The following is a 288358-nucleotide window of genomic DNA, read 5'->3' as shown; positions in this document are numbered from 1 at the left end:
TCTTCGCTGAAGTTAGTCAGCAGTACTTCGGCCTGGCCATTGCGGAAATGTGAGATGCATCTTGCGATGCTGATTCTTCGCTCTAAAAGCAACTGCATGTTGCCCTCGATGATGGCTTCAGCGTTAATGGCTTTCGTGGCGCCTACGGTCACGATAAAGCTTGAACGGGGTGGGACAATCACTTCTTACTCCAAGATACTCAGAGCAACGTGATTTTCCCGAGTTTTCATCGGAGCGATGGCTTCGTCCGTCGAAAGCGTGATCAGCTTGGATCGCAGGTCTATGATCGCCTGATGCTCATTAAGGAAATCCATGCCCAAGACCACTTCGCGGGAGCATTGCGGTAGCACAACAAAGGTCGCAGTATAGGTACGTCCTTTGACAGTCACTCGCACTGTGCATCGTCCTGGTGGCGTAATGAGGTTGCCCTCTGCGGTGCGAATTTTTGGACCGTCCCAAGCCTTTGTGACTTTTCTCAGCTGCGCAGCGAATGTTCCATTCATCACCGAGTAATCGGCTCCTGTGTCGACTAGAGCGGTAACTTTCCGGTCGTAAATAGTCACTTCTAAGTCGGAGGTCCTGGCTCTTGCATTGCATGTCGCTATCGGCGTCGGGTCACGGCTTCGTCGCGTATGCGAGTCGCGGGTGGCGCGTGTGGTCGAAGCTCTTCTGGGTGGCGGCGTCATTTTCAAGGCAGTTTGCGTCGTGGTCGGGGTTCTCATTGTGTGCGGCGTCGGTGCAGCGAGTGTCGGTTCTTCATGCGGCGTCGCGGGTGCAGCGTCTTTATGGGGCGTGGTCGGTGGAGGATCTTCGGCGTTTCGAGCAACCTCACCTGCATAGGTTACTGCCTTTAGTTTACTCTAAGGGGGCTGGGAGACCTTCCTCGTACTGCGGCTGCGTAGATGCGGCGTGGCGACGCAATGCGCGAGGTTGACGGCGATGGTGAGCGCGAAAAGTGGTTCGGCGTGTACTCTTCTCGACGCAGGTACTCGTCGATTTCCTGCGGACGTTGTCCGAAGCGTGGTCGTGGGGCGTTAACGGCAAATAATCGAAGACCGATACGTCGGTACGGACAGTGACGAAGAATATGGCCGGTCTCACCGCAATGGAAGCACAACGGACGGTTGTCGGAAGTACTCCAGGCGTCGCATTTCCTGGGGCTTGAGCGTCAGTCATAGGCTGGGCGGGTGGGGGCTGGGAGGCGGCGTCGTGGAACAAGTGGCTCATATCGGGGAGGACATGGGGGTTGTCGTTGGGGCTGAGCAGTCCTTACTGCAGCGGCGTAGGTCATGGCCTGGGGTTCTGTGGCCGTCGGGGTGCCAAGTGCCTGTTGTACTTCTTCCCGTACCACATCCATCAGAGTCGCTGCTTGTGGCTGTGGGGAGGATGGCAGTAATCGGCGTAGCTCCTCTCGGACGATTTCGCGGATAACTTCCCGCAAGCTGTTGCTGGTGGGGAACGGCGTGTCCGAACGGATTGCACAGGCAGAGGAAGGGTGATTGTACTGCCGAGCTCGGACGTCGAGGGTCTTCTCAATCGTGCAGGCTTCTTGCATAAATTCCTCTACTGTAATTGGCGGCTGGTGGACGAAGCTGCCAAAGAGTTGTTCTTTTACGCCGCGCATTAAAAACTGAACTTTCTTTTCCTCGGTCATCTCGGGGTCGGTGCGGCGAAATAGGCGCTTCATCTCCTCGACGTAACCGTGGACGGGCTCATTCTGAAGCTGGATCCTGGACTCGAGGAGTCTTTCGGCTCTTTTTTTCTTCACGACACTGGTGAATAGCTTCAATAGTTCTCTCTTGAATAGCTCCCATGCCGTAAGGGACGACTCGTAGTTTTCGTACCACGTGCGTGCGGAGCCATCCAGTGAGAAAAGCACGTGTCCAATTTTTGCCGCATCATCCCACTTGTTGAATGACGCCACGCGATCAAATTGTTCCAACCATTCTTCAGGGTCTTCGCCTAGGGATCCATTGAAATTTGGCGGCACCCGCGGCTGCTGCAGTATGATCGGTGTCGACATCTTCGGCGAGGGAGGTTGCGGTGCTCGTAGCAGCGTCTTTTCGCTGTCTGGTGCGGCCCGGCAGTTTCCCGAACTCAGGCTCCTCTCCTTGGAGGCGCCGGCTGCCTCGCTGAGCTGCTGGCTCGTCATCGGGTGCGAAGCGCTGAGGGCTGGCTTCGCGACTCGAAGGGGGCGTCCGGAACATGGAAGGTCACCCCGCACCTCCACCAGATGTCACGTAGTGTTGACGGCAGTGGAAGCAGTGATGAAGACGGACAAAAGGGTCTTCTAAAAGAAAACCTTATTTTGCTGACTTGCAGCCAAAATAGACTGAATCACTCAGCGGCGGCGAAGCGACAAGCGTGCTCGGCGGTCGTCGTACAGAATGGCCGCCGCTGTCGGCCGTGCTCAATTTAAATCTCATAGCGAACTTTCGAGATAAAGCGTGCAAAGTTACTAGAACATTCTGGAACAACGTAGAATCAGCTCTGCCTGGCTGCGATCAATCGAGATAAATCTAGTCGCGTCTTGCGTCGCAAGCAAAGCGATAAAGTGGTGTGGCGGCAGATTTGAAAAACGAACAAACACTGCAAAAATTCGCGGCAATATGAATCCTGACTGTGTAAATTACGTGCTAAGCGTTATCAATGAAGTGTTTGAGTAGGTGTTTGCAAAAGGTGTCATGACTACCCTGCAGGGCGATGCAGTCCGGAAGATCGTCCCAGAGACCGATGGCACGCGGGAGTGATGAGAAGTTGAAAGCATGTGTGTTGCCATAAATGCGGGCGTAGCTGCAGATATTATGTAATATATGTGATAAGTAGGAGGAACGTTGTAGATGGGCTGGCGGTGAATGAGTGGCATGGACGTATTTGTGAAAGATAGATAAAAGGGTAATGTCGCGACGAATTTGTAACGGGTGGAGTGTAGTTGGGATACACTGGACTGATAGCTGTAATTTTGCGAAATGAAACGTCAAGCCTTATTCTGGACAGCTTTCAACTTCTCTATTAGATATTTCTGATAAGGTGACCAGATGGATGAAGCGTACTCTAGCTGCGGTCTGACAAAAGTAATGTAGGCTTGTTTACACACGTGAGGGGTAGTGCATTGCAGGTGCCGGCGAAGGAAACCTAGTGACCGTGAAGCATTAGCGAAAATGGCGGTTATGTCTTCAGCCCAAGAAAGGTTTGGTGAACGATGGACGCCTAGATACTTATACTGCGTAGTCCGAGCCAATGTATCGTTGTTAATGTGGGAGAGAAAAAACGAATTGACTGATTTTCGGCTAAAAAAAATTATCTTACAATTAGAAATTTTTAAAGTCATTAGCCACGTTTTACACCAGTCGTTAATGCGATCGAGGTAGCTTTGAAGTGCAAGGTGGTCATTAGTACTTTTTATTGGTCGATAAATAATGCAGTCGTCAGCAAATATGCGTATCAAAGATTGGATGTTTACTGGCAGGTCATTAATGTAAATTAAGAAGAGCGATGGACCTAGGACGCTTCCTTGCGGCACGCCCGATGTAACGTCGGAGAGAGGAGAGGAATAATTATTAACAACGGTGAATTGCTGGCGATTAGAAAGAAAATTACAGGCCCATGACAGAGTTTAAGAATCTCATTTGAGCGCAGAAAGTTTAGATATTAGTCGGCAATGTGCTACCCGATCAAATGCTTTGGCAAAGTCCAAAAAGATGCAATCAGTTTGTAAGTTACTGTTCATGCTGAAGTGTAGGTCGGTTGTAAACTCAAAAACTGCCTTTTCAGAAACCATGCTGCCTAGTGAAAAAAAATGAAAAAATTCCCGGTGATTGCATATATGTGATGCGAAATTATGTTCAAGCATCTTGCAACAGATGCAAGTAAGCTAGGTGGGCGGAAGTTTTCGTGCGAGTGTTTGTTGCCGCTTTTGAAAACCGGTACATCATTTCCTATTTTCCAATCGGTGGGGAGCTCACCTGTAGATATTGACTGCTTATTTATTTATTTATTTATTTATTTATTTATTTATTTATTTATTTATTTATTTATTTATTTATTTTACCCTCAGGGCTTACAGAAGAATTGTAGAGGGGAGGGGCAGAAATAGAAGGAACACTATGCAATTTGGTTAATAAAAGGGAACAGAGAAAAAAAAAGAAAATAAGGCAACAACAACAACGACGAAAAAAGAACAAAAACGGCAGGTATTCAAAGCACACGGGCAGGTTACAAATGCGCAATAGTTTGGTTGAACAGAATGCAGCAGAGTACAGTATCAACATAAAAAAAAATAAAAAATGAAGGAACAGTCATACAGAACATGATAAGCGCCAGTGCAAGTTTTAAAAAGAAAATAAAAAAGGGCTTCAAAATATGTTAGTAAGGCAAGTACGAAATCGGTGGTTGTCAGTGATAGCGACCAGGTCAGCAGGTAGTTGGTTCCAGTCACGGGATGTTTTTGGTAGAAATGAATGTGCATATGTCGTGGTGTTGTGGCGAGTAATGGCGACTTTGTAGCAGTGATCTACACGGGCAGAAACATGAGCAGCATCTGTGATAAGGCGCGTCCTGAGTTGATGGTTATGATGATAAATTTTATGGAAGAGGCAAATACGAGCAATGTTACGACGGACAGTGAGAGGGGGCAAATTTAGACTTAGTTTCATGTTAGTGACGCTTGCTGTGCGGTGGTAATTATTGAGAATAAAACGAGCAGAGCGATTTTGTACGCTCTCCAAGGTTTTATTCAGTGATACATGGCCAGGGTCCCATATGGATGAAGCGTACTCGAGATTGGGTCGTACATAGGTAGTATATAGCTGTTTTTTAAGTGGAGACGGCGCTAGTGAAAAGTTACGTTTCAAATACCCAAGCATGCGATTGGCTTTGGCTGTTACGTAGTTAATATGAAACTTCCAGGAAAGGTTATTCGCAATGTGTACTCCAAGGTACTTATAAGTTGAAACGGAGTCGAGTGGAGAATCATTAATACAATAGCTTGGACAGGATGATTGACTGCGGGAAATTCGCATTGTTTTGCATTTTGTAGCATTCAGTTTCATCTGCCAAATGGAGCACCAAGAAGCGATATTATTTAAATCAGTCTGGAGTAAAGTCACATCGGAAGCATTAGCTATTTTACGGTAAATTACACAGTCATCGGCGAAAAGACAAATAGAGCTAGAAACACACTTGGGTAAGTCATTAATATAAATAAGAAAAAGCAATGGAGCCAAGACAGATCCCTGAGGCACTCCTGATTGGACGGGTACCTCAAGGGAGTCAGTCTCGTTAGCTGTGACATACTGGGTGCGGTTTGAAAGAAATGCGATTATCCAGTTAAGTACTACAGGATCGATGTTAAGGCGACTGAGTTTTAGTATCAGAAGTTGATGGTTAATCTTATCAAAGGCCTTCGAAAAATCTAGAAACGCACAATCAGTAATGAACCCCGAGTCTAAAAATGAATGTAGATCATTGGTGAACATAAGTAACTGTGTTTCGCATGAGTATAATTTGCGGAATCCATGCTGGGAGGGATGAAAAAACTGGTTTGATTCGAGAAAGTTGACGAGGTTGGTGAAAATTATGTGCTGAAGTACTTTGCAGGGTATTGATGTCAAGGAAATGGGGCGATAGTTAGACGGTTTGTGTGAATGGCCAGATTTGTATATAGGAACAACTTTCCCTGTTTTCCAGTCTTTGGGTAGACAGCTCTCGGTAAGTGATTTGGTAAAAATAAAGCTTAATAAAATAGAGCAGTATTCAGTAGTGTTCTGAAGGAATTTTGATGTGATTCCATCGACACCACAAGACGATGATCGTTTCAGTTTACTAATGATGGTTCTGATTCCGGCGGGATCAAAAACAATGGGGTCCATTGGAGAAAAATGAGCGTGAGGGAAAAGCGGGCATAGAGTGGCTGAGGGACTAGTGAACGAGAGAGAGAAGGTGTTATACAATAAGGCAGCGCATAAATTTTCAGGGACCTGTTTGCCACACTCGTCAATCAGGGTGATTGTTCGATCGTTGGAGCTCTTTACAATGTTCCAAAATTGTTTCGGACTCGTACTTATTAAGGAAGGAAGTGTCGTGTTAAAGAAATTGAATTTACCTGTTTTCAGAGCGTTTATGTAGTTTTGTGCTGCCTGATTGTATATTGACCATCGGTTAGGACTACATCTCATTTTTGCTTGGCGAAAGAGCCTTTTTTTCTTATTGGATAAGCGTTTTAGATAGGTGTTATACCAGGGGGCACTGGATGAGTGATGGATCGTTCTTAGTGGAATATACTTGTCACTGAGATGGAGAAGTTTACTTTTGAAAGATGACCAGAGTTCGGAAACCGAAAGCCTCGAGTGGATTAGCAAAATGTCATCGAGAAATGAGGAGAGCTCCATGTTAATAGCGTCAAAGTTGGCTTTGTTGTAATCTCGGATACGTTTCTTTTGTCGCTTTGCTCGCGTAGATGGCACTGAAAACGAGAAGTGCAATATGTCATGGTCGCTGAAGCCTGGTACGTGTAACACTGCAGAACTGATGTCAGGAGCTGATGTAAGTATTAGATCAATCAGAGAAGATGACGACGGTGTTACACGTGTTGGTAGATTGACAAGCTGAGATAAACTGAAGTCAGAACAAACAGTGACAAAGTTAGAAGCTTCAGCGGTAGTAGAACTAGCGCAAAGATTGGACCAGTCAATGCTTGGGAAGTTAAAATCCCCAAGCAAAAAAATAGGTGCACCAGGAAACTGTACAGTCATGGATACCTTCACAAAACGCCGTGCTGCAATTGGGAGGGCGGTAACAGGCACCAATGACAAATTTTTGAAAGCAACAGTTACACAGCACCAAACTGTTTCTAAGTCACAATCAACAGATATAGGAAAACACTGAAAACTTTCATTGATAGCAATTAGGACTCCACCACCCATTCTATCAGCTCGGTCATAACGAAAAGTAACGAAGTGTTTATTGCAGTCGAACAGTTCATTTGATGATATTTTCTCAGAAAGCCAAGATATGAAGTATGAAGATATGAAGTAAGATATGAAGATATGAAGATATGAAGTAAGAGGATGCAGTTCTAGGACTCCATTAATGCAAGCACAGTGGGCCTGAGCTTATTGGCTTCGTAGCCAGTTGTGAAGCATTTCTTATATGAATAACCTGTACCAGTGATGTCCCAGCAGAAGTCGAATGTCTGACCCGTGTACGTGATCATGATTAGCAGAATCTAAACAAACTATGCAAATCTTTTTAATACAGTTGATCAATCCTCGTGCGTAAAGCTTCCCTCGTCCTGCAGCACTCGTACTGTTCCCTTACTCGTTCGTGCTGCCATTTTTGCGCTCTCATGTCTTTCACGAATACGCACCCACAAGCCCAGTTGCAAGCACTTCTTAGCCATCTATAAAACTTCCCATTTCGATTGATTTTATATTGCCGTGAATATTTGCACCATCTGCTTGTTTGCACTCAAAACCGCCTGCACGCGGCTTTATCATTTTGTTTTGTAATGTGAGATGCGACCAGATTTACCTTAATTGATCATGACGTGCGCAATTGCTTCCAAAATTTTCCTGATTGTTGTAGCCGCTTTTGATTCTTTATCTCGAAGTTCCTTGCCAGCTTAAAACTGAACGGGGCTGAGAACTTCAGGAATTCAGTTCAATGACCGCCGAGCACGCTTGTGGCTATCGCCGCCGCCGAGTCATTTAGTTCTTAGTGGGCGCGAGTCAGCATCTTAAACAGTTTCTTTTTGAAGCCTTTTCGTTGTCTTCCTGACTGCTGGATTGTGGTCGCTAGAACGTGTCAGTATGCATCAACCTTTCAACGTAGAACAATTTTAAAAGTAATAAAAACATAAAGTTTAATAAGTAAATGAGCATTAAATAAATAAATAACAAAATAAGCTCGAAGCATTGACCCCACCCCCTCCTCAAAAAAAGTTTCGGAGTCCCTGCCTACCTATCTATCGCCATGAACCAACTTCCCCAACAACGCATCCTGCTGATGTATACTTCTGTTGTCTCGTGTGGAGTGCAAATTCTGCTAACAACCCAAATAGATTATTCGCGCTTCAAAAACAAAGCTAATTCGCACTATCTGTAATACTCCATCATATGCGCATACCGAACTTCTCCTGAAACCGCTCAGTTCACTGACGTTGTACTGTCTTTTTGACATTTGGCTCTTGCCAGCCTACCGTAAAGACCAAAAACAAGACCTGCGCATTTGATGACAAACATAGCTGAATGCAATACACGATCGCCTGGACACTGGCACGTGCCACATCCCCGCACTCACTGCGCTTTTCAAATGTTACATCGTCGCTTACCACGCCTGTTAAACATCCTCATGCGCACTAACATTGATGTGACTCCTTTTCCTGCTCTTCGTGTGTATCAGTGATTTTGCGATATTTGAGCGTGACCGAAGGAGTCACTTCATTTGTTTTTATTTGTCTTATTGTGATCCGTCTTGAGGCAGCCTGCTATTACTAAATTATTTTTCTTCTAGGTGCAGCCTCAGTCACCGCCTCTTTCTTCCTCCCAGTGTTTATTCCCTAATTGGTTCCACTACTGCCCCTTGCTGTCCTTGTGGAAATTGAGTATTGCCTAGCTTTAGTGCTTTATGTTTTCCTCCATTTTATTTTTGCTTAGAGAGCAAAAAGTTGGAAAAAGAGCTTTCAGTCTGGTTCCTTGGCTTTTTCCTTTTCTTCCTTTTGTTCTTTTTCTTTTTTATTGCAATTATTATGTCCGTGGTTTTATTTCCTGACTCGTATTTATTCTTAGCGTTCAAATAAAACGCTTTTGTAGCTAGTAAGCGATTGTCGTATGTGCCCTTTCTTCCGTGTACTTTTGTTTCTGCGCTTCAGTATCTATTATGAATCTATTTCTTTTTACTGGATTAAGTTTAAGCGAACTACGCGCGCGTGTGTGTGATTTCTGCGTGTGTGTGCGGGTTGTCCGTTTGTTGTGTATGTGTTGTGCGTGTATATGTGCTGTGTGTTTGAGTGCGTGTCCCAAGCATTTGCACACATTTGAAATTCAATTTAATTTATGGTGCTTTTGACAATGCAGCCATGGAACAGAGGAAAAAGGCGGTAAAGAGGACCGCCTGACTAGGCCCCGGCGCCTTCCTAACTCGGCAACACAAGCACAAAAGCAGCCGTAGCTGGTACTCACCTCTGGTACTGGACGTAAAATTAACACAATAAAAGAACATCATTTGACTTGAGAGTGAGTGGCAGCAATTTAAATGACATAGAATCATGCAATTTGTTCAATAAGAATCCATTATAAAACTGATTTGTCTTGCAAAATAAAGAGTATGTGTAAGCACAAGTTACAAAATATGCATCAATTACTGACGAAAGTACATAAATTACTTTTGTACAAATTTAATAGCACCTTGTAAAAAGCACAAACAAAGCACTACCACTCAAGAAAACCGTCGGAAAGCCTTACAATTGTGCAAAAAATAGGATTTAGCTCTTTTTTTGAAAGCAGCCAGAGAGGAAATGATCGATTACTTCAATCAAGGCATGATAAGTGTTCATACATTTAGGAATTTGCCAATAAAGTAATTGGGACTCTCACCGGACAATCCGGATTGCTATATTGCATGAACGCAGGGTCCATATCATCGTGCACTTCTTGATATCATCAAATCAGCCCACCTTTTCATTTATTTAAGCATCTTACTCATCTCTCACTTCATAGCTTTTATGCCCTCAGGCAATAAACATCGCTTCAAAAAAAGTAATTCATTCCGTAGTTTATTCTAATTGAGGGTTTCAAGAAGTAATGACTCCTTAACTCGTGGGGTAGTTCTTTCTTAGAAAAACGAAACAATTCACGGTTACTCTTCATCTCTGGATATATTGTTTCAGAAAGCCGTTGGTAGTAGAAAGCATCAATGTTCAATATTCCATCTGTTTCGAAGAATTCTGACACATGTTCATATGAGGTAAATCATGAATGAACCGTAAGGCTTTCTTGTGCATAACAAAAAAGCTTAATAAATTAGATCTGGATGTGACACCCCAGACTGGAATGCAATATTGCAAGCGGGAATGTACTAAAGCAAAGTACAGTTTACGTTTATTATCTGAGAAACATACGCTCGAAATTTTATTGCATGAGCCTACCGCTTGAGCGAAGCTTTTTTTCACAGAATTCGCGTGACCTGTCCAGTGGAAGTTTTCATTGAGTTTGGTACTTAGAAATTGATGTTCAGATACTTTATCTAAAATATGAGAATTTAACTTCAAAGTATGAGACATGTCAGATGGCTTATTGATGGAAGAGAATAGAAAATATTTAGTTTTCGTTACGTTTAAACTCAACTGGTTAGTGTCTAGACAAGCTTAGACACCATGCGTTTCAAGAAGAATAAAGAATTGAGTGACACATCTGTATTTCTCGCCTCTTAGCAGCTGCGCTGGGGTTTCGTCTGCTTACTGCACCACTGTGCGCGTTCAGCTTCCGTAAGTTTTGGTTTATTGCAGTTCAAAGAAAATGTTCATGTTTCCTGAAATAAGCACCGTTTTATAGTCACAAACTAACGGCGTCTATTTTCCTTCCTGTCTCGTCCTTCGTGCTGTTTCTAGTATGATTTAGCAGCGGGACACGATGATGAGAGACAGGTAATAACCAAATGACTGTCATAGTTCTATCTTCCTTAAACGCTGAAGATACCGATATATATCTACCTCTTAGGCAGTCTATATACTACCCATTGGGTTTTGCCTGTTAGTCGATAGACTTTCGATAAGAAGTCCTGTAAAGTAATAATAGAGGATACAAGTCTCATAGACAGCCTACAGGTAATTTATGGCAGTAGCCTTTTAGATTCTTAGCCGCGGTGGCTCAGTGATTGTGGCGCTCGGCTGCTGACCGGGAAGATGAGGGTTCGATCCCGGCCGCCCCGGTCGAATTTCGATGGACGCAAAATTCTGCAGGCCCGTGTACTATGCGTTGTCAGTGCACGTGAATGAACACCAGGTGGTCGAAGTTTCCGGAGCCCCTTCATTACGGCGTCCCTCATAGTCGCTTTGGTGCATTGAACCCCCAAGAACCAAGCCAAACCTTTTGTAGTACACTTTTTCTATAGACAATCCCCTGACTATGCATAGACAAAAAGAAATATCTATAGGAGGGCAAAGCAGCCTATAGGGATTCCACAGAAAATCTATAAACTATTTTTATCGTCGTCGCGATTCATGGTCTCGCCCGTCACGCAACACGAGAGTGAAGCTTAAAGGCCTACTGAGCACAAATTAAAGCTCATATGTATCGATAAGGTGCCACGTTCTAATCGCCAACAGGCAGTCTCCACAGAAAGGAAGTTATAATAAGCTAAATAGAAAAACTAAACAAGCTACAGGAGTCGCCATCAACGGCCGAATTCCCAAGAAAAATACATGTCTCGACGCTGTTTCGACGCGGATCCCACGGGTGACGCTTCGTCGTCCTTCACTTCAAAAGAGTGGCAGCACTATCCTTTTCGGTAGGGTGTAATGAATTTGAATCTACCACTGGGAAGTTTAAAAACACTCGGTGGTAAATGCATTTTTTTGTGCCGAACAGACGTCTACAGAGCCAGAAAAAAATAGAAGAATCAAGTTTTACAGAGCGCAATCATTTCATGAAGTTATTTTCGGCGTTCATTTAAGACATTGGTTTCTTCCAGACCAGCAGAAAAGCGTGCAATCACCAGACGACCAGTGCATTATTTAAGCCGTGTGTAGAGGTAGCTCCACAAAGAATGGAACATTTTTGCACGCAACGCGACATTCCTCCTTACTCTCATTGTTCAGTTGCAAAAATCTAACAGGCACTATCCTCGTGCAGCTACAAAGTAAGCACAGAGTGCATATAAAACCGCGGCTGTTCTAACGATGATAGCAAAGATAGTCGTGTCGCATCGTGTCGCACGATACTGGCATGCGGGCGATGCAGGCACTCGTGCCGGGCACCGCTGTGGTCATCCTCTATATTCTTGCCGCCAGTGGACCACCGCTGCAAAGGAAGGAAGGAACGCAACGTCGCTTGCCCAGTCATGGTCCAGAGGTTCCCCGGCAGCTGGCCCGGGAAACCGGGACGACGTTTTCCACAGGCGGAGTGATCCGACAGCCGCCGTGCTCCCACCGAACTCCCCCCGCGGGAATATTTCTCGACCCTTATCTCGTCGCGCCGCTGCGATCGAGCGCATTGCCGCGCCACTCTCAAAAAGCCGCTGCTCGTGCTCAGTACCACTGTCGGCCCATGCCCAGTTCTGGCTCTCTGCCATCTTTCGTTTCTTAAATTGCCGTGGCGTGAAGTTTGCGATTTATCGGCCTTTGCTCTGTCATGAGTTGTCAATATACAGATGGGTTCTTTGCTTACTGCTTTTTGCAATCATTGTCGTCCCGATGTGCAGAGCTACGTGTGTATACTATGACGGAAAATGTAGAGCTCTAGACGCAGGACAAAACTAAGAGGACACCACATGCGCTCGTTTCGTCCACTTTTGGCGTCTTCGATTTTTTCTGTGTTTCGAGTGCTACATTTTTTTCGTTACTGTATAACAGCTCGCCCAAACAGCTACCCCTTACTTGTGTGCGTTTGCTGCAAAGCTACGCCAGTTCAATTAGTTATCACTCGCATTACGTTTTTAAGAGACATGAATTCAATTCCTGAAATTGAAGCTTTTTATAGATGCTCACATCTGTGCATTCAAATCATATGTAATGACCAAAGTACTACCTGAAGATCAGTAATGAGGATACCTGGACGATTTGCCTTGCATTCGCTGAAATATTTTTCTTTTCTGCAGAAATAACAAATAGGTAGCGACAAGCATAGACAAACAGACAGACGAACTCGTAGGCACCGCACCACTTTCAAGCAAAGCTTTTCCCTCTAAAGACAAAAACCTCAGCTCAGCGGGGGCTTAAGTGGGGCGTGCTTTGTGCAGTCGGCACGATCTTAATGCACAGCTTGTCAGATGCGCCTATGCATTAGCAACAGAGTCCTCGGCCATGGGCGCAAGTCTTGGAGGAAATTTCTGAACGCCCATGTTATGATCTGCTTATTATCGCGGACAAGCTAGTGCCGTCTCATACTACACATAGTCGATTTGCATACAATGTAAAAAATAAAACACCTTTAAAGCAGTTTTCAGGTGTCTAACTCGCACCCTTGCACCCGGCCCAGAAAGGAGCCTTGATGTTTTCATACACCTTTCACGCGGGGTGTTTCGAAAATGAACCAGCCCAAAAATGAAAAAAGTGACCTAAAGTTGTTGGGGCGACTCGCACGCTATTACCGCCGAGCCATTGGCGTTTTAGCGCTTCCTACATTCCTACACACTTCAGTAAAAATGCATGCAATGGGTCCATAACTTGTTCACTTTTATTGACTTTCTTAGGTGTTCTTTAAATTTACCATTATAATTCTTACATAATGTAATATACCTGCATTACTGGAGCTCTTCACAGCAGTAGACAGGCTGTGCACAAAAAAAAACATTTATTGACTCTAAAAACACAATACTGTAGCAATGTGGAAAATTTTTATTGTCTTCAAGAGTTGGACGAAAACTCCTCTGCTCGGGTTGAATCATAAAACGTGGCATTGAAGACGCCGACCACAACAAAGAAAAGAAAACGTCTTTTGTGTGTTCTTTGTTGTGCTCGACGTCTTGAATGCCACGTTTTATGATTCAACCCGACCAGACGTGTTTTCGTCCAACTCTTGATTTCATTTGCCTTCGCCGGGCGTACGACTAACCCATCGTCACAAGCACTCGTCAGTACGTGTCCCTAAACAGAAGCTCGCGCGCCCGCTTCTCCTTTTTTACTGTAAACAAGGCTCCCGTGTGGGAGCCGAAACGTCTTTTGTGTGTTATTTTCTTTGTTGTGGTCGGCGTCTTAAATGTCACGTTTTATTTTTATTGTCTGAAGAAAAACATCCACAAACAAACCTCAAGAACCTTCAGCAATGAATTCCTTACTGTCATCGAGGGAACGACTGCACCATGCCTGCTTTATTGGTGTTATGGCACTGCAAAAATAAGATTCAATTGCAGTTATATCTATCTCCTAATTTTATCAGAAGAAACAATAAAAAATTCATGCCTGTGCATCATTATAAACCCGCTTGAGGAAGGCTTGGACTGTGACACTAACTCCCAGGAATAGCTTGTACACCAACATAAGGTAGCTGATGCTGAACATTCCTAATCTTGACAGTATGGCAGTTGTAGAGTGAACCGCAGTGGTGAGCCAGCTGAGTAGTTATCCTTCCTCGACAAACAGGTTCTCAGCCACCTCAGAATTTTCTTCGCAGAACGGCATGCATGGTGCGAGTCTGCATTTTACACAAAAACAGTACAAGATTTCATATAAGCTTATATTGCTCAATGATCCTTATAAAATGCCAACATACTTCTCATATGATGTGTGATATTATGCATGCTAACGCTAACAGAGATAATAAAATCTGCCCATATCGCAAGCAAGCGCCAGCTGTTATTCCCTAAATCATTCCAAGGAGGCCTTTGTGGTTTCAGAGAAAATACCTCCCAACGGCATTATAAAAACAATGTTTGAGCTTGAAAGCTACCTGTTAGGAAATGGAGCGAAGGTGGTCCGGCGATTCAGTAATTCCGCATGAATTGCTACAAACTAGTGCAGACCACTAGCCTTGCTGAAGAGTGAAATCAATATAAAAGGCCAAAAGCACCACGACAACAGATGAAAATGTAGTGCACTTCATAATGCTTTACAATCACACCAACGACAACTCATTTGTAACATTCACTGTGCCAGAAGAAAATATAGTATCTGCGTCAAAGTCAGCGATGCAACCCCTTCCATGACAGTGGTCAGCTTCAACTCAACACAAAGCATGCATTCATTATACCAAGTATGTGACATCTTGAAAGGCAGGCAACAGTGCCAAGTTGATATATGTTCTGTGTTTGCAGCCACTAAACTCAAAAGCCAATAGGAAAAATTTGCACTAGGCCACTAAACTACTTGACAGAAAGCCTCCGGGCCAGTTGGTGCATGATTCTTGGCAAATCCGCGCACTGTAACAGGACACCGACAAGATGACGCATAAACAGCACTGACTAACTAAGGAATTTATTGGTTTGTTTGCAATAAATAGAGGAAACATCATCCAAAATACCAAGTACGAAGGTCATGGAATCATCATTTGGTGACATCTCTCGTGATTATTTACTCAGATATAATCACGGATTATATCCGTGGCTGGATTATATATCCAGTAAATTTCTCTCTGCATTAATATTAGGGATGATGTGGTTTTAAGCAGGTTGAGGAATTCGTGTATATGTACACCTCATACATATCGCGCATGAGCGATCGATTAATTTCCTCAGAATTTTACTACGTCGAAAGCACGGAATGCATTCACTGTACAACACGTGTCTTGCTTGCTTGCTGCCATACCCTATCTGTGTTGGCGAAATGCTCCATTAGACGAATGTTGGAGAGGGCGCTGCGATCGCCGAGGTGAGCGGACGCGTTCACATCGGCTCTGTCTTCTACAAATAATTTCGCAGCGATTTCAAATGCATTTCATCGTCAACCTTTCACCAACGGATCCGTGAAGTCGAGAGGCATCGACGGATACCCAGTTTTGAGGTGGGCCACCATTCTTCGCAGAGATATTGCACTTTCTGCGCTCCGACCCCGCCATAGCATCGTTAGGTCTAGGCGTGTACGCCAGACGCTAGGCCTAGCCGGCTCAACCGCTGCGCGCCGCTGACACACGCGGCGCCACGTATACGGACTCTCTCCAACGAAGCGGCACAAGCCGGCGAACGTGACTCAAGAATGAACGTGCAAGTGATGGGGGAAGACATTTCTGTCGAAGAAATTACCGAAGAAGCCGGATGGAAGACCGCCGGAGTGCGGCGTTTGAGACCCCGAGACCACGGTGCGAATTCTACGGACGACATCGATGCAAGAGCGAACGCGCCTGGCACCGGCCTGCAAGGAACGAAACCCAAGCACCTCAAAGAAAAGGTTATCAAAGCGGGACGCATGCCCAGACTATCGAAGGAGGAAATTAAAATCGTGGTTGGTTCGACCAAAAGGTGGCCTCGACATCTTTAAGGTGTCCGCCCCGATGGTCACCGCCGCAATCTTGGCGGCCGCCGACATAACGGGAGACGAAAGTGCGGAAGACACGGTCTGTCCGGACTGGCATCAGAACATCGTCGTCGTCAGCACACCGAAACGAGTGAACGCGGACCGCTATGCCAAACTGCGGCAAATTCACATCCAAGGGAAACCGCACGAAGTCAACGCCTACAAAACGGCACCCGATAATACAACAAAGGGAGTGATTCGTGCCATCCCCATTGAGGACGGACCCCGAGCGGGCACTGGCCGAGAACATCGTAAACTCGAGAAACCCACTGGCACTGGCGGCCAAACACATAGGCACTACGACCACGGTTGTAATTGTCTTCGACGGACTCAAAGTGCCCAACCTCGTCAGGTACGGCGCAACATTCGTTCGTTGCACGTTATATCGCAAGCAAATTGACATCTGTTACAAGTGCGGACGCGTCGGCCACCGCATGGACGTTTGCCCAAATCCCGCCAACCGCATTTGCAGGGGTTGCGGAGGCCGCAACCCAGACCAGGGGCACCAATGCTCGCCCAAGTCTAACCTATGCGGCGGCGCTCACATGACGGCCGACAAAGCCTGCAAAGCAAGGTACAAGACTCCGTATGTGATTCGCAGGCGACGATGGGAGCGCCAAAACGCACATGCCCAACTGACACAGCACTTCCCGCCCATCCAGCCGCCCAGACCCAGGTCCACGTCGCGATCGCGTGCCCGGTCCCGGTCCCGCACTAGTCCCGGTCCCGGTCCCGACAAGATCGAGATCCAGGACGCCAACTCCCGGAGACAAGGTGAGCTGGGCGGACACTGTCCGGGGCATCGCGCGGGAGGCGGTCGTAACAGCCCCTGCAGTCCCACAGCAGAATCAAAAAGCCGATAATGACATTTTAGAGGCGCTAAGGAAAGAGAACGCAGAAATTTATTTATTTCAACATACTGCAGGCCCTTTTCGGGCCCTTGCAGGAGTGTTAACAAGGCATCAATGTGATCAAACACAAAAATAATAGAGAAAATTAAACAGAAAAGTCAATTTTTTCAATATAATTAACAAATAAATTCACGGACGTACACTTCACCGCATCTTCAGGCAGTTTATTCCAATAGGATATAGCATTTGGAAACCGGGAGTACTTGTGGATATTTACACGGCTGACTGGTTGACGGACTGTTTTACTATGGTTAGTTCTAAACGAGTGTTTGAAAGGAGGGTGTAAGTATTGTGAATTTGTTATTTTGAAGTGGCCGTGTAGAAGCTGGAACAAAAACTTTAATCTTGAAATGATTGTTCGCTGTGACAGGCTTTGCAAATTTGATTAAACTATTAGACTGGTAGCGGTAGTCTGGCGAGAATACTTTGAGTATACAAACCTTACTGCTAGTTTTTGGATGCGCTCTAATTTGTTGATTAAAATTTTTTGATGGGGGCTCCAGACTATATCCACATATTCTAGGGTAGGTCTGATGAGAGTTTTATAGGCACTGAGTTTAATATGGGCCGGCGTGTTACGCAGCTTTCTCCTTAAATAATTTAATTTACCTTCAGCTTTAGAGCAAATTGATTTGATGTAGGGTTCCCAACGTAGATTGGAAGTTAGGTTGAGTCCTAGGTATTTCACCTGATCATATTTTTTGACCTGTGTGTCGCCAAGTGTGTATGTAAAACTTAGAGGCTGCTTCTTATTAGTGAATGTGATGCTTTTGGTCTTATTCGCGTTAAGTTTCATTCCCCAGGTTTTACACCAAGTGTGGATTGATTCTAAAGAATTGTTAAGGACAATTTGATCTAATATTTTTACAGCTATGTATACGACACAGTCGTCTGCAAAAAGGCGAAGCTGGATCGAGGAACTAACACAGGAAATAATATCATTTATGTAAATGAGAAACAAAAAAGGCGCAAGAACTGATCCCTGGGGTACACCCGAATACACATCCAGGTTCTGCGAGACGTATTCACCTATTTTAACACATTGTTTTCTGTTCTGTAAATAGCAAGAAATCCATGACACAATGTTACAATCAATTACAAAAGATAGTAATTTTGTTATAAGGTCATCGTGAGGAACAACATCAAACGCTTTAGAGAAATCTAAGAATATTGCATCTATCTGGTTGCCTTCATTAATTGTGTTAGCGATGTCATGAGTAATTTCAGCAAGCGGCGTTACTGTTGAAAGCCCTGTTCTGAAACCATGTTGTTTTTCGTAAATTAGATTATTATTTTCTAGATATGAAACTATGGATTTAAAAATAACGTGTTCCATCATTTTGCAGCTTGTACTTGTTAGTAATATTGGACGATAGTTATTCAGTTCAGTTTTAGAACCCGATTTGTGCATAGGAATTATTTTGGCACAGCGCCAGTAATCTGGGATTACGAGTGTTTGTAAGGATCTTGTATAAATCATATGCAGGTATTTGGACACCCATTCAGCGTATCGGGCTAAAAATGTGTTTGAGATGCAATCAGGACCCGGAGATTTTTTTGTGTCAAGTTTTTGTAAAAGAGAAAGGATTCCGACTTCACTAATGGCTAGTTCTGTCATGGGTTGCTTGATTGTGTAAGCGGGTAGCGAAGCGTGGGAGGCTGTTCGGGTGAAAACGGACTGGAAAAACTTATTGAATTCATTTGCAATAGCATCAAGTTTACTTGTGGTGTCATTGAAATCTGTAATGATGGAACCAGTTGACTGGTCTTCAGATAAGTACCGCAAAACTTATGAGGGTTGTGGGCCATGAAAGAAGGCAGCGTCAAATCAAAGAAACGAGATTTTGCATCTCGGACTTTGCTCTGTAAACAGTTAACAAGGCTTGCAATTTCGTTCTTGTTTCCCTTTTTTCGCCGTCGTTTTGTTTTTTTTTTTAATTTGAATTATCTCGCGCGTTATCCACGGGTACTCCCTGTTTATACGTTTTTTTTCGGAGCGGAACGTATCTCTTTTCGCAAGTATGTACAATGTTCTTGAAACAAGACCACAGTTCACGCACATCCGTCGATGCGCTGAATTCGGCAAAGCTGCACTCAAGTGCATTTAAAATTGCAGGATCATCTGCACGCTCATAGTCCTTGACAAAGGTAGGCGGTGTTTTCTTTTTTTTGCAGGTGACTGATATGGGACATGATAGTACTAGCAATTTGTGGTCAGATATGCCATCTTCGATACGCACTGAACACCCTGGAAGTGTACTGCTAACGAACATTAAATCAAGAAGTGAAGAGGAGGACGATAGAACACGGGTGTTATCGGCAACCAGCTGATCTAAGGAAAAACCAAATGCAGTAAATAAAAGTCTTTCCGCGCTTTGGGCATATTTTCCGTCATGCGAAAAGTCCGCCCAATTTATCCCTGGCAGATTAAAGTCACCCGATAAAATCAACTTAGATCTTGAATTAGTGTGCTGGGACAGGTAATCGTACATTTTTTCAAGATAATCTGGAGGGGCGTTTGGCGGTCGATACACGCCTCCCAGTAATATACTTTTACCGGAATATGTTATTTTGCCCCACACACTTTCTTGGTCATCGATACCCTTCAGGACTGAATATTTTATGTTGCTTTTAAGTGCTATAGCTACTCCTCCCCCTCGTGATCCTCTATCTTTACGTAGCAATTTATATGTTGATGGGACAACTTCGGAATCACGTACCCCTGCTTGTAACCATGTTTCCGTTATAATTATAATGTGAGGATGGTGCCAAAAAAATAGTTGCTCATGGTGACCTAATTTATTTACTATACTTCTAGCATTAAATGAAAGGATTCTTAGTGTTATGGTTTTGGTTGGTCAGATATGATTGCTGCTCGAGTTTGCTGTTCCTGGAGAGGAAATTGGTTGGGTTTGCCTTGCATCATCGGTCCTTCTGGTTATGTCGACCCTGGTTTGTTGTGTTTCGTCCCAAATGAAAACCTTGCCATTGACCTTTAGCTTGTCAAAGGAAAGCGACACCTTCGCCCCAGCCGCCCTCTCGCGTTCCGATGAGCGCCATAGCTTAGCGCGTAAGTCGCGTACCCTTTTTGAAAAATCTTCAGATATGGAAATGTTAGAACCTTTTAGTTTGAAACAGCTTGACATAATATCTGTTTTCTCTGCAAAATTGAAGAGCCGAACTATGACTGGACGTGGTTTTTTGCTCTTAGGATTACCTATCCTGTGAATTCTTTCGACAGATTCTACTTCCATGCCCAGCTTGTCTGAAGATTTCTTGCTTAACGTGTTCCTCAAGTGATTTAGCATCCTCGTCCGGTTTCTCGATCACACCGTAAATCACTAAGTTGTTGCGCCTACTACGGTTTTCTAAATCATCTATTTTTGCCGTTATACCTTGAATGTGTTTGTTCGTACTCCTGAATAGTCTTTCACTTTCATCAATTCTTTCTTCGCATTTCTTGAGCCTACCCAAATCGTTATCAATTGTTTCAATTCTCAACCTCATATTATCGACCGTTTTCTCGACGTGTTTTAGGTTTGTAACTAGTTCCCTTAAAGTTTTGTTGGTTTTTGCTTGTTCTTTCAGAATCTTTTTCAGTAGTTCATTGCTAGGTTGACCGTCAGAATCAGAGTCAGAGTTGGGGCCTGGGTTGAGTTCAATGTCACCCGATGTCAGCAGCAAAAGCCTAATGACACTATAACAATCACAGAGCATACTAAGGAGAAATTGTGGACCTGGTAGCACCATCAGGGTTACATCATTGTCTCTGAGGAAACAGAGTATTTGCCACCAACCTGTACGACAAAGACGAAGAATTTGAGCATTGGTCTCTAGTCGGTGCCACCAAGTCCACTGAAGTATCCAGCTGGCGGGATCCTGGTTATATTCCTGGGTAGGCGTGGTTCCGTTGAAGACCCAGCAACAGCACGGTGATAGTGGCGCTCCGGGCTTGCTTCGATGTAGCGCAGATTACACGCATCTTCTTGGAAAAGCAGCTGCTTTGCCGCATCCGCCGATAAACTGCCTTCCAGCAGGTCATGTGCCTCCGTGCTGGTGATCAGGCTGGACGGCCACAGAACAACCTGTACAACAAAGACGAAGAATTTGAGCATTGGTCTCTGGTCGGTGCCACAAAGTCCACAAGAGAACGCGCTAATGCGCGAACAAGTCCAAAAGCTAATGCAAGAGATGCGAAAACTCAGACGCGAGCGCGCCGGGATGGAACAAAACAATCAGAACGCGCAACAGCAGGTACCGGCGAGCGTTCATGACGCGGACGCGCCCGCCCCGAAGAAATGGGCGATACAACACCACGAGGGCGGATTCGAGAGCCAGGTGCGAGTGGAAATTACAGACATCAAGAAAATGCTATGCACTATGCAAAGTACCATTGAGACCCTACACGCAACATTCCTCGGCCTCGCAAACAGGACCACTAACCTTGAAGGAAACATGCGGATAATACTGAATCACTCCGTATTCATGCAGCACGGACACGCACCGACGAACAGTGATGCGGGACCGAGCCACCATCAAGGACAGCCGGGTAACTTGCATCAGCATTAACATGGCCAACGATAACCAAGGGGAAAGTAATATGGCAGTGGAACTGCGGCGGCTTCGCCGACAAAAAGGACGCTCTACTGCAACACATCAGGCACGCAACACGTAAACCCGACATAATAGTACTCCAAGAAACGCTCACCAACGCGGCTACCTTAACAGGCTACAAATAATAATAATAATAATAATAATAATAATAATAATAATTGGTTTTGGGGGAAAGGAAATGGCGCAGTATCTGTCTCATACATCGTTGGACACCTGAACCGCGCCGTAAGGGAAGGGATAAAGGAGGGAGTGAAAGAAGAAAGGAAGAAGAGGTGCCGTAGTGGAGGGCTACGGAATAATTTCGACCACCTGGGGATCTTTAACGTGCACTGACATCGCACAGCACACGGACGCCTAAGCGTTTTTCCTCCATAAAAACGCAGCCGCCGTGGTCGGGTTCGAACCCGAGAACTCCAGCTACAAAACGCAAGGCAGCAAAATCGAGGGGAGGGGTGTATGCACGCTCGTTAGGAAGCGTCTCACATTCGTTGACCACGAACTAAGCGGCGTCCAGATGGAACACGCTCTCATCGAACTGATACCCAACAAACAGAGGAAACAAAATATATTCATACTGAACGTATACAGCAGCCTGCCGTAACGCCGCCAACACTTCTGAGCGCTGTTTCAGAAGACGCTCAAGATTGTCGGGTCCCGGACGTTCATTGCAGGGGGAGATTTCAACGCGGCTGACACGGCATGAGGTTACGGCTACAGCACGACCAAGGGAAGACAACGCGGGCAAGATGCGCAGGAACTCAACTTCACGTTACTTATGAACCCGGCGCACTCGACGACAATCGGTAACTCCACTACCAGAGACACGACCCCGGACCTGACGTTCGTCCGAAATGCCGGGACGACGGCTACCAACGTGGAAAAACACGTCGACCGACCGGACTCCGGACAAGGCGCAGGGCAGTAAGCTAAATTTCAAATGAACCGATTGGGAAGATTTCAGAAATAAACGAGACCAACAAGAGTCTTCAGGAGATACGATCACAGACATCGAAGCCTGGACCCGCCCGCTGGTTGCAGACGCCAAAGCGTCAACCAAGACAGTCGAAACCGTGGTTGAAACTGACAAGATGGACAGCCGCCTGGCGCATCTCATCGAGGTGAAGAACTCGGTCCTGGCCAGGTGGAAGGGACAGAGACTCAATCAGAGACTCAGAAAGAAAATAGCAAATAGCGGAGATCAACCGCAACATCGAGGAGCACTGGCGAACGCTCAACCGCCAGCAATGGGATGAGTTATGCAATGCAGTCGACGACCAACTACACAACAGGAAATCGTGGAACCTGCTCAGGCATCTGTTGGACGAAACGAAGACCAAGTCCCACCAGAGGAACTGCCTCGCACGTTTATTACACAAGGAGCTCGAGAAGCACGGTGAAGATGCAGTGACCGTCCGGTTACGAGCGAAGTATTTTCCACACACTTCGACCGCACAACACGGCCCATATGAGGGGGATCCGAACGCAGAATTGTATAAGGTCTTTAACGTAGCAGAGATCAGGACGGCGATGCACAACCTCCACCGCAGATCGGCGCCGGGCCCCGACAGGGTGTCGAATCGCGCCCTAAAGAACCTCGACGACTGATCCGTGGAACAGTTAACGGCATTCATCAATGAGTGCTGGCAGAGTGGCAGCCTCCCACAACCGTAGAAAACTGCGAGAATGATACTAATCCCAAAACTCGGAAAACCGCCGAGCCTCGACAACCTTCGCCTTATATCCCTAACGTCGTGCGTCGGCAAGACCATGGAGCACGCACTGCTTAACCGCTGGCAAGCCCACTTAGAGAAGAAAGGGGCATACCCACCATCCATAATAGGATTCCGCCCCCAATTATCCACGCAAGACGCAATGTTACAACGGAAGCACCAGGTGCTTGACGGCAAGACGAGAGGCACCAGAGCAATTCTCGGCCTCTACCTTGAAAGCGCGTTGGATAGAATCGCGCACTCGGCGATCTTACACCAGATATCGCGGCAAAACCTAGGTGTACGCTCGTACAACTACGTTAAAGATTTTTTGACAGACAGGCGAGCTTTTTTTAGTGGAAGAGGATATCCAGCTAAAAGAGCAAACGCTGGGAATCACCGGCACCCCGCAGGGCTCCGTCATCTCGCCCATGCTTTTCAACCTCGTGATGATCGGGCTAGCAGAAAAGCTACAAGAACTCGAAGACGTCCGGCACACCATATACGGCGACGACATTACACTCTCGGTGCACGAAGGCAACGACGGTCACATCCAAACGGCACTGCAACTAGCAATCGAGACAATAGAGGAATACCTTCTGGGTACGGGATTACGATGTTCGCCTACAAAGTCGGAACTCCTACTCTACCGAACTACGCAGAGGGGCAGACCACCCGGGTGTGGTCGGAATGCGGCAACGACCAGACGAGAATACGAAGAGATCGGACTACGCACGAGCAACGGACAAACATCCCGATAGTGCATAGAATTAGGGTCCTTGGCATGATAATCGATGCCAATGGCGTCAACGGCGAAACGATCACTAAATTACAGCACAAGACGGCTAACGCCATGCGAATCCTCAAGAGGGTCACCAGCAGAAGAAACGGAATGAGGGAGGCGAGTCTCACACGACTCATACACTCTTTCGTCATGAGCCATATTGCGTACGTCGCGGCATTCCACAACTGGTACAAGGGAGATGAAGCCAAGATCAACGACCTCATCCGCAGGGTGTACAAGATAGCACTGGGTCTACCCGAGTCCACCAGCACGCAACGCTTGCTCCAGCTCGGGCTTCATAACACGCTTACCGAAATCGCCGAGGCGCAGCGCACTTCATAACTAGAAAGATAAGCGGGCACGAGAGCAGGACGCCAGATCATGGAAAGTGTCGGCATCCGTTACCATGCACAACAAGGCCAGAAAGTCGCTGTTCCGGACGCGATCAGACAAACTCTAAGAGTCGACCCGATTTCACGGAACGTCCACCCAGAACACAACCGGGGAAGAAGAGTGGCCAGGGCCAGAGCTCTCCTACACAGCCGCGGAGACAAAACGGGGCCAAGGTTGGTTGACGCCGCGGAATACGCAGAACGCTCGCGATTCGCGGTTGCGGTCGTCGATTCGATTGGCGAAACGCGCATATCGGCAAGTGTAGCGTGCGAGCGCGCAGAAGAAGCGGAGGAAGCGGCGGTGGCCCTCGCCCTCACGGATCCGACGTGCACCACAGTTCTCTTCGACTCACGACAAACGGTCAAAAACTTCGCCAAAGGATGGATCTCACAGACAGCGGCCCGAATCCTGAGCAATCGAAAAGTCCAGTGGGAGGAAGCTTTTCAAACCAGAATCCAGTGGTTCCCGGCGCACATGGGAGAAGCATCGGACACATATCGCAACCGAAACGAGGCGGCGCACGCCAAGGCGCGAGAGCTCGCGAACTGCGCCGGCGACCGTCGTCCATGGGACAGCACCAAAGACTGTTAGACCACCTAGAACGAAATTACCAAGGCCCTTTGCCTGGCCTGCCGAACCTTCCCTCCGCCCAACGACAAGCTGGACAGGGCGCACGCGGTGGCCCTCAGACAACTGCAGACGCTCACGTACCCCATCCCGGCACAATACCACGGACTCTACCCCGGCACATACCCCACAAATATATGCAAGGTCTGCCACACTGCTATAGCAACTTTACCCCACATGCTCTGGGACTGTAGCAAAAACCCTGACGGTGCTAACTCCGGAACCCTCCCGCCGCGGTGGGCCGCTGCCTCGGTGACCAACTCTGGGCCGTCCAGCAGGCCCGCGAGGCGACGGCGAGGCAACACCTCGACGTTCCCACGTGGGAGACCTAAGGCCCCGTCGGCGAAAGCTCTGCAGGACTTTTTAATAAAGTTGTTACCAACCAAACGAATGTTGACACGCCTGCCTTTTTTCCCAACATATGATGGTGTGCATGAGAAAAGGATTTTGTACACAAAGTCACTGTCGCATGCTGTGAATTTGTCTCTTTGCTGCGTCTTAAACTGGGCTGTCTTTGAAGAACCTTTGCTGGGTGCGTTGCATACCAAGTTCACAGCAGCCCGGCCGCCCACTTTCTTTAGCGCGTGGTTGACACCGTGCACATATGGCATGACAGCTGACTTCCGTTCTTTCTGAAGCCTCGTTGGGGTAGATCGGCAAATTTATTTCATTACCTTGAAGGCAAGGCTGCAGATGAGGTCATCTAGGAAACTAGCTTAACGTAACCAGGTAACTTCGGCCTCGACACTTTTCTGCCGACGGTCAATACATAATCTGTTTAGGGCATTTTTCAGTGCGTCTGTAGCCACAGCATTTTTTTTCGAGTGCGGAAGATAACACAGGCACATATGGGCCTATCTGATGTAAAGTTATAGATCGAGAAACTGAAACTGCACCTCCACTGGCATTTCTTTGGTCACCACAAAGTTGGCAAGAACTTCAGAGGTCTTAAAGATGTCCGCAATGTCCTTGTGTTGCCCTTGGTTAGATTGTGGATTACTAGGAAGCTGTACACAAATCGGAATGTTGTTATAATAGTGCCACGGTAAGCTTCTGTTATTTGGCGGTCATGACAGGCAGTACCTCTTGCTGGGCTAGTTGGTGTAACATTGTGCAACAAAAGTAAAAACAGCGCTAATTTGTACACAAACCACACAGAAAGACCAGACGGGACGGGTACTGTCAGGCAGATCAGCTTAACAGGCAGGTCAGCAGAAAGTCACCGAGAATTGGTGCAACGCAGGAACCGGTGCATATTCCTTGCCACTGAATGTACAGATCTTCATTAAACTTTACATAGGTAGAACGCAAATAGATGGTTAATAACTCCAGGAATCAATCCGCATTGGCTCTGAAATCATACTGCTCACATGCAATCAACGCCCTCTCCTACCATCTCAAACAAGGCGGTATGTGGCAGCGTGTAATATAATTGATTACAATGAAGTAGGCACTCCTTCTAGACAGCTGTTCGAGAGGAATGCAGACATTTCTGGCTTCTTTTTCCAGGAAAAGGTCTTCACGCTGAGCAAGGAGAGCAATTCTTACAGATACCACCTTAAGGGTTGCTGCCATGATCCTTGTTCAGAGACAATTACACCTAAAGGCCAGTTATCTGTGTGTGTTTCTGCCGTAAAGAAAGCATAGGCCCTCACCCTTCTTCACAGCCAGCCCTAGTTTGGTCAAGTTGTTGGCTTCACACAAGTATTTGGTCTTTGTCCTTCAATGTATGGCACTTGACCTTCTTTTGCAGCTTGTAGAATTTCTTTGCAATGGCTTCATTTGTTTTCGCAGAAAGTAGCTGAAATTAGCAAGCAACACGCCCAGCAAAGGTGCTTCAAATAAAGCCCCCTGTAAGACGAAACACAAAGACAAATCCACAGTATGCGAAAGTGGCTTCGTGTACAAGATAAGATCCCTCTGTCATGAGGAGCGTCATATGTTGGGAAATAAGGTCTGTGTATCAACCTACATCAAATGAAACATGTCGACAACACAGACAGGACATGGCAGCATAGTAGCAAGACACTTGTCGGACTATGAGTGCATTCCACAATTTCTAGAATGTAAAATTCTGAGGAAATACGCGCATAGTCCGAGGAATCGACGAACTTCCTTCTGGTCACGTGGCGGTGGAAAATGGGCAATGGCAGATGTTTTCTCGGGATCCGGGAGGACTCATTGATAGTTCACGATGTGGCCTAAAAACTTTAACTTTTCGTATGCAAAATAAGTAAGGCCTGATAACGTAATGGCCTGCAAGACATCCTCGAGGCGACGCAGGTGCTCCTCGAAAGACGGGGCAAAAACGATGACATCGTCCAGGTAGACCAGACAAGTTTGCCACTTCAAATCCGCAAGAACGGTATCCATGAGCCTTTGGAATGTCGCGGGTGCCGAACAAAGAACGAATTTCATCACATAAAACTCGTACAGGTCGTCTGGAGTGACGAATGTTGTTTTTTCGCGGTCCCTTTCGTCTACCTCAATTTGCCAATATCCAGACTTCAGTTTTATGGAGGAGAAATATCTGGAGTTGCATAAGCGATCCAAGGCGTCCTCAATTCTGGGTAGGGGGTACACATCCTTTTTAGTGATGTTGTTTAACCGACGGTAGTCAACAAGAATCGTAAGGTGCCATCCTTCTTCTACAAGCACGACAGGTGCCGCCCACAGGCTGCTAGAAGGGCCAATAACGTCGTCGGTGAGCATTTCCTTCACTTGTGTGCTGATAGCATCACGTTCTTTAGTAGACACTCGATAAGGTGACTTACTCCCGGTGTGGTAGAACGTTTTCCTCAGTAATTATGTGATCGAATAAATGGCAGCGGAAAGTAAACGAAGACATCGAAGAAACACACAGACGAGGACGATGCTGCAGCATCGTCCTCGTCTGTGTGTTTCTTCGATGTCTTCGTTTACTTTCCGCTGCCATTTATTCGATCATGCACCAACTAGCTCAACAATCCACCTTATTAGAATTATGTGATGTTTCGCTAGATGCGTCCGCCCGACGCGTGACGACGACGCCAAGACACCACGGTAGCGATCAAGCAGTTCCCGCACTTTGTCTCGCTGCTCGAGCGGCAGGGTAGCGTTAATGTCGTACTGAACACCAGTAGGTCGATCAGGCTCAGTCGTTAAAACAGTCTTTAAACTGTGCACACTCCTAGTTTCACCAAGAGCGTCAATATACGCCCCAGTCGTCCCCTTGCTATGGTGCTGGTGTTCGTTGCTGAAATTTGCAAGAACGTTGACCTTGCTATCTTCGAAGAAGACAACCACCCTGGCGACGGAAAGTCCTCTGTCCAGAAGCAACAACAGCTTGCTTTCCACGACACCCTCAATTTGCCGTATGTTCTTTGAGCCGACGGTTACTATTACAGTGGAACGTGGAGGCGCGGTCACGTGTTCGTCTAGAATGTGCAGCGCCGCTGGGAGAACATTATCGGCGGATATGGCGTTCTCGGTCAAGAACTTGACGGACTGCAATTGCAGATAATAACGGCACCGTTATTTGTCAGAAAGTCCATGCCAAGCATGACGTCCCGGGAGCACTCGGCTAGCACTATAGAACGTTGCAAGGAATGTTTGGCCTTGCACGGTTACCCGCGACGTGCAGGTTCCCGTTGGTGTGATCAAATGGCCCCCTGCAGTACTCACCTGTGGGCCGTCACAAGCGGTTGTGACCTTTTTTAGTGCCGCAGCAAATTTTCCACTGAGCACAGAATAATCGGGGCCAGTATCCACCACCAGCACAGTTACATTGGCGCCGTCTACCGAAATCTCTAATTCGGCTGTTGCTAGCGTCTTACTTTGGGCATGTCGAGGCAGAGGGTTTCGGCTGCAGTGCGTCGAAAAAAACCCGCATTGAAAAAAGCGTCGTGACCATGGAAGGGTACGTCAGGACATCGGCTTGTTTTGAGGCACTTTGGATGATGAGTCGTCGGTACGGCTACGGAATTCGGAGTTGTGTGTGCGCTCTCTTGCTTAGATAGTGGATCTGCTCATTTTTTCGTTGAGCAGCCGCACCTCCAGAGGCTGCTGCATCTACTTTCCCCTACGAGGACTACGACACTGGTGTCGTCCTGGGGAACTTTACCGACTCGGAGATGGTGATCGAGATAAGCGGCGCTGTAATGAGAAATCTGGCGAGATGTAATCCCCGATCTCCTATGGTCGTTCTCCACACGTCGGACGGAAACAGCCGGTGGGGAATCCTCGAAGGCCCATCGCCTTGCATGGGCAGCGGCGCCAAACATGTCCGGCCTCACCACAATGGTAGCACAGCGGCTGATTATCTAGCGCTCTCCGGATATCCGTTCTGTGTCGTCCTAGGCGCTGTGGAGAATTCCGCTGGAGAGGTTTACTCCGTGTAGCGGCGGAGGCAGGTGCGTCATAACGTGGGTTCAACTGGGACGAGATGAAACGACGTGTGACGGTGGCGTAACTGAGATCAGGGTGCTGCGGCTGCACCGGGTCTGGGAGAGGCAGTGGTGTGCTCGTACTTAAACCCTGTTTCACCTCCTCGCGAACAACATCAGCAAGTGCGGCAACCTGAGGCTGCACCTTAGCCGGAAAGAGCTTCGCCAGTTCTTCTCGCACTACAGATCGAATAATCTCACGTAGAGATTCTGCCGAGTCCATCGTGGCTCCCTCCACAGTGGCCGTGTGCGTCGATGTTGTTGTGCGGTCGTACTGTCGGGCCCTGATGTCAAAAGACGTTTCGATGGTGCTCGCCTCCTTTACCAAGTCAGTTACAGTCACTGGAGGACATCGAACCAGGCCGGCGAACAGCTGCTCCTTAACCCCTTTCATCCTCTCCTTCGACATGCTTGTGTCCGCACGTCGGAAGAGTCGCTTCATTTCTTCGACGTACACTATAACCCTCTCTTTAGGGAGCTGATGTCGGGCCCGCAAAAGCAAGTCAGCTTTCTCCTTGCGTAACATACTGTCCTTGAACACTTGGAAGAATTCGAATTTGAGCGTATCCCACGTTCGAAGGCCAGATTCGTTGTTGGTAAACCAGGTCCTCGTGTAGCCTTCGATGGTGAAATAAACATGACGCATCTTGCAGTCAGCGCCCCAGCCATTGTAAATGGCCACCCGGTCGTACTGGCCCAGCCAGTCTTCGGCGTCCTCGTCGGGTTGTCCGTGGAAATGCGGTGGCTCTCGCTGATGGTGGAGCTGGACCGACAGAACTGTAGCTGGGGTGTTCATTGTCGGAGCCCTTCGTGGTGGATTATAAGCAAAGAGTAGTCCAAATTCGGGAGATAGGCCTTGCAATCAGCGACCGCCCTGGTGGACTGGCGTGTCTCTCTTGTATTTCCCCGGGGCTTGAACTGTGGCTTGAAGGGGGCATCCGGTACATTAAAGGCCCACCAAGCACCTCCACCAGATGTCACGTTGGCGTTAAGCGGCCGAGAGTCAGCAGCGGCGTAGCCCTGGACGAGTGCTTCTCTAATATTTCGTTCTCCTCTTCTTGATAGGCGCGGTCTTCTGCACGACCGCTGGCGTCAATATAGTTAATAGCTCATGCGCGAGATATTCCAGACGTACATCATATATAAGAATTGTTCAACCTGGGTAAGCACATCGTCAGTATTGTTAAAGAAAAAAGAAATTGACTATCTGGATAAATAATACAACAGATGTGACAAAACGACAATTCCATGACTTTCCTCCTCTTCATTTATTTTGAGCAAAGCAATAAATTCCTCAGTTGTTAGTCAGTGTTGTAACTGTGTAATGCCTGTTATCCAGCGTGCTATTTTGCCAAGACTAAAATACTGTCTCAAATTTTTAAGAGATGAAGGCTAGATCTGAAAACGACCACAAGGTGTTCCAAGCAGATGTTTAATTTCTGCACCAACTATTGCAGAATTACATAGACATAAATGTGTGCATTTGGAGATACAAATGCTAGCTGTGGCATCAAAATGTTCACAACAAACAAGTCAGGCAAATTGTTTACTCTACGATTTCTGGTTCCATCTCTTTGCGGCATACATGCACCATGTGGTGAAAAAAAATACGAACTATATAAAAGAATAAATCATTTTGCAAACATCGCTACTGTTAAGTGCTGTTAACAAATGGCCACATTCGTCTTTAGGACAGACCTGCATTTCATTTCATCTGCCGTTACATATGAAACATGAAAATACCAAGCAGCCAGATGAATGAATAAACTTTTCTCGAAAATTTAGCAAAGGTACACCCAGTCATATCACTCCACTGGCCGAGTTGAGTATACTGCTCAGGAGCAGCAGTATCAAAATGGGGCGAATGCCTGCACCATAAATTAGTTACAAAGCAATACAAATTTGCACACAAGAGGCAAAGTGAACGGCATGATATGGAACCATTACAATTATGAAAGCACAAAAAATTGCATTCTACCTACACTCCAATATTAATCGAGCTAGAAAAATATCATAAAGGCTCCTTCAAACCAGCTCACACTTCGTATTTAAATGTCATTGGGTCATTCCACGCCAACTGATCCAGACTTAGTACTGTTATGGTCGAGGTTGAACACCATCCTTAATCGTGGTCACTCGCATAAGCCTTCATTGAAATTACAAGTTTACGGAAAAGAATTATCCGGTGCAGAACTAGCTGATGCTTTTAACAATTTTTTCACTAGTATCGCTTCTGCTCCCTCTATATCCTCTCATACTAGCAAATACGTTTCCACTTATATTAACAACACAGTGTACCTTCAACCCGTAACAGTGGATGAAATCATGTCCGTTATGAAAGCCTTAAAAAACTCTAGCAGTTGTGACATCGATGGTCTTCAAGTACGCCCAATCAAACATGTAATTGATATTATTGCTCCCATCCTCACCCACATTTTTAATATGTGTTTAGAATCAGCAACTTTCCCAGCGAGAATGCAGTGCGCAAAATTTACTGTTCTGTACAAAAAAGGAGATTGTAATGAGCTGGGAAATTACAGGCCGGTATCTATTTTACCGATATTTTTAAAGCTGCTTGAAAAAGTCTTGTATTCGAGGATGGCAAATTTCATTGAAAAACATAATCTGTTACCACCACACCAGTTCGGTTTCCGTAAAAACAAATCAGTTGAATTAGCGTTGCTGGAGCAGAAAGAATATATATTAACGGCGTTTGAAAACAAAGCAATAGTTGTTGGCATTTTTGTGGACTTTTCTAAAGCCTTCGATTTAGTTAACCATAACATTTTGCTGGAAAAATTAAGTATGGAATACGAGGACAGGCACTAGCTCTTATGAAATCCTACCCATCCAATAGAACTCAAGTTGTGAAAATAGGTGCCTTTACATCGAAAGCTAAAGCTGTCAGTTGTGGAGTGCCGCAGGGAAGTATTTTAGGACCTTTACTTTTTAATCTCTATCTGAATGATATCGCCACTATTAACCCTAAAGCAAAATTTATTATTTATGCAGATGACACTAGTATTTTTTTTGCTGGGAATGATATTAATCTTCTTGTTGAACAATGTAACAGTGCAATGAAATCCTTAGAGGAATGGTTGAGAGTAAATGCAATGAAGGTCAATGAAAGCAAAACAAAAGCGATTATATTCAGGCTGAAAAACAAGCACATACCTCAGCATCAAGATATAATAATAAACTCACGATGCATCGCTTTAGTCGAGAATTTCAAATGTCTGGGTGTCACCTTTTCCGCAAATATGTCCTGGGATAATCACGTCAAGCATGTTCTAAGCAAAATAAGTCAAATAACTGGTGTAATAGGTCGTTTAAGCTATATCCTTCCCACACGCATCAAACATTTGCTTTATCATTCACTCTTTCAGTCACACTTGAACTATTGTCAATTAGTATGGGGAAACACAACATCCACTAAAATAGAACACATCCACCTGTTACAGAAAAAGTATCTCCGACACACATATAATGCTTCTTATACTGCTTCCACCTCAACTTTTTTTAGCAACTCTGGTGTAATTCCAGCTCACAATCTCTATAGATATCGCTTAAGCCATGTATATAAACAAGAAATCCACCGGAATATCAACAATATACGTAACCTATCCCAATTACAAGACAGAACTCCAAGTTACATTACAAGACACTTCGAGGATTGGTCAGTACCAATGTCACGTTCAAGTTACGGGAAACAGTGCCTTAAGTACACAATACCAACGCTTTTGAATTATTATAATTCTGTCCGTTTTGACCTCTTCACGGCAACCTACAAGGACCTCCGGCAGATGTATTTGGTTTCTATGTAATGTTATCTAGCCTTGCTGTTGCTTTCGTTTGGATTTGTAGAAGTGAGTTCCGCTGTTGTTTTCTGTTCTTTTTGTTTTCTGTTGTTTTCGTTTACGAGTACTAAGTCTGTATCATACTAAATATGTATGTATATGTTTGCATATCAAGAATATGTTACGTGTTCCCGCCACTCTGCCAAAATAAGGGATTGTGGACCCGTCAAGCTGTCCAAGGACAGCTTTTTTCTACAATCCCCCCCTCTGTATTTGATGGCAAATAAAGATTTCATTTCAAAAAAACTATCTTCGATTTCGTTTAAAAAATAACGCCTTATTGCATTACTATGACAAACATTAGCCCAGCTTCTTTTTGGCAGAATAATTTTTGTGTGTGTGTGTCGTGGCCGCCATCTGAGATATCGAAGGGGTAGCCAGACCTAGCCTTGCAAAATATTTCCAAAAAAAACATTCTGACACATCACTATGAAACTTTTTATATCAATAAAAACTATTGCGCTTCCATATGCAGTGAATTGAACTTGTTTTAAACAAAACATGGACGAAGGTACAAAATATGAAAATTTGAAATCATGTATCAAATTTTATGTTCTCACAGCAGTTATTCAGGCCATTTTTCTAAGCTGTCCAAAAGGTAAAGAAGGCGATAACAGTGTTTCAGAAAGCAAGAAGCGTAAGGCTTGTCACCAAACTAATTCTAAAGTTGAGAAAATTTGATTTTTGAGACATTCAGCAGCCTATTTCATAATGAGGTGATCTTAAATAAATTATGAATGATAGGAAGTTGCACAATGCCATTTAATGGCATTTATTTCTAGAGGTTTAATCTGGGCATTTTTCTTTTAAGTGAGAAAACAATTTAGCAAGTAGAATCCCTGCGTTCAAGATCTGACATTTCTCCGTGCGTTCTCCTCACTGCAACACATTCTGCCGCCGGCTGCAAATCTAGACAAAACCAGCACTCCACTGCTCGAATGCAATGGTGTGCTGAGCTTCAATGCCGCCAGTTTCGGCAATACAGAAACCTCCTGAAGGGTGCATTTACAAAATGTAAAAATGAAGTTGCCGGATGGCAGAACTGCTATTGTTCCCCAACACAGACAGTACAGAGCCGGGAAGTAAATTTTGCGGTCTGACCAATCAGAGTTAAAAACGTCTACTACCATCAAAATTATTTTAATTTTTCAGTGGAAAAGACTTTTTCAGCACGTCACATGCGAACTGCGCTTGTGACTGCATGAGGGAACTGTGAGGCCCTTGGCAGGAACAGAAAGTATTCACAGACCATACAAAGTTCAGATACTGACCCTCTATCGACGAAGCGACGAAGCGGTGTCATCGGCAGCAGTATAATCTCCTTTCGCATTTGTCACAGAGCGTAGGGCACAACATGCCGAGCACACCACGGACCTGAGGCAGATCTGTGACGACCGCGGGAAGCTGCCGGCTGGACTGCTTAATCCGGAGGCTTGAGAGTAAAAATAGCGGAACTTATATCCACATGCAAACAGACGGAACAATTTCTCAAGCTTTCGTCCTGCCACCTGCTCCCTTTGCGCTAGCTCTTTTAGCTGTGTTGAACTCATAATTCATATGCGTCAACTCTGCTAATTTTGCGTCTTCCTGGAGGAGAATTAATCCCCATTGCTCCTAAACTGGCGAGAAGAGTGCAGTAGAAGGGGAGCGAGACAGAGTACACGTTCGGTGCAAGAATATATTGCAGGGTCTTTAATGAATTACAAACTTTAAGAAGCTCTAATATGCCTTACGGCACCCCACAAGTGCTGGAAAGTATAAATATTCGTGGTTTAGACCACCTGCTGGCATTTAATAATGCGGAAGCAATTTTTCTTAGCGCTAACAGCCCGGTTTTGCTCGTTTCCACAGCAGCGCAGCATGATGAATCAATGCTGACAAAGCAAGGTTGAAAGGGCAGACTTACGCTGTTAAGTCGCTGCGAACACGCATACATACCTGTACGGAATAAAGGCGACGAGTCGGTAAGCCATATTTCTTAATTTCTGTCCTCCCTCAGTATTTACTAAAAGTATAGAGCCTGCAAGGAGTATTTTGCTGACTACGATACCGCCAGCACACTGAGAGAAACCTAACCATGTGAAGTAAAGTTGAATGGAAATCATTGCTTCAAGCCCTGCTGCAAATTCCCTACCTACAAGGAGCATGATGGGTACTAGTTTGTAGCGGTATTTCACCACTTAAAATCTGTGATTGGCGCCGAGACGAACCTCAACTTTAATGCCATTCTTTACCGCGTCTTGCTGCGGAGGAGTGCCACACCGAAGGGCAGAAAACGAGTGTGAAAAAGTACAGAGTGTGGAGCAGTAGGCTATAGTTGATGGCACTTACTATTTATTTATTTATTTATTTATTTATTTATTTATTTATTTATTTATTTATTTATTTATTTATTTATTTATTTATTTATTTATAGCACACTGCAGGCCTAGTTTAGGGCCCCAGAAGGAGAGGCACAAAAAATACAAAACAAAAAGTGCAAGGCACGACATGAACAAAAACAATTCAATTAACGGCCTGTTCTAAGGCATCAATGTCATCAACTGATGATGATGGTAGCTGATTCCACTCGGTAGTGGTGCGGGGAAAAAAAGAAAAGTTGAATATGTTAGTTCTGGCAAAGTAAGCTTTTAACGATTCAGTGTGCCTGTTTCTTGTTGACCTGGACGTTATCGCCTGAAAATACAAATCGGGAGCCATTGACAATTTGCTATTTTTTAGTAGAAAGAGAAATTGCAACCTTAGTATTTTGCGCCGAGCTTCAAGGGACTGTTGAAGAATTTGAGCAGATGGCGAGTCAGTGGTGCGTTATTTAGAAAATATAAACGCGAAAAAATAGACCAAGGTTAGCTTGGGGCTAAAGAAAAAACAACTGTCCTGCCCGCACAGTCTTGCGACACAACGGACTACAGGCAGAGAAGTGCAGACCACAAGCGTCATATTTCCAGTCAGCTGTAAAGAAATGAACCCAGAGGATATCAGAAAATCAGAATGCACCAAGAAACAAGCCTTTAAATACGCATCGTGCTCAACAGGCGTGGTTTACTCTGTGCACCTGACTTGTGGCCGACCTGCCTAGGCGAAACGAAACGCTGACAAGCTCGGAGAACATGCTTTGTCCCTCAAGATCAGGTTCGGCACAAACCTGCTATTACATTGTAAGTAATGCGTCTCGCTGGCCTGCAAGAAGGGCAGCAGTGACGGCATTGTGAATTTGAAGCTTACATCGTACCTTCGTATCTTCCAGGTTGGTTTCTTGTTCCTTTCTGAAGGCTTTCACCGTTTTTTCATTTTTTCCCCTTTTGTCGTCATTGCTGCCGCAAGAGTGTTCTTTCATTGCTTTTTCTCCCTGTGATTAACCAAGATCCCAATGTGAACAAACAACTTGCTGATCTGAGAGAAGAGCTACGCTTCAAAATTAAGAATACACGAGAAGCTGTCTAGCGGTATTTACGTGCCGAGATACGGTCGCTGAGAACAGATGTTACCGAGGTGAATCGAAGTATGGAGCACATGAATTAAGTTTTTGAAGAAATGAAGCAAAACTACGACGCTGTGAGTGGTGAGAATGCTGCTTTGAAAGAAGTGTTCATCGAGCAGAGCTTGACGCGATCCGCAGCCGCCTTGCTGACGCCGAGTCTAGTTTGTTCAGCTCTGAGCAATATTCTCGAAACAGGAACATCGAAATTAAAGGACTCGATGAGGTACCTAATGAAAATGTAGTAGAAATTGTACGCAAACTTGGCACTCTTGCTGGCGTGGATGTTACTGCTTGTGACATGAAGCTTCCCATCAAGTGCCAGGTAAGAGCAAGCCTAGCAACATTGCTGTACAGTTGGACAGGCGCCAGAAGAGCGATGCACTACTTGAAAAGGCGAAAAAGCTGCGACTCGATAACACACACTTTGTCCGAACCTCGAGCTCCCCAGTGTTTGTGAATGAACACCTATGCCCCTTTCTTAAGCGACTTCTTGGAATGGCTCTTGCGAGCAAGAAAGCCAGTGGCTAGAAGTACGTCCGGAACCGGAATGGCAGGATATATGCAGAGCAATCCGATAATTCTGAAGGTATTGTCATCAAGCAAGAATGAGACATTGATCGAATTCAAAGAACAGCTAGCTAAACTCCCTTTAAGAGTGTCTGTGGTGTTCAGGAACCTTCAGAATCTTCAAGCATACGTAGGAAACAAAGGAGCACGCATTGCAGTTCCGCGACATCAATACTGTGCACTTGCAGCTAGCAGCGAAATCGTTCCTCAAACGCATGCTGGTGCTATGATTTTTTCATTCCCACGTGGAAACTTACCTGAAATTCTCCAAAGCATCTCTAAGTTAGTAAAGGTGGCAGAAGCACAAAAATTGTTTCTCGTGCTTGAAAACCATAACACGGGCAGTTTCGCCATGCGCTTCAGCAGTAGATAACGCGAGCACAATAACAGCGCTTGCCCTGAAACGCAAGCTGATATTTAGATGCTCACCTCAAATGCTGCATAGCCAAGTAGTTTTGCTTTTTATCATCGCAGGCGTGACAATTATTAAGTGCTATTCCTTGGTGTTGCGCGCGGGGTGTCTTCCTGTGTTACCACTTGTTCTTTTGCGCGCACTTTTTCATTGCTTTTATCGCTTCCCTAATGGCTTGTTTTTCTAATGAAATGGTTGAGCTCCCAGACCTTAGCAGTGACATTTCCTGTGACAATTGGAAGCGCTGCAACTTTGTGCACTTCAATCTATAATCTGGTCGATATAAGTATGACGAGCTCGAATGCTTCTTAAGTGCATCGAATACTCATTTTGACTTCATCATGTTTATTGAAACCTGGTGTGTCACTGCGGCAGACTTATTTACACTCCATAATTGTGTCTAACAAATGGGAATGCGAATAACTCACATAATTTTCTTCTGTTACGCCGCATTACGAAATACTTACGCTTCGCACAGAATTGCGTGTGTTCAATGTTTGCTTCCGCCCCCCGTGTGCTGATGTTACCCAGTTGTTTCCTTTTTTAGATGTGTTGTTAGAATTCGCCATTGAACGTAGATATGAAGTAATCATTGTAGGTGATTTTAATATTGATATGCTTGCTACATCGAACACGAAAACAGAATTTGAAAGCCTATTCAATACGAATTTGTGTAATAATCACATCGAATCGCCAACAAGAATTCATTATCTTCCAAGACGCTTCTGGATATTTTCATCTCAAATGTCGAAGCAAGCCGCCCGCGATCGGGTATAATTAACTTTCCGCTTAGTGACCACCTGCCTATCTTCTTGTCCGTTGCTCTCACCGTCTCGAGCAATAAACTTCTGCAACAACGTTCGTATCGGAATGTGAATTCGCGCACGCTATCGGTATTTCGTGAGTGCATAACTGATGCTAACTGGAATGGCGTGTAAATTGCGTCTGACCCCAATACTGCATATGACTTGTCTCTTGCTAAGTTCATCAATATATATATTTTTTGCTTCCCAGAAAGAAACTTTGCCTCCCCGCGTAAAGCGCGGAAGCCGTGGGTAGACCGTGAACTCTTAAAGCTCATACAAAATCGAGATACACTGTTCAAACGCTTTCTACAAACCAGAAGTCCAGACGCACTGAGCGCATTCAAGAGTTACAGAAACTACGTCACCAAAGAGCTCAGAGTGACTAAAAACAATTACTATGTATATCTTATTCAGCTCAACTGAAGGGCGGTCGGAGTCTGTCTGGAATAAATTGAAATTTGTGTTTGACAGCGCCCCTCAACCAGTTACGAGTCTCCTAAGAGATGGCATCGAACTAAAAGGAAAAGATTTAGCTAACACCGTTAATAATTATTTTCTCACTATCAGCTCCACACCGACTATCAACAGTGGTCTAAGCTGTGATATGGACGCCGTAAATCACACTGTGTTCTCGAGTCCAATCTCCCATAACGAAGTAATAGCTGCATTTATGTCCTTAAAAATAGCAAATCTTCCGATGCATCTTGAATTCAGATAAATCCCGTTAAATATGTTCTAGACGTGATCGCCCCTTGCTTGGCCTACGTTTTAACATCTGTATCTCAGAGGGAACCTTTCCTCAGAGCATGAAATCTGCCAAAGTCACAGTAGTACATAAGAAAGGTGACAGAAACGGCTTATCAAATTATCGTCCCATTTCAATTTCGCCAATCTTTTCAAAGGGTTTTTAGAAACTGATTCTTAAACGACTGACATCCTTCACCAACCGTTACAGAATCATAAGCCCGTCGCAATATGGTTCTCGGAAAAACAGATAAACAGAATTAGCCCTTCTCTCACAAAAAGAATTTATATTGGATAACTTTGAAAGCAGACGTATAGCAGTAGGTATTTTTCTTGACTTCAGCAAAGCTCTTGATCTCGTTAATCATCAAATATTGCTCCAGAAAGTTAACTCCTACGGGATACGTGGTAAGGCTTTGTCATTATTGACATCGTATCTACAGCACCGCAGACAATTTGTTGATATAAATGTACACTTCTCACATGTTAAAACTGTGACTACAGGCGTTCCCCAAGGTAGTATTCTTGGTCCGCTTCTTTTTATGTTATATATTAACGATATTGTGTGCATAGGTGAACTTGACAAATACATATTATATGCAGACGATATAGGAATGTTCTTTTCGGGAAGCAAAGGCTCAGACTTAAGTGCTCGTGCGAATGGCACCCTTTCGCAAATAAACAACTGGGCATGTAACAACTATTTAAATTTAAACACCAATAAGTCAAAAGCAGTTATATTTCACACACGAAACACGAATATTGAACTGCCTCCCTTCCTGGTCAAAGAAAATGTACTGGAAGTTGTACCCTGTTATGAAACTTTAGGAGTTTACTTCTGTGAAAGCATATCATGGGATAGACACATTGAACATTTGCCTGGTAAATTATCTAGCACCATCGGTCTTATACGTCGCTACTGCCCGACTTTCCCCACGTCCGTTAATACCCTCCTTTTTAAATTACTCTTCCTATCTTTGATGAACTATGGCATCCTAGTGTGGGTCACTACAACTGCAGAAAACATGCACAAGTTGGTAGTCTTGCAAAAACGTGTCATTAGAATTATAAGTAAAGTGTCATACCATTATCCTACAGCCGACTTTTTCAAAAAACTAAACGTTACTCGTGTGGACTCCATGTGTGGCTTTAGGTTATGCAAATGTTACAGGTCAAATGTCATAAACCATAACCGAACCCTTGCTGAATTAGCCGAATTAAATAGAAACATAGCTTCATACCCAACACGTCATCCTGAATTCTTGAAAGTCGCCAAATGCCGTACCAATTATCAAATCAAATCAAATCAAATGCAGTTTATTTTCCGTCAGAAAGAAATCAACGGAGGAGGCTCGAGCAAAAAGTGAAACATGTTCACTTGATTGCGCTCAAGCCCCCTTTTACATGGCATGCAGTGACGACACACAGGTGGACATTATATAAAGCATTCTCGTGGAATATGGAAATATGAAACAAAGCAAGCAAAACGAACAAGGTTAAACAATATAGAGTGGTTTTACAAAGCTCTCTTGTGGAACTTAAACAATTTTTTATATGTACAGCAAGTACGAAGACAAAACAAAATAAACTGTAGTAATTTACAAACAGAATGGAACGTTCATAGGTACATATTCATAAAGGCAAACGGTTTTGCAACAGAATTGCATGTTATTATTTCAGGTGCACTAATTAGTATGGGTTGTCTGATGCTTGCTCCGACAGGAAAGACCTAATTTTTGAAATACTAATGTGGTTAATGTCAATTCCGTTATGTTCAAGATTGTTTAAAAGTGTTGGTAATGAATGACGTAGCATTTGTTGCCCATAATTTGTCCGGGAATAAGGAACTTTCCAAGGTTCTGAAAAGCGTGTATCACGTACATGTGTTGTTCGAGTTAACTGTGCCATATATTTTAATTCTTGCTGGCTCTTACGAAGTTGTTGTTTGTATCTTTTTGCCAATGTATATAGGTATAGATTATGTACACTTGTTACATTAAGCTGCATAAAATATTCGCCTGTGTGGGCTTGCGAGTCGACCCCTACGATATGCCGAATAGATTTTTTTTGGAGTACGTGCAAACGATTTAGATTTGTGACGGTTGTTCTCCCCCAAACAAGAAAGCAGTAACTTATATGTGATAGAATCAAGGCATTGTATATGTGCAGTTTAATTGCTTGTGGTAGGAAAGAGTGGAACCTCGCTAGTATTCCGACAGATTTAGATATTTTTGTTATAGCATAATTAACGTGAGTGTCCCATAGCATATTTTTGTGCAGATATACGCCAAGTGTTTTAACTGAATCAACAAATTCTATTGGTTCGGATCCTCATGTGATATTTAAGAAGTGTGGTGCTTTCGATTGCCTGGGAGTGAACATGACTGCCTTTGTTTTTTTCGTATTAATGTCCAGGGAGTTCCCTTTACTCCATTGGTAGAGATTTTGAAGGATCGCGTTAATACCAGCCTCTAAGGATTGAAAGTTACGCTCGTGGAATAATAAGGTAGTGTCATCTGCATAGGATATATAATGTGGAACAGGGCTAACAGATGTGATATCATTTACGTATATGTTAAATAGGAGAGGGCCAAGTATGCTTCCTTGAGGTATGCCGGTGGTTACAGGACTGTATGATGACATGTTGTTATCTATTGAAACGCTTTGCCTTCGATGTTGTAGATATGATGTTATGAGTGCTAGTGGTGTTCCCCTTACTCCATATATTTCTAGTTTCTTTAGTAATGTTATGTGATTAAGACGATCAAAAGCTTTAGAAAAATCAATGTAGATGCGAATTACTGCTTCTTTTTCTTCAAATGCTTTTAGTATAATTTCTTTCTGTGTGAGCAATGCTAGTTCTGTGGATTTGCCTTTGCGAAAGCCAAATTGTGTCGGTGTTAACAAATTGTGCTTTTCAAAAAAATTGATGATGCGGATATGAATTACTTTTTCAAGTCCTTTTGAAAAGATAGGTAGCAAGGATATTGGGCGATAGTTTGATAAATTGTTGCGATCGCCGCCTTTGAAAATTGTTATTACTTTAGATATTTGCATCTTTGCTGGGAAAACGCCTGTGGAGAGAGCTAAATTGTAGATATGAGTGAGATGTGGTGTAAGCAAGTCAAGTGCACCTTTTATAGGCCTTAGCTGAAGATCGTTTATGTCCCGCGCCGAACTGTTGCGAAGAGAACTAAATGCATCATGGACTTCACTTTCACTTGTGGGAACAAAAAAGATGCTGTCTAAATTTCTAGCAATATTTCCCGTTGCTTCTACACAGTGAGCACTAGTAACCTGGTTGACTAGATGGTTGTTAAATTCTTCAGCTAGCTCTTGTCCACAAATAACTTTGTCATTTATAATTAATTCATGTGTATTCTGACAATGGGGGTTTCGATTAAGTAGCTCATTTAATTTCTTCCACATAACGTCAGATTTTATGGTATGACCCGTCTCAAAGAATAGGTAAAGATACCGCTGTTTTTCTTTCCGCAGTATGGCGTTTGTTTTGTTTCTATATTTTTTGAAGGCTTTCCAATCTTCTGTATCGCGCGTGCTTAGAAATCTATGGAAGAGTTTGTCTTTCTTTTTTATCATTTTTAGGGACTCCTTGGTAATCCAAGGTTTACGTGATTTCTTGAATTTTTTTGCAGTAATGAAGGGGAACGACTGCGAATATGCATCTATTAATTTATTTAAAAAGTTATTATATGCATCATCAGCTGATGTTGTGCTATAAACATCACTCCAGTTTGTCTGTATAAGTTTACTACGAAAAATGGATATTGTAGACTCACTGATGTTTTGAATTTTTCTGCTTGGAAGTGATACAGTATTCGTACGTTTAGGTGTTGTTTTACAGAGTAAAACTATTGCCAAGTGGTCGCTGATATTTGATGAAACTGTACCTGCTGTTGTTTCGTGCTTAGGCAGGTTTGTTATGAATAGAACTAACAGTGTGGATGATTTTGTGGTTATCCTTGTGGGAGTCTGAATCATATTACTATAGCCTTGCGAGAAGAGTGTTGTCTGTAATATCTGCTCAGAGGTGGACGAGGTAAGCAGGTCTATGTTAAGATCACCTCCCAGGATTGTTGTGTATTCTTTCGTTAAAATTTAAGCAGCGCTAACTTTTAGGACGAATACACAGAAGACATGACAGGACGGGCGCTGACACCAACTATGTTTATTGAACACGTTTTTTAACGTGTTTTTTAACGCGTTTTTAGACAAATTTTAACGAAAGAATATGCATAACCAACTAGCCCCGCAACGTGTTTTACTAAGGATTGTTGTGTAGTCATTCTTATTTGAAAAATCAAGTAAGGTTTCAAAAAATTGAAAGAAACTGCTCATGCACCCATCAGGCGGCCTGTAAATCACAGCGAAAATGTAGGGCTCACTAACTACGGCAAGACATTCGATGTAGTCATTGATAACAGCGAACTGATCAAGTAAGTCACACTGAAAGCACTTCCTAATATTCAATTGAATTCCGCCACCACGCTTTTTCGATCGGTTCAAAAAGAAGGTTTTATAATTTGCATCAATTATAGCATCACATTCTGCTGTAGACCACGTTTCCGTTAACATGACCACATCAAAAGGGAAGGTAAAGTTTTCAAGAAAAATATTAAGTATGTCTTCTTTATTACGACTTGATCTTATGTTCAGATGGAAGCATTTAAGACCTCTCATGTTTCCAGATGTGATAATATTGTTAACTTCAGCAGGCTGTAATGCCATTCTGAATGACAAGATGGGATACTAGATAAGTTGTTGTGCTCACTGAATCTTTCCAATGTCTTTTTCGCATTGTATGCGAAGAACTTTTGACGTTTCATGTTTGCGAGCAAAGATTTTTCCGCCACGAACCCACACGAACTTCCAGTTTTGATCTTTTTTCTTTTGTTTGGCCAAGCTGAGAAGCTTCTTCAGGGAGGGGCAAAGGTGTTCATTTATGTATATGGGATCGGAGCTATCAAATCCTAGATCTCTGTTTGTGAGGCGAGTCTTTTTGGCCTTTTCAAGAGCGCTGTCGCGTTTGGCGCGGGACTTGAATTGAATAACTATGTTCTTTGTTTTGCCGTCATTACGAGTGGGAACACGGTGACATATCTCAACATCACTGTCTGTAATTGATTCATGGATAGCAATCCCAACTTTGGTAAGGATTTCTGGTATGTTTTCCTCTTCTTCCTCTTCGACTCCCTGAATTTCCAAGTTCACGTTTCTTGAATACTGTTCTAATTGAACTACTCGCTTTTCAAGCTCCTCATTCTGTTGTTCCAGAGCCGCACATTTCGCTTCAGCGTTATCTTTTTCAGTGCTTAGCTTTGCGTTTTTTTCAACCTCACTAGTAAGTTGCTTTTTCAGTGTTTCAATTTCAGCATGTGCAAATTCAAGACATTCGGTCAAACTCTTTTGCTCGTTGCGCAGTTCGCGAAGTTCACTTCGTGCATCCCTTTCCAGGGACGCCTGAGCAGTTTTTATTTCCTGCTGAAGCTCTGCCTTTAACTGGGTGAACTCTTGTCTTATCTCTTCCTTTAACTTTGCTAGTTCTTTCGCCATCTGTGCAGGACGCCCCACGGCAGACAAGGGTACACACAACTGTGAACAACTTGGCAATGGCGACGACCGAAGCAACAATAATGGGTTCAAAAACTATATCCAAGCACTAACCTGCAGAAAAAGCAAGCTGTGCTTAGGCGATGTTCGTTCCGTGTTGTCGCCAATGCCAAGTGAAGCACCCGGTGGTCGCAGGCGGCTTTTGTAGATTCTGTTGCTGTGACGTCAGAACCGATGCTGGAGATTGCAGTTTTCAGTGATTTGACACGCCCCCGAATCTTTGATCTTCTTTATCCGTCGCTGGCGCTGACACGTGCGGGACGCTCATACAGCGGAAGGCACTGAATCTGGTATCCAGGGCTCGATCTGCAGAAAAAGCAAGCTGTGCTTAGGCGATGTTCGTTCCGTGTTCTGGGAGACAAATGCTACAGTTCACCTTGCCAACTACCATAAATCAACTACTACAAGATGACATAGATCTTACGAGATTGTCCATGAAAAAGTTGCGCGATATCTTTACTTATATAACGTATGTGTTTTCCAGTTGTACTTATTTTATTAACTAGTCATGCTTGTTCTGTATCTTTCTATTTTTGCTAAGACTACAGTAACCGTTTTATGTTTTGCTTTTTTCTTATAATGCATACATGGTGTCTACAAGTGGCTTATATATGCTGTGTAACCTTCCATTGCCTTCTCTCTGTATTTTTATCGATGTACGTATTCATGTTGTGTAACATAATATTTGCCACCCCTGCTGCAAAATAATGGGTGCACTGGCCTAGTCAACCCTCCCTGGCTTTTCGCCTGTGCACCCAACATCACCTGATGTTCAAGAAAGGTCAAAATCAAATCAAATCAAAACGTTGGAAAGGTAGTTTTGGGGGGCAGACCAAATCAAACAGTGTGGTCTTAATACGTACTTAGTACAGCGTCGGCCGGTGAGTGTGACAATGAATTGATGCGTATGCATTGCATTTACCCTTTAACCGTAGGAAACGCTCATTATGGCAGCAGCGCGGCGACAGAAAAGAAGCGCCGTTTGTCGTGCCGCTGTTGCCAGCGTGATCGTGCACCAGCTCACAACTCTTACATAGCAAACGCGTCATCTTTTTAGCTATAGCCCCAAGCTATTTGCGCCTTGTGTGCATTTCCTTTATCGCTTGATATGTGCTCTTCCTGCGAATGATGGCGCGTCGAGCTTCACGTGCATGCTATCTCTTGACAAGCCCACGCGCGTTGAATCCAAAACAACTCTGACGCGTTATAAGTGGGGAGGCAAACATGTGCTCTTCCCCTATTTGTCTAGATGGAAGGCTTAATTTAATGTTCTGTGAAAGTGATTGTGGTGTGTCATTCTCTGCCTGTTCTTGTGTCTGCGCTAAACCTTTAGTAGTGCATGCGTGATAATGCTGCAAACTTTCACTCCCTTCGAAACTTAAGCTCCGTTAGTGCAAAGGTGCAATCGTTCCGATCTGTAGTTGAAGTGTGCGTTCCTTGTGTTTACGGAGTTGATTCGAAACTATAGGGAGCAGCAGTCTTCCGTCTATGCACTGAAAATATACTGCGTTTCATACTTAGTGTACAATAATGTCGAAATAGCGCAAGAACTACTCTCGCAAGACCGTCTGCTTCTCTGTGCACGGGTAAAGGTCCCGATGAACACATGGAGGAGCATAAATTATCAAAACACCGCAGATCAGAATGCTCGAACATTGTCGCAAATTCTCGCGCATGTACTTTTTCAAGACAAATAATTATGACGGTGAGTATTCTGTCGTGAATGCAGCCAGCGCGAACAGGCTTGCTAGCTCTGACACAGACTGATACGAAGTATTAACGAATAGGCGCAGCGTATAAGCAATGATTTTTCGCTTTTCTTGGCTCCAAAAGTACTTGGTACAATTCCCGATATGTCACTTTGTCTCAGTCTAGCTAAACAGCGTGCTTCAAATTAACATTGCTGAGATTGGTCTTCTAAAATAACAAGAGGAAAGGAAAAAAACCAGTAGGAAGCGTCACATGATATTTTTGAGGCTCCGTCATATTAAAAATATAATAAAAAGCATCATGGGAAAGAAGGAAGCGGCAGCTCCTAGCCAGATTTTGCTTTCGCTCGCTGCGTAGTAAGCGCCACGCCTGCGCTTGAAATTTGAGGCGCGCTTCAGGCGCAGCCCATCGAACCTGAGACCAAAAACCTCGCTACGAATTCCGCCGGAGCTGCTGGACAGGCGGTGCGCCGAAGAAAGCACGTTCACAAAAGAAATGTATGTAGGTTATCTCAGCTAACCCAGGATATACAAAGCGAAAGCTGTCGGCGTCCATTGTGTTCTTTGGCGTTGGCGATGACAACGTTATGGACGCCAACGATTTTGATGAAAAGAAAGGTGCATGCGCTATGCTTATAACGGCTGCGCTGCGGCGGAGGTAATAAGCCGGGCAGCGGCCGCTCGCCTTGGGGAAGGCGCAATGGAAGAAGACGACGCGGTTCATGGCCGCGTGTGTAGCAAGCGGCATCTTCAGAGCCTACAGGAAGCTGCTTCCACCGACCCCGAAGTGATTGCCTGTCGTGAGGCTGGCCGTCCGCGTAAGAATGAAGCGCGGAGAGCTAAGCGCGTGTCTGAGAGGTACGTGAAGAACGTCTCGCTGAGCGTGTTCACTTTCCTCCAGCCCCGTCTCCCTCTTCGATTGCGCCTTCTCCCGAGGCGAGCAGCCGCTCCGTGGCTGATCTGTGGGGGCGGCCACGTCACAGGCTCCAGAGAATGTCAAGAGCGCCTAAAGAAAAATGCGAGATACGACGGCGGCAGGCAGAGTCGCCGCCGCAGCAGGGACGCCAGGAAACCGAGATGGTTCAGCTCGGAGGGAGACGCCTCGTCGCGGAGCCGCTCGAGATCCAGGAGCCGAACACGGAGCCGTTCGAGGAGCCGTTCGAGGTCTAAGGCGCCACCACCACCACAGGGGCCCTGGGCCAACGGTAACCCCTTCAGCAAGAAGAAGAAAAAGCCCGGCACCAAGGTGAGTTGGGAGCAGGCCCTTCCAACACTGCTCCGCACTCGGGCAAACAACAAAATCCCCCCGCGCTTAAACAACAGGATCATCCCGAAAAAGCACAACTGCGAAGGAAACTAGAACAATCGCTAGCCTGTAACGAAGAGCTAAAAAGACAAATTGCCGCAATTAGACGGGAAATGCGGAAACTGAGGACCGGCAGCCCTCCGCACCCACAGCCCCAAATTGTTAGGACACCGTCACCACCCATGCAACAACAGGGAGATGACGAGTTTTCAAAATTCAAGGAAGAAATGCAAACTACGATGCAATCTCTGTTACAACAATTTATGCAGCAAACACAATCACAGTTTGCTGAAATAAGAAGTAATCCCAGAAAGCACGAATTTTCGAGAAATATAAGGGAAAAGGCACACCACTTTCACCGTCCAGGCCTCGCCGCCCTACATGCCCAAAACAGCACCACCGCTAAAAAACTAATATGGCCAGAAAGACTAAAGGAAGAAAAGAATACTTCAACATCCGTATAGTGGACCTGTAGAGGCTACCGCAGAAAACAGGGCCTACTGCAACAATACATATACACACACGACACCCCACCGGACGTTATAGCGCTTCAGGAGACTGGCGCAACCCCCACACTATCAGGTTACACGTGCTGCTAGCCGAACGAACAGGGCAGGACGGCCACCCTGGTCAGTAAATGGTTGGTGGCCATCAACCACGACAGAATCGAGGAAACGGACGTAGAACACGTAATAGTCGAAATTATACCCAAAAAGAAGAGCAAACGAGGCAGCATTTTCATAGTAAACGCGTATAACCCTCCGAAACAGAGGAAAGCAAAATTTAAGGAACTGTTTCAGGGCGCGCGAAAACTAGCAAAGGACAACGGCCTAATAATTTTAGGAGACTTTAATGCTAGGAACGAGATCTGGGGATACAGGACTACCGACGCCAAGGGGAAGGCAATCGCGGAGGCGGCCGAAATTACCGAATGCGAGCTCCTCACAGACTCAGACTCTCCGACTAGAACAGGCAACAGCGTCAATAACGACACGAGCCCCGAACTAACTTTTATTCGCGGCACGGAGCTGGCGCAATCGGAAAACTTAATGGAGAATCCAGGTAGCGATTATTACGTCATAAAAACGCAAATCTCTTCCGAAAGACCTAAACGTCAATTAGGAACCGCGAAAATTACTGACTGGGACGCCTTCCGAAAGGCATGCGACAAACTAGAAAAAAGGGGGATACAATCGATCGAGGATTGGACTAAAATGCTAAAAGGCACACAGAACCATTTCACCAAAGAGGTAGCGAAAACGACCCAAACACCCGAAGTAGGCACGAGGTTACTAGTGCTTTGGGAGGCTAGGCGGGTTCTCACCAAAAGGTGGAAGTACCAGAAGTACAACAAGAAATTGAAACGCAAAGTTGCGGAGATTACGGTGAAGGCCGAAGAGCACGCCACCCTACTGGCGAGGCAAAATTGGCAGCAATTTAGCGATTCACTTAACGGGACCCTGAACACAGCGAGAACTTGGCGTGTTCTCAAGGCGCTCATAGACCAAACCAAAACTAAATCGGAAAATAATAACGCGATATACCGCCTGGTCCATCAATACGCAGGACCGGATGCGGAGCTCCTCGAGAAGGTTCGCGTTAAATGCTATGGGGACTCAAACCCGGCAGCCTACACGGACGGGTAAAGGGGCAAAGAAAATAACGATCTAGACAGACCCATTACGAGGGAGGAAGTCTACGCGGCTATGCAGTGCGCGACTAAAAATACGGCCACAGGTGCGGACAAAGTTACAAACGCGCTCATCCGCAACCTTAGCGACACCCTTATAAAGGAACTAACGGAATTTCTCAATACACATTGGGAAGCGCAAACGGTACCGGCGGAATGGAAACATGCCGAGGTATTCATGATTCCTAAACCGGACAAAAAGCTACAGATTGGAAATCTAAGACCAATATCGCTCACCTGGTGCTTAGGCAAACTATAGGAGAGAGTGGTAACGCGCAGGCTACAGCAGTATATGGAGGATAATGAGCTGTACCCCCACTCAATGTTTGGTTTCCGAGCCACACTATCCACCCAGGATGTACTTCTCCAAATCAAAGAACAAGTACTCTTAGGAGTACCCTACAACGGGGAACAAGTGGGCGTGGGGACAGCGTCGTCATGCGGCTGCTTCACGGAATGCGTTTCTTCATGCAGATAACGGCAATGCTTCATCTCAGCGCGGGACCTATGGCACCGGCTGATGCCATTCCGGCTACGCCTGTGACTCTCGACGTTCAAGTTGGCAGCGTGGAAATTGGAGAACTCTGGCAACCCTGCTACACTATGGCTCCATCGTACAAGTCCTGCGCATCGTCCACGACATCACCTTTCCATCTGGATGAAAACAGGCTGCAGTGGCGTGCGCCTTTCAGTGGGCGTGGGGACAGCGTCGTCATGCGGCTGCTTCACGGAATGCGTTTCTTCATGCAGATAACGGCAATGCTTCATCTCAGCGCGGGACCTATGGCACCGGCTGATGCCATTCCGGCTACGCCTGTGACTGTCGACGTTCAAGTTGGCAGCGTGGAAATTGGAGAACTCTGGCAACCCTGCTACACTATGGCTCCATCGTACAAGTCCTGCGCATCGTCCACGACATCACCTTTCCATCTGGATAAAAACAGGTTGCAGTGGCCTGCGCCTTTCAGTGGGCGTGGGGACAGCGTCGTCATGCGGCTGCTTCACGGAATGCGTTTCTTCATGCAGATAACGGCAATGCTTCATCTCAGCGCGGGACCTATGGCACCGGCTGATGCCATTCCGGCTACGCCTGTGACTGTCGACGTTCAAGTTGGCAGCGTGGAAATTGGAGAACTCTGGCAATCCTGCTACACTATGGCTCCATCATACAAGTCCTGCGCATCGTCCACGACATCACCTTTCCATCTGGATGAAAACAGGCTGCAGTGGCCTGCGCCTTTCAGTGGGCGTGGGGACAGCGTCGTCATGCGGCTGCTTCACGGAATGCGTTTCTTCGTGTAGATAACGGCAATGCTTCATCTCAGCGCGGGACCTATGGCACCGGCTGATGCCATTCCGGCTACGCCTGTGACTGTCGACGTTCAAGTTGGCAGCGTGGAAATTGGAGACCTCTGGCAACCCTGCTACACTATGGCTCCATCGTACAAGTCCTGCGCATCGTCCACGACATCACCTTTCCATTTGGATAAAAACAGGCTACAGTGGCCTGCGCCTTTCAGTGGGCGTGGGGACAGCGTCGTCATGCGGCTGCTTCACGGAATGCGTTTCTTCATGCAGGTTGGTAATAAGGAATCCATGTTTGCTAAGAAATCGAGCAATATGTGCCTGCTTCTGTTCCCACGCCCGGGAGTGCTGCTGATTTTGCTCGCCCAGTGCTTCGATGTTTCTCGTCAACTACTTTTGGTGTCGGGGGATGTTGAGCTTAATCCTGGCCCCGGGGTGGGCTCTGGCGCTGCTACGCGGTACAAAGACAGCGCTGTTGATATTTCTATCCAGAAACAGCTTAACGACATGTTGACTCTGTTAGAAGGCGTTAATTCAAGGACCGCTAAAATGGAGTTTGAGCAATCACACTTAATAGCCTCTATAAGAGAAATGAAACTATATCAGGAATCTATGATTAGAAACATTGCCGATATTGACGCGAGGCTGTCGGCAGTCGAATCTAAATTATCCGCCAGCGATGCGGCGCATGGGGAATTGCGGATTTTGCGTGAGCTAACCGATCAGCTTGTCAATGAAAATAACAAGTTACGTCTTGGACAGGCTGAGCTGGAAGACCGGCAGCGCAGGGATAATCTTCTGTTCTTCGGCGTACCCGACAGTTTGTCCGAAACGTGGGATGAAACGGAAGAAAAATTATTGAACCTTGTTTCAGGCTGCTTTGATCCTGTTCTTACGAATGACATGTTTGAACGAACACGCAGGATTGGTGTGTTCTCGGATAAAAAGTGTCGCCCGATTGTTGTGAAGTTCCGGTCTTTCAAAACAAAACAACAAATCCTAGTGCAGTCTACCAAACTTATAAATAAAAAGGTCACTGTAAGTGAAGATTATTCTTTGCAGACACGTGTCGCTCGAAAGAAGCTTGTGCAGTTCGCGAAGGATGCTGACTTTAAGTATATGATAAGCTGAGGTATAACAAACTGTATTGTAACAACAAATGCTACGCCTTTGACCCTATTCGCGATAGCATTTTCGAGCTAGCTGGCCCAACGGGATCTTTAGTGGCCCCTTGTCGCACTGCTTCTGCTTCTGGCTCGCCACACGCTTCGCCATAGAGATACGGGAGGGGCAGTGGACGGGCGACTGGAGATAAGACAGCGCTTTCAATTCTTTTCACAAACATCAGAAGCATAATACCAAAGCGGTTAGATCTAAGCTCTGTCATCGACTCATGTGATGCCGATGTTGTATTGCTGACCGAAACGGGGCTCTCTGCAAAGATAGAGAGCAAGGAACTGTTCGATTGCAAGAAGCGCTACGATGTTTATCGTTCTGATAGAGGTCAAAGAAGTGGAGGAGGTGTTTTAATAGCCATCGCCTATAATATTGTGTCTTCGCCCATTAGTCTTTCTAACACCTTAGAGTTGGTTTGGGTTGAACTTCATGCTCATTTCAGGAATCTGATTCTGGGCATATGCTACCGTTCCCCGTCTTCGTGTGCAACTTTCGTTGAAGATTTGCATGATGCTCTTAACATGATCTCAGTACGTTATCCGGGAGCGGCAATCCTTCTTGCTGGTGACTTCAATTATCCCAGCATCGTGTGGGCTAATACATCGCCGTATCCTCGCCCCTTTTCTACCGAATGCAATAACTTTTTGCGAACCTGTTTGGATTTCAACCTTTCGCAGCTAGTTACTAAGCCAACTCGAGTCACGCCATCATGTTCCAGTGTATTAAACCTTGTGTTAACCAACGCGCCGGATCTTATCCCTTCAATCTCGTACTTACCTGGTCTTAGTGATCACTCCTTGCTTCATTTCGATGTAAAAATTAAAATTCCTAATCGCCGGAGCATTTTGAAGTCTATAAGAGATTACAAACGGGCGGACTATGATGCCATTAATCGTGAATTAGCTCTTTTCTTAAACAGTTATTTACCAGAATTTTCACAGCGTTCTGTCCACACTAATTGGGAATTGTTTAGGGACACTGTTGAACGTCTCACTAATACATTTGTGCCACTAAGACTTTTGCGGTGTAATAGCCAATCACCGTGGTTCAATAACATTTTAAAAAGGTTATCCAATAAGAAAAAACGTTTGTTTCGCTCGGCCAAATCATCGAATTCGCAACAACGATGGGACGGTTACCTTTCTGCGGCCGCTGAGTACAAATTAGCTCTGAAAAATGCTAAGGACTCCTTCTTTAACAGTACTTTGCCTGCTCTGCTGATTAATAACCCTAGACAGTTTTGGAACACTGTGAACCAGAAAGATAGTTCGTCAGTACTACTTACATCTTCTGACGGCGTTGCATATTCACCTAATGAATGCGCTAGTGTTCTTAATGGTGTTTTTGTTGCTGCTTTTTCTGGCAATGTTTGCCTTACCAATCAGGAGTGTCCGGTCTTAGATGCTTTTCCCATGGATCCAATTCTTTTTCACACAACTGGCATCCTGAGAATAATTGAGAACCTTAAGATTTCTTCCTCCTGTGGCGTCGATAACATTAATTCGAAATTTCTGGTTAATACAAAGATGTACAGTTCAATGATCCTTACCAAACTGTATGACCAGTCTCTGGAAACAGGCTGTATTCCCAATGACTGGAAGGTTGGGAGGGTGATTCCGCTGCACAAGTCTGGCGATAAACATTGCCCTGATAACTTTCGCCCTATGTCGCTCACCAGCATTCCATGTAAAATCATGAAACATGTCATCTACTCTCATCTTGCTACCTTTTTAGAATCCAATTGCTTTTTCAGTAATGCCCAACACGGCTTCCGTAAATCATTTTCATGCGAAACGCAACTCATATGCTTCACAAATGACTTGCATTGCATTCTAGATCGCGGGTCCCGTGCTGATTCTATATTTATGGATTTTTCTAAAGCATTTGACAAGGTTTCACATGAGCTTCTTTTTCTTAAACTAAACAGCCTTAACATCGATTCCACATTACTTGCATGGTTGCATTGCTTTCTTTCAAACCGAAGTCAGTTCGTAACAGCAAATAACGTCAATTCAGATTCCTCGCCTGTTGGCTCTGGTGTGCCTCAGGGGTCCGTTCTTGGGCCCTTCCTCTTTCTCATTTATATAAACGACTTACCCACTACTATATCGTCTTCCGTTTGTCTTTTTGCCGATGACTGTGTTATTTACCGCGAAATTAATGACGATAATGATGCATCTGTTCTTCAGTCAGATATTAACAAGGTACTGGATTGGTGTAACCTGTGGAATATGAAGCTAAACATTACTAAATGCAAGCATTTGCCCATTTCTCGTCTGTCTACTACACACTCTACCTACTGCATTAATGGCATCACTCTTGAAACTGTGTCGTCTTATAAATATATGGGTGTTCATGTCTCTTCTAACCTGTCTTGGAAACCTCATGTCGACTACATTATAAATAACGCTAACCGCATCCTTGGATACCTTCGCAGAAATTTTTCATGTGCACCGAGTTCATTAAAACTACTACTTTACAAAACTTTGGTCCGCTCTAAATTGGAATATGCTTCATCGGTGTGGAACCCTGGGGTCGAATCTCTCATTTCTGACTTAGAATCAGTTCGAAACCGCGGTTGTCCTTTCATACTTTCCAACTATCATCGTACTAGTAGTGTAACTGCCATGAAAGCTAACCTTTCCCTACCGCTTCTTTCCCATCGCAGGTCAATAGCTTCATTATGTACTTTCACAAAATTTATCATAATCCTTATCTTAAAGAGAGGTTGTTAAAAAGACCATCATATATTTCAGCACGCATGGATCACCGCCACAAAGTTTGGATCCCTCCTTGTCGCACGAGATGTTTTCACGATTCATTCATACCCAGAACTTGTGTCAGCTGGAATCACCTTCCCCACGATATTGTTGAAATTACCGATACTGTTGCCTTTCGAAACGCTGTTCCTAATTTTATATAAGTCTCTGTCTATATCTATGTTTTATTTTATTTGCTGCTGTTTTCTTTTGTGGTTTGTTTTGTGTAATGCTGCCTTTTGCTAGTGCTGTTACAAATCTTAAATCAGTGTGTGCTGTAACTATATTCAAATTTTTTAGCTGCTGTTTTTGTTTTTTGTACTTATATGTTATTCCCACTCCCCTCTGTAACGCCTAACGGCCCTGAGGGTAAATAAATGAAATGAAATGAAATGGCACTTGACATAAAGGGAGCTTTCGACAATGTCCGCCACGACGCCATCCTTACGTGTCTAGACGACCTAAACTGCAGGAGGAGGATCCAATGCTATATATGTTAAAGCGTTTCTTTCGGACAGAACAGCTACGATTGGACTAGGAGAACTTAGATCGGATAAATTCTCCACCCCTAACAAAGGAACACCCCAGGGCTCAGTCATCTCTCCCATGCTCTTTAACGTAGCGATGATTGGGATAGCTAAACAATTAGAAACAATCAACGGCATACACCACGCCATGTACGCCGACGGTATCACAATCTGGATGACCAGAGGGTCGCTAGAGAAAAAGGAAGAGAAACTTCAGGAAGCCGCGACTTGCGTAGAAAACTGTCAAGGCCAGAGGCCTGGCGTGCTCGACAGAAAAATCGGAAATTCTCCGCGTCTGACGAGGCAAACAGAATCGCACGGTTCCGGCAGACGACGACGAGCTAAAACTCGAAATCTACCGCGAAGGCAAACCGATCCCAGAGAAACCCATGATTAGAATCTTAGGAATGTGGATACAATCGAACCAGCGCTGTACTCACAACCTCGCCCTACTAAAAGCATCGACGCTGCAGGTTGCTCGCATGATTAAGCGGGTCTCGCGGTGACGATACGGCATGCGCGAGGAAGACACGCTTAACCTCGTAAGGAGCGTAATGGTGAGCAGGATGACTTGTAGTCTCCCCTACTTTAACCTTACCCAAGGAGAAACACAACAAGCAGAAGCAATCCTACGCGCGCCTACAAAGCTGCCCTACAATTATCAAACAGCACATCGACCGAAAAGTTGATGGCCCTACGACTCCTAAACACGCTAGACGAGCTCAAAAGAGCTCAGCTTGGAACCCAGCTTACACCAATGCTTACACCAACGGGCAGGGAAGTATTAAGAAAACTGGGTTGCGAAGGAGCGCTAGTAGAAATTCAAAAAACACAGAATACCCGACCAACACAGACAAACTTTAAAGGCGGCTCCACTGCCCCCAAATATGGACACAAATCAGCACACTGCACGCAGAGTACCCAGAGCCACCTATATATAAAGAACACTAGCCCTGGGTGACACAACGGTGTATGTGGACGCAGCCAGATGCGCCAAAATTCCAGGACAAGGCAATTACAACATGGTGGCGACGGTGATAGGCTCGGACCTACGCGAGATCACTAGCGCATCTCTAAACGACTGCGCGGTAGTCGAGGCCGAAGAGGCGGCCGTAGCTCTAGCGGCAGCGGAGGGCTACCGGTCAAAGCAGCCTTTAACGATCATATCAGACTCTCAAGCAGCCTGCAGAAACTATATCACCGGCAGAATCAGCCGCAGCGTGCTCCGCATACTCCGCTCTTGCGGCACACCCCAAAAGGATAAGCAAGGAAGACCACTTTTGCATACGATAGTATGGACGCCAGGTCACGAAGAAGTGGTAGGCAACCAAGAGGCCGACAGGGTAGCTCGTGAGCATACGAAAAGCCGAGCTTCCCGCGTAGGCGGCCCCGAGGTTTTCGTACCTGTCCCTCAGGGATATACGGCGATTTTAGATTATTTTAAGGGGGTCAGAAGACACTTCTCCCCACTACGCAAATCACTTAGCAGGGAAGAGGCTGTAGCTTGGAGACAGCTGCAAACGGGTACCTACTGTAACCTGCATATACTAAGCAAAATTCACCCCACGCAATATAAAGATACATGTCCATGGTGTAACGAAACGCCCACGCTATATCATATTTCGTGGGAATGCCCGAGAATACCCGTGGTCCCAGCCATACCAAACCCGAGTGCGGAGCAGTGGGAGAGATTGCGCTCCTGCAACCGCCGGTGCGACCAAATTGGTCTAATCCGGTGGGCCAAGCTGGCGGCGGCATCCAGCGGAGTCCTGGAATAGGGGCAGACGACCCTGTGCAAGAGAAGATGACCCAAGTCATCTGAAACCGCAGGCGAACAAAACTAGAGCAAAATAGAGTTTATTCTCTCTCTCCGCGGCTTATAACCTCCGACGCAGCGCAGCCGCTAAAAGCATGGCACAGCGCAGTGAGGCGCATATATAAGTGATGACGTCATGCTCTGCGCTGCGCGTAGACCGGCGATGCGACGGCGCGCGGCGAACACCTGCGACGCGGCGCAGCTGGCTGCCATGGTTACTCCGCCTGCACAGAAACCACTAGCGCGGACCGCCTGAAATGCGCTGCTGACAAGCCTAGTGTAGCTTTCGCTGCAAAACGCCACGAATGAAGCTGGCTTGCAGCTGGTAAGTATCAGGGGCCCTATTTCCACGGTTCAGTGCCGAAAAGGGCCTTCGGGGAGAATGTAGCGGCATCAGAGGAGAATGACCAGCAACTGTGACATTCACGCTGAAGCGAGGGTGTGGACAGGGCGCCCTCGTCCGAATGCCGGGCGGGAAAGGAGCTCATCTATTAGCTGACGGTTGTGATGACAGATCTATATCCAAGAGTATGTTTGAAAAAACCAGCGCGAAAGAAGAGCGTGACGGAAGCAAGGTAACACGAACAAACGTTCCCTTGCTTCCGTCCCGCTCTTCTTTCGCGCTGTTTCAAACCTGAATCCTCTCTTTTAGCATTCGTGTGGGCATATCCAACAGTACTGATCATCATCCTTATAATATTCCTAGCCACTAACTGGGTTACGTCTCCTCCAGGAGAAAGGCTTAATCGTACCTGAGCTTCTCGGTCCATGGATACCGTATACCCCAGAATATTGGTTCCTTCAATCCAATTGATATCCATTCCGTTGCCCTATATGACCATCGGCCACGCAGATGTTCCCCAGCCAGGTCTATTTTACCGCTCCAATCCACGCCAGGACACCAATACTTAAGTTTCTCGAATTCTGTCGTTTAATGCTTAAATCAGTATTCCGTTGTATCGAGGAAGTACAGCGCTCGAGAGAGAAGCAGGTCACAAGCAGCGTGTGTCTGTTCTTCCTGCTCAGTCCTGCGCCAAGGCGTCCACGGTGAATCTACAGCTGACTTTCAACTTCTGCCTTCTAAATATTTAAAGGGACAGCGAGGACAAAGACAACTTCGCCTGTATCAAAAATGTTCTGCTGTCGAATCGCAAAAAACAACGCTCACCTAAAGCACAGTATCACCAAAAAGACTCAGAAACGAAATACAGGCGTCCTCATCACCGGCCGATTTCCCGGAATTAGAATTACAACCAGAAGTAGAATATGTGCGTCACCTCCCCCCCCCCCCCTCCTCCCGCATCCACTGTGGATCTCGGAAGCTACGCTACACCGCCGACCACTACTTCAATATGGTGGGAACCCATCCTTTGCGGAAATGGTGCCACAAAAGTGAAAATCGACAAGTGGGAAGATATTTAAATCCACTTTCCTCACCAATAAATGCGCTTCTTGCTGTCGGACAAACATCAACACGGCCAGGAAGAGTCAGGGGGTCTCTTTTTACAAAAAACGACAGGGGTCCTCAGTTTCCCAGCCGGCGAAGGTTGTTGGTGCAGAAACTCAAAACATTTTTTAACGCTTTGATGTGCAAGCTTCATGTCTGTTGTTGTGCCTACGTTTTTGGCTCTTTCTCAATGGGCAGTGCTCGGCATGCCACTGAGCTTTCGGACCGTGTTCACGTCCCTGCTGTTTCGGCTCAGCACGAAGGGGGCCACGCAGGTGGTAGGACTTCTGTCAGAAGTTTGGGTTCCAAATGCTTTGGTTCTGGGCCGTAATGTGTGGCTTGTTATGCATCCACAGCGTTCAAAACCTCTCGTAAGTAAAAGCAACTCTTGTCCTCTCCCCTCCAAAAGCTACCACTCCTGAGGATGCTGCAAGATGCAAGAACCCTGCTATACGTCTTAGAAGCAAACCCCTTGGGCTAGTAACTTTTGAGAAAGGCTGTACGTTGCCACAAATAGGTGGATCGGTTCTTTACGAAACCCCTCTACAACTTAGTGGAATCGCTTGGCCCCAAAGTGAATATTAAAAAACGTTGAGCATCGAGTATTAGTTGACCAACCAGTATAAAAAACACTTAGGCGAGCCCAACACGGCGGCAAAACAACGTCTTTCGTTTTAGCAAGCGCAGTCTCGCGCTCTTTTCAAACCCTTGGCTCTAACCGCCCCATACATACTTGCAGATGCTGTGCGTTTGCGGATTATGTTTCGTAATAACAACGCGACCATCAGCCGTTCTGAAAAAAAAGTGTGTCCACCTCAGTGAACACTCTCACGTGCCGGCTTGTTGGAGCGGATCCTTTTCGTAGACCCCCTTTGCTATATTAAAGGGACACTGAGGAGAAATTGAAGTTGGCTTGTATCGATAGAATACCAGCTCCTGATCACAAAAACGCCGCTCTTACTGCAAGCAAAGCTCTTGTAAGGTAGAAAATAACAAGAACCAAAATACAGGTATCGCCGCCACAGGCCATTCTCGCAAGTACAAGCGTGGCGACGTCATAGGACAAGAGACGAGACCTTGGTGGAATTTTCCTTCCTACATGGGTTCGTGAATCTCTGAGGCTGACAAAGGAAGGTTGCGCGGTTCAATATTGAAGTAAGTTTTGATTTAAAACCGATAGCGCACTTTTATCACACAAGAAAGGCAGACAATAGAAAACCTGAATGTTGGAAGCAAAGAAAACCGATGCTTGGCGGCGCCACAGGCGGCCAGGAGTGTTTCGATTTTTTATGGCACTTCGCGTCTATGAGCTTTGCGTGCCCCGTGGTTTTGTTTTTGACGCGCCTCGATGTACAAGCGCCTAACAGCACAGGAACTGCAAGTGCCGCTTCAAGTGCTGTTAACCTTTGAAGGAGCCTGTTAAGGCTGGTCAGACGATTGCCACGGTCGATGAAAAACTATGAAGGCAGTTCGTACTCGTGTCTACGCACGCTCGCCCGGTGAAACATTCCCGGCTGTGCCAGTCAACTGCAAACTACTTAACGGAAATTTTTGATTACGGACGGGAGACAAAGTACAAGGCAGTTAAGAAAAATTGCTGATGGCCTAGCTCTGTTAGGCCAGCAGATACGTAGCGAGAGGACGGAGATTTTTGCATTGGAAGAGTGCATTCACTAGATGCGCCTCTATTGACAGTTACACCTTGAGCCGTCCTGGCGGAGTGGGAGCGTCTCCGCTTGAAACGGCAAAAACCCTAGTTCCATTCCGAGCCTCGTCACAGGGTTTTTTTTATTCAGTGAGTGGGCGAGGGTTTCAGTGGCTCCCATAGATGCCGCCACCGAATACGTTGGTTAGCGGTTAAGCGCAGGCTCTGTTAAGGCGCGTGTTTATGCTCCGGCGTAACGCCGAGTGCGCCAGCCGCCGCCGGCCCGGCCAGACTGATTCGGCTCCGCGGCGAGGTGCGCGTTGTGTCGTAAATCAATAGCTTCGGCAGTTGGGCGGAGCTGTTCTTTTCGAGCTCTCGACTAATTTAATCCATTCACAGTACACATCTGAAGGTACATGCAAGTGGGCGAGAGAGCCCGATCCAGTGTACCCGTTGGATCTAGCAGAAGCCGTTGAAGCGTCGTGAGTCAGCTTTAGTGTCAAGCCGCTAGCTTTAAACGCGACCGCCCTTGAGCACCCATCCGTTTTTGTGGCAAAAAAAAATAAATAACTTGGCCCTTGCAACCGTGGGAGACCTCGACGCCGCCTGCTGCACCGTGCAACCGGGCCGTTCAAGGAATCACAATCCGTTGGCCCCAAAGCCCTGGCCAGCCTCCGATGGGCGCAACGCGCCGACCTTGTCCTGTCCCCTCGCGACTCCCCGCACTGGGATTATGATATTTAGTTTGCAGCGGCAGCTCACGGTGGAAGGGGGAAACGACCCGCCGGAGCCTAACCTAACCGTGCTCCCTCAAAAGCATCGCACGCTCTCTGGGGCTGAGGTCGTTGAAATGTAGGCCAGAGTTTTTGCGAGAACTACGTCGTCGGGTTCGGGATCCATCGTAACGCTGGCAAGACGCTGGTGCAAACGTAAACGAAGCGACGGTAGCGACCCGCGATAGATGCCTTCAACGTGCGGCGGCAGTAGCTTTCATTTCGGCAGCTGCTAGACCGCACCGCTACTCTCCAGAAATCACGGAGTCTGCGTTTACGTCACGTTTCTCGCCACTCCGTACAATGACGTCATAAGAGTTCTCTATGACGTCATAAAAGTTCTCGAGTTTGAATCGGAGCGGCGGGAAACAATTTTTCAACTTCGAATCCAATTTTCTCTGAAATAAATGCATCTTTCGCAACCAGACAAGCGGCAGCAAAGCCATGAAATGCAGAACTATCAAATTTTGCTAACAAAAAAAAATTTGACAGGGTTCTCCTCAGTGTCCCTTTAAGGTTACGGTTCCCCCCTTGAAGGGCCACCAACCATATTTCACAATGTTTGCGCGATCACTGTGGCCGTCTCTTCTGACATAAAAATGGTGTAATCATAACAGCAATTCTTAACGCGAATGGAGTGAGGAAAAAAAACTGAGTGCCTTAAAGAATTGCTTCTTCTATTGACCTGCTTCCGTAACGTTTTTTGGATAGCACCTAAATCGGGGCTTCGCTTGAAACATTCAAAAGAAATGTTAATCGCGGTAAATAGGGAGTGGTTTCAGGTTCCAGTGGGCAGTTATTTGAAATCTGTGCTTTGAAAGACACCAAAAATGAGTAAAGTAAAAATAACGCATATAGAGGCCCAATACATTCCCGTCTAATTGAAAAAACGCAAAATTATTTGGCAAAGTTTGTATCGGGCGCGTTTGGTTAAGCGCGACTACATCTCTGCGAGCTGTACTTTTCCGTTCTTTAGTGTTCGTTGTTCAATTACCCGTCATCAGCAAAAGGCGACCCGCCGACATCTATGCACATAGCACCCAGGTCCCCCGCCGGCAGCGTTTTCGCGACGAAGGGCAAGTTTGAATCAGGAAAACTAAAAAAAAAACACGTTAGTGCGCCTGAAATTCTGTGCACGTTACGAAGTATGCACGATGCACAAATTGTCATATATGTATGCGTTTTTTTCAGTTAGACCGGAAATAATTCAGGCTCTAATGCGGTTAACATCTGTTTTTTTATGTGTGTTTTCAGGGCGCCGGTTCTAAATCATTATCGGCTACAGCCAAAAACCGCTCCCTGTTTACCGAGATTAGCATTTCATTTAAACGCTCCAGAAAAAGTCTTCTTTAAGGAAGGTGCAGTGGGTTTCACAGAAAACATCACGCAAACTGGCAAGTCGAAAAAAGTATTAATTTATGCACTTCGTTTTTCACTCATACTACTGGGGTGAACAATAATGGCAGTTAAGAACACATACCGTTAAAAATAAATACATTACTCTTTCAGCAGAAGGCTGGTCTCGGCTAGTTTGTGCGAAGCTCTTGTGAACTTAACGCTAGACAGAGGAAGAAGACACATGGTGCCTGTCCTGTGTATTCTGTGCCGGCTTGATCTGCGTAGCGCTATGTATAAAAGGCATTACTCTTTCTAATTAGTTTTTTCTATAGTTTTCCTTATTTTTCTGTCTTAAGAGGGGGGGGGGGGGGCGCAGTGTTCGCGCCAACATCATGAAAAACGGCCAATGGCAGAGCAAGTGCGTCCCTCGCGTAAACGCAGTCGTCTGGTACTGATGGCTCTCAGTGTGTTTGTGGCGCCATCTCTCCTAGTATCTCGCAACTTTGCAAGAAGAAGCTTGTTCCTCGCTTCGGCGGAACAGATGCGAGTTGGGAGCTCAATTGGCGGCTGAGGGACGAGCGAGGCTGCACTAACTGCGTGCGCTTCAATCGCTCTCTTCGGCGCTGACGCCGTGCGATGCTTAAAGGGTGCAGGCTCGAAAAGGCGCCTTTTCGCGAAGAACGGTGCTCTGCAATTGGAAATTCGCCGTCGTTTCACCGCCTGGCAGCGTTGCCAAGCATCCTTCAACACTTTATCCAGCATTCACTCGGGTTCGATCCCCGCTGGTCCCAGACAAGGATGAATGGTTAGACTACTACAAAACTTTAGCACATTACCCTTTTGTGATGACCTCAGAAGAAGGGTCTAGTTGGAGAATATACATCATTTTCGGAAGCGCTCGCAACAACAAGGGCACAGTGAAAGTCACAATGTCGAGCGCTATTTCTAACTCATCTGTTCAGTTAAAACCAGGCGCCTTTTATGAACATTCATAAGCACTTAGGTGACAAGAGCCGCAAATAATACATTTTTAAGATTAACAAGTCTATGTCAAGCTAAGAAAGGCAAGCTCTTTTCATGATAATGAAACAGACGGTGACCTCACGAGTTGCATCCAAATGATGCTATTTTTTCTGCCGCGATGATCCTTTTCCAATGATGCTGTGCTATATTAGAAACGGAACACAGCTACGGCAGTTTCTGCAGCGAATGCCCAGAATGCCCACGCATGAATTTCTTACATTGTTGTTGGGCTCGCGCAGAAAGTCGTCGGCATAGCGGCCGCATACTTCTTGCTACAAGACAGCAGGAAGCAGTAAACAACGCAACCTTCACACTCAACGTTTACGACGTACCAAGCTACACACGTTGAGTGTGTAGATTGTTTTATTTATTGATTCCCGCTGTCTTGCGGCAAGCAGTATGAGGGACAGACTGGGCCCTCGGTCTCAACGACTGGCTGCTCGAGCCCAACAACAATGTAAGAAATTTGTCCGTGGGCTTCCGGTCATTCACAGCAGAAACGGAACATAGCTACGGCACATTAAAGTGCGGTAGCTGTGTTCCGTTTCTAAAACAGAAGAAGTCGCGATCATCGAGGCACAAAAAACAGCATGTTTCGTAATCAAGAAAAGAGCTTGACTTTCTTAGCATGACTTTGTATGACTTGAAATGTATTCTTCCTGCTCATGTCATTTCAGTGCGTGTGCGCATTGAACAGACGCGCTATTAAAGGAATCAATGCAGTTGCAAATAGCGCTTGTCCGTGTCTGTCTTTCTCGGTGTTTTTGTTGTTTGGAGCGCTTCCGAAAGTGACCACACAAAATCACGTGACCTAGATGACAGGTGAGCCACCTGCCTTTCCGCTCACAACACCGCTTCAGCCGAAGACGACAACGTCGATGATGCCGCATTTTATGCGTTATTGCATTACAAGCCTTCAGTGCTTCTCAGATGGGATCTCGTCGTGGGTGCTCGATCTGGACTGCTCATTTACATTTGGAACGCAGAATTAGGGTTGCAATGGAGAAGAAAGAGGTCGCGGCTTGATCACTTTGGATATCGCCACAGCATATGACAGCGTAGAGCATTCAACACTCGTGAACAAGCTCGCTGCAATTTGGCCGCCTTTTTACATGCTTGCATTGGCACATGAATTCCTAAAAGATAGACGTTTCTTCTGTTCTGACGGTTCCTTTACTTCCGGAACCTTTTCTCAGACGAGAGGTCGGCCTCAGGGATCGGTCTTGTCAGCTTTACTTTTTAACGTACTCATACAGGGTCATGTTTCCACAGGCTGACCTCTACTATACTTTCCTCTCATTAAAATTCATTTCTCTCTCACTCGCGGGACATACCTACACAGGGTGACATCAAGTGTATGTGTATGCGGATGACATAGCCTTTTTTCGCTTCTGCTCGAGACCTTCATTCACTACCGTAGCTATTGCAAGCCTACCTCAATGCCTTGGCAGTAAGGTTGTGTAAGTGACATTTAATTCTCGATCTGAACAAATCTTCCGTTCTTGTTTTTCCCCCAGCGTCTCCTCTTTATTTCTGTCTACTGTATCGTGGGGCCGAAATCCCGGAAGTTGCATCCTTAAAATAATCCTTAAAATACCTAGGTGTAATACACTAACCTCATCTAGACTGGCGACCTCATATCAAAAGTATAGCCCTCAAAGGTGAGCGAGCTCTTCGTCGCCTGACGCGTATGAGCAAGAAGAAATTTGGTCGGTCGGTCGGTCGGTCGGTCGGTTGGTTTCTGATGTTTAACTTCCCAAAGCGATTCAGGCTAGAGGGACGCCGTAGTGAAGGTCCCAAAGCGATTCAGGCTAGAGGGACGCCGTAGGGAAGGTCTCCGGAAATTTTGACAAACTGGGGTTCTTTCACGTGCACTGACACGCACAGTACACGGGCCTCTAGAATTTCGCCTCCACCGAAGTTCGACCGCGGCGGCCGGGATCATAAGAAATTTGGTCTGCGCCGAGACACTCTCTTATTTCTCTGTAAGACTTACGTAACACCAATTTTGGAGTTCGATTGTGTTCTGTTCTCTGGTTGTCCTAGATACAAAATTCAACTTCTGGTGCTTTTGGGGAGGCTCGCTGTATTATTTGCCTGGGTTTGCCAAAATCAGTGACTAATCGTGTCTTCTTTATGTAAGCCCGCTTACGGGACTTTAACCCTTGTTTTCAGCTCCTCACATTGCGCACCTTCTTACTGGGACTTGAGCATTGCCTTGAGTGGCTCCATCCAATTTGTGGAGTGGCTCAATCCAAACTTAGCAGCTCTTCAAACCGCCTCAGTTTGTGTTTACGGAGTGCCTGCTGTCTAGAATTGCAGTCTCGCTTAGGTCCGTCCAATGAGTCAGCAATGTTCACGCTGCACCAGCTGTTTGCTTCGACCATACGCTGCGGCTATATGCAAAGAACATGTCTGCCAATGTGCTAAATGGTCTCCTGGTGTCACGAGTGAGTGCGAGACGCCGCGGCAAGAAGTCAAACCGCCAAAGAAACCACGGCACGCAGCGGACGAAACCGACATAGACACTGGGAGGGAACGGAGCAGACGGTGCAAAGTGCGCGCGTCTGCGCGGAAGCAATAATCGTTTACGTGAAGACGGAGGAAAAGCAGACGGCGTGGGCGCACAGCTCCGGAGACCGCGAGTGCGTGCGAATCCACGGCCGCGAAGATACATGGGCGCAACGCACCCGCGGGGAGAGGAGAACGGTATGCAACGGCGTCCCCTCCGTGCGGCCGTCCCGAGTTGAGACAAAGGGACTCGAGCTTTGACGCCGGTGTAGGAAACACGCACCGAGGCTGCCCTCCTGGGCCGACGCAACCCCGGCAACGATCCGGACCGTCGAGACGCTCCTTCGGCTACGCTCCGGAGGCCCCGGCGAGGTCTCCTCTGGCGACATTCCTCACCACCAACCACTTTGAGTACCGATTGGACTATTTTCATTATTCTACATTGACTCAAAAGACTCTAATTAGAACTATTTGGCGTTATTCTTACCACCACCTGCGCGTGGAAACTCTGACTGATTTGTGCATGCTTATCGATGTGATGTAAACCACCTTTTTATTATTCAGTTTTTTAGTTGATGTGCATTGTTTGATTAAATCATGTTTTTGGAGACGTACACCTCTCTGGTTCTGATTCACGTTCTCGACAGATAGTGACACCTGGAAGAATATCTGTTTCAGTATCCGAGCCACGTAGTTATTTTAACAGCTGCATCTCAACATAAAGAAAAGGCAGCAGCATCTGTTTATTCCCGCGCACTAGATTGGTGTTATTCTATCCGGGTTCGTGATTATACAAATGTTTGCCGCTGAATTTCTGGCTATTGGTCCGGCTTGTCAAAAAGTTTCCCGAAAAATTTCTCATATAAATATTCTCTCAGACTGTGTCAAGGTCTTAGCAGCGCTTGAAATCTCGAGGACTAGTCTCTTGTACCGATCCCTGATGTACTTTTAGCCCCTTCATGCGCAAGAAGTGCGTTTTCATTGGATTCCAAGGCACTGTGGAATTACGTCAAATTCGATTGCTTTTTTTACGCGAAATCAGCCATCAGTGGGCCTGTTGCCCATGTCATTGCAAATCTTACCCTGCTAGCTGACCACGACCCATTGTGAACGTATCTAAATACACCAGAACCTGAGCTATGAGCCCATCCTTGGTACAGCGGACTTTGAACACTACAAACTGCAATGGAATATATATTCATGCGCTTCAAGGCTATGTAAGGTTTCCATGACGCTGTTGCGCTGTAGGATTCCTCGCGTTGATCTTTATTTATGCCGTTCTTGGTTCACGCCGTCGAATCTATGTGCGTCATGCGGGGACGTTGAAACGATAGATCATTTCATCCTTTCCTGCCGGCGGTTTGCATGGCAGAGAATTCGGTTCTTGCCAAATCCTCTCGCTCAATTAGGGCTGCCGTTTACTCTTCCCGTCCTACTCTCCTTCGCTGCAACCGTCAAAGGGCATGCCCTTAATATTTGCGAGCTTCTTCACAGGTATATTATCGAAACCGGGAGATATTTGTGTTTACTTCTCGATGCCTTTACTTTCCTCACAAAATTAGTTTTTTTTTTCAGATTATTGCTTTCAAATTTATTTATTTCAAACCTCACCGCTTTGTTTTCTCGATTTTCATTCCGATTTCCTCAAGATCTCTGCAAGGTCGGTATTTGTTTTCACAGATCCCTCTATTTTTATTCATGAGCCGACTGAGATAAACCTGGATGAATTTTCTCCGGTTTGGATCTGCACCAAACCGTGGCCACTCCCACACCGTGGGCATGTACCATCGCTTTTGAGGCAACAACAACAACGTGCGCCATGCATGTTCAACATTCCCGGACAAAAATTTTGAATATTTAGAAATAGTAAGATACTCTTATAGAAATATTGAAAGTAAATGTCCATTCTTCTGAAGTGTAACAAAATCTTTGTTCTAACGTGTTTCTATCGAACGCATCGAGCAGTTAACACTTCCCTAAAACCAATGGCGAAACTTTCTAACGATACAAAAAAGCTCATTGAAAAAAAAAATTCAATACTGGAATCAGGTGGTCAGCAGATGTTTTTATTGTTATACAGGGACTGGCGTTTTTATATGCTTAGATTTAAAAAATTTCTGTGCGCAAAATGCCGGCCTAATCACTTGCTTGTATTTGGTGGAATTAGCGAGAAACTGTTCTCAGCTACGAGTACGGTTTTTGAGTACGCGAGCCAAGCAGCCGGTCTCACAGTCTGCGTCATCTGCCGGATGGCGAGGCAAACGGCGCGTCTCTCCCATCCACCGAGCCGAGACATCGACCGGCTGCTTGGCTCGCGTCTGCAAAAACAGTACTCGTAGTCGAGAACAGTACTCGTAGCCGAGAACAGTACTCGTAGCCGAGAACAGTTTTTCGCTAATTCCACCAAATACAGCCAAGTACCGATGTTTATTTAGATCTCCAGCAACTTAGGCTTGAGGTTGTAACACCCTCTCTTGGGCGGCGCCGACAACCCGGCTAGCGCGCGCCACCCTGCGAAGAGAATAAAGACGGCACCTGGTCGTGGCTCGTGCAGCCACGGCTGGCAGTTCTGTTCTGGTGTCGGCTCGTAGCTGGGTCTCGTTTACTTCGCTCCTGAGGCGTTAAGCCTACATTGGTGACCAAGGACGAGCAATGACCGATCCCGCAACATCCACGCAGCAGGATTCGCGTCCGCAATACGTCTCGTCGCTGCAGGTTCGCCTTCCACCTTTCTGGCCCCAGTACCCGCAAGTGTGGTTCTATCAGGTTTAGGCGCAATTTTGCCTAGCCCGCATCACGTCGGAGACGACGCCCTGCTACCATGTTGTCTCAAGCCTGCCTCCTGACGTTGCCGGTGAGCTCTCCGACGTTCTCCCCGCCCCCCTGGGTGCTACACTATATCAGCACCTGAAAACCAAGGTGCTTGTGAGATTTATGCCGTCGGACCACACCCGCCTCCAGCAGCTCTTTACCGGGGAAGACCTTGGCGGCGGCGCCCCTCCCAGCTTCTGCGCCGCATGCAACAGCTTCTCGGGGAGCGCGACATCCCCAACCACTCAGCGTTGCTTCGAGAGCTTTTCCTCCAACGCCTTCCCCAGCCCATCCGCCTCGTCCTTGCGGCGGCCGGTGACGTCACCCTCGACCGCCTGGCTGAGCTCGCAGATAACGTTCATGAGGCCACCTCCCCGTCTGTCACTGCTGTTTTGCCGCCAAGAGACCCAGCGATTTCGCGTCTTGAGGCCCGTCTCGAGGAGCTTGCCGCCTCAGTCGCCGCACTCCACTGTGACACACCACATCGTCACTCGGGGTCCACCCGCAGCTGCTCGACCGCGCCGCTTGTTTGGAGACCGTCTAGCTATCGCCGAACGTGAGTTTGACCACATGCTGGAGCTCGGCATTATACCCCCGTCGTCCAGCGCGTGGGCGTCTCCGCTGCATCTAGTGCCCAAGCATGATCCCAGTGACTGGCGTCCCTGCGGCGACTATCTGGCGTTGAATGGCAACACTGTCCACGACAGCTATCCGCTGCCCCACATCCAGGACTTTACATCGCACCTCGCCGGCTGCGCCATTTTTAGCAAAGTTGACCTGGTTAATGCGTATCACCAAATTCCCTTTGAACCCGCCGACATACCTAAGACCGCCATCGTGACGCCCTTTGGTTTGAGTACGTCCGGATGCCTTTTGGACTACGCAATTCGGCTCAAACCTTCCAGCGGTTCATGGCTGAGGTCACGCGGAGCCTACCGAGTGTATTCGCGTACCTTGACGATGTCCTCATCGCCAGTTCAAGCGTCTACAGCACTACGGCCTGGTTGTGAATGCCTCCAAGTGTGTTTTCAGTGCTTCTGAGCTCGAGTTTTTGGGTCATATCACATATCCTCAGTGGGTATCCGCCGCCTCGCGTCCCACGTCCAGACCATCGAGAAATTTCCCCTGCCCACAACCCTGCGCCTCCTGCGACAATTCCTGGGGCTGGGGAATTTCTCCCGCCGCTTTATCCCGCACTGTGCAGAGCTACTTCGCCCGCTCACCGACCTCCTCCGGTCAACCGCTGGCCCGTCCTCCGCAATCTCTTGGTCATCAGAAGCCCAGGCCGCCTTTACTGCCGCGAAGCAAGCAGTCGCTAACACCGTGCTTCTAGTGCATCCACGCAACAACGCTCCTACGAGATTGATGGTGGATGCCTCCAGCGTGGCCATCGGAGCCGTCTTACAGCAGTACATTAACTCCGAGTGGAGACCATTGTATTTTTACTCTCGGAAGCTACTTCCTGCTGAGACCCGCTACAGCGTCTTCGGTCGAGAGCTCCTAGCCATCTACTCCGCTATCCAGCACTTTCGGCATTTTGTAGAAAGATGCAAGTTTCACGTGCTAACCGATCATAAACCGCTGGCATATGTGTTCCGGACCAACACATCGAAGTACGTGTCACGTGAACTCCGTCAGCTAACTTATATCTCGAAGTTTACTACCGACATCCGGCATGTGAAAGGTGCAGCCAACACCGCCGCTGACGCCCTCTCTCGTATAGTCGCGGTAGACGCTCCATCTCCCACCGTCGACTGAGCCGCATTCTCTTCTGCCCAGCAGAATGACGATGAGCTCGCCGCTTTTCGAGCGAATTGTCGTTCTCTCCGATTACGGCTTGTGCCCCATCCTTGCTCGCCTGAGCCCTTGTGGTGCGATGTTTCAACGGCCTTTCCTCGCCCTTTTGTTCCGGCTTCACTACGCCGCCCTATCTTCCATTCTCTCCATGACATATGCCATCCAGGCATTCGGGCTACTCAGCGCCTTCTCACCCAGCGCTATGTTTGGCCCGGAATCAACGCTGATGTCCGTGCTTGGACGCGCCGGTGCCTACCCTGTCAGTCGACTAAGATCTGTTGACATACCAAGACACCTTCCCAAGCCTTTCTACCCCCTGGCCGCCGTTTCGACCATGTTCATCTCGACATCGTGGGCCCCCTACCCATCTCTCGAGGCTACCGCTATATCTTGACCATAGTCGACCGCTTCACTCGCTGGCCGGAGGCAGTCCCCATTCCTGACATCACCACAGAGACTGTTTCGCACGCCTTCATTTCTGCGCGGGTATCTCGATTTGGTTGTCTTGGCACTGTGACAACCGACCGTGGACGCCAGTTTGAGTCCTCCCTGTTTGCTTCCCTTAATAATATTCTCGGCGCCAGGCATTGCCGTACCACTGCATATCACCCGTGTGCTAACGGCATGGTGGAACGCCTTCACCGCCAATTGAAGGCCGCCCTCACTGCCCGCCTCAATTGCGCCTCCTGGGTCGACTCCTTGCCCCTTGTGCTGCTTGGTCTAAGGGCCGTCATCCGAGCAGACTTACAGTGTTCAGCTGCAGAGCTCGTGTATGGAAGTGCTTTGCGTCTTCCAGGTGTTACGTCTCGCCTACCTACGACGCGCGGTATAGCCGGCGCGGATGCAACGGACGCCGCGGCTTCGTTCATCGCGGCCGCAACGCCTCCCGCCAAGCGCGTCCAGGCATGTTTCAGTGCCACGTGTCGTCGTGCGTGCGTGTGTGTGTGTGTGCATGTTTTGCCCACGCTTGTCAAAGCGCGGCAGCCGGGGAGAGGAGCTCCTCAACTGGGAGGCGAGGAGGTCTGACCGGCGCCGGCCTGGCGGACGCGCCCGTCACGCCTGAACATGTTCAAGCGTCGCCGTATCGAATGACTCTTCCCAAGCCGTTCCCTCTTGCCCTCGACTCCGTGGGTATAAAGGGGGCTGCCCCGGACGCCAACGAGACTTCGATTCCTTCCTTCGAGTAACGTGGTCGCCCTGACCGGCTGCTCTTTTTGCGATGCCAGAATAAACAAGTTGTTCTGTTGCCAGTCGACTCATCCTTTGCCGGGACCTTCGGATGTTTCCAGCTTTGCCCCAGGCCGCCAGGCCAACGCTACCCTTGGGGCTTGCAACCCAAATGCAACAACTGGTGGCAGCGGTGGGATCCCGACAACGGAGGCCAGCAGCGAAGATATGCGGTCAACTGTATGCTGAGCAGCACAACGACCATCCGGGAGCAGTGCAACGAGCCCTGTGTGATGACTGGTTGCCTGCAGCGGAACGACTGCGCTGAATTCTTGGCTGCGAGGTTTGGTGAGTGCGGGACTTTCTTCTTCTGAGTTTTGCCAGGCTTTTGTTAGTGTCAGAAACAGAGCTGGTAATTGTGTTGTCGTTGCTGCCGGGTTAGTTTGCGGCAAGACAATAGTAGGCAGTAGAGAAAGCAGCATTCGGAGCAGCCATGGATTTGAAGTCGTTGCGCAAACCGAAATTGCTGGAGCTTGCAAGAGAGTTGGGTCTGGATGTCTCAGACAAACTCAGAAAACCAGAACTGCTAAGGGCTATTCTTGAGTTGGAGGCTGAGGATGACGAGCTGTCGGAATGCCTTGAGACCATTGAGGAGAGGGAACAAAAAGAGAAAGAGGAGCGCGAACGTAAAGAACAAAAAGAGAAAGACGAGCGCGAACGTAAAGAACAAAAAGAGAAAGAGGAGCGAGAACGTAAAGAACAAAAAGAGAAAGAAGAGCGCGACCGTCAACACGCTTTGGAAATGAAGCGTCTCGAGGTAGAGATGGAACGCGCTCGTAATGGAAGTCAGGCACACGGTGCAGGAGAACGGGTATCGTTCAAAATGACTGACCTGATGCGGCCGTTTAAGCTTGGAGAGGACATTGGTTTGTTCCTGGTTAACTTTGAGCGAACGTGCGAGAAGCAGGGGTTCTCTCGGGAAACGTGGCCACAGCGCTTGCTCACTTTGTTACCCGCCGAGACGGCCGACGTAGTCGCTCGCTTGAAGAGAGAGGAGGCAGAGGATTTCGACCAAGTGAAATCAAGTCTGCTAAAAAAGTACAGGCTGTCAGCGGAGGCGTTCCGTCGGAAGTTTCGGGAAAATGAAAAAGGCAGAAATGAGTCATATACAGAGTTTGCCTACAGGCTTATGTCAAACATGCAGGAGTGGCTCAAAGAAGAGAAAGCGTTTGGTGACCACGAGAAAATTCTGCAGTGTTTCGGGCTGGAACAGTTTTATAGTCGGTTACCTGAGAACGTGCGGTACTGGGTCTTGGATAGGCCAGACGTTAGTACAGTGGCTAAAGCCGCCGAGCTAGCCGAGGAGTTTGTGACGCGTCGGGCTCGCGGAGCTAAGGACGGTCAAAAGGGTGAATTTGGCTCCAAGTCTGAGAGGCCGAAGTTCACACCCATGAGAGCAAGGGGGGACACGCGTAGTGCGGATGCGAGTGAAAGCAGTCCGACCGAACGAAAGCAGACGGCGGCAGCCGAAGCCGAACGCAGAAAGCGGTTCGAGAGGAGGCAAGCGCGCGTGTGTTATACGTGCCAGAAGCCGGGTCACTTTTCGGCGCAGTGTCCAGAAACAAAAAGAGAAGTCGTGTGTTTGTCATTATGTAGCACTGACGAGAACATGAAGCTTCTCGAGCCTTACATGCGAGACTTCCTCGTGAACGGGAAAGAGTGCCGAGTGCTTCGTGATTCCGCAGCTACAATGGATGTAGTTCACCCCTCTTACGTAGAACCCGATATGTTCACGGGCGAGTGCGCATGGATCAAGCAAGCAGTGGAAGCTCATAGCGTGTGTCTGCCCGTAGCAAAAGTGCTTATTGAAGGACCTTTCGGAGCACTTGAGACGGAGGCCGTAGTGTCATCTAGGCTGCCCCCCCAGTACCCGTACCTATTTTCGAACAGGTCCGATCACCTCCTGCGCGAGAAGGGGCTTTTGTTTGGTGAGGCTAGCGTTCAGGCCTTAACCAGATCGAGAGTTCGGGAGCTCGCTGCAAAGGCGGTAGTTGCGGGGCCGACGTTGTCGAACAATGAGAAAGGGTCGGAGGCGCAGCAAGCTGATATTCCGAGCACGTCAGAAATGGATAAAATTGAGCCTGTAGCGTTGAATGCACCAGGTACTGGAGATGAAATGCACGACACGGGAAAGTTAGAAGAGCTTCCGGTCGAGCTTCCGGGACTAAGCTCAGTGACGAACAGGGAAGGCACTGATCAGGTCATTAGTGACTTAATCATTAAAGCACCGCTGTCGCCTGAGCAGAAAACCGAACTACACCAACTCTTACAAGAGTTTCAAGGTCAGTTCTCTGAGAGGCCTGGTAGGACTTCTGTCCTTACGCATGATATAGAACTTACCTCCCCAGAGCCAGTACGATCCAAGGCGTACCGGGTGTCACCCCGCCAGCGCGATATTATGGAGGCTGAGGTAAAGAAAATGCTACAGCTCGGTGTTATTGAGGCGGGTGAGAGTGATTATACCTCCCCTTTGATTTTAGTTGAGGTACCGGGCAAGGAACCTCGTCCTTGCGTCGACTACCGCAGGCTTAATTCCATTACTAAGGATCAAATTTATCCGATCCCTAACATCGAGGAGCGCCTTGAGAAAGTTAGTAGCGCTCAGTTTATTTCCACCCTAGATCTTGTCAGGGGTTATTGGCAGGTTTCACTTACAGAGGAGGCTAGTAGGTATGCGGCGTTCATTTCACCAATGGGAACATTCCGTCCTAAAGTTTTGAGTTTTGGTTTGAAGAACGCGCCATACTGCTTTTCAAGCCTCATGGACAAAGTGTTGCGGGGACAGGAAGAATTTGCTTTACCGTATTTAGACGACGTAGCGATATTCTCCGCATCCTGGTCTGAGCATATGGCACACTTGCGGGCAGTGCTAACCCGCCTGCGCGAAGCGGGCTTGACAGTCAAGGCTCCCAAGTGCCAATTAGCACAGGCCGAGGTTGTCTACCTCGGTCACGTGATTGGACAGGGTCGTCGCCGCCCCTCTGAAATAAAGGTGGCCGCTGTGCGAGACTTCCCGCAACCGCGCACGAAGACCGATATTCGGTCGTTCTTAGGTGTCGCCGGCTACTATCAGAGGTACATCCCCAGGTACTCCGATATCGCGGCTCCCCTGACGGATGCTCTAAGAAAAACAGAGCCCCAAACAGTCGTCTGGAGCGAGACCAAGGAAAGAGCTTTCAGCGCCCTAAAGAGCGCCCTAACAAGCCAGCCTGTGCTACGATCGCCAGACTACACAAAAGGGTTCGTTGTTCAGTGCGATGCTAGTGAGCGAGGCATGGGCGTTGTACTGTGCCAAAGGGACAATGGAGAAGTGGAACACCCCGTCCTGTATGCTAGTCGTAAGCTGACCTGTCGTGAGCAGGCGTACAGCGCCACCGAGAAAGAGTGTGCGTGTCTCGTGTGGGCCGTTCAGAAATTGTCATGCTACCTAGCCGGCTCGAGGTTTATCATTGAGACGGATCACTGCCCTCTCCAATGGCTGCAGACCATATCTCCCAAAAATGGCCGCCTCCTGCGCTGGAGCCTCGCTTTGCAACAATATTCCTTTGAGGTGCGTTACAAAAAGGGGAGTCTCAACGGTAACGCCGATGGCTTAAGTCGAAGCCCCTAACGTAGGAATCCGCCTCAAAGTTGTTGGTTACTGATGTTTTCTTCCTGAGGCAGGATTTTTAACATATTGCTTTTGTTTAGTGTTTCAAAGTGATTATGTGCTTTCTAGTGCAATTTTCCAATTTGTGGACGCGTTCTGAGTGCTGCTTGACTACTGTAAGGAACTAGGCAGTAGTATAAAAGGGGAAAGAGCCTGGCAGAGCTTAGTGAGGGTTGTCTCGTGCTTGCTGACTGAGCGGTTGCGTTTCGGCGTAGTTCTAACGCTTGCTGGGAACGAGCACAAAAATGGCAACTCTCCCGAAGTGACTTTGCAGTGTCCTATGTGATCCTGAACCCGAGAACGAGGCCTTCTCTGTGCGCTGCGCTCAAGCAACGTCGAGGGACGACCGGTTTCGATTACGAGCCTCATCGAGCGACATCCCTCTGGACAGCGGATGCAGTCCCCTGACCATCGGGATCTCCTTCTCCCGGCGGGGCGGTCTGTTACGTCTCGCCTACCTACGACGCGCGGTATAGCCGGCGCGGATGCAACGGACGCCGCGGCTTCGTTCATCGCGGCCGCAACGCCTCCCGCCAAGCGCGTCCAGGCATGTTTCAGTGCCACGTGTCGTCGTGCGTGCGTGTGTGTGTGTGTGCATGTTTTGCCCACGCTTGTCAAAGCGCGGCAGCCGGGGAGAGGAGCTCCTCAACTGGGAGGCGAGGAGGTCTGACCGGCGCCGGCCTGGCGGACGCGCCCGTCACGCCTGAACATGTTCAAGCGTCGCCGTATCGAATGACTCTTCCCAAGCCGTTCCCTCTTGCCCTCGACTCCGTGGGTATAAAGGGGGCTGCCCCGGACGCCAACGAGACTTCGATTCCTTCCTTCGAGTAACGTGGTCGCCCTGACCGGCTGCTCTTTTTGCGATGCCAGAATAAACAAGTTGTTCTGTTGCCAGTCGACTCATCCTTTGCCGGGACCTTCGGATGTTTCCAGCTTTGCCCCAGGCCGCCAGGCCAACGCTACCCTTGGGGCTTGCAACCCAAATGCAACACAGGCGACTTCTTTACATCCCAGCAGCTTCCAACCCAGCCCCAAGAATTCCTCCAACGCCTGCTGGACTGCGTTAAAGACCTCCGGCCTACTCCCCGACGTCCGTCCCGCCACCATACCATTTTCGTACACCCCGACCTGGCCACTTCGACCCACGTTTTTGTGCGCCGCGACTCTGTCCGAGCTCCACTCACACCGGCTTACGACGGACATTTCCGCGTTCTCCGCCGCACCCCGAAAACCGCCACCATCCTCCAAAACGGCCGCGAAGAGACCGTCAGTCTAGACCGCCTTAAGCCGGCTTACATGGAGGCCGCCCTGGAATGACTCCCAGCGCCGCCTGACCTAGTGCTCGAGTGCCATCGCCGGCCCTCCGTCCGTTTCGACTTCCAGACTAGGCGGGGGGCCCTGTAGCACCCTCTCTTGGGCGGCGCCGACAACCCGGCTAGCGCGCGCCACCCTGCGAAGAGAATAAAGACGGCACATGGTCGTGGCTCGTGCAGCCACGGCTGGCAGTTCTGTTCTGGTGTCGGCTCGTAGCAGTGGTCTCGTTTCCTTCGCTCCTGAGGCGTTAAGCCTACATGGTAATAGACAATGCCAATATTCTACCTTGTGAGCGGTGTTTGTTCTCGATTTGGCCAGTATTTTGCGCACAGAATTTTTTTTTAAATCTGGCACATATAAGCGTGAGTCCCTGTACATAAATCTTGCATTGTATACTTCAAGTTATACTTCAATTTCCCCTATCTCCGTGGTTCTCTCATATCTCCTCGCTTTCGTACATCGCGCCGCCTTTTTAATTCAAATAGCGTCCAACGACTTCATGGCTCCACCAATGCTTTCAACAAGTCCTTCTTTAACACGTTTTGGCGGGCTAGTTGGTTAAGCATCTTGAACAAACAGCGCGAACAAAGACGAGTCGTTCGCCTTCTTGTCTTTTGTGCTCGTCTTTGTTCGCGCTGTTTGTTCAACAAGTCCTTCTTTCCGACCGCAATTGAAGAATGGAACCTTCTGCCCGACTCACTAACAAATGTGCACGTTGCGACAAGGTTTAAGGCGATGTTGTTAGATCACCTGGGTTGACATTTTTTTTTTTTCCCCTAACCTCTCGCCGACGTGTGTGGTGCTTGTGGCCTAAAGGCATTTTTTACATGCACCGTTCTAACTATTCGCGTTCCTTGCTTCTCTTTATGTTCCTATATTGCATTGTTATATTTTTGTGACCTTTGTTTTTCCACATCAACCTTGTATACGCTCCCCCCTTATGCAATACCCCGACAGGGGCCTTTAAGGGACAATAAATAATGATGAAGATTGCCTGCATAAACTGTTTCTGGCTCAAAAATGCGTTTGCCCTGGATGGTTGGGTATGACTGATATGCACGCAGAGAACGACAGTATTAAACATTGTGTCATGTAGCTATGTGCTTTATGTCATGCGTATGTACGCAACACACAGAATACTTTTGATATATGACTTTATTCACATAGCACTGTCATGAGCAACAAAGCACAACCACGATAACTAAGGAAAAACCAAGCTATGCAATGCCAAACAATGACCACACAGTACTAGCGTAGTTAATTCCCATTGAACCTTGCTACGAAAATGGACCGTCATTTTTTGTCTGCATATAGTGGTTTCGTGCGTGCATGATCTCGAGTGTGTTTGATTATGGCATTGTTCTTTTTTCTGTTCTATAATGTAAGATGCGCCTTCTGTAGATTTTTTCGTGTGCTTGGATGTGAATGGTTACAAGTACTGAGCGCTTGCTGCTGTCATATTTGTTAGGACTCCTTATAATTTATAACTACAAATTCTTCTTCGCTCCCAGCATTCGAGTGTGTTGCGGGGGACGGGGCACATACATCTCTAGCTGCGAAAGACATTCAGAGTCTTGCTCATAGCGAGCAAACAGTGTTTCTTCACTCCGTAACAACTAATTATGTCTGCTCCTAACGCACTGCGCTGGTACTTTGAAGTGGTTTTTGTGACTTGCCGGCTTCGTCAGTCTGAACGAAGCTGCAATCAAGCACGGAATATTGTACAACACACGACGCTAATCACAAGACAAGCTTTCAGGTTAATGCATTATTCAGCATGCTAGGTAAGGGAAAAAAGGCGCTCGTTATGACAAAGATGACGGCAGCCAACAGTAACCGAAACCAAGTATAGCATAGTGGATGTTCATTTCTTTTCTCATCTTTTTGAAATTTTGTTGTGCTGATCAATGGGATACCAGTAGTTTAATTAATTGTTGATTGATTAGAATGCAGCAGGAAAAGCAACCCCAAGCCGCCGGTGGAATCCGAACCCATGACCTCCGAATATCGCGTCCGGTGCTCTACCAACATAGCTACGGCGACGGCTGTCCACTCTGCTGCTCTCGTGGGTATTTATGTTTATTGGGTGTGAGCGAACCTTGAAAGTGTTCACCAGCGCCACCCTCGTCCATAGCGGCGGACGTAGGACGTCCTGTATTGCCGCGAGTGTGACGTGAAATGTGATCAAAAGGTGAGGGCAGAAACGGTTCGAGAAACTTATTATTCTACCTATGGCTTCAAGACTACCCGAATCAAGGCCCTCGCGGAGCTATTCAGCAGAAAAGGGAAGGGAAAAGAGGTCCCGTTATGACATACATGACGGAAGGTAACAGTTGCCGAAACCAAGGAGCGGTAAATTGGGTGTACTGTATAAAACCGTGACTGAATGTTTCCTCCTGAGCGGGAGAATATGAAACGTAATCCGCGTCCTTGAACATGCTCATCCGCCCACCTAAGGCAGAAGGTCCTTCTGCCTCGATCCCCCCGCTACGCTTGCCTTCTCTTGAAATCCATTAGGTTAGCCCTACGGAAAAGCGGTTATCTTGCCTACGCATTACATCCCGTGCCCAATCCCATTTCTTCCTCCTGATTTTGACTAGGATGTCACTAACCCGTGTTTGTTCCCTCACCCACTCTGCCCGTTTCGGTCTCTTAACGTTACACCTACCATTTTTCTTTCCATATTTCGCTGCGTTGTCCCTAAATTAAACTGAATCCATTTTCTTAGCCTCCACGTTTGTGCCCCGTAGGTGACTACCGGTGAGATACAGCTGTTGTAGTTTTCTCTTGAGGCATATTGGCAAGCTGCCATTTATGATCTGAGAGAACCTGCCATCATCACCATCTGCTAATTACCATCACGGTAAAGAAAAGTCGAATTGGAGGCACTCTTGGGTACTGCAGCACATACTTTCTATGAGAAGGACAGCGGCGGAACTATTTGAGAGGCGGAGGGTGGCGTGGTGGTGACGAGGGGCAAGGGAGATTTAGGTCTTCATCCCACATTGCATATTTTATGCGATTTCCCATTGCCCCTCCTCTGCAGACACCACTGGACAGACGGACTGACAGGAAACCACGAAAAAACTTCCAAGCAAACGCACCTCACTTCGTTGGAAAGAGGGCCCCGCCGGGGTGGCGGGGGATTCCTGTTTTTGCAGCTCGACAGGCTCTCCCCAAATGATCGGGCTAAACGCATGCTGTTGCATTAGGCGGGGGGGGGGGGGGGGGGCGGCACCCGTCTGCTCGTTCTGGTTTTCTCGCTTCATACATGTCGCTCGAAGTTCCGTTGCCCATGGTTCCATATACTAAGCAGGTTAGAATAAATGGGTCCCCTTCTACTGTCCGAGGTGAGGCCCTAAGCTGCAGCCCACTTAGCCCCCCCTTAATCCAGCGCTGTTTTTAACTTTTCAACTCATTGGCGTCTCCTTTCTTAAGAATTAAGCTAATGTTTGCGTTCTTCCAAGCTTCTGGTACGGCCGAGGTCATAATGCATTGCGTATACAGGGTCGCTAGTTTTTTCTAGCACAATCTCCACTCATTCAACAGATCTGCTGTTACCTGATCCTCACTAGCTGCTTCCCCTTTGCATTGCTCTCCTAAGGCTATCTTTACTTCATCTTTCGCTACTGGGGCCACGTTCCATTGCTTTGTGCTACTGGCTCTCACATTAACGTCCACATTACTTTCGCTGCTGGATAGATTTGTGTAGAACTCTTCGGCTACTATCTTATCCATATTGCTAATAAAATTGCCCTCCTTGTCTCTTTACGCAAACATCTGGTTTTTACCTATGCCTAGTTTCCTCTTTACCGCTTTTAGACTTTTTATTCATTTATTTATAGATACTGCGATCTAGTAAAATATCATGACAGGGTGGGTATACACCAAATATAAAAGCATAAAAACACTGAAATTCATAACATTTGCAGGCATTTTTCAATGATCACTTAAGAATTCTGGGTAACAGTCTCGCTATTTAGGTTATTTCAGTCTGTTTTGGAAAGCGAATATTTAAAACATTTAATCAATATTGCTAATAGGAATACCAGGCATGCAAGCAATATAAATTTTAACTACCTTGTAACTTTAAGCACCTACGGAGAGCGCCTAATTGAGTATATTGGGGTGAAAGTATGGAATACCGTGTAACTAGAAATTAAAATGGCTCGGAACTTTCCTCATAAACGTTTCTACTTTTCGAAGGTTGGGTGGTACGTTTGGTGATCATAGATGTGTGTGCGGTTGAGTGTTCATTAGCATTGCTGATCATGTACAACCAAACTTTGTGTGTATTCTTTAGCTTAAATAACAACGTGTAAAATGGGGCTCTGCTAGCTTCGGCTGTTGACCGGAAAGATTTTTGTGAATGCTTTTCTGCATGTACTTTGAAAGATAATTAAAAAAAATGATGACAATGCCCTTTTTGTCTCTTGTGGGTCTTTAGTGCGGTCTGAGACAGAACCGCTACGCTAGCTCGCGCCACAGCTGCGGCCGCGAAGAATAACACACCGAGGAATAGCCAGAAAGCAAGGGGTTTATTAGGGAACTCCCCAAAACGATGGCCTCCTCGGTACAGCAGCACTGGCGGCAGGCGGGCGAGCAACGCGAACGGAGTGGCGTCAAGTTGACGGTTGCGGCTCCCAGCGTGGTCATGATCCGTCATGATCAGAGCACTGTGTGTCACGTCCTCCTTTCGTCTGTCGTCTGCCAGCGCTTCAGAGTTCACATGATCCGTGCGCCTGCATTGCGGTCGCTCCGTCGTCTCTATCTCCAACTCCCGCGCACGCGCCAAAGACGAGAGGTGAGGGAGAGATTTCCGCCTGTCCGCCACGTTCTCCGCTGCCGCTCGGAGGAAAGCCATGGGGGAGGGGGTCTCATTGGTGAACGAGAGATCCGCCTCTGGCGGGCGAGGAAACCGGATTCCCGCACTCATAACGCGTACATCTGCTGTGGTTTTTACGTATTCGTGGTTTGTGCTTCACCGCTTTAAGGCTGCCTGCGTTTTTTAGAGCATGCTCGATTCTGTCAATATTTAATACCCCTGTCACACGGGCACTTTCGATCCTCATTGAGTCAATGCTCATCGAACTCAATGCAGATCGACGGTTGTCACACGGCCACTTTCAAGCGCAATCGAGCTCGATCCTGCTTGACTCGATGCCGATTCCTCAAGAGTGCTTGAGGTTCCAAGCACAATCGAAAACACTCTCGCTCTCATGAAGCTATAAAAATAAACACAAGTTAACAAAACCAAACCACAATTGTTGTTGTTGTCATTGATTAAAATGTAATACAGAACATTTTTCAGGTACTATGGCTGCCTATATGCAAACATTTGAAAATAATCTCTACACCACGCTCCAAGCTTCGCCGTCAGTGTATACAAAGATGGCGTCCTCCTGCTCGTCGGCGCGGAAACTGTGGAGCGAGCGCGAGACAGCCGCTCTCATCGACTGCTGGCAGGACCGCCTAAATAATTTGCGGCGCCAGAAGAGAAACGCCGCAGTCTATGAAGAAATCGCGGAGTTGTTGCGGGCCCTCGGGTTGCATCGCACAGCAGCAGAGGTGCCCCACAAAAACCTGGCGCAGATGCGCAATGTACCGATTTGGCTACAGATTTGGCTGCCGCTGCCCCCGACTGCACAGTGTTGCCGGACATCGCCATGTTATGGCTGTCGGCGGAACATTTGGCGCCACCTAACACACACGAGGGAAACTTCTCAATGAGCATTGAAAATGCCCGTGTAGCACCGTATGTTTCGAGCGTGCTCGAAAATCTCGATGCAAATCGAGCTCAATGAGGATCGAAAGTGCCCGTGTGACAGGGGTATAACTTCCTGATGTCGGCTACTTAGCACTTGTTAACTTTGATAGCTCTGCCTGTTCTATTCTGTCCATAGAGTTAGATGCTTTTACGCATTGGCGTTTCTAAATCGGGGCTTTCGTCTCCTAAGATAGCTTGCCTCTATCTGTCGAAACATCCTACCGCCTACCATTACTGCGCACTCCGTAATTACAGCTGTCAGACTTCTGTTAATTGTTTGAACATTAAAATCGTCTTTCTCCTTTGTAGCCGAATATCGGTTCTGTAGCGAAATCGTCAATTCCTCTACTTTCCCTTTTACCGCTAACTCGTTAATGGGCTTCCGTTTCAGTACTTTCTTCCGTTCCCTCCAAGTTTGAGCTAACTGGAGACCTTACCGTTTTGTGGTAGCTAGTGTGTGCCTTTCAAAGGACCTCCACATCGTGCATGATACCAGGGTGAGCGCATAGTATGAAGTCTTTCATTTTCAACCGAAAACTTCACTACTCCCCTCCGTAGCTTCTTCGCCGAGTGCGTGAGTTTGACCTTGAACCGAGGAGAAACCGTTTGACAGCTGTCACGTCACTCAGCCGCCGCCGCCGCCGAAACCGAACGCTCGTCTCTGTATCAATAAATTACAATAGGAAATACAGAAAACATATTTACATAGGATACAAGGGAGCAGCTGTACTTGGGCGCGAATTATACGTCAGGAATTATTTTTGAAAAAATAATGCACGCAATGCTTTCTTAGTAGGGTTATTTATGTCTTTATATCTATTTAAAATTACTGGAAGATTGTGCTGTAGTGCTTGGAACTTATAGTCAGTGCGAAAATGGGGAACTAACCAAGTGTCTGTGTTGCGAGTATTAACTGTGTGATCGTTCTTTTTCAGTAGCTCAGTGCCTTCTATCATAGACCTAAAGGATGACGACAGATGAAATGAAAGCAATATTCAAGATGGCGGCCCCATAGTAAATCAATATAGTAACCGAATTGGTGACACATTGCTGATGTGATAGTATATGAAAATGGTGATTGATTGGTGATGCTCCTGATTTTGTGACGTCATAATTAACTAGTCACGTGACTGTATACAACCCTCCTGGTTATTGATTGGTGACGTCAGTTATTTTGTGATGTCATAGTTAAATAATCACGAGACTCTATTTGATCGTTTACAACTCAGTAACTAATGAGGTCATCATGAAACGAATTAGATATTTGAATCCTCTAGATGAGTAAAACACGTTAGGCACCAGAATTAACTAATTAAATTTATATTTAGTCATGGTTAGGCTTATATTTATTTGCCTATAATTAATTAACCGATAACGTCATGATTTAATTAATGGTATATTCGTAACGGGATCGATGAGCAGAATATGTTAGACACCAATATTGCCTAATTAGGTTAATATTTTGTTATTGTTAGGCTTAACATGGCGGCCGTGACGTCACCACTCGACGGCTGAATCACGTGGTTATACACCGGTGGAGAACTGCGCGGCACTGGGATTCTAAACGCGGTCTGCTCGCACGCGAGGCCATCGCCATCGCAGCTTCGCTGGTGCAGCAACGGTGATGCGTAGAAATTTTGCAGTTGTATCTCTCAGGATGTTGTAACCTGGTGAACTGATTGAAATAGGCTGAAACACCATACTGCCAACAGGCATACTTTTCTTCATTTTTTTTTCAAACTTTATTTACTGGAACTCTGATAAGCCCAAAGCAATGCTGGTCAGCCCTTAGTGGCCTGGCGATTGCGTTGTTTACTCTATGCGGCTGCAGGGGTCGCAGTCAACAAGCGGGCTATGCCGTGCCTGTGTGTCTAATTTCATGAGATCTAAAATGTAACAAAGAGGTAACATATATTGCTAATGAACACTTGTAGTTCTCTACACGCTAGATCCAGATAAGTCTATAATAAGCGCCTAGACGATCACTTGTTTGCTCTAAACTGGACTATAGAATAGTATGCTGACTCTCCTTCCGTGAAGAGCACATAGAAAAATTAGAGAGCGTACAGCAGAATGCGGTTAGGTCTTTTTTAACAAGCATCGCCGTCAAGGTTCTCCTACGTAACCATTAGGGAAAGCCGCCCTTTCTATCATACAAAGTCGAACTACAGCACTGCGCCTGAAGTTTCTTTTCCTTCTTCGTAATGCCAGCAGGAAAATCGACACAAATGAGTACTTACTACCCTTAGATGCAGCTAGCACAAAAAAAAAACACTATAGCAATCCGCGAGTGGAACAGCTTGCGCAGCGACGCTCTCAATTGCTGATCAGCCGAAACCTTCATCTCCAACATATCAAGCAATACTGTGTAGTTCAGACCGGTACGCAGGTCCCCTGCTTTTCTTCCTGTTTTTTTTCTTTTCTACACAATCATATCCTGAGATTGTTATGTGTATTCTTGTTTTCTGCCTTGATTCTTTGTTTTCCTTGATATTTGTGACTAGTTGCAGCGTCTTATGCGCTATAGGTAGGTAGGTAGCGACAGACAGACAGACAGACAGACAGACAGACAGACAGACAGACAGACAGACAGACAGACAGACAGACAGACAGACAGACAGACAGACAGACAGACAGACAGACAGACAGACAGATAGATAGATAGATAGATAGATAGATAGATAGATAGATAGATAGATAGATAGATAGATAGATAGATAGATAGATAGATAGATAGATAGATAGATAGATAGATAGATAGATAGATAGATAGATAGATAGATAGATAGATAGATAGATAGATAGATAGATAGATAGATAGATAGATAGATAGATAGATAGATAGATAGATAGATAGATAGATAGATAGATAGATAGATAGATAGATAGATAGATAGATAGATAGATAGATAGATAGATAGATAGATAGATAGATAGATAGATAGATAGATAGATAGATAGATAGATAGATAGATAGATAGATAGATAGATAGATAGATAGATAGATAGATAGATAGATAGATAGATAGATAGATAGATAGATAGATAGATAGATAGATAGATAGATAGATAGATAGATAGATAGATAGATAGATAGATAGATAGATAGATAGATAGATAGATAGATAGATAGATAGATAGATAGATAGATAGATAGATAGATAGATAGATAGATAGATAGATAGATAGATAGATAGATAGATAGATAGATAGATAGATAGATAGATAGATAGATAGATAGATAGATAGATAGATAGATAGATAGATAGATAGATAGATAGATAGATAGATAGATAGATAGATAGATAGATAGATAGATAGATAGATAGATAGATAGATAGATAGATAGATAGATAGATAGATAGATAGATAGATAGATAGATAGATAGATAGATAGATAGATAGATAGATAGATAGATAGATAGATAGATAGATAGATAGATAGATAGATAGATAGATAGATAGATAGATAGATAGATAGATAGATAGATAGATAGATAGATAGATAGATAGATAGATAGATAGATAGATAGATAGATAGATAGATAGATAGATAGATAGATAGATAGATAGATAGATAGATAGATAGATAGATAGATAGATAGATAGATAGATAGATAGATAGATAGATAGATAGATAGATAGATAGATAGATAGATAGATAGATAGATAGATAGATAGATAGATAGATAGATAGATAGATAGATAGATAGATAGGCCGGTGCCACTCAAAAACGTACTTAAAGGGAGGAAAGAACCCAGGCTGAAGTTTTCTTTTTTTCATGCTTTCGTTCTCTCAGCGCGGTTACTTTTCCAGGAATCATGACAATTATTGAAACAATTAAAAACATGCATTTAAAATAAACTTAAGCAAGGAACACGAAGAAACTCCGGAGAGGTTCGTTGCAGGTCACAGAAGCCGTTGGTGGTGCCTTACTTGCACAAAACTGCTCACAACTTGAAGAAAGTGGCCAACAGGCATGGGGTGAGTGTCGTTTTTTCCGCCCCCAACAAGCTGAAAAAGCTGTGCCCCCGTATTTGCAGCCCAAGAAAGCGGGGTTGCCAGATAAGGCACGACTCTCCATTCATCATGTGTTCCACAGGAGTGGTCTATGCTATCCCCTTAACGTGTGGGAAGACCTATGTTGGCCAGACTGGGCGCTGCATCAACAAGCGCTTGGGGGAACATGCCCGAAATTTATCAGATTTAAAGGATAAATATGCACATTTGGTAGCGCATATTATGGGTTGCGACGGATGCGAGGCACGATTGACTCAAATCGATTCTTGGCAAAAGCACAGATAAGAAGGCACGTGAATGTCTGGAGGCCTTTTACATAAGGAAACTTGGCAATAGGTGTGTCAGCACCCCTTCTGTTTCACTTTTTTCGTCCGAGTTCGAATTTTTAGATGCCGCCCTTAAATAATCTTTGTTAACTTTTTTGTTTTTGTTTTGGTTACCGCTTGCTCATGTGTGTTCGCTGTGATAGTCGCTTAGATTTCTTTAATTTCCTGCCCTCCTCCTTCTTCTTTTTTCAGTGAAACGTCGCCATATAAAGGCGCTGCTTGGTTTCAATAAAATTAGTTGTGAGTTAGCGCTTTGTGTCTCGTCCTTGTCTTTTCGTGGTTTGCATGCTCTGGCGCTATTTTCTTCAAATCAACGGTATAGGAGCCTAAGGAAAGAACAATATTTGGGTGTCTCTTCACCTGCAAACGTGGTCTCATTCACCTTAGGTGCCGCATCTTTGGCGACGGCTGGTATATGCGTTAACTGAAGCATAACGCATGTTGGGTACTGGTATCAAAGTGCGAACCGATTACCTCGCTGCCATTTGTACTGAAGTATATTGATCTCGAATTCAAGCAGCGATGTCGGCGCCGGCCACCGCAACACTGCCAGAATGGAATCTTCCGCTTACCATCGCCACTTTCGTCGTGCCGTCTCTCCAAGATTTGTCATGTTAATTAGTGTTATTCGGCTCGAAGACCTCCTGGCCATAATATGCCTGCATCATTTTTTAAAATAAAATATAGATAACACACTTCCAAAGCTGCCGGAAAATCTTTTCAATGGGCTTTTTTGCTGGCTTCAAATGGAAGTTTTTCTCAAGCTCTCTCCCCTCCGATTTCTCCTTGACTTAGTGTCGCCATCTATGATGCTCATGACAAATCAATTCCATTATGTGGCGCGACATTCAAGTTCTCAAGCAATGGATCTGCACTAAATGTTTCTATTAGGCCGGTTTTCACCTGCACAGTGGAAAATTAAACGAAAAAGTTGTTTCTCTGTTGGCAAGCTTAAAACGTCGTATGAACGTAGCAGCTGAGTCTTAATTCGTAAATTAGATATCGGTGGCTACATCAAGCAAGCACCAATGACGAAGAACTCAGCATTCGCGTTTATAGCCTCATCGTTCTCAAATTCATGCATTGAAGGAATGAACCAATTTAACTTATTTAAAATTTTTTTTTTCCGCTGAATTTTAATTGTGCCTTCTTTCAGCAGCTTAACCAGAGAAAAGAAAACGCATTGCACGTAAGATAATTAGGTAACACTGTCGCATACGCTCTTTCGCGTCGGGCCTCGCATTGCCTGGACTGCTTGCCAACTGTGCATCCAAGCGCGTAGCAGTTAGTCCTCCGAGGGTGGCCTGCTGTCCAAACGCTTTAAGGAAGCACCCAACGTTAGTCTTTGGCGTGCATATACTGGACAAACCACAAGTGCATGCTCCAGTGTCGGCTAAGCCACAAGTGGAAGAGTCCGGGGTGTCCGCTCATCCAATTAAGTGGAAATACTTCCGCGTGAAAGCGACATTTGAACGAAGTCTATGCATCAAGCATGCATGATGCCACGTAATTCCATGCGGCATTCAAAATTTCATACGAGAGAAGGCAAGTGGTGTCCGGTCTAGAGAAAAGCACAACTGTACGGAGGCCATTGGCGAGAGCACTCTTAGCTTCACGATCGGCCCTCTCACTTCCATCGAGCCCTCGGTGTACAGGGAACCACTGAAATACTATTCAGTGACCTTTTACTTGAGCAGATGAAAGGAGTTCAGTGATCTTTACTGCAAGAGACCGGAGGTGGTGCGGTGTAGAAACCGTTCTAAAATCTGTACTCCAGGCTTGGAGCCCGTAAATATAGACCTCCTTTGAGGCTGTTCTCCGTAGATGTGCCGAATCGCTTCCTTAAGAGCCGCAAGCTCAGCAATGGTCGATGTTAATTTATTTCCTAGAACGAATTTCAGAGCTATATGCCTAGCAGATGTCACGACAGCTGCTGTTGCCATTGGCGACACAGATCCATCAGTGCATACATGAACGTAGTTATGATATTCTGACCAGATATACGTCAGAGCAAGATGCTCTGTGCACAGACTGGTATCATGGATTTCTTTAATGTTCCGGGAACGTTCAGACATACCGAAGGCTCAGCCATCATCCACGGTGGCTTGACGCGATGATATGGAAGGACATAGATTGGTCGTATTTCAGGCTGATGCAGCGGGGTGCACTTGAAAGATTGCTATCCGGTCGCACATTCAGAATATTCGTCAGTGGGTGACAGCGGTATAGGGTAAGGGAATCTAAATATGCACGAAGTGGTTCATGTGACAAATATATCGATATTGGGCAGGCACATGCTTCCTCAATCGTGCTTTCGTTATAGGTGCACCGCGGCAATCCAAGGCATGCCTTGAGCGCCTACCCTTGAACGCTCTCTAACGACCGCAAGCAAGAAATGCCCGTATTAAAGAGTACTGGGACGCTGTATCGGATGCAGCCCACGATCAGAGTTTGGTATAATCTTTGTAATGAGCGCTCTGTTGGACCTCTTGTCAGCTACGAAGCGAAGGACATTACAAAAATTTGTCAGCCTTTTCTTTAGGATATTGATGTGCCTCGACCCAAAACCGACCATGGTCAATGATAATGCCGAAGAATCTGTGGTGGGAGACATAATGTATCTCTGCTCCGTGTAATGTTATCGTGTGTTTTTTCTAGCAGTAAAGAAGAAAAACTAAAAGAGACCAGGAACTTCCGGCTGCAGCGACGTCTACACGGTCTTCTTGCAGCTTTGAAAAAGTAATGAAGAAAACCAAAAGTTCCCGAGGGAAAAATAATGCAAGATGCTCTGTCATTCTGGGTGACTGAAATCAGCATTCTGGACCTATACATAAATGATCCATTCTTCGATGTTCTGCATGACCTCGAGGATACAGTTTGATTTTTTAGCGACTTACTTTTGTTGCTGATTCCTTTACACCAAACCGTAATCATTGACGTATGTCCTTGAGAAAAGATCAGAGCTAGCAATAAACCTCTCGCTAAACTCACATACCAATGTCTTCTTTCCATGCGTATTGTTAGCGCCACTGTGTGCCTGTCTGCAGGCTTGATGTAGATTTCGGTCATTCCCTGAGGTCTGTGCACGCCGATACCCTAATTCGATAACACTAATATTTATTTATTTATTTATTTATTTATTTATTTATTTATTTATTTATTTATTTATTTATTTATTTATTTATTTATTTATACAAAACACCTCTAAAACCCTCACGGCTGAGGCTACTAAATAAAAGGAGGGGATACATGAATACATCCGCATGGATACATCAATAGACAAAAACCACGAAAAGGAAAAAATGCAGCATATGACATTTGAAAGAAAGTATTCATTAGTTGTAATTAACATTCGAGCATAAGGAGAAAACAAAATCAAAATAAACAACGTTTGAACAGAGAAGCAGACCGTGAAAAAATTATTCCAACTATACAACTTTATGGAAACAAGAGCAAAAATAATACAACATGAATCCATAAACTAAGAAGGGAATTAACACAACGACCGCAAGGAAGTTAAGAAGTAGTAGTGGCAGACATCAGTTTATAAAATTTATCAGGGTCAGTGGCAGTAGCAACTTGTAATGGCAGAGTGTTCCAGCCAGTTGCAGTACGTGGTATGAATAAATCTGCGTAGTTGAATGTACGATATGAAAAGCGCTAAACTTGGAGAGGATAATCGCGTCGGTCAGAAATGTCGAAGTTCCGAGTGATGATACAACTTGGGAAAGTGATAAGCGTGAAACATTACGGCGGATATATAATTGTTGAAGATCAACACGTTTCTTCATGGCTGTGATGCTGGTATTGCATGAATAATCAGAGTAAATAAAACTAACTGCGCGGTTCTGCAATTACTCGAAGCTGTTTATTAAGTAGGCTTGATGAAGGCCCCCCATGCCGGAAGCATATTCAATTTTAGGCCGAATAAGAGTAGTATAAGCACGTAAACGGAGATGTGAAGGACCATTCTTTAAGTTTTAAGGTATGTTTAAGAGATATAATGATCGATTCGCAGATGCAAGAATAAGGTTAATGTGGTGGTTCCATGTTAGGTCAGAATGATAGTGAAGACCGAGGTACTTTTACGTTATCATCAAATCAAGTCTAATATTGTTTAGTGAATACGCTGTTTGAATACGAGACCGTCGGCTAGTAAAAGACCAACTTTGTTTTCGAAAGGCTGAGTTGTATGAGCCAGGTAGTAGAGCACCATGCTGTTACTGAGTCAAGTTCAGGTTGAAAGGCGAGGCGATCATTGTTAGAATAAATTTTTCGGTAAATTACACAATCGTCAATGAGAACTCTAATTTTGGAAGAAATGGAGTTAGGTAAATCGTAAATAATTATCAGGAAAAGTAAGGGGACAGTCAGGGTTCTTTGTGGGAGGCCAGAATCTACTCTGCTAAAAGATTAATTATGATTATTGACAGTGGCAAACTGAAACCGGGAAGAGAAAAAATCTTTTTTTCTATGCGATAGAAATAGGGTGTACATTAAGCAGTGTTAAATTTGGTTACTAGGTGTTCGTCTGGTACCCTATCAAAAGGTTTAGAAAAATTGAGAAATGTGTAGTCGACTTGAATACCAGCATCAACAGTAGAATGAAGTTCATGGATGAATCCAGCAAGTTGCGTTTCGCATGAATAGCCTTTACGGAAGCCATGTTGGAATTTAAAAATTATGATGTGCTCTTCTAGATAGTTAGATACCTGAGTGAATGACGTGTTCCAGGAGCTTGCATACAGTGCTCGTTAATGAAATGGGTCGATAAATGAGTGGTGATGAACAAGCGCCAGACTTAAAGATTGGCACAAACCTTAGCTGAGTTAAAATCGTGTGGAATTAAGGCAGACGCAAGAAACAGTGAAAATATAGCGAACAAGATGCGATGAACACCTTCAGATGTGTTCGTGAGTATTTTGTTGTTAAACCCAAGGTGAATAGACGATTATGATGTTTTAAGTTTTCTTCGTGACGATAAGATACCGGTCTCACTATTAAGTATTTCGGACATTAAGGTGTTTGAATGATTCATAGTAATAGGAGTTAAAGAAGCTCTTCTCGGGCACAAACGATAAAAATGTGGATTTGAGACACTGGGCACATTCATCTGCTGGAACACTGGTTCCCTCTGTATTGGTTAGAGCTACATCTGGATGATTAGAGGGGTTTATTGTCTGCCAGAACTTAAGAGGGTTATTAGATAAGATCGATGGCAAGTCGTGGGTGAAGAACAGGCGGCGAGCAGATATAAGGGCAGACAGACATTCCTGATCACATGCTTTGCAGCTTTGCCCGGAATCATGGTGCCTGTTTTTTTCGGCCTGTCTGTAACAGCGCCTTTTCTGATTATTAAGGCGACGTAGGTGCCTACTAAACTAAGGTGCGGTGTTAGTACATGATATACTTATGACGGGTGTGAATTTGTCAACAGCGATGTAACTTGGACGTAAAAATGGGGCATTAAAATAAATTCCCAGAAGACTGTGCTCTTGCGTATAACAAGGAAGAAAAATCCGTTTTCCTTCAACTATTACATTAATGGCGTTTCAGTTAAAGAAGGGCCAAGGTATAAGTTTCTTAGTGTTGCTTGTAATAAACTCGCAACTAAAATGGAATGATCATATATACCACATCAAATCCTCCGCTTTACATAAACTTGGTTTTATTCGCCATAAACTTAGGAGCGCCCCAAGCAGCTTCAAGCTATTAGATTACAATACGCTTATTAGACCAAAACTCGAATATGCCTCCATCGTTTGGGACCCCCATGCAAAAAAAGACATAAGAGAATTTAAGAAATACAGAGACGTGCAGTACGTTTTATATTCAAAAGGTACAATAGAACTTATCCCATCTTTGCTAATGGCAGCAAATCATATTAAACCACTCCACGTCAGACGCATGATAGCCCGCCTATCTTTCCTTCACGAACTAATTCATGGAAAACTAGGCATTTCTCCAGTCCCCTATGTGCAGTTTTCAGAAACGCGTAGAACTCGTCTTCATAATCACACTTTACCGTCATACTTCGCGTATACTAACGCTTTTAATTTTTTTTTTCCGCGAACGACTGACGAATGGAACGCCCTGCCTCTATGAGTGATATCGGCTGTTTATTTTGACAAGGCACTCTGTGAGCTATATTAGATATATGTACTGTATTAGACAATTTTATTGCTCTGTGTTTTGCGATGTAGCTGCTCTTGTACTGAGTGAATGTATGTTTCTGCCCTCCCTGCAGGGACTCAAATGAGGTTCTGCAGTATTGTGGAAATAAATAAGTAAAGAGCAGCAGGTTTATTTCTCAACAGGTTGCAGTGCTCCTCAAGAGAACGTGCTGAATTTGCTTATTGTGAGTTGTTTTTTTTAGGCACGAAATTCAGCTTGTCTGTGATTACAGAATGACCGTAAAGGCCTTCTCAGAGCATAGTATTCGAACGAAGGTGAGGATTACTTGATACGATAAGGTCAAGAACATTGGAAAAAGTGGCGAGACAACGCGTTGGTTCAGAAATATGTTGCTGCAATGATTCATCCAGACTGCCAATCAAAGCAAATCTGGATGAATCCTTGAGCTTCAGGATCATTAGCCGGAGCAGTTAAGGAGGACCAGTTGATTGCCGGAAACTTAAAATCGCCTAATATAAATATTCTAGAATTCGGAAAACGAACAATAAGTTCCACTCAAATATGTGACAATTCACTTGAGAACAAAGAGGTCATGTCCGGACGGCGGTAGATTACACCGATAATGATATCATTAGGGCCACACTTCAAGTGAACCCACACAGACTCCATGCACCATGTAACCTGAACACGCACAGCAGTGACCGCTTTTTTAATGACCAGAAGTACAATCCCATCCCTGAGGCCTGCATGGTCACAAAGAAATATGTTAAATTCGGAGTCGCAGATGAAAATGGCATTGTCAGGAATCATGTCTTTTAACCATGTCTTGGTAAGCGCGATGATAGATGAACTGCATGAATCGATTAGTGAAGAAAAAGCCACGTTTTTAGAAAGAACACTTCTTATGTTGGTGTACATGAAACTATCCACACAAATCAATGGGGTGCTTTAGGTGTGACCACGGGAATGGTTTGACCGTCAGTTTACGAGGAATGGAAGGAAAACGTCACTCTCTGACAAGAGACATGCGCAGTAGCGCTACTGGCTTCATTGTCCCAGAAATAATGTTCACTATTGATAAGCAGTTTATCAAAAACCAAACGTACTAGATCACCTTCTTTTTTTTTACAGATTTTGCATACTTGAACAGCTGACGGCGTTTCTCGCGAACTGTTTGCCAGTAATCACGCGATATGCTGAAGTCTGTATTTTTGAGCTTAAAACCCCTACTCATCACAGATTCGACTTATTTTTTTTGAAAAACTTTGCAATAATAGGCCGATTTTTGATCTCAGAAAAATGCCTTTACGGTGATCCAGCACCAACGAAGCCAGTCAGGCCAAGCATTTCAGAACAAAATTCTTTCACAAGGCTCTCAGAGTCTTCCCAAGTTTCAGCCTTCTCAGTTTCAAGAACTCTATAATAAAGAACGTTGGACCGGAGGAAACGGTATTCCAGATCATTAATTTTAACTTGAATGGCGGACACATTGTGAGTAGAACTTGATGGGCGACCGTTGTAGGCGTTGACTGAATTTTAAGCTCTAGGTCTTCCACACGTCTAATTAAAGAGTGGATATCATTTTGAAAGTAAGAAATAGTCTGCTGTTTAAGCTCAAGTTCTAGCACACGTTTGGTTACAGATAGCATTTCATTTGCAAGCCTATAGACAAGCGTCAGGCCATGACGTCAAGAAGTGCGGTGGCGCTGGCGTCAGCAGTGACTTTCGTCGTGTAGGCAAAAAGCAACACAGCAAAGTGGGCGAGTTGGTATTGCATCTTAAGGTACGAAACAGTGCAACTAACACGAAGGACCAGAAAAAGAAGAAACACGGACACGCACTGACTTACAACTCTCTGTTTTAATCTCTCGTGCGGTCATTTCTACGTGGGCCAAACAGGCAGGTACCTCAATGATCGCCTGTTGGAACATGCTAATTCTTTGGGAGGCTCTTGTTCATCAAAGTTGGTTGCACATTGCAAATCATGCCTGTGCACACCGTACTTTTATTACACTGTGGTGCTGTATCGTCATAAAGAGCAACTAGTACGAGAAGTAGTAGAGGCGTATCATATCTTCACAGAAGCTGACTCGTGTGGGAACAGCACTTCGATGGCCTTGTCTAAGCGCGAGATATGGCTGATGAAACAACGTTGGAGCCTGTAGGTGCTTACGTTTCAGCAATTGTTATTTGTCTTTCTGTTTAGGTTGTAGTTTGTGATGATGACGTGAGGCCCTGACGCGGCGATTAAAGATTATAAATATGTGGTTTTCCGATTAAAACATACAGTTGTAAGTCGGCGCGTGTCCGTGTTTCTTCTTTTTCTGGTCCTTCGTATTAGTTGCGCTGTTTCGTACCTTAAGAGGCAAAAAGCGGGGCCTTCCGCATTAGGGTGCGCCACGCTTGCGTGTTCTTGGGCCCAGTTCACGGTTTACCGACAAATTGTGGTGCGGTTGTGGAGCGGTGGTGCGGTGCGGTTGCAGACGAAAGGAAGCGGCATAAGTTTCCACAAGTTTATTGCAGCCAGATGAGGGCGAAAGCGAGGAGCAAGACAAGTTGGGCGATGGATCGTCTTCGCGGCTAATTATTACCGCCGAGATCGTTTCGCTCTTTGGGTTATTATATAGCGTTTCTGCATTGAAATCTAATAAGTAGGTTCGTATCTCTGACTTCACACCGTTGCTGTTCGGTCGCGTGGTGAACTGTGCAAAAATCAAATAACGCCTGCAACTCGTTCTCATTCTGTCGTGCTCTCAGCATCACTTTAGGTGCGATATTCCATGTTCTTGGCATCGTAGGTTGAACGCAGGGGGGCCATTTTCAGATGATTATCACCCGGACAACGTCTCGAGCCTCATTTCGCAAACACACACACACACAAAAAAAGACAAAGCTGCCGCCAGTCGCCTTCAGCGCTCACATCGTTCCGCGCTGGAAAAAGCACCGGACTCGGGTAGTAGCACGACGGTTTTTTCTGTTTTCATTTTCGCGAATTTCAACAAGTGTGTCGTTTCAACACCAGTCCAACGACGCTAGGATCTCGACAAAGTCGCGCAGTGTTATTTCCCAAAATATTTGAATTTTCACATTGTAGATCGATCAGAACCTGGCGAGCAGGGCAAATTCCACGCCAAAAGCTGTTCAGATTAAGAAGAATGCGCACACATGAATAAATTCTAAAATAAGAAGTAAAATTTTATAGCTGAGCAGAGCGATAGTAAAGTTTATTTGGAACTTGAGGAAAACGTCTATGCATGCGCTCGTGCAGCTCTGGGATCGGATTTACCTTATTCAGAGCAGCTATAGTGTTCATTAACTACCAAGGTCTCCGGAGGGAAGCGGCTCGATGAAAATAGGAACCACATTACAAGGTTTGTCGTGTGAGAAAGCTGTTTCGCTTCATGCATCACGTCGTCCTGTCTTGCACTAGCAATCGAATATGCTTTATCGGCCCATAAGTTGAGAACTGGGGACGATTAGCTCCTCCCCATACCTCGCGCTTCAACCCGCCGTACAGCTGCGCTGTTACTTGCTGCCAACTAGGAGCGGAGAAGCACCTTGTACAGCGCTCCGCCTACACATTCCGTCTGGCGAACAGGCTGAAAAAGTGCATAACTACTCTCCAAGCATAAACAGAAATGTTTATAACCACAAGCGACGCGCACGCTTTGAAATATTCGTATACACCAGCTGGTTTCGAAGGCAGCGGCGCTTGGCGCAGTGTAGGCGTGCTGCGTTTTGCCTACACCTCGCGTTTTGCCTACACCTCACCTTAGTTCACCAACATGACTCTTGTCTATATTAATGGTGACGATCTCATCAACAGTTTCAAATGAGGTTCGTGTGGTTTGCCTGGAGCCTTTGAACAGATTCAAAAACAAGCTGAAGCTTTTCCTCCTGAGCCAATGTCATAGCACAGGGCCTTAATTAAATGTCCCCGCCCAGAAACAAAAAGCGCCACACGTACACTGGAACTGCGCGAAAGCGTGTGGGCGGGCCACGACATCGCTAAAAGGCACAAATCGCCATCTCGGTAACAGGCTTATTCGTGAAAACTAACCTGAAACAACATGAACGGTGAGTGGCGAGGGCATTTCGTGAGCAGTGCCGTTCATCACAAGCAGTGCCGTACATCAGAATTATCAGAAGTTTAAATATTTTTTACGAGTTTCTTTATTTTGCAAAAATAAAGGGGAACAAGAACAGAATATAAAGGCTTGCGCTGACCGGCACCGGTAATATATCGGGAATTTTTGCTGTGTTCTTCTCTTGTTATCTGCTCGCTCTCTCTCATATTGATTATTCTTGTTCTTCCAAGATAACCAGAAGTCATATTCTCCTACTTTGGCGCCCATCTGTGCAAGGTACGCTGCATCTGATCAAGTACACAGTGTGTGCTTTTAGAGCGTCAGGCAGTACTTATTGTTACAGGTGTGGCTTGCCAACGCATAGGCTAGTAGAAATGTCACATGCAAACGCTAGAGTGCCTTCCCGTATTAAAAATACCTGCCCTTTGGGGGTCGTGGCGATCCCGCGTACCTCCGACCCCTAGACGACGGAAATATCCGAGCAGCGCTCGGCTTGCTCCTCGTCACAGCTGTTGAGGAGCGGAGATGATAATCGGCGTCTCGCCGCGCTGTCGAGCGCCCTGCAGAGGCTGCATGCGACTTGGTGCTCGCTGCGTGTCCTTCCCTCGAGTCTGCTGCCGTCGCCGCCGCCTCACTGTGCACACCAAACAGGTGATATGCCTGCAAAGGACACGCTACGGATGCTAATAGCTTCTGAACCTGACCGACACGAAGGACTACCCGTCCCTTTGGAAGCGGTGGGCGGCAGAGTTATGTGTGGTGCACAAGAAACAAACAGTTTCTGTCGTCGGCTATGTGGGATGTCATCGCCCGGTGTTCTCATCTCCTCTGGGCTAGCAGCCTGCGAAGCGGGGCACCTAAGTCCCATAGCATTTTTTGCTTCCCACTTCAGAGGTGTCAGTCGCTTCCCAACCTCGCTCAAGGTCGCCTGGACCCCCTGCCTGTTTGCACCACTGCCAGTGTTTTCCGGCACCTAAGAATTACTCAGCTGGCAAGCTGTTTCCTGTTGTCGTCCAAATGACCTTCGGGAAGTTCGCCCTCATCTTCTGCCGACTGGCTGCCGAGCGCTAATGCTGACACTCTCCGTTTCAGAAGCCTCGGTTTGCAACGATATGGTCGTCCCAAATGCAGCTTTAGCCTGACACGTTCATACTATCACACCACCACAATGGTATTCAGTGCTATAAAATAACGAGTACTGAAAAACTGAAAGTTTCAAGCGGCACTCCCAGTCCGAAAACCTCATTTCACTCTCCTACCAGGCTTCCTGCCAGCTAACATAAGAGTCAAGAAGACCGTAGACTCCTGCCGGCCCCAGGAAAACCATCCATTCAAGCCCTCTGAAGACGTAGTAGTTCTCCATTGTATCTGCGGCCGCTTGCTGGAGCTCGAATTGCACATCATGTCTCGGAATCAAGAAGCCGCAACAGGTACGAAAATCATTTCTCTTTCGCACCCGTCTCCAACAGCAAATTTCATATGCGACTTGGTATTTTTTTTTTGCAAAAATAGAATAAAATAGTGATTTCTGAGATAACTGCAGAGAAAAAAGCGGCGCTCATAGGAAAGGACACACACACAGACGAATGCTGCAATCCCTACAGCCTACTTTTGAAAAAAACGCCTCAATATGCCGTGTGTTTTTACGCGGCAGCGTACAGGTATACAGCTGATTCTGTCGAAAAGCCGTCGGCGTAGCAGCAGTCGGTACCGCGTGTCGGAAATAATCGGGGAGCAATTTGCGTTGACTTTCTGTAGTCTTCTTTGTTGGTCCGATCGCGGATGAGAGCGGCTTCCAATAGGAGTTTCACAAGACGATGCAGGCGCTCAATAAGAGTGATATATTTTCTTGTTACATTTTCAAGTAACACAAAAATAAAAGAGATTCGGTTCGCAGCATCGTACCTGTCGCCGCGCACGGCACAATTATGGCTCGGAAGCCGTGCTGAATGGGCCAGCCGCGCACGACTGCCCGGAAAAACGCGGAGCCCTCGGGCGACCGCGGGAGCTCTGAACTTGTGACCGCGCACTGTTCAAACTCAAACACATTTACCGCTGAACCTCTGTTCTTACCGCATGCAGCCCGCCCACGCTTTATTTATTTCAGCAGCTGCATGGCATACGCGGCCGCTGGCCGCGACTCTCGCCTGGCCCTACGGGTACGTCGCCCGCACTCGGCAGGTGTTTACGTCTGCGGAGGCCAAACATCGCAATTCTTGTATAGCAGCGGGGGCGTGGGAAACCCGGGGATGACCGGGTCCTAGGGCGCCACTCCTGGAGCCAGACACGGGTTTCGTAAGCGGCTGCGAGTGCTGTGGCTCAGGGTTTGGCCGGCGTCAGATTATTCCTATTGCCATATTGTCGACATTACTACACGGGGGCTGCGGAAAAAAAATTGTATCATGGTAATTTTTGTCTATAGGGATTGATGATTGATTGATTTGTGATAGGCGATGGCGAGTTAATAAAAACATTGTAATCAATTGATGAATTACAAAACTGAAAATGAAAAAAAATTGGAAAAAGGGGGCTTCAATGGTGTCGAAAGGCTCAGAATGAAAAAGTCAATGCTTGACGATGGTAATTAAGAAAATTTAGAGCTGTAATTCTTCAATTAATCAATTAAAACAATTAAAAAATAAATAACAGGTGCTTCTAACGCGCAAGGCGTCTCACCGAACGGGTGATGGCGTTCCCTGGTCACTGCGACAGGCTGTCGTGTTTCATTCTTAAAGGCGACGTTTAAGCATCCTCCAGTTTTTGTAATCTTAATATATTTTACTTCAAAAAGACAACTAATACGCACTGCAATCTGTGCACGTGGAATCCGGGATATTGCGAATATTATGTCCGTGGTACAGGTAGTTAAAAGAGCTTTAACTATGAATAACTGAATTTTTGGTGCTTGCTTTTAGGAAAAAATATAGTGCGCAATTGACTGCCTTCCACGTCGTAGGCGAGCTCAGTATTTACAACTTCTAAATCGGCTTTGTAGTTCGAGATATCGAAAGCGGAATTACGCGCGCAAAACTAGCCTACAGCTAAACAGACGCGCGACATGCGCTGAAAGTGGAATAGCATTACTTAAAGCCAGGGGTCACCCGGTCGGGAAAAAAGCACGGCCATATTTCATATTTCAAACCCAACGTTTCGAAGCCGGCTCGGCTCCTTCATCAGGGGTGACGGGGGGCAGTAGATAGCGTTTTTAAGTATAGAAGGGAGGAGGGGGTCAAAGGAACGGAAGCTGTGATACGAAAGGCGTGGGGGAGGGGGAGAAGGGGGCTTCATTCACTCTTCAACTCCGCGAAAAAAAGTCGCCATTGACCGCCTGCCCACAGTGCGGCAACGTAACTCACAGCCTTAACCCTCCCCCCTCCTTCCCCACACCTTTCACATCACAGCTTCCGTTCCTTTGACCCCCCCCCCCCTCTCTCCCTCCATACTTAAAGACGCTAGCTGCTGCCCCCAGTCACCCCCGATGAAGAAGCCGAGCCGGCTTCGAAACGTTGGGTTTGCAATTAAAGTTTTTTTTTTGCTGGAGATGTGCAGTTTATTATAAGTCTTCAGACCCAACCAGACAGGCGAATCTGTAGAAATGTTTAGTTCTCAATATTTTATATTCTTACTGTATGAACACTGCGTGCGTTCGTCCTTGATTGCCGAAGCGAAGCAGCGTTTCTTTGCCGTCGCGGCTTTGTGCTCGGAGCGTCGTCTCCGTCCTTGGGCTATTTGTTTGCGGCGGCGCGGACAGCAAAGGCACCGCAAAGAAGCATTGTTTTGTGACCTTTAGATTTCATTAAACGCGCCTCTCCAGCGTGGAGTACGGCTATACTGCTTCCAGCGAATCACGCGCGTTGAAATCGGTATCGGCTCACTTGCGAGCGGGTCCTCCTACCTCCAGGCCTACGCTCCCAACTCATCATTCTCCCCATTCTCCCCTGTGTCAGTCTTTCTTGTGTACGTCTAATTGCAGCGCTATTACCTTTTCTGTCTCAAACATGCACCCCGATCACGACGGAGAACGTAGGACAGCCAGCGCCAAAGCCCTGCACAGGCTGTACGGCGACAGTTCCGAGGTAGCCTACGTGCACGCGGCAGCGTACTCGACGGGCTCCCGCATGGTCCTCGTCGTCGCTAACAATCAGGCCCGACTACTCGCATCAGGCTCCATCACCACAGACTGATCCGAAATTGCAGAGGAAGCCGCCATTGCGCTCTCTCTCATCTCCGCCCCTGCCACCACAATTCTCTCCGACTGAAAATCCTCCCTATCCAATTTCGCCAAAGGCGTGGTATCCCGCACGGGGCTCGGCTTCAACGCTTCTGGCGCCCAACCCGCCCCGTAAACCTTATCTGAATCCCCGCACACGCGGGCCTCCCGGGTAGCGACAAGGGCCATACCCTCGCCAGAGGTCTCACTTTCCGAGCCGGAGTTGGACCCCCTCCGCCATCCCAGGAGCGTCTGCGTAACTTCATTGATATCCTTACCCAGATGACTGGCGCGTTTACGCACCGCCGACTCCCTAATCCTAACACAGGCCTCCCACTGGCGCCGACTTCGGACCCGTACTTCTCCCTACTCTATTCTCCTTCATGCCCGCTGCCCCTATAAATTCCTCTCCTCCTGTAAGCTCTGCGGGAAACCGGGAGACTTTCTTCACGTCCTGCTTACATGCCCTATCTTCCCACACCCTCCATCCCCAACCACGGTGGAGTCATACTGGGAGACTCTCCTGGCCAGCTCCGCTGCTGCTGACCAGCGCCGGATAATTACCGACGCCCTGAAGCGGATAGCCCTTCAAGGGCTGTCATTTGCCCTATAAGGGAGCCCCCTAAGAATTGGCTCGTGCCATGTAAGTTGGGTAAGGGGGGGGGGGGCGGAGTTTGCACCCTTCTGCATTGCATGGCAATAAATGCTTTCGCCATCACCACTTGCAAGCATAATACTACCTGCTATATGTCTACAACAGCAACATGGATTTAGAAATTGTTAACACTGCGTTCGCGAACGATGTTGCTGCAATTGCTGAATAAAATATTGTGCTATAAAACCAATTATAATGAAGTCAATACAGCTCGTTCGCTCGAAAAGCCGTCGTTGTAACCTAGTCTTGAGAGGAAGTCCTGAGGGCGGGTCCGAAAAGTAACGGAGGCCTTTTATAATGGGCATGAGGCGGTCTCAAGTAGCAATTAGTTCTATATTACAATATGTTGGGTTAGTTGGTTCCGTACTTTATTATTAACAGCGCAGAGACAGCACAAAAGAGGAGGAGGACACTACAGCGCTGACTGCCAACTAAAGTTGGTTCGAGGGCCAGCAGAATTTTGTAACCTCTGGCGACCAGAAAGGAAAAAAAAAACACAGAACATCGAAACCAAAAAAATTGCGCGAAAGGTACAAGCGCCGGCGGTTAGCTGGCACGTGTCAAATTTCACACTCTAGGTATTTGAGTTCTTTTTGGGACACCACCGTTGATGGTGCGCTTATGCAGTCTTCCTTCAATCTTACAATGATGAAAGATTAGAGTATCTCTCTTTCTATTGCGTCTCGGTGTTTTCCTATGACACTGCATTTGGTTTACATCGGTTCACAGATTCGCAGGAATCTTATGCTTCGCAGTCCCAGCATTGTGAGAGAGAAAAAGGAAGAGAAACTTCAGGAAGCCGCGACTTGCGTAGAAAACTGTCAAGGCCAGAGGCCTGGCGTGCTCGACAGAAAAATCGGAAATTCTCCGCGTCTGACGAGGCAAACAGAATCGCACGGTTCCGGCAGACGACGACGAGCTAAAACTCGAAATCTACCGCGAAGGCAAACCGATCCCAGAGAAACCCATGATTAGAATCTTAGGAATGTGGATACAATCGAACCAGCGCTGTACTCACAACCTCGCCCTACTAAAAGCATCGACGCTGCAGGTTGCTCGCATGATTAAGCGGGTCTCGCGGTGACGATACGGCATGCGCGAGGAAGACACGCTTAACCTCGTAAGGAGCGTAATGGTGAGCAGGATGACTTGTAGTCTCCCCTACTTTAACCTTACCCAAGGAGAAACACAACAAGCAGAAGCAATCCTACGCGCGCCTACAAAGCTGCCCTACAATTATCAAACAGCACATCGACCGAAAAGTTGATGGCCCTACGACTCCTAAACACGCTAGACGAGCTCAAAAGAGCTCAGCTTGGAACCCAGCTTACACCAATGCTTACACCAACGGGCAGGGAAGTATTAAGAAAACTGGGTTGCGAAGGAGCGCTAGTAGAAATTCAAAAAACACAGAATACCCGACCAACACAGACAAACTTTAAAGGCGGCTCCACTGCCCCCAAATATGGACACAAATCAGCACACTGCACGCAGAGTACCCAGAGCCACCTATATATAAAGAACACTAGCCCTGGGTGACACAACGGTGTATGTGGACGCAGCCAGATGCGCCAAAATTCCAGGACAAGGCAATTACAACATGGTGGCGACGGTGATAGGCTCGGACCTACGCGAGATCACTAGCGCATCTCTAAACGACTGCGCGGTAGTCGAGGCCGAAGAGGCGGCCGTAGCTCTAGCGGCAGCGGAGGGCTACCGGTCAAAGCAGCCTTTAACGATCATATCAGACTCTCAAGCAGCCTGCAGAAACTATATCACCGGCAGAATCAGCCGCAGCGTGCTCCGCATACTCCGCTCTTGCGGCACACCCCAAAAGGATAAGCAAGGAAGACCACTTTTGCATACGATAGTATGGACGCCAGGTCACGAAGAAGTGGTAGGCAACCAAGAGGCCGACAGGGTAGCTCGTGAGCATACGAAAAGCCGAGCTTCCCGCGTAGGCGGCCCCGAGGTTTTCGTACCTGTCCCTCAGGGATATACGGCGATTTTAGATTATTTTAAGGGGGTCAGAAGACACTTCTCCCCACTACGCAAATCACTTAGCAGGGAAGAGGCTGTAGCTTGGAGACAGCTGCAAACGGGTACCTACTGTAACCTGCATATACTAAGCAAAATTCACCCCACGCAATATAAAGATACATGTCCATGGTGTAACGAAACGCCCACGCTATATCATATTTCGTGGGAATGCCCGAGAATACCCGTGGTCCCAGCCATACCAAACCCGAGTGCGGAGCAGTGGGAGAGATTGCGCTCCTGCAACCGCCGGTGCGACCAAATTGGTCTAATCCGGTGGGCCAAGCTGGCGGCGGCATCCAGCGGAGTCCTGGAATAGGGGCAGACGACCCTGTGCAAGAGAAGATGACCCAAGTCATCTGAAACCGCAGGCGAACAAAACTAGAGCAAAATAGAGTTTATTCTCTCTCTCCGCGGCTTATAACCTCCGACGCAGCGCAGCCGCTAAAAGCATGGCACAGCGCAGTGAGGCGCATATATAAGTGATGACGTCATGCTCTGCGCTGCGCGTAGACCGGCGATGCGACGGCGCGCGGCGAACACCTGCGACGCGGCGCAGCTGGCTGCCATGGTTACTCCGCCTGCACAGAAACCACTAGCGCGGACCGCCTGAAATGCGCTGCTGACAAGCCTAGTGTAGCTTTCGCTGCAAAACGCCACGAATGAAGCTGGCTTGCAGCTGGTAAGTATCAGGGGCCCTATTTCCACGGTTCAGTGCCGAAAAGGGCCTTCGGGGAGAATGTAGCGGCATCAGAGGAGAATGACCAGCAACTGTGACATTCACGCTGAAGCGAGGGTGTGGACAGGGCGCCCTCGTCCGAATGCCGGGCGGGAAAGGAGCTCATCTATTAGCTGACGGTTGTGATGACAGATCTATATCCAAGAGTATGTTTGAAAAAACCAGCGCGAAAGAAGAGCGTGACGGAAGCAAGGTAACACGAACAAACGTTCCCTTGCTTCCGTCCCGCTCTTCTTTCGCGCTGTTTCAAACCTGAATCCTCTCTTTTAGCATTCGTGTGGGCATATCCAACAGTACTGATCATCATCCTTATAATATTCCTAGCCACTAACTGGGTTACGTCTCCTCCAGGAGAAAGGCTTAATCGTACCTGAGCTTCTCGGTCCATGGATACCGTATACCCCAGAATATTGGTTCCTTCAATCCAATTGATATCCATTCCGTTGCCCTATATGACCATCGGCCACGCAGATGTTCCCCAGCCAGGTCTATTTTACCGCTCCAATCCACGCCAGGACACCAATACTTAAGTTTCTCGAATTCTGTCGTTTAATGCTTAAATCAGTATTCCGTTGTATCGAGGAAGTACAGCGCTCGAGAGAGAAGCAGGTCACAAGCAGCGTGTGTCTGTTCTTCCTGCTCAGTCCTGCGCCAAGGCGTCCACGGTGAATCTACAGCTGACTTTCAACTTCTGCCTTCTAAATATTTAAAGGGACAGCGAGGACAAAGACAACTTCGCCTGTATCAAAAATGTTCTGCTGTCGAATCGCAAAAAACAACGCTCACCTAAAGCACAGTATCACCAAAAAGACTCAGAAACGAAATACAGGCGTCCTCATCACCGGCCGATTTCCCGGAATTAGAATTACAACCAGAAGTAGAATATGTGCGTCACCTCCCCCCCCCCCCCTCCTCCCGCATCCACTGTGGATCTCGGAAGCTACGCTACACCGCCGACCACTACTTCAATATGGTGGGAACCCATCCTTTGCGGAAATGGTGCCACAAAAGTGAAAATCGACAAGTGGGAAGATATTTAAATCCACTTTCCTCACCAATAAATGCGCTTCTTGCTGTCGGACAAACATCAACACGGCCAGGAAGAGTCAGGGGGTCTCTTTTTACAAAAAACGACAGGGGTCCTCAGTTTCCCAGCCGGCGAAGGTTGTTGGTGCAGAAACTCAAAACATTTTTTAACGCTTTGATGTGCAAGCTTCATGTCTGTTGTTGTGCCTACGTTTTTGGCTCTTTCTCAATGGGCAGTGCTCGGCATGCCACTGAGCTTTCGGACCGTGTTCACGTCCCTGCTGTTTCGGCTCAGCACGAAGGGGGCCACGCAGGTGGTAGGACTTCTGTCAGAAGTTTGGGTTCCAAATGCTTTGGTTCTGGGCCGTAATGTGTGGCTTGTTATGCATCCACAGCGTTCAAAACCTCTCGTAAGTAAAAGCAACTCTTGTCCTCTCCCCTCCAAAAGCTACCACTCCTGAGGATGCTGCAAGATGCAAGAACCCTGCTATACGTCTTAGAAGCAAACCCCTTGGGCTAGTAACTTTTGAGAAAGGCTGTACGTTGCCACAAATAGGTGGATCGGTTCTTTACGAAACCCCTCTACAACTTAGTGGAATCGCTTGGCCCCAAAGTGAATATTAAAAAACGTTGAGCATCGAGTATTAGTTGACCAACCAGTATAAAAAACACTTAGGCGAGCCCAACACGGCGGCAAAACAACGTCTTTCGTTTTAGCAAGCGCAGTCTCGCGCTCTTTTCAAACCCTTGGCTCTAACCGCCCCATACATACTTGCAGATGCTGTGCGTTTGCGGATTATGTTTCGTAATAACAACGCGACCATCAGCCGTTCTGAAAAAAAAGTGTGTCCACCTCAGTGAACACTCTCACGTGCCGGCTTGTTGGAGCGGATCCTTTTCGTAGACCCCCTTTGCTATATTAAAGGGACACTGAGGAGAAATTGAAGTTGGCTTGTATCGATAGAATACCAGCTCCTGATCACAAAAACGCCGCTCTTACTGCAAGCAAAGCTCTTGTAAGGTAGAAAATAACAAGAACCAAAATACAGGTATCGCCGCCACAGGCCATTCTCGCAAGTACAAGCGTGGCGACGTCATAGGACAAGAGACGAGACCTTGGTGGAATTTTCCTTCCTACATGGGTTCGTGAATCTCTGAGGCTGACAAAGGAAGGTTGCGCGGTTCAATATTGAAGTAAGTTTTGATTTAAAACCGATAGCGCACTTTTATCACACAAGAAAGGCAGACAATAGAAAACCTGAATGTTGGAAGCAAAGAAAACCGATGCTTGGCGGCGCCACAGGCGGCCAGGAGTGTTTCGATTTTTTATGGCACTTCGCGTCTATGAGCTTTGCGTGCCCCGTGGTTTTGTTTTTGACGCGCCTCGATGTACAAGCGCCTAACAGCACAGGAACTGCAAGTGCCGCTTCAAGTGCTGTTAACCTTTGAAGGAGCCTGTTAAGGCTGGTCAGACGATTGCCACGGTCGATGAAAAACTATGAAGGCAGTTCGTACTCGTGTCTACGCACGCTCGCCCGGTGAAACATTCCCGGCTGTGCCAGTCAACTGCAAACTACTTAACGGAAATTTTTGATTACGGACGGGAGACAAAGTACAAGGCAGTTAAGAAAAATTGCTGATGGCCTAGCTCTGTTAGGCCAGCAGATACGTAGCGAGAGGACGGAGATTTTTGCATTGGAAGAGTGCATTCACTAGATGCGCCTCTATTGACAGTTACACCTTGAGCCGTCCTGGCGGAGTGGGAGCGTCTCCGCTTGAAACGGCAAAAACCCTAGTTCCATTCCGAGCCTCGTCACAGGGTTTTTTTTATTCAGTGAGTGGGCGAGGGTTTCAGTGGCTCCCATAGATGCCGCCACCGAATACGTTGGTTAGCGGTTAAGCGCAGGCTCTGTTAAGGCGCGTGTTTATGCTCCGGCGTAACGCCGAGTGCGCCAGCCGCCGCCGGCCCGGCCAGACTGATTCGGCTCCGCGGCGAGGTGCGCGTTGTGTCGTAAATCAATAGCTTCGGCAGTTGGGCGGAGCTGTTCTTTTCGAGCTCTCGACTAATTTAATCCATTCACAGTACACATCTGAAGGTACATGCAAGTGGGCGAGAGAGCCCGATCCAGTGTACCCGTTGGATCTAGCAGAAGCCGTTGAAGCGTCGTGAGTCAGCTTTAGTGTCAAGCCGCTAGCTTTAAACGCGACCGCCCTTGAGCACCCATCCGTTTTTGTGGCAAAAAAAAATAAATAACTTGGCCCTTGCAACCGTGGGAGACCTCGACGCCGCCTGCTGCACCGTGCAACCGGGCCGTTCAAGGAATCACAATCCGTTGGCCCCAAAGCCCTGGCCAGCCTCCGATGGGCGCAACGCGCCGACCTTGTCCTGTCCCCTCGCGACTCCCCGCACTGGGATTATGATATTTAGTTTGCAGCGGCAGCTCACGGTGGAAGGGGGAAACGACCCGCCGGAGCCTAACCTAACCGTGCTCCCTCAAAAGCATCGCACGCTCTCTGGGGCTGAGGTCGTTGAAATGTAGGCCAGAGTTTTTGCGAGAACTACGTCGTCGGGTTCGGGATCCATCGTAACGCTGGCAAGACGCTGGTGCAAACGTAAACGAAGCGACGGTAGCGACCCGCGATAGATGCCTTCAACGTGCGGCGGCAGTAGCTTTCATTTCGGCAGCTGCTAGACCGCACCGCTACTCACCAGAAATCACGGAGTCTGCGTTTACGTCACGTTTCTCGCCACTCCGTACAATGACGTCATAAGAGTTCTCTATGACGTCATAAAAGTTCTCGAGTTTGAATCGGAGCGGCGGGAAACAATTTTTCAACTTCGAATCCAATTTTCTCTGAAATAAATGCATCTTTCGCAACCAGACAAGCGGCAGCAAAGCCATGAAATGCAGAACTATCAAATTTTGCTAACAAAAAAAAATTTGACAGGGTTCTCCTCAGTGTCCCTTTAAGGTTACGGTTCCCCCCTTGAAGGGCCACCAACCATATTTCACAATGTTTGCGCGATCACTGTGGCCGTCTCTTCTGACATAAAAATGGTGTAATCATAACAGCAATTCTTAACGCGAATGGAGTGAGGAAAAAAAACTGAGTGCCTTAAAGAATTGCTTCTTCTATTGACCTGCTTCCGTAACGTTTTTTGGATAGCACCTAAATCGGGGCTTCGCTTGAAACATTCAAAAGAAATGTTAATCGCGGTAAATAGGGAGTGGTTTCAGGTTCCAGTGGGCAGTTATTTGAAATCTGTGCTTTGAAAGACACCAAAAATGAGTAAAGTAAAAATAACGCATATAGAGGCCCAATACATTCCCGTCTAATTGAAAAAACGCAAAATTATTTGGCAAAGTTTGTATCGGGCGCGTTTGGTTAAGCGCGACTACATCTCTGCGAGCTGTACTTTTCCGTTCTTTAGTGTTCGTTGTTCAATTACCCGTCATCAGCAAAAGGCGACCCGCCGACATCTATGCACATAGCACCCAGGTCCCCCGCCGGCAGCGTTTTCGCGACGAAGGGCAAGTTTGAATCAGGAAAACTAAAAAAAAAACACGTTAGTGCGCCTGAAATTCTGTGCACGTTACGAAGTATGCACGATGCACAAATTGTCATATATGTATGCGTTTTTTTCAGTTAGACCGGAAATAATTCAGGCTCTAATGCGGTTAACATCTGTTTTTTTATGTGTGTTTTCAGGGCGCCGGTTCTAAATCATTATCGGCTACAGCCAAAAACCGCTCCCTGTTTACCGAGATTAGCATTTCATTTAAACGCTCCAGAAAAAGTCTTCTTTAAGGAAGGTGCAGTGGGTTTCACAGAAAACATCACGCAAACTGGCAAGTCGAAAAAAGTATTAATTTATGCACTTCGTTTTTCACTCATACTACTGGGGTGAACAATAATGGCAGTTAAGAACACATACCGTTAAAAATAAATACATTACTCTTTCAGCAGAAGGCTGGTCTCGGCTAGTTTGTGCGAAGCTCTTGTGAACTTAACGCTAGACAGAGGAAGAAGACACATGGTGCCTGTCCTGTGTATTCTGTGCCGGCTTGATCTGCGTAGCGCTATGTATAAAAGGCATTACTCTTTCTAATTAGTTTTTTCTATAGTTTTCCTTATTTTTCTGTCTTAAGAGGGGGGGGGGGGGCGCAGTGTTCGCGCCAACATCATGAAAAACGGCCAATGGCAGAGCAAGTGCGTCCCTCGCGTAAACGCAGTCGTCTGGTACTGATGGCTCTCAGTGTGTTTGTGGCGCCATCTCTCCTAGTATCTCGCAACTTTGCAAGAAGAAGCTTGTTCCTCGCTTCGGCGGAACAGATGCGAGTTGGGAGCTCAATTGGCGGCTGAGGGACGAGCGAGGCTGCACTAACTGCGTGCGCTTCAATCGCTCTCTTCGGCGCTGACGCCGTGCGATGCTTAAAGGGTGCAGGCTCGAAAAGGCGCCTTTTCGCGAAGAACGGTGCTCTGCAATTGGAAATTCGCCGTCGTTTCACCGCCTGGCGGCGTTGCCAAGCATCCTTCAACACTTTATCCAGCATTCACTCGGGTTCGATCCCCGCTGGTCCCAGACAAGGATGAATGGTTAGACTACTACAAAACTTTAGCACATTACCCTTTTGTGATGACCTCAGAAGAAGGGTCTAGTTGGAGAATATACATCATTTTCGGAAGCGCTCGCAACAACAAGGGCACAGTGAAAGTCACAATGTCGAGCGCTATTTCTAACTCATCTGTTCAGTTAAAACCAGGCGCCTTTTATGAACATTCATAAGCACTTAGGTGACAAGAGCCGCAAATAATACATTTTTAAGATTAACAAGTCTATGTCAAGCTAAGAAAGGCAAGCTCTTTTCATGATAATGAAACAGACGGTGACCTCACGAGTTGCATCCAAATGATGCTATTTTTTCTGCCGCGATGATCCTTTTCCAATGATGCTGTGCTATATTAGAAACGGAACACAGCTACGGCAGTTTCTGCAGCGAATGCCCAGAATGCCCACGCATGAATTTCTTACATTGTTGTTGGGCTCGCGCAGAAAGTCGTCGGCATAGCGGCCGCATACTTCTTGCTACAAGACAGCAGGAAGCAGTAAACAACGCAACCTTCACACTCAACGTTTACGACGTACCAAGCTACACACGTTGAGTGTGTAGATTGTTTTATTTATTGATTCCCGCTGTCTTGCGGCAAGCAGTATGAGGGACAGACTGGGCCCTCGGTCTCAACGACTGGCTGCTCGAGCCCAACAACAATGTAAGAAATTTGTCCGTGGGCTTCCGGTCATTCACAGCAGAAACGGAACATAGCTACGGCACATTAAAGTGCGGTAGCTGTGTTCCGTTTCTAAAACAGAAGAAGTCGCGATCATCGAGGCACAAAAAACAGCATGTTTCGTAATCAAGAAAAGAGCTTGACTTTCTTAGCATGACTTTGTATGACTTGAAATGTATTCTTCCTGCTCATGTCATTTCAGTGCGTGTGCGCATTGAACAGACGCGCTATTAAAGGAATCAATGCAGTTGCAAATAGCGCTTGTCCGTGTCTGTCTTTCTCGGTGTTTTTGTTGTTTGGAGCGCTTCCGAAAGTGACCACACAAAATCACGTGACCTAGATGACAGGTGAGCCACCTGCCTTTCCGCTCACAACACCGCTTCAGCCGAAGACGACAACGTCGATGATGCCGCATTTTATGCGTTATTGCATTACAAGCCTTCAGTGCTTCTCAGATGGGATCTCGTCGTGGGTGCTCGATCTGGACTGCTCATTTACATTTGGAACGCAGAATTAGGGTTGCAATGGAGAAGAAAGAGGTCGCGGCTTGATCACTTTGGATATCGCCACAGCATATGACAGCGTAGAGCATTCAACACTCGTGAACAAGCTCGCTGCAATTTGGCCGCCTTTTTACATGCTTGCATTGGCACATGAATTCCTAAAAGATAGACGTTTCTTCTGTTCTGACGGTTCCTTTACTTCCGGAACCTTTTCTCAGACGAGAGGTCGGCCTCAGGGATCGGTCTTGTCAGCTTTACTTTTTAACGTACTCATACAGGGTCATGTTTCCACAGGCTGACCTCTACTATACTTTCCTCTCATTAAAATTCATTTCTCTCTCACTCGCGGGACATACCTACACAGGGTGACATCAAGTGTATGTGTATGCGGATGACATAGCCTTTTTTCGCTTCTGCTCGAGACCTTCATTCACTACCGTAGCTATTGCAAGCCTACCTCAATGCCTTGGCAGTAAGGTTGTGTAAGTGACATTTAATTCTCGATCTGAACAAATCTTCCGTTCTTGTTTTTCCCCCAGCGTCTCCTCTTTATTTCTGTCTACTGTATCGTGGGGCCGAAATCCCGGAAGTTGCATCCTTAAAATAATCCTTAAAATACCTAGGTGTAATACACTAACCTCATCTAGACTGGCGACCTCATATCAAAAGTATAGCCCTCAAAGGTGAGCGAGCTCTTCGTCGCCTGACGCGTATGAGCAAGAAGAAATTTGGTCGGTCGGTCGGTCGGTCGGTCGGTTGGTTTCTGATGTTTAACTTCCCAAAGCGATTCAGGCTAGAGGGACGCCGTAGTGAAGGTCCCAAAGCGATTCAGGCTAGAGGGACGCCGTAGGGAAGGTCTCCGGAAATTTTGACAAACTGGGGTTCTTTCACGTGCACTGACACGCACAGTACACGGGCCTCTAGAATTTCGCCTCCACCGAAGTTCGACCGCGGCGGCCGGGATCATAAGAAATTTGGTCTGCGCCGAGACACTCTCTTATTTCTCTGTAAGACTTACGTAACACCAATTTTGGAGTTCGATTGTGTTCTGTTCTCTGGTTGTCCTAGATACAAAATTCAACTTCTGGTGCTTTTGGGGAGGCTCGCTGTATTATTTGCCTGGGTTTGCCAAAATCAGTGACTAATCGTGTCTTCTTTATGTAAGCCCGCTTACGGGACTTTAACCCTTGTTTTCAGCTCCTCACATTGCGCACCTTCTTACTGGGACTTGAGCATTGCCTTGAGTGGCTCCATCCAATTTGTGGAGTGGCTCAATCCAAACTTAGCAGCTCTTCAAACCGCCTCAGTTTGTGTTTACGGAGTGCCTGCTGTCTAGAATTGCAGTCTCGCTTAGGTCCGTCCAATGAGTCAGCAATGTTCACGCTGCACCAGCTGTTTGCTTCGACCATACGCTGCGGCTATATGCAAAGAACATGTCTGCCAATGTGCTAAATGGTCTCCTGGTGTCACGAGTGAGTGCGAGACGCCGCGGCAAGAAGTCAAACCGCCAAAGAAACCACGGCACGCAGCGGACGAAACCGACATAGACACTGGGAGGGAACGGAGCAGACGGTGCAAAGTGCGCGCGTCTGCGCGGAAGCAATAATCGTTTACGTGAAGACGGAGGAAAAGCAGACGGCGTGGGCGCACAGCTCCGGAGACCGCGAGTGCGTGCGAATCCACGGCCGCGAAGATACATGGGCGCAACGCACCCGCGGGGAGAGGAGAACGGTATGCAACGGCGTCCCCTCCGTGCGGCCGTCCCGAGTTGAGACAAAGGGACTCGAGCTTTGACGCCGGTGTAGGAAACACGCACCGAGGCTGCCCTCCTGGGCCGACGCAACCCCGGCAACGATCCGGACCGTCGAGACGCTCCTTCGGCTACGCTCCGGAGGCCCCGGCGAGGTCTCCTCTGGCGACATTCCTCACCACCAACCACTTTGAGTACCGATTGGACTATTTTCATTATTCTACATTGACTCAAAAGACTCTAATTAGAACTATTTGGCGTTATTCTTACCACCACCTGCGCGTGGAAACTCTGACTGATTTGTGCATGCTTATCGATGTGATGTAAACCACCTTTTTATTATTCAGTTTTTTAGTTGATGTGCATTGTTTGATTAAATCATGTTTTTGGAGACGTACACCTCTCTGGTTCTGATTCACGTTCTCGACAGATAGTGACACCTGGAAGAATATCTGTTTCAGTATCCGAGCCACGTAGTTATTTTAACAGCTGCATCTCAACATAAAGAAAAGGCAGCAGCATCTGTTTATTCCCGCGCACTAGATTGGTGTTATTCTATCCGGGTTCGTGATTATACAAATGTTTGCCGCTGAATTTCTGGCTATTGGTCCGGCTTGTCAAAAAGTTTCCCGAAAAATTTCTCATATAAATATTCTCTCAGACTGTGTCAAGGTCTTAGCAGCGCTTGAAATCTCGAGGACTAGTCTCTTGTACCGATCCCTGATGTACTTTTAGCCCCTTCATGCGCAAGAAGTGCGTTTTCATTGGATTCCAAGGCACTGTGGAATTACGTCAAATTCGATTGCTTTTTTTACGCGAAATCAGCCATCAGTGGGCCTGTTGCCCATGTCATTGCAAATCTTACCCTGCTAGCTGACCACGACCCATTGTGAACGTATCTAAATACACCAGAACCTGAGCTATGAGCCCATCCTTGGTACAGCGGACTTTGAACACTACAAACTGCAATGGAATATATATTCATGCGCTTCAAGGCTATGTAAGGTTTCCATGACGCTGTTGCGCTGTAGGATTCCTCGCGTTGATCTTTATTTATGCCGTTCTTGGTTCACGCCGTCGAATCTATGTGCGTCATGCGGGGACGTTGAAACGATAGATCATTTCATCCTTTCCTGCCGGCGGTTTGCATGGCAGAGAATTCGGTTCTTGCCAAATCCTCTCGCTCAATTAGGGCTGCCGTTTACTCTTCCCGTCCTACTCTCCTTCGCTGCAACCGTCAAAGGGCATGCCCTTAATATTTGCGAGCTTCTTCACAGGTATATTATCGAAACCGGGAGATATTTGTGTTTACTTCTCGATGCCTTTACTTTCCTCACAAAATTAGTTTTTTTTTTCAGATTATTGCTTTCAAATTTATTTATTTCAAACCTCACCGCTTTGTTTTCTCGATTTTCATTCCGATTTCCTCAAGATCTCTGCAAGGTCGGTATTTGTTTTCACAGATCCCTCTATTTTTATTCATGAGCCGACTGAGATAAACCTGGATGAATTTTCTCCGGTTTGGATCTGCACCAAACCGTGGCCACTCCCACACCGTGGGCATGTACCATCGCTTTTGAGGCAACAACAACAACGTGCGCCATGCATGTTCAACATTCCCGGACAAAAATTTTGAATATTTAGAAATAGTAAGATACTCTTATAGAAATATTGAAAGTAAATGTCCATTCTTCTGAAGTGTAACAAAATCTTTGTTCTAACGTGTTTCTATCGAACGCATCGAGCAGTTAACACTTCCCTAAAACCAATGGCGAAACTTTCTAACGATACAAAAAAGCTCATTGAAAAAAAAAATTCAATACTGGAATCAGGTGGTCAGCAGATGTTTTTATTGTTATACAGGGACTGGCGTTTTTATATGCTTAGATTTAAAAAATTTCTGTGCGCAAAATGCCGGCCTAATCACTTGCTTGTATTTGGTGGAATTAGCGAGAAACTGTTCTCAGCTACGAGTACGGTTTTTGAGTACGCGAGCCAAGCAGCCGGTCTCACAGTCTGCGTCATCTGCCGGATGGCGAGGCAAACGGCGCGTCTCTCCCATCCACCGAGCCGAGACATCGACCGGCTGCTTGGCTCGCGTCTGCAAAAACAGTACTCGTAGTCGAGAACAGTACTCGTAGCCGAGAACAGTACTCGTAGCCGAGAACAGTTTTTCGCTAATTCCACCAAATACAGCCAAGTACCGATGTTTATTTAGATCTCCAGCAACTTAGGCTTGAGGTTGTAACACCCTCTCTTGGGCGGCGCCGACAACCCGGCTAGCGCGCGCCACCCTGCGAAGAGAATAAAGACGGCACCTGGTCGTGGCTCGTGCAGCCACGGCTGGCAGTTCTGTTCTGGTGTCGGCTCGTAGCTGGGTCTCGTTTACTTCGCTCCTGAGGCGTTAAGCCTACATTGGTGACCAAGGACGAGCAATGACCGATCCCGCAACATCCACGCAGCAGGATTCGCGTCCGCAATACGTCTCGTCGCTGCAGGTTCGCCTTCCACCTTTCTGGCCCCAGTACCCGCAAGTGTGGTTCTATCAGGTTTAGGCGCAATTTTGCCTAGCCCGCATCACGTCGGAGACGACGCCCTGCTACCATGTTGTCTCAAGCCTGCCTCCTGACGTTGCCGGTGAGCTCTCCGACGTTCTCCCCGCCCCCCTGGGTGCTACACTATATCAGCACCTGAAAACCAAGGTGCTTGTGAGATTTATGCCGTCGGACCACACCCGCCTCCAGCAGCTCTTTACCGGGGAAGACCTTGGCGGCGGCGCCCCTCCCAGCTTCTGCGCCGCATGCAACAGCTTCTCGGGGAGCGCGACATCCCCAACCACTCAGCGTTGCTTCGAGAGCTTTTCCTCCAACGCCTTCCCCAGCCCATCCGCCTCGTCCTTGCGGCGGCCGGTGACGTCACCCTCGACCGCCTGGCTGAGCTCGCAGATAACGTTCATGAGGCCACCTCCCCGTCTGTCACTGCTGTTTTGCCGCCAAGAGACCCAGCGATTTCGCGTCTTGAGGCCCGTCTCGAGGAGCTTGCCGCCTCAGTCGCCGCACTCCACTGTGACACACCACATCGTCACTCGGGGTCCACCCGCAGCTGCTCGACCGCGCCGCTTGTTTGGAGACCGTCTAGCTATCGCCGAACGTGAGTTTGACCACATGCTGGAGCTCGGCATTATACCCCCGTCGTCCAGCGCGTGGGCGTCTCCGCTGCATCTAGTGCCCAAGCATGATCCCAGTGACTGGCGTCCCTGCGGCGACTATCTGGCGTTGAATGGCAACACTGTCCACGACAGCTATCCGCTGCCCCACATCCAGGACTTTACATCGCACCTCGCCGGCTGCGCCATTTTTAGCAAAGTTGACCTGGTTAATGCGTATCACCAAATTCCCTTTGAACCCGCCGACATACCTAAGACCGCCATCGTGACGCCCTTTGGTTTGAGTACGTCCGGATGCCTTTTGGACTACGCAATTCGGCTCAAACCTTCCAGCGGTTCATGGCTGAGGTCACGCGGAGCCTACCGAGTGTATTCGCGTACCTTGACGATGTCCTCATCGCCAGTTCAAGCGTCTACAGCACTACGGCCTGGTTGTGAATGCCTCCAAGTGTGTTTTCAGTGCTTCTGAGCTCGAGTTTTTGGGTCATATCACATATCCTCAGTGGGTATCCGCCGCCTCGCGTCCCACGTCCAGACCATCGAGAAATTTCCCCTGCCCACAACCCTGCGCCTCCTGCGACAATTCCTGGGGCTGGGGAATTTCTCCCGCCGCTTTATCCCGCACTGTGCAGAGCTACTTCGCCCGCTCACCGACCTCCTCCGGTCAACCGCTGGCCCGTCCTCCGCAATCTCTTGGTCATCAGAAGCCCAGGCCGCCTTTACTGCCGCGAAGCAAGCAGTCGCTAACACCGTGCTTCTAGTGCATCCACGCAACAACGCTCCTACGAGATTGATGGTGGATGCCTCCAGCGTGGCCATCGGAGCCGTCTTACAGCAGTACATTAACTCCGAGTGGAGACCATTGTATTTTTACTCTCGGAAGCTACTTCCTGCTGAGACCCGCTACAGCGTCTTCGGTCGAGAGCTCCTAGCCATCTACTCCGCTATCCAGCACTTTCGGCATTTTGTAGAAAGATGCAAGTTTCACGTGCTAACCGATCATAAACCGCTGGCATATGTGTTCCGGACCAACACATCGAAGTACGTGTCACGTGAACTCCGTCAGCTAACTTATATCTCGAAGTTTACTACCGACATCCGGCATGTGAAAGGTGCAGCCAACACCGCCGCTGACGCCCTCTCTCGTATAGTCGCGGTAGACGCTCCATCTCCCACCGTCGACTGAGCCGCATTCTCTTCTGCCCAGCAGAATGACGATGAGCTCGCCGCTTTTCGAGCGAATTGTCGTTCTCTCCGATTACGGCTTGTGCCCCATCCTTGCTCGCCTGAGCCCTTGTGGTGCGATGTTTCAACGGCCTTTCCTCGCCCTTTTGTTCCGGCTTCACTACGCCGCCCTATCTTCCATTCTCTCCATGACATATGCCATCCAGGCATTCGGGCTACTCAGCGCCTTCTCACCCAGCGCTATGTTTGGCCCGGAATCAACGCTGATGTCCGTGCTTGGACGCGCCGGTGCCTACCCTGTCAGTCGACTAAGATCTGTTGACATACCAAGACACCTTCCCAAGCCTTTCTACCCCCTGGCCGCCGTTTCGACCATGTTCATCTCGACATCGTGGGCCCCCTACCCATCTCTCGAGGCTACCGCTATATCTTGACCATAGTCGACCGCTTCACTCGCTGGCCGGAGGCAGTCCCCATTCCTGACATCACCACAGAGACTGTTTCGCACGCCTTCATTTCTGCGCGGGTATCTCGATTTGGTTGTCTTGGCACTGTGACAACCGACCGTGGACGCCAGTTTGAGTCCTCCCTGTTTGCTTCCCTTAATAATATTCTCGGCGCCAGGCATTGCCGTACCACTGCATATCACCCGTGTGCTAACGGCATGGTGGAACGCCTTCACCGCCAATTGAAGGCCGCCCTCACTGCCCGCCTCAATTGCGCCTCCTGGGTCGACTCCTTGCCCCTTGTGCTGCTTGGTCTAAGGGCCGTCATCCGAGCAGACTTACAGTGTTCAGCTGCAGAGCTCGTGTATGGAAGTGCTTTGCGTCTTCCAGGTGTTACGTCTCGCCTACCTACGACGCGCGGTATAGCCGGCGCGGATGCAACGGACGCCGCGGCTTCGTTCATCGCGGCCGCAACGCCTCCCGCCAAGCGCGTCCAGGCATGTTTCAGTGCCACGTGTCGTCGTGCGTGCGTGTGTGTGTGTGTGCATGTTTTGCCCACGCTTGTCAAAGCGCGGCAGCCGGGGAGAGGAGCTCCTCAACTGGGAGGCGAGGAGGTCTGACCGGCGCCGGCCTGGCGGACGCGCCCGTCACGCCTGAACATGTTCAAGCGTCGCCGTATCGAATGACTCTTCCCAAGCCGTTCCCTCTTGCCCTCGACTCCGTGGGTATAAAGGGGGCTGCCCCGGACGCCAACGAGACTTCGATTCCTTCCTTCGAGTAACGTGGTCGCCCTGACCGGCTGCTCTTTTTGCGATGCCAGAATAAACAAGTTGTTCTGTTGCCAGTCGACTCATCCTTTGCCGGGACCTTCGGATGTTTCCAGCTTTGCCCCAGGCCGCCAGGCCAACGCTACCCTTGGGGCTTGCAACCCAAATGCAACAACTGGTGGCAGCGGTGGGATCCCGACAACGGAGGCCAGCAGCGAAGATATGCGGTCAACTGTATGCTGAGCAGCACAACGACCATCCGGGAGCAGTGCAACGAGCCCTGTGTGATGACTGGTTGCCTGCAGCGGAACGACTGCGCTGAATTCTTGGCTGCGAGGTTTGGTGAGTGCGGGACTTTCTTCTTCTGAGTTTTGCCAGGCTTTTGTTAGTGTCAGAAACAGAGCTGGTAATTGTGTTGTCGTTGCTGCCGGGTTAGTTTGCGGCAAGACAATAGTAGGCAGTAGAGAAAGCAGCATTCGGAGCAGCCATGGATTTGAAGTCGTTGCGCAAACCGAAATTGCTGGAGCTTGCAAGAGAGTTGGGTCTGGATGTCTCAGACAAACTCAGAAAACCAGAACTGCTAAGGGCTATTCTTGAGTTGGAGGCTGAGGATGACGAGCTGTCGGAATGCCTTGAGACCATTGAGGAGAGGGAACAAAAAGAGAAAGAGGAGCGCGAACGTAAAGAACAAAAAGAGAAAGACGAGCGCGAACGTAAAGAACAAAAAGAGAAAGAGGAGCGAGAACGTAAAGAACAAAAAGAGAAAGAAGAGCGCGACCGTCAACACGCTTTGGAAATGAAGCGTCTCGAGGTAGAGATGGAACGCGCTCGTAATGGAAGTCAGGCACACGGTGCAGGAGAACGGGTATCGTTCAAAATGACTGACCTGATGCGGCCGTTTAAGCTTGGAGAGGACATTGGTTTGTTCCTGGTTAACTTTGAGCCAACGTGCGAGAAGCAGGGGTTCTCTCGGGAAACGTGGCCACAGCGCTTGCTCACTTTGTTACCCGCCGAGGCGGCCGACGTAGTCGCTCGCTTGAAGAGAGAGGAGGCAGAGGATTTCGACCAAGTGAAATCAAGTCTGCTAAAAAAGTACAGGCTGTCAGCGGAGGCGTTCCGTCGGAAGTTTCGGGAAAATGAAAAAGGCAGAAATGAGTCATATACAGAGTTTGCCTACAGGCTTATGTCAAACATGCAGGAGTGGCTCAAAGAAGAGAAAGCGTTTGGTGACCACGAGAAAATTCTGCAGTGTTTCGGGCTGGAACAGTTTTATAGTCGGTTACCTGAGAACGTGCGGTACTGGGTCTTGGATAGGCCAGACGTTAGTACAGTGGCTAAAGCCGCCGAGCTAGCCGAGGAGTTTGTGACGCGTCGGGCTCGCGGAGCTAAGGACGGTCAAAAGGGTGAATTTGGCTCCAAGTCTGAGAGGCCGAAGTTCACACCCATGAGAGCAAGGGGGGACACGCGTAGTGCGGATGCGAGTGAAAGCAGTCCGACCGAACGAAAGCAGACGGCGGCAGCCGAAGCCGAACGCAGAAAGCGGTTCGAGAGGAGGCAAGCGCGCGTGTGTTATACGTGCCAGAAGCCGGGTCACTTTTCGGCGCAGTGTCCAGAAACAAAAAGAGAAGTCGTGTGTTTGTCATTATGTAGCACTGACGAGAACATGAAGCTTCTCGAGCCTTACATGCGAGACTTCCTCGTGAACGGGAAAGAGTGCCGAGTGCTTCGTGATTCCGCAGCTACAATGGATGTAGTTCACCCCTCTTACGTAGAACCCGATATGTTCACGGGCGAGTGCGCATGGATCAAGCAAGCAGTGGAAGCTCATAGCGTGTGTCTGCCCGTAGCAAAAGTGCTTATTGAAGGACCTTTCGGAGCACTTGAGACGGAGGCCGTAGTGTCATCTAGGCTGCCCCCCCAGTACCCGTACCTATTTTCGAACAGGTCCGATCACCTCCTGCGCGAGAAGGGGCTTTTGTTTGGTGAGGCTAGCGTTCAGGCCTTAACCAGATCGAGAGTTCGGGAGCTCGCTGCAAAGGCGGTAGTTGCGGGGCCGACGTTGTCGAACAATGAGAAAGGGTCGGAGGCGCAGCAAGCTGATATTCCGAGCACGTCAGAAATGGATAAAATTGAGCCTGTAGCGTTGAATGCACCAGGTACTGGAGATGAAATGCACGACACGGGAAAGTTAGAAGAGCTTCCGGTCGAGCTTCCGGGACTAAGCTCAGTGACGAACAGGGAAGGCACTGATCAGGTCATTAGTGACTTAATCATTAAAGCACCGCTGTCGCCTGAGCAGAAAACCGAACTACACCAACTCTTACAAGAGTTTCAAGGTCAGTTCTCTGAGAGGCCTGGTAGGACTTCTGTCCTTACGCATGATATAGAACTTACCTCCCCAGAGCCAGTACGATCCAAGGCGTACCGGGTGTCACCCCGCCAGCGCGATATTATGGAGGCTGAGGTAAAGAAAATGCTACAGCTCGGTGTTATTGAGGCGGGTGAGAGTGATTATACCTCCCCTTTGATTTTAGTTGAGGTACCGGGCAAGGAACCTCGTCCTTGCGTCGACTACCGCAGGCTTAATTCCATTACTAAGGATCAAATTTATCCGATCCCTAACATCGAGGAGCGCCTTGAGAAAGTTAGTAGCGCTCAGTTTATTTCCACCCTAGATCTTGTCAGGGGTTATTGGCAGGTTTCACTTACAGAGGAGGCTAGTAGGTATGCGGCGTTCATTTCACCAATGGGAACATTCCGTCCTAAAGTTTTGAGTTTTGGTTTGAAGAACGCGCCATACTGCTTTTCAAGCCTCATGGACAAAGTGTTGCGGGGACAGGAAGAATTTGCTTTACCGTATTTAGACGACGTAGCGATATTCTCCGCATCCTGGTCTGAGCATATGGCACACTTGCGGGCAGTGCTAACCCGCCTGCGCGAAGCGGGCTTGACAGTCAAGGCTCCCAAGTGCCAATTAGCACAGGCCGAGGTTGTCTACCTCGGTCACGTGATTGGACAGGGTCGTCGCCGCCCCTCTGAAATAAAGGTGGCCGCTGTGCGAGACTTCCCGCAACCGCGCACGAAGACCGATATTCGGTCGTTCTTAGGTGTCGCCGGCTACTATCAGAGGTACATCCCCAGGTACTCCGATATCGCGGCTCCCCTGACGGATGCTCTAAGAAAAACAGAGCCCCAAACAGTCGTCTGGAGCGAGACCAAGGAAAGAGCTTTCAGCGCCCTAAAGAGCGCCCTAACAAGCCAGCCTGTGCTACGATCGCCAGACTACACAAAAGGGTTCGTTGTTCAGTGCGATGCTAGTGAGCGAGGCATGGGCGTTGTACTGTGCCAAAGGGACAATGGAGAAGTGGAACACCCCGTCCTGTATGCTAGTCGTAAGCTGACCTGTCGTGAGCAGGCGTACAGCGCCACCGAGAAAGAGTGTGCGTGTCTCGTGTGGGCCGTTCAGAAATTGTCATGCTACCTAGCCGGCTCGAGGTTTATCATTGAGACGGATCACTGCCCTCTCCAATGGCTGCAGACCATATCTCCCAAAAATGGCCGCCTCCTGCGCTGGAGCCTCGCTTTGCAACAATATTCCTTTGAGGTGCGTTACAAAAAGGGGAGTCTCAACGGTAACGCCGATGGCTTAAGTCGAAGCCCCTAACGTAGGAATCCGCCTCAAAGTTGTTGGTTACTGATGTTTTCTTCCTGAGGCAGGATTTTTAACATATTGCTTTTGTTTAGTGTTTCAAAGTGATTATGTGCTTTCTAGTGCAATTTTCCAATTTGTGGACGCGTTCTGAGTGCTGCTTGACTACTGTAAGGAACTAGGCAGTAGTATAAAAGGGGAAAGAGCCTGGCAGAGCTTAGTGAGGGTTGTCTCGTGCTTGCTGACTGAGCGGTTGCGTTTCGGCGTAGTTCTAACGCTTGCTGGGAACGAGCACAAAAATGGCAACTCTCCCGAAGTGACTTTGCAGTGTCCTATGTGATCCTGAACCCGAGAACGAGGCCTTCTCTGTGCGCTGCGCTCAAGCAACGTCGAGGGACGACCGGTTTCGATTACGAGCCTCATCGAGCGACATCCCTCTGGACAGCGGATGCAGTCCCCTGACCATCGGGATCTCCTTCTCCCGGCGGGGCGGTCTGTTACGTCTCGCCTACCTACGACGCGCGGTATAGCCGGCGCGGATGCAACGGACGCCGCGGCTTCGTTCATCGCGGCCGCAACGCCTCCCGCCAAGCGCGTCCAGGCATGTTTCAGTGCCACGTGTCGTCGTGCGTGCGTGTGTGTGTGTGTGCATGTTTTGCCCACGCTTGTCAAAGCGCGGCAGCCGGGGAGAGGAGCTCCTCAACTGGGAGGCGAGGAGGTCTGACCGGCGCCGGCCTGGCGGACGCGCCCGTCACGCCTGAACATGTTCAAGCGTCGCCGTATCGAATGACTCTTCCCAAGCCGTTCCCTCTTGCCCTCGACTCCGTGGGTATAAAGGGGGCTGCCCCGGACGCCAACGAGACTTCGATTCCTTCCTTCGAGTAACGTGGTCGCCCTGACCGGCTGCTCTTTTTGCGATGCCAGAATAAACAAGTTGTTCTGTTGCCAGTCGACTCATCCTTTGCCGGGACCTTCGGATGTTTCCAGCTTTGCCCCAGGCCGCCAGGCCAACGCTACCCTTGGGGCTTGCAACCCAAATGCAACACAGGCGACTTCTTTACATCCCAGCAGCTTCCAACCCAGCCCCAAGAATTCCTCCAACGCCTGCTGGACTGCGTTAAAGACCTCCGGCCTACTCCCCGACGTCCGTCCCGCCACCATACCATTTTCGTACACCCCGACCTGGCCACTTCGACCCACGTTTTTGTGCGCCGCGACTCTGTCCGAGCTCCACTCACACCGGCTTACGACGGACATTTCCGCGTTCTCCGCCGCACCCCGAAAACCGCCACCATCCTCCAAAACGGCCGCGAAGAGACCGTCAGTCTAGACCGCCTTAAGCCGGCTTACATGGAGGCCGCCCTGGAATGACTCCCAGCGCCGCCTGACCTAGTGCTCGAGTGCCATCGCCGGCCCTCCGTCCGTTTCGACTTCCAGACTAGGCGGGGGGCCCTGTAGCACCCTCTCTTGGGCGGCGCCGACAACCCGGCTAGCGCGCGCCACCCTGCGAAGAGAATAAAGACGGCACATGGTCGTGGCTCGTGCAGCCACGGCTGGCAGTTCTGTTCTGGTGTCGGCTCGTAGCAGTGGTCTCGTTTCCTTCGCTCCTGAGGCGTTAAGCCTACATGGTAATAGACAATGCCAATATTCTACCTTGTGAGCGGTGTTTGTTCTCGATTTGGCCAGTATTTTGCGCACAGAATTTTTTTTTAAATCTGGCACATATAAGCGTGAGTCCCTGTACATAAATCTTGCATTGTATACTTCAAGTTATACTTCAATTTCCCCTATCTCCGTGGTTCTCTCATATCTCCTCGCTTTCGTACATCGCGCCGCCTTTTTAATTCAAATAGCGTCCAACGACTTCATGGCTCCACCAATGCTTTCAACAAGTCCTTCTTTAACACGTTTTGGCGGGCTAGTTGGTTAAGCATCTTGAACAAACAGCGCGAACAAAGACGAGTCGTTCGCCTTCTTGTCTTTTGTGCTCGTCTTTGTTCGCGCTGTTTGTTCAACAAGTCCTTCTTTCCGACCGCAATTGAAGAATGGAACCTTCTGCCCGACTCACTAACAAATGTGCACGTTGCGACAAGGTTTAAGGCGATGTTGTTAGATCACCTGGGTTGACATTTTTTTTTTTTCCCCTAACCTCTCGCCGACGTGTGTGGTGCTTGTGGCCTAAAGGCATTTTTTACATGCACCGTTCTAACTATTCGCGTTCCTTGCTTCTCTTTATGTTCCTATATTGCATTGTTATATTTTTGTGACCTTTGTTTTTCCACATCAACCTTGTATACGCTCCCCCCTTATGCAATACCCCGACAGGGGCCTTTAAGGGACAATAAATAATGATGAAGATTGCCTGCATAAACTGTTTCTGGCTCAAAAATGCGTTTGCCCTGGATGGTTGGGTATGACTGATATGCACGCAGAGAACGACAGTATTAAACATTGTGTCATGTAGCTATGTGCTTTATGTCATGCGTATGTACGCAACACACAGAATACTTTTGATATATGACTTTATTCACATAGCACTGTCATGAGCAACAAAGCACAACCACGATAACTAAGGAAAAACCAAGCTATGCAATGCCAAACAATGACCACACAGTACTAGCGTAGTTAATTCCCATTGAACCTTGCTACGAAAATGGACCGTCATTTTTTGTCTGCATATAGTGGTTTCGTGCGTGCATGATCTCGAGTGTGTTTGATTATGGCATTGTTCTTTTTTCTGTTCTATAATGTAAGATGCGCCTTCTGTAGATTTTTTCGTGTGCTTGGATGTGAATGGTTACAAGTACTGAGCGCTTGCTGCTGTCATATTTGTTAGGACTCCTTATAATTTATAACTACAAATTCTTCTTCGCTCCCAGCATTCGAGTGTGTTGCGGGGGACGGGGCACATACATCTCTAGCTGCGAAAGACATTCAGAGTCTTGCTCATAGCGAGCAAACAGTGTTTCTTCACTCCGTAACAACTAATTATGTCTGCTCCTAACGCACTGCGCTGGTACTTTGAAGTGGTTTTTGTGACTTGCCGGCTTCGTCAGTCTGAACGAAGCTGCAATCAAGCACGGAATATTGTACAACACACGACGCTAATCACAAGACAAGCTTTCAGGTTAATGCATTATTCAGCATGCTAGGTAAGGGAAAAAAGGCGCTCGTTATGACAAAGATGACGGCAGCCAACAGTAACCGAAACCAAGTATAGCATAGTGGATGTTCATTTCTTTTCTCATCTTTTTGAAATTTTGTTGTGCTGATCAATGGGATACCAGTAGTTTAATTAATTGTTGATTGATTAGAATGCAGCAGGAAAAGCAACCCCAAGCCGCCGGTGGAATCCGAACCCATGACCTCCGAATATCGCGTCCGGTGCTCTACCAACATAGCTACGGCGACGGCTGTCCACTCTGCTGCTCTCGTGGGTATTTATGTTTATTGGGTGTGAGCGAACCTTGAAAGTGTTCACCAGCGCCACCCTCGTCCATAGCGGCGGACGTAGGACGTCCTGTATTGCCGCGAGTGTGACGTGAAATGTGATCAAAAGGTGAGGGCAGAAACGGTTCGAGAAACTTATTATTCTACCTATGGCTTCAAGACTACCCGAATCAAGGCCCTCGCGGAGCTATTCAGCAGAAAAGGGAAGGGAAAAGAGGTCCCGTTATGACATACATGACGGAAGGTAACAGTTGCCGAAACCAAGGAGCGGTAAATTGGGTGTACTGTATAAAACCGTGACTGAATGTTTCCTCCTGAGCGGGAGAATATGAAACGTAATCCGCGTCCTTGAACATGCTCATCCGCCCACCTAAGGCAGAAGGTCCTTCTGCCTCGATCCCCCCGCTACGCTTGCCTTCTCTTGAAATCCATTAGGTTAGCCCTACGGAAAAGCGGTTATCTTGCCTACGCATTACATCCCGTGCCCAATCCCATTTCTTCCTCCTGATTTTGACTAGGATGTCACTAACCCGTGTTTGTTCCCTCACCCACTCTGCCCGTTTCGGTCTCTTAACGTTACACCTACCATTTTTCTTTCCATATTTCGCTGCGTTGTCCCTAAATTAAACTGAATCCATTTTCTTAGCCTCCACGTTTGTGCCCCGTAGGTGACTACCGGTGAGATACAGCTGTTGTAGTTTTCTCTTGAGGCATATTGGCAAGCTGCCATTTATGATCTGAGAGAACCTGCCATCATCACCATCTGCTAATTACCATCACGGTAAAGAAAAGTCGAATTGGAGGCACTCTTGGGTACTGCAGCACATACTTTCTATGAGAAGGACAGCGGCGGAACTATTTGAGAGGCGGAGGGTGGCGTGGTGGTGACGAGGGGCAAGGGAGATTTAGGTCTTCATCCCACATTGCATATTTTATGCGATTTCCCATTGCCCCTCCTCTGCAGACACCACTGGACAGACGGACTGACAGGAAACCACGAAAAAACTTCCAAGCAAACGCACCTCACTTCGTTGGAAAGAGGGCCCCGCCGGGGTGGCGGGGGATTCCTGTTTTTGCAGCTCGACAGGCTCTCCCCAAATGATCGGGCTAAACGCATGCTGTTGCATTAGGCGGGGGGGGGGGGGGGGGGGGGCGGCACCCGTCTGCTCGTTCTGGTTTTCTCGCTTCATACATGTCGCTCGAAGTTCCGTTGCCCATGGTTCCATATACTAAGCAGGTTAGAATAAATGGGTCCCCTTCTACTGTCCGAGGTGAGGCCCTAAGCTGCAGCCCACTTAGCCCCCCCTTAATCCAGCGCTGTTTTTAACTTTTCAACTCATTGGCGTCTCCTTTCTTAAGAATTAAGCTAATGTTTGCGTTCTTCCAAGCTTCTGGTACGGCCGAGGTCATAATGAGGGTCGCTAGTTTTTTCTAGCACAATCTCCACTCATTCAACAGATCTGCTGTTACCTGATCCTCACTAGCTGCTTCCCCTTTGCATTGCTCTCCTAAGGCTATCTTTACTTCATCTTTCGCTACTGGGGCCACGTTCCATTGCTTTGTGCTACTGGCTCTCACATTAACGTCCACATTACTTTCGCTGCTGGATAGATTTGTGTAGAACTCTTCGGCTACTATCTTATCCATATTGCTAATAAAATTGCCCTCCTTGTCTCTTTACGCAAACATCTGGTTTTTACCTATGCCTAGTTTCCTCTTTACCGCTTTTAGACTTTTTATTCATTTATTTATAGATACTGCGATCTAGTAAAATATCATGACAGGGTGGGTATACACCAAATATAAAAGCATAAAAACACTGAAATTCATAACATTTGCAGGCATTTTTCAATGATCACTTAAGAATTCTGGGTAACAGTCTCGCTATTTAGGTTATTTCAGTCTGTTTTGTCCTTAAAGAAAGCGAATATTTAAAACATTTAATCAATATTGCTAATAGGAATACCAGGCATGCAAGCAATATAAATTTTAACTACCTTGTAACTTTAAGCACCTACGGAGAGCGCCTAATTGAGTATATTGGGGTGAAAGTATGGAATACCGTGTAACTAGAAATTAAAATGGCTCGGAACTTTCCTCATAAACGTTTCTACTTTTCGAAGGTTGGGTGGTACGTTTGGTGATCATAGATGTGTGTGCGGTTGAGTGTTCATTAGCATTGCTGATCATGTACAACCAAACTTTGTGTGTATTCTTTAGCTTAAATAACAACGTGTAAAATGGGGCTCTGCTAGCTTCGGCTGTTGACCGGAAAGATTTTTGTGAATGCTTTTCTGCATGTACTTTGAAAGATAATTAAAAAAAATGATGACAATGCCCTTTTTGTCTCTTGTGGGTCTTTAGTGCGGTCTGAGACAGAACCGCTACGCTAGCTCGCGCCACAGCTGCGGCCGCGAAGAATAACACACCGAGGAATAGCCAGAAAGCAAGGGGTTTATTAGGGAACTCCCCAAAACGATGGCCTCCTCGGTACAGCAGCACTGGCGGCAGGCGGGCGAGCAACGCGAACGGAGTGGCGTCAAGTTGACGGTTGCGGCTCCCAGCGTGGTCATGATCCGTCATGATCAGAGCACTGTGTGTCACGTCCTCCTTTCGTCTGTCGTCTGCCAGCGCTTCAGAGTTCACATGATCCGTGCGCCTGCATTGCGGTCGCTCCGTCGTCTCTATCTCCAACTCCCGCGCACGCGCCAAAGACGAGAGGTGAGGGAGAGATTTCCGCCTGTCCGCCACGTTCTCCGCTGCCGCTCGGAGGAAAGCCATGGGGGAGGGGGTCTCATTGGTGAACGAGAGATCCGCCTCTGGCGGGCGAGGAAACCGGATTCCCGCACTCATAACGCGTACATCTGCTGTGGTTTTTACGTATTCGTGGTTTGTGCTTCACCGCTTTAAGGCTGCCTGCGTTTTTTAGAGCATGCTCGATTCTGTCAATATTTAATACCCCTGTCACACGGGCACTTTCGATCCTCATTGAGTCAATGCTCATCGAACTCAATGCAGATCGACGGTTGTCACACGGCCACTTTCAAGCGCAATCGAGCTCGATCCTGCTTGACTCGATGCCGATTCCTCAAGAGTGCTTGAGGTTCCAAGCACAATCGAAAACACTCTCGCTCTCATGAAGCTATAAAAATAAACACAAGTTAACAAAACCAAACCACAATTGTTGTTGTTGTCATTGATTAAAATGTAATACAGAACATTTTTCAGGTACTATGGCTGCCTATATGCAAACATTTGAAAATAATCTCTACACCACGCTCCAAGCTTCGCCGTCAGTGTATACAAAGATGGCGTCCTCCTGCTCGTCGGCGCGGAAACTGTGGAGCGAGCGCGAGACAGCCGCTCTCATCGACTGCTGGCAGGACCGCCTAAATAATTTGCGGCGCCAGAAGAGAAACGCCGCAGTCTATGAAGAAATCGCGGAGTTGTTGCGGGCCCTCGGGTTGCATCGCACAGCAGCAGAGGTGCCCCACAAAAACCTGGCGCAGATGCGCAATGTACCGATTTGGCTACAGATTTGGCTGCCGCTGCCCCCGACTGCACAGTGTTGCCGGACATCGCCATGTTATGGCTGTCGGCGGAACATTTGGCGCCACCTAACACACACGAGGGAAACTTCTCAATGAGCATTGAAAATGCCCGTGTAGCACCGTATGTTTCGAGCGTGCTCGAAAATCTCGATGCAAATCGAGCTCAATGAGGATCGAAAGTGCCCGTGTGACAGGGGTATAACTTCCTGATGTCGGCTACTTAGCACTTGTTAACTTTGATAGCTCTGCCTGTTCTATTCTGTCCATAGAGTTAGATGCTTTTACGCATTGGCGTTTCTAAATCGGGGCTTTCGTCTCCTAAGATAGCTTGCCTCTATCTGTCGAAACATCCTACCGCCTACCATTACTGCGCACTCCGTAATTACAGCTGTCAGACTTCTGTTAATTGTTTGAACATTAAAATCGTCTTTCTCCTTTGTAGCCGAATATCGGTTCTGTAGCGAAATCGTCAATTCCTCTACTTTCCCTTTTACCGCTAACTCGTTAATGGGCTTCCGTTTCAGTACTTTCTTCCGTTCCCTCCAAGTTTGAGCTAACTGGAGACCTTACCGTTTTGTGGTAGCTAGTGTGTGCCTTTCAAAGGACCTCCACATCGTGCATGATACCAGGGTGAGCGCATAGTATGAAGTCTTTCATTTTCAACCGAAAACTTCACTACTCCCCTCCGTAGCTTCTTCGCCGAGTGCGTGAGTTTGACCTTGAACCGAGGAGAAACCGTTTGACAGCTGTCACGTCACTCAGCCGCCGCCGCCGCCGAAACCGAACGCTCGTCTCTGTATCAATAAATTACAATAGGAAATACAGAAAACATATTTACATAGGATACAAGGGAGCAGCTGTACTTGGGCGCGAATTATACGTCAGGAATTATTTTTGAAAAAATAATGCACGCAATGCTTTCTTAGTAGGGTTATTTATGTCTTTATATCTATTTAAAATTACTGGAAGATTGTGCTGTAGTGCTTGGAACTTATAGTCAGTGCGAAAATGGGGAACTAACCAAGTGTCTGTGTTGCGAGTATTAACTGTGTGATCGTTCTTTTTCAGTAGCTCAGTGCCTTCTATCATAGACCTAAAGGATGACGACAGATGAAATGAAAGCAATATTCAAGATGGCGGCCCCATAGTAAATCAATATAGTAACCGAATTGGTGACACATTGCTGATGTGATAGTATATGAAAATGGTGATTGATTGGTGATGCTCCTGATTTTGTGACGTCATAATTAACTAGTCACGTGACTGTATACAACCCTCCTGGTTATTGATTGGTGACGTCAGTTATTTTGTGATGTCATAGTTAAATAATCACGAGACTCTATTTGATCGTTTACAACTCAGTAACTAATGAGGTCATCATGAAACGAATTAGATATTTGAATCCTCTAGATGAGTAAAACACGTTAGGCACCAGAATTAACTAATTAAATTTATATTTAGTCATGGTTAGGCTTATATTTATTTGCCTATAATTAATTAACCGATAACGTCATGATTTAATTAATGGTATATTCGTAACGGGATCGATGAGCAGAATATGTTAGACACCAATATTGCCTAATTAGGTTAATATTTTGTTATTGTTAGGCTTAACATGGCGGCCGTGACGTCACCACTCGACGGCTGAATCACGTGGTTATACACCGGTGGAGAACTGCGCGGCACTGGGATTCTAAACGCGGTCTGCTCGCACGCGAGGCCATCGCCATCGCAGCTTCGCTGGTGCAGCAACGGTGATGCGTAGAAATTTTGCAGTTGTATCTCTCAGGATGTTGTAACCTGGTGAACTGATTGAAATAGGCTGAAACACCATACTGCCAACAGGCATACTTTTCTTCATTTTTTTTTCAAACTTTATTTACTGGAACTCTGATAAGCCCAAAGCAATGCTGGTCAGCCCTTAGTGGCCTGGCGATTGCGTTGTTTACTCTATGCGGCTGCAGGGGTCGCAGTCAACAAGCGGGCTATGCCGTGCCTGTGTGTCTAATTTCATGAGATCTAAAATGTAACAAAGAGGTAACATATATTGCTAATGAACACTTGTAGTTCTCTACACGCTAGATCCAGATAAGTCTATAATAAGCGCCTAGACGATCACTTGTTTGCTCTAAACTGGACTATAGAATAGTATGCTGACTCTCCTTCCGTGAAGAGCACATAGAAAAATTAGAGAGCGTACAGCAGAATGCGGTTAGGTCTTTTTTAACAAGCATCGCCGTCAAGGTTCTCCTACGTAACCATTAGGGAAAGCCGCCCTTTCTATCATACAAAGTCGAACTACAGCACTGCGCCTGAAGTTTCTTTTCCTTCTTCGTAATGCCAGCAGGAAAATCGACACAAATGAGTACTTACTACCCTTAGATGCAGCTAGCACAAAAAAAAAAACACTATAGCAATCCGCGAGTGGAACAGCTTGCGCAGCGACGCTCTCAATTGCTGATCAGCCGAAACCTTCATCTCCAACATATCAAGCAATACTGTGTAGTTCAGACCGGTACGCAGGTCCCCTGCTTTTCTTCCTGTTTTTTTTTCTTTTCTACACAATCATATCCTGAGATTGTTATGTGTATTCTTGTTTTCTGCCTTGATTCTTTGTTTTCCTTGATATTTGTGACTAGTTGCAGCGTCTTATGCGCTATAGGTAGGTAGGTAGCGACAGACAGACAGACAGACAGACAGACAGACAGACAGACAGACAGACAGACAGACAGACAGACAGACAGACAGACAGACAGACAGACAGACAGACAGACAGACAGACAGATAGATAGATAGATAGATAGATAGATAGATAGATAGATAGATAGATAGATAGATAGATAGATAGATAGATAGATAGATAGATAGATAGATAGATAGATAGATAGATAGATAGATAGATAGATAGATAGATAGATAGATAGATAGATAGATAGATAGATAGATAGATAGATAGATAGATAGATAGATAGATAGATAGATAGATAGATAGATAGATAGATAGATAGATAGATAGATAGATAGATAGATAGATAGATAGATAGATAGATAGATAGATAGATAGATAGATAGATAGATAGATAGATAGATAGATAGATAGATAGATAGATAGATAGATAGATAGATAGATAGATAGATAGATAGATAGATAGATAGATAGATAGATAGATAGATAGATAGATAGATAGATAGATAGATAGATAGATAGATAGATAGATAGATAGATAGATAGATAGATAGATAGATAGATAGATAGATAGATAGATAGATAGATAGGTAGATAGATAGGTAGATAGATAGATAGATAGATAGATAGATAGATAGATAGATAGATAGATAGATAGATAGATAGATAGATAGATAGATAGATAGATAGATAGATAGATAGATAGATAGATAGATAGATAGATAGATAGATAGATAGATAGATAGATAGATAGATAGATAGATAGATAGATAGATAGATAGATAGATAGATAGATAGATAGATAGATAGATAGATAGATAGATAGATAGATAGATAGATAGATAGATAGATAGATAGATAGATAGATAGATAGATAGATAGATAGATAGATAGATAGATAGATAGATAGATAGATAGATAGATAGATAGATAGATAGATAGATAGATAGATAGATAGATAGATAGATAGATAGATAGATAGATAGATAGATAGATAGATAGATAGATAGATAGATAGATAGATAGATAGATAGATAGATAGATAGATAGATAGATAGATAGATAGATAGATAGATAGATAGATAGATAGATAGATAGATAGATAGATAGATAGATAGATAGATAGATAGATAGATAGATAGATAGATAGATAGATAGATAGATAGATAGATAGATAGATAGATAGATAGATAGATAGATAGATAGATAGATAGATAGATAGATAGATAGATAGATAGATAGATAGATAGATAGATAGATAGATAGATAGATAGATAGATAGATAGATAGATAGATAGATAGATAGATAGATAGATAGATAGATAGATAGATAGATAGATAGATAGATAGATAGATAGATAGATAGATAGATAGATAGATAGATAGGCCGGTGCCACTCAAAAACGTACTTAAAGGGAGGAAAGAACCCAGGCTGAAGTTTTCTTTTTTTCATGCTTTCGTTCTCTCAGCGCGGTTACTTTTCCAGGAATCATGACAATTATTGAAACAATTAAAAACATGCATTTAAAATAAACTTAAGCAAGGAACACGAAGAAACTCCGGAGAGGTTCGTTGCAGGTCACAGAAGCCGTTGGTGGTGCCTTACTTGCACAAAACTGCTCACAACTTGAAGAAAGTGGCCAACAGGCATGGGGTGAGTGTCGTTTTTTCCGCCCCCAACAAGCTGAAAAAGCTGTGCCCCCGTATTTGCAGCCCAAGAAAGCGGGGTTGCCAGATAAGGCACGACTCTCCATTCATCATGTGTTCCACAGGAGTGGTCTATGCTATCCCCTTAACGTGTGGGAAGACCTATGTTGGCCAGACTGGGCGCTGCATCAACAAGCGCTTGGGGGAACATGCCCGAAATTTATCAGATTTAAAGGATAAATATGCACATTTGGTAGCGCATATTATGGGTTGCGACGGATGCGAGGCACGATTGACTCAAATCGATTCTTGGCAAAAGCACAGATAAGAAGGCACGTGAATGTCTGGAGGCCTTTTACATAAGGAAACTTGGCAATAGGTGTGTCAGCACCCCTTCTGTTTCACTTTTTTCGTCCGAGTTCGAATTTTTAGATGCCGCCCTTAAATAATCTTTGTTAACTTTTTTGTTTTTGTTTTGGTTACCGCTTGCTCATGTGTGTTCGCTGTGATAGTCGCTTAGATTTCTTTAATTTCCTGCCCTCCTCCTTCTTCTTTTTTCAGTGAAACGTCGCCATATAAAGGCGCTGCTTGGTTTCAATAAAATTAGTTGTGAGTTAGCGCTTTGTGTCTCGTCCTTGTCTTTTCGTGGTTTGCATGCTCTGGCGCTATTTTCTTCAAATCAACGGTATAGGAGCCTAAGGAAAGAACAATATTTGGGTGTCTCTTCACCTGCAAACGTGGTCTCATTCACCTTAGGTGCCGCATCTTTGGCGACGGCTGGTATATGCGTTAACTGAAGCATAACGCATGTTGGGTACTGGTATCAAAGTGCGAACCGATTACCTCGCTGCCATTTGTACTGAAGTATATTGATCTCGAATTCAAGCAGCGATGTCGGCGCCGGCCACCGCAACACTGCCAGAATGGAATCTTCCGCTTACCATCGCCACTTTCGTCGTGCCGTCTCTCCAAGATTTGTCATGTTAATTAGTGTTATTCGGCTCGAAGACCTCCTGGCCATAATATGCCTGCATCATTTTTTAAAATAAAATATAGATAACACACTTCCAAAGCTGCCGGAAAATCTTTTCAATGGGCTTTTTTGCTGGCTTCAAATGGAAGTTTTTCTCAAGCTCTCTCCCCTCCGATTTCTCCTTGACTTAGTGTCGCCATCTATGATGCTCATGACAAATCAATTCCATTATGTGGCGCGACATTCAAGTTCTCAAGCAATGGATCTGCACTAAATGTTTCTATTAGGCCGGTTTTCACCTGCACAGTGGAAAATTAAACGAAAAAGTTGTTTCTCTGTTGGCAAGCTTAAAACGTCGTATGAACGTAGCAGCTGAGTCTTAATTCGTAAATTAGATATCGGTGGCTACATCAAGCAAGCACCAATGACGAAGAACTCAGCATTCGCGTTTATAGCCTCATCGTTCTCAAATTCATGCATTGAAGGAATGAACCAATTTAACTTATTTAAAATTTTTTTTTTCCGCTGAATTTTAATTGTGCCTTCTTTCAGCAGCTTAACCAGAGAAAAGAAAACGCATTGCACGTAAGATAATTAGGTAACACTGTCGCATACGCTCTTTCGCGTCGGGCCTCGCATTGCCTGGACTGCTTGCCAACTGTGCATCCAAGCGCGTAGCAGTTAGTCCTCCGAGGGTGGCCTGCTGTCCAAACGCTTTAAGGAAGCACCCAACGTTAGTCTTTGGCGTGCATATACTGGACAAACCACAAGTGCATGCTCCAGTGTCGGCTAAGCCACAAGTGGAAGAGTCCGGGGTGTCCGCTCATCCAATTAAGTGGAAATACTTCCGCGTGAAAGCGACATTTGAACGAAGTCTATGCATCAAGCATGCATGATGCCACGTAATTCCATGCGGCATTCAAAATTTCATACGAGAGAAGGCAAGTGGTGTCCGGTCTAGAGAAAAGCACAACTGTACGGAGGCCATTGGCGAGAGCACTCTTAGCTTCACGATCGGCCCTCTCACTTCCATCGAGCCCTCGGTGTACAGGGAACCACTGAAATACTATTCAGTGACCTTTTACTTGAGCAGATGAAAGGAGTTCAGTGATCTTTACTGCAAGAGACCGGAGGTGGTGCGGTGTAGAAACCGTTCTAAAATCTGTACTCCAGGCTTGGAGCCCGTAAATATAGACCTCCTTTGAGGCTGTTCTCCGTAGATGTGCCGAATCGCTTCCTTAAGAGCCGCAAGCTCAGCAATGGTCGATGTTAATTTATTTCCTAGAACGAATTTCAGAGCTATATGCCTAGCAGATGTCACGACAGCTGCTGTTGCCATTGGCGACACAGATCCATCAGTGCATACATGAACGTAGTTATGATATTCTGACCAGATATACGTCAGAGCAAGATGCTCTGTGCACAGACTGGTATCATGGATTTCTTTAATGTTCCGGGAACGTTCAGACATACCGAAGGCTCAGCCATCATCCACGGTGGCTTGACGCGATGATATGGAAGGACATAGATTGGTCGTATTTCAGGCTGATGCAGCGGGGTGCACTTGAAAGATTGCTATCCGGTCGCACATTCAGAATATTCGTCAGTGGGTGACAGCGGTATAGGGTAAGGGAATCTAAATATGCACGAAGTGGTTCATGTGACAAATATATCGATATTGGGCAGGCACATGCTTCCTCAATCGTGCTTTCGTTATAGGTGCACCGCGGCAATCCAAGGCATGCCTTGAGCGCCTACCCTTGAACGCTCTCTAACGACCGCAAGCAAGAAATGCCCGTATTAAAGAGTACTGGGACGCTGTATCGGATGCAGCCCACGATCAGAGTTTGGTATAATCTTTGTAATGAGCGCTCTGTTGGACCTCTTGTCAGCTACGAAGCGAAGGACATTACAAAAATTTGTCAGCCTTTTCTTTAGGATATTGATGTGCCTCGACCCAAAACCGACCATGGTCAATGATAATGCCGAAGAATCTGTGGTGGGAGACATAATGTATCTCTGCTCCGTGTAATGTTATCGTGTGTTTTTTCTAGCAGTAAAGAAGAAAAACTAAAAGAGACCAGGAACTTCCGGCTGCAGCGACGTCTACACGGTCTTCTTGCAGCTTTGAAAAAGTAATGAAGAAAACCAAAAGTTCCCGAGGGAAAAATAATGCAAGATGCTCTGTCATTCTGGGTGACTGAAATCAGCATTCTGGACCTATACATAAATGATCCATTCTTCGATGTTCTGCATGACCTCGAGGATACAGTTTGATTTTTTAGCGACTTACTTTTGTTGCTGATTCCTTTACACCAAACCGTAATCATTGACGTATGTCCTTGAGAAAAGATCAGAGCTAGCAATAAACCTCTCGCTAAACTCACATACCAATGTCTTCTTTCCATGCGTATTGTTAGCGCCACTGTGTGCCTGTCTGCAGGCTTGATGTAGATTTCGGTCATTCCCTGAGGTCTGTGCACGCCGATACCCTAATTCGATAACACTAATATTTATTTATTTATTTATTTATTTATTTATTTATTTATTTATTTATTTATTTATTTATACAAAACACCTCTAAAACCCTCACGGCTGAGGCTACTAAATAAAAGGAGGGGATACATGAATACATCCGCATGGATACATCAATAGACAAAAACCACGAAAAGGAAAAAATGCAGCATATGACATTTGAAAGAAAGTATTCATTAGTTGTAATTAACATTCGAGCATAAGGAGAAAACAAAATCAAAATAAACAACGTTTGAACAGAGAAGCAGACCGTGAAAAAATTATTCCAACTATACAACTTTATGGAAACAAGAGCAAAAATAATACAACATGAATCCATAAACTAAGAAGGGAATTAACACAACGACCGCAAGGAAGTTAAGAAGTAGTAGTGGCAGACATCAGTTTATAAAATTTATCAGGGTCAGTGGCAGTAGCAACTTGTAATGGCAGAGTGTTCCAGCCAGTTGCAGTACGTGGTATGAATAAATCTGCGTAGTTGAATGTACGATATGAAAAGCGCTAAACTTGGAGAGGATAATCGCGTCGGTCAGAAATGTCGAAGTTCCGAGTGATGATACAACTTGGGAAAGTGATAAGCGTGAAACATTACGGCGGATATATAATTGTTGAAGATCAACACGTTTCTTCATGGCTGTGATGCTGGTATTGCATGAATAATCAGAGTAAATAAAACTAACTGCGCGGTTCTGCAATTACTCGAAGCTGTTTATTAAGTAGGCTTGATGAAGGCCCCCCATGCCGGAAGCATATTCAATTTTAGGCCGAATAAGAGTAGTATAAGCACGTAAACGGAGATGTGAAGGACCATTCTTTAAGTTTTAAGGTATGTTTAAGAGATATAATGATCGATTCGCAGATGCAAGAATAAGGTTAATGTGGTGGTTCCATGTTAGGTCAGAATGATAGTGAAGACCGAGGTACTTTTACGTTATCATCAAATCAAGTCTAATATTGTTTAGTGAATACGCTGTTTGAATACGAGACCGTCGGCTAGTAAAAGACCAACTTTGTTTTCGAAAGGCTGAGTTGTATGAGCCAGGTAGTAGAGCACCATGCTGTTACTGAGTCAAGTTCAGGTTGAAAGGCGAGGCGATCATTGTTAGAATAAATTTTTCGGTAAATTACACAATCGTCAATGAGAACTCTAATTTTGGAAGAAATGGAGTTAGGTAAATCGTAAATAATTATCAGGAAAAGTAAGGGGACAGTCAGGGTTCTTTGTGGGAGGCCAGAATCTACTCTGCTAAAAGATTAATTATGATTATTGACAGTGGCAAACTGAAACCGGGAAGAGAAAAAATCTTTTTTTCTATGCGATAGAAATAGGGTGTACATTAAGCAGTGTTAAATTTGGTTACTAGGTGTTCGTCTGGTACCCTATCAAAAGGTTTAGAAAAATTGAGAAATGTGTAGTCGACTTGAATACCAGCATCAACAGTAGAATGAAGTTCATGGATGAATCCAGCAAGTTGCGTTTCGCATGAATAGCCTTTACGGAAGCCATGTTGGAATTTAAAAATTATGATGTGCTCTTCTAGATAGTTAGATACCTGAGTGAATGACGTGTTCCAGGAGCTTGCATACAGTGCTCGTTAATGAAATGGGTCGATAAATGAGTGGTGATGAACAAGCGCCAGACTTAAAGATTGGCACAAACCTTAGCTGAGTTAAAATCGTGTGGAATTAAGGCAGACGCAAGAAACAGTGAAAATATAGCGAACAAGATGCGATGAACACCTTCAGATGTGTTCGTGAGTATTTTGTTGTTAAACCCAAGGTGAATAGACGATTATGATGTTTTAAGTTTTCTTCGTGACGATAAGATACCGGTCTCACTATTAAGTATTTCGGACATTAAGGTGTTTGAATGATTCATAGTAATAGGAGTTAAAGAAGCTCTTCTCGGGCACAAACGATAAAAATGTGGATTTGAGACACTGGGCACATTCATCTGCTGGAACACTGGTTCCCTCTGTATTGGTTAGAGCTACATCTGGATGATTAGAGGGGTTTATTGTCTGCCAGAACTTAAGAGGGTTATTAGATAAGATCGATGGCAAGTCGTGGGTGAAGAACAGGCGGCGAGCAGATATAAGGGCAGACAGACATTCCTGATCACATGCTTTGCAGCTTTGCCCGGAATCATGGTGCCTGTTTTTTTCGGCCTGTCTGTAACAGCGCCTTTTCTGATTATTAAGGCGACGTAGGTGCCTACTAAACTAAGGTGCGGTGTTAGTACATGATATACTTATGACGGGTGTGAATTTGTCAACAGCGATGTAACTTGGACGTAAAAATGGGGCATTAAAATAAATTCCCAGAAGACTGTGCTCTTGCGTATAACAAGGAAGAAAAATCCGTTTTCCTTCAACTATTACATTAATGGCGTTTCAGTTAAAGAAGGGCCAAGGTATAAGTTTCTTAGTGTTGCTTGTAATAAACTCGCAACTAAAATGGAATGATCATATATACCACATCAAATCCTCCGCTTTACATAAACTTGGTTTTATTCGCCATAAACTTAGGAGCGCCCCAAGCAGCTTCAAGCTATTAGATTACAATACGCTTATTAGACCAAAACTCGAATATGCCTCCATCGTTTGGGACCCCCATGCAAAAAAAGACATAAGAGAATTTAAGAAATACAGAGACGTGCAGTACGTTTTATATTCAAAAGGTACAATAGAACTTATCCCATCTTTGCTAATGGCAGCAAATCATATTAAACCACTCCACGTCAGACGCATGATAGCCCGCCTATCTTTCCTTCACGAACTAATTCATGGAAAACTAGGCATTTCTCCAGTCCCCTATGTGCAGTTTTCAGAAACGCGTAGAACTCGTCTTCATAATCACACTTTACCGTCATACTTCGCGTATACTAACGCTTTTAATTTTTTTTTCCGCGAACGACTGACGAATGGAACGCCCTGCCTCTATGAGTGATATCGGCTGTTTATTTTGACAAGGCACTCTGTGAGCTATATTAGATATATGTACTGTATTAGACAATTTTATTGCTCTGTGTTTTGCGATGTAGCTGCTCTTGTACTGAGTGAATGTATGTTTCTGCCCTCCCTGCAGGGACTCAAATGAGGTTCTGCAGTATTGTGGAAATAAATAAGTAAAGAGCAGCAGGTTTATTTCTCAACAGGTTGCAGTGCTCCTCAAGAGAACGTGCTGAATTTGCTTATTGTGAGTTGTTTTTTTTAGGCACGAAATTCAGCTTGTCTGTGATTACAGAATGACCGTAAAGGCCTTCTCAGAGCATAGTATTCGAACGAAGGTGAGGATTACTTGATACGATAAGGTCAAGAACATTGGAAAAAGTGGCGAGACAACGCGTTGGTTCAGAAATATGTTGCTGCAATGATTCATCCAGACTGCCAATCAAAGCAAATCTGGATGAATCCTTGAGCTTCAGGATCATTAGCCGGAGCAGTTAAGGAGGACCAGTTGATTGCCGGAAACTTAAAATCGCCTAATATAAATAGGCTAGAATTCGGAAAACGAACAATAAGTTCCACTCAAATATGTGACAATTCACTTGAGAACAAAGAGGTCATGTCCGGACGGCGGTAGATTACACCGATAATGATATCATTAGGGCCACACTTCAAGTGAACCCACACAGACTCCATGCACCATGTAACCTGAACACGCACAGCAGTGACCGCTTTTTTAATGACCAGAAGTACAATCCCATCCCTGAGGCCTGCATGGTCACAAAGAAATATGTTAAATTCGGAGTCGCAGATGAAAATGGCATTGTCAGGAATCATGTCTTTTAACCATGTCTTGGTAAGCGCGATGATAGATGAACTGCATGAATCGATTAGTGAAGAAAAAGCCACGTTTTTAGAAAGAACACTTCTTATGTTGGTGTACATGAAACTATCCACACAAATCAATGGGGTGCTTTAGGTGTGACCACGGGAATGGTTTGACCGTCAGTTTACGAGGAATGGAAGGAAAACGTCACTCTCTGACAAGAGACATGCGCAGTAGCGCTACTGGCTTCATTGTCCCAGAAATAATGTTCACTATTGATAAGCAGTTTATCAAAAACCAAACGTACTAGATCACCTTCTTTTTTTTTACAGATTTTGCATACTTGAACAGCTGACGGCGTTTCTCGCGAACTGTTTGCCAGTAATCACGCGATATGCTGAAGTCTGTATTTTTGAGCTTAAAACCCCTACTCATCACAGATTCGACTTATTTTTTTTGAAAAACTTTGCAATAATAGGCCGATTTTTGATCTCAGAAAAATGCCTTTACGGTGATCCAGCACCAACGAAGCCAGTCAGGCCAAGCATTTCAGAACAAAATTCTTTCACAAGGCTCTCAGAGTCTTCCCAAGTTTCAGCCTTCTCAGTTTCAAGAACTCTATAATAAAGAACGTTGGACCGGAGGAAACGGTATTCCAGATCATTAATTTTAACTTGAATGGCGGACACATTGTGAGTAGAACTTGATGGGCGACCGTTGTAGGCGTTGACTGAATTTTAAGCTCTAGGTCTTCCACACGTCTAATTAAAGAGTGGATATCATTTTGAAAGTAAGAAATAGTCTGCTGTTTAAGCTCAAGTTCTAGCACACGTTTGGTTACAGATAGCATTTCATTTGCAAGCCTATAGACAAGCGTCAGGCCATGACGTCAAGAAGTGCGGTGGCGCTGGCGTCAGCAGTGACTTTCGTCGTGTAGGCAAAAAGCAACACAGCAAAGTGGGCGAGTTGGTATTGCATCTTAAGGTACGAAACAGTGCAACTAACACGAAGGACCAGAAAAAGAAGAAACACGGACACGCACTGACTTACAACTCTCTGTTTTAATCTCTCGTGCGGTCATTTCTACGTGGGCCAAACAGGCAGGTACCTCAATGATCGCCTGTTGGAACATGCTAATTCTTTGGGAGGCTCTTGTTCATCAAAGTTGGTTGCACATTGCAAATCATGCCTGTGCACACCGTACTTTTATTACACTGTGGTGCTGTATCGTCATAAAGAGCAACTAGTACGAGAAGTAGTAGAGGCGTATCATATCTTCACAGAAGCTGACTCGTGTGGGAACAGCACTTCGATGGCCTTGTCTAAGCGCGAGATATGGCTGATGAAACAACGTTGGAGCCTGTAGGTGCTTACGTTTCAGCAATTGTTATTTGTCTTTCTGTTTAGGTTGTAGTTTGTGATGATGACGTGAGGCCCTGACGCGGCGATTAAAGATTATAAATATGTGGTTTTCCGATTAAAACATACAGTTGTAAGTCGGCGCGTGTCCGTGTTTCTTCTTTTTCTGGTCCTTCGTATTAGTTGCGCTGTTTCGTACCTTAAGAGGCAAAAAGCGGGGCCTTCCGCATTAGGGTGCGCCACGCTTGCGTGTTCTTGGGCCCAGTTCACGGTTTACCGACAAATTGTGGTGCGGTTGTGGAGCGGTGGTGCGGTGCGGTTGCAGACGAAAGGAAGCGGCATAAGTTTCCACAAGTTTATTGCAGCCAGATGAGGGCGAAAGCGAGGAGCAAGACAAGTTGGGCGATGGATCGTCTTCGCGGCTAATTATTACCGCCGAGATCGTTTCGCTCTTTGGGTTATTATATAGCGTTTCTGCATTGAAATCTAATAAGTAGGTTCGTATCTCTGACTTCACACCGTTGCTGTTCGGTCGCGTGGTGAACTGTGCAAAAATCAAATAACGCCTGCAACTCGTTCTCATTCTGTCGTGCTCTCAGCATCACTTTAGGTGCGATATTCCATGTTCTTGGCATCGTAGGTTGAACGCAGGGGGGCCATTTTCAGATGATTATCACCCGGACAACGTCTCGAGCCTCATTTCGCAAACACACACACACACAAAAAAAGACAAAGCTGCCGCCAGTCGCCTTCAGCGCTCACATCGTTCCGCGCTGGAAAAAGCACCGGACTCGGGTAGTAGCACGACGGTTTTTTCTGTTTTCATTTTCGCGAATTTCAACAAGTGTGTCGTTTCAACACCAGTCCAACGACGCTAGGATCTCGACAAAGTCGCGCAGTGTTATTTCCCAAAATATTTGAATTTTCACATTGTAGATCGATCAGAACCTGGCGAGCAGGGCAAATTCCACGCCAAAAGCTGTTCAGATTAAGAAGAATGCGCACACATGAATAAATTCTAAAATAAGAAGTAAAATTTTATAGCTGAGCAGAGCGATAGTAAAGTTTATTTGGAACTTGAGGAAAACGTCTATGCATGCGCTCGTGCAGCTCTGGGATCGGATTTACCTTATTCAGAGCAGCTATAGTGTTCATTAACTACCAAGGTCTCCGGAGGGAAGCGGCTCGATGAAAATAGGAACCACATTACAAGGTTTGTCGTGTGAGAAAGCTGTTTCGCTTCATGCATCACGTCGTCCTGTCTTGCACTAGCAATCGAATATGCTTTATCGGCCCATAAGTTGAGAACTGGGGACGATTAGCTCCTCCCCATACCTCGCGCTTCAACCCGCCGTACAGCTGCGCTGTTACTTGCTGCCAACTAGGAGCGGAGAAGCACCTTGTACAGCGCTCCGCCTACACATTCCGTCTGGCGAACAGGCTGAAAAAGTGCATAACTACTCTCCAAGCATAAACAGAAATGTTTATAACCACAAGCGACGCGCACGCTTTGAAATATTCGTATACACCAGCTGGTTTCGAAGGCAGCGGCGCTTGGCGCAGTGTAGGCGTGCTGCGTTTTGCCTACACCTCGCGTTTTGCCTACACCTCACCTTAGTTCACCAACATGACTCTTGTCTATATTAATGGTGACGATCTCATCAACAGTTTCAAATTAGGTTCGTGTGGTTTGCCTGGAGCCTTTGAACAGATTCAAAAACAAGCTGAAGCTTTTCCTCCTGAGCCAATGTCATAGCACAGGGCCTTAATTAAATGTCCCCGCCCAGAAACAAAAAGCGCCACACGTACACTGGAACTGCGCGAAAGCGTGTGGGCGGGCCACGACATCGCTAAAAGGCACAAATCGCCATCTCGGTAACAGGCTTATTCGTGAAAACTAACCTGAAACAACATGAACGGTGAGTGGCGAGGGCATTTCGTGAGCAGTGCCGTTCATCACAAGCAGTGCCGTACATCAGAATTATCAGAAGTTTAAATATTTTTTACGAGTTTCTTTATTTTGCAAAAATAAAGGGGAACAAGAACAGAATATAAAGGCTTGCGCTGACCGGCACCGGTAATATATCGGGAATTTTTGCTGTGTTCTTCTCTTGTTATCTGCTCGCTCTCTCTCATATTGATTATTCTTGTTCTTCCAAGATAACCAGAAGTCATATTCTCCTACTTTGGCGCCCATCTGTGCAAGGTACGCTGCATCTGATCAAGTACACAGTGTGTGCTTTTAGAGCGTCAGGCAGTACTTATTGTTACAGGTGTGGCTTGCCAACGCATAGGCTAGTAGAAATGTCACATGCAAACGCTAGAGTGCCTTCCCGTATTAAAAATACCTGCCCTTTGGGGGTCGTGGCGATCCCGCGTACCTCCGACCCCTAGACGACGGAAATATCCGAGCAGCGCTCGGCTTGCTCCTCGTCACAGCTGTTGAGGAGCGGAGATGATAATCGGCGTCTCGCCGCGCTGTCGAGCGCCCTGCAGAGGCTGCATGCGACTTGGTGCTCGCTGCGTGTCCTTCCCTCGAGTCTGCTGCCGTCGCCGCCGCCTCACTGTGCACACCAAACAGGTGATATGCCTGCAAAGGACACGCTACGGATGCTAATAGCTTCTGAACCTGACCGACACGAAGGACTACCCGTCCCTTTGGAAGCGGTGGGCGGCAGAGTTATGTGTGGTGCACAAGAAACAAACAGTTTCTGTCGTCGGCTATGTGGGATGTCATCGCCCGGTGTTCTCATCTCCTCTGGGCTAGCAGCCTGCGAAGCGGGGCACCTAAGTCCCATAGCATTTTTTGCTTCCCACTTCAGAGGTGTCAGTCGCTTCCCAACCTCGCTCAAGGTCGCCTGGACCCCCTGCCTGTTTGCACCACTGCCAGTGTTTTCCGGCACCTAAGAATTACTCAGCTGGCAAGCTGTTTCCTGTTGTCGTCCAAATGACCTTCGGGAAGTTCGCCCTCATCTTCTGCCGACTGGCTGCCGAGCGCTAATGCTGACACTCTCCGTTTCAGAAGCCTCGGTTTGCAACGATATGGTCGTCCCAAATGCAGCTTTAGCCTGACACGTTCATACTATCACACCACCACAATGGTATTCAGTGCTATAAAATAACGAGTACTGAAAAACTGAAAGTTTCAAGCGGCACTCCCAGTCCGAAAACCTCATTTCACTCTCCTACCAGGCTTCCTGCCAGCTAACATAAGAGTCAAGAAGACCGTAGACTCCTGCCGGCCCCAGGAAAACCATCCATTCAAGCCCTCTGAAGACGTAGTAGTTCTCCATTGTATCTGCGGCCGCTTGCTGGAGCTCGAATTGCACATCATGTCTCGGAATCAAGAAGCCGCAACAGGTACGAAAATCATTTCTCTTTCGCACCCGTCTCCAACAGCAAATTTCATATGCGACTTGGTATTTTTTTTTTGCAAAAATAGAATAAAATAGTGATTTCTGAGATAACTGCAGAGAAAAAAGCGGCGCTCATAGGAAAGGACACACACACAGACGAATGCTGCAATCCCTACAGCCTACTTTTGAAAAAAACGCCTCAATATGCCGTGTGTTTTTACGCGGCAGCGTACAGGTATACAGCTGATTCTGTCGAAAAGCCGTCGGCGTAGCAGCAGTCGGTACCGCGTGTCGGAAATAATCGGGGAGCAATTTGCGTTGACTTTCTGTAGTCTTCTTTGTTGGTCCGATCGCGGATGAGAGCGGCTTCCAATAGGAGTTTCACAAGACGATGCAGGCGCTCAATAAGAGTGATATATTTTCTTGTTACATTTTCAAGTAACACAAAAATAAAAGAGATTCGGTTCGCAGCATCGTACCTGTCGCCGCGCACGGCACAATTATGGCTCGGAAGCCGTGCTGAATGGGCCAGCCGCGCACGACTGCCCGGAAAAACGCGGAGCCCTCGGGCGACCGCGGGAGCTCTGAACTTGTGACCGCGCACTGTTCAAACTCAAACACATTTACCGCTGAACCTCTGTTCTTACCGCATGCAGCCCGCCCACGCTTTATTTATTTCAGCAGCTGCATGGCATACGCGGCCGCTGGCCGCGACTCTCGCCTGGCCCTACGGGTACGTCGCCCGCACTCGGCAGGTGTTTACGTCTGCGGAGGCCAAACATCGCAATTCTTGTATAGCAGCGGGGGCGTGGGAAACCCGGGGATGACCGGGTCCTAGGGCGCCACTCCTGGAGCCAGACACGGGTTTCGTAAGCGGCTGCGAGTGCTGTGGCTCAGGGTTTGGCCGGCGTCAGATTATTCCTATTGCCATATTGTCGACATTACTACACGGGGGCTGCGGAAAAAAAATTGTATCATGGTAATTTTTGTCTATAGGGATTGATGATTGATTGATTTGTGATAGGCGATGGCGAGTTAATAAAAACATTGTAATCAATTGATGAATTACAAAACTGAAAATGAAAAAAAATTGGAAAAAGGGGGCTTCAATGGTGTCGAAAGGCTCAGAATGAAAAAGTCAATGCTTGACGATGGTAATTAAGAAAATTTAGAGCTGTAATTCTTCAATTAATCAATTAAAGCAATTAAAAAATAAATAACAGGTGCTTCTAACGCGCAAGGCGTCTCACCGAACGGGTGATGGCGTTCCCTGGTCACTGCGACAGGCTGTCGTGTTTCATTCTTAAAGGCGACGTTTAAGCATCCTCCAGTTTTTGTAATCTTAATATATTTTACTTCAAAAAGACAACTAATACGCACTGCAATCTGTGCACGTGGAATCCGGGATATTGCGAATATTATGTCCGTGGTACAGGTAGTTAAAAGAGCTTTAACTATGAATAACTGAATTTTTGGTGCTTGCTTTTAGGAAAAAATATAGTGCGCAATTGACTGCCTTCCACGTCGTAGGCGAGCTCAGTATTTACAACTTCTAAATCGGCTTTGTAGTTCGAGATATCGAAAGCGGAATTACGCGCGCAAAACTAGCCTACAGCTAAACAGACGCGCGACATGCGCTGAAAGTGGAATAGCATTACTTAAAGCCAGGGGTCACCCGGTCGGGAAAAAAGCACGGCCATATTTCATATTTCAAACCCAACGTTTCGAAGCCGGCTCGGCTCCTTCATCAGGGGTGACGGGGGGCAGTAGATAGCGTTTTTAAGTATAGAAGGGAGGAGGGGGTCAAAGGAACGGAAGCTGTGATACGAAAGGCGTGGGGGAGGGGGAGAAGGGGGCTTCATTCACTCTTCAACTCCGCGAAAAAAAGTCGCCATTGACCGCCTGCCCACAGTGCGGCAACGTAACTCACAGCCTTAACCCTCCCCCCTCCTTCCCCACACCTTTCACATCACAGCTTCCGTTCCTTTGACCCCCCCCCCCCCCTCTCTCCCTCCATACTTAAAGACGCTAGCTGCTGCCCCCAGTCACCCCCGATGAAGAAGCCGAGCCGGCTTCGAAACGTTGGGTTTGCAATTAAAGTTTTTTTTTGCTGGAGATGTGCAGTTTATTATAAGTCTTCAGACCCAACCAGACAGGCGAATCTGTAGAAATGTTTAGTTCTCAATATTTTATATTCTTACTGTATGAACACTGCGTGCGTTCGTCCTTGATTGCCGAAGCGAAGCAGCGTTTCTTTGCCGTCGCGGCTTTGTGCTCGGAGCGTCGTCTCCGTCCTTGGGCTATTTGTTTGCGGCGGCGCGGACAGCAAAGGCACCGCAAAGAAGCATTGTTTTGTGACCTTTAGATTTCATTAAACGCGCCTCTCCAGCGTGGAGTACGGCTATACTGCTTCCAGCGAATCACGCGCGTTGAAATCGGTATCGGCTCACTTGCGAGCGGGTCCTCCTACCTCCAGGCCTACGCTCCCAACTCATCATTCTCCCCATTCTCCCCTGTGTCAGTCTTTCTTGTGTACGTCTAATTGCAGCGCTATTACCTTTTCTGTCTCAAACATGCACCCCGATCACGACGGAGAACGTAGGACAGCCAGCGCCAAAGCCCTGCACAGGCTGTACGGCGACAGTTCCGAGGTAGCCTACGTGCACGCGGCAGCGTACTCGACGGGCTCCCGCATGGTCCTCGTCGTCGCTAACAATCAGGCCCGACTACTCGCATCAGGCTCCATCACCACAGACTGATCCGAAATTGCAGAGGAAGCCGCCATTGCGCTCTCTCTCATCTCCGCCCCTGCCACCACAATTCTCTCCGACTGAAAATCCTCCCTATCCAATTTCGCCAAAGGCGTGGTATCCCGCACGGGGCTCGGCTTCAACGCTTCTGGCGCCCAACCCGCCCCGTAAACCTTATCTGAATCCCCGCACACGCGGGCCTCCCGGGTAGCGACAAGGGCCATACCCTCGCCAGAGGTCTCACTTTCCGAGCCGGAGTTGGACCCCCTCCGCCATCCCAGGAGCGTCTGCGTAACTTCATTGATATCCTTACCCAGATGACTGGCGCGTTTACGCACCGCCGACTCCCTAATCCTAACACAGGCCTCCCACTGGCGCCGACTTCGGACCCGTACTTCTCCCTACTCTATTCTCCTTCATGCCCGCTGCCCCTATAAATTCCTCTCCTCCTGTAAGCTCTGCGGGAAACCGGGAGACTTTCTTCACGTCCTGCTTACATGCCCTATCTTCCCACACCCTCCATCCCCAACCACGGTGGAGTCATACTGGGAGACTCTCCTGGCCAGCTCCGCTGCTGCTGACCAGCGCCGGATAATTACCGACGCCCTGAAGCGGATAGCCCTTCAAGGGCTGTCATTTGCCCTATAAGGGAGCCCCCTAAGAATTGGCTCGTGCCATGTAAGTTGGGTAAGGGGGGGGGGGGGGGGGGGCGGAGTTTGCACCCTTCTGCATTGCATGGCAATAAATGCTTTCGCCATCACCACTTGCAAGCATAATACTACCTGCTATATGTCTACAACAGCAACATGGATTTAGAAATTGTTAACACTGCGTTCGCGAACGATGTTGCTGCAATTGCTGAATAAAATATTGTGCTATAAAACCAATTATAATGAAGTCAATACAGCTCGTTCGCTCGAAAAGCCGTCGTTGTAACCTAGTCTTGAGAGGAAGTCCTGAGGGCGGGTCCGAAAAGTAACGGAGGCCTTTTATAATGGGCATGAGGCGGTCTCAAGTAGCAATTAGTTCTATATTACAATATGTTGGGTTAGTTGGTTCCGTACTTTATTATTAACAGCGCAGAGACAGCACAAAAGAGGAGGAGGACACTACAGCGCTGACTGCCAACTAAAGTTGGTTCGAGGGCCAGCAGAATTTTGTAACCTCTGGCGACCAGAAAGGAAAAAAAAAACACAGAACATCGAAACCAAAAAAATTGCGCGAAAGGTACAAGCGCCGGCGGTTAGCTGGCACGTGTCAAATTTCACACTCTAGGTATTTGAGTTCTTTTTGGGACACCACCGTTGATGGTGCGCTTATGCAGTCTTCCTTCAATCTTACAATGATGAAAGATTAGAGTATCTCTCTTTCTATTGCGTCTCGGTGTTTTCCTATGACACTGCATTTGGTTTACATCGGTTCACAGATTCGCAGGAATCTTATGCTTCGCAGTCCCAGCATTGTTTGGCTACGTCACCTGAAGTAGCTACGCGTGCGACATTTTCACTGTGCTCTTTAACCTTTTATTGAGACAGCAGCCAGCATATCTAATATACGTTTTTCCACAAGGCATGGGCAGAAAATAGATTGCACCCTCTTGCCACAGAACAAAAGATCCCCGTTACTATTTGAACTGCTGCGTTGGTCCGTAATTCCTGCAGTTGACTTTTTTGCACATTCTCCAAAGTTTTCTCGGCTATGAAAAAACATCGACCCCTGCTCTGCTTCAAACTGTCCTGATGTTTTGCGATACCTGATGGAGGTAAAGCAAAGCAACAACCTTTATTTTTTCTGTTGCCTACCCGGGTCGCCAGTGTTCCGAGGTTTCAAGCTTTTCTGCTGCTTTGCTGCCACTGAGATTAGAACTTCGGACGGGTAACAAGCCTTCGTAAGGCGATCGACTTGTTTTGCAAAGGTTTGCCCCAGACTGCGTTCAAAATAATTATTAAAGCAGTATTAAATAAGTGAATGAACAATGACCCTTTTTCCAAGTTTAGAATTAGCTGATGCTTATGGCAGAATGGGTTTTCGAGCTCGAAGATCGTAAGAACAACACACATGCGATGGAGTGAAGCGCAGGGAGATATCTGGTGTATGAATATATTGTCAGCAATAATGCGAACTGGCGCTGGTACGAGTCCTTAAACTGCGCGGGCAGAAATTGCCAACCCCTTCAGCAGTCTTATGCGTGTTCTTTAAAATGGCTTAGAGAGCATCATCTTCATCAGCCTGTCCACGCCCACTGCAGGGCAAAGGCCTCTCCCGTATATCTCCAATTAATCGTCCCCTGTGATAGCCGGGGCCACTATACAGTATTGTGCGTTTTTATCGCTGACACATTCAAAAATTTCCCCGCCTCAACCGCTGGCTCATTTGCGGTGAAACTGCACACAGAGCTTGCGCATTATGGTAACTTTTGTATCGTAGCAAGTTTGACAATGGTACTTGCTTAGTCCAGGCGCACATGATGCGAAAACGTAAGCGTCTACGAGAGATCAGCGAGCGAAAACCCGCAGACGACGCTTTTTCGCTGAAAACCGGCAGTGGCGCCATCTGTTCGCTGCAGCAAAAAGCCTCGGCGGCCTAGTCGTGATGATTTTTGCTGCCAAAAACAGATGGCGCCACTGCTAGTTCTCTGCGAAAAAGCGTCGTCTGCGGGTTTTGGCTCGCCGATCTCTCGTAGACGCTTACGTTTTCGCATCATGTGCGCCTGAACTAAGTAAGTACCATTGTCAAACTTGCTACGATACAAAAGTTACCACAATACGCAAGCTCTGTGTGCAGTTTCACCGCAAACGAGCCAGCGGTTGAGGCGGGGAAATTTTTGTGTGTCAGCGATAAAAACGCACAATACTGTATATCCCTGCAATCTTCTTAATCTCATCCTCCCACCTAAATATATGCCCTCCCCTGCGACGCTTACCTTCTCTGGCAATTCATTCCGTTAGCCTAAAGGGCCATCGGTTATCTTGCCTTCGCATTACATGTACTGCCGGTTCCCATTTCTTCCTCTTAATGTCGACGAGGATGACTTAACAGCAGATCTGTTTACGGGCGGAGGAGGGATTTTGCTAGAAAAATTATCCACCCTGTACACGCAATGCGTTATGACCTCGACCGCACCAGAAGCTTGGAAGAACGATAACATTATCTTAATTTATACGAAAGGAGACGCCAAGGTTTTGGAAAATTACAGACCGATCAGCTTGCTGTCCGTTGCCTACAATATATTTATTACGGTAATCGCTAATAGAGTCAGGGCAACCTTACAATTTAATCAACCAAATGATCAGGCTGGCTTTTGTAAAGGATGTTCAAAAAAATAATATTCACACTATCAATGAGGTGATCGAGAAATACGCAGAATATAACCAACACGTATATATAGCCTTCATTGATTACGATAAACATTCGACTCAGTGAAAACCTCCGCATCACACAGGCATTGCGGACTCAGGGTCAAGAGTAGCCTTATTCACAATAGTACCATGCATGCATGCACGCACGCACGCACGCACGCACGCACGCACGCGCGCGCGCACACACACACACACACACACACGCACACGCGCACGCACACACACACACACACACACACGCACACGCACACACACACACACATATATATATATATATATATATATATATATATATATATATATATATATATATATATATATATATATATATATATATATATATATATATATATATATATATATATATATATATATATATATATATATATATATATATATATATAGCAACTGCACAGCTGCCATAGTTCCCCATAAAGTCAGCAATAAAATTCCAATAAGGAAGGGAGTCAAGCCAACACCCTCTAAATACTTTCTTCAGGCCTCTCCAGGCCCTCCTTTCCACACGCGCTACGTCACGCCAAGTGTCCGGTCAGGCTGCTCACCAAGCGCGGCTCCGCTCCGCTCGGTTGTCTCCCTCGATGTGCTCGCGCTTGCCCGGGCAAGCACAGACACGAACGCAGTCTTGCAGTGAGCGTCTAGCTGCTGCTTGAGTCTTTCAGCCTGGCGTTGGGTGCATTTCCGTTCGCTCCTCGCACGGCTGTGTCTGTTTCGTGTGGCCGTTTCTTGTGTGGCGTGCGTACCTGTGCTAGCGCACGAATGGGAAACTGATTGCCTGCCGTGTAGCGAGTGCAACTTCGTGAAACATGGGCCGGTGCTGTGTTCCCGGGTGCCGCGGGAACTACCAGAATGGTCCCAAAGTACGTGTTTATTGCTTCCCAAGAGACGAAGTACGAAGAAAAGCCTGGTTGCGAGCCATTCCACGGAAGGATTTCACACCTACAGAGCATTCGAGGGTAAGACTCTGAAATATTGCTTAATAGGCGCTGGTAATTATCTTAGTTGTGAGCTGTCGCTCCCGGAAAGGCATGCTGTCTTTGTAGGCAATGATATCACTTCTTACACTTATGTATGAATTGTCCAGGAAGCATTTAGTTCTGTGGATGTGCATAAGGCTTGTGTAAAAGCTGTGTAAATATGTAAAAGCTGTTCACTATTCAGACTCTTTTTACTTAGTGTTTTAGGCAATGGAGAGTCATGGCGAATGGCCTTGCTTCATTTTCTCGTGCAGGTGTGTGAACTGCACTTCCACGCAGGCGACTTCATTACGACGTTGTCACACCAAGATGAACTGACAGGGAAAATAATAGAGGTGAAGCGTGACAGGCTACAGTTGAAGATTGATGCTGCGCCTTCTGTTTTTCCAAACTGCCCAAAATACTTGTCCTCAACGCCTGGACGGAGTGAATCGCCAGAGACGAAAAAAGCAAGAAGGGAAAACGCTGCTTTGCAGGAGGCTATGAGGAAGTCACTTCAGTCTAATGAGCTTGAACAGAAAAGAAACAAAGTTTCATCTTACGAGGAGTTCAAATCTAAGTTGCCTGGAATCTGCAACACGAAATTCTGGACCGTTTCTGTCGATGAGCAGTGCGTTAGGTTCCTTCTCATCGAGAATGATCCTTCACCTAATGTGAAATGCGCCTTGGTAGTTCTCCCTGATCTGTCACTTTCTGTTTTCTTGAATGGAGTGAAGCTTCTGTCGCTTCCTTCAGGCAGGATTCTGCCAGCTCAAGTATGCGACACCTCCAGCCTGTCCTTGCTGCTAGAAGAACTCGAGATAGGCTTGCATAATATACCTGAGGTGACGAAAGAGTCGAAACATACTAAAGTATTGCAGTTTGTCGGTTCACTGCTTGCAGACCTCATTGAGGACAGTGATACGACGAAAGAACAGTCTTCTTTGCTGAAATTTCTGGTTGAGCAGATAGAGCTTCTCCTCGCGAAACAGCATGTGTATAGCGCAGAGCTGCTGGTATTCGCCAGTATTTTGAATTCAATTTCTCCTCACGCATATCACTTCACAAGAGCTGCATCAAGAATCATTCTGCCCCATCCTTCCACACTGCGCCGTGTTTGCTCAAATTACAAAGCTGACCCTCTTGTGGAGCAAAATCAACCGCACTGTCTCTCCTACATCCGAGAACGAGTCAAATCAATGAAAGACCACGAGAAGACAGTGACCCTGATGATCGATGAGATCCACATAAAACCATACTTCGACTACAAAGGGGGCACAATAGTAGGATCGTCGGTTCATTCAACGGAACCAGCAACAACAGCCCATGTGTTCATGGTACAATCACTCCTTTCTGCAAACAAGGACGTCATTCACATATTACCTGTGAGCAAACTGAGCGCAGAAATTTTGCACGAGCATGCTAAGAACATAATCATTAATGTTGAGAAAATGGGGCTCAAAATTATCGCTGTGATAACGGACAACAATGCTCTGAACCGCAAGATGATGTCGTTATTTGCTACAAGTCCTCAGGTGAGCATTGTCTATCCCCATCCAGCCGATAACGCTCGCCCTCTTTTCTACGTGGTCGATCCTGTGCATCTCTTGAAGTGCATTAGGAACAATTGGATTAACCAGAAAAACCCTGGAACATGCCTCTATTTCCCTGAAATGGACTTGAGTGGAGTAATGCCCGAAGGGCCTCCTCGTATGAAAGCTGCTTCTTTCGCAGCTGTGCGGCAGCTTTATTCTTCAGAGAAGACGTCGCTTGTGAAGGCTGCTTACAGACTGAACGCAAAAGCCGTGAATCCAACCTCAATGGAGCGGCAAAATGTAAAGCTCGCTCTCGACGTCATTAATCAGTTTGTTTCAAATGCCCTCAGGACACATGGTTCCGCGTTCAAGATTCCTCAAGCTGAGTCGACTGCTCTTTTCATTGACGTTATCCTCACATGGTGGCAAATAGTCAATGTTAAGACCCCTTGCAAAGGCCAGAGGCTAAGGGACAGCATGCAAGACCCTGTAAGGTCTGTTGATGACACACAGTTAGCTTTCCTGAGCGGCGTTGTGGACTGGTTGGACGCTTGGGCAAGAATAAACATCACCAGTGGCTCGCTGACGAAAGAGACTCACAGTGCTTTGCGACTGACATGCTATTCTCTGGTAGAACTCTCGCGCTACTGCTTAGAAGAACTTCACTTCAAGTACGTACTGCTGGGCAAATTTCAGACGGATGCGCTAGAAGACCGGTTCGGCCGTTACCGCCAGCTGGCAGGATCACAGTACCACATTTCCGTGCGTCAGCTCTACGAATGTGAGAAGAAGCTTCGTCTTCAAAAACTTTTGACATTTCCACGCGAGGAAACAGAGTTTGAAGACGTAAGTGAGGATCTTGTCCCATGCAACTTTTCTGTGGCTGTCAGCGACGACGATATTACACACGCCCACTCTGACATGGATGCTATTGTCTACATTGCAGGATACGCTGCTCATGCTGCTTTAAAGAAGCTTTCATGTTCTGCTTGCTTCAGCACATTGGTGATTGAAAATCGAGAGATCGAAGCGGAAAATACTGCCATGATAGCTAACCTGTCGAGAGGAGGGCTGAAGTTTCCCCAGCCATGCACAGTTCACATGGTACTGATGACTAAACTAGTTGCAGAGAAGTTGTCTTTTGGAGCAACCGCGGAAGATTTTCTCTCCTGTAGAAATCAACGTGGTGTCGTGATTTCACAGACGATTTCCCTCCTGGACGAACACGACATTGAGACATGTGAAAATGGCCACACTGCACAAACTCTCCTGCGCTTGGTAGTACGCGTTGCAACCAACGTTGTTCTAAACAACTTTTGCAAACTAAGAAATGATGCCATACAAGACAATGCGCAGCAGAAGGCCGCAGCCCGGAAAGCAGCAACGCTTAAGAAGAAGTAAGTTTTATTCCCAAGCAATAAAAATGCTTTGCGCACACTTCATTGCTGGTGTCTCGTCGTTTTTTATTGTAAGGGTCAGATTAGCTGTACAAATACTCAACAGCGCAACATTATTGTGAGTGTCATTATTGCTGTGTGTGAAAGCTTTAAGCAAAACACAATACAGAATAAAACTAACACAATGCGCAGTAGACGGTGTTTTTTTTTTCAATGTTCACGAACTTCTACTTTAACAACTAGATATACGCATGTGCGGTCTGTGCGGATGGATTTTACCGCACGGCAGACATCATGTACGTGATAGAACCTAATAATTAGATGATTAATTGAAATTAACTAATCAATTTTTTATTATAATGACCAATAATGCGAAATTGGCGGCCGTATGCTAAATTGTTTATTATAAAAAACTGTATTAGCAGCTCGAACTTTCTTGACAATAAGGTGTTCTGCAATAAAAAAAATATATAAAGCAGATAAAATGATAGCCTAAGGCGCGCACAAACTAGCGAATTTCTTTTCTGCAGCAACGACAAAAATGAAAATGAAGGAATCACTTATAAGGCAGCTACGTACGGCAGTACCCGAATAGTGCAGACGGGCGCGGCGCGCTGAAATCGCGGAGCGCGGGGCCTGCACGGTCCCTTGGCGTGACGTCACGCGGCCGGTGGAGAGGCCTTAGCATTGAGAGGGTGTTGGTCAAGCACGTTCTCGCCAATGCTATTCACCGCCTCTTCACAGGTGCTCCGAGGCCTGGATTGGGAACAGTTAGGGATAAGAGTTAATGGAGAATACCTAAATAATCTGCGATTCACTGTTGACATTGCCTTGCTGAGTCAGTCAGGAGGTAAATTGCAAGTCATGATCAAATAGTTAGACAGGCAGGCTAGAACGGTGGGTGTGCAAAATTAGCATGCAGAAAACGAAAGTAATCTTCAGCAGTCTAGCAAAGGAACAGCAGTTCACATGTGAGAGCGAGGTGCTGGAAGTGGTAAAGGAATATGTCTACTTAGGGTAGGTAGTGATAGCTGATCCGGATCATGAGAGGGAAATAACTAGAAGGATAAGAATGGGGTGGAGCGCATATTGCAGGTTCTGTCAGATCCTGAATGGCACTTCACTAATATCCCTCAAGAGGAAAGTGTACAACAGCTTTATCTTACCGGAACTCACCTTCAGGGCAGAAAAGTGGAGGCTAACTGAAAGGATTCAGCTTAAGTTAAGGACAGCACAGCGTGCAATGGAAAGGAAAATGACAGGTGTAACTTTAAGAGACAGGAAGCGGGAAGAGTGGGTGAGGAAATAAACGCGAGTTAATGACATCCTACTCGACATCAAGTGGAAGAAATGGGCTTGGCCAGGGTATGTAATGCGAAGGCAAGATAACCGCTGGTCCTTAAGGGCAACAGAGTGGATTCCAAGAGAAGGCAAGCGTAGCAGGGGGCGGCAGAAGGCTAGGTCGGCGGATGAGATTAAGGAAGTTTGCAGGCATATGGTGGGCGCAGCTTGCAAAGGGCAGGGTTAATTGGAGAGACATGAGAGAGGCCTTTGCTTTGCAGTGGGCGCAGTGAGGCTGATGATGATGATTATGATGATGGGGTTTTCAATAAGTCGCGTTTATTCCTTAATCCACACTGCCCTTATCCTTTCCCTTAACGTCACACCTAGCATTCTTCTTTCCATAGCTCGCTGCGTGGTCCTCAGTTTAAGTTGAATCCTTTTCGTTAGCCTCCACGTTTCTGCCCAATACTTGAGTACTGGTAATATACAGTTGTATAAATTTCTCTTGAGAGATATTGGTAAAATGCCATTCATGACGTTAGAGAACCTGCCAAATGCGCTCCACCCCATTCTTATTCTTCAAGTTATTTCGCTCTCGTGATTCCGATCAGCGGTCCTAACTACCTGTCCTATAGGTAGACGTATTCCCTAGCCACTTCCAGCAGCTCGCTACCAATTGTGAACAGCTGTCCCTTTCCGAGACTGTTCAACATTACTTTGGTTTTCTGCATGTTAATTTTTAGACCCATCGTTTTGCTCTGCCTGTCTGACTCATTTATCATGCATTGCAGTTCACCACCTGAGTGACTCAGCAAGGCATTTTCCTCAGCGAATCGCAGATTACTCATTATTGTTAACGAACTCTTCTCCCCAAACTTTTCCGAATCCAGGCCTTGTAATAGCTCCTGTAAACATGCGGTGAACAGCACTGGCGCGATCGTGTCTCCCTGCCTGACCCCCAATCCTTATTGGAATTGTATTGCGGCCTTTGTGGATGGCTGTTGTAGCTGTGCAGGCTTTATAGCATATATTTTCCAGTGCTTTTATGTGCACAGGTCTGCTGGCACCACGGAGTAAAATGGACAGGAGCGCCGACGCCGCCGATTACAGGCGCGCAGTTTTCCTACATCGGAGAGAGCTTGGTGGGGCGTCTGATAGGTGGCGGTCGGATTTATCATTGGCTAGTGCGCCTCGGTGCGCTGGCATCGAGCATTTGCGCTGGTACAGCACTCCCGCAGCGCCGATGCTGCAGCGGTGCCGGGGTCCGTAGTGCGAACGCTTCCTCCCTCTTATTTTGCAAACATTCTCTTGTGTCGTGGCATGCGTCGGGGTTGTTTTCCGCTTCGTAGCGTTGCTCTGACGCCGACGCCGCGTTTGTCGTCTGCTTCTTTGCCTGCGTCATAAAGCTGCATAAGGCTCGTATGTGCGCGAGCTGATCCCCAAGCAGATGTGTTCCGCGTCTGTTCTTTTAAGTTATTCTGTTGCGTTCCATGGACGGCATTTCAGTGAGTATTAGTACTACATCAGAGAAAGGGTAAGGTGTGTCAGATTTATCGGGCGGCATAGGCATATGAGCAAACAGAGTGAATGTAGTTGGGGGCGTTGGACTAATTTCAGTCACCTGGGGTTATTTATTGTGCTCTGGCATCGCACAACACGCATATACATCACGTATTTCGGAAATTTCTGCAACTGAGCTTGGTAGATGCAGCATCGGTAACAGAACAGCGCTCCATTGCTGAGCGAGCAACTTTCTTTTGTCATATTTATTTATTTTATTTTTTTTTCAAATATTGTTAGCCCTTGAGGGGTGGTACAAGGTGGGAATGGGATAATCAGTCAGTACAACAAAGTTCCACCTATTTTACAAAGGTTTCAAGTGAATATGTTTTGTCGGTCAAGGTTATTCTATTCTATACATGTTTTAGTCAGAAACGAAAACATAGACACATCAACTCTCGGCATATACGGCATTACTGCAAAAAGATGGTTAGTACGCGATGACAATGTTCCGGGTGGCCGCAAGTACAAGCTGGAATCTGGATTGAACATACCGTGATCAAGCTGATAGAAAAACTTTAGCCTAGCAATTTTTCTGCGAATTGCCAATGTTGGTAACTACGCTCGTAAAAGAAGTTGATACGGACTGCGTTCTTTGGTAAGGCGAAAATATAAACCTTACCGCCACCCTTTGAAGACGTTCAACTTTGTCTACGAGATATTGCTGATTCGGATCCCAAATTATACTTGCGTATTCCAGAGTTGGTCTTACTATTGATTTATAGACATCCGATGGCGCATCTTTTTGCTTCCGCCTTAAGAATCCAAGTTTTCGATGAGCTGCTGCACAAGTACATGATCACTCCTCTTTAAGTCACGACTAATCGTGATACCTATATATTGAAATTTTTTTGAACGTTTTAGTGCTCTGTCATTCATTATGTACGGGAACGACACAATCATGTTCGACACAATCATAGAAGTTGACTTTTCGTAATTAATTTTCATTAACGTAATGAATTTTCATAACGGTTCCCTCTTAGGCACAGGGAACCGTTTGTAGAGTGCGCGAAAGACGTAGTCTACTCTATAGCTTTGCCGTGTGGCCGAGCCTACATTGGCCAAACTGGCAGATGTCTCAACGAGAGGCTCATGGAACACAGCAACAGTGTGATCGGGGCATCCCGTCATCTAGGCATACACTGCCGTGATTGCCAACAGTGTAAGGAACGTGGTCCCTTTTTGGGAAAGACAACAGTCCTTCATAAGTATGTCAGCAAAACTGCCAGGGAGATAGCTTAGGCTGGTAAGATTGCAGAAAAGAGAGATTACTGTGTCAGCACCCCATCGGTGTTGTTAAGTGATAAGGAACGTCGTGCCTTAGGAATTTCTAACTAGGGTATTATGCTCTTTTGTTCTTGTTTGCGTCCAGACCTTTAGGTTTTAGTTTTATGTTTTTTCTTCTTTTACCTATGATGATGTGTTTCCCTTGCGGTTTGGCGCTGCTACCAGTCTCACATGACTTTCCTTTTCCTTGCTGCGCATGCCCGCTGTACTATATTCATTCATTCATTCATTCATTCATTCATTCATTCATTCATTCATTCATTCATTCATTCATTCATTCATTCATTCATTCATTCATTCATATTTTATTCATACACCGGAGTGTACAGGAAGCCAAGGTAAAAGCCGTTCTACGACGGCTTGAGGGGTCCCTGGCCCCCAAATACAGTGGCAGCGGAAAGCATAAACACGTCAACAAAAAAATTACAGCCTTATGCTACTTGTATGTGAGCATTCTCAAACATAGAAAGATTATACAGAGAGATTGTATACACAGAGATTATACAGATTATACAGAGAGGAGATATGAAGTACATACATGTATGCACAAAATCAAGAACACAAACATCCATGATCACAATCAGTTTTTAAATAGCTGTTTAAACTCTGACGGGGTTAATTTCACAAGATCAGTGCCTTGTCTATTGTAATCATTTAGAAGCCTCGGTAAAGTATTCTGGAGCATTTGTGTACCATAATTGGTGCGGCATTTTGGGATTTTCCAGTATTCTGTGTTTCTTGTGGGATATGGCAGATCATTTTGCGTCAATCCTGCGACGTCCGAAAGGAGAGATACCGAGTGTTTTGCGCTAAAATAGAACACGCGAGACAGTATACAACGGCATAAAGCATGTGCTCGATGCACGTTGAACTGTTTAAAGAGAGGGGCAGACGATTCGGTATATATTAGACTTACAATTGTGCGTAAGATTCTTTTTTGTAGTTTTAACAGCCTGTTTAAATTTTCCGTGGTAGTGGTGCCCCATACTAAAAAGCAGTAATGTAGAGAGGACACAAAGAGAGCTTTATTTATTATTAGTTTACTGATTGTGGAAGGCAGTAACGGTGGTGATTTAGTATTCCAGTGACCGCGCTTAGCTTCTGAATTAAGTTATTTACATAATCATCCCATTGTAGATTGTATGTATGTATTCGCTGCGCGCAGCAGTAAACGTTGTTGAAGTCGGGCAATTGTGATGTCTCCCCTCGTGTCCGTGTTCGTCTTTGCGCTGTGAATGTAAGTTTTAAATGGATATTATTTCGGGTAATCCAAGGATTCGTTTTCATGACCGATTTTTTGTTTCAGTGATACAAACCACCTCAAACAGATTCAAAGGAAGATTCCAAGTAGTGAATAACTGAAGTCTCATCAGCTGCGTGGAAATTGTAAACGTTCACCGCCTTCTGTTTTGAGGCGCACTTCTTGCTAACATTAATGGCAGCAAGTACACTTTTATGGTCGGAAATACCATCTGCAATATCTATTGTAAAATCAAAAGCCTCTGCGGACAGAAATATTAAATCCAACAACGAATGAGAGTTTCCTCGAGTTCACGTGGGCTTATCAACCATTGGAATAAGACCATATTTCGTGATAATCTCTAACATAATGTCAGCGTGAGATCTATCTGTAGGCCCGGGAACTCGTTCTTTTCAATTTACACCTGGCAAATTAGTCTCCTAAAAGTATAATTCTGCTTGTATTGTTAGTAACAGCGCTTAAATGTTCGTCCATCTTCTGGAGATACTCAACAGGACTGGCTGGTGGCCTATAAATGGCCCCAATTACTAATATCACATCGTTTAAAGTTAGTGTACACCATACGCTTTCATGACAACTAATAAAGGGCAAAGGTTCATACTGCATACTGAAGAAGTTGGCGCGGAACAACGAGGACAAGCGAGACATACAAAGACGAGCGCTTGTCTTTGTTTGTCTCGCTTATCCTCGTTGTTCCGCGCCAACTTCTTCAGTATGCATATCAACCAACTAGCCCAACTTTGTGCTCTCCTAAGTTCATACTGCAGTGTGTTCTTGATTAACAGTGCCACTCCTCCACCTCTATTTGATCTATCTGTGCGGATCACATTATACGAATTAGGAAAAACTTCTTCACTCTGAACATAGCCGTACAGCCACGTCTCAGTCACGGCAATTAGATGAGGATTGTGCAGTATCGTAAAACATTCGAGGGACCCTGATTTATTTACGATACTTCTCGCATTTATGTTTAGTATTCTTAGTTGATGTTTTTGCTTCTGTCAGTCATTGAAAGTGGATGCTTTCGCTTGGGTGGCTAGCAGCTTTGCACCGGTATTTGTTTTCAGGTCCCAGACATAGGCAGTACTATTGATAAGCAATTTATCATGCACGAGCTTAACTTTCGCCCCCGCATCCTTATCGGTCTGAGCGGATTCCCAAAGAAGTTTCCCTTTGCGCAAAATTGGCTGTGATTAGTCGTCGTAAACACTTACACTAGTACCTTTCAGCTTGCTGCAATTTTTAAATATGGCTACTTTTTCATTGAAATCATACAGTCTCATGATAACGGGCCTGTTTCGGCCAACCTTCCGTTGCCCAAGTCTGTGTATTCTTTCCAGTGATGTCACAGAAACGCCCTGCTGCTCTGAAAAAATTTCGTTTATAACTTTAGTTTCAATATCTGCTTTTGTTTCATTCACGCCCTATGACGCACGAAATACGATGACATTATTGCGTCTGGCTCTGTCTTCCATGTCGTTTAACTTTTGTTGCTGGAGTTGCACAGTGCGCTCAAGGTCACAAACAGCACTTTCAAGTGTCAGCAGTTTAGAGCACTGGTCTCTAAAGGATTCTAGCTTGCTTTCAATATCAGCCAGCCGAGCTTCAAGCTGTGTTTTTTTGTCTAAAATAAGCTGAAGCATGGCCTCTGTTGTTGGGCCCGAATTAGTTTCAATGTAACTGCACAGCATAAGCACAACACGACGCCACATAATAAGCAAACATTCACGCAACTTCGCTGGGAGCGGCAGCACAATTAGACAGACATTTTGAACGAATATTAGCTGTATAAGAATAATAACGAACCTGTAAAGCAAGCCAAGCATGCTCAGGCAACATGGTCACTGCGGTGCTGCCGCTCCCACTGAAGACCATCGGCTGCAGGGAAGGCTTTATATGCTCGCCGCCGGAAGATGACGTTTCGCTTGCCAGAATTTTCCACTTGTTGATGTCACTTGCTTCAGGAAAAGTTGTTAACGTCAGGGCTGGAAGTTCATTGCTTGATATCATGCAGTTGATGATTAGCGGCAGGACCTGCAAAGCAAGCCAAACATGCTCAGGCAACATGGTCTCTGCGGTGCTGCCGCTGCCACTCCTGGTTTACAGTCAACCTGGTTTACAGTCCTTTATTATCCTGGTTTACAGTCAACGACAAAACACTTCATCGCCCACGCCCTCTATGTTCAAAAGACGAGAACTAAAACATTGCCCAGTATGGGCTTCTCCCGTAAGCCGTGGCGTCTGCGTACCGGTCACCTCGTGGGTTCGCTTGTCGTCTGCGTGCCCCTGTCTAGTCACGTTCACAGGTACACGCAGACGCCATCCAAAACGACGCGTGCGGCGCGCAGACTACCCGGCATCGAGCGAGATGAGCGGTCTGCTTCCGTCATTGTAGTACATGTATTGTGCGGAGCTGGTTGCAAGGTACGTATTATCACTAACAAATGAAACTCAAACAGCTCGGAACTCATCGAATGGGAACACAGGAAAATAAACTTCGTTAGGGCCTGGGAGAGGAATATGTGCGACGTGTACTAATACGTCTAAAGTGTTAAATTAACCTGCGCTTGTAGTGAATCCAGGTAAGCAATAAAATTCCAATAAAAAAGGGTGTCAGACAGGTGTACGATAGCAGGGGGTCAAAAAATTTCTAAACGCAGAAAGGCTCCCGTTGGGTGGCCTGTACAGGACAGCGAAAAGCTTGCCGCCATTTTTAATATGTATAATTCTAATTTCGACAGATCGCACTGTAGTCATATATGATATCATAACCTGGCATGGAACTCAGAAGGGACACGTCGCGGCCTCGGTAATCTGCATGGTTCATGTGAAAATGATCATAACCATGTCGTATCAGGTATTCTTAGTCAGTGTTGTACTATGTTTGCGTCAACATTGTTATGTCACATGTCACCTCGCAGGATTCAAGCAGGAAAAGTATGTCATCACGTTTTGACGCCAGTGATCTTACATTAATGTGAGAAAGCTTAAGCGATTTGATCGCATCTCTTGCTGCCACAGTGTTAGTGATTCGGGAAGTGCAAAGTAACATGCCCTAGTGACGATTTGCAGCGGCCAATGCCCGGACATCTGCATAGCTTAGTGGTTTTCAGTCGCCTAGATTTATTTTATCGATATCACTTATGTGTGATATCTGCACGACGGTTCAAGTTTTGAGTGCTTCGGCGTGCAAGAACGGTGCCATTTTTGATCCATACAAACTTGCACTTTCGCTCGCGCTTCCGAGCGATAGCCATGCCTCAAAGTTCCTTGACCAAAGGGCACATGTGATCATGGACACGGATTGATGATCTGTTGATTCATCTGTCGAGTTTGTGCGCAATCCAATGCCATCATTCGGACTTCTTTTCTTGCGAGCTTTCTCAAGAAATTTACCGCCTTTCCCACGCTTCTGGAATGCCACAACGTCAATGTTCTTTTTACTTTTGTCTTCTGTTGCCACTCTGTGACAGACGCCTATATCATTCCCAGATATCGGCTTACCGACAGCTTTGCCAATCTTATCAAGGATGTCCGTAAGGTTTTCACCCTGTTCACAGGCTCCAAAAACAAAAAGAAGCTCAGGCGGCAGCAACAGCGGTAAAGAATACAGAAAATATGCAAGAAAAATCAGTTGCTGGGCGAGTTGGTACTTCATGCTAACATTCACAGCGCAAGACGAACATGGACACGAGGGGAGACACCACAAAGCGCCGACTTCAACAAAAGTTTATTGCTGTGCGAGCGACTATATATGGTGTACAGCGGGCATGCGCAGCAACGAAAAGGTACAATCATGAGCATCTGGTAGGGGCGCCACATCGCAAGCGAACACATCATTTTCTGCACACGACAAAAAAAGGAAAAAACAAAAAGCTAAAAAACCTAAAAAGCAGTACGCGCACAAGAACGTCGAAGCCATAATACTCATTCCGAAATTCGCAAGATATGACGCTCCTTATCACTTAACAGCAATGATGGAGTGCTGACACAGTGATCCCCTTTTTTTTTTGCAATCTCTGCAGCCTCAGCAATCTCCCTGGCTGTTTTGCTTATGTACTTGTGAAGGATGGTGGTTCCTCCCAAAGAAGGACCACGTTCCTTGCACTGTTGGCAATCACGGCAGTGTATGCCGAGATGACGAGATGTCCCGATGAAGCTGTTATGTTCCATGAGCCTCTCGTTGAGGCACCTGCCTGTTTGGCCAATGTAGGCTCGTCCGCAGGGCAATGGAATCGAGTACACCACGTTTCTCGCGCACTTCACAAATGGCTGCCTATGCCTAACAGCGCAGGAGTTGCTGACAGAGACGGCGGAATTCAACTTTTTGCATAGTTTAGAGAGTTTCTCAGGTGCGGAAAAGACCACATGAACTCCTGCTCTTTTTCCTATTTTTTTTGAGCTGGTGGGCGATGGTGTGCATGTACGGCAATACCGTCATATTCTTTCTCCAATCTCTGTCAGCTCCGTCTTGGTTACGAACCACTTCCCTGCTCTCTTTGAGCAAGCTCTCTGCAACCGCTAACAAGAGCTTGCCTGGATAGCCAGAGCTGTTCAACCTGGTCACCTGGTTAAGGAACGCAGACTCCAGTCTATGCTCGCACGATTTCTCGAGAGCACTGCAAAAGAATGACTAGTGAAACGTGCGATCGTTAAGTCATGCTTTTGCAGTGCTCTCGAGAAACCGTGCGAGCATAGACTGGAGTCTGCGTTCCTTAACCAGGTGACCAGGTTGAACAGCTCTGGCTATCCAGGCAAGCTCTTGTTAGCGGTTGCAGAGAGCTTGCTCAATGAGAGCAGGGAAGTGGTTCGTAACCAAGACGGAGCTGACAGAGATTGGAGAAAGAATATGACGGTATTGCCGTACATGCACACCATCGCCCACCAGCTCAAAAAAATAGGAAAAAGAGCAGGAGTTCATGTGGTCTTTTCCGCACCTGAGAAACTCTCTAAACTATGCAAAAAGGTGAATTCCGCCGTCTCTGTCAGCCACTCCTGCGCAGTTAGGCACAGGCAGCCATTTGTGAAGTGCGCGAGAAACGTGGTGTACTCGATTCCATTGCCCTGCGGACGAGCCTACATTGGCCAAACAGGCAGGTGCCTCAACGAGAGGCTCATGGAACATAACAACAGCTTCATCGGGGCATCTCGTCATCTCGGCATACACTGCCGTGATTGCCAACAGTGCAAGGAACGTGGTCCTTCTTTGGGAGGAACCACCATCCTTCACAAGTACATAAGCAAAACAGCCAGGGAGATTGCTGAGGCTGCAGAGATTGCAAAAAAAAAGGGATCACTGTGTCAGCACTCCATCATTGCTGTTAAGTGATAAGGAGCGTCATATCTTGCGAATTTCGGAATGAGTATTATGGCTTCGACGTTCTTGTGCGCGTACTGCTTTTTAGGTTTTTTAGCTTTTTGTTTTTTCCTTTTTTTGTCGTGTGCAGAAAATGATGTGTTCGCTTACGATGTGGCGCCCCTACCAGATGCTCATGATTGTACCTTTTCGTTGCTGCGCATGCCCGCTGTACACCATATATAGTCGCTCGCACAGCAATAAACCTTTGTTGAAGTCGGCGCTTTGTGGTGTCTCCCCTCGTGTCCGTGTTCGTCTTGCGCTGTGAATGTTAGCATGCAAGAAAAATTAGAAAAAACAAGGCTAACCCGTAACATGCGGGGATATTGCTTAGGTCCGATGTGCGACAGCCGCTGCCGCTGCTGCCGAATGTCGCGCCCCGAGAACAGCGCTAGCGGTGGTCACGTGGCCTTGTTTCCCGGATGATTGGCGTCCGGCCCGATGACCGAGCTTGAGGAGGGTCTAGCAGGCTTCGTTTGTCCAGCGATTCCAGGGGGGGGGGGGGGGGGGATTAAACTCTCTTGTGTAGAAGAGGCAATTCACTGGATATGTTTTGGGCCTCATCGGGACGCTCCCGCCGTGAATGCGCGCCACTTTTCGGCAAACTTCCAGACGCAAATATCCGAAGAAAAGGGATGTTCGGCGGCCTGCCTGCGCGCGTTTTATGTGGTCGCCTCGGGGGGCGCACGTGGTCCGACACTTGCTAACCCTGCTGCTGCGTACGAGTAGTTCGTCCAGTTTTGAGTTTCCACTTACGATAGCTCGATCACCGGTGCTACTCTTGCGAAGCGTGATAACGGTCATCGCCAAACACTCGGATGTTGGAAGACACACGCGTTGGCAGATCACTGCTATGAAAAGCAAAAGGTGACCAAGGAAATACCATTGCGAGACACCTCTGTTAGTGGAAGGGAACTAGACGCTCGGGTATTATTATAAGCGAAGTGGGAAGGATCAGCTCAAGGTTGTTTTCACACGAAACCGTTAAGGTTGCCGTTCACCGGACAGCCCGGCGTCATTGCGTCGCCATGCATGCGGCGTTGTTGTGTGGAGAAACACGCTTCACGCGTGGCGATGCACCTGTATGCCTGGAATGCAAATGATTGAGAAGAGAGCCCGCATTGTGAACTAAAGGTCAGCGCATGTCTCAAAGGACTCAGATTTATAAGGTAGTTGTTATTACGTTAAAAAATTCTTTAAATTTTATTCTGGGTTCGAACCCACTACCTTTCGATCGCCAGCCCGCCACTGGACCGACTAGGCAAATTGATTACGCTACGGCACAAGGGTTGGGCCATGTGGCTGGATTTGAACGTTGTTAAGGCAGTAATTAGTGAAATCAACTATGGATGTGCTAATCATGAGATTCTAATTGGGGTAACATTACGTGTGTAAACTGCGGTGTGGAAGAGTTCAAAGACAAGAATGTAGAAACTGTGTTGTGGTTGTCGCCACCTCGCGACGCCGCTGGCAAGGACAGGCTCACCCTACCGCCCATCTGCGTTTTCTTTTTGTCCCCTTTGTCTCCTTCCGCCGTGTCCAATGACCTTCCGGTCATGCCTCCCCAGGGAGAGTGCGAAGGCGTCTGTTCTTCAGAGGAAACCAGTTGAGAGCCTTGGCGGCGCACCACCCAAAGCGGAAGACCGAGCAACGAAAGTTCCCCGCCGACGCCTCCCAAAGGAGCCGCGGTTGGAAGAGCTGCGTGGGGAGGGTTGGTTATTGTACTCCGGACGCAGAACGACAAGCAGCTAGCTCCGCTGACTGCTCGAGCAGCGCTCCGAGAGAAGTGCAGTTGTTTGCTGTTGATAATTTGTTGTTAATCTGTGAATAAATTCAGCGAGTTAAGTTTTCAGCGATGTCATCCAGTGTTATCATTTATGATTAGACCAACGAATAGCGGCACCAACGCAAAATTGCAGCAGTGATAATTGTGAATAATCTGTGAATGTGGATAAAGAACAGTGGCCGTGTGGTGAAGAGCAACCGCTGAAGGGAGCCATTAACTGTGACGAGTCATACAATAAAGGCAGATTTTAACTGTCCTCCTAATTTTTATCAACTCCAGGTGGATAGGACGCAAGTTTAAGAAATTTCTAATGCATTAAAACTTATTTTTGGGCTGGGCGCTGCATTTTGAATTTCAGATTCAAATTTCTGCTGGCAAGCGCGGGTGAGGCGCATTCTCAAAAGCTCTCACGAAGTCAACGAAGACTACTCCACTTTAAAAGTTAGAATAAAGGTTCACGCGCATTTAACGGACGAATACGGCCATAGTGTTTCACCCTTTGGGGAACCTTCTGGAGAAGGATGGCAACTAGTACTTGAGTAAAGGGAACCTGTTATTTGGCAGTAAATGACATGTTCAATGATTTTGCATGCCACTGTTCGCAACCAGATAGGGCGGCAGTTAACAGGTCATTCCTTGCTATCTGAGATCACGACTACGATGACCTACCCCGCCTTCCAATGCTCGGGTTCGTGGTCTCTGGACACTGATTGTACAAAAAGCGCCAAAAATATGTTGCGGTAACGTGCTGAGTGTCACAAAATTGGGCGCACATTCGGAAGACCGTCAGCGCCCGCCGTAGAGAAATCGAGAACACTGGAGAAGGAACCCTGCAGAGTGCTTAACCTTGTGCGCGTTGTTGCCCTCTCCACTTCGGTCGCCGGCGCGGCGCGATTGGAAAGAAGTCCGCATTCCTGGCGGAGATCTCGTAACTAAAGCACGGCGTCTTCTTCTCCTCCTGCGCCCTTTGCCTGAGCCTAACGGTTTTTTCAGCCCCCTCTATCAGCTCAACGCTTATTTTAAATTTTGCTATCTCCTCCCCCCGGTCGCGTTAATTTCTTCCACGCCATGGGGCTCTCAGTTTCCGCGCTTTAACCGTCTAAGAGACGATGCTGGACCAACCCTGTAACACCAGCGCCCGGCTTGCCGGTCGCCACCGTCGTGCTAGAAGTTTAGGCTGCCAACGCATGCTCCATGAGCTTCTCGATGAAGCAACCAAGGTGCTCGAAGCACAAGAACAAGCCCGTCGGCTCGTCACAACCGCGAACCACCGCCCGCCACAAGCCGGCACTCTACCTCAAAGCCAGGGCCTTCGTCACTTGCTTCGTCACCGCGTCTCGAACTGCAGCCTCTTCAAGATTGCCCTGACAGCCGTACGAGCTCTACGCCGCTACCGAACGAGCAAGAATCCGCAGCCCCGCCTTCGTCACGCCATTCCCTGTCGAGGCGGGAACCCGCAGTAGTGTTCTCCTGCATCAGCCACAAACTTTCCCTGTCACTGGCGTCCACAACGCACCTACCACAAAAGATGAGGACGCCCAGTTCACTCTCATTTATTGGAGCCGTGGCCCCGCCATATCAACTCCCACTCCTCGACTCGAGATTGGGATTCCTGGCACCAGCAGCAGACGCCTGTAGCTCACACACCACCCGGCCCTCCTCCCAGTGCCAGCCCTGCACAAAGCAACGAAGCTGACGCCAATTTAATCACCCAGCCACCAACTGTCGACGCTTTTAGCGACCAAGACTACGCGGAGCAAGAAGACCGGAGCCGCGCCACACGGCTTCTGCCGCCTCCGCCGAGCTCGCGCACAATCCGAGAGCAAGAAGCGGTGCATACAACAGCGGGAACAGGAAACTCCTGTTGAACACACTAAAAGATGAATGTATCGGTATTTAGGTAATTGATTTTCTACAGGAAATGTATCGAGAAAATAAAGTTGAAATAAAATGGGAAGGAATTAAAAACCGTAAAGGATCGGGCAAGTTGGTCAGACATGCTTAACGGAATAATGGCGCAGATCAAGTGACAGGACAGCAGGAGAGCACGGAAGAGCAAGGAATTATGAGTACGACAACTGTCGAGGTACACAAAGGATTACGGCAAGGTTGTCCTCCGTCACCGCTGCTGTTCATGCTTTATTTGATAAGTATGAAAAGAAGGCTACAAGGAAGCAGTCTAGGTTGTAATCTATCGTACAGATTAGGCGGAAAGGTTGTTGAGCGACGACTACCGGGTTTAATGTATGCGGACGATATTGTACTGTTAGCAGATAACAAGGACGATTTACAAACTCTGGTTAATTGCTGTGGCGATGAAGGAGAGAGTCTAGGTTTCAGTTTCAGCGTAGCTAAGTGAGGTGTGATAATTTTCAATGATGCAACTGATCAGGAGCTTACAATACAAGGCAATGAAATACCCCGAGTGTCCGGATACATATATCTCGGGGTAAGGGTAAACGAAGGGCAGATGTACACGGAAAAGCACAAGCAGTCTCTCATAGCAAAAGGGTGAAGAGATGCCGGAATAATGAAACATTGGGCATCGTGGCGGTACAGCAGGTATGAAGTACTGAGAGGTATTTGGAAATGAAAAATGGTCCCGGGGCTTACACTTGGGAATGCGGTTCTGTGCTTAAGGGCAGAAATTAATTCGAGATTAGAAGTAAATCAGAAAGCTGTTGGAAGATTACCACTATGTGCCCACGGGAAAACCACAAGCGAGGCATTACAGGGGGATATGGGCGTGACATCGTTCGAAGCACGGGAGCTTAGAGTAAAAAACTATACAAAGAACGCCTGAGGAAATTGGGCGATAATTGGTGGGCAGCTAAGCTGTTTAAATACCTATACAGAAAGAGCGTTGACTCACAATGGCGGAAAAGAACTGGGAAGCTAACAAGTATGCCAGATATGAGGCCGGAGAAAGAGCATTAAACGACTGGTTAAAAGCGCGGAAGGTAAAAATTGGATAAATTCAATGGACAAGAAGCCTAGTGTAGAACTATATCGATACTGGAAACAGCAGATCAGGAAGGAAGCGTTTTATGATAACTCAAGAATCAGTGCCCTACTCTTTGAAGCTAGGTCAGAATGTCAGAACGCAAATCTATAACAAAAAATTAACGAAGATGACACATGTGCTGTGTGTGGTAAATATGTAGAAACAATAGAACACCTCATACTAAAATGTGATGGTATCCATCCCGATGTCGATAATGGCACAGTCACTCTTCCATAGGCCCTGGCGTTTAAAGATAGCAATTGTAATGTAAATAAATCTGCGGAATGAATCAGCAAAAATCGATTGGGAGATTGGTGGCTCAAAAGCAGAAAGGTGATATATGGTTAAAATGTAGGAAGACGTATTTAAAGAAAATGGCGAATTTTAACAACTTATACCAAAGTTAAACAAAAAAAGAAAAAAGTTGAGCATGGTGACAACTGCCACCACCCCGTTTCAAAGGGGACGCTCCTACCATCCATCCATCTGTCCGTCGATCCGTCCGTCCGTCCGTCCGTCCGTCCGTCCGTCCATCCATCCATCCATCCATCCATCCATCCATCCATCCATCCATCCATCCATCCATCCATCCATCCATCCATCCATCCATCCATCCATCCATCCATCCATCCGTCCATCCAACCGCCGATCCATCCGTCCGTCCGTCCATTCATCCATCCATCCTTCCTTCCTTCCATCCATCCGTCCATCCATCCATCCGTCCATCCATCCATCCGTCCATCCATCCATCCGTCCATCCATCTCCATCCATTCATCCATCCATCCATCTCCATCCATCCATCCGTTCATCCATCCATCTCCATCCATCCATTCGTTCATCCATCCATCCGTCCATTCGTTCATCCATCCATCCATCTCCATCCATTCATCCTACAATCCTTCCATACATACATCCTTCCATCCATCCATCCATCCATCCATCCATCCATCCATCCATCCATCCATCCATCCATCCATCCATCCATCCATCCATCCATCTCCGTCCATTCATTCATCCATCCATCCATCCATCCATCCATCCATCCATCCATCCATCCATCCATCCATCCATCCATCCATCCATCCATCCATCCTTCCTTCCTTCCTTCCTTCCTTCCTTCCTTCCTTCCTTCCTTCCTTCCTTCCTTCCTTCCTTCCTTCCATCCATCCATCCATCCATCCATCCATCCATCCATCCTTCCTTACATCCATCCGTCCATCCATCCATCCGTCCATCCATCCATCCATCCATCCATCCATCCATCCATCCGTCCATCAATCCGTCCATCCATCCATCCATCCAACCGTCCGTCCGTCCGTCCGTCCGTCCGTCCGTCCGTCCGTCCGTCCGTCCATCCATCCATCCATCCATACATCCTTCCATCCAATCATCCATCCGTCCATCTCCATCCATCCATCCGTCCATCTCCATCCATCCATCCGTCCATCTCCATCCATCCATCCATCCAATCAGAGGCCGCGCAGGCGCCGGGTGCTTCTAAGCAGCAGCGGAGGAAGCGGCGCCTCGCCTTCCGACACTTTGAAGACGCTTCCTCCCCCCCCCCACGCCGCGTCGTCTCAAAGCCGCGCGATTTTCGCCTGCGACACTGCGAATTCTGTCGGTGTGCGACTTGGCAGGGCCGTCAGTCAAGCCGCAGACGGATTGCGACTGAGTTCCGTCCGGTTTGTATTCTGTCGCAGCGTCGGTGTGATCGCTCTGCGACTCACCAAGGGGGAAACACCGGGACGGCGTGCGATGTGGGGTCACGTGGGAGCTGTTGCCGCGGTGGAAGCAGAACTGTTTATTCTAGTCAAAACATATGAAATATTGCCTTACATCTAAAAGTACGCTGGTCATAACATCATCAACAAATTCCGAGTAACGTTTCTGTTGCGTTTAATCATGGGTTGTCTAAGCGAACAATCAAGAAACCTTGCCTATCTCTATGGCCAAATTCGCGGCGTACGCGTTGCATGTGAAATCACTGGCCGAAATGCGCAGTGCGGTGTCGCCGCCCATGCCGACTATTTTCGTTCTAGTCACAGCATTCGTTCTCCATCGCAAGCATATCTACCGTCTCAGCGCCGATTCCATCATGTGTGGTACTTCAATTACCTCCACTCAATGTGGGTATGTTCTGCCTCCTACTGGCGGGAGAACATCCTCGCGTTGCAGGTTTCGTCTGAACACATGGCGGCAGTGGCGTGAGCAGCACGACCGACGCAGAGGCTAATTCCACAATTTGCTTTGCTGCAACTACGCCGGCACCTTCCAGGCACAGACAGGCCCGTATCTTCCAGGCCCATATCTTTCCGGAAGAAAGCATCGTGCGCCGAAGATATCTACGGATACCTGTGCGCCGACGATTGGACCAGGCGTGGTGACGTCGGCGGGCTGCGGCTACAAAAGCTCGGGGACGGCGTGGACCGCTCTTCACATGGCGGCAGTGGCGTGAGTAGCACGACCGACGCAGAGGCTAATTCCACAATTTGCTTTGCTGCAGGTTGGTCATTTTGCTTTATATATTTCTGTAGGTTGCAAGCTGCCACGCCGCTGCTGCCATTTGTAAATTGCTGCTCTTGCGATTTCTTCACAGCTTGCCTCACACTATCATGTCCAAAATCAGCAAGGAACTAGCGCTAGCGCTGGAAGAAATGAAGAAAGAAATCAGGGCTGAATTTAAAGCTTTCAGGGAATCACTTGAACGCGACGTCCGTAACGAGCTAAGGGAAATAAAAGCTAGTATGTCATTCATCAGTGATAAATATGATGAGATGAAGGATGACCTCAAGAGCACAGTCGAGGAAATTAAGGAATTGCGTGAAGAAAATGCAATTTTAAGAAATAACTGTGATTCTCTTGCTGCCCAGGTCAAATTCTGTGAGGCACGGCTGGTAAATTGTGAACAGTATTCCCGGAATGCAAATGTAGAATTAAAAGGAATACTCGTAAGCCCAGATGAAAACTTGCTTGATATCCTGAATAGACTAGGTGGAAAAGTGGGCGAAAGTGTTGCGCCTTCAGACATAGACGTATGTCATAGGGTGGCCGTTCATGGAAGCAAAACAGAGAAGTACATAGTCGCACAATTTTTGCATCGAAAGAAGCGAAACGCTTTTCTTGAAAAGGCGCGAAAAACGAGGCTGTCATGTACAGACCTTGGGTTCAAGGAAACGAGTCCAGTGTATGTGAACGAGCAACTGTGCCCAGATCGCAAGCGCTTGCTGGGGCTGGCGGTCAATAAGAAGCGCGAATCAAAGTGGAAGTTTGTCTGGGTGCGTGGAGGCCAGATCTATGCCCGGAAATCTGAAAACAGCACGCTGCTAAAGATAATGAATTGCAGTGATGTGGAAAAGATGACCTAAAAAGTTACCCCTCATCATGGACTGCTATCACCTGATTGATTCAGCACAGTTAAATAAGCTAGTTAGCACAAATGCAGTAAAACTGCCCTTCAATTCACAACAAAGTTGATGAAATAGAAGTCCTTTTTCTGCTTTCGAATTTTATTTTGATGTAATTATGTTTACCGAGACCTGGTACAAAGAGGATGCAAACTATTTAGTTCTAAGTAACTATGCACATTTTGTTCTCAATAGACCAGGGCGCCGAGGTGGTGGAGTGTCGTTACAGATATTGAACACATTAACTGCAGTAGTATAAGTAGACGCACTAGTATCAGAAAACAAATCATTCACAGTTTCTATCCCAGATATTGAAATGCTGACAGTAGAAGGTGGAAATAACCTTTTCACCGTTCTATACCGTCCTCCTGATGGAAATTTGAGAAGCTGCCTAGACGTTCTCGAAAGCCTGCTTGATTATGCAACAGCAAACCAGCAAGTATTGTATTTATCGGGTGATTTGAACATTGATAAGCGATTTGATTCAGCACCACAACGAGAATTCGAAAGCCTAATAGATGCCTATGGCTTTCTCAATCTTATCGAAGTACCTACACGCATCACGTGCTCTTATCTTCCTCCAATCACAAACGCGGAAAAATGCGAAAACAAAGCTGGCACTATACTGTCCGACATAAGTGACCATCTTCCTGTTTTTGCTTTCGTCCCATCTGAGCGCCCTTATCGAGTCCCCGCATCGCCCTCTCCACCTCTTCGACGCATTGATATCACCACACTTCACCGTTTTCGTTCGATGCTATATGAAACAAGTTGGGCCGATGTGCTATCTTGAAAAGACGTTAAAGAGGCGTATAATGTATTTTTGTTCAAAATAAAAACAGTCTATGATAAATGTTTCCCGCAAGTCTGTCCGCGCAAACGCAATCCTAAGAAGCCATGGGTTACGCAAGACCTGCTGCGCAAAATAAAGACCAAAGAGAAAATGTTTGCGCAATTCATGAAATCGCGGCAGCCTACCAAGCTTGAGAAATATAAAAAATACCGAAACCAGCTAAATCGAGAGCTAAAAACTGCCAAATTAAGGTATTTTAGTAATGCATTTTGCGAGGGATACAAAAGAAATGTTCACAACCAGTGGGACCAGTTGAACAAATTACTAAATCGCACCTCAAAAACAACTATAATGACAATAATGAAAGATGGTATACCAATTAGTGGGGAGGAACTGTGTAATGAATTTAATAATTTCTTTGTTAACGTAACCAAAACATTATGCTGTCCCTCTGACACAACTGTGGGTTACGCGTATAACACGCCATGAATTCCGGAATCCCTCTTCATGTATCCTACACATGAAGATGAAATGATGGAAGTTTTTAGAAATCTATGAAATAGCAGAGCTGAAGATAAAAATGGCTTTCAGGTCAAACCCTTCAAATTTGTAGTTGACATACTAGCCCCAATGCTGATGTATATCTACAACCTAGCAATAGCATCCGGTTTCTTTCCAAACGAAATGCAGGTAGCAAAAGTGACTGTCATTCACAAAGGTGGTGCTACGTCGGATATGGCTAATTACAGGTCTATTTCAATTCTTCCGATATTATCCAAAGGCCCAGAAAAGATTATTTACGTGAGAATTCATAATTTTCTAGTTAAACATTCAGTCTTATCAGACAGTCAATTCGGTTTCAGAAAACAAAGGTCCACGGAAATGACACTAATTAAGCAAAAAGAGATCATAATAAATGCGTTTGAAGAAAAGCTCCTTGTACTCGGAATATTTGTGGATTTTTCAAAGGCATTTGACCTGCTTAATCATGATTTACTGGAACATAAACTCATTCACTATGGCATTAGAGGAACGAGCTTATATTTAATTCAATCATATTTGAAATTTCGTAAACAAATGGTCTCCCTTAATCACGCTATATCAAACTCACAACCTATCCTCTCTGGTGTACAACTGGGCAGCATTCTGGGGCCGCTATTGTTTAATATCTACGTTAATGATATATTTTCTGCTCCTCTTCCTGTACACATAATAGCGTATGCAGACGGCCTCACAATGCTTGCCTTGGGTAATACAGAAACTGACCTACTAGCACTCGGCAATCAGTTCTTAGAATTCCTGCGTCAGTGGTCCTCTAAGAATTTTCTAAAAGTAAACATTACCAAGACGAAAGCAATATTGTTTTGCGCTAAAAACAGAATGGTGCGTGCAAACCTCGACCTTTGGTTAGGAAACAAAAAAATTGAGGTCGTGCTAGCTGTGAAATGTCTTGGTGTTGTTTTCACCGAATCTCTTAATTGGGATAAACATATTGAGAATATGTGCGCTAAGATAAACAGGATTAATGGCATCATATGCCGCCAAAGACACACACTTCCCCCAAAAATAAAAATATTAATTTACAATGCATTTAATTGCCATAAATAACCTATTGTCTCATCATATGGGGGAAAACAACCAAGCAAAACCAAATGAAAATTCTAATTGTTCAAAAACGAGCAATTAGATTAATAGCTTATGTACCGTGGTGTACTCATACGAGTCCCTACTTTGCTAAGTTTAATATCATGACAATCTCAGAGTTATTCCCATTCAAGCTAATCTCCATGTATAAAAATGCTGTTTCCACTAATAATGATTTCCTTTTATCAAGTCTCAACCTAACTCGTTCGATCCCATCCTACAATACACGGAACAAAATGTCATGGTGTGTACCTTTCTGCCGCACCACATGCGGTAAGCAGTCATTGACATATAGTTTCTCACATTACCTAAATATTCTGCAAAATAACAACATTATACTTGAAGAGACTTCACGGTGTAAATTAGTCACACTTATTGCCATATTTGAATGTACATAGTTCATGATTATATATATATATATATATATATATATATATATATATATATATATATATATATATATATATATATATATATATATATATATATATTCAAATACCCTAAAGGCCCTCTTGGAAGAGAGTATTACATAGGGGGGGGCACACAAAACACACTAATACGCAAACACCAATATTGGTAGTGGATTAAAGTCCTAATGAAGATAAAAATAAAGTGTGAAAATTGAAACACTGGGGGTTCAAGGATAACACAAAAAGAAAAAAAACTGCAATACAATGTCGAACAAGATGCAAAGGTATTAAAATAGCCCTGAAAAAAAAAAGCTAACACCAAAAACGCACAGAGACGTCAAATTCAGATATGAGTCCACAGCATTTGATGAAATTGATCGGTGTTAACTTCAGTGGCAATATCTGATGGTAGGTTATTCCAGTCAACTATGGTTTTGGGGATGAATGATTGTGCGTAATGGGCCGAGTGGCATGGTGGGCGTTTGACTCTGCAGGGGTGATCACTGCGGTGAAAAATGACAGGGGGTGACTGAAAGAAGTCGTCGTGCAAACGATCATGATGATAAAGTTTGTGAAAGAGAGATAGGCGGGCGTGTTTCCGTCGTAGTGATAGCGGATGCAGATGAGCACGAATTTTTAAAGATGTAACACTGGAGTACGGAGAATAATCTGAAAAAATGAAGCGAGCAGCACGGCTTTGCAGGGATTCAATGTTACGTATAATGTAGTCCTGGCTCGGGTCCCAGATGGCACATGCATATTCAATTTTCGGCCTGATTAACGTGGTGTACGCGAGTTTTTTTAGGTGCGAAGGCGCTTGCTTTAGTCTGTGTTTCATGATTCCGAAAGTACGGTTAGCAGATGCAAGAGTAACGTTGATGTGATGATGCCATGTTAGATCCGATAGCAAGTTGATTCATAAGTATTTGTACGTGGTAGTAAGTTCGACAACATTGTTACCTATAAAGTATGAAGTTGGAATACGGGAAGGGGAGTGAGTAAATGACATGCACTTAGTTTTAGTATGATTTAGGGTCATTTGCCAGTCTGAACACCATTTGTTTATTGCACTGAGGTCTGACTGCAATGCTTGATGGTCAGTGTCAGTAGAAATGGTACGGTAAATTACGCAATCATCGGCGAACAGTCTTACTCTGGACGACATGCAGTTAGGCAAGTCATTAATATAAATTAGAAAAAGCAAAGGGCCAAGCTCGCTCCCTTGTGGAACGCCGGACGTGACAGGAATAAAATGGGAGTTGTAATGATTAATATTTGTGAATTGAGTTCGAAATGACAAGAAATGCTTTATCCATGCAATGACTTGTGCGTCAATGTTAAAATGTTTTAGTTTCAGTAGTAGCCTGTGGTGAGGAACGCGGTCAAAAGCTTTGGAAAAATCTAAGAATATCGCGTCGACTTGGTTGCCAGCGTCAATACATGAAAGCAAGTCATTAGTAAACCCTGCAAGTTGCCCATCGCATGAAAATCCCTTACGAAAGCCGCGCTGGTATTTGAAGATTATGTTATGTTCTTCTAAGTATTTAATGATTTGAGAATGTATGACATGTTCCAGTAGTTTGCAAACGGTGCTAGTTAACGAAATAGGCCGGTAGTTAAGCGGTGATGAGCGATCACCAGATTTAAAAATTGGTATGACCTTGGCTGTACGCCAATCATTAGGAATTTGGCCGGATGACAATGACTGTGAAAAAAGAGCGCTCAAGATTCCCGAAAAAATTTGCGATGTACTTTTAAGTAACTTGTTGTTGAACCCAACGTGGTCAGATGCAGATGATACCTTACGATTATTAATTAGTGATATGATACCGGACTCGGTAATATTTATCTGCGGCATGATGATATCGGAAAGTGTACCTATGTTTGGGCATGAAGTGACGTCCTCGCGGGTGAACATAGACGAGAATGCATTGTTTAATATTTGTGCACACTTTGACTCGGGAACAGTGGCGCCTGTGGGATTGGTAAGCACAACGTCAGGGTGATTGCTTGGATTTATTACTTGCCAAAATTTACGAGGATTGTTAGTCAGCATAGATGACAGGTCGTGGTTGAAAAAGTGACCGCGACTTGATTTAAGTAACTCTTGGTATTCTTTGTCGCACTGTTTGTATTTAAGCCACGATGGAGCAAGACTGGATTTCTGGGCTTGCCTGTACAATCGCTTTTTTTTGTTGTTTAGACGCCGAAGTTGCTTGTTGAACCATGGCGTAGAGCTCCTAGTCCTAATTGTTATGGACGGTATATACTTGCTAATGACGTCAGTAAACATTTTTGAACGCGACCCAGTTTTCTTCAACTGTACGGGACAAGAAGTCATTAAGAAACTGGTCTGCAAAAAGAGATAATAGTGGATTCATTCCATCAAAGTTAGCTCTGCTATAGCATTTAATTTTTTTTTCAATGATCTTTCTACTGTTATGCCGACAAACAATGTTCCCAGTAATGACGTTATGATCGGAGAGCCCATCTAGGTGACTAATGTTGGCGCAAATGTAAGGGATATTAGTAAGGATTAGATCAAGAATACTGGAGCATGTGGCAGTGCGCCGTGTGGGTTGCATGATAAGTTGGGATAATGAAAAATTTAAACATGACTGCAGAAATGCATTCGATTCTCTTTCACTCTCCGTGACAGATAGAGTGGCCCAATTGATGCGTGGATAATTAAAATTCCCAAATATCAATAACACACAATTTGGAAATCGATTACACAGTTCACTCAAAATGCGATAGAACTCTTCAACAAAAGCACTGCCCATATCAGGGGGGCGATAAAAAACACCAATAAGTATGTCAGTACTGCTACCGTTTAACGACAACCATACACATTCAAGAAACGTAGAAATTATGATGGGTACACATGATAATTCTTTTTTTATTGCCACCACCCCCTCTCCTATTTGACCTGTCGCAGCGAAATATGTTAAACGTCGCCTCGGTATCAAAAATGCTGTCGTCGGGAACATTGTCCGTAAGCCACGTTTCCGTGAACGCGATTAAGGATGCAGAGCATGAATCGATAAGCGAGGAAATGGGAACAGCTTTAGAGAGGATACTTCTGGTATTTGTATAAAGGAAAGTTAATGCGGTATTATGGCAAGGCTTATGAACTGACGGCAAAGAAGGGTTGATTACTTGAGCTGAGGCAGGAGAATGATTGGGTCATTCGTCAGCACTTCCGTGGGAGCCGTCCTGTACCTCTGGCGCATCATTTCCAGATGTTTGTAAACGTACTGCGCAGTTGGCATCCGTGTCCCAGACGTAAGCGTCATCATTTAGAATCAGCTTGGTGAAAGCAAGGCGTGGACGATCACCCTCCTTTTTTATTGACTTCGAGAACTGCCAAAGCTTTCGGCGCGTATCGCGCACGGCAACAGAGTGGTCCCGTGCTATCCTGAAATCTGTTTCCTTCAGCTTGCTGCCATTGCTGAGCAAAGTCTCGATTTCTTTTTCATTGTAGAATTTAGCTATTATTGGCCGATTTTTCTCGGCTGAGAACCGACCCAGGCGGTGTGCCCTGGAAATAGACTGTACTGAAACCCCCAGTTTATTCTTACAAAATTCTCGAACTATAGCCTCGGTACTGTCCAGCGTTTCTGAATGGTCGGTGTCTGCAATGCCAAAAAAAAAAAAACAGTGCATTCGATCGTCGTGAACGGTTTTCGAGGTCATCAATTTTCTCTTGGAGGTTGAGAACGTTGCTGTCACAGGTTTCTGGGAGTTGCGTTGGAGGCATAGGTACACATTTAGATTCAAGGTCATCGACGCGTTTAGTTAGCGCGTCTAAGTCATTCTTAAGGATGCTATGCATTTCTAGAATTTTATTTACAGATTCTAGAAGGATCGCGTTATTTGTCTCAAGACGCTTAATTGCATCGCACACTAAGTCAAGCTTCTCCTCCTGCGCCTTTGTTATCGGATCAGGGTTCGACTCAATATCACCACCTAAGAGCAAACGACGCCACAGGTACAAAGCCGCAGAACGAAAACGCTTGCAACAATCGGGTGGCCACGACACCGCAACAAGACAGACATTGTTATCACGAAAGGCGTAGGAATCGTGGTAACTAACCTGTACAAATGCAAACGGTGAGAACAACATCGCAACTGCGGTGGCGTGGCCCGACGTGTCGAAGATGTTGGCGCCCTTTTCACACTGCGGATCAGCTGACAATGTTCCATGTTGCCAAACGAAGGGTGCTCCCGTGTCCAGAAGTGGCGGTGTAGGTAACGGCCGGCTCGAGGATAGGGCGCACTGTTCCATTCCAAGGGCGGCGGTCCTAGTTGATGTGTCAGCACACCATCCGTCCTTTATCTTGAAGAGCCGAGTCGAAGCAATAGGCGTCAGCAGACCAAGCCCAGTCACCAGCACCTGTACAAATGCAAGCGGTGAGAACATCGCAACTGCGGTGGCGTGGCCCCTAAGAGCAAACATATATATATATATATATATATATATATTTATATAGCTTCGTGTACTTTCTTTTGCTTACATTGTAGCTCGGGTGATTGTTAATGAGTTTCCTGTACATAAAAATGTGGAGTAGTTTTCGTCAAATATCGTCCAGTGATATTAGAAGCGTAACATTATGCCAATGTCAGATGTATCCACTGTTGTCATGTGATCAGCTGCTGGGCTATACACCCCGGCAGAGGGCGCAGGGTGTCTCTCAAGCTGCAACAACGCAGCTTTTTGCCTTGCGTCCTCTCTCCTTGTTGCTGATGTAACCTTGTGAGAGTTAATAAAATATATCGTATCGTATCGTAAAGATGGCCGGGCCACATTCATTCGCGCGTCTGGCTCCTCCAGTGTCAATGACCTCTCCTTTTCTTCACAGCCGTGTGCGCTGCATTATGGGTGGAAAGTTCAACCCTATGCTAACGGATCGGACAACTTTCTTACAGACCTTACTCCCCGTGCACCTCGCGACTGTGAACGCGCTTACCACGTTGTCAGCTGGTCCTGTTTCCACGAATTGTGTGCCAGTGATACAGTGGGGCTGATTTTTTCGCCCATGTTATCCGATGCGCCACCACAATATAAGTGTTCTAGCTGTTTCAACAAACCAATGAGTTTGCGCGCTGCGCGAAGAGTAGCACAGCGCCGTGCTATGCGTTCCCGTCGCCGCGACCAGTCGACTGTTTATAATCGGCTCGACGCGGCCTGTCGCCGTCACACCATGCGGCTTGCAGCTGGCCCAACATTTGTGCAGTCTCCCGGGCGCATAGACAGCAACGGGTATGACGCATCATGCGCTCCTTTCGTCTTCCCGGCATTCCTCGGTGTCCAGCGCTTGCTGTTGCCACCCACCGCCGAATCACCAGCCTGGAACTAGCGGATCAGCTGGCCGATCACTTTGCCCCGATTGGCGCAGCAAACCCCCCTGCACAAACAGCTCCCGCTTATGGGGTGAGCCCACCTGCTTTCCTCTCCCGTCCTGCAAATCTGGTTGACGACTTGCGCTTTCTCTGCTCAGCCGACTTCACCTTTCAAGATCTTCGTTGCGCTCTTGATCGTCGTAAATCATTCAGCGCTCCGGGAGCTGACTGTATCGCGTATCAAATGCTGCGGAACCTCGATCGGCCTCAGCAAGAGCGACTACTTGCGGCCTACAATCATGTTTGGGGCTCTGGAGACGTCCTGCAACCTTGGCGAGAGGCAACAGTCGTACCTGTCCTCAAGAGCGGCAAACCTAGACGCTACCTCAGTTCATATCTACCAGTAGCCCTTGTCTCGGAGGCTGGCAAAGGAACGGAGGCTATGGTCCTGTCAAGATTTGAATGGGCAGCTAAAAACCTCAACGCACTCGCCCCCAACAGAGCGGATTTTGACGCTTGCGTGCCACTGCTGACTGCTTAACTGATGTTGTATCGACATTAGAAGAGTCACTTTGCACCGGACGTGCTGGTTTTCTTGTCCTCCTCGACGTCAAAAATGCGTTTCACTGCCTCCCTCATTGTGTCATTCTCGGCGCCCTGGCTTCTATGGCAATCAGTGCCTACCTTCTGAACTGTGTATCGGCCTTCCTGCGCAACCGAACAGTGCGTGTGCTGTTGCTGGTGCCTATAGTTCACCTCGCTCTGTGCCGTGCGGTGTTTCACAGGACAGCATTTTAAGCCCTTTTCAACATTGTCCTCACTGGGCTAGCGGACTGCGTCCAGCCTTTGGCCAGCAATGTTGTGCGCGTCACCGTCTACGCCTACGATGTTGCTCCCTTCGCCACCGCCACATCTACCAAGTGCTCTCCTGCAGTGCGGCTTCTCCAGCAAGCGCTTAATCATGTTGTGAAGTTCCTTCGAAACGTCCGACTTACCGTGTCTTCGGAGAAGACTGAGGCACTTTTAGTGTGCCGCCGCGGATGTTAGGCACGCATAAACGATGTTCTCCTCCGAATAGACGGCACATCCTTGCCGTGGCGCAAGGAAGTGCGTTACCTCGGTCTGCGCATATACTACAATTTGAACTGGCCTCCAGCAATTAAGTACCTTCCCAAAGGGACCACACAAGATGCGCGATAAGCTTGCCGCTTCCTCGCCCGGAGCAATTGGTGCCCACCTAATCTGCACTTGCGCTTATACGAAGCTCTCCAGTCGGTGCAATATTCGCCGAATCTCTTTCATGGCGAAACTACCAAAACTCTTCTCAACCACTTTGAGCGCATGACTCGCGCTCCAGAATGCACCCCCCTGCTTTCCTACATACAAAAAAAGATACAAGAGCGGGGAGAGCAGCCAACCTCCGCATCGAGCTTCTCCGTACAGCCTCGTCCTTTGCATATCGCATAAGACCTTCGCACACTTTCAAGCTTCCGAATGTCAGTCTTAAACACTCTGGCGTCACCTTAACTGTGCCCTCCACATCAACTGCGCCCTCTGATACGAGGTCTTTTCAATTCTCAATAAGAAGCTGAACCAATGCACAGTCATTTAGACTGACGGCTCCATCCTTGAAGGCTGCAGCTGTCCTGCGGCCGCCTGCTTTGTACCTGCCCTTGGCGCTCACTCCCATTGCAGGCTTCCCACGCCAGCGTCTTCCACATCTGCCCAATCGGCTGGTATAGCCTCGCCCTTGATGTCCTCCTTTCTTTGCCTCACCCCTCTCCAGCTGCAGTCATCACGGATTCCCGTTCAGCTCTCCAAGCCATTCATCAACCAGAAAAAGGCCGCAAAATTATCCTCGCTTTAATCGTCGGGCTCGATGAGTTACACTTACGTGGCTCACCTATCTCCTTTCACTGGATCCCCTCTCCCGTGGGTATCAAGGGAACTGAAGCAGCCGATCTTCTCTCTCGACAGGCGCACCAACCCTGTGTGACCCTCACTGAAAATGTTTCTCTTCACGACTCCGCGCGACTCATCATTCACCGATGCTGTCTCGATCATCAACCGGATGCGTGCGTCGCCTTCGCTCAAGCCTTCTCTCACTTCGACGCACGGTCTTTCTCCCGGCGCGATTTCTTCTGCTTGCTCCGAATGCGCGTCGTCCGTGTTTGGACGGGCGCACAGAGGGCATCGCCAGCGAGGTGCGCCCAGTGATGCATGAGTCCAGTGCGGTGACCCCTCGGAAACACCACTGCGAGTGCCCCGCATACACCCAACCTCGAGCCACCATGAAGGAGGGCTCTCGCAAACTCGGGCTCCCCTCCACTTCCACAAGTGTGCGGCTGGTGCAGAAACGAGTGCGCTGAGCCGGCTCCTCTCTCCCTCCACCTCACTCAGCCCCTTTGCGGTGGTCGTTACTTAAAGAGACCTGCAGGTATAGGGCTGTGCATTACCATTATATTCACTCCCCTCCCCTCCCCCCCCCCCCCCCCCCGCCGTCCCCCGTGCGACCTACCAACCAAAGAACCTCAATTAAACATGTCCGCTGGCGCCGTCGAACAATTGAGAAGGTTGGAGTAAATGCTACTCATTGCCGACGGAGAGCGCGTAGCCTCGATTGATGCCCCCTTTACTTCGCTCGCGTGCCTGCGGCGGCGGGTCGGAAGACGGCACTCGGATTTTCTGGAGAGACGATCTCAACGCTTAACCAATGGAGGTGCGCGGAATGAGAGCGGAAATCTACATTTAATACCATGTGCATGTGCGCACCTGCCTTGGCGCGAAGAAATGAACAGAACCACCACCCTATTGGTCACTTGACAGCTGGTTTCTGGCTGAGTTTGCCACGCTGAGTTGAAGTCTCTGTGACCGAGACCGCTGCCCCACACCCTGTAAGGGTGTCTGGGATTTCACGCGAAAATGCGAAAGGTGACACCGAGTACTTTTTAACAGTGCGGAGGTGATTTCACTAATACGTATAGAAGATATCTTAACATCCTTGATAATACAGGCGGTAGCGTGCGCAGAAAATGTCAATGATGGCATAAAAATGTACGAAAAGCAGTTATGACAGATGGTTGCTAATCAGATTCTCGCGTGAACACGGATGCGAATGCGGTGTTATACAATATGTTCGAACATTCAGCCTCGCTAGCCTCCTCCAAGTGTGTTGTCAAGGTAGAGAATGGGCGCCCGTTGATCGCTTTGTACCTTCCAGGACCTTCTCGTGGTATTGCTTAGCGTACTCGGCAGTGCCACTTACCGGCCAGAGCCCCGCTGTGGGTGGTACGGCGATAATTGCAAGGGGAACGCGCAGGCCGCACAGCCTGCTCTAATACTCGCTCCGCTTTGTGCACGACCAGCGTCAGCGTTCACGCGTCGCTTGATTTCCTGCGCTTTGCTATGCCACAAGTGGTCTCTTCTGGCCCATTATGAGGATAGAGGAATACGTTCACTCCGCAGCTCTGAAAGGCACATTTCATCCAACTACTGCGCTGCTTTCAATAACGCGTGATACCGTTAGAGCGGACGTTAGAAGGAAAAGCCGTGCGCGTTGTCATACTGATTTGGCAGTGGTCGGTGGAGGTCGTGATGTTACACCTCTACCAACCAGTGAGAGGGTGCGCTCCCAGCTGAGGAGCAGTCAGAGGGTATGATGTTTCCACTATATGTTCGTGTGTGCCGGTGTGTGTTTTCTAGTACGAGAAAGGTTCGTCTGTGCAGAAAACAAAAAGGCTACAAGACAGGAAAAGGTACAAAGCAAGAAGACCGAACTAAAGGAGCGGACAGACACAGGCGCTGTGTCTGTCCGCTCCTTTAGTCCTGTCTTTTTGCGCTGTACCTTTTCCTGCGAAATGTACCGACTAGCCTAGACTAATACCCTTTTGCTCCAAGACAGATTTGTGCGTAGCGTAATGATGCTTGTGGAGTTGCGAAGGAGGGATAAATTACTTATAACGCTCTCGCGTTCGACTTCTTAAGGGCTGATTAGCAGTTAGCAAATTCATCCGCTGATTGTCTCTTTGGCATAAGTGAAACGATGGACGCCAATGAGCAGCGCAGACCATAATTTTATGGGACGCGGCAAGCTTTACTAACTGGCGTGCGTTTCAGTTGCATTTTCTTCTGCGTTCTCATGCTAAGAGCAGATTTCTTACTATTTTGGTACCAAATTGAAACCTTCGCACTGAGCTGAAAATGGGATGCCTTAAACTGAAGACAGCTAATTTACTTGGAAATATAGCGCAAAAAAGGTCGACAACGCAGCACATGATCCAGTTCCGTCTTTTTTCTCGACCTTGTCTTTTTTGCCCTGTTTCTAAAGACTCAAACCAACTAGCCCAAATCAAGCTGTTGTAGCAGTGAAACATATTGACTAGCGCAAACACAGACAAGGACCAAAGTAAGAGTAAGAGACAGGGCACACGCTAGTCTTCCAACTTACATCACACTTCTCTTTCGCCCTCTTCCAGGAGCACTAGTGCTTGCGCTAGTCAATATGTTCCACTGCTACAACCAACTAGCCCAAATGAAAGCCTTAGCAAGCTTTTGTTGCAGCTTATTGCCCAGGTAGCACGCAAGATCTTCAAAACGTTTATTTTAGAGAACAAACGGATAAAATGGAATTTCGACCAAAATAAACGCTTTCAAGAGATCGTTTACCGTCAGGATTAGATCTGTCCTAACAATACGCTTAAAGGAGGCCTTTAGAAGACTGGTCCTTTCTCTGCCCTCTCAAAGACGTCTTAAAGGCGATTGAAGTTTTGGTGGGAAAGGAGTCTTATTTTGGCGGGCTTCATGGCCTCGGTATGGACACCGGGCAGACGGCTGGTTCTTTGTTAGCCCTATTTAAGACGCGTTATAACCACAGAAATTTTGGCAAAGCATTCCATTTTGACGGGATTTTCTGGCTTGTTCACAGGGTTTAAGACAGGTTATATTACTGCCCTTTTTGAGACAGATAATAGACTACAGATGTTTGTGCAGAAAGGCTGATCTAATTCTCGGTGTTTTCCTCAGAGGGCATGCAGTTGCTTGTCTCCACGCTGTTTGACGGCGGCAGCCCCGCCATTTTTGCGACCTCCATGGTGCACGCCTGAAACGTCGCGTGCTCTTGCCGTAATTCCTGCTCCAAGCCTGATTTAAAACTAAACATTTTGACAGATTTACCTGTCTGGTTGGGTTTGAAGACTTATAATAAACTGCACATCTCCAACCAAAAATGTTAACTTTAACCCAACGTTTCGAAGCCGACTCGGCTCCTTCATCAGGGGTGACTGAGGGCAGTAGCTAGCGTCTTTCAAGTATGGAGCGGAGGGGGGGGGGGTGAAATGAACGACAGCTTTGTCGCGCAAGGCGCGGGGAGGGGGACGGGTTTTAGGCTGTTTGTCACGCTGGCGCACTGCAGGGAGGTGCTGAATGGCGACTTTTTTTCGTTGCGTTGAAGAGCGAAGTCCCTGGTCATATACTGGGGGCAGGTTTCCTTTTGTGCGGTTGATATTGTTCGGGGTGGTTTGGATATGCAGGGATTCCAGAAGGAGCCTCTTGTGATAATTTGTTTCGGTTCCGAGGATGCGGGTCTCTTCAAAGTTGATTCTATGGTCGGAGTCCTCGGAATGTTCGGCTACTGGGTTGCGCTCTCTTGCGAATTTGCGGACGTCGTTCTTATGTTGCCGAATTCTTTCTTTGAAATTTTTGGTTTCGCCGATGTAGCTTGCGTCGCAGTCGGCGCATGGACTTTGGTAGAATTTGGTACGAATTTGATTAGGAAGAAAAAAATCGACGCCTTCTTTGCCCGCCGACAACTCGAGCGCAAGTTGGCCAACCTAGTGACGTTTATCGAGGCATTTGCCAAAGAAACCGCAGCATCTGAAACCGACAAACACCGCACCAAGCAGCCAGAGAAGTTGTCGAAACTTCAACGCCGGCCCGAACAACCCCCACCGGACCATTCTGATCTGGTCGCCAACTTCTCCTCCGGGAAGCTCACAACCGCCGAAACGTCAATCCTAGCCAAGGGACACAAATTCAATCTCGAGGTTAACAGACCCCCCTTCCAGCAATCGTATCTGCGCTTGAAGTCGGTATCCGGCAACTGGAACCTGGTGCAAGAGAAGAGGTCAGGCTCAAAACAAAAGGTGTACTCAATTCAGTGCAAGCACACCGAAAAGGATCAAACCTAAATCCGGACGAAAGGCAAGCCCTGCAAGACCTCAAGACAGACACCAACATAGTGATCCTCCCAGCGGACAAGGGAAACACAACAGTCGTTCTGGACAGACGGGTCTACGAAGAGAAAATATCCAGCTTACTAAGCAGTCAAAAATATGCAAAATTGAAGAAGGACCCCACAACCACTACCCAAGTAAGGCTAAACAAAACATTGAAAGAAGTATTCGAAAAACACCCCAACTTCTGAAACCTCTACCTTCAGTTATTGAGCACCAACTGATCGGCTCCAGCATTCTACGGCCTGCCCAAAGTCCACAAACCGGGGATCCCTTTGCGCCCGATTGTCGACGTCCGGTGTTCCCCTCTTCGCTCGTTGTCAGAATACCTTCACAAACTAATATCCCCAATCGCAGGAAAAACAGCGACCCATATCCGTCATTCCAGTCACTTCATCGATCTGGTGTCCCAAGCCACCCTCGAGGCCGACGAATGCCTTGTCTCCTTCGACGTGGTGTCCCTTTTCACAGACATCCCCGTGAAGCTTGCGGTGGCCGCTACCCGTGACGCCCTACAACGCGACGACACACTCAGCGCACGAACCCCGCTGAGTGTAAATGATGTGTGCCGCCTCCTGGAGTTGTGCCTATCAAACATATACTTCTCGTCAAACAGGAAATTTTACCGACAAGTGAAAGGAACACCAATGGGAGCATCCATCTCTCGTCATGGCCAATTTAACAATGGAACACGTCGAACAGCGAGCCCTCAACATATTCCACCCAAAACCAAAGATTTTCCTCAGGTATGTCGACACTGCTTCACCGTCCTCAAAAAATGTGTCTCAAAATTTCCTTCGTCATTTAAACTCCGTAGAACCTGACATTCAGTTCAGGCTAGAGGTGGAACAAGAAAACTCCCTGCCGTTTTTGGACGTCCTCGTGTCCCGAAACGACAATACCCTTCAATTCTCCGTATACCGCAAACCAACCCACTCAGGCCGGTATCTCCTCTTCTCTTCGAACCGCCCGACAGTCCATAAAGCATCAGTGGTGAAGACGCTGTTCAGAAGAATTGAGACACACTGCAGCACAGAACTTGACAGAAAAAAGAACAACGCACGATATTCAAAGAACTCATCATGAATGGCTACCCAAAAGACTATTCAAAAAACCATTCGACGTCAAAAACACAACATTCGTCAAGAAATCAACGCATAAAGACCAACGCCACCACCAAAATACGTCACTTTACCTTATGTCGAAGGTGTCAGCGAAACCATCGCCCGAATCCTGAAAAAATCGGGTCTCCAGGTTGCGCAAAGCCCACAAACACTGTTGCGCTTTGCCTACCTGTTCCCAAAAACCGGCCGCCGAGAGAAAGAGCCCAAGGGATTGTCTACCAAATTCCATGCGCCGACTGCGACGCAAGCTACATCGGCGAAACCAAAAATTTCAAAGAAAGAATTCGGCAACATGAGAACGACGTCTGCAAATTCGCAAGAGAGCGCAATCCAGTAGCCGAACATTCCGAGGACTCCGACTATAGAATCAACTTTGAAGAGACCCGCATCCTCGGAACCAAAACAAATTACCACAAGAGGCTCCTTCTGGAATCCCTGCATATCCAAACCACCCCGAACAATATCAACCGCACAAAAGGAAACCTGCCCCTAGTATATGCCCAGGGACTTCGCTCTTCAACGCAACGAAAAAAAGTCGCCATTCAGCACCTCCCTGCAGTGCGCCAGCGTGACTAACAGCCTAAAACCCGTCCCCCTCCCCCTCGCCCTGCGTGACACAGCTGTCGTTCTTTTCACCCCCCCCTCCGCTCCATAATTAAAAGACGCTAGCTACTGCCCTCAGTCACCCCTGATGAAGGAGCCGAGTCGGCTTCGAAACGTTCGGTTGAAGTTAACATCTTTGGTTGGAGATGCGCAGTTTATTATAAGCCTGATTTATATGATGTGAGAGTTCCTCATCATCGAGCTAACTTTGGTGGAACCTGTGTTCGCACGTAACCCATACAGCAACTCTCCCGCGTTTCAGCAACGGATCCCTCGTCCGGCTTCTCCGCTGCATGGCGGCCATTGCTTGTGCCTTCGTGTGCTCTTCGCGCCACCGCTACGCGTGAGTACCCTGTGGACCTCCCATCGTCGCCCTCCCCGTACTCGTCCTGCAGCGGTATTCGCGCGGACTTTTGCGTGCCTGCAGCCCTTTCCGCCTTGCTGCCTATATACTGCAGGAAGGTTACACTGCAAGTTTACACCGGTTAGTACTTCGTCCTTCGTGCAGTTCCCTCTCTGCACGGTGGATATCGCGTGCCCTCTTCCTTTCAACTCTTGGTCGCTGTTCGACCTCTCCAGGCGTGCAGCTGCCATCGAGAGCGCACACCTCTTCGAACCATCGCTGTGCAGTGGTTCCTCGGTGATCTTCCCCCGCTCGCGTGGCGTTTCCACCTTGTTGCGCCCGCGCGCCTCTGAGTGTGTACCATTTACCAGTGCTCCCGTCCGACCTCAGAGAACTGTGACCACCTCCTACATACGCTTCGTCGCTCACATCTCCTTCTCTGGAGATGTTGCAGCTGCGGCGTACGCCTCATCTGGGCTTACAATGTCTCTGTGCTCTGCTGCTACCTGGCCAAAATTGGTGGCGATGAGTGGTGGATCGTGCTTCCTGGATTGGCCGCAGCGACTCTATAATATCTTCGAGTCTTCGAGGGCTGGGGTCGCTGCAGTAGGTGAGGTGGCCACCTAAATGTCGCATACACCACCGGAAGTGGGCCTTGAGGCTCCTTTGCTCTTGCGGATGTCATATGGAGTTACCTACAGGACGTCCCACCGCCCGCTGTCATTGCCCTGTACGAGTTGGGGTGCGCGGCGTTAATTTTGTCGTTCGGCCCATCTCTCCCATGTGTCCTGGATTAGAACTCAGGAAGCACATTCCCTCCTACTCGCTCGCGTCCCCCTTTGCCTCTCTGTCTATATACGCACCCAATTCCCCCACAATCCCGTTCTCCAATCTCGAGTTCCTAGCAGTGCTTGTTTTAAATCACAGCAGAACTGTAAGTCTTTATGGCCCAATATTGTCACAGTATTCCTCTTATCTTGTTCGCATGCATGGGTATGGGCATTCACTTTATCAAGTTAGTATACAGAATATGCTTTTGTTTTTGCTAATTCATTCACAGTGCTCATGTACTCTTATCGCCTTCGAAGGCGATGAGACTACATGATCACGGTGAATCAAATCCGGACAGGCGAAGAGTTCGTACACATTATTTACACTGGATTAAAGCAGTACTTAAAGCACATATTTATTTTTCTAAGAGTCGAAGCTGCAGTGTGTACGCAAAGCAAATGACGCATTTAACATTTTAGTGAAAACAATATCTACGCGTTTCCTTGCGCGCGTTCAGCTTAACTGGTCTATTTTTGAGTGGCAGCGTATTGGTTAATAACTTTGCTGCTTATAGAAACTATGGCGGGATGAGCGAACAATCGATATAAGCCACGCAGTGTGTGCAAGGAGGCTCAAAAGTTCACGATCTGCTTGTGCCTCATTATTTATTTTAAGCTGGTTTACGTCGCTGCGCCATGGACGATGCGGTCAGAGTTATTTTTATTTTTTTTTCTTGGTCTGACCACCATCAAACGAATGTTTCACGACATAACAAGCGCGGTCATACATGTGCGTGTCACCGCAACTATGTAAAATAGCACGTGTAAGAAGATATCGGATGGGATCTGAGCTGTTTGTGTCATAATGGTGTTTTTTTGTTTTCTGATACACCATTCGTCTGCATCAGATACTGGTGATCTGACTTATTCCAGGTAAGCTCTTTTTTTCTCCGTTACCCTATTTAGCTCAGCTTGCTCAGATGCTGCCTGTGCAGTTCGTTTTTTTATAAGATCCCTTATTCATAGTAATAAAGAGCGTTGTTTTGAAGTTTTTCTCTTCATTTACACGGACTAGCAGCAGCTGACGCCAGGATCAAGCTTGCAGCGTGAAGAAAGACTTTTGGGCAGTGCACAGTGCAAGCCTGATGTGGGCCAACAGTGCTCTAGCTCCTCTTTAGCAGAACAAAACGAAGAAAATTCACGGGAACAAAATGAGGGCTACAAATCGTATTTACAACATCTTCTAAAGTATCTGCATTCTTATAGAAAAGGTCATACCGTTCCTCAATCCCAGACGTTTTTTTTACGACGTTTGGAAGAGGCATTCTGTAGACCACTTTTAGATGTCTCTTGGCTCCGCCTGGAAGACGTATTCTGAAACGTCTTTTGACCCGGACATTCGACGAGCTATATGACTGATACAAGAAGTTAACCAGCCGAAAACGGATTTTCTACACCGTTTCCTAGCCGTTTGTTTCGTTTCGGATAGTTGCTCTCAAGACGTATTCTATCTCAGTTTGTGCTACCTGGGAGACACTACGTCGAGGTGGTGCGGCTATCGCGATGTACAGAGCATCTGAACGTTTTCGGAGCACAGATATTATAAAAAAAGTCTAATTTCTTGGCACTCTTAGCATGCAGTTATGAACTGAACGGTGTGCAATGCACTTCCCAACGCGACCCGCACAATGCAGCAGTCAGTGCCTGGCCGCACCTCCCGCAGGCGAGGACATCGAGCTATTCATTTTTTGATTTCTGTATTTTAGAACGTCGTGCAGGGCTGCCGGCGGCAAGAGTTCACGCGATTTGAGCTCTCGAGGAAAAATGACTGTTAGCGCTGCCTCGCAACTTAGTCGCCAATGAAGCATACACGCCTCTTGTTTCATTCATATACGTACTTTTCAGGCTATAGGCTTGCCTTTTTGTGACGAACTAATCTTTTCCCCTCAATCGCATCCCGTGCACTTTCACTGCCGATCGCACGTACGAGTTTCAGAATACTTACGGTTTTCAACTTTCCCGTACCACCCGAACCACCCGAACGATGGTGCCGGCGGAAGGCTCCGGCGTCTCCTGCCCAACCTATGTACTGTTCTGTCACGTTATGCTTTTTGCGTATTTTTGGTTTTCGGGTTGCGTTATGCACAGAGTCACCGTAACATGCTATTAGTATATTTTTTATGAGGGCGTGTAAAGCGCACAATATGGGGCAGAACACACAAAATCTATCGCATTCGCTGTCTGGCACAGTGCTCGATCTGTGCAGTCAAAGAGGAGATAACCCTGCATGCCTTCCCTCACGATTCTAAACTGAAACAGGACGCGAATGAAAATCTCGGCGTGAGCAAGAGGGTCACTCATGATGAAAGTTGAAGGCAACCGGATAAAGTACGTTCAGAAACGACCGCACAAGCGTTCTGGCCGTCCTGTTGTTTGTTTCTCTATTATCCTTGTTTTGCCGCTACCCTCTCTGTAAAACCGGTAATTTTGGCTGGCGTCAAATGGGAACCACCCTCCTCCAGGGCAACATTTTTCAGTAGCGACAACTTGACCTTACAGGCACCTTGTAAATAAAAAAAAAGCTTCTTGCTCGATTCAATACATGCAATGCTTGTCACCGGCAATCGCCGGATGCACACTTAATTTGGAGTATGTTCTAACTTTTAGTAGCCTTTGAGCTACATCAGCAGCCGGTAGTTGCATTTGTGGCATCAGTGAAGTAGTAGCTACGGCCAGGGCAGGGCACCCTTGATATGGATACCCGGTACCCTCAAAAACTGTATTTCCGACTGACACAAGATACTGAGCCAAAATTGATTTCCGGCACAGATACTCTTGCTTTTTTTTATTACGGCAGTTTGCATGCTAGCACAACGTATTATTTACAAATATAGATACACACTGGACTCTCAAAGAAAGTCCACTAACAGTTCTGTCCAAAAATCCATTCCTCTACCTTCGGTAGATGGCCTGGGGGCGACCCGCACCAGATCAGGTGTTTCTGCAGCATAGAACGCAAATGAGGGCAGGTCAAAAGCAAGTTTTTACTCGATGTTCTATCGTCGACATTTCTGTTCGTCAAGGAAATCACAAATATTATTAAGCTGCTAAAAGAATTGCAAAGTCACGAGCTTTCTCCGAGATTTCCGAAATTTTAGGATATCTGATACAGCGAACTGCATTTTAAAGGGCGCATAACGAATCTGGCACAGGGATTTCTTTAAGCTCCGATTTCTTGCAAGGCCCACTGTCAGCGCAGCTGGTTTCGTTAAACTCTAGCATTGGGGCTAAAGAGCAACTGCATGGGTGTCAAGATATCGTGGGCGGCTGTGGTGTTGGTTGGCGCGGAAGTAATTAATCGGGCCAACCTGCCGACCACTGCAGTCTCCGTAAGTTCGGAGGGGGAGGAGCAACACACTTCTCCACCCCGCGTGCAAAATATTGCGATTCGACTGCTGACCGGCGATAGGGGCCACGCCTGATTAGTCGTTGAGCGGAGCCATGAGGCGTAGGCATGTTCCGTAGCGAATTAATTTAATTAGACAAACAACAACCATGTATTACAATATGCCCGACAAGGTAACGCCGTACACTGACGTGACGCAAATGACACAAGCACCAATTGAACAAGTTAACACAACAATTAACACAAAGAAAGAAACATCAGCGCGATTGCTAAACAAAAATGTTACGAGGCGGAAATACAGTACAAAGGTTTACAACGAGAAACACAGAAAGCAAAAATACAAAGATAAAAGAGTTGAAGTGAGTGGTGAGAAACGATGGCTTAGCTGCGGAGTGGCAAGGTCCGGTCGCAGGGAGCGTCGGGCTGCGGCTGCTCGTCACGGGGCTGATGGGGGCTTGCGGATACGGGCGAACTTGGGCCTCGCGTCTTCGGGACCACCGTCGCCGCACTCTACGCGTCAGATCTACGCCTAGGCTCCTTGCCGACCACTTCCCTGGCTGACCTCACTCACGACCGCACGCACCGAAATCTCCAGACCAACTGCCAGCGCGCGGCGTTCCCGTCGCCCCCTTCGCATGGCAAAGAATGAGAAAAAAACAACACAGAGAAGAAAAGACTCTTCAGGAGCCACGCACAGAGGAATGCAGCTCCCAAAAAGAAAAAAAGAACACATGAAGGAATGACGAAAGAATTCGGCACAATGCCTTAATCATTACCACGAGGAGTCATTGGGGGCCGCGAACAGTGCCGGGGCATTCAATCCGCTTGTGCTGTTCCCAACACGTGCAAGCGCTTGCCACCTGTATGGCAACAATGCTAGGAGGGGGGGGGGGGGGGGGAGTAGTTTTGAGTGACCCCTCCAGCGCTATGGTGAGAATGCCGTTCCCCCGCGGGGGAGGGGAAAATGTCGTCGACGCCGCTCCGCGACATGTTTCTGGGAAACAAAGGTCAAAGCAGAACAGGGCAGGCATGAAATTTGTGACACAACCCCACGAAAAGAATGATATTCTCAATAACATTCACAAACAAAACATAAATTTCGTGCATTCACACACGCTCCTGGCGGACAAGCCACCTCAGATGAAAGACGCGCTCATCACTGTCACCAGCGCGCACCACCTCGTCGTATCACCAGTTTTCCACGAAGGCTCGCAGGATGGCGCACCGACACACGCCTCACGCACTGCCACACCTCACGCAGTGACGTCCCAGTTAGTCAAAACAGTTCGACACTGCACATTCGGTCGTAACAGTCCAACACTGAAACACGTCCACACGCAAACATCTTGCGCTGCATAACATTTCAAAACACTACCAACAATGCACAAAATAACCATAAAAAAAATTTGTAGCTAAGGTTGAAACTGGGCCGTCGCAACGCGTTTAGTTCACCCCATGGCTATTCAAACTCGGCTGAGGTAGTCTGCGCCGACGTTATCTTTTCCCTAATGCTCTCGACCCCGAAGTCGTACTCCTGTAGGAGCAGCGCCAAGCGAAGCAGCCGTAAGTTCATAAACTGAGCCTCGTTCAGACATTTCAGTGGCTGATGATCTGTCTGGACGGTGAATCGTTTGCCGAAGAGGTAGAAATTGAAGCACTCCTTCTCAACTGCTGCGTACGCCTTCTCTCAGGGAAGTAGCTTGCGACTCGCGTACGCGACGGGATGCAGAAGTCCGTCTTTTTCCTGCAACAGTACTGCCCCAACCCCTTACAAATGGCTTGCTGAAATCCGCAACCTCTAGGATGGGGGCCTCTGAGAGCAGTTGTTTCAGGCGGTTAAAGGCTTGTTCTTCGTTATCCCCCCACCTAACGATGTTTGGTGCGAGTTTTTTGGTCAGGTCTGTGAGAGGTGCGGCGACAGTTGCGTAACTCGGAATGAATTCACGATAGTATCCGGTTAGGCCCAAAAAGGCTCGTACTTGGCGTTTGGTTATCGGTCGTGGGGCTTGGCGGATTCTCTCCAGTGTCGATTCCATCGGGCCAAGGGTCCCCTTTCCAATCGTGTGACCGAGAAAACACAGTTGATCGACGCCGAGTTCGCATTTCTTCGGGTGTATGGTCATCCCGGCTTCCCGGATTTGCGTGAGAACCTGCTCCAGTGCCTTGAAATAGTCCTCCCACGACTCGGTCGCTACGTTGTCTATCCCGTCTAGGAGCTTCCTCATCAGTTTAGCAAACACGGCTGGGGCGGTCTTGATGCCGAAAGGCATGTTCCTGAATTGGTAAAGGCCACTGGGAGCCGAAAACGCCGTCTTTTCCCTTGAGTGATCGTCCAGGGGGACCTGCCAATAGCCCTTCGCGAGGTACATCTTAGGGAAGAACTTTTTGCCTCCCACCTCCGCGATGAGGCAGTCGGCACGGGGGATCGGTTCGGCGTCGGCGACCAGTACCTCATTTAATCTCCTGAAATCTACGCAAAAGCGGTTCGAACCGTCGGGCTTCTTTATCAGGACTGTTGGGGCATTATACGGTGAGCGTGACTTCTCGACCACGCCCATCCGCAGCATCGCGGCAACCTCCCTCTTAACTTCCTGACGCACTGAGAAGGGAAGCGGGTACTGCTTGACCTGGATGGGCTTGTTGGTGGTAGTGGTCAAGTTGCACACGGCCCACGTGGTGTATCCGGGCCGACCGGAAAACAGCTCCTTATGCCGAGAAATGAGGGACCGCAGCTCCTGTGCCTGTGGTGGGGTCAGTTTTTCGGACGCCGCGACGTCGCGGTGGTCGGCTGGTTCCCCGAGAGGCCGCACCAGCGCCCCATCGTCTATATTTGAGGCTACCGCCGCAACCACCGGCACGTGAGAGTCGGTTTCAGGGACCCGGCTGAAGTATTTCTTCAGCATATTGACATGTAATGTTTTTAGGTTGCCCTCAACATCTACCACGTAGTCGACTTCTCCCTTTTTCCCTTTAACCACATAGGGGCCCTTCCATTTCATCGTGAGCTTATTGTGCTCGGTGGGGAGCAGTAAGAGCACCTGGTCTCCAACCTGTAATGCCCTCGATTTAGACCCGCGTCGTAACACCGCTTGTATTGCTCACCTGCCTCTTCTAGAGCCTCATGTGCCATCTGACAGGTCGTTTCGAGCCTCTCTCGCAGGTAAATCACATACTGGTAGGCCGTCTTGGTCTCCTCTTCCAGTTTGTCTCCCGTCCACAATTCCTTCAGTATAGTAAGGGGGCCTCGCACGTTCCGCCCGTACAAAAGCTCGAACGGGAAAGAACCCAGTGCTTGCCTGGGGGACATCCCTGTAGGCGAACAAAAGCGGCTAGATAAACCGATCCCACTCCTTGTGCTGTTCTGTGCACATGCGGCGGAGCATCTTCTTGAGCGTCCCGTTGAGCCTTTCCACGAGGCCGTTGGCCATCAGGTGGTAGGGCGAGGTGGTCTGCAGGCGATGAGACAGCAGACGGCCCACTTCTGCCATGAGTTCCGAGGTGAAATTCTACCCTCGGTCGCTCAACATCTCCTCCGGAACACCCACTAGGGCGAAAATTTGTAAGAGAGCCTCGGCCACCCGCTCGATCTCTATGCTGGGCAGGGCGACGGCCTCTGTGAACCGGGTCGCATAGTCGGCTAGCGTCATGATGTAGCGATTCCCCTTCCGAGTTGTGGGCTTGAGGGGCCCAATAATATCGATAGCCACCCGGCGAAACGGCGTGTCAACCAGAGGCATTTTCTCAAGGGGCACCTTTTTGACTGATCCCCGTGGGGCTGTCTTCTGGCAGCTGCCGCACGACGCCACAAACCGACTAGCGTCATCATGCACGCCGGGCTAGAAGAAATCAGCCAGAATGCGGTTACAAGTTTTTTTGTGCCCCAAATGACCTGCCATGAGTCCGCAGTGCGCGAGGCGGAGAACCTTGTTTCGGTGCTGAAAGGGGACAACCAGCTGTAAAGTACCCGAGCCTGACTCTGGTAAGAGCTGGCGATAGAGCATGTCATCTCTTATCAGAAAGGTGTACGAGCCCCCTCCCTTGCACCGGACCTTTCCCACTTCCTTCTGCATCTGAAAACAACGCCGGAGGGTCTCGTCCGCTTGTTGGTCTCGGCTAATCTGCGTCGGGGTGACATCTGCCATCGCGGTTGGTACTCGTATCTTGCGGAACGTCTCCTACGATTGCTGCCTGGACTGTTGACGGGTGGTCACGGCCGCCGCGGGTGCGGGCTCGTCCGGTGTACTTGGCTGTCCCTATGCGGGATCCGATGCACCCGCTTCGGCCCCTTCGATACTCAGCGCTATTCCCCTCCAAGTCGCGTCGGGCTCGGACGGATGCCTGGCGCCGTCGATATTCCCGAGAATTATGTCGAACAGTGTTTATTCCATTCATCCGGCCAGCACCTCTCCCCTATAGTAAGGTTTGTCAACTTGAATTCGCGCCTCGGTAGCGTTTTGACCGAGCAGTCCACCAGGTAAACGGCTCGGTGTCGGCCAGTAAGTTGGGACTTTGTTACAAGTTCTCGGTTGACAATAACAATGTTATACCCCGTGTCTCTCAACACCTTTATCCTCTGCCCAGCAATGAGGCCTTCAACGACGGGAAGGACCCCGGACTCTTGGGCACTGCCGAGGTTCACCACTGGCAGGAACTGGCCATATTTCAGCTCTAGATAGCCGTTTTGAATGCAGGCCGACCCGTCCTGCCCGGTTGCCCTGCTCAGGATTTCTCCGGCTCTCCTTGCAACGCGCCGCGACGTGCCCCGGTCGCGCGCAAATGTAGCAACGTGGTGTGGATGATACTGCCGCGGGTAGCGATTTTCCCTGGTGGCCCTTGCGGCCAGAGTCGGAGGACTTGTCTACGGGCTGGTCCTCACGTTTCAGTTCACGCCGGCCAAAGTATGTGGACCCCCTAGCAGTGACATAGTTGTCTGCCCTTTGTAGCAGCTCATTCTGATCGCCCGCCGTTTTCTCCTTCAGGAAGGTAGCCATCGACAGCGTACAGTTCTCTAGAAACTGCTCCCTCAAAAGGTTGCTCTTGATACCCTCGTAGGTCTGTTCGCACGAAGAGAGCTGTGCCCACCGCTCCCAGTAATTCTCTAATCGGGAGAAGAACTGGGACGGGGTTTCGTGCTCGTGGGGGGCTTCTGTCCGGAACTTCTGTCGAAATCTCTCCTCAGTCAAGCGGAAACAAAGCAGACGAGCTCGCTTGACCTTGTCAAAGTCTACCGCATCCGCTCCCGGCATGCGGCCAAAAACGCTCAACGCCTCTCCCGCAAGGCACGTGCTAAGGGCAGTAGCCCACTGGTCTCGCGGCTACTTCTGCGCCTCTGCGACTCGTTCGAACCGTGTCAGGTAGGCGTCCAAGTCGTCCGTTTTATCGTTAAACGGCGCCATTAGCTTATGTGGACTGACGACCGTGAAACGCGATGTAGGTTCGCTTTGAACCGAAGCGGAATCTGAACCAGCGCTCCCGCCACCCTCGCATCTCGCGTGGAGAATTTGTAGTTCAGCGTTCAGTTCGAGCATTCGACAAGCGGAGCGCGCCTTGTCTTTTTTTTTCCTCCTCGAGCAGCCGCTACTCTTCTTTCATTTGGTCGCGCTGTTTCGCGCGCTCATCTCTGAGGAATTCTTGGAGGGCGACCCCCTCGAAGCATAGCTGCTTCCCGAGAGAAATTATTTTTTCTAACTCTGCCATTGCACCAACGGTTCTTTGTTCTCAGTTCTGACAGTACGTGAGATATTACTTGAACGCTACGCCTCGCGGTCACGGCCAATCGTGGTCAGCAAGTCCTGTCGCGGACGCCAGTTTGTCAAGATCTCGTGGGCGGCTGTGGTGTTGGTTGGCGCCGAAGTTACAATTAATCGGGCCAACCTGCCCACCACTGCACTCTCCGTAAGTTCGGAGGGGGAGGAGCGACAAACTTCTCCACCCCGCGTGCGAAAGATTGTGATTCGACTGCTGACCGGCGATAGGGGCCAAGCCTGATTAGTCGTTGACCGGAGGCATGAGGCGTAGGCAAGTTCTGTAGCGAATTAATTTAATTAGGCAAACAACAACCAAGTATTCCAATATGCCCGACAAGGTAGCGCCGTACACTGACGTGACGCAAATCACACAAGCAACAATTGAACACGTTAAAACAGCAACACAAAGAAACATCAGGGCGATTGCTATACAAAAATGTTACGAGACGGAAATACAGTACAAAGGATTACAACGAGAAACAAAGAACGCAAAAATACAAAGATAAAAGAGTTGAAGTGAGTGGTGAGAAACGATGGCTTAGCTGCGGAGTGGCAAGGTACGGTCGCAGGGAGCGTCGGGCTGTGGTTGCTCGCCGCGGGGCTGATGGGGGCTTGCGGATACGGGCGAACTTGGGCCTCGTGTCTTCGGGACCACCATCGCCGCGCTTTACGCGTCAGATCTCCGCCTAGGCTCCTTGCCGACCACTTCCCTGGCTGACCTCACTCACGACCGCACGCACCGAAATCTCCAGACCAACTGCCAGCGCGCGGCGTTCCCGTCGCCCCCTTCGCATGGCAAAGAATGAGAAAAAAAGCAACACAGGAAAAAAAGACTCTTCAGGAGCCACGCACAGAGGAATGCAGCTCCCAAAAAGAAAAAAAAGGAACACATGAAGGAATGCCGAAAGAATTCCGCACAATGCCTTAATCCCACGAGGAGTCATTGGGGGCGCGAACAGTGCCGGGGCATTCAATCCGCTTGTGCTGTTCCCAACACGCGCAAGCGCTTGCCACCTGTATGGCAACAATGCTAGGAGGGGGGGATTAGTTTTGAGCACGGTGCAAGAATAGGGTATTCTTACACCGTGGTTTTGAGTGACCCCTCCAGCGCTATGGTGAGAATGCCGTTCCCCGCGGGGGAGGGGGAGAAAGTCGTCGACGCCGCTCCGCGACATGTTTCTGGGAAACAAAGGTCAAAGCTGGACAGGGCAGGCATGAACTTTGTGACAATAGGTTTTAGAAACCGACGAGCTTAAAGGGTCGAATGTGTGAAACTTGCCGGTGATGCATGCAAAGTCCTTTAGGGTGAATGCAAAGCCCGTACAGCGATGTTTGGCAGCATCCAACGAGGCACGGCAGGGTTTGGTTGAAGGTAGCGAAAATTTGTAATCTTACCTTCCGTGACGTCACAACAAGCTTCTCCGTATTCTTCCGGTGCTCTGAGGAGTCTAAAATTTAATCGATTACATGATTATTTTGCACGCTAGCACCAACACAGTTGGCATGCCTTACATACTGCCTACATAGAACTTAATCCTTATATATAGCTAAATTCACAAAAATTTTTGCAGTTGCTCTTGAATGTATGCCGACGCTGAAACAATCATTCTCTAAGCAGCCCAATACATTTTTTTAAAGCTGATATTTCTCATTTGTACCAGCCGCTGAGCCCTTTACTATATGTGTAAACATGAAACTATTTCTGATGCTCTTCGTTTGTTAAAGTAATACTTACCGGTTGCCTTTGGCCTGTGCTGAAAGGCACAAGCGCCGTGCGCTTGGGTAAGACGAACAGTTATTTCCTTAGGGCTGTGTTCAGCAGACGTTTCAAGTGGAACATTCTTGGTAAAAGGCTATGGACCTCCTTCACCCCGCGACGTCACGAAGATGCGATGGCGCTGATGTTAGCAGCGACTTTCGCATGGTAGGCAAAACAGGTTCCGCTTGCCCGTGCCTACCGCAGCTGCCGCAGTTACCGGCGGCTGCTTCAAGCCTGTGCACTGCAGAAGCAGCATATATTGACCAGCTGCGTCACTGCTGGATCCGCGTAGTAGCATAAAAATATTAAATTAGCCTTGATAGGTTTCTCGCGCATAAATGCCGCATTCGGAAACTGGCCAACAGGCATTGGGCCACTGTAGTAAAGCGCGAAGTCTGGGAGTCGATAGGCACTGCCACTCAATGCACTTAATAGCATGCAAGTTACTGCGTTCATTCACCTGAACTTCAGGATAGTAGGCTGATAATTGCTCAAGGAAAAAAAAGACATATGCAGCTGCACACGTACTTATCACCTTGAGCCGGAGTGCACGGGACGCCGACAGGTTCACTCGCCCCCAAGGAATGCGTTCTTTTGTTAATAGCACACCATGTTTTAATGGCGCGTTTTATGACATTTAATATTTACTTGAAACTGTTTCTTGATATGACGACGTAATTATTTCATTCGAGTACAAAGATGTCTGGTAAGTTGTGTCAATCTTGATCGGTCGCGTTGGTGTGCTTAGAATAGCGTACCTTAAGTGTGCTAAACGCCATATGCTTTTTCATTGCATCATGCATGTGTCATGTTTCATGAGGTAATACATGATCGCGAAGCTTGTTTGGAAAGAAGCAGCCGCAGGCGTGCTACTAACAGACACGTGGAGAGATTGAGAGGGGACGCGGCATGAAAAGTGTTTTCGTTATTCATGCATGCGATATGTAACTAAACTTGGTGCAAATATGAAATTCCTACGCTAGTTTCAGTCATTCCTTTTATTTATAGCTATACCTGGTGCAGGTCTGGGTAATTATAATTAACATCGTCGTAAAGTCCCCCCAAGGTTTCAAATAATTGAGTAGATAGTGCGCAGTTTTTTTATGCCAGCATGTACATAAAGCCCTGTTCTGTATAATGACGCGATTAGTTCTTTTTCTATATGATCAGTACTTATGCATGCATAGTTACATGAAAACGTTTCTTACAAAAAATAACTAACACAATACTGCACGTGTAGGGAAAAATCGAGGGATTTATTACGCTCCTCAACGTCTCAGGAATAGTTTGCGACAAATGGAATCATTTGATTTTCATGCGAATTACGAAGGTGAGGGATCCAGTCGCAGAAAATGTGAGAGGTCAGAAAACGAACCTTAAAGTTTATTCCCTAGTTTATGGCATCTTCGCTTTCGCTTTGGTCAAAGAAATTCGGCACTGAAATCAAAGAAATTACCTCACAATTTTTGATGACCACACTTCTAAAAAGCGTAATTTATAATTTGTACTCAATATTTTGCTATAATTTTTCGTCACGAAACTAGACTTCAGGGCTAGGAAAGAAAATAATTCTAGAAATCAAAAATTTTCACCAAATCGACCAGTTTAACAAGAGGACAAGTCGGCCTGGCTGGTGCGTGGTCATGCGGCTAAAAACAGCGCTAAGCGAGACAGGAGATCGGGGACACGACGCTGTCCCCACTTTTCGCGCAGCGCGACACGTACGTATGTCAGCAGACGATGAGCGCATGTCTGCTCCGACGAAACAACGCCAGCACTTCCCCTCACTACTGTCCCGAAGTAAAATCGTTCCGGCTAGTGCAGAGTGTCAAAACTTGTTTTATTCAATGCCTAGCGCATAAATAAATGGCAGGAATGCTTTCTACATGTTTACTACTAACCATATATACAATACACAGTGGCAAACTATTTCTCTTTATAGGCCGCACGTGGATAACGCGAGCTCGTGTACTTCGACAAATTACTAAGTTGGAAGCATCGACCATTGCTATGATTCGCAGAAACTGGAAACGCGCCTACAAGCCTGAAAACCCGCGCTCAACACCTATCCGCGACGCCACTCCCCGACCTTTTGCCTACCACGAGCTCGCTAGCGACTGCAGCGCCACCTCGTTTGTTTACAAACATGCAGGAGGTCCATAAGGAAAGCAACAACGAATAAAAGTGCAGTAAGCGTTTATTGGGGAAAACACATACTAATATCTGTTATTCAGATGTTTTCTTACTTCATGATGGCAAGTAACATTTCCTCAAACCACCGTTTCTAAAGATTTCCACGTTGCGGTGGGGCTATAAGCGAAGCAAATGAAAAAAAAAAAAACCTGTAGGAGCACAGGGGCACGTCGTCGTGATTGTATTTCATTTATGACGGTGCCTTTTATCAACAAATAAGAGATATTGAAAAATTAGTTACAGAGTACCATGAATAGGGTAGGGGCTTAAAATATTGTCGGTATTTGTTTTTGTTCATCGCGTACGTGTCGAGCGTTTAACCGCCTTCTTGCTTTAATGGCACGATTACGGCCGCCTCACTACAGGTCGCACCTGCAGCACCATGCCATCAGCAGCTGCACGTTTCGCCGTTAGACCACGAACTACTCGACAGAAGAGCATAAAATATTAAAAAACGCATCCAGAGAGAGAGTCAAGAATGTTTCTGCTTACCTGCCGAGTGCAGGAAGGTTAGTGCATGTGGCAAAGTGAGCACTGCTACCGAATAAAACCACCTCCTTAAATCGGCCAGGAGGCAGGTCAGCCGCCAGCGCAGGCGCAGTGCCCCAATGGACCCGCAATCTTATAAGCCGCTGATTCAGATATGCCGCCTAACGGCTTCCAGCTTTGCGTTGCGGATTAAGCGCTCTTTATTTCTTTTCAGGCGGATTAAGTGCCTTTATAACCAAGGGATAAGACGACTGGTGCAAATTGTGGCGGGAAGAGTTAATTTTTGTTTCTTGAAACATTGTAACAGAAGAATGCAATTTAATATTCACTTCAGCTAAATTGCTTCCATCGCAAAGACAGGACATTTTACGGTGGATTTGGCGTGATTCTGGGGCAAAGATGAATGTGGTATGAATAAGTCCGTTTCTGGAGGCTGTGCGCTAAAAAAGACGTTCGCAGGAAAAAGGAGACAACAGGAAAGAAGCGCTTTCATTTTACTGATCTAACAGGATGATTTGAAAGTGTTAGTGCTTTTGCTTCCAGGTCAGGGTACAGGGTTTCCAGATCTTGGTAATGCGTTTCGAGGTCATCATGCCTCCTACTGAGGTCAGAAATATTTTTTTCGGTACTTAGTTGGTTTCAAAGGCTCGGATCCTCACTCGCCGGCAGACAGCTTCCTAGCAGGAAGTGATGTCTCGAGGCAGTGCCTCCTAAAAACAAAAATTGGCAGACTCATTAAATATTGCTTATGTGTTGAAATGCGAAACCATGTCAAGTGGGCAAAATGTAGACTTTTGGTTGGGGTTTCCGAACGGAGTTTATTACAGGTGAGCAGTCTATTTTATTTTCGAAGTATGGCAGCACCCAAACCTACACATTATGGCACCACCCGGAACGCTGTACGATGAACGGTTGCATCACAATTTCAATACGAAATTCTGGGAAGGCAAAGAATTAAAAGAGCATATGTCGATGGTTTCAATCTGTAGCGCCATCTCACGTGCCAGCGTATGGACGAAGAAGAAGTTAGAGCACTTTGTGTGTCATATGTACTGAGTTAAAGAAGAAGAAGATTTGCAGTGAAACATCAGTCTCGGTCTCCTGCGTGCGTTACGCATTTCCTGTTTCATTTCGCTATTCTTTTTTGTTTATTCTTCCTTCCTCAACATTCATTTCATTTCCTTCCAGGAAATACTTATCTGAAAAACTCTCTGTGCCCCCAACTCTTGGCCAATCCCCCTATGTGGGCATGTGCAATTGTATGAGGGTAACAACAACAACAACAACAAAAACGTCCATGGCTGCCTCGCAAAGCTGAAGCGTCCGTCGGCTGGCCGCCGCTTTCTTCGCCAAGCGTTCTGGGGCTTTCTTAATAAATGTAGACCGCTCACCCACAACTGGTGACCGCGGACATTTGACTCGGGCGGCCACGCCGACTTCGCCTCTACAGCCATTCCTTCGCTACCTGTGGAGCCAAAGCCACGTCACACTGGGCCCCATCAAGCCAAGGCGAGTCCGTTTTAACGCCTTGCAGTTTGACTGATTTCCCTTAGCTGCATGGCTTATCCCCATTTTACATCAACGATCACGCACTCTGGTTCGCCACACTCGAGTCCCATTTTTACATTCACGACGTCACATGCCGAGCCATCCGGTTCTACCTCACCAAGAGGCGTCTTCCGGGTGGCCTGTTCCAACGCCTCACCTTGTCAGCCCTTCGGCCCACTCTCTACGATGACCTCCAGGCGGCCGTCATCAGGCACTACAGTTTAGTGGTCACACGAGAGCCGTATTTTGAGCGTGCCGAGACGGAGCAAGCGGAGCCTCTGCTGCCTCGTGAGGAGTCCTTCCGAGCCACAACGCCTTACATTGGCCCTCCTGTCGCAGGCTGTTCGCCATGCGCGTCTCAGGACCTGGCATCACCGGATTCACAACAATCTCCTGACCCCCCAAGACACACTTATGTCTCAACCGCTGAGGTTCTCTCGCTCAGTTGTGCGACTTCTCTGGAGTCCCAACGGCTTCTGCCTTCAACCGTAGCTGCAATGTTGAATTCTTAACACCAGTAGGGTATCACATTGCTCCCGGCCTGGCAGCACCAGAGGCGAGTTCCACCATGCAGCAGCCTTCACAGGAACGCCAACGGCCCGACACAAGTGTTCTATCATCTGAATCTTGCAGCACGCGAAGTCAAGGCCCACGCCCACCGACTGTGTCACCACATTGTTTGAGTGCTGTGCCGCCTACATCTATCACGACGACAAATTACAAAGGGCACCTATCATTCGCAGGCACGCGCATGTCGTGCACATATCTCTACCTCGAGAGCCTCCACTGCTGTGACGCTCCCAGCCTTTCAGCCACGGCCGCGCCGCTACCGCCAAAGCAGAGTGGATGCCGTCGGAAAGCTAGACCTGCACCGTGTCACCAGCCTTTTTCCGCTAGACTTCGCATCCCGACTTACCAGGCAGAATACAGCCCACGCGAGCGACTGCCTGTCCCGATGTATCTTCCCTCTTCCGATATCTTCCGACTCTAAGCGCGCCCGCGCAACGAATTCTGCTTTACCGCTTCCCAGCAAAGCGGTACCCACAGGCCTACCTCTGCGTTTTACTCAAATCAAATCAAATCAAATCATATTTTTATTCTCCAGAAAGTATCTGGATGGTCACCTGGGCTAAAAGCTGTACGAACAGCTTGACGAAGGCCCAGGAAACCATTACATGGCAGCAGCAGACAAAACGAAATAACAATTAATGAACAATACAGTAGTGGTCGTCAATAAATAAATAGAAAAGAAATTATACAGCGTATACATGAGAGCAACACAGCAGAAATAAGATAACAGAATGTTTATCAATAATGAGTGAATGCAAAAAAAAAAGAGTACAGTGATGACAGACATTTTCTCAGATGACATAAGAATAAATACAGATTACATTTTCACAAAGTATATTCGCAGTTGTTTTGGACTAAATCCAGCAGTATCTTTATATTTATTTAGAAAAAATGGCAGATTGTGAGCCAAGGATTGCAGCTTGTAATCAGTTCGAAACTGTGGTAAGGACCAAGTGTCAGTACAACGAGTGTTAACTTTTGGTGTACGATATTCAAGGGAAGCAAGTTGTGTCAAGAAATTACTCATACCTGTTGAAGAAAAGTATGTTATTTGTAACAAACTAAATTCATATATATTATTTACACGGATCATATTGAAAGATGCTATTGTGGAATTAACACTTGATGTTGGTTCGGTGTTTGCGATAAGACGAACAATTTTCCTCTGCAAAACGAGAAGCTTGTTAATATTTCTTTTAGTTGTTGTTGCCCATACCAGTGTACAGTAGTTAATATGAGAAAGAAATAGAGCGTAATATATTTGTAGTTTAGCGCTTGTGGGAAGAAATGTGCGGCAGCGTGAGATTACGCCAGTAACAGCAGACAGTTTTCTAGAGATATAAATAATTTGAGCGTCCCATTTAAGATGGGCAGAAAAATACACACCGAGAACCTTATGCTCGCTGACTATTTCTATATGCTGGTCTTGAAAAACGAATGAATTCACCGGAGGAACTGTTTTATTCTGAGCACGAAAAATAACGGCTTTGGATTTAGTTGGGTTTACTTTGATTTTATTTACTCTAGTCCATGCCGATAGTTTAGTAAGGATATCATTGCATTTTAACTCTAGTGCGCTAATATTACTCCCAGAAATAAGTAAGGTGCTATCATCAGCATAGATTATGAATTTAACTGTGGTGTCAATATTTACGATATCATTGATAAAAGTATTAAATAAAAGGGGCCCCAATATACTTCCTTGTGGCACGCCACATACTATTGGTAAGAATGATGACCTTTGGTTGTTAATACATACGCACTGGTACCTATTTTCTAAGTAGGATTTAACTAAAGCCAAAGCTGTACCACGAATTCCATATGATGAAAGTTTACTAATGAGAATACTGTGATCAATGGAGTCAAAGGCTTTACTAAAATCGAGGAAAATTCCGGCTGTCAATAAATTATTAATATTTTCCAAAATTATTTCCTTCAGGGCTAACAAGGCGGCTTCAGTCGACCGTCCCTTTCTGAAACCATACTGTGAGTTTGTCAAAATACTGTGCTTATCATAAAAGTTTGTAATGCGAGAAAGAATAATTTTTTCCAATCCCTTCGAAAATACTGGGAGGACAGAAATGGGACGGTAATTGGACGCAAGGTTGTGATCACCGCCTTTGTACAACGCAGATACCCTCGCACATTTCATAGAAGTTGGAAATATGCCTGTCTCAAGGACAAGATTAAAAATATGAGCAAGGGCAGACGTTAGCAATTCTAATACATACTTAACAGGTTTAATTTGAATATCGTTAGTGTCCAAAGATCTACTGTTTTTTAGGCTCATGAATGTGCTGTGTATTTCATTTTCATCTGTAGGAGCAAAAAATATGCTTTCAGCACAGCTATAAGCTATGGTGACTGTATCTGAGGGAGAACTATTCGGTGTTGCAGCGTTTACAAAATAATGGTTGAAGTATTCAGCTATGTCGTGATCTCCAAGTTCACGGTCATTAATAGTTACCTTTCTCGGAATTGAACGGGAGTCATCCCGTCCAAGGACATTGTTTATAATTTTCCATGCAGCACCAGGTCGTTGCCTGTTTATATCTGCAAACAGTTTTTGGTAATATGCAGTCTTCGCACGTTTAATCTCCGCGTTTACTTGATTTCTTGTTTTCTTAAATTCCTTTAGGGCGGCTTCGGAGCGTGAACGTAGAAAATTATGATAAAGGCGGTTTTTCGTTCTAATCAATTTGAGGTGTTCCCGGTTTATCCATGGTTTTCTCGTTTTCCTTGACGACTTAAGTGTTATCAATGGGAAGTGCTTTGCATAGATGTCCACAAAGATTTTAATAAATTCACCGTATGCATCATTCGGATTTGTTTTGTTCAGGACAGTTGACCAATCTCATGTCGATAAATCTTGTCTGAACATTTCTAAAGTGTCCTGCGTGATAGATTGAATTAGAATGGGTTCTTTAAGTTCTCTTGTTTGAGTGCAGTTCGTTTGATAAGTCATAAATACAGGGCAATGGTCACTTATGTCAGAAGTTAGGGTACCAGAGGTATGAACTTTTGTATTTATATTTGTCAAAATAAAGTCGAGTGCGGATTGAGTACTGACTGTCACTCGTGTAGATGTTGTGATTAGGTTCAGAAAACCAGAGGAATGTAACGCAGTCTTAAATTGTCGAGTAGTGTTGGTATCAGCAAGCATATTTATGTTAAAATCGCCACCGCAGACAAGGCGGAAGTTGTTGCTGCATACATAGTCTAGCAATGACTCAAAAAACTCTATGAAAGATTTTACGTTACCTCCTGGTGGACGATATACAACAGAGATTGTTTCATTTTTGCATTGTACGGTGATGATTTCAAAGTCGGAGGTTACTTTGCTAAAGTCGGGCAAAATTTCACAGTTCTTGTGTACTTTAACATGAACTGCAACACCACCACCTCGTCTGCCAGTACGATTTAAAAAGAAATTCCTATAACCTGGTAATCTCAACATATTACATCCGTCGTGATACCACGTCTCTGACAACATCACGATACTAAATTTAAAACCAAAATCATCCAGAAATGAGATAAGAGCATCTTCTTTTCCACTCACAGACCGTGCATTATTGTGCAGAACAGATTCACAAGATTTTGCAGGAGGTTCAACATCTTTAGGAAAAATGAATTCTTGGTACTTCATAGAGGAATCCATGATGTGCTAGCTAATATGCGTTGTTATCAGAGGAACGAGTCCTATTCCGACTGACCAAATATGCCTTCAAGATCACTTTCATGTGCTATCAACACGGCTGAGCTGCCATCTGATTGCTTTGCGTAGATTTTGCCGCTATACGCCCAAACTGATTTCCATTTGTGTTCGTGTTTCTTTTTTACAGTCATCGCAAGTAGTTTCTTGAGCGCGGGACAGAGGTGCTCGTTTACAAAAACAGGTGCTATATCGTCAAGGCCGAGGTCGTCATTTGTCAGCCGTGCTTTCTTGGCTTTTTTCAAGACAGCATCCCGTTTTGAGCGTGTCTTGAACTGCACGACAATGCTTTTGGTCTTATCAGCCTTTCGTGTCGGCACCCGGTGGCAGGCTTCAATGTCACTTTCCGCTTTAAGTTCTTTCCGCGACCTCCTGACCTTCGATTTTGATTTCTCCTGATTAGCCATCGGACTACGACCTGAACGCGGACTTACTGTACATAACACGTGTAAATAGCACATAGTGGTCCCATCACTCTTATTCCCCCTGCTTCCCATTTGTATGGTCTCTTTAGCCCTTATTTTTATCGGCCAAACGTCTAGGAGATGGGCCCGGTAGCGCCACCTCTCGTGCCAGTGTGTGGACGACGAAGTTAGAGCACTGCCAGTGAACGTCGATGTGCCATTGTGTACGACGACGACGACGACGACGACGACTGCCTCGCTGAGCTGACGCGTCCGACAGCTGGCCGCCGCTTTCTTCGCCAAGCGTCCTGGGGCTTTCTCAACAAATGTGGACCACTCTCCCACAAATTCCTCTCGCAAGCTAGCCTTCAACTTGTATAGCACATGTAAGCTATATACAACGAGAAATCGTACAGAACCACCCGAAACGCTGTACGAGAATTGCGTCACAATTCTGGTACGAATGCCAGGAAAACCGGCGCCACATGGAGGTCGGCCAGTGGCGACTATATACAGACGAACGACATGTATAGGATTTATTTATTTATTTATTTATTTATTTATTTATTTATTTATTTATTTATTTATTCCTCAAGGGTCCAAAACGGACATTACATGAGGGGTGGGCAAACAAAAGGGTTTTAAATGGATGAATACAGATGGTCTTCGATGGCGGATTGGAAGCGAACGGGATTGATGATGGTTGCCACTTCGGACGGAAGGACATTCCAGTCTTTGGCTGTTCTAAGGAAAAAAGATTGATGATATCTATCGGTGCGGGCTTGTTCAGGGTAGACGGCATTAGGATGAGTGTGACGAAAAATCCGATGGGCGCGTGCGACAGGTTGGAGGTTCGTGGTGGAAAGTGTGATAAAATTTATGATATAAAGAAAGACGGGCGATTTTACGGCGACAGGCCAGAGTAGGAAGATGGAGCTTTGATTTTAGTGCTGATACGCTAGTGCGATAAGAGTAGTCAGAGCAAATGAATCTGACAGCGCGGTTCTGGACCGCTTCGAGCGTGGTGATAAGGTTAGCATAGTGGGGATCATACGCGGCAGATGGGAACTCTAGTTTAGAACGTACAAATGTTAAGTAAGAAACAAGTTTTATGGAACAGGGGGCTAAGGAAAGGTTACGACGTAAATACCCTAGAATTTGATTAGCTGAATTAGAGACGTTGTGAATGTGTAGAGACCAGGTTAAATCTTTACTTAAATGGATACCAAGGTACTTGTACGAGTCAACTGACGCAACAGGAACATTGTTAATAGTATAAGTGGTACCTTGGTGGTTTCGCCGGCGATGAAAAGAAAGAAGGGACGTTTTAGTACTATTAAGCGACATCAGCCATGTACTGCACCATTCTTCGACGCGTACAAGATCTTCTTGAAGGGTGGTGATGTCAGATGGATTTTTTATTGGGCGGTAGATAACACAATCATCTGCAAATAGGCGGACGTTAGACATTATGCTAAGGGGTAAATCAATTATGTAAATAAGAAATAGAAGAGGGCCTAAAACAGTACCCTGGGGAACGCCAGACAAGACATGGGAGAGAGATGATGAGTGAGAGTTAGCATGATCGAATTGATAGCGATCAGTTCGGAAAGCCCGAATCCAGCCCAGAACTAAGGAATGCAGATTTAGTCGTGATAGCTTAAGAATTAGGCGCGCGTGAGGGACTTTGTTAAATGCCTTTTCAAAATCTAGGAATATGGCATCAGTAAGAATGTTACGATCGAGGCATGCATGTATATCATGAAGAAAGAGAGTAAGTTGCGTTTCGCAGGAACGACCTTTACGGAAACCATGCTGATTAGGATGAAAAAAGTTGTGCGATGACAAAAACTGGGCAGTGTGTGAATATATTATATGTTCCATAATTTTACAACAAACACTGGTTAATGAGATTGGCCTATAGTTACGTGGTGAAGATCGGTTACCTTTCTTGAAGACTGGAATGACCTTCCCAATCCGCCAGTCACGAGGTAATGAGCACGAAGAAAATGACTGCTGAAAGAGGAGAGATAACATGACACTACAATGTTCCTTTGTGTTTTTTAAAATTTTAGCGTTGATGCCGTCAACACCGGCAGATGAAGAATTTTTTAAAGCGTCCATGATATTGGCAATGCCGCGCGGCTCAAAGATAATGGTATCCATTGGTGCATGGAGAAAACAGGGGGCTTCAGGGAGGTTATTAAGCGGTTCGTGAGTAAATACAGAGCTCATTTAAGATATTGGGAACATCTGATTCGGAAACGGGAACTCCAGAATGATCTGCCAGGTGAATTATCTAGAAGTAGAGGGGCTAATAGTTTTCCAGAAGCGCTTTGGATTATCATGCAGCATGTTAGGTAATGTGCTAGAGAAGAAGTTAATTTTAGTTTTGGCTACCTGAGTGTCATAGTTAGCAGCGGTAGTGTAATATTTATTCCAGGCGAGATCCGTGTCTGTCACTTTAGCTGCACGAAATAGTCGCTTCTTTTTGTTGTTTAGTCTTTTAAGTGTTTTATTATACCATGGGGAACCAGGTCGTTCTTTTATGTTCTAGTCGGAACATGTATGCTTATTAGGCGTTGCATTTCGGACTTAAAAAGTAACCAGTTAGATTCGATGGAGCGAAGCGAAAAACCAGATGTAAAGGTGTTAAGAAAAGTAGCGAGGTCGCGGTTAAGACTGATGTAATCACCTTTATCATAAAGGGTAAGCGTTTTCTTTATCCTTTTGCTGTTTTGAAAATGACAAGAGAATGTGGCATAAATGGCCAAGTGATCGCTAAGTCCTTCAAGATAAGTTATCGGAGAGAAGCTATCAGGTTGTGACGTCAGTATAAGATCGAGAATATTAGCGGAATGGTGTGTTATTCTGGTTGGACGGTCAATTATTTGATCTAAGCCGAAAGTAAGGCAAGTGTGGACGAACTCACTTGGAGGGTTAGTATTTGAAAGCGAAGAAGCAAGACCGGACCAAGTGATAGATGGGAAGTTGAAATCGCCGAACAATAAGATAGGTGTATTGGAATAGAGGGTTGTTAGTCTGTTCAGGGCGTCATGCCGCAAAAAATTAAAAGAGGAATCATGGTTCGGAGGGCGATAGCAGATTCCAATCAAAACACGTGGGTAACATGTATCACAGCCGAGCCAGATCATTTCTAATGGGCTTGAAATGTTTAGACGTAAACAACGTAAGTTGCGATCAGTGGCAATGAGGACCCCCCCCCCCCCACCCCTCCGGTCGTTACGATTGGTTCGGAATATATCAAAATTGGGAAGAGAGGGTAATATCTTAGTGTCGTTAATAGCAGAGGTAAGCCAAGTTTCGGTTAATAAAACTACATTAGCAGAACATGATTCGATCAGGTTACACAAGGCATCGCGTTTTGGGATCACACTGCAGATATTAGTAAATAAAAAAGATAATTGGGAACGGCGAGACTGTTTTACTGCGTGCTTCTTTTGAGGTATTTGCTAGGGTTTGAGTTCAATTACGTTATTAGTGGCGTGGTCAAAGACATATGACATATTTCCGGATACCAATCTGTCATAGCGCAATTTGAAAGTTTGTCCTTGGCTTTTTCCATAATCATAAAGGCGTTTACGTGCAAAACGGGTGTTTGGGGAATAATCTTCAGAGACGCTGTAGCCAGTATCCTTAAATTTACTGCATGACGATAGGACTCGTTGTTTGTCTTTAAAGTGGGCCAATTTGACAATAACAGGTCGGGTTTTTTTTTGGTGAAAAAGCGCCAGGACGATGGGCGCGTTCTATGTCCCGAGGCTCGATCGATACGTCCAGATGCGGGCGGCAGTGCTCGATGATTATTTTTTCAGAATTTTGCCATGATTCATCCTTAGAATCTTTAATTCCATAGAACACTAGATTTCTCCGTGCTCGGTTCTCGGCGTCGTCTAGCCGGGCAGTCAGCTTTGCGATCTCAGCCTTGAATTCGGCTGTTGTAGACTTTATACTCTCTACTTCAGATTTAATTGAAGAAAAGGAGGCGACATCTGATTCAATTTTAGAAAGACGGCTGTTCACCTCAGTGAAGGCTTTTTCGTGCTCCGAGAGAGATGTTTTTATGGTTTTTAGCTCTACAAGCATGCTTAACTGCCCAGACTGGACTTCTTTGATGGCATTGAGCAGGTCAGATGCAGATGGCTGAGTGTTAGGCCCAGGGTTGGACACAATATCACCGGCCATCAAGAGCAAGTCAGATATCACACAAGAACAGTCATATACAATATTACATGCGTAGTGTGGGCTTGGCAGCACGAATAAAAAGCGGTTACTAGAGCGTTTTGCATACAAAGAATGGCGATTGCTCACCTGCACAAGCAAGATGGAAAAGTTTTGCGGGTAAGTGTGGCCCATCATTTCCGTGCCGTCAAGCCCACTGAAGGGCGCATTGCGGTGGGAGGGCTTTATAACGGTGAGCTGAGGTGAAGATAGCTTGGTCACGAGGCTGGTATCCCGATAACGAGGCTCTATCCAGTTCGACGTATCCAGGGCAAGGTACACCTGCGCAAGCTGTGCTGCGCGGTCGGCAGATGCGTTGGCTACGCGGCAGCGGGGCGCGTCCGAGAGATGCAGTGGTAGATCGCAGGGAAGGCTTTCCAAGGATGCAAAACCACCACGGCAGCAGGAGTCGACGAAGGGTGTCAGGAGGAGGGAAGGCTCGACGGAAGGAGCCTGAAGGCACAGCCCGAGGAACTGCACAAGCAAGATGGAAAAGTTTTGCGGGTAAGTGTGGCCCATCACTTCCGTGCCGCCAAGCCCACTCAGTCTCAAAGTGGCGGTGCTCGGCTTAATGCCTGCGTCATAACGCCGGTTGAAGACGTCACCCTATATTTCCATTTTTGCTTGCCGTCGCTGGGATTTTCTGTACCGCCTGCGAGTACACACACACACGGCGCAGGGTTTTGTCGTAATAGGAGTAATAACGCTTTCGCATTAAAAGCCTCCTGCTCTCCTAGTGCGGCGTCACGCTCCTTGCCTGGTCGATAATGTACCAAGCCATGAATTTCAAATACTGGGTTCAAGAAGATTGAAAACTTCATGGTTCAATATAATAGGTTCAAGAAGGCACGGCCGCCAAGATATTGGCGGACGTTGCTCCATGAGCTTTGTGTTCTAAATTTATGCCCAGGCATATGGACAACGGGGAAGGTAGCTGACGAGGTGTGCAGAGTCTTTTCCTTTCTACGTGGATATGGTCTGGGCCTGGATTCATGTGAACTTCACATGCCAACAACAACAAAAGAATGACCAACAGCAGAATATTCAGCAGCAATTCAGAGGCAGCCCGGCGTCCGCCGCTTTCACATTCCATTAGTAGGGCAAGGCGTCGCAGTGTTGAGAGATATGCAGTGCACGCAGAACAGCTTCTTTCAGCAAGCGTGGCCACTTCCTTGATGCCACTTATGGGCACGCCGTACAAGTACTCAAAAAGAAAACAAGGGACGTGGGTCCAATTTAAGCGTACTTAGAGCCGGCGCTCTTTTTGCAACCTCTGCTTGCCTGTAATTATCTTGGTGCTGTAAGATAAGGATGACGTGGTGGCTTAGTATGCGTAAAAAATGTAGCGCTTCCTTATTTCCATGTGTGCTTAACGCGCAATCTTCCATCCGACGCGTTGCACACAGGCCAGAGCCTTTGTGCCGCACACCTTCTGCCTCCACATGGCGAGAGGGTGGGAGCAGAGCAATGAAAAAACCAGAACAGCTGCAAAGGACATCCGAACTCGAGCTCTGCCCGTTTGAGCAGTTTGTTATTCTTTCATCCACTGCTGGCGGTACGTACCCGAAACTCACTGCATGCCAGCCAGGGCGGCTGCCGTAAACAGACTCGCCCTTCGCGAACCGCCGCGTACATTTCCCGCAGCTGCCGCTAACATTAGCATCCCACGCCGCGCTAACTCGGCTCTGGCTGTTCAAGCTTTCATGGAAGGCGCGCGCGCGCGCGCGCGCGCAGGCACGCACGCACGCACGCACGCAGGCACGCACGCACGCACGCACGCACGCACGCACGCACGCACACGCACACACACACACACACACACACACACACACACACACACACACACACACACACACACACACACACACACACACACACACACACACACACACACACACACACACACACACACACACACACACACACACACACACACACACACACACACACACACACACACACACACACACACACACACACACACACACACACACACACACACACACACACACACACACACACACACACACACACACACACACACACACACACACACACACACACACACACACACACACACACACACACACACACACACACACACACACACACACACACACACACACACACACACACACACACACACACACACACACACACACACACACACACACACACACACACACACACACACACACACACACACACACACACACACACACACACACACACACACACACACACACACACACACACACACACACACACACACACACACACACACACACACACACACACACACACACACACACACACACACACACACACACACACACACACACACACACACACACACACACACACACACACACACACACACACACACACACACACACACACACACACACACACACACACACACACACACACACACACACACACACACACACACACACACACACACACACACACACACACACACACACACACACACACACACACACACACACACACACACACACACACACACACACACACACACACACACACACACAAAGAGAAGCCACAGAGCGATTGAATGCGAAACAGATGATGTGGAAAGAGATCCAAACTCAGTCTTGTGTTTTTGTTCTTCTACGTGGTTTCTTGAACCTTGGTCTCGGAAAAAACAAGTGCAGATGAACTCCTGACAACAGCAACTTCCATTCCATGCCTTTTTGGCTGTGCGTTCTTTCTGCACATCGGTGGCATGTTTTTCGAGGCTCGGAAGTAAACGGATATGCCGCTGCTAAAAGCGCTCACGGCGAAAGATGAAAGCCGGCAGAAGAAATGGCGTGAGCTGTTATCCGTCTTTAGCGCTGCATGGCTCTTGAGTAGGCCGCATGGAAGAGGGTGGAAGCCGTGCTTCGCATTCGCGCCTTTGGAAACATATATGAAGGCATGCATGCGCCTGCCTTTTCTATTGCCTCGTCTTTCGGCTGCGCGGCGAATGAAGCTCTTCCTTGATAGCTCTTCGCTAATGCGGCTGGCTTATGCAGTGGCATGAAATAAAATATATACGGCATCACCTGGAACAGCATATAGTTTGCGTGTATATTGACTAGCCACGCTGCGCCGTAGCAGTGGTAAAAATTTTGTACGCCGCCAGAGTTTCTCAAACTTTTTAATGCGGAAAGAATTTCTTGTCCGATGAGTGGCGTGTACAGGTCCTGTCGGCAGAGCGTGTCGGCTGTGCGTGTCCGCACTAAAATGACCACTCGTAAAAAGCGGTTCGAACCCAGGCCCTCTGTGTGCCAGGCGGGCACGTAACGCATACGCCACGTTTTTTTTTTTCAACGTGGTATTTATTACAGTGACCTAATGTACATGAGCTATCTACAAACAAAACGAAAATAGAGGCAAAACAGTGGGTCTTTGGCTGAAGCGTGTTAGAGGGGCACGAAGTGGACGCGTTGTGGTGAGTAGGACAGTATTATATGTTGGGAATGTGTACTGATGTTAGGCAACAATGACTTGCATAAAAGTTGCTGGCGTCATCCAAGAATCACATGATCACAATGGATTGCAAAAAGTTGCCGACGGCATACATCGTTCACGGGATAAGTGCCACACGACAATGATGACTTGCAAAATAGTTACTGACGCGCTCCAATGCAGTAGACTGCAGTGCTCTCCAATTTGTGCGTATATCTTTATATGTCTCTTTACATCAAGTATCCTGAAAGCGGGCGCCAAAAAGTTTGGGTCAGGCGCCTTCTAGGGTGTTGCCACGACTACGAGCATCCACTTTTATTTTTTCGTCTTCCTTCTTCTCTTTTTCTTCATCGAATTGTGAACCATTCAAATGGGAATTGGGATTTAGTATTGATTACAGCTGGGATAAAGCACTTGATGTCTCTTTTTTCCTTCTTATAAGTGCGCTGGTGGAAACGACTGTAGCGCTTAGAGCCCCTGCGTCACATTGGGAGAGAAATGGTAATAGCGCTGCAATTAGACGTACACAAGAAAGACTGACACAGGACATGCGCTAACTTCATCTGATTTTATTTACTGCAAGGCGAGCAAATATATGGAAAATTCAAGGCATGCGCAAACAACACCTACACAACAGTCATCAACAAAACCGTTCAAGATATGATATCTCATTCTTGAAAAGGCGAACCGAGGTATCACTCACGCAATCTACTCCCCTCTTCCTAATGTGGAATGCTTCCAGAAGCTCCCTCGCCTTCGTATCTCCACTCCTGCCCAGAATCTTTATCTCCCGAAGCCGTGGCTCACACTTCTTGCATTGCTGGCATCTTTTTTGCCCCGGCCCATGTTCTGCCGCACGATTACAAACGAAGCACTCCGCGCAATGCTGTGAAAGATGCGCACCTCCTAGATTTGTAAGCGATCTTGCGTGCTCAGCCGCGCGGTCATTAACGCACCGCCCCGTTTGGCCCACGTAGGCTTTTCCGCAGGTCAGTGGTATTTCATACACCACACCTGTGCAGCACTTCACGTACTGCTTACCATGATTTTTGTTTCAGGAGCTCTTTTTATCGCTCCCAATGCGCGCGCATAGCTGGCCAAGCTTTCGTGGGGCAGAAAACACGACCGGCACGCCATGTCGCTTTGCCACTTTCTTCACATTGTGCGCGACCCTGTGCACATAAGGCAAAACTTCTGGTCTCACCGACTGTTTGTTCGGCTCAGTCGACTTGTGAAACAACGCACACTTGACTTTTCTTAGGAGGGCTTCCGCAACTGCTGTGATAACCGTGCATGGGAACCCCGCCGAAACCAACCGATCAACTTGCGTGTCAAAACTCATCTGCATAGCATGGTGACACGACTTCACGAGAGCCGACTCAAGGCAGAGGCGAGCAATGGCGCGTTTTACAGTTTTTGAGTGTGCTGATGTGTAAGGCAAAAGCTCCTTCTGGGCTCGAGGGGAATAACGCCGACAAACATGATCCTCGCCCAGGGTAATATTAAGGTCTAAAAACTGAGCTACCCAAAGGGGGAGCTTACAGGAAAAATTTTTCTTGCGTGAGTCAACTCTTTTCTGTCACTAATATTTTAACAACCTCTTTAGATAGTGGTTTACAAAACCAACTGTATCTTCCTTTACATTGCTAAGGCTTTCGATAAGGTATCGCATAACTTACTCCTTCTCAAAATAAGTTCCCTGAATATTTACCTTAATCTTTTCAAATGGATTGATTGTTTTTTTACGGAGCGCATCAGTTTGCACCAGCTATCGACTCTCTATCATCCCCATGTGCCATAACATGTGTTCGCCAGGGCTCTGTTCTGATATGTATTAATGACATTCCGATTGGAATTAACGCTTCCCTTAAGCTGTTTGCTGATGACTGTGTTCGTTTTCGTGCAATACATAACGCTAACGATAGTTCCCTTCTTCAGTCCGATCTTGATAACCTCTTTATTTGGTGTTATGATGTATGGTTCTCAACGCCTCAGATTTTAAAGTTATGTCCATCTCACGCCAATCTAATTCGTTCAAAACGTTCGATTAGAAGATTAATGGAGTTTCACTAGAAAGGGCCTTGTCATACCGTGGTGTTCACATCCCTAACAACTTATCCTGGCGCATTCGTATCGAATATGTCCTTAAGAATGCAAACCGCGCCCTTGGTTGCATACGCAGAAACTTCTCTCGGGCTCCACCCCTTTTCAAGTTACTTTCATATCAAACACCAATACGCCTAGGTTAGAATACATATCATGATTATGGGGCTCCGCACAGCTCGCTTTAATCGATGCTATAGAATCTGTTCAGAATCGGTGAGCTTGCTTCATCCTTTCCAATTAATATCGCACGGCTAGTGTTTTTTTAATGAAATCTAAACTTGGTCGGACAAGTCTCGCAGTACCTAGAAACATTTCACGCCTCAAACTTTTCCACAGAATTTTCTTTCATAATGAGACACTTAAGGAGGAAAAAAAACCAGTCAAAAGAGGGAACACAGCGAAGAGACGAGGCACACACACGACGACTGGACCGGTCGTCGTGTGTCCAGTCGTCGTGTGTGTGCCCCGTCTCTTCGCTGTGTTCCGTCTTTTGACTGGTTTTACTCCTGAACATGTACCAACTGGCCCAAATTTGAACTATTCAACTTAAGGAGGAATTTTTCCTTCAGTCCCATCATACGTACAATGACGTGTATGACTGAAGACATCATGTGACCAATTGACATAAGGGATCAAATTTTGGCGACACTTTTAGCGGACATTTCCAGCTTCAACATAGCCAGCTAATGCTTTCGCATGAATTAATTTCACTGTCGTGATCAGGATATGCCGTAATTACCTGCCCTAAGCAGACGTACTCCTGTACCACTGCCAGCACCTCGCTACGAATTGTAAACTTTCTTCCCTTCCGAGGCTGTTAAAGATTACTTTAGTTATCTCCAAAATAATCATTAGACCCAAAGTTCTGCTCTAAATGCCTAAGAAATCCTTTCAGCTCAGTTCCTGCGTCCCTGAGCATGGCAATATCATCCGCGAATCGTAGATTTAAGGCACTCTATATTAATTCATATCGATAACTATTCCCAATGCTGGCCTGGGAATACCTGCTGTAAACAGGCCATGAATAGCTTTGGCGAGATCGTGTCTACCTGCCTGACACCCTTCCTTATTGCAATTTCATTGCTGGTTTTATGGAGGTCTATGGTGGCTGTACAGCTGTATTGATATCTTCCAGTATTCGTACATCAGGCTGTTCTACACCCTGACTTCAAAATGCCTGCATGACTGCTGAGGCAGCGACTGAGTCAAATGTTTTCTCCTAATCTACAAATGCTGTATATATATATATATATATATATATATATATATATATATATATATATATATATATATATATATATATATATATATATATATATATATATATATATATATACATATATATATATATTGTAACGAAGACAGGACCGGCACAGATCACAGTCTCAGCGAAGTCCAGCGCACAGCAGGGAACTCACAAGATGGCTGTCCGAACCACACACACACACTTTGTCTTTTTCCACCGGCACAGGCACACTTCGTCTTCATCGTCGGCGCGCTCCCATGATCACGCGCCATTACCCCCTCCATCAAGGCGGCGGCCCGACGCCGGAAACGAACACGGACAGCAAAGGTAATGTTCGGTATAGACGGCGGACGGCAGAGAATACAGAGAGCTGTTAAGCTTGTAAAGCGGCGGGTTGCAGCCTGTCATGGTAGGGCTTCATGCGCACCACGTGGACAGTCTCGGTCGGATGGCGCCGACGTGGTGAGGAGGTCGTGTCCCGCGGAAAAACTTCGTATGTGACATCACTTATACGACGAACCACCTCGTACGGACCGAAGTAGCGTCGGAGGAGCTTTTCGGAGAGTCCGCGGCGGCGCACAGGTGTCCATACCCATACAGAGTCGCCGGGCTCGTACCGAACGCATCGGTGTCGGAGGTTGTAGCGACCAGCGTCGAGTTGTGGTTGATGTCGAATCCGGCACCTTGCGAGTTGGCGGGCTTCTTCAGCCCGCTGGACGAATGTGTCCACGTCAGCGTAGGGGCCGATGTCTCCGTCGTTGTGAGCAGCGGGTAGCATAGCATCCAGCATGGTAGTGACACACCGTCCGTAGACCAGCTGGAAAGGTGTAAGACGGGTAGTCTCCTGTTCTGCCGTATTGTAGGCGAAGGTTGCATAAGGAAGAACTTCGTCCCACGTACGATGCTCAACGTCGACATACATAGCAAGCATAACTGCAAGCGTCCGGTTGAGGCGTTCAGTCAAGCCGTTTGTTTGGGGATGATAGTCTGTTGTCTTCCGGTGACTGGTGTGGGTGAGTTCGAAGAGAGATTGCATTAATGCCACCGTAAAGGCGGTTCCACGGTCCGTGATGACGACTGATGCCGCACCGTGACGCAAGACGATTGATGTCATAAAAAAACTGAGCCACTTCTGCAGCACTAGCGTGGGGAGCGCCTGTGTCTTGGCGTACCGCGTTAAGTAGTCCGTCACCACAACAATCCATTTGTTCCCAGAGGAAGACAATGGGAATGGGCCCAGCAAGTCCATGCCCACTTGTTGGAAAGGTGTTGTAGGCGGTGGAATGGGCTGGAGAAGCCCTGCGGGTTTAACTGGTGGTGTCTTTCGTCGCTGGCAGTCACGGCAGGTCCTCACATATTGCTGGACTGATGAGAGCAACTTTGGCCAGTAATACTTTGCACGAATGCGGGCATACGTCCGCGTAACACCCAAATGGCCAGCCGATGGCTCGTCGTGGCAGGCGTGCAAGATTTCTGGACGGAGTTCGGATGGCACAACCAGAAGAAAGGTTTCCGTGTTATGGGCGAAGTTGCTCTTGTAAAGGACGCCATCTCGGAGACTGTAGGAACCCAAACCTCGAACGAAAAGCCGCGGAACAGCGACGTTAAGGCCCTCCAGATGCTCGATGAGCGGACGCAACTCTGAGTCAGCCCGTTGACGCCGGGCCATATCGGACGACGTGACGAGAGCAAAAAACGGGAAGTCGTCCTCCGTTTCGGCCGGAGCAACGTCGGCAGGTGCACGTGACAAGCAATCGGCGTCATTGTGCTTACGGCCGGACTTGTACACTACCGTGATGTCGTATTCCTGGAGGCGAAGGCTCCATCTCGCAAGCCGTCCCGAAGGGTCTTTGAGATTGGCTAGCCAGCATAACGAATGATGGTCACTGACAGCTCGAAACGGGCGACCATAGAGATATGGTCGGAACTTGCTAATCGCCCACACTACCGCAAGGCATTCCTTCTCTGTGGTAGAGTAGTTTGCCTCTGCTTTCGAGATGGAGCGGCTGGCGTACGCGATGACTTTCTCGTTGCCATCCTGCCACTGAACGAGAATAGCGCCGAGACCAACATTGCTGGCGTCAGTATGAATTTCAGTGGTAGCTCGTTCATCAAAATTGGCGAGTATTGGGACAGTTTGTAGGCGGCTGCGTAGCTCGTTGAAGGCAGATTCCTGATCATCATGCCACACAAAAGATACATTGTCTCTAGTAAGCATTGTAAGGGGCTCGGCAATTGTGGAAAAGTTTTCAACGAAACGTCTGTAATAGGCACAGAGGCCCAGAAACCTACGAACGGACTTTTTGTCGGTTGGGCGCGGGAACTGTGCCACAACGGCAGTCTTCTCCGGGTCAGGACGGACTCCGTCAGCGCTTATCACGTGACCAAGAAAACTGAGCTCTTCGAAACCAAAGTGACACTTTTGTGGCTTTATCGTCAACTGTGCCGAACGGAGCGCCTGTAACACCATTCGCAGCCGGTTGAGGTGTTCCTCGAAGCTAGGAGCAAAAATGACATCATCAAGGTACACTAGGCATGTCTGCCATTTCAGCCCAGAAAGAATGGTGTCCATCATGCGTTGGAAGGTTGCTGGCGCAGAACAGAGTCCAAAGGGTAGCACTTTGAATTCATAAAGGCCGTCAGGTGTCACGACCGCTGTCTTCTCTCTGTCCCTTTCGTCCACTTCGATCTGCCAGTAGCCATTCTTAAGGTCGAGTGAAGAAAAATATTTAGCGTCACGCAGTCGATCCAAGGCGTCGTCGATACGTGGAAGGGGGTAAACGTCACGTTTCGTGACACGATTCAACTTCCGATAATCGACGCAGAATCGCAAGGTGTTATCTTTTTTCTTCACCAATACCACAGGCGAAGCCCAGGGGCTCGTGGACGGCTGGACTACGTCGTCTGCAAGCATTTCTTGCACTTGGGATCGTATAGCCTCCCGTTCCACCGGCGACACTCTGTATGGGTGTTGGGATATGGGGCTAGTCTCCTCGTTGACGATGATGCGGTGTTTGGCTACCGGGGTGCGCCCTACCTTTGATGTCGTGGCGAAGCACTCTGCGAAATCATGAAGGAGCTCTAACAAGCGCTGCTTCTGACCCACCGACAAGGCGGGATTAATGTCCACGGTAGACAGAAAGGTTGCTGCATCGCGTCCGTCCGGCGACGGTAGCTCCAGAGCACATATTTCTGCGGGCTCAACGAAGTCGGTAACGTATGCGACGGCCGTTCCTTTCGCAATAGGCTGGAACTCTGTTCCGAAGTTGGTGATCAAGAGTGTCGCAGAGCGATCCCGTAAGCGAACAAGCCCTCTTGCAGCGCAGATTCCTTTCTCGAGTAGAAGGCTGACGTTTCTCTCTGCCATAACGTCTCGATCACCAGGCGAGTCACTTTGCACGGGGACCATCATGCTGCACCGCGGAGGCACCGTCACGTCATCAGCAGCAATACGCAGGGCGGGTATCCTGGAGTCGTCTGGGTCGGCTATTTCAATTGCTTGCGTCGGCGAAAACGTCACGCGCGGCTCTTGTAAATTGATAACAGCGCCGTTAGCTTGTAAAAAGTCCAGGCCGATAATGACATCGCGCGAACAGTGAGGTAGGACAACAAAGTCACAAACGTAAATAAATCCGTCGATTGTAACTCTCCCTGTACACCGGCCAACAGGGGTAATTAGGTGCCCACCAGCTGTGCGAATTTGAGGCCCAGTCCACGCGGTTAAAACTTTCCTCAGTTCTTTTGCTAGCTCGTTGCTCATAACCGAATAGTCCGCTCCCGTATCAACCAATGCCGTAACCGCTAAATCGTCGATATCGACCGGTAAGTTCGAAGCTGCACATCCTTTGTGATCGTCACGTGTCCTCGTTTGATATCCGTCGTCTGGTCGGGAACGCGATGGAGGATGTTCGGCTGTTCGCTCGTCAGCGGCCTTACCTCCGCAGGCCGCTGGGTCTAGTTTCCCCGGCGAGGACTCGGTGAGCGGCTGAAACGGCTTGTCGAAGGACAGGGACTCGGCGAACGATAGCGGGTAGAGGTTGGTGGGCGGTAGTCAGGGCGAGGGAAATCAGTGTGAGTGTGATCCCGGCGCGTTTACAGGTGCTCCTCAATTTTGCGGGACCGTTCGCCATTGGGCGGACAGGGGACTCGCGGAAGAAATTCGCGAATTCCAGCTCGACGATAAGGGCACCACCGCAAGATATGGCCAGCCTCACCGCAGTGGTAGCAAAGGGGCCGCTGGTCAGGTGCCCGCCACACGTCCGTCTTCCGCAGCCTGGCTTCGGGCAACTCAGGGACAGGCGGGGGCCGCGGCTGGAAAGCAGATGCAGATGGGCTGGTGCTCCAAGGGGCGAGGTCGCAGTTCTGTCGGAGTACCGACGCGTACGTCTGGCGCGGGGGCGTCGGTGTAAGGGCAGCAGGGGCAACAGGTTCAGGGACCACCTGCTGCACTTCGTCTCGGATAATTTGTGCTAACGATGGACACTGCGGCTGCGACTGGGCAGAGAGGCGCATTTTGTGCAGCTCTTCTTTGACGATAGATCGAACCAGCTCCCGAAGGGTGTCAGCGGAGTCGCTGGAGGCTGGCGCAAAGTCGGCAGTTGATACGGTGTTCACGGCGCGATTGTAATAGCGGGCGCGTTGTTTCAGGGTCTTTTCGACGGTAGTGGCCTCCGATAGAAACTCCGAAGTGGTGTTAGGTGGGTTTCGCACAAGCCCAGCAAACAGTTCTTCTTTTATCCCGCGCATCAGGTGGCGCACTTTCTTGTCCTCGGCCATGTTTGGATCCGCCCTTCTGAACAGTCGTGTCATGTCCTCATAATACATTGCGACGCTTTCATTGGGTCGCTGGTTCCTTGACTGCAGCGCCGACTCAGCTCGTTCCCGACGGTCGGTGTTGACGTAGGTCGCCAGCAACTGGCTACGGAACCGTTCCCAAGAAGGAAACGATGTCTCGTGGTTCTCGTACCACGTCCGCGCCGAGTCGTCAAGAGCGAAGTAAACATTGTGCAGCTTCCGCTCCGCATCCCAGCCGTTGTACCTAGCAACGCGCTCGAACTGGTCAAGCCAGTCCTCCGCGTCCTCAAACACTTCACCATGGAAGGTCGGCGGCGTTCGCGGCTGGAGGACCAGGAAATGAGCAGCTGAGTTCCCGTTGTCAGCCATAGCTGCCGCGTCTCCGTTGCTAGCCATAGGTGCCGCGTCAGTCCTGCGCGTCGCAGCTGGAGCCCTGGTCCTAGGGGATAACGGACCGTACTCTGGTGACTGACCTAGGATTCGGCGGCTCGTACTGCGATGAATCGGAGTCAAATCCGTGTTCATAGAGAGCCTTCGGGGCACGTAGATGTTGGAAAGTACCCAGCACCTCCACCAAAAATGTAACGAAGACAGGACCGGCACAGATCAGTCTCAGTGAAGTCCAGCGCACAGCAGGGAACTCACAAGATGGCTGTCCGAACCACACACACACTTTGTCTTTTTCCACCAGCACACGCACACTTCGTCTTCATTGTCGGCGCGCTCCCATGAGCACGCGCCAATATATATATATATATATATATATATATATATATATATATATATATATATATATATATATATATATATATATATATATATATATATATATATATATATATATATATATATATATATATTGGATGGTCATAGTTTGTGCATTTCTCTTATCACTTTGTTTATAGCGTGAATATGGTCTCTTATCGAGTAGCCTTTGCGAAAATCCGCTTGATTATTTGGTTCATTAAAGTCTAATGTTGCTCTGACTCTATTAGCAGTTACCTTAGTAAATACCATGTCTGCAACGGAGAGAAAGCTGACCTATCTGTAATTTTTCAATTCTTTGATGTCTCCTTTCTTATGGAATAAGCTGTGTTGGTATTCTTTCAAGCTCCCGGTACACTCGAGGCCACGCGACATTGCGTATACAGGGCGTCTAGCTTGTCTAGTACAATCTCACCACCGTCCTTCAAGAGATCTGCTGTTATCTGATTATCCCCAGATACTTTCCTTCTTTGCATTGCTCCTAAGGTTTCCTTACTTCCTCTTTTTTACTGACGGGATGACGCATTGTGGTGCGCTACTTCATCTTATTTCCTACTGTATAGATCTGCGTAGAACACTTTGGCTACTTTTAACTATCGTATCCATTTTGCTAATGACATTATCCTCTTTGTCTGTTAATGGATACATATCTGTCATTTTTATGCCTTTGCCTAATTACGTCGTCGCCGTTTTTTATGCTATCTCTGTTATTTAGAGGATAAATACTCAATTACCTCCATGTTAAACCTCTTTGTGTCAGTTGTCTTGCGCTTGATTATGGCTTTGATAGCTCTGCGAGTTCAATTCTGTCTGTGTGGTTAGATGCTTTGATGTTTTGGTGTTTCTTAAACAGATCTTTCGTCTAAAGGGAATAGGCACACATTGCAGCAAGGTGCTGTGGCGACGAAGAAAAAAAACCCCGCGGCAGTTTATTCCTCTCCTTTTTAAAGGCCACGAAACGAAAGAGGGGAAGAGGAACGAGGGAGGGAAAGATGCGGCCCGCCGTTCTCGGGCTGATAAGCTGCTATCTGATACATCTTCTCTTCTGTATAAAAAACAAAAAAAAAAGACAAACTACGATATTTGGCGGAAACTGCAGTCATAGTGAAGTCGTCGAGGTTCCGCACGTTGCCTGGTTGATTTCCGCGGACCTGACGAGGTGAGATCGTTTTCATGCGTAGCTGCTTTTGGATCTTCGATGTTCTGTCTGTGCCGTGGAGATTGTTCTTGCGAGATGTCGACGTCCCGGCCTGTCTCCTGAGCCGCGTGCGTCGGATGCACCATGTTTTGTCGGTCTGTATGTGCGTGTCCTCCCGGGCGGTCGATATCCTGGTCTTTGTCGCTGAGACACTGTTTTCCCAGGCTGTCGACGTCCTGATCTCTGTGCATACTTTCATCGCCTCCGGGAATGTGCAGCAAGTGTTGCCTGTTTCGCCTCAAGAGCCGCTGGTTCTCAGTCTTCACCACGTACGACCTCGGTGCTGCTTTCTCGATTACTGTTGCTGTGCGTGACCAGTTGTCGCCGTGCACACGAACTGAACTGCCCTCTTTGAGAGGTGGCAGTACATTTCCGCTCGAAGATTGGCAATGCTTTCGCACTGGGACACTGGAATCCTCGTTGTATTCAGGCAGGGAAGTGCGGAGGCGTCGGCCTTGCAGCAGTTCGCCCGGAGAGCGGCCATCTTCTAAGGGAGAAGAACGATAGGCTAAGAGACCCAACCAAAGTCACCGCGTGACTCATTCGTCTTCTTAAGGATGCGCTTAATTATCTGAACCCCCTTTTCCGCAAGCCCATTTGACCTTGGGAATTCTGGACTCGATGTGATGTGCTGGAAGTCGTACTTCTGCGCAAACAAACGAAATTCTCGCGATGAAAACTGGGGCCCGTTGTCAGTCCACACTTGCACCGGGATGCCGTACCGTGAGAAAATGGCCGATATCTTGGCTATGACCTCTTTTGCCGCTGTGCCTCTTAGCTTCTCTACTTCAGGGAAATTTGAGTGGGCATCGTACACTACGACATAAGCGGCTCCCCCAAACTGGCAGAGGTCAATTCCTACGCGGTACCATGGCCTATCCGGGGTGGGCTGCATGAGCAAGGATTCCTTCTGCTGGTTGTACGCATACTTTTGGCAAGTACTGCACACTCGCACGAACTCGTCAATGGCACTGTTGAGCGCAGGCCAGAATACCAATCTCCGCGCTCTGGCTTTGCATTTATTTAGTCCAAGGTGCCCCTCGTGAATCCTCTGAAGAATTTCTGCTCTCATAGATTTAGGTATGACAACTTTAGAGCTCTTGAGCAGTATTCCTTCTACCACAGACAGCTCTCTGGCAAACGGCTTCAGTTCACCGTCGATGGCAGCCCCTTGTGAAATTCGCTGTCTCACATCGCTTAAGTACGGGTCATCCCTGATTTCCTTTTCCAGACGCTCTTTCATTGGCTTGCTTACGATGCTGGAGACGACCTGTACGGCATGGATGTCGCAGTCTGCTTCCGATGAGGCACTCGACGCCTGCGTTGGCACCGGTGCACGTGACAACATGTCCGCCAGCAGCAAGTCTTTGCCAGGAACGAATTGCAACGTATAATCATATTGTAGCAGCCTAATAAAAAAACGCTGCAATCGCGGAGGCATGTCTGCAATGTTCTTTTGGGAAATTTCAAGCAAGGGCCTATGGTCAGTTTCGATCAGTACCCTGCGGCCATAAACAAAATGATGGAACTTTTCACATGCGAACACTACCGCAAGCGTTTCCTTTTCTATTTGCGAATAGCGGGTTTCGCTATCTGTTAGGGTCCTTGATGCGTACGACACTGGTCGCCAGTCACTGCCATATCGCTGCAGTAGTGCAGCGCCCAAACCAGTCCCCGAAGCGTCCGCAGTGATCTTGGTTTCCTTTGCTTCATCAAAAAGCGCGAGTAATGGAGGGTTTGTCAATGCGTCGCAAATTTCTCTCCATTCACGCTGATGCGCCGCCGTCCATTCAAACATGACGTTTTCTTTTAAGAGTGTCCGCAGTAAGACTGTCTTATCACTCAGTGACGGGACGTACTTGCGAAAGTAGTTAACAACGCCCATCATTCTGCGCACTGAATGCCTATCTTGCGGCGCCGGCAGCGAGAGGACGCTTTCAACTAAGTTGCGACCGGGACGAACGCCTTGCTCACCTATTACGTCGCCCAAGAACGCAATTTCTTTCAACCCAAACACGCATTTCTGCCTGTTAAACGTCAAGCCCGCCTGTGCTGCCCGCGTTAGAACGGCATGGAGGCGCTCGTTATGCTGCTTCTCACTGTCACCCCACACTAGAATATCATCAATGTATATGCGGACGCCTTCCAGTCCCTCGAAGATTTCAGTTAGCGTTTTCTGGAAAACTTCACTCGCTGATGAAATTCCAAAAGGAAGACGCAAAAATCGGTAACGCCCAAATGGTGTCGCAAAAGTACACACCCGCGATGTAGCTTCGTCTAATGGGATTTGATGGAAACCTGCATTTGCGTCTAGCCGGGAAAAAAACTTTGCACCCGACAGCTCTGCCCCAATCTCTTCCCTTGTTGGCATTGGAAAGTGCGCGCGTTTGATGTTCTTGTTGATTTCCCTTGGATCCATGCAGACACGAAGCGCTCCATCTTTCTTACGCGCTATCACCAAAGGGCTTACCCATTCTGTGGGCTCATCCACCTTTTTGATAATGGCAGCCTTTTCCATGCGCTCCAGTTCTTGTCGAAGAGGGTCCCGGAGGGCCAAAGGTACTATTCGTGCTGGATGCACTACTGGGACAGCATCCGCCCGCAGGACCATCCGGTACTGCCGTCCAACACACCCCGTACCCTGGAACTAGTCTGGAAAGGCTTTCTGTGGTGCTGTCTCATTCCATTCCACCGAATCCACAGCTTTCGGCACTAGCCCAAACTGCTGACACGTCTGCAGCCCTAGTATGGCCTGCCGACCCTTCTTGACCACGAAGAAGGTCACAACGTGTGCCACACCGTTGAGAACAAGGATCTCTCTATCCACTCCGACATGCTTGATAGCACTGCCGTTGTACGCCTTCAGCACTGCAGTGCTTTTCTGGAGGCTCGCGGTGTTTTTCAAACGACGGTAAAGAGTTACAGGAACTATGTTTGCTTGTGAGCCTGTGTCAACTTTGAATCTAATTTCTTTGCCGCGTATGTTTCCGCTGACCGTCCAGTCTGCACCGGCCCCGTCGCTGATTCCGCACACTCCGATATCTAAAATATCGAACCCGTCCTCCATCTTATCTTCTTTTACTTCATCTACCTGTCTGCTCTGGCGGCGCCTGCAGCATACCGCAAAATGATTCGGCTTCTTGCAAGCATAACATATCTTTCCATACGCCGGGCAGTCTCCTTGCGCATGAGCCCTGTTGCATTGTCGACATCGAAAAGGTTTCCGGTCATGCTCCCGTTTGTGGGCGTAGTCTACTTGTAGGGTGTCATTCGACCAAGCAGCATTTTGCCGCACCGAGACCGCGGCCGCTTTGCACATCTGCTCCGCCTTCTGTAAGGTTAGGTCCTTTTCTCGTAGCATTTTCTCCCTTATCTTCGGATTGTTAGTGCCGAAAACAACCTGATCTCTTATCATAGATTCTTCGAGCGTGCCGAAATTGCATAGCTTCGCCTGTTTCTTTAACTGCCGCAGATATTGCTCAAAAGGCTCTCCTTCATCCTGCACGCGGAGGCGAAAAACGTGTCTTTCGTAAACTTCGTTTCCTTCATCCACACAGTACGCCTCAAACTTGCGCAGCACTGTCTGGTAGTCTTCCTTGCTCTCACCTGCTTCGAAGGAGAAGTTGTTATAGACGTCGAGAGCCTCTTCACCCGCGGCGCTGAGATGGATTGCCGTATTGGCGGCTTCCGATCTGGGCGGTGTAGTGGGCGTAGCCGTGAAGAAAAGCTCCAGTTTTTGCTTGAACGTGTGCCAGTTTCTTCGTAGGTTTCCGGAGAACTGTAGCGGCTCTGGAGGCTTGACAATATCCATATCGGCGGGGCTTCGGCACTTCTGACACCACGTATCGTACGTCTAAAGGGAATAGGCACACATTGCAGCAAGGTGCTGTGCCGACGAAGAAAAAAAGCCCCGCGGCAGTTTATTCCTCTCCTTTTTAAAGGCCACGAAACGAAAGAGGGGAAGGGGAACGAGGGAGGGAAAGATGCGGCCCGCCGTTCTCGGGCTGATAAGCTGCTATCTGATACAATACATATCTGTCATTTTTATGCCTTTGCCTAATTACGTCGTCACCGTTTTTATGCTATCTCTGTTATTTAGAGAATAAATACTCAATTACCTCCATGCTAAACCTCTTTGTGTCAGTTGTCTTGCGCTTGATTATGGCTTTGATAGCTCTGCGAGTTCAATTCTGTCTGTGTGGTTAGATGCTTTGATGTTTTGGTGTTTCTTAAACAGATCTTTCGTCTCCTGAGACAGCTTGCCCATGTCCTGTCGAACCATCGAACCATCTTACCGCGTATTTGTACTGCGCCTTCAGTAATGGTAGCTTTGAGATTATCGTTGACTGCTAGTGTCCAGCAACTCGTGCCTCAGCTTGCACGCTGGAACGTGAGTGCCGTGCATACTGTAAGTGCGCAGAACATGGGCCAAAGAATCACTCAAGCCTGACACATAAGGGATGGCGCCTCGGGCTCGGCAAGGAGGATCGCCCGGTACGGGTATGTGGGCGGGATGACCGTCGTAGAACTGAATCCACGAAGTGTTTGCGGTAGCCACACTAATCGAACTCTCGGCGCATATGGCGTATATGTCACAAGATTGATCTTCCGGATTCGAGCACAATTTTTCGGCACGTCGGATGAGAGAAGTAGCGACAGAACACTAGTGGCATGCCGAATCAACAGAAATATTGGCTTGTGCCAGAATTCTTTCTAAAGACATTGAATGAAACGCGGTGGGCATTTCACTCAACCAAGGCGTCCAAAAGGGAAAGAGGTCCTGCAGCTTCCTCCTCGACACTGAACTAAATGCTTTCTTCTATGCTGTTTGTCTTCCATGAAAGTAACTAGGGCGTTTTCTAGATTGTGCAGAAGCAAGCGCTGATGTACTGTAGGAAGACGTTCGGTCTCGCGGCTCGAATGAAGCCAATAGGCGATCTTCTCAAGCATCCATGGTGAGGTTTGTGGCCATCACCGAGATAGCGGTCATCACAGAGAAAGGAACGTATGAAAGGCGGGCACTCTCCAACAAGTTCTGTAAAAAACAGGCGGCATACGGGCGAAGGTGTAAAACCTATCATGACCACTAACTGGTACACTGTGAGGCAGCGATGGCGTAGAAATAGAGCATCCGCCTCCCGTTCGAGAAGAACGGGGCTCGACTCCCGGTGCAGCGCAACTCTCCGCCGGGTCTGAAAAAAAAGTGCCGTATCAATTGAATAACCAGGCCTCAGGTGCGGCCTAATGTCGCTGAACATAACCTACAACACACATCCTCACCAGTGCAGTACTTGGCCACAACATTTCGTGATCAAACCAATTAACCCTATGCCCTCAGTCTCCAGCGGCAGCGGAGCAAATAGCAGTTCCCCGGGAAGAAACTCCAAGATGTGGGAAAGTGCTACAAAGCAAGCACAGACGGCAGCAGAAACATTGGCGTTCTTAGACACCTGAACGGCGGCACCCGAAGAGAGCGGACAAAAGGCCACCAACAGAACGGCGCCTTTAGTTGGCAGCGGCCCAGAGGAGAGCCGCGCGGTCGGCAACAGACGGCACTTCTGCTCTACACGCCCGCGAGCGGTCTTTCCCGAACGAACTCCAGGTGTCGGCCACGGCGCAAGTGGGGGGGGGGGGGGGGGGGGGGGGAGGCACTCTTTCTGTCTCCCCCGCTATGTGCACGTGCGGGGGAGACAGAAAGAGTGCCTCGTGGACATTGAGGTTGGAAAAGCGGGTGGACGGGGCCAGTGCCAAAAGAAGAGTCGTCGGAAGAAGACGTGTGTATTCTTTCAAGAATATAGCCAATGATTTTGTTATCGTTATTCAGTTTTTGTCTCCGTGTTATTTTTCCGCTTTTATTTGGACCCTAAAATTTAAAGTTCAAAGTTGTAGCATTATCGCTAGATTCAGAAGAAGCTACTATATATTGCAGTGTGTGCTAATAATTCTGGCTCCGGACAGGCCAATATTGGAATTTCAACGTAGCACCGTATAACGCTAGAACCTGATCCAGTGAGGCTAGCCTAGCAGTGCTGCTCGGGGAACTAGCGGGCATTGAATGGGATGTGTCTAGGGCTTACTGAAGTTAGGAGGACCGGTGAGGCGTATACCGTACATAAAGAGACTATGCAATAAATTGAGATACGTAAAGCAGACGAGAGATAGGCATTCGATCACTCGTCGCCCCAGTGCAATTATTGAGCTAGCATCAATAACAGCGAAGATATAGGCGATTAAAAATTACGCTCCCCCCCCCCCCCCCCCCCTCAACTCGTACACGAGGAGCACCAGGAAAAAATAAGGAAAACAGCTCTAGGACCGGGTCCCGCCCATGAATACGTCATCCGCTGACGTTTATTCTGCAACTTCCGGTTGTCGCTCCTAGCCCCCCCGCCGCAGCGTAGGCGGCGTGGCGGCATCTATCCGGTCTCTTCGCCCTCCTGGATTGCGGCGCGCGTCGGGTTTCTTTGCTTGTCAGCTGTGGTAATTGGAAGTAATAAACCAGGACCTCGAGGTGCCACTGCTCGTTTTTACGGCCGCGATGGGCATCGAGCCCTATGCGTGCGCACGAAGAGCCGTGCGAGTGGCTCCAGAACTCCCGACAGAAGGAGGCGGCAGAGGAAAATTGAAACCATATGCGCGAAGGCAATGCCCTGGCTCGCGCTTGCCCCAGAGGGTCGCGCGGCGGCACGAGCAGACGATTTTCACGGCTACCGGAAGTTTGCCCATGACGTCGTGGCTGCCGTGGCTCCAGGGAATGAGAGCGTGTGGTAGCCTGGCGACGTCATGGGTACAGTGACGTCTTTCTTCCACGATTTTAGTTCCAAAATCGGTCACTATGAGCACACCAATCGGCCCGCGAATTTTAGAAAACACGGTTTTTAAAAGTTCATAATAAATTGCCGGCTCAGTTCTGAAGACTCATACTTGGTGTGAATGCTTCTTAGCATCATTTCTAAGCATTGTGGGATACACTGGTATCCCCTCCTCGTCCCCCGCGCCAGCGGCGACCGTGACCTACACGGGCGCGCTGGCCACCAGGAATGTGGAGAGAAGGCACCCCCGCGACTCTGCTCATTTCCGTCCCAGCACTGACGTGACGTCACGGCAGCGCGCCGCCTTCTGCGGAGAGGGTAGCACGCCTAAGCTTGACGGTAACGATTTGCTGCGAGGGAGGCAATGACCGAGGGGATAAAAGGGGTGATCGCGCGGCGGGAAGGTCTCTCGCCGCCGGACCTGACCTAACTACCCCACGGACCCCTTCCGCTGCCCGCCGGCCCCCGAACACCAACGCCGGTCGACGTCAACGACTTGGTGAGCTACTGAACATCTATTTTACGGATAGAACATTCTTCCGCAGTGTGCTTTACCTCGCGTTAGGATAATAAACTATTTCCTAGCGTGCCTTGCCGTTGCCTATTTCGTCCGGACCTGCCGTGGCTGCGACTCTGCGCCACGGGTTGGGGAAACGTGTTGCGTGCTTAAATAACGCCTGCGTGTAGCTTGCACGGAAGCTCGCCTTCCCGGCCGGCTGGACGCAGAGTGACCCCATATCTTGTCGCCCGAACGTGGGGCGAGCTAGGCAATCGAGCAGTGACCTTTGTTGGAGCGAACGACTACCGTCGCCCTAACAAAGGATGGCAGCCGACAGGAGTGACTTGCAGTCTTTGTTTATGCTGTCAGAGCCAACGGCACATAACCAGGGCTCCCTACTTGACGCGCCGTTGGAAGGGTTTGAATTTGTGAATCTTGGGCGTTCCACGCGGAATAGCCGAGTAACATCCCCTGACGCGTTGGTAGGACTTAGGCCTGGCATGGGGGGCTCCACATCGGGCGCCTCGCCGCTCCGCGGCGCGAACAATGAGGCGGCTAGGCCACATCATTCGACGCCATCAGCGGCTGCGCCCAACTCCGGGGGTGTTAGTCCGCAATCATCCGAGGTGCTCTTGCAGAACGCAATGCAGGTTATGCAGAGCCTAGCGGGTATTTTGCAAAACAATTTGCAAGCCCCGGCCCAGTCACCACGTGTTAGGATAGACTTGCCTACCTACACGGGGTACCACGACATTGCGGGAGCAAATGAGTACCTCGACCGTCTGCTGCATTATCAGCAAGTGACAGGAATCGCAGACGCCGAAATGCTCGCGCGTGTTGTGCCTGTTTCTTTGACGGAGCAAGCGGCCCGCTGGTACCGACTAGCCGGCAACCGAGCGAGGACAATGGAGGAGTTTTGCGCAAGCTTCCGCGACGAATTCCTTCCCGCAAACTATGAGTGGCGTTTGAGGAGAGAGCTGGAGCTCCGAACCCAGCACCCCGACGAGTCTTTGTTAGAGTACGTCCGAGCGATGGACGAACTTTATCGCCTCGCTGACCCTCGCGCCACGAACACGGAGAAAGTTGAGCGTGTCACGAGACAAGCGCACCCGACTTTCACGGCTTACCTGAGAGGAGTCAGGTTCAGAGATTTGGATGAGCTGGCAGCTGAGGCGAAGCGCATTCAGGGAGACATCCTCTCTGCGCGAGCGTATCGGCCGCCCCCACCCGCATCGCTGTCACTTGAGCCGCGCTGCGCGTGGAATGGCAGCTCAGCGCGCAGTCCATCTAGAACTGAAGCGTCAGCACAGTTTGCTGACGAGCGTGTCCCAAGGGGTTGGGAGTTGACCGACCGCGCTTTGGACCCATTCAGCTACGCGTTGCGAACAGCACACGCTGCCGCAGAGCGGAATGAACCGAGGCGAGATCGCGAGGCCGACACGCGGCCCCCACCATCCGCGCCGCGAGTTCGAGATGACCGACCGGAACGGGGCGACCAGCGCCTAGCCCGTCGGGGCCCGGGCAACCGTTGCTACCGGTGCGACCAGCCGGGACACTTCGCCCGCGAGTGTGGCCGCCCTCCCGCCCGTGACCAAACACGGTCGGGAAACGGCCAAAGCCGCCGGTGATCGACCTTCGATTCCGCGCGGCGTGCACAGAAAACCCCGGTTTGCTAGCGCCTTTGGCATGTCGCGTAGGAAATTCTGTTGACCTGTCAGCGCCGTTCATTGAGCTAACAATAGCTCGAAAGAAATTCACCGCGTTACTAGATACAGGAGCAAGCGCTTCTTTGTTTGGTGACGAGGTGTTAAACCATCTCCGCGAGAACAAAATCCGGCTGAGAGAGTGCGATACCACTTTTCGCCTCGCGAGCGGCACAGCGCAATCAAGCGGTGCAGCTAGGATAGTGGTTCGCTGGAAAGACGCGTGCGGCGACAACGCCTCGTTCATCTTCCCTGTTTATCCGTTCCTGTAATTCTTGGACGAGACTTCCTAGCCAAGACAGGTATTGTGATAGACATCAGCAGCGGAGGCTACAGGGAGCGCACGTCAGGCGCCTTGAAGCCTTTCGCGAAAGCGCCCGCGGCGTCGCACACCATTCAGACTCCGAACGCGGCGCGAGCGGGGGGAGACCGTGACAAATCCACCGCGCCAACCCGAGATCCAGGAGGCGAGCGGACCATCGCCGCTGAGGGAGAGGGCAGAGAGAAGGTTGCCGCGGTAGAAAGCTGCTCTGCCGCGCCGGGAAGGTCAGCGCACCCCTTGTTGTCGGAAGTGAACAGCGTGACGGAGAGGGAGAAGGCACGTTTGTCATCGCTCCTCTACGAGTACAACGCGACATTCACTGACCGCCCGGGCCTCACTACCCTAGTCACGCACCGAATAGACACGGGTGACGCACTGCCTTGGAAGTGCAATCCTAGACCAATTAGCTTGGCCAAGAGAAAAGCACTGGACAGCGCCTTAGACGAACTTATCGACACTGGCGTTGTTGAGAGGTCTAACAGCTCTTGGGGCTTCCCGGTAGTCTTGGTTCCAAAGAAAGACGATACATATCGACTTTGCGTGGACTACCGCAAGCTGAATGAGGTTACGAGGAAAGTCGCCTATCTTCTACCCACCATTTCTTCCCTAGTGTCCAACCTAGGTGGGGCGAAGTACTTCACAACGCTCGATGCTAGCCGCGGATACTTTCAGGTTGAAATGAATGAGCGGGACAAGGAGAAAACTGCTTTCACTTGTCACAGAGGCCTTTTCCAGTTCAAGAGAATGTCTTTTGGTTTGGTAGGAGCACCCGCTACTTATCAGCGCCTAATGGACCGTGTTCTGGGAGATGCGAAGTGGCAACATGCGCTTGCGTACCTAGACGACATCGTGGTGTACTCGAAAACGTTCGAGGAACACCTGCGCCACTTGAGGGACGTCCTAGAGAGGCTGAGGTCCGCGGGAATCACTTTGAACCCGAAGAAGGCACAGATCGCCGCGACCCGAATAACACTGTTGGGGGTTCACAATCGACAGAGGCCGCATTCTGCCGTGCGACGATAAGCTTGAGGCTTTGCTTAAGTTTCCGTCGCCCACAGATATAGCCGGACTCAGGCGCTTCCTGGGAATGGCGAACTTTTATCGCCAGTTCATCCCAGAGTGCGCAGCGCTGCAGGCGCCTTTGACAAAGCTTTTGAAGAAAGGCGAGCGCTGGAGTTGGGGTCACGAGCAAGAGGATGCACTGCGCAACCTCACCAAAGTGCTCGCTGACACGGCTGAGTTGCAGCTACCCGACCTAAACAGGGAGTTTGTGATTCAAACCGACGCAAGCGACCTGGGCTTAGGAGCAGTGTTGCTTCAGGAGCATGAAGGCTTTCTCCGTCCGGTAGCTTTCGCGAGCCGTTCGTTGACGCCGGCAGAGAGAAACTACTCGGTGACAGAGAAGGAATGTCTCGCGATAATTTTTGCTCTGCGTAAGTTCGACTACTACGTCGATGGGGTGACATTTGTGATCGAGACGGATCACATGGCGCTCACCTGGCTGAGACGACTCAGCGAGCCGAGCGGCCGCCTAGCGCGTTGGTCCCTGTTGCTGCAGCGGTACGACTTCACCGTGCGCTACCGCAAAGGGAAAAACAACGCTGTGGCTGACGCACTCTCGCGAGCGCCTGTCCAGTGCGAGGAAGGTCACGCGACCGACCGCCCGACAGCCGGGGAGAGCGAGGGACTGACCCGAGCCGTAGCCCATGTAAGGAACGCGGACCAACCGTTGATCCAGGGCGAGAGCGTGAACCACGTGGACTACGCGAGTTCCGTGGGGGTCGTGTTCAGCAGAAAGGAGCTGCTCGAAGCTCAGCAGAAGGATCCGTTTTGTCGAAAGGTGTTCGACGAGCTCCGGGAGCCGGGCGGCAGGGCCGCCGCGCACAAGGAGACAGCTGGTTTTGCTGTCGGTGCGGAGCGCTGGGAAACAGCTGGTAGTGCTGTGAGCGCGATGGATTCGTATCTGCTGGATTCCGACGGCGTCCTGCTGAGGTATATCCCCTCCGAGAACGACACAAACGAGGCGTTCAAGGTGGTGATACCGCGAGTATTGAGAGCAGCACTGTTACGCTACTTTCACGACTCGTGCATCGCTGGGCATGCAAGCGGCCCCAAGACTTACACTAAGTTGTGTCGCTTTGCTACCTGGCTTGGCATGAAAAGGGACGTAATACGCTACGCCCGCTCGTGCCACGTGTGCCAAAGTGTGAAGCCCCGAGGCGGACGACCACCCGGCCTCATGCACCCGATTAACAGCCAGACTCCCTGGCAAATCGCGGCTTGCGACATCATGGGACCGTATCCTATGACACCGAGTAGGAACAAGTTCTGGCTGGTGGCCACGGATCACTTCAGCAAGTGGGTTGAACTTTTCCCCCTTAGAAAGCTGACGGCACGAGTGATCATGGAGAAGCTGATGGACGTATTCACCAGGTTCGGTTTCCCAGAGCAGCTGATAACGGACAACGCGTCCTACTTCACTGCGAATGTGTTCGTTGATTCGTGCGCTGCACTCGGCATTAAGCACAAGAAAACGACCACCTATCATGCTCAGTCGAACCCCACGGAACGAGTCAATCGCAACGTTAAGCACTTGCTTGTCGCGTACTCTGAGAGGCACAAAGATTGGGACTCCTATCTGCCGGAGATCGCGTTTGCTTTGCGTTCGACCGTTAACCGCTCGACTGGGTATGCGCCGTGTTCTCTCAATCTGGGTAGAGAGCTGCTAAATCCGATGGACCGGATTCTATCGGACAGCAGGAAGACGCCAGTCGCTTCGTCAGCACGAGCTGAGTACGCGACGCAGCTGCGCGCTAAGATGACGGAGGCCTTACGCAAGGCTCGCCGCAACCTGAGCACCGCTAGGGCGCAGCAGAAAGCACAGTACGACCGCTCGCACCGGGATGTTCACTACGAAGTGGGCGATCTGGTGCTTCGACGCCAGCACGTTCTCAGCGACGCTAGCAAACAGTTTGCGGCCTCGTTGGCGCCGAAATGGATCGGGCCGTTCCGCGTGCGAGAGAAACTTTCCTCGCTCGTTTACAGGCTCGAGGACTTGCGGTCGAAACCGACAGGCGGACCGGTGCACGTATGCGACCTGAAACGTTACGTGCAGCGAGATGAGTGGGTAGAGGACACAGCCCGACCCGCGCCGCAGTCGGATAACGAGATCTGCGATCAGCCGGCGAACCCCGCGTCCCGCTATAACTTGCGCCCTAGGCAGAAACAGAATCTGCCTGCGCAGCCTAGAGCGAGGGCGCGAGCCGGCAGGCAATCTCGGTAGATGCATGAACGTACGGGCCGCTCATGCCGATCAGTGTCACGCAAGACTGACTTGCGTTAACCCGCATGACTCTCGTGAGGGTCGAACAGCCACGCAGCACGCGCTGCGGGAGCTGGCTACCTCTGTGTTGACCTTTTCCAGCGCAGATGGAAAAGAAGCAGGGCACATCGGAACGACACCGTTCCACTACCAGCCACCATCCAGCTTCGGCAACGCGCCGCGCCCAAGGCTCGACGCTACGCCCCGCCCGCGACCTGCAGTTACCACCCTGGCCACCCCGGCTACCTGCCACAACGCATCGGAGCTGCCCACCCGTCGACTGTGCGCCACCGCCTGCGGAGCCCCATTACCACCGCAACCCTGGGTCCTCGCCTGCTGACCAGGTATGCCAGGGCAGCCCAACCGCGGCCTCAACCATAAAGCGCCGCAGCCCTGGCCCCTGAAGCCACCTGACCCAGTACCTCAGGGGCGCAGCCATGGACCTGGCCTCCAAGCCATCCCAGCCGGCGCCAAGGAGGCGGTCGACCGAATTCGCCGGAACGGCGCAGCCGCGCGCACTCAGAAGACCGTGAGAGGGAGCAAGATTCCAAGCGTCATCGTGCGGGAGGCCAAGCCCTCGGAGCGAAACAGCTGATCGGCGGGGGCGTGGCGCGGCCGTCAACTGATGCACCGGCGGGAGCTGAAGAACTTCGATCCCAGGATGGCGGAGATCAAGTAATGTTGCCCCTGTTTCTGTGTTCGGGAGGCTTCTTAAGGAGGGGAGGATGTGGGATACACTGGTATCCCCTCCTCGTCCCCCGCGCCAGCGGCGACCGTGACCTACACGGGCGCGCTGGCCACCAGGAATGTGGAGAGAAGGCACCCCCGCGACTCTGCTCATTTCCGCCCCAGCACTGACGTGACGTCACGGCAGCGCGCCGCCTTCTGCGGAGAGGGTAGCACGCCTAAGCTTGACGGTAACGATTTGCTGCGAGGGAGGCAATGACCGAGGGGATAAAAGGGGTGATCGCGCGGCGGGAAGGTCTCTCGCCGCCGGACCTGACCTAACTACCCCACGGACCCCTTCCGCTGCCCGCCGGCCCCCGAACACCAACGCCGGTCGACGTCAACGACTTGGTGAGCTACTGAACATCTATTTTACGGATAGAACATTCTTCCGCAGTGTGCTTTACCTCGCGTTAGGACAATAAACTATTTCCTAGCGTGCCCTGCCGTTGCCTATTTCGTCCGGACCTGCCGTGGCTGCGACTCTGCGCCACGGGTTGGGGAAACGTGTTGCGTGCTTAAATAACGCCTGCGTGTAGCTTGCACGGAAGCTCGCCTTCCCGGCCGGCTGGACGCAGAGTGACCCCATAGCATTGAAATCATTTACAAGTGACTTTTTATTCGTTGCATACTCCCTTTAAGGGCGGACACAGACTGTGCTATCGCGAATTAGCGGACTGACGAGTTCTAGGTGTGGGATTTCTCATCACTCAGAATATATCTGGTAATAGCATTAACGAGAGCGCGGCAGCTCTCGTACTTAGGCTTAATAAGAGGTACAGGCAGAAAATTGTGCAGGCCTACGCGCGTATACATTCAGCCATGATGACCAGATCGTTGACTCTATGGAGACTCCGAAACGGCAACGAACAAAGGAAAACCGCAGTACACTGTACTGATGGGTTACTTCAATGCGAAGGTGGGCAAGAAGCAGGCTGGCGACCATGCGCTAGGCGACTATGGCATTAGCTCAAGGAATAGCAGAGGGAGTTATTAGTGCAGCTCGCAGAGAAACAATTTACGGATCATGAATACCTTCTTCACTAAAAGAGGGAACAGGAAGTAGACTTGGAGGAGCCCCGATGTTGAGACTAAAAATGAAATAGACTACTATGCGATCACCCTGGCATCGTACAGGATTTGGAGGCCCCTAAAGGTACGTTGTAGCGACAACAGAATGGTAAGGTCGCGAATTATCCTTGAAAACCTGAAAAGGTAACGGAAGAAATTTTGTGAAACGGAAGCCCATCATGGAGCAAGCGGTACGAGGGAAAGGAGAGGAACTCAGGATTTGGTTGCAGAACAGATATTCGCCTTTGACTGAGCAAGACGATCTTAATGTTCAAGCAATGAACGATAATCTCACAGCTATCATTACGGAGCGCGAAGCAGAAATGGGCGGTAGGATGGTTCGACAGGACAGCGGCAAGCTATCTCTGCAGACGAAAAATCTGATCAAGAAACCCTAGAGACTTAATACAGATGGAAGAGCCAGCAAAGTTAATAACGAAGCGCAAGGTAGCCGACATATGGATGTTTAATATGGAGACAATCGAGCACGCTCTGAAGAACAGAGGGAGCTTAAAAGTGCATGCTGAGGAGGAAACTAGGCTCAGTTAGAAGCCAGATGTATGCGTGAAGAGACAATAAGGAGCAATGTCATTAGCAGTATAGATAAGATATATATATATATATATATATATATATATATATATATATATATATATATATATATATATATATATATATATATATATATGTATATATATATATATAGTTAGGGTAGCCGAAAAGCTCTACACAAACATATGCAGTAGCCAGTGTAATCAGAACGTTAATGAGAGCGGCAGTATTGCACAGCAATAAGAACAGCTGCCTGTAACGAAAGAGGTAGTGAAGAACGCTTTAGGAGCAATGCAAAGGGGGAAAGCAGCTGGTGAGGATCAGGGAACAGCAGATCTGTTGAAGGACGAAGGTGTGATTGTGTTTAAGTTAAGGACAGCACAGCAAGGTAGAGCAAGAAAAATTATTGGTGTAACGTAAAGAGACCACGAGCGGCGGAGTGGGTGAGGGAACAAACGTGTTAATGAAATCCTAGTCGAAATAAAGAGGAAGAAATGGGCTTCGTCAGGGCAAGTAACGCGAAGGCAAGGTAACCGCTAGTCCATAAGGGTAACAAAGAGGATTCCAAGAGAAGGCAAGCGTAGCAGCCCGGAGCAGAAAGTTAGGTGGGCGGATGAGATTAGGAAGTTTCCGGAGAGGTGGTGGTCGCAGCTGGCAAATGAGAGGGTTAATATGAGAGGCAGGGGAGAGGCCTTTGGTTTGCAGTGGGCATAGTCTGGCTGCTGCTGCTGCTGATGATGATTCTGAAGAATCGACGTTGGGCTTAGCGATTTCTGGAAGGCCATGCTAAGCAGGTGGTGATGAATTGTGGCTAAGGAGCTTTAAGCAAAAGGCTTTTCACTGATTCCTTCCGATTTGTCCAACCGAGAAACTAACAGTTGTGCTTCACGCTCCTTTGCCAGTCAGTTTGTCTGCCATGCGGCGCTGCATGCAGGCGGAAATCGGTTTTAAATTTCCGGTTTCCTTCGCCTTAGGTCGGACTCTTTCTACGGTCAATACGGCATTTTTCATGTCAAAAACATTCCTTGAACGTTATTTTCCGCTTCACTAATGAAATTTAAAGTTTCGCTACATCAACCATTCAACGAGTGTTTGAAAGCTATGTTTGCGAACTCATCGCTGTATTACGCGAAGCATCGTCTCTGGACAGGTACAGAGCTTCTGCTAAGGATTAAAAGCCTGACCGCAAAAATAAAAAAAAAAATTTAAGATGGCCTAGCCCTGATAGGCCAGTATGTACGCAGGGTAAGCGCGGCGACATCTGGTTCGGAATAGTTAAAGTATGAAAGGCGCGCATTCACTCATCACCATCATTATCACCATAATCTACACCCACTGCAGGGCAAAGGCCTCTCCCATATCTCTCCAATTAACCCTATCCTTTGCCAGCTGCGCCCACCCTATGCCTGCAAACTTCCTAATCGCATCCGCCCGCCTAACCTTCTCCCGCCCTCTGCTAGGCTTGCCTTCTCTTGGAATCCACTCTGTTACCCTTAAGGACCAGCGGTTATCTTGCCTTCGCAGTACATGCCCTGCCCAAGCCCATTTCTTCCTCTTGATTTCGACTAGGATGTCATTAACACGCGTTTGTTCCCTCACCCACTCGGCCCGCTTCCAGTCTTTTAAAGGTGCACTAAAGAGGAATCTGAACTCGTATTTTTACAGCGGAAACTGTATCTACACGTTCCGGGCATTCTTAGAAACTTCGAATTATTATCCTGTGCGGCCGATTGCCCTAATTAAGTGGTTGTTTAACAGCGCAAAAGCACACACACACCAAGTAGGAGAAGACACACACAAACCAGCGCTGAACTTACAACTCAGCGCTGGTTTGTGTGTCTCGTCTCCCACTTGGTCTCTGTGTGTTTTTGGGCTGTTGAACCACCACTATACATCACCAACTAGCCCAATCTGCAGTTCTTGTTCTAATTAAATCGGACTAAACGTCTCGGTTCCCGCCTTTTTTTAAGCTGTACGCGGTAGATTAGCGGAGTCAACCAACGCGTGGAGTGCCTTTCAGCCAGTCCAACGGCGGATTCGCTGTCGCTCTTATTTTGTTTTGTAGGTTTCTGTTAAAGGGACTATGTAATGAATAAAAAGTAGCTTGCAAATGTTTTCAATGCTTAGAAATGATGCTAAGATGCACTCACACCAAGTATGAGTCTTCGTAACTGAGCCGGCAATTTATTATGCATTTTTACAAACCGTATTTTTATAAAATTCGCGGGCAGATTGGTGTGCTCGTAGTGACCGATTTTGAAACTAAAATCGTGAAAAAAGACGTCACTGTACCCATGAGGTCGCCAGGCCACCACACGCTGTCATTCGCTGGAACTACGGCAGCCACTGCGTCACGGGCGCACTTCCGGTAGCCGTGAAAATCGTCTGCTCGTGCCGCCGCGCGACCCTCTGGGGCAAGCGCGAGCCAGGGCATTGCCTTCGCGCATATGGTTTCAATTTTCCTCTGCCGGCTCCTTCTGTCGGGAGTGGCTCGCAGTGGCCCGCCGAGTCGCTACTGTCGTCGCTGGCGTTCAGCCGGTACGGCGTGTACGCATAGGGCTCGATGCCCATCGCGGCCGTAAGAGCGAGCAGTCGCGCCTCGAGGTCCGAGTCCATCGGACAACAGGCAAAGAAACCCTACGCGCGCCGCAATCACGCCGCCGACGCTGCTGCTGAGGGGCTAGGAGCGACAACAGGAAGTGGCAAAATTAACGTCAGGGGATGACGTATTCATGGGCGGGGCCAAGTCCCAGAGCTGTTTTCATTATTTTTTCCTGGTGCTCCTCGTGTACGAATTGAGGGGGGAGAGGAGGAGCGCAGTTTTTAATCGTCTATATCTTCGTTGTTATTGATGCTAGCTTAAAAATTCTTGCGTTGTGGTGACGAGTGATGAAATGCCTATCTCTCGTCTGCTTTACGTAATCTCAATTATTTTATTGCATAGACCCTTTAATAAACAGTTTCAGTCACAGAGAATATAGCCGCAAATTATGCCCACGGAAATAAAAATGCACGTGGACTCTTTGAGTTGCGTATCACTCTGCCAATGGCAGAGCAGCAAGCCGTCGCGGGCCTGGCTGACGCGTTGGTTGACTCCTACCTACCGCGTTGAGTTTTAAAACATGGCGGGAGCCGGGACGTTTAATCCGATTTAATTAGGGCAGTAGGCTGCACAGGACAATAACTGTAAGTTTCTAAAAATGCCCGGAGCGTGCAGATAGATTTCCCGCGGTAAAAAGACGAGTTCAGATTTCTTTTTAGTGCACCTTTAAAGTTAGACCTATCATTTTCCTTTCTATTGCACGCTGTGCTGTCCTTAACTTCAGCTGAAACCGTTGCGTTAGCCTCCCCGTTTCTGCCCCTTAGGTGAGTACCGGTAGGATACAGCTGTTGGTCACTTTTCTGTTGAGGGATATTGGCAAACTGCTATTCTTGGTCTGAGAGAACATGCCATATGTGCTCGCTCCACTCCATTCGGCTACTTCGCCTACTTTAACTACCTTATCAATATTGCTATTGACATTGCCCTCCTTGTCTCTTAACGCATACATCTGGTTTTTCCGTATGCCTAGTTTCCTCATCACTGCTTTTAGGCTACCTCCGTTCATTAGAGCATGCTCGATTCTCTCCATATTAAACTTCCTTATGTCGAATACCTGGCGCTTATTTATTTTGCGCCTTTATTCACGGCTAAATGTTGAGCCGTCGTGGCGGAGTGGCAGCGTCTCTGCCCCAAATGCCAGAGGCCATGGTTCGATTCACAGTCTCGACACACGGATTTTTTTATTCACATTTGCGACGTCATTGCTCCTCGCGCATGCGCAGCACGGCTGTCCAGGAACCACGCGAAACTGGTCAATTTCGGCCAATGTAGCTTACGCTACAAAATTCGTTGGTGTCTGACGGGGCAAGGAGTCTTCCGTCACAATATTCGGAGGTCAAACGACGGGGTGTGCGACGTGATGACACCATGTGACGTGGCCGAGATTGCAGGTGGGCTGGCAGTTGGCAGGTTCGCTGGTCACGCGACATAGGCGAGTGCAGTGGCGCGCTCGGCTTCATTTGGCAGGTGACCTTAGTGAGCAACTCGTGAGGCTCAGGAAAGGGCTTATCTATCGATGGACGGATGGGAGCTTGTGCTAGAAAAACTAGCCGCCTTGTATAGACAATGACTTATCACCTGGACTTATCTGCCGTGCGCTAGAGCGTCTAGAATCCACGCCCACTGGCGGAAATGAAGATTCTCGGCCACTGGCCGCGGCGACCGTCGACGGTGAAGGCCTCCAAGGCAGTGCTCCGCTACTTGAAAAATTCTGGCCTGCACGATAGGCTGTGACTTTAACGAACGCTGACTTTTCATAGTGACTTCAATTTCTGCTACTCTACTTCCTCTTTCTTCTTTTATCCCCTCACCCCTTCTCCCCGTGTAGGGTAGCAAACCAGTTATTCTTCCGGTTAGCCTTCCTGCCTTTCCTCTTCTTCCTCCTCCTTCTATCACCTGGAGGGTAGCAAAAGCTTGGAAGAATGCTAAAATAGCCCTAATACATAACAAAGAAGAGGTCAAGGAATTTGAAAAATTACAGACCGATCAGCTTACTGTCTATTGCTTATAGTCTATATAAAGGAATACGTCTACTCAGGGCGGGTAGTGACCGCAGATCCGAATCGCGTAATGGAAATAACTAGAACATTAGGAAGGGGTGGAGTGCGTTTGACAACAGCTTTGCTCAGATCATGAATGGCATTTTGCCAATATCCCTCAAGACAAGTTTTTAAGAACAGTTCGTAACGGTACTAACGTATGGGGCGCAAAAATGGATGCTAACGAGAAGGGTTTAACTTGTGCACGACACAAACAACTGTGGAAGAAAAATTAGCTCTGGTTTAACTACTGTTGAATCTAGTTAGAGAGCGAAAGCTGCAGTGTATCGAGTGAGTAGACGCGGCTTGGCCTGTAACGTTGAGTGCGTTCCGTACACTGGATAGGCATCGCGACTACCCTGGCAGGTGGCGGTTAAATTAGTAGTTGATGGCGAGAGGTTGGTCACCCAATGAACGCTGCGGCTTAGTGGTATTAGGAATGGCCGCCAGCTGGTATTAGGATTGGCGCCAGCATGTCTCAAGGATTGCCACCAAGACAGAATCTCTTGCCATGTGTCTGCGGTATGCATTCAGCGCGCTCGCCCGGTCGTTGTCTCGAGGATTGCCACCAAGACAGAATATCTCGCCATGTGTCTGCGGGGTGCATTTACCGTGCTCGCCCGGTCGTTGCTGCGTGGGACAAGCGGGAGCAGGGTTCTGCGAAAATCCCTTTAAGGAGTAGCTGTCCCGGGCCGCGAAGTTGTTCGGGCTGTCTTCCGATTTTCCCCGACGTCTCCACCGACCCGACTACTCCTGACCTCCCGGGCACAGAACCAGCGTGGGAACAGATCGCCACAGTGGCTTGTCTGCAGGCTTCGCCGGCCATGCCTAATGGCAGAACCACTGGCGATTATCTCCCGACGGGGCTGCGCCTCGGTTTCTTCGAAGTTCACCGACCGGCGGAGAGCGGGCCGACCACCTGACGTCGCCTGCCAGCCTGACGGGGTCCTGGCCGCACACCCCTCTCCCTCGGACTCAACTTATGCCAGGGGCGTGTCCATGTGTGCGGAGGTGTCTGTTTGTGTGTGATAGCGCAAGTTTTGTCTACACCCACCACATCGAGGGCGTCCCCTACCTGGGGAATCTAGGGAAGACACAGTGTATAAAACTGGACTGCAGATGCATTTGAAGCAGCTCACTCCAGAACTCAAAAGCTTGTAAATATGTAAAATAAACCAAGTCTTCTTCCTCCACTAACGAATCCTTCACTCAGCGGCACTCCAGTCCTGGACGGAGCGGGCGTAATCTTGACCGAGGTTGTGTCGAGAGGTGACCCCGATCCCCACCTTCAACAGTGGCTGAGCTCGGCTATGCCAGGATATACGTAGCGGAAGCTAAGGCATAGCATGGTTAGCCTGGTTAATCTTGATTGCAAGTCCAGGTTAGTCTAGTTGCCTAGCTATGTTGTCGCATTAAAGACGACACAACTGTGGTTGCGGCACACGCGAGCTCTCCTTTTCAATCCTGTGACATATTACCACGCATGCGACGCAGCTGGCGAAGCGAGCGGAGGCGAGCGAAACGACGAGGAACGCGGTGTGACGTCATACCAAGCGGCGGCGAGCCGCGCGGTGTGACGTCATGCCAGATGGCGCGGCGAGCGCGCAAAGCACAGTAACCGTCTCACATATCTCGGTTGATACCCGCACCGCGCTGTAAAGATAGGGATAAAGGAAGGTGGAAAAGAAGAAAGAGAAAACTGAAAATAGAAAGTTACATTTTGAGGAAAGGCGGGGCGCTGCGCAGCGACGGAACACCTGTGAATCGGTGCTACTAGTGGCAAATGCGCAGTTGTGACTAGGGAGCGAGAGAGAGAAATGCGCCGTGTGTCGTCACTGCTCCTAACGCATGTGCAGCAAGGCTCTCCAGGAATCACGCGAATCTGCTCAACCTTTCGCTGCTCAAGCTTTCGCTGTAAAAATGATATGTGTAGGTTTACGAGAAAGGAAGAGGGAAGGGTGGGTCAGGGAAGGGGAGCGTTGCAGGGGGCGGAAGAAAATTAGGTGGGCGGTTTAGTTTAAGAACTTTGCGGGGATAGTGTAGCCGCAGGGTTAACTGGAGAGATATGGGAGAGGCCTTTGCCCAGCAGTGGGCGTAATCAGGCTGATCGTGATGACTGTGATGCGTCTATGCAGCTCCGCATATCAGGTTGCAATGAGCCGGAATGAATGTCGCGGGTGTGTGCCGTAGTAGGAAATCCCGGCAAGTAGAGAGGTTGACCAGTTAAGAGCGTCGCTGAAGATGGATTATCTGCGCCCGCGTAGGTTTAGCGTATGCGGCGAGCTGCAAGGAGGTGAAGCAGCCCGAGCAAAGCTCTGAGTTTAATTCTGACATCCTCAGCACGTAATGTCATTAGGTGTCCCCTAACACACTAAGGGGATCCTATCGCTGTTTTAAAGCAGTTGCCGCCATATTTTGAAGCACTCTTTTTTCAGGTGGAGAGAGAGGGGACTCTAAGGAATGTGCCTTGACTACCAAATCGAAACGTTCAAGTCCCCTGGAGTTGCCCTTTAAAGTCTCAAAATATTAACGTTCAAACGCATTTCTTCTTATAATTAGCTGCTCCATGAGATGAGAATTGCATATTAAGTTAATTTTGGTGCTCTCGGCTAGTTTGTAATTAACAGCAATGCTCGATTACAAATTGCTTTTTAGTCCTTCACTTGTTCTCTTTCCTGACACTTTTCTCAGGAGTGTAGCAGAATGTGTTCATCGCTTACTCGCGAACTGAATCCATGCGTGCAGGAAGGAGGAGTGGGTAATGAAATCTATAGATTACTTAACATGTCCGCCTCCCCTGAGATGCAGAGAACATCTTCCGCAGCCTTCTTTACTTTATTACTTAAAAACCAGCGCTTCTGGCGAGTGAGCAGAGAAGCAACAGGCCGTCCGTTCTTCACTCGCCGCTTGATCGAACCCACATATCGTCCGCGAAGGAAGCATCTGCAGGCACACGCCGAAAACGAGAATGGCAGGCGTGTTTTACGGGTGAGCAGACACGCCCAGCCACCCATTACACGAGGCCCAACCTCGTAGCGAGATACCATTACGTGTGACGGGGCCAGGAAAGAAACGAATTCGTAAAAAAGTACTCGAGCAAAACGGGAACTCGTTCTTCTGTCGCAATCCGAGTGCCCGGTCGAACGCGCTGCCAAGTGCCAATTACATGCAGTCGGAGCAAACTGAGGCGAATAGAGCGAGCAAACGAATCTCGCCCAAAAAAAATAAAAAAAGGGAAAGCATCGAATCAAGAGACCGTCACTGCATGCGCGTGATCTTGCTCCCTAACGAGTGCGTCGGCGCTGTTCGCAGTGTTTCGCTTTATACGCAAGGCTCAACGCCTGTCCAGCACATCTCGTAATCGTATCTTTTCTTCTGTCGGAGATTCGACTGCCGCTTCCTCTATAATTAGTTATGAGGAATGGTCTGGTCAGCAAAGCAGGCAGATATTTTTAAAAACACTGTGATCTGCCATATAACAGAGAGGTTTTAAAAGCTGTGTTCACTAAGGTTTTTCGCGAGTGGGAAATAAATCTGTTTTATATTGCATGTTTTTAATTCATTTTAATTTCGCTAACTATTTGGAAGATCACAATGCAAAGACACATACCTTTCCCAATATTAGCTGCTTCTATGTTGCGTGTAGCCACCCCTAGTAAGAGATGATAGAATCTATAAATAAACACAAATGGAGCTTACAGCCGCGATAGTAAGGATGTTTTTCCGTGTGCTTTGTAAATACTACATTTTGCCACGCATGACAGCCTCCATCAGGGCTGCGTGCATGGGGCTGTCTTAGGGGGTGCACCTTGGGGTGCATCCGTGCGAGTGCACTCCAGGCACCTCCTGCCCATGGTCACGCATGGCTGCACAGACGCTCGATGGTCACAACTACTACATGTAGAATGTGTAGACCAGGAAACTTCTGCTTGAATAATCATGGCGGAAGTAAATCGGAAGCCGCACATTCGAGCGATCAGGTTTGTGCAGTCAGGCCTGATAGCTGACGACAGTTGAGCAGTTTTAGATTGATGAAAAAGCATCAGCAGCCTGCTAAGAAGCCAGGGCAAGATCAACCAGGTAGGGCTCGGCGAAGGAAAGCATCGTTACAAAAAATGCCCACCCCGGACCTTAATTGTAAGCTTGGTCTTGTTCGCTCCTTCCTGTAAGCGTGATTTGAAGTCCTATGGAACAAAAGGGGTTGTTGCCACTAAGGCGAAAGTTGAAATGCCATGTTTGTTCAAGAATGCAGGCAGTGATTTCAGCACTTTTTCGTGCATTTTTTTTCTTATTGCACTCCTTCCTACGAGAGTCTATTGCAATACAGAGCTTTGCAACCTTGATCCTTGCTGAGGTATAAGGATGTCTGGCCGCCATTTACAAATCTCACTTGTACTCATATTCGTGCAATGGGCTGCTCCACAATCTGGCGCAGATGTTCCCCTGGTGGTGGAGGAAAACATTTATTCAAGGCTATCTACAGAAGAGAGTGTCCGCACGCAACCGCGACTAAGTGGCGACCAGGTGCACTCGCGGAGGTACAAGTTGGCGAGTAGGTAAGCTATAAAGGCAGAGGTGTGTGTCCGTTTGAGGCGCTTCCGATAACAGCGGGGCGTGTGATCGTGGTGGTTGTAAACGTTTTACTCAATAAAGAGTTTTGCGGCCCTATAACTGGGAGGGGCTCTTAGAGCACGGCTCCTGCTGCATTATTTATTATCTGCTGCCACTGAACCAGCTGTCCTTGGTCCTGTAGGCTTCAGACAGGAGGCACGACCTCCCACTGCTCAGGCTGAGGAATTGGGATTTTCAGCACCGTCTGCATGTTTTTGCAAGCCTATGTAGTGTGACAGAGTGTGGACTGTTCCCCGCATAGCGGGAATTTCTATGGGTATAATGTGGGTATATGTGGTGCAAGAGGCTGAGGTGTGGCTATGTGTCCGTCTGCAGCTTCCTCAAAGCTACAGCTTCTTCCCTCGTCATCTTGTGTGTTGCGGGTATATTTCCCGATTTAGCTGGTGGAGAGTAAAAAATCTCACTGCACTGTTGTGGGACCGGCTCTGGGTCGCCTGGGTATCCTGAAGGGACCCATTAAGTAACCTTAGGCTACTGCGTGCGCGCGCTGATTACCGCGTAGAGATTCGTGGCTTGGTGTTCAAACGAGTACAATTTCAGGAAGTTATCTTTTCAAGTGTTTAAGGTACGGTGTCTGTATGCTGATATTCGGCCATTTGCGTGATTTCGACACGCCGCGTGGGTGTTTTATATCGCGTTCATGTTCCCTTCTGCCCAGCCGTAAAAGGTTCGTATAGTGCTGGCTGACACCATCTGCAGTGTGTGGTCGGCGACACAGGTGACCAGGGACGGTCAAGAGGTACATCGTCGGGCTTGCAGGCACAGTATATCGACCTCTGAGGCCTGGAATATACTTTGCCAGGTGTAGAATTTGGAGACCGCAAAGAGACCGTGAGGTACGTGCTAAGAATATAGCCTAAAAGAAGCCGGAAAATGAAAAACTGGAAGCTAGCTTGCACATCATTTTCTGCAACACTCCCTAAGTGGAGCTTCTAGACGTGTTTCAGCGAGCTTTTTCTGTTGGCTCACAAGATAAAATTTACTGCGTGTCAGACAGATGGATCTAAAACAGTTTATTATCGAAACGAAGCAGTTCCAACTTTAAAGCCTGCAATTTAGATGTCGGATTTCATAGTGAAATATAAACCATTTCCGTTCTGTGAAAAAAATTCGCCTTCGAGCAAGATGACTGAAATTACAGCGAATTGTACGGCTCACATTATTGCAACCCCTATGCCAATAATCAATAGTTAATGAGGAAAGATTTTTTGCTGCGTTCTGTTCTAGTTTTCTTCTCGAGTGATGGTAGCTTTATGCCTTGCTTCAGGAAAGAACCGAATGGACGCTGAGGGAGAGTCACTCTTGAAGGGGGACCGTGAGCCACGGTATCGCCGGATGAGCAACACATCACAAGCAAGACTACTTTTTATTAGTAGGTAACCGAAAGATGCTCAAGCGAATAACCAAACGAATGCAACAGCAGGGGGGAGGAAAGCGCGAGCCACTTCCGTCGCGGCAAATTCGAGAAACCTCCGCTGAAGCCGTAACTGCGTACACCATCCGTAGTGAACGTAACTGAAGGAGGAATTGGAGCTGTAGTCTGTAGTAAAGAACAAGATCGAACAGCGAGGAGGTTCGGAAAGGACAAATGGTCTCTCTCATTCTCTATTCCTTCTGAATTTCTGACACGCGCGGCGGTCGCAACCGCCACGCATCCTTGCCGTGTTTCGCGAACTCCGTCAGTCGCATTATCACTTGCGCGGTCGCCTGCTTTGCGGCGCCGGCCACAGAAACTTTGGCGTCGTGTTACTCCATGTGTTAGTGATGTAGGTGCTGCGACAACTATGGTGGTGTTTGGCTTCGTGCTTGTGTCCTTCGAAAGTGCGAGGAGCGCAGCGAGACCAGCACGGAAACGACGGAACAGCTACCTGAGCTGGCTTTCTCGTGAGCCACCGCTAATTTCGGCACCGTGGATTATGAACAATGATTTAGTGCTCGTGTTCACTAAGGCGTCATCGAGTTTTGTTCGCAAAGAGCCGGAACATCGTGCGAACCGATTATACAACTGTATGCTAAATGAATTTTATTGGTGTCGCGTATATCAGCATGGGCAGTGAAGGCCATTGAGTGCTGGTGGTTTGCTTTCGCGCGTTAACATAAAGAGTAAACAATTTTTTTTCAATTATCTATGATTTTGAGGTAAACATCGTGCATGCACTAAATTCCGTGCACTCGCTGTGCACAGAGTGATCATTATGGATTGCGTGAACATCATGCAGGATGGATCGCACAGGTATTGCGTGAATGATGCACGAAATGATATACTGAAAATGTCAGCTCTGCCGTTTGAGATAAACTCAACACCCCTGGTGCGTCGACACACATTAGGTGTACTGTATGGATTGTTGTAACGTAAAACTGTAGTGTATTTTGAGAAATATCTCTTTTAGACTGAAAGTAACAGAAGAATATGTGTGTCAATAAAAGCATGAAAAATATGTCCTCTGTCTCTATACAATGACCCAGCGCTGTGGTTACCATTGTTGAGCAACCACTTTTAACACGCCACACAGCAAAGGAAAAGGGTGTGAAACCCCAAGTAAAGCACAAGCGCGGCCGCGCGCAGTAGGCGTACAACTGTGCATCCCCCCACCTGCCCTAGCGGACCAGATTATGCACTGGTCAGCGCGTGAAGCAGACGCCATGCGAACACCCCCTCGCCCGCGTGTTTCGTTAGTCCGTTGTCATGGAGATAACTCGTACTCCACTCGCTATGAACGTTTCTGAGGGACGAATGGGCGCTATCGTCTGTAATTTGTGGCCGAAAGGAAGCATGGGAGGTTTCAGCCCCCTGGTAGCAGCGCCATAGTATAAGCAAATTACCGCACTCATACTTTCGTAGCACCGCGATAGCGTCCGAATTGCACAACGCTATAACGGGGGAACTGTCACAGCGGCTCTGACCACACTCCCACGACTAGCCAGGGCTCAACAGACAACACTGCTTGCGGCCGGCGCAGTACACACAAACGCGCGCGCTAGAGCGCTCATACAATTCTCGGCGCCTCTGGTCATAAATTAGAAGTTCTTAACGGGACAGCGTTAAGGGTGCCGCTCTGCAGAAAATCTGGCGTCATCATCGTCGGCGTTGTGAACGAAAAGTCCCGAAGGATCAACCTGGCTGGGCCACCAAGGTTACGGGGCCTTGAGCCGTCATCACAACCTGCCCACCAGATTGTAAGCAGCCTAACCACCGTGGCAGGTATGGCAGTTAATGACTGGTTGCCAGAGGTTGCTCGGGAAAGAGCAATCTGGGTCTAAGAAGCCCCATCGATGGCAGAACCTGCCATCGCAGGGCAGTGGCGCATCGTTTAACCGCCACAGCACTGCGCCAGGATCTGGTACGAGGACTCCCAAAGATCCATGAATGTAAAGTCGAGAATGACCAATTCCATTCATCATCATCATCATCATCAGCCTTACTACACCCACTGCAGGGCAAAGGCGTCTCCCATGTCTCTCCAATCAACCCTATCCTTTGCCAGCTGCATCCACAGTTTGCCTGCAAACCTCTTAATCTCATCGGCCCACCTAACCTTCTGCCGCCCCCTGCTACGCTTACTTTCTCTTGGAACCCACTTCGTTACCCTTAAGGACCAGCGGTTATCTTGCCTTCGCATTACATGCCCTGCCCAAGCCCATTTCTTTGTCTTGATTTCGACTAGGATATCATTAACCCGTGTTTGTTCCCTCACCCACTCTGCCCGTTTCCTATCTCTTAACGTTACACCTATCATTTTTATTTCCATGGCTCACTGCGTTGTCCTTAACTTAAGCTGAACTCTTTTCGTTAGCTTCCACGTTTCTGCCCCGTAGGTGAGTACCGGTAAGATCATGCTGTTGTACACTTTCCTCTTGAGAGAAATTGGTAAACTGCCTCTCATGATCTGCGAGAATTTGCCATATGCGCTCCTCCCCATTATTATCCTTCTAGTTATCTCCCTCTCATGATCCGGAGCAGCTGTCACTACCTGCCCTAAGTAGACGTATTCCGTCACAATTCCTAGGCTCTCGCTGCCAATTGTGGACTGTTGTTCCCTTGCTAGGCTGTTGAACATTGCCTTGTTTTCTGCATGTTAATTTTTAGACCCATCGATCTGCTCTGCCTGTCTAACTCATTGATCATGATTTGCAGTTCACCTCCTGAGTGACTCAGCAAGGCAATGTCATCAGCAAATCGCAGATTATTTAGGTATTCTCCATTTATTCTTATTCCCAACTGTTCCCAATTCAGGCCTCGAAATACCTCCTGTAAACATGCGGTGAACAGCATTGGCGAGGTCGTGTCTCCTTGCCTGACGCCCTTCCTTATTGGAATTTTATTGCTGGCGTTATGGAGGACTTTAGTAGCTGTGCAGTTGTTATATATATCTTCCAGTATTTTGACATAAGGTTCTTCTACCCCCTGATTACGCAATGCCTGTATGACTGCTGAGGTTTCCACTGACTCGAATGCTTTCTCGTAATCAATGAAAGCTATATATAGAGGCTGGTTATATTCTGCACATTTCTCTATCACCTGATTGATAGTGTGAATATGATCTATTCATTCATTCATTCATTCATTCATTCATTCATTCATTCATTCATTCATTCATTCATTCATTCATTCATTCATTCATTCATTCATTCATTCATTGAACCCTTAAAGGCCCTTTTCGGGCATTACATATCCTTTACGAAAGCCTGCCTGATCATTTGGTTTATTAAAGTCTAACGTTGCCCTTACTCTATTAGCGATTACCTTAGTAAATACTTTGTAGGCAACGGATAATAAGCTGATCGGCCTGTAATTTTTCAAGTCCTTGGCGTCTCCCTTCTTATGAATTAAGATAACGTTTGCATTGTTCCAAGCTTCTGGTACAGTCGAGGTCATAAGGCATTGCGTATACAGGGTGGCTAGTTTTTCTAGCACGATGTCCCCTCCATCCTTTAACAGATCTGCTGTTACCTGATCCTCCCCAGCTGCTTTTCCCCTTTTCATTGCTTCTAAGGCTTTCATTAGTTCATCTTTCGTTACTGGTGGGATGACGCATTGCTGTGCACTGCTGTCTTTCTCATTAATGCTCTGATTACATTGGCTACTGTACAGGTCTGTGTAGAACTCTTCGGCTACGTTAACTATCTTATCCATATTGCTAATGAAAATCCCTGCTTGTCTCTTAATGCATACATCTGGTTTTTACCTATGCCTAGTTTCCTCTTCAGTGTTTTTAGGCTACCTCCGTTCTTTATAGCATGCTCGATTCTCTCCATATTAAACTTCCTTATGTCGGCTACCTTGCGCTTATTTATTAACTTTGATATCTCCGTTAGTTCTATTCTATCGGTAGGGTTAGATGCCCTCATGTTTTGGCGCTTCTTAATCAGATCTTTCGTCACCTGAGATAGCTTCCCGGTATCCTTTCGAACTGTCCTACCGCCTACTTCTACTGCGCACTCCGTAATTATTGATGTCAGATTATCGTGCATTTAATGAACATCAAGATCATCTTCCCCAGTTAAAGCCGAATATCTGTTTTGCAGCGCTATCCTAAACTCCTGTGCTTTCCCTCTTACGGCTAACTCGTTAATGGTCTTCTTCTTCGCTAGCTTCTTCCGTTCCCTCTTCGGTTCCCTCTTCCGTTCCCTCTCTACAACGCACCTTTCCGAGGACGGCCACATCCTGAATGATGCCAGGCTTAGCGCATAGTATGAAGTCAATTTCATTTTTAATCTCATCATTGGGGCTCTTCCAGGTCCACTTCCTGTTTTCTCGTTTGCGGAAGAAGGTATTCATGATCCGTAAATTATTTCTATCCGCGAATTCGACTAATAACTCTCCCCTGCTATTTCTAGAGCCTATCCCATAGTCACCAACCGCGTGGTCGTCAGCCTGCTTCTTGCCAACCTTCGCATTGAAGTCGTACTTGGCCACAACCTTCTATGATCAAACTAATTAGCCCTCGGCCCTCAGTTCCCAGCGGCTGCAGAGCAGCTGACCACGGCGGCGGTCAGACCTGTGACGCAGCGCAGGGTGCTCAGAATCTCTGGCTCCGGACCAATTCCATTAGTTTTAAACAAAAATCTTGCTAGTGCGTCGCTCGTTGCCATAGCAACTATGACGCCAAGCCGAAGAATTAGGCTTGGGGCACCCCCAAAATTTCACTTCACAACAAACATTGATGTCCAATCATAATTGAGCGTTCCCGACACGATGGCGCCCTCCAAATTTGGCCTGCTCAGTTCCAAGAATCTGGCTTGAGCGACCCGTGCAGTTTGACCTTGGCCAATTCAGACTAAAATATATGTCGAACCATAACTGAGCGTGGCTGACAAGATGTAGTGACCTACAAGTTTTGCCCGGCCCTCCCCGAAATATGACCTTAGCTGATATGAAAAAAAAATTGATGCCCAACCATAACTGACCGTGCTCGGCACAGTGGCGAGGTCTAAATATCGCTCCGGCGAGCCGTGAAAGTTGACCTTGGACCATTTGGACCAGGAACCGATGCCCAATCATAATGGACCGCGTCCGACACACATGTCGACCTACAAATTTGACCGGGGTCATTTACAAAAATTTGGCCCCGGCCTTCCCCAAAAAACTAGCTAACGGCTTAGAGATTTGGGCCATTGCGTTGTTGTGGTGTCGCTTGTGGCGGCACCATTTACATCACCGCGCTTTCGAAATTCACACATCGGTTTAAGCGGAGTTAAACCCGGGTAATTTTTTTCAGTTTGCTTGACTTGTACCGCGCTGAAAGTGCCTATAAATTTGCTTGCACCATGGATAGTGACCTTGTTCCATGCATCCGCCTGAATGATCTCCTCTCGAACCCCTGACACCATAAGAAAACAACGGAAATTAAAAAAAAAGAATGCTTACGTTCAGACGCCGAGAACAGGCGGTGATTCTAAACGGACATGTGACTCACGTTACCTCATCGCAGCTGCCGCATGGGTTCATACAGATGACGCAGTAAAAAGAGTCCTTATTAGTTTGTCTTGTGGCAACCTGCCTTGTGTTGTTGATTGTGTATAGATGAAATCAAAACAGTAAACAGGATCCAATGATTCGTGAGGTACAGTAATCAAGAAGTACCACACATTAGATGCAGCTTCTTAATGCGAACGCATTGGCTCATCACTAAAAAAAATGCGGTTTGTAGCGACGGTCCAGCAAAAAGAAACCGAAACATCTACCTGACTTCCTGACGTCATCAACAGTGCCTACATTATCAGGAAAGAAAAAAATCAAAGAAAAATAAATAAATGCGCAAAAAAAGGGCACGACTATGGTTTGCCTCCCTGAAAAATCCGAGGGCAATGATTGCGCGGAAGGAAGCACTGAGGTGGAGGACAATGTCTGGGCCTAACCATGAAGGAAAACTTGCAGCATGTGCAGGACACGCTCGGAAAGCAGGGAATAAAATACAGACTGTGAAAATGAGACTATGTGTCCACAATATGGCGTCTGATCCAGAAATTGAGCTCGGCTATCCGTGTTACTGCAGGAATTGAAAGGTGGTGTGTTGTGGGGCGCTGGGGTTATAAAAACTTATCCTTTGAATGTTCCACAGCGTACGGCGGTGGATCAAAGTGAGCCGCAATACTGGCACTGGCTGAGTGTTACTTATTGTTTAAAGCTTGCGGACAATATAAAAACCAATTTTGGGCCGAAATTCGTTCCTGCGGACTATAAACCGGGGACGGATTATGTCAGAAATAGCTCTTTACTTTAAGCCGAAATTTGCCCCTACGGCATACACACCGGCGGCGGACTATAGTCAAAAGTTCACAGTACTCACCTCAAGTACCGACATCACTCTATATAATTCTGCAAAATGCTGGTCCGACCGCACTTTTGTATTTTGGACATTCATCATCGCAGCCTGACTGCGCCCAATGCATGACAAAGGCCTCTCTTATATCTCTGCAATTAAAGCTGGCCTGTCCCAGATACGTCCACCCTATCCACACAAACTTCTTAAGCTCATCCGCCCACTTAACCTTCTGCAGCATCGTGCTACTCTTCCCTTTCCTTGGAATACAGTCTGTTACTCTCCAGTCCAGGTTTTACTCCAGTCTGTTAAATTCTTTTATTCCGAGCTATCACAGGAACCCTATGTCTGCCCTCTCCCACCACGCTTTTCTCTTCGCACCGGACATCAGCAGCAGGTATCTCGGCCACGAGCACGCACAACAACTTTTTCTTCATCATTCTTTCCCCGGACTGCTAGCGACTGGAACGGCCTTCCCCATGAACTTGCTGCCATCACATGCCAAACTATGATTCTTAACCAAATTACGCGTTTGCTTGCATCACGATAATCATCTTTCTTTGTATAACTCGTTCAATTTTTGTGTACTTTTTCTGTTGTTAATCTATATGTGTCCCACCCCTTATGTAATACCCTCACACGAGGGTCTTTAAGGAAATAAAGTGAAGTGAAGTGAAGTGGAGTAATGACCATCGGTTACCTCGCCTTCGCATTGCATGCCCTGTCCATGCCCATTTCAATGAACCAACGTAAAAGCTTGATCACTATGCTCTACATTTTATCAGGTCTTGTGTGAATGACAGTGATGGTATGCGCATGGGTTCGTCGCTTATATAGCGTGTTCTTTTTGGTCTTGAATAAGGATTTGAGAGTCTGCGCCTGTGTGGTCGTTTTCGTTCCTCTTTCCCCTCTCCGGTCTCATTCCAACAGTCCTACCTTTTATCTCGTACCATTACTTCCTCTTGATTCCCACAAGAATGCCATTATTCCGTGTTTGATCCCTGAACCTTTCGTCCCTCTTACTGCCTCTTAAGGTTACATCTATCATTTTTCTCCATAGCTCCGCGATATTTTTGAGCCGTTTTCGTTAACCGCAACGTTTTTGCTGCTCAGGTGAGTACCTGCCAGATGCAGCTGCTGTATACTTTTCCGCTTTTCTCTTCAGGGGTATTGGTAAACTGCCATTCATTATCTGCGCGAACCTGGCATATGCACTTAACTCCGTTCTTATTATTCTAGTTATTTAACTCTCGTAATCCGGATTTTCGGTCACTAGCAGCCCTAAGTAGATGTATTCCCTTACCACTTCCTGCACCACGCTACCAAATTGTGAACTGCTTGTCCCTTGCGAGACTACTAGATATTACTTTTAATTTCTGCACGGTTATTTTTCAGACCCACAATATTGCTCTGCCTGTCTAACTCACTGAACACGTTGCGCAGTACATCTCCTGGGTGGCTTAGCAAGGCAATGTGATCAGCAAATCTCACATTACAGAGGTATCCTCCATTAACTCCTATCCCCAACTCTTCCTAATCCAGGTGTCTGAATACCTCCTGTAAGCAGGCGAGGTCGTTTCTTCCTTCCTGACACTCTTTCATATCAAATTTTATTGCTGATTTTATGGAGCACAATCGTAGCTCTGCACCCGTTTTAGATATCTTCCAGTATATCTACATCAGGCTCTTCAACACCCCTCATTCCGCAATGCCTGCATAACTTCTGAGGTTTCGACTCAGTCATATGGTTTCTTGCAATCTGCAAAAGCTATATATAAGGGTAGGTGATACTCTGCCCACTTCTCGATCACCTCATTGATAGTGTGTATATGGTCTATTGTCGAGCAACCTTTAAGAATGCCTCCCTGATCATTTCGTTGATTCAAGTCTAAGCTTGTCCTGACCCTATTAGCCATTAACCTAGTAAATATCTTATAGGCAACGGACAGTAATCTTATCAGTCTGTAAGTTTTAGAGGCTTTGACGTCACCATTTCTTATCAATTAAGCTGGTGTTAGCGTTCTTCCAAGTTTCTGGTACGGTCGAGGTCATAAGGCATTCCGTACAGAGGGTGGCTAGTTTTGTAGCACAATCTACCCTCCTTCCTTCAACAATCCTGCGTTACTGGCTCCTCACCGGCTGCTTTCCCCATTTTTATTGCTCCTAAGGCTTTCTTTACTTCCCCCTTCGTTACTGACGGGATGACGCATTTCTCTGCGCTGCTGTCTCTCTCATTAACATTATGATTACATTGGCTACTGCACAGATTTGTGTAGAACTCGTCGGCTCCTTTAAATATCTTTTCCACATTGCTGATGACATTTCCCTCTTTGTCTCTTAAAGAATAAGTCTGCTTTTCGCCTAATATGCCAAGTTTTCTCTTCTCTGTTTTTAGGCAACCTCCGTTCTTTAGAGCATGCTCGATTCTCTCATAATAAACTGCCTATGTCAGCTACTTTTCTCTTATTTAATAACTTCGATAGCTTTGCTAGTTCTATTTTGTCTGTAGAGTTAGACGCCTTCATACTTTTGCGTTTCTTAATCTGATCTTATGCCTCCTTGGATAGCTTGTCGGTATCCTGTCAAACCGTCCTACCGCCTACTTCCACTGCGCACTCTGTAGTGATAGCTTTGAGAATATCGTTTATTCTTTCAACATTAAGATCGTCTTTCTTGGTTAAAGCCGAATATGTCTTCTTTAGCTATATCCTGAATACATCTGTTTTCCGTTTCACCGCTAACTCGTTAATGGGCTTCCTCTTCACATCTTCTTCAGTTCCCTCTTCAAGTGTAAGCTAATTCGAGACCTTACTATACTGTGGTCGCTACAACGCACCTTTCCGAGGGCCTCCACATCCTGCACGATAGCACGTTGAACGCATAGTATGAAGTCGATTTCATTTTGTAGCGATAGCTACACTACGCCAGCCACTTCTCAAGGTCAGCGTGGCTGCGCGCTGAGCCGTGACACCACTGTTCCGCCAGCTGTGCGCATGCGCGGAGTGACGTAATAGCCCGCAGCTGGTGTGCGCGCCGCGCGCCTCGCCGCTGCACCGACGGCGGAGCATATGCCACAAGCCTCGTGAGTTGTGCGCATGCGTGGAGTGACGTCAGAGCACGCAGCTGTTGTGCGCGCCACGCGCCTACATTACGCTAGCATTTCGAGCCTTCAGCCTGGCGGCGCCGTGGGCACCGTGGCAGCTGCCGGCTGCGCGGCGCTCCGGCGAAACAGTGTGGGGAGGAGTGGAGAGAGGGAGACGGGGAAGATAGTGAATTCACGTCCAGGGACGAAGATGAAGACGGAGCGCACAGCGAAACGCAGCGGCGAAAGACTGACTGCCATTCGACTGAGCGAGTTCCACTCGGCCAGCTGCAGCTATCGCGTCACTCCAGGTTTAACCCGAGCTAAACTACAGCGTTTTTTTAGTCTCACCATTGGGGCTCTTGCAGGTCCACTTCCTGTTCTCTCGTTTGCGGAAGAAGGTACTCATGGTGCGTAAGTTATTTCTGTCTGTGAAGTCTACTAATAACTCTCTCCTGCTATTCCTAGAAACGATTCCGTAGTCGCATACTGCCTTGTCTTCAGCCTGCTTCTTCCCTACCTTGGAATTGAGGTCACCCCATCAGTACAGTGTATATTGTTTTTATTTTGCTCATTGCCGATTACACGTCCTCATAGAAGGTTTCTACGAACGACGAAGAATCCCGTGCCTAGTTAACGTCTGTCCGCTAATCCACGATATCATAACACGTGCCCGCCCTTTATCACTGCACATACATTGGTAAAATCACTAGTTCTCAGTCGGGCTCACTCACAAAAGTTTGAAGAACTGACAGGCTGACTCGAACTGGTGAACTCAAACTCATTTATGCTCACAACTCATCTGGAGTCAGCTGGAGCCATGTGGGGTCGACCACTCATAGCGACTCGCGCTCACTCAGACTCACGTTTCATCTAGACTCACTCACTAATCTCAGCTCACGGCTCATCGGGACTCACGGATCACCTAGGCTCACTCATTTCGTTTCACGACTCACCTGGACTTATTCAATTCGATTCACCACTCATCTGCGATCGCTCATTCACACTATCTTGCACATTTCAACTCATGACTTACCCAGACTCACAGTAATTACACTGAACGGCCCAAGTTACATGCCTAAAATGCAATAAGCTCTGAAATGCAGCTAGCCTGTAGCCAGGTATAGATCAAAGGTAGAGAGAGGCGTGTAGCTGCCGCTCGCAGGACGTTAAGATCTAATGCTTGCAGGACTCAGCCCACAAAAAAAACGAACCACAAGAACAAGAAGGATGAAAGGACGGAGCGCTGCATGTGTTCTAAGGCCGCTGCATCAGTTCTGCAACAAGTTTAATAACATCAAAGGAAAAACTAGAGCAATCTCGATGCAATAAGCTACAGCTAATAACTAACGGGATCAAGCGCGGCGACTAATCAAATTTTCTTACCTTTTAGTGAGGTTCTAGAGTGCAGAAGCCACAAATATTACACACCAAAAAATAAAGAAATTGTTCTAGTCATCATTTAGACCACAAGAGCATTAAGTATTACGAGTGCACAGGAGTCTTTCCTTTATGAACGTTACAAACTCCTGCACGATCGGTATCGTGGATTCAGTTGGGATCCTGGGATTATTCAACTTCGCATCATGTACTTATTTCATTTGATAGGCCCACACTCTACCGGACTGAACAGGACTGAGGTCACCACCTGAAAGCGAGCCCACTCTCATCACGACTCAGATCATCATCTGAATGTGAGCCCTGACTCATGGCTCAGGTCGTGAACTGAACGTGAATCCGGACTCACGACAAGGAATAGATACCATTCAATACCCGCTAGTTCCTCTAACATTACTGCTAGACTAGCCTTACTTGCCTTGGGCGATTTTATGCGTTTTTAAAAAGGAATAGCGCGACTTCTGAGAGGCCCGAATGAAAAAGACACAGGAGGACAGGCACAGACTGGCAACAAAAGTTTCATTGCTTTTACCGAGGAAATAATACCGGGTGTTTCAGCGAACACTTTCAAAAATAGAAAAAATGGCTAGTTTTGGGCAAAAATATGGCTTTTGCGGCATTTTGAGGCATTTTTGCAAAAGGGAAGGTAGGACTGGACATGTGACGAGACAGTTTGTCGATTTTTTATCATCCGGGTGTTACCATCTTCCATTTTTATCAGCTGCTGATGTGTATAAAGAGCAGTGTTTCCCGAATAAAAAATTCAGTTGTAAGTCCAGCGCTGTGTGTGTGTGTCTTTATCTTTCAGTCCGTGTCTTTTGAGCGCAGGTATATTTTCAATATTACCAGCGTTGGCACACACCAGAGAACCGGTGAATCGTCTTAAGTAGGAGGGTGGTTAAGTAAATTTTAATAATTAATTTTTTCACTACGGGAGCTGGGTTCCTGGGTGCAATTAGATATTTGTAGCCGGTAAGGTCGTTAGTAATAGCCATATCGGTTCTCAGAATTCAGAAAAGGCGAATACCCTTGGCGTTGCGGCTCGAAAAAATTGGGCGTTTTCGAATAGTTATGTGCACTGGAGGCGTTGCTTTGCCTGCATCCTTTCGAAGGCGCGTGTATGTTCGCACGATGCAGCCAAATTGTGTAGAGCCACTGCTGCGAGGGTAATCGCGTTTTCAAAATTCTAAACTCCGATATGGCTATTACTAAATACCGGCTACAATATCTACTTGCAGTCAGTTGCTATCTTTGGGAGTTAAAAAGGTAGTTATCAGGAATCAGTTAACCAGCTTAATACTCAAGACAAGTCGCCGGCTTTCCGGTGTCCGCCAACACTGGTAATACTATGCCGCAAATCCATATTCTTACCCAAAAAAACCTATTTCTAAAGCTCTTGTAAAGTCTCCGGTGAAACACCTGGTATATGACGCTCCAAGAAACAACAAGAAACAACGTTGTGACAATTGACGCTCGTCCATACGCATGAACACTCAAAAAAAAAGGGTGCATGATAGCACCATCATCGCTTCTCTCGAGTCATAAACCCTACTTCTTACGCTGACAGTGCTAAGGAGAGGCTGATAAGGCATGCGTCCTCGGAACATACACTGCCGGCATAAGAATTAAGGTTTATGATTGCAGAGAAGCGATGATGGTGCCATGATGCACCGTTATTTTCGAGTGTTCATGCGCATGAACGACCGTCAATTGTCACAACGTTGTTTCTTGTTGTTTGGAGCGTCCTGTCCTAGTGAGTCTTCCCTTTCGCCCCTGTCGAAAGTCGCGCTTTTCCTTTTTGAAAGGCATAAGGTATTAGCGATAAACGTTTCCAGGTTCCGTTTGCAATGACAGCCTGTCCGGCGCCAGAGATCGTTAGCAGCCTCCGCGGCGTCACAGGTCTGACTGCCGCCTTGGTCAGTTGATCCGCAGCGGCTGGGGACTGAGAGCCGGGGGTACAGACGTGTACTGCCACGTCCGCACTGGTTTTGAGCGTGTGTAAACATTCGTGCTCGCGTTTAGAGGCCCGTGTGCTGTGCGCGCTGTCAGCGCTCGTTAAAGAACCCCAGATGGTGGAATTCCGGAATCCTTCACTAGGCGTCCCTCATAGCGTGAGTCGCTTTTGCACGTTAAACCCACATAAACCATAAAACCATAAACGTACTCTCGGAAATTTACTGTAACTACTGGCCTCTCGGAAGGACAGGCTGAGCGAAAATAAGACATTCAAAAGTCGGGACAAGGCGGGACGACCGCAAACTTACAGCTTAGGTTTCTTCGATGAATAAGGAAGTTTACGTAGTTCATAAGTTTACATGAATATCAGTTATAAGTTTGTATTCTTCCAGTCTTGCCCACAGTTCTGAAAGTCATTTTTTTTCGCCACTTATCTTCCCATCGCAATGAATCAACTTGCCCACCATCGTATCTGTTTAACTCGTTTCTCGCGTCTGACTCGCGACGGTCCTACTCAATACGAATGTTGTCAGAGCAGGAGGCCTTCCTAGGTGAAGTTGTCCGTGGCGAAGAGACACACGCTCATTCTCATACGAAGGCTTTGGAGCGTCCATTTATATTTTCGGGAAGAAAATGCGCTTTCCAAAGCGCTGCCTCGCCCGAATTCAATTTCTGAGGCCTTCTTTCAGAGAAGGCGTCAGAAATTTCCAAAGCCCTCAGTTACGGCGCACCTACCGGTTTTTGCAACCAGGCTCAACTTAAAGTAAAGATAATATGTAATGTAATTACTTAGGCAGCAGTGCCGAATGTTCCTGGCACTTGCTTAAGCCAGACCTTTATCTTACGTATGTTACAGGCTTCATCCCGTCTTTTGCACGTGCCCTGTCCTTTCCGCAAGCCAGCTCCAGTTGACCACCAGCAGACAACGCCTGTGCACCGTTCATGACCGCGTCACCAATACATCACCGTACGTCACCTCAAGACCACTACAAAAGGCACGCACATCGACAGAAGTTTTGCAAACACCCTCAGCAGCAGCGGTGCCGAATATTCCTAGCGCTCGTCTAAGCCAGACCTTAATCATTTATATGTTACAGCCCCAACACACACAAAACCTCATCAAAATCTCTCAGAAATATACCTGCAGGACATTTGGAATCTCCCCAGGAGGTGCTCATTTTTCCCGAATACATCCAAAAAACGTCCCCACAACTTGCCGTGTCCAAAAAGTTGTGCGTCCCAGGAACAGCCCCAAAAGGTTAATGCTAAATTTCTGGGCTCTGGCTCAATAAAAATATTTCTTCTTTTTCATGCAGACTTCAGGCATCTAAGCGCACATATATGTGCCAAATTTCAGGCACATGCTTACGTTACAGGTGGTGTAATAAATATGTCCACTCGTGTGAATGCTTGCTGTCTAGGCCATTCAGACTTACCTGTTTACATGAAATGTGCTTCAACAAGGTGAAAATTTGGGCTGGTTGGTGCATGATCTTGTGACCGGAGCAGCGCAGCACGAGACAAAGAGAGAGGCGAGACACGACGCTGAATAACAACCAGATTTTTAATACACGTTCGTCCAATATATACATCAGGCTCGTGTAAGAAGGAAAAGAAATAAGCATGAAAAACGCATAAGATGTACACGTGGTGAAATATTAAGACATCGCACGGAGATAATCAATTTCTCTGTCACGAAGCGGTACTGAAGGTATGCAGACGCATACGTCGCTCTTTGGCCGGATGTTGAAGGCTTCATCAATATCCCTGGTCCGTTGATCAAAATATGACGGGATGACCATTGTGTTTATAAGCTGCGGAGCGCGTTCATGCTCTCTGCAGTGCTTTGCTAATTAACTGCTGATGGCGCCCTTTAGGGATATTTTGTGCTCTCGAAGTCGTTAATTCAAACAGCGCCCTTTTTGACCAAAGTAGGTGCGTCCGCATGACAGGGGTACTTCATAAACCCCGCTTTTCACACATTTCACATGTTTTTTCCGGTGTTTTTCTTGCATTGATTTTTTCTTTGCTCGCTGTTGACTTTGGCGCACAAGCTTCTTAACTTGCTGGGTGCTGACATGATCACTTTTACACCAACTCTTGATCCTACCTTTTTGAGACTGTGGGAAATGTTATTAATGAAAAGAATGACCGCGTACGGCTTCCTTTATTCTGATGTGGTTGTGACATATTTTCTGCTTCTAAGTGCTTGCAGAATCCCTTCTGCGACACTGGATAGCGGTCTCGTCGGGCAACCTGCTGCTTTCAGCCGACGGTTCTGGGTGTCAAAACTTTGAACTTCATGATGACAGGATCTCGTCAAAGCGGCGCTGTCATTGCTGTTTTTTTCTACCCCCGTTTGATAATCTTGGAGTGCGCAGGTGTGTAGGGGAGCAGTTCTTTCTGGCTTCGTGGTCCGTATCGCCAGCATACGTGAACGCCTAGATAGGCTATCGTCAAGTCAAGAAATCGCATAACTTTGTTTTCTAGGAGTTCATTCGTTATTTCTGGTTCTAGTTCCTCTAGTCCTTAGCAAAAGCAGCAATGAGAGCCGCATTGACGAGATCCTGTCATCATGAAGTTCAAGGCAGTTTCGACGCCCAGAACAGTCGGCTGAAAGCAGCAGGTTACCCGACGAGACTGCTATTCAGTGTCGCAGAAGGGATTCTGCAAGCACTTAATGGCAGAAAATATGTCACAACCACATCAGAAGAAAGGAGGCCGTACGTGGTCATTCCATACATGAAGGGCATTTTCCACAGTCTCAAAAAGGTGGGCGCAAGAGCCAGCTGGTGTAAAAGTGCTCATGTCAGCACCGAACAAATTAAGAAGCCTGTGCGCCAAAGTCAACAGCGAGCAAAAAAAATCAATGCAAGAAAAATCATCGGAAAAAACATGTGAAATGTGTGAAAAGGGAGTTTATAAAATACTTCTGCCATGCGGACGCACCTACATTGGTCAAACAGGGCGCTGTTTGAATGAACGGCTTCGAGAGCACAAAAGATTCCTAAAGGGCGCCATCAACAGTGAATTAGCAAAACATTGCAGAGAGCATGAATGTGACCTGCAGCTTAGGAACACAATGGCCATCACGTCATATTTTGATCAACGGAACAGGGAGATTGAAGAAACCTTCAACATCCGAGAAAAGAGCGACGTATATGCGTCAGCATACTTTTGACAGCGTTTCATGACAGCGAAATTGATTATCTGCGTGCGTTTCCCTAATATTTTACCGCGTGTACATCTTATGCGCTTGTCATGCTTCTGTCCTTTCCTTATTGCACGAGCGGGATGTATATATTCGACGAAAGTGCATTTAAAATCTGGTTGTTAGCGTCGATTCCCGCCTCTCTCGTTTTTGTTTGGTGCTGCGCTGCTCCCGCCACAAGAACATGAAATGTGCTAGAATTTCACACACAAAGGAAATATGAATTCAAAAAGTCGCCCAATCCTCCCATATAACAGTAATTAACAGCGCAATACAGATGTAATTTCAGTTTATTAGATGTGGTCTTTGCATTTAACTGAGTACAAACAAAAGACGCATATGTATGCACCATTTAACACACAATGTACGGAGCACTACGGCACCAGCATATAATATTGGCCAAATTTTTCTCTAGCTCAAAAATCTGAAAAAATGAATCAATAAATACATAATACAGGTTTAAAGTTGATGCACCTTAAGCAAACATTCTAAAGGATACAAAAGCATATATGCACACGCTAAACCAAACGCATGGAAAGAGCAACCTCGGTGCCAAAAAAAAAAGACGATATGGGCGTACGATGCAGATACGCGGTTTCAGGTCACGGATATTCTGCAGGGTGAAACCTCCCTCTCGCTTTGCCTCTCGCACGAGCCTCGAAGTAAGTTTGAGCGTGTTATCAAAACAGGAAAAAAATTAATTCTACGAGGCGAAAATAAAAAACCAGCATAAACCAACATATCTTGACGATGTTGCCAACGGAAACCCGGGGATGAAATAAAATGCGGCAACTACATATATGAATTGAACGCAGCCTTCTGTCCTGCGCCTTATCACGGCACAGCGAACGCTCAAACATGTGCGCTACATCCTCGTTACACCCCGGCATTATTTTCTTATCTTTATGGTGTCTTCGACTGGTCGCTCCCGCGATCCGGTCTTCACTTTCATGAAGATGGATCTGGCCGGTATCACCACCGACCCCGCAGAATTGGTCGAGCGAACTGATCCATCTGTGTAAACATCTATGCGGTGACTGTGGTAAGAATGCAGGTGATTCAATGTCAGTTGTTCGAGAGCGGGCAGTGATCACCAGCTTTCTTCGTAATGCCAGGAATATAGAGGTGAACCCCAGGTTCATGAAGGCTCCATAAGGGTGAGCATGATCTTGACGCAGGGGTGAGCTCCGGTGGAAGATATGCGCGATGGGCTTCAATGACATTGGCGAATGCAGTACGTGGCCTAATTATTGGGAGTGTTGCGAGGTGACGACAGGGAAACCGTATGAGGTGCCGAATATGTGTATGCAAGAAATGTCTACAAAGTATAATGAGCTCATCATTCAGATAAAGCAGCAGGATGCAGATATCGCAGGTCTACGCAAACGTGTGGAAAAGTTGCAAGTCAAAGTAAATGATCATGAAGTTGAAGAGCTTCGGCAGCAAGTTAACGACCTTGATCAATACGGCAGGCGTCTTAATCTAGAAGTGCATTGTGGAGTTCGCTGACCTTTCCGCGAACTCGTTGATCTTGTGTTCGCAAGGAAAGCCGCTCCAGTGGGGTCGGAAGTCCCCAACAAAGGAGCCCTTCCCGTCCCTGCCTCCCCTTTGTGCAGCGGACGTGCTCGTTTACGCCGCGCCGTCACGGGGATGACCCGCCGGGAAAAATGCGAACCAAGTACAGCTGACGACATGTGGTTGTTAAGGAGTGGACGAGGTTTTGGGGGCGCACGAGATACGGCTGAGTATTAGCCGAGTGACCGGAAACCCACTATTCCTGTAACGACTGTCTACTTCCCTTAACGACTGTGTTCTCTTTGTTGCTGTCAACAACCTGAGTCATCGCCTCGTCGGCACATGTTTCTAGCGTCTGTGGTGCCGTGGGTGGCGTGGGGAACGGAAGTCGCATTTGTGTTGTTTGTGTGGTTATTTGATTGCGACCTCTCCTTTCCCAAATGTTTAATCAGTACTTTTTCCCCAATCTCTGATCAGTGGGCGGACCTTATTTTTCTTTCCCTAACCACTGATTGGCGAGATGGGTCGTTTGTTATCTTATTGGTTGCTGTCCCCGCTAAGGGCGGAGACAGAGGGTTTAAAACCAAGCGCTCTGGGTTGAGCGGGGGCTGAATTCGTCTGATCCACGATTTAGTCATGTAAATAGTTTTCTCCTTGCTTTGCTTCTCGTTTTTTTACCTATGTTGTAAATAAATAGTTAACCTTCTCCTTTCCTTGAGTAATGTGAATGTTTGCGAGTAGAACCACCCGGTCATCAAGAAACTCCGATTTCATCTTCAAGTAGTTTCCTCACATCTCCACCTTGAAGGGGGAAATTCAACTGGCGCAGTCGGCAGGATGAAACTCAACTGGCGCAGTCGACACAGGATCTCAACTGGCGCAGTCGAGACAGGATCGCAACTTCTTTCTACTCAAGGCATTGGACGGAAGGTGAGAAGAACAAGTCGGTGGACAAGCTGTTTGTCCTAAAGGAGAAAACGTGAAGCTGCGTCGCAAGACTGTCGTCGAAAGCTTCGGGATCACGGGTCGAGTTCGAGAGGACGTCGGAGGCTCAAGTCAGCTAGGAGCTGAAGGAGTCGGGCAACAACAAGCCATCGAGGGTTCGAGTCAGCGAGCTGCTGAAAAGAACCAGGCGTCCACATCGAACGGGTTCGAGTCAGCGAGCTGCTGAAAAGTAACCAGGCGACCAAGTCAAGCCAGTCACACGAGGCAGAAGTCAGCGAGCTGCTGAGAGATACAGAGCTCAAGTCGTCCGCATCGAGGAGCCAGTCGTCATCACGGAGGACGACGAGATCACCGGGGCAGAGAGCAACCAGTAAGGTAGCAGACCTTTCTGCTTTCTCCGAATTCACCATGTCGGTGTAGTGTTTAGTGCTAGAAACGATAGCACGGAAAACGGAGATGGCTGCCGTACGGTATGATCAGGAGGGCAGGATGCGACGTGTTGAGCAGGAGGAGGCTGAACAGCTGAGTGAAATTGAAAATTTGAAATTCCAAATTGAACTAGAAAAGAGAAAACTTGCACAGATGCAGTTAAAATTAAGACAGTGGGCGAAAGTCGATAGCGAGGTCTTATTCGCATCAGTTCAATGTTTTAACTGCATGAAATTTGGGCATTCGATGATTGAGTCTTCGAAAAAGCAAGAACAAGATATTCCCGCGGTGAGGAGAGAGGTGTGCGAGCTAGTAGCTCAGGTGGAGGTACCGGCGCCTGATAAACCAAGTTCCCAGTCGGAGATGGCTGTTGATAAGGTCAGTCAACCAGATAGGGTAGACGATCTGGCATGCCGCAACTTGGAATCCGAAGGTCAAAATTCTGAAGCCTGTGTGGATTCAGGGACCGAAATTACAAAATGGAAGTGTGCGGCTCTCCAAAGAGCACAAGCTGATCTAACGTTGTGTGCCGTGCCAGAACAGATCGCTGAAGGCATAGAGGCGTTAGTCACACCTGTGAAGCATTCGCTGTCAGAGCGAGCACATATAGAGCAGACCAAAGAGGGGCAGGAGTATACTTCTCGTGAACAAGTGTTCAGCGTTGCCCAAGAGCAGGTCGGCGCTAGCTCTGAGGCGGCGGGAACGCGCGAGGAAGATGTAAATCAGGATCTGATAGCGGGCACACTCCTTGCAGGTGATGGTAAGCTAGCTGCCAAAAATGAGTTGGTTAGCAAGCTGGAGCTGACACTGTGCGCAGTGACAGCAGATGTAGCTGCAGGTGTAGGGAAGTTGATAACACTTGAGACACCCGCGCTGCTAGAGCAGCCAGAAAAGGTGCAGCTGCAGGAAGAAAATGAGAAAGCTGATGTCAAAGAGCATTTCAAAATTCCGCGCAAATCCGTTAGTGACAAACCTGAGGCTTCAGTAGAGCTTCAAGCAGATTCGGAAGCTGCAAATGTATCTGCAGCAGATTGGGAGTTAACAGCGACTGCTGCAAAGAGTTTCACAGCAGGTAGGGAACTCGGAGATCCGGAAACTGCATTCCTCCCTGTAAGTCTAAACATGAAGCATGGTACCTCATTACCAGAAGTGCGGAACCAAGCTGGTCAAGGTAACTGTGGGGCAATAATGCTTGAGGAGATGATTTTTCTTCATGAGAACATCGGCTGCAAGCTCTGCAAAGAGCTAGCCTCACCTGAAACCCGATGTGAAGCTGCATGCGAAGTAGCAGATCTGAGAACTAACTTTAGTGCGAGATTCAGAGAACGGGAGAATGCAGACGCGATGACAGCAGCAATCTTTGTAGAGTTCAGGGAGCTGGTGAGCTCTGTCGATTTTGAGCAAGCTGACAATGCAAATCCGAAAGCGGCGGCAGCCTTTACAACCGGCGATGTGCCGGATAATTCGAAATGTAGAGCAAATCTGGTTGACGAAGCTAAAGAGAAACATGAGTTTCTGTTTCGAGATGTAGGCGGCTAGAAGTAATTTCTGCCAATTTGGTGCACCGATCTGACATGGTGGATTATGGAATGTGCAGATTGGTGTCCTAACCTTGTGTGCACGGAACGAATTGAGGCTGTGTATTTGTGTGCGCAGTGCTGCTTGGAACCTTGTGGCCGGACTTTAATGTCACACTGACAGCAAGTGTACGCGTGACATTCTTGGTTGGGAGGTGTGGAGTTCGCTGACCTTTCCGCGAACTCGTTGATCTTGTGTTCGCAAGGAAAGCCGCTCCAGTGGGGTCGGAAGTCCCCAACAAAGGAGCCCTTCCCGTCCCTGCCTCCCCTTTGTGCAGCGGACGTGCTCGTTTACGCCGCGCCGTCACGGGGATGACCCGCCGGGAAAAATGCGAACCAAGTACAGGTGACGACATGTGGTTGTTAAGGAGTGGACGAGGTTTTGGGGGCGCACGAGATACGGCTGAGTATTAGCCGAGTGACCGGAAACCCACTATTCCTGTAACGACTGTCTACTTCCCTTAACGACTGTGTTCTCTTTGTTGCTGTCAACAACATGAGTCATCGCCTCGTCGGCACATGTTTCTAGCGTCTGTGGTGCCGTGGGTGGCGTGGGGAACGGAAGTCGCATTTGTGTTGTTTGTGTGGTTATTTGATTGCGACCTCTCCTTTCCCAAATGTTTAATCAGTACTTTTTCCCCAATCTCTGATCAGTGGGCGGACCTTATTTTCCTTTCCCTAACCACTGCTTGGCGAGATGGGTCGTTTGTTATCTTATTGGTTGCTGTCCCCGCTAAGGGCGGAGACAGAGGGTTTAAAACCAAGCGCTCTGGGTTGAGCGGGGGCTGAATTCGTCTGATCCACGATTTAGTCATGTAAATAGTTTTCTCCTTGCTTTGCTTCTTCTCGTTTTTTTACCTATGTTGTAAATAAATAGTTAACCTTCTCCTTTCCTTGAGTAATGTGAATGTTTGCGAGTAGAACCACCGGGTCATCAAGAAACTCCGATTTCATCTTCAAGTAGTTTCCTCACATCTCCACCTTGAAGGGGGAAATTCAACTTCAACAGGGTGAGTTGTTGGGCTAGTTGGTGTTCGGATTTTACAGGCATATTTTTAGCGCAAAGGACGGGACGAGATACAGACAAGACGAGCACGGGCGCTACTGACAACTGCTTTATTGAAGAAAGATCGAGGCATATAAATACATATCTGGCCTGCGCCAGCGCTACCTAACAAGGAACTTGGAATCACAGCAGATGACGCGATAGGAAATTGATCTCAGCATTATACAAAACGACAGACGTGTCACTAACGCAGTTCTGACCCCCTTTCCTAATAAAGAAAGCTTCCAAAGTTTCACGGGCAGTTTTTTGACAACTTCTGCCAAGGATTGAAGCACTCCGGAACCGTGGCTCACACTTGGTGCAAGCAATGCAGTGGGCAACTAAATTCGTGCGTTCCTTATTGTAGATATCTTTAGCATGCTCCCGGAGTCGATCGTTTACGCAGCGCCCTGTCTGGCCGATGTACACCTTGCCACATGACAGGGGAATCCTGTACACGACGTTCATAGCGCACTGCACAAACCGTTTTTCGTGGTTCTTATGACAGCCCCTTTTTTTGTCTTCGCAAGTAATGCGGCGGCTCAGCTGAGCAAGTTTCTTAGGGGCTGAAAAAACCATAGGCACGTCAAACCTATTAGCCACCTTTTTCAGGTTGTGGGATACCTTGTGCAGGTACGGTACCACTTCCGGCTTTTGCTGACCATCCTTAGTCTTTGCTGCAGATGTGCGCTTACCAGGATTCATTTTCTTGAGGAGCGTTTCCGCGACTGCCATCACGACCGACCCAGGGAAGCCGGCTGAAAACAGCCTACCCAATTGATGCTCAAAACTTGCCTGCATCTCATGGACACACGACTTCCTTAGCGCCAAATCCAAGCAGAGAGTTGCTATGCCTCTCTTTACTATTTTCGAATGAGAGGAGTCGTACGGCAAGAGCTCTTTTTGTGCTCGGGGAGAATACGCCCAGCAGACGTGCTTTTCCCTGAACATAAGCCTCAAGTCTAAAAACGGAAGAATCCCTTCGACTGGAAGTTCGTAGGTAAAACTGAGCCCTCTGCCATGTAGTTTAAAATCATCAAGAACACACTGTAGTGTTCGCTCATTAGAAATGGGGCAGAGGTTGTTTAAAACAATTAAAAAGTCGTCCATAAAACGAAAAACTTTAAGGACTTTGTCATTGTTAAAATGATTAAAATGATCGTGTAAAGAGCGATCAATATATGATAAAAAAATGTTGCACAAGCCAGGGGCGATGCATGAACCAATGCAAATGCCCTTCTTTTGTAGATAAAACTGGTCGTCAAATTTGATAAAAGTGGAACGAAGATAAAATTCTAAAAGGCCTAAAAAGTTGTCTACCGTCAAACCTGCAGCATTCTGGAAAGCCACAGCACCATTCTCATCAATGCAATCTTTGACGGCAGCAAACAATTCAGGGTGAGGCACAGCATAAAAGAGCTCTTGCAACATTTTTTTATCATATATTTATCGCTCTTTACACGATCATTTTAATCATTTTAACAATGACAAAGTCCTTAAAGTTTTTCGTTTTATGGACAACTTTTTAATTGTTTTAAACAACCTCTGCCCCATTTCTAATGAGCGAACACTACAGTGTGTTCTTGATGATTTTAAACTACATGGCAGAGGGCTCAGTTTTACCTACGAACTTCCAGTCGAAGGGATTCTTCAGTTTTTAGACTTGAGGCTTATGTTCAGGGAAAAGCACGTCTGCTGGGCGTATTCTCCCCGAGCACAAAAAGAGCTCTTGCCGTACGACTCCTCTCATTCGAAAATAGTAAAGAGAGGCATAGCAACTCTCTGCTTGGATTTGGTGCTAAGGAAGTCGTGTGTCCATGAGATGCAGGCAAGTTTTGAGCATCAATTGGGTAGGCTGTTTTCAGCCGGCTTCCCTGGGTCGGTCGTGATGGCAGTCGCGGAAACGCTCCTCAAGAAAATGAATCCTGGTAAGCGCACATCTGCAGCAAAGACTATGGATGGTCAGCAAAAGCCGGAAGTGGTACCGTACCTGCACAAGGTATCCCACAACCTGAAAAAGGTGGCTAATAGGTTTGACGTGCCTATGGTTTTTTCAGCCCCTAAGAAACTTGCTCAGCTGAGCCGCCGCATTACTTGCGAAGACAAAAAAAGGGGCTGTCATAAGAACCACGAAAAACGGTTTGTGCAGTGCGCTATGAACGTCGTGTACAGGATTCCCCTGTCATGTGGCAAGGTGTACATCGGCCAGACAGGGCGCTGCGTAAACGATCGACTCCGGGAGCATGCTAAAGATATCTACAATAAGGAACGCACGAATTTAGTTGCCCACTGCATTGCTTGCACCAAGTGTGAGCCACGGTTCCGGAGTGCTTCAATCCTTGGCAGAAGTTGTCAAAAAACTGCCCGTGAAACTTTGGAAGCTTTCTTTATCAGGAAAGGGGGTCAGAACTGCGTTAGTGACACGTCTGTCGTTTTGTATAATGCTGAGATCAATTTCCTATCGCGTCATCTGCTGTGATTCCAAGTTCCTTGTTAGGTAGCGCTGGCGCAGGCCAGATATGTATTTATATGCCTCGATCTTTCTTCAATAAAGCAGTTGTCAGTAGCGCCCGTGCTCGTCTTGTCTGTATCTCGTCCCGTCCTTTGCGCTAAAAATATGCCTGTAAAATTCAACTTGCATGGTCTGCCCCTACATGAAAATAAAAACCTGCTAGAAAAGCTTAACCGCCTTGCAGACGATCTGCAGCTTCCGCGTCTCCCTGGACAAGGCATTGAAGCCGCCCACCGCCTTCCATTGAAATCACGAGCTGAAACGACAGACATCGAAACCGGGAATTCTAATACAGATAAGAATGTAAAGGTGCCGCCCGTCCCGGTTCGGTTTACATACCGTACAACTACAGATGCATGGCCTGAGAAAAAGGCTGAACTGAAAGAAATAAGGAAAAACATTTATCTCAATGAAAATCTCACAGTGCCGAACAAAAAGATTTTCTGGCTCATGAAGTCACCAGCTGATGAAAAGGGTACCAGTTTGCGTGGAACAAGGATTGGAAACTGTACGCCATGCTCCCCGCTCTCCGGTTATCAGAATAGTCACGATGGAAGACCTTGATATAATAAGGTGAAGGCATTCAACTGCTTTAATTTTTTGTTTACTGATCGTTGAAAATGGCTACCCCTTTCCACGGATGTAAGTACTAAGATAAGCATTCATTAAACGAAAGCACAGCCTTACGTCACAACCGTTTTTTTTTGTTCAATTTGAATGCGCAAAGTTTAAAAACTGGCTGTTGTTTTGCTCTGGTTAACCCTAGTTGAATAGCGAAAGTTTCTTTTCCTCGGCGGGTCGTCTAGGCAGCGTCTCATTCCGACGCTCTGGAGAACTTAAAGCGGTCTCTTCCGCAGTTGAAGAGTCACTCCGGGACGTGGAACGACTTCTAGCCGCATCTTCCTTACGACGCTTCTCGGGTCGTGCGGCGAAGCGCATATGTGGTTGGTGGTTGGTTCGGAGGTGGTTGGTTGGTTCACATGGTTCGGAGGTGGTTGGTTCGAAACCCACCGCCGGACACCCACCGGTAAAAATGGGTACAAGCGGCCCCCGGCCTGGCGCCCGGCTTTCTTTAGGGGTGTTCGCTTGGGAAAAGCTCCGTAAACCCCGCTGCGCCCCTCGTGGGCTAAGCCCCAGTTTCGAACGACCTCGCAGCCTGCTAAAGGTGGTACTCCGGTCAACGTGCGATCAGCAAAGCAGCAGCAGCAAAAAAAAAGGCCACAAATGGGCTTCTAACGCACGAGGCGGATTTAAGGTTGTTGACGGCGGAACTTATCGCTGATCCGTCAGAGCAACTGTGGTCAAAACCCTTTTCCCAAGCATCTCACCCAGAAGAGCCGAACACCAGGCCGGGGGAAATCTTCTACCCATTAAAAACCGGTGGGTGCCCGGCGGCACTGGGGATCGAACCCAGCACCTCCCGAATGCGAGGCGGAATGTGAACAAAATGTCTTGCGTGTGTTTTTCACGGCAAATACTCATAAGCTGGGAAATCCTTTTAGAGCCATCGTGACTGAAGAAGGCTCTTGGCAGAAGATGGTGTCATTGTTTTTGCAACGCGCCTTAGGAGAACTTGTTCCACCGGATCCGTTTGGAGTTCGGAGCTCGACATCCCTGGTGGAAAGCCACAGCGACGGTTTTCCCAGCGCCAATGCTGCTTTCTCGATTGAGATAGAGGACTTGTTTTATTCAATACTGCAGGACGAGCTTCTACAAGCAGTGCGCGATGTGATTGAGACCAACGGGATTGTTGCATTCCAGAACAAATGCGGAATAGCACTCGACTCTTTCCTGGAACTGCTGAGCGTGTGCCTAAGGTCCACGATCATACAGCACGGTGACAACTACATTGTACAGAGGCAAGGCATCTGCATAGGATCGAGTGTAGCGCCTGTATTGTGTAACGTTTTTTTTGGCCAAGTTCGATTCGTCGCTGCAGAAAGCACTTCAAGACAAGCGTGTTGAAAAATTTTTCGATATGTGGGTGACTTTTTAATCATTTTAAACTTATCATCAACTGACCAGCTAACCTCTGTGGCGGACCGGATTTTAAATGTTTTTAGTGCCTGTTCAAAGAACATGGTCTTCACCAAAGATTTGCCCTCTGACAACACCATTAGGTTGCTAGATTTAGAACTCAAGTTTTTAGCTGACGAACACGTTTGCTGGAAGTATGCCCCTCGGTCTAAAAAGGCGCTTTTGCCTTATGCTTCCGCTCACTCGAAGCTGGTAAAACGTGGCATTGCCAACCTGTGTTTCTCAAATGCACTGAGAAAAAGTTGCCCGCATGCCATGCAGCAGAGTCTTGCCGAGCAGGTGGTTCGACTAGAGGCCTCTGGGTTTCCTTCCTCTTTGCTGTTGGCGGTCGCTGAAACCTTGGGCAAGAAAATGAAGAAGCCTGCTGCCAATACCGAACTCCCAACAGAGAGGACAAGAAACTTTGAGGTGATTCCCTACTACCTTGGAATTTCGCATGGGCTGAAAAAGGTTTCCCAAAAATTTGGAGTGAATTTGGTGTTTTCGGCCCCCCGAAAGCTTTCCAGCCTTTGCGTCCGTATCTCCGGCTCCAAGCGAGAACCTGCCTGGAAAACTAATCACGAAACAAAGTTCACGAAGTGTGCTGTGGGAAAATTTCTTGTGGGAAAATTTACATTGGGCAGACGGGGCAATGTTTGAACGAGCGACTCAGGGAACATGGCAGAACGCTGCGCTTAGGTACAGGGAGTGTAGGGTTCGGCGCGCTGTCGCATCTTTTTGTACATGTGTTGCGAATATTCCGCGAGAGGGCAGTGACCCAGGCTGCGCGTCCGGTTTTGTTTTATTTTGTTTTGTTTGCTTTGGTGCACGCCGTTAGAAGGGGACTCATGCCTTTTTGGTTAGTCTCCCCATTCGTCCTTGCGGTTTCCTTCGCCGCTCCGGACGGCGGGGCTATCTGCCGGCCTCGACATTGGACCCCTGTTCCTTTGGCGGATTTCGAGACCACATAGGGTGCAACTCGAGGGTAAGGGAAAACGCTGACATCAGTTCTGAGCTTTCCTATTCGTCAAAACTGATGAGCCGCAGTTAGCAGTTTGTTTTTACGCGTGGAAAGGGGCGTGGGCATCTTCGGGGTGTACCCGCGAAGGGAGCCGCGCCCGTGTGCTTTTGTCTCTAGCGACTCCTAGCTGGCAGGCGCTCGGTCTGTCCAAGTGCGGAGGGAGTGACCGTTGAGAGCTGGTGCGAGGCACGCCATTTTGACTGTTGGGACGCGGTGCCCCTCGCCTCTGTGCAGGCGGTCGGCTAGGCCGGCCGCGGATAGTTGTGGCCGTATACTGACTTTTGTTTGTACCCATCTGTAAATAGCCTGTATAAAAGTTCGTTTCTCACTAAATCGCTTCGCCTGCAAGTCATATCATCGAGAAACCTTCAAGCGGTGCATCCAGTTTCTGGAAATCACCGGACTAACACCACCGGCAAACTTTAACTGGCGCAGTCGACAGTACTGGTGCTCTGCAGCGGCCCCGAGGAACGAAGACATCCACGGAGAGAACGATGAAGTTCGGCATCCAAGGCGAGATACCGAAAGGACGACAGGCTATGGGGGTACGAAGGCGCGAACCGCATCAGGCTTGAAACGCCGAAGACAAGGCCTTCAACAGACAGAGAGTGGTATCCCTGAGCAACGGCGGCATTTGGAAGATTCAAGCGGACACGGCTTTCTGCGGAGCAACGAGGAGGCAACAAGAGGCCTCCGAGGAAGAGAGTGCTGCAGACGTGGAAAGGACGAGGAGGCATCTGACTGAGAGGTTCGGAGAGGTCGCCGGAGCCATGGGCAGTGACGCGACGGCAGAGTGAGTCCCCCTTCCCATTTGCTTCCCTCCGTAGCGCTCGAGCCGCAGGGTTAGGGAGCAACGGGTGTGATGGCCGCATTCAGGTGTTCGAGTGGGCAATACGCCAGGCGCGCCTTATGGTCCAGGCTGGACGATGTCTGCCTGGAATCCCTCGAGCGCGAACTTGCGATAGCCAAACAAGAGTACAAGGAGATGAAAGAATCTCTCCAGAAAGAGCGAAGTGCGCAGCAGGAGGTGCTACCGCTAGAGCGAGCTCAGAGCCGATCACCCCCTCCGGGTAGAGGAGACGGCAACGAATCGCTGAGCAGTGTAACAGAGGATGGGGTTGGTTGCTGCAGCTTGAAGCTGGTAGGGATTGAGAGCGCTTCGAGCAAAGCGCAAGTCCTGGCAAACAATGTAGAGATCGCTGCCGCATTCAGGTGTTCGAGCGGGCATTACGCCAGGTTCGCCTTATGGTCCGGGCGAGGTAGTTACCTCGAAAATAAGCTGGACGATGTCAGCCTGGAATCTCTCGAGCGCAAACTAGCGATAGCCAAACAAGAGTACAAGGAGATGAAAGAATCTCTCCAGAAAGAGCGAAATGCGCAGCAGGAGGCGGTACCGCTAGAGCGAGCTCAGAGCCGATCACCTCCTCCGGGTAGAGGAGATGGCAACGAATCGCTGAGCAGTGTAACAGAAGAGGTGGTTAGTTGCTGCAGCTTGAAGCCGGTAGGGATCGAAAGCGCTTCGAGCGAAACGCAAGTCCCGGCAAACAATGTAGAGATTGCTGGCGCTGAGTTGCCGGATGCTGCTCAGTCAGCAATCCAGGTTGAAAGAGAACAGCGGTCCCTACCTGCTGGCTTGGAGATGAGCCCCGTGGAGGGGAAGGCCGATAAAACCCATCCGGTGGGCGACGCACGTGAGGGCATGACGGACTTTTGCGCTGAACTTCATGAGCATGAGGAAAAGGGCGGCTCGCCAGGCGCAGGCGTCCAGTGTGAACTTTGCGCATCGACATGGAAGCGGTGCGTCGGGGGTGTTTCACCTATGACGCGGATGAAACATCCAGCTCAGCGGTAGCGGCGTCGCTTGAGGCGCAGGTGTCGCAGCTGTCTAGAGCTGATTCTGAGACAGCGGACACGGGTACAAGCAATGCTACAGTGGAGAGATTGCCATACGGCAGATCAGCTGGTGTGGCCAGTGTCTGCGTCCTTTACCGTGAACAGAGCACGGAAACACGTCCAAAGTTTGCGACGCACGCCAAATCACGGCACGATCTTGGCGTGCCTTTGCCTATGCAGCCCGAGGGACTGGCGTCCAGCGTAAAGACGCTACAGCAGTTGAGGACGCAAAGCATGAAGGCCTCAGAAAACATGGCTCTGTCCATAGCGAAGGCGCGTGGCCTAATGCGCTGACCGCCAACGAGGGTCGTAAGTTGGATAGACAGCAGCGCAAACGGAATGTCACTGCGCTGACTGCCTGTGCCGCACCGATATTCGGTCGTAGATGGCGGGTGCGAGTGTTAGACCCGGGAGGACGCCGCTGAATCGTAGGCTGCGTTTCTATGCCCACTCCACCTTTAACAGGCCTCGCCATGTCCCAACAAGGACCCGTGCGCAGGTGTGCAACACGGCTAGCCTTGGTAGCACGTCTCGAGATGAAACAAAAGGCTCGAGTAAGCGCGGATGCAGTAGGTGGGTGTGGGGGATCCAGAGTTGGCAGGACTCAGTGTTCGGGGACTACAGACATGGACATGACCGAATGTTCTTGTGCGGCAGTTATGCTGATTTTACCTTCTGTGCTTCAGTGATTACGGACAGTGTGATATAAACTGATCGGAACTGTCTTTGTTTGCATATTACAGATGTTTGAGTGCCCCGAGAATGATGTGCAATCTTAGTTACAAGATTGAGAGTATTTGTCATTGGCGCTGTCATTAGCATTGCCCTCGGGATGTGTGTGAGTGTGTGACGAAGGGTCGCAGCGTGCGGGCTCGCAGGCTCCGGTTGCTTGCTCGTGCAGAGGTATTCAACCGCCACTTGCCGAACCCTTTTTTGTTGTTTGTTGCCTCGGCTTATCTCTGAATAGATTAGCCGAGTCTTGGGGGGGAAGGTATAGGGTTCGGCGCGCTGTCGCATCTTTTTGTACATGTGTTGCGAATATTCCGCGAGAGGGCAGTGACCTATACTTCGTCTCACAAGATGTTTGCAGCACTACGGAAGGTAGAGCTCTCTCGTCCAATCAGGGCTGCAGAAACGCAGAAAATAGTCCCTCGAATATTTGAGGAGTGTATGACTATTAATCAAAACAATAAGCATTGCAACTAAAAACATGATTTGGACAGGTATATTTAAATGGTAGGGAGTGTTTCAATCACTGGTGAAATTACCAGACAAAGCCCGTACGGACACAGCTCTGCGGAGGCCTGCTGCGAGGTAGTGATGCGTCGCCACTTTCCAACATGGCGTCGGACGAGTCTGTTGTGTCTCCTGTGTGCTCTACACCGACAGTGCGCTGTTTCCCCAAGCAGGCGAAGCAGGTGGCTTTAAATGTTCTTGAAGCGCTTCGCGTCGAGTGCGGGGGCAGTTGGAGTACAAATGCGCTCATCAAGAGGACGGCAAAACTCACGCAGGTGAGCGAGCGAACGCTTTACAAGTGGACAACGGAGACGTTGAACGCGGGCCGAGTGTTGTCACCGAAGAAGCGTGCTGGCGGAAGAGGCCGCGAGCGGACGAAGAAGCTGGACGATTTTGACCTGACCGTGTTGCGAAGGGTGGTACACACCTTTTTCCAGAGAGGGGAAATTCCAACTATCGCGAAGGTGGTTGCGCATTTCGAAGAGGTCGAAACGCTACCGACCGTGTCCGCAGCGACAATGCAGAGGATGTTGAAGAAACTTGGCTTCCGATATAAGAAGCGCTCTCGGAATGCGATGTTAATCGAAGCGACGCACATTGTGCAGTGTCGCCGCCGGTACCTGCGCCAGATATCGGAGCTGCGACGCCAGGGTAGGCCTATTTTCTTCACCGACGAAACGTGGGTTAACGCCGGCCACACGCGAAGTCGAGTGTGGACTGACTGCACCATCCAATCTGCACACCAAGCGCATCGATCCGGACTGTCGACTGGTCTACAAAACCCCAGTGGCAAAGGTGGCAGGCTTATTGTGACGCATTGCGGTAGTGAGCAAGGTTTTGTCGAAGGCGCAGCGGAAGTTTTCCGAGCGAAGAAAAACTCGGGCGATTATCACGAGGAAATGAACGGGGAACACTACGAAAACTGGTTCTCCAGGAGACTTCTCCCACTACTACCACCCGGCAGCGTTATAGTGATGGACAACGCGCCATATCATTCTGTGAAGCAGGATAAAGTGCCGCGGATGAGTAGCCTCAGAAAGGACATACAGGCTTGGCTGTCCGGAAAAGGTGTCGCGTGGAGCAGCGGCATGGTGAAGCCCGAGCTCATGCAGCTTGTCAGCAATGTGAACACAGGTGGGGAGCAATACCGTGTCGACTGCATTGCTAAAGCTGCTGGCCATCTCGTTGTGCGCCTGCCACCGTACCACTGCCAACTGAACCCGATAGAGCTTGTCTGGAGCGACGTCAAGGGTTTCGTGGCCAGCCAAAACAAGACGTTTAAGCTCCAAGACGTCGAGCCTCTGGTTTGGCAAGGCATCACGCAAGTGACTGTTGAGAAATGGAAGAATTACGTGCAGCATTTTATCAGTGAGGAAGATGTGATGAGAAAACTGGACCACATCATCGACGATGTTGTTGACCAGGGACCGGCTATTCTTGTCAACCTGGAGGACGACACAACCAGCAGTGCTGAATTCAGTTGTTATGAGGACGATGAGATGATCGAACCCGTTTAACGTGCGTTGCCTCTCGCGCAGCACATGGGCTTGTTTTGCATTTCGCCACCATCGACACTCGGCTGCCTCGGCACGCTGGAGTAAATAAATTTATATGCACATGACACGATTACTGAAATTTACTGCGACGCGACAACAGAGGAACTGATGAGAACAGTACCCTGGTTGTCTCACATATATCGGTGGACACCCGAACTGCGCAGTAAAGGAAGGGATAAAGGAGGGAGGGAAAGAAGAAAGACAATATCTCGGTGGACACCCGAACCGCATCGTAAAGGAAGAGATAAAGGAGGGAAAGAAGCGAGAGAAAACTGAAAATTGAAAGTTGGATTTTGAGAAAAGGCGCGGCCCTGCGCGGTGGAACACCTGTGGCTCGGTGCTACTATAAATAGAGGTAGAAAGAAGCCACCTGGACATCAGGTGGATCGAGCCACAGGCGCGTAGGAACACACTAATGTAGTGCGCGCCATCCTGATTGGACGAGAGAGCTGTACCTTTCGTAGTGCTGCAAACATCTTGTGAGACGGAGTATAGGCTCCGCGTCCGGTTTTGTGTTATTTTTTTTTTTTGCTTTGGTGCACGCCGTTAAGGCGCGCTCACACTAGCGGGAAGCTTCCCGCACCGACACAGCGTCAACGTCGACGCTGCCTCGCAGCTCCTCAGAATGACGCTCACACTGCGCGCGTTTTCTCGCTGCGGTTGTCTTGGAATGTGTAGAGAGGATGCGCTGAGGGAGGACCCGAACGAGCAGAAAGAGAAGGGGATAGTCACGTGACACCAGAGAAGACTGGAAAGCGCACCCTTTTCTCGCGTCGTCGTCTTGATCGTCTGCTAGCTTCCCTCCCGTCGCCCTTTTTGTCTCGAGGATGGCTGGTTCGAGCGATAAGCTGTTGGCTACAGTAAACGTACTTATACTTGTTTGTTCGCTACTTCTGCACCGTCGCTTCTGCACCGTCTCAAGTCGCATGTTCATGCTGGCAAAGAAGCCGCCGAGTGCCCGGCCGGCCGGCCGGACGCGCGCAGCCTCCGCCTCCGCCGACGGCGTCACTGAAC

The 288358-nt window shown here is 47.6% G+C and overlaps 1 long non-coding RNA gene across 2 annotated transcripts; it reads left to right on the top strand.

Annotated features, from left to right (window-relative positions):
- Positions 1-47561: 47561 nt before the first annotated feature.
- LOC144134581 (uncharacterized) lies at positions 47562-269699 on the top strand. Of its 2 annotated transcripts, XR_013315159.1 has the most exons (4): positions 47562-47649; positions 47733-48077; positions 253993-254113; positions 269245-269699. It is a non-coding gene; the product is annotated as an uncharacterized LOC144134581 (long non-coding RNA). The 2 variants fall into 2 exon arrangements; XR_013315158.1 differs by lacking the exon at positions 253993-254113.
- Positions 269700-288358: the final 18659 nt, after the last annotated feature.

Source organism: Amblyomma americanum, chromosome 5 (assembly GCF_052857255.1).
Source record: "Amblyomma americanum isolate KBUSLIRL-KWMA chromosome 5, ASM5285725v1, whole genome shotgun sequence".
Taxonomy (NCBI): Eukaryota; Metazoa; Arthropoda; class Arachnida; order Ixodida; family Ixodidae; genus Amblyomma; species Amblyomma americanum.
This window is presented reverse-complemented; position numbering and strand designations above follow the sequence as displayed.